At 39.7% G+C, this 288,358-nt stretch overlaps 3 protein-coding genes and 1 non-coding gene across 5 annotated transcripts; 3 read left to right on the plus strand and 1 right to left on the minus strand.

Moving 5' to 3' along the window:
• Positions 1-23,451: 23,451 nt before the first annotated feature.
• trnan-guu (transfer RNA asparagine (anticodon GUU)) lies at positions 23,452-23,525 on the minus strand. The gene has a single exon. It is a non-coding gene; the product is annotated as a tRNA-Asn (tRNA).
• A 26,059-nt stretch (positions 23,526-49,584) lies between these two features.
• Positions 49,585-66,188, plus strand: LOC140732264 (polycomb complex protein BMI-1-like). Its single transcript, XM_073054646.1, is given in 14 exon segments — positions 49,585-49,758; positions 50,344-50,455; positions 50,550-50,613; positions 50,940-50,990; positions 52,015-52,057; positions 59,555-59,693; positions 59,828-59,923; positions 61,212-61,267; positions 61,358-61,408; positions 62,067-62,175; positions 62,262-62,307; positions 62,518-62,616; positions 63,483-63,563; positions 63,644-66,188. Coding segments are annotated over 14 exon segments (1,413 nt in total). The 5' UTR covers positions 49,585-49,619; the 3' UTR covers positions 63,971-66,188.
• Positions 66,189-82,154: 15,966 nt separating this feature from the next.
• Positions 82,155-220,223, plus strand: spag6 (sperm associated antigen 6). 2 transcript variants are annotated; one of them, XM_073054647.1, is made up of 11 exons: positions 82,155-82,301; positions 82,873-82,968; positions 146,042-146,208; positions 147,424-147,607; positions 188,029-188,234; positions 188,637-188,810; positions 191,140-191,292; positions 194,530-194,721; positions 198,392-198,508; positions 216,075-216,220; positions 219,683-220,223. In XM_073054647.1, the coding sequence occupies exons 1-11, from the start codon at positions 82,277-82,279 to the stop codon at positions 219,747-219,749; spliced, it is 1,527 nt and encodes a 508-aa protein (XP_072910748.1). In that variant the 5' UTR covers positions 82,155-82,276; the 3' UTR covers positions 219,750-220,223. The 2 variants fall into 2 exon arrangements, with proteins under 2 accessions (XP_072910748.1, XP_072910749.1); XM_073054648.1 differs by lacking the exon at positions 82,155-82,301 and adding an exon at positions 90,282-90,375 and having other exon boundaries at positions 82,874-82,968.
• LOC140731510 (peptidyl-prolyl cis-trans isomerase-like) lies at positions 83,201-93,814 on the plus strand. The gene is made up of 2 exons (XM_073052981.1): positions 83,201-83,242; positions 93,155-93,814. The coding sequence occupies exons 1-2, from the start codon at positions 83,201-83,203 to the stop codon at positions 93,662-93,664; spliced, it is 552 nt and encodes a 183-aa protein (XP_072909082.1). The 3' UTR covers positions 93,665-93,814.
• Positions 220,224-288,358: the final 68,135 nt, after the last annotated feature.

The following is a 288,358-nucleotide window of genomic DNA, read 5'->3' on the forward strand; positions in this document are numbered from 1 at the left end:
TTGCTCCTGTACCCTGAGAGTGGCCTCATCATGGCAAAAGAAGAGGCCATGGACCGACATGTTGGAACAGGAATGGGAATAGGAATTAAAATGTTTGGCCTCCGAGAAATTCTGCTTTTAGTCAATAGAGTGGTGGTGCTGGACAAAACAGTCCACCAATTTATGTCTGGCCTCACCAATGTAGAGGAGGCCTCATCAGGAGTATGGGATACAATAGACAAACCCAACAGGTGAAGTATTGACATGATGAGACCACTCTCAGGGTGTGTGTTGCTCTGGATTTCCAGCACCTGCAGAACCTATTGTTTAAAATAGATTTTGGTTTGTATGGGGTGTTAATGCACAGTGAGATTTCCTTTGTAGAAGTGTTGTAGTTCCAAGAATAATGAAACGTTACATTTTAGCATTTTGTGTTGAGAATTAACAGTAGGTTGCTGTCCCAATGCCTCTTAACTTCAATTACTGTTCCTACCTCCATGATCTCCTCTGGCAGCTCATTCAAGAAACCAACTAATTATCAAATGAAAATTTTATCTTTCAATTCTCTTTTTTGCCTCAAGCAACATAAAAAGGGTCTTCACCCTAGATTTCAGCAGTTCATTTCCGAAGATAGATGTTTCCTGACCTGTTGAACTCTTCCAGCTCCTTTGTGTTTTACTCCAGATGTAAGAACATAAGACCTTAAAACATAGGAGCGGAATTAGGCCATTTGGCCCATTGAATCTGCTCCACCATTTCATCATTGCTGATCAATCTCCTTCTCAGCCCCAATCTCCTGCCTTCTCCCTGTATCCCTTCATGCCCTGACTAATCAACAATCTATCAACCTCTGCCTTAAATATATCCAATAACTTGACCTCCACAACCACCTCAGACAACGGATTCACCACTCTGGCTAAAGAAATTCCTCCTCATCTCCGTTCTTTTTCTTTTCTTTTTACAATATTTTTATTCAGAAGAAAAAAAACAAGATTTACAGAGTGCAACACATAGATACATCTCAACATAACTTATGTACATTCATATATTGTAATGGAGCATAACACATAAAGGTATACCACTCTGCAATCAAAAATTTAAAGATAAGTCATACATCATAAAATAAATTTTTTATATAAAAAAAAGTCAACCCCCTACCAACTACCAAAGAAAAAAGCTGATGGATGACAATGGATAATTAGAAAAAAAAACATATTCACTTAAGAAGAGAAGATAAAAATATACATAAAAGTCTGTGCACTGTTAAACTTTATAAATTGGAAAAGTAATTTTGGAAAGGTCCCCAAATATCATAAAAAGATTGTTTCGAATTTAAGACTGAGCAGCGGATCTTTTCTAAATTTAAATAAGACATAATATCATGTAGCCGTTGAAGATGTGTAGGAGGGGTAGACTCCTTCCATTTAAGCAAGATTGCTCTTCTTGCTAAAAGAGAGGTAAAAACTAAAACCTGCAGATTAGGAGTATTTAAAGTTATATCTTCATTTGCAATAATACCAAACAAGGCAGTAAGGGGATTTGGGTCAAATTGGACCCTAAAAAGTTGAGAGAAGGTATGAAATACTTCCCGCCAAAACTTTTCAATTGTAGGACAAAACCAAAACATATGAATTAAAGAGGCTTCAGCAGAGTTGCATTTATTACAAAGTGGAGAAACATTCGGGTAAAAACTGGAGAGCTTCTGTTTAGAAATGTAAGCTCTATGAACCACTTTAAATTGTAGAAGAGAATGACGAGCACAGAAAGATGATTTATTAACCCGTTTAAGAATTTTATTCCATCTATCATCAGAAATCTGACAATTTAGGTCATCCTCCCAAGCTTTTTTTATTTTATCTAAAAAGTCTTGTCTAGAATCAATCAACAAGTTATAGATGGTAATAGAACCATTAACAAAAGGTTTTAAATTTAAAAGATCATCCAGTAAATTTTTATCAGGACCTATAGGAAAAGTAGCTAATTGGAAACGTAGAAAATTTCTAATTTGAAGGTATCTGTAAATATGTTGTTTTGGGAGTGCAAATTTATTTGACAATTGGTCAAATGAAGCAAGAGATCCTGAGATAAACAGGTCCCAAAAACACTTAATACCTAGTCTTTAAAGACTTTATCAGTCATGGAAGGGATAAAAAAATAATTAAGGAGAATGGGAGATGTTAATGAAAAATTCGCTAAACCAAAAAATTTTCTAAATTGAGACCAGATCCTTAAAGTTTGCTTAACAATTATGTTATCTGTTGTTTTATTTGCTGAAAAAGAAGAGTATGATCTAAGAAGAGAGACAATAGAGGAATTTTTTACAGAATTAACTTCTAAGGAGACCCATGATGGGCAATCTTTACGATAAATATAATAGGACCAGAAAGTAATATTCCTTATATTGGCAGCCCAATAGTAAAACCTAAAATTGGGTAGGGCTAGTCCACCCATCTCTTTATTTCTTTGTAAGTAAACTTTACTTAAACGAGCTTGTTTATTATTCCAAATATAAGAGGTTAAAACTGAATCTAAAGAATCAAAGTACGTCTTAGGAATAAAAATAGGTAAGGCCTGAAAAAGATATAAAAATTTAGGAAGAATCTTCATTTTAATCCAATTAATTCAGCCAATTAGGGATAAAGAAAGAGGGGGCCATTTAGAAGGTCTCGGCCCGAAACGTCGACATCGCTTCTCCCTATAGATGCTGCCTAGCCTGCTGTGTTCTACCAGCATTTTGTGTTGTTGACCATTTAGAAAGTGTCTTTTTCACATAATTCAATAAGGGGTTTAAGTTTTCTTTAAATAAATTCTTGAAGTTTTTAGTAATTGTTACACCTAGATATGTAAATTGACTTGTAACAACTTTGAACGGAAATTTGGCATTTGATAACATTAGGTCATTTAAAGGAAATAGCACACTTTTATGTAGGTTCAGCTTATATCCTGAAAAAGAACTAAACTGGGAGATTAAAGAAAGAACCAAAGGTAAAGAAGTTTCAGTGTTAGAGATAAAAAGTAAAATATCATCAGCGTATAATGAAATTTTATGAGACATACCTTCCCTTAGTATACCAGAAATGTCCTTAGATTCTCGAAGTGCTATTGCTAAGGGTTCTATAGCTAAAGCAAAAAGTAAAGGACTAAGAGGACAACCTTGTCTAGTTCCCCGATGTAATTTAAAGGGCTTAGAAATTTGGGAGTTAGTAATAACCTGAGCAGTAGGAGACAAGTAGATTAATTTAACCCAACGAATAAAATTAGGCCCAAAATTAAACTTTTCTAAGGTCTTAAAAAGATAATTCCACTCAATCCTATCAAAGGCTTTTTCTGCATCTAAGGATAATATACACTCTGATTTTTTTTGGATGGTGACTATATCACATTCAATAACCGAGGTATATTAAAATGTGAGTAACGATTTTTAATAAATCCTGTCTGGTCATGTGATATAATAGATGGTAGAATATTTTCAAGTCTTCGAGCTAAGATTTTGGATAAAATTTTTGCATCGACATTTAATAAAGAAATCGGTCTGTATGAAGAACATTCAGCTGGATTTTTATTTTTTTGAAGAATAAGAGAAATAAAAGCTTCATAAAAAGATTGAGGGAGTTTACTTGATTTAGAGGACTCTGATAAAACAGAGGATAAATAAGGTGTAAGTAACGTAGTGAAAGTTTTATAAAACTCCCCAGGAAAGCCATCAGGTCCTGGGGTCTTACCAGAATGTAAAGCACGTATAGTCTCAGCCACTTCTTCATTGGAAATAGGCTGATCTAACTGTGTTAGACTATCAACAGACAATGTAGGGATGTTGATATTACTGAAAAAAGCATTCATATAGGTATCATCTGAAGAAGAGTCAGACTGATACAACTTAAGGTAAAAGTCTTTAAATTTGTTGTTAATTTCAGAATGGTCGGATATCTTAGTTCCATTATCTTTAAAAATTTCTGTGATTTGACAATTAACTGTAAAAGATTTTAAGCGATTGGCTAATAAACTACCAGTTCTATCCCCGTGAATGTAAAATTGAGTTTTATCTCTCAACAGCTGTCGTTCAATTGGGTATGTTAGCAGAAGATTATACTTGGATTGGATTTCAATACGCTTATTATATATACTCTGTTCTAAGTGGACATTCCTCTAGTCTCTGACTCCCCCCACCATTGGAAACATTCACTCCATGTCCATTCTATCAAGGCCTTTCAACATTCGATAGGTTTCAATTAGATCCCCAACTCATTCTTCTGAATTCCAGTGAGTACAGGCCAAAAGCCATCAAGTGCTCCTCATATGACAAACCTTTCAGTCCTGGAATCATTTTCGTGAACCTCCTTTGAGCCCTTTCTAAAGTCAATACATCCTATATTAGGTAAGGGGCACAAAGCTGCTCCCAATACTCCACGTGAGGCCTCACCAGTGTTTCATAAAGCCTCAACATTACACCCTTGCTTTTATATTCCCATCCTCTCAAAATGAATACTACCATTGCACTTGTCTTCCTCACCACTGACTCAACCTCTGGAGCCCTCATGAATTCTTCATGAGGACTCCAAAGTCCCTTTGCAACTCAGATTTCTGAAATTTCTCTCCATTCAGAAAATAGTCTAAGCTTTTATTTCTTCTACCAAAGTGCATGACCCATACACTTCCCAACACAGTATTCCATCTGTCATTTCTTTTCCCTTTCTTCTAGTCTGTCTAAGTCCTTCTGTAGCCTCTCTTGGTTCTTCAAAACTACCTGCCCCTTGGCCTATCTTCATATCATCCACAAACTTGGCCATTGAGTCATCAACTCAAACATCCAAATCAATGACATAAAACATAAAAAGAAGCAATCGCAACACAGACCCCTGAGGAACACCTCTAGTCACTGGCAGCCAATCAGAACAGGCTCTCTTTATTCCCACTCATTGTCTCCTGCCAATCAGCCAATGCATTATCCACGCTAGTATCTGTCCTGCAATACCATGGGCTCTAAACTTCTTGAGCAGCCTCATGTGTGGCACCTCATCAAAGGCCTTCTGAAAATCCAAGTACACAACATCTACTGATTCTCCTTTGTCTATCCTGCTTGTTATTTCTGCAAAGAATTCCAACAGGTTTGACAGGCAAGATATTCCGTTAAGGAAATCATGCTGACTTCAGCCTATTTTATCGTGTGCCTCCACGTACCCCAAAACTAGATCCTTAACAATCGTCTCCAACATTTCCCCAACCACTGAAGTCAGACCAATTGGTCAATAATTTCCTTTCTTCTGCCTTTCTCCCCTCCTACAGAGTGGAATAACACTTGCAATCTTCTAGTCCTCTGGAACCATGCCTGAATCTATTGATCCCTAAAAGATCATTATAAATGCCTCACAATCTCTTTGGCCACCTCTTTCAGAACCCTGGGGTGTAGACTATCAGGTCCAGATGACTTATCTACCTTCAGATCTTTCACTTTAATAAGTACCTTCTCCCTCATAATGCCAATTTCACTTACTTCTGTTCCTGACAGTCCCAAACTTCCGGCATACCGGCAATGTCTTCCACAGTGAAACCTGATGCAAAATACTTATTCAATTTGTCTGCCATTTCTTTGACCCTCATTGTTTCCTCTCCAGCATCATTTTCCAAAGGTCCGGTATCTACTCTTGACTCTCTTTTACACTTTATATATCTGAAGAAACTTTTGGTCTGCTCTTTAATATTATTGGCTAAAATATCTTCACATACAATCTTTACCTTCTTTATGATTTTTTAGTTGCCTCTGCTGTTTTTATAAAAGCTTCCCAATCCTCTAATTTTCCACTAATTTTTGCTCTGTTATACTTTTAAGTTGGCTTTGACTTCTCTTGTTAGCCACAGTTGCATCATCCTGGCTTTATAATACCTCTTCTTCTTGGAGATGTATCTATCCTGTACCTTCCAAATTGCTCCCAGAAATTCCAGCCACTGCTGCTCTGTCATCATCCCTGCTTGGCCAGCTCCTCTGTAATTCCCTTTACTCCACTCTAATACTGATTCGTCTGACTTTAGCTTCTCCTCAAATTTCAGGGTGATCTCAATCATATCATGATCACTTTCCCCCTCAGGGCTCTTTTACCTTAAGCTTTCTATCGATTCTGGTTCTCTGCACAACCCAATCTGGAATACCTGGTTCCCTAGTGGGTTCAACCATGATCTGCTTTAAAAAGCCATCTCATAGGCGTTCTAGAAATTCCCCTTCTTGGGATCCAGTACCAACCTGATTTTCCCATATGTTTCCCCCATGTCTATCATAACAGTGCCTTTTGATATGCATTTTCTCTCCTGTTGTAATTTGTAGACCACATCTTTGCTACTGTTTGGAGGTCTGTATATAACTCACATTCGGGTCATTTTACCCTTGCAGTTTCTTAGCTCTACCCACAACAACTCAACACCTTCTGATCCTACGTCACCTCTTTCTAATGATTTGACTTTTTTTACCAACAGAGCCACCCCAGCTCCTCAGCCTACCTGCCTATCCTTTTGATACAATGTCTATCTTTAGATGTTAAGCTCCCAATTATCATCTTTCAGCCACAATTCTGGGATGCCCACAACATCATGCATGCCAATCTGTTACCGTACTACAATTAGCCTAGTAATTTCTAAGGTAGGGACATGTTCGGCACAACTTTGTGGGCCAAAGGGCCTGTATTGTGCTGTAGGTTTTCTATGTTTCAATTACAAGTTCATCTGCCTTATACCATATGATGCTTGTATTCAAATATACACCTACAGTTCCGATTTCACCCTTTTTGATTTTGTCCCCTTTTTACATTACAACTCATTCCATTGACATGAAAAGTTGCCCTATCATCAGCCTGTCCTTGCTAGCAATCTCACTACACACTACCTCTGTTCGTAAACCAGCTATTCCAACCTCACCACTATCACTCCAGTTCCCATTCCCCTGCCAAATTAGTTTAAACCCTCCTGAACAGTTCTAGCAAACCTGCCCGCTAGGATGTAGGTTCCCCTCAGGTTCAGGTGAACCTGTCTCCCTTTTGTACAGGTCGTACCTTCCCCAGAAGAGATCCCAATGATCCAGAAATCTAAACCCTGCCTCCTGCACCAGTTCCTCAGCTATGTATTCATCTGCCAGATCATCCTGTTCTTACCCTCACTGTCTCGTGGCACAGACAGCAATCCCAAGATGGCTTCCCTGGAGCACCTGTTTTTCAGCTTCCTACCAGGCTCCCTAGAATCTCTCTTCAGAACCTCCTCACCTTTCCTAACTGTCATCGGTGCCAGTCTGTGCCAGGACTTCTGGCTGCTCACCCTCCTCCATTAGAATGTCTACCTGGTATCTAGCAGCTGAAGTCTCCTATGTCTCTTTTCAAACTCCTTCCTCTCATTTTATGTTTATGGTCTGTAGATTTACCCCCACTTCCTGCCCCCCCACCCTGTGCCATGGGAAACAGATCAATCTCTCTCTCTCTCTCTCTCTCTCTCTCTCTCTCTCTCTCTCTCCTCTCTCTCTCTCTCTCTCTCTCTCTCTCTCTCTCTCTCTCTCTCCCTCCCTCTCCCTCTCCCTCTCCCTCTCCCTCTCCCTCTCCCTCTCTTCCTGTAGCTTGGTAACCAGACCTGTATACAGTGCTCCAAGCAGTTCAAACAACAACTATAATATGATGTCCTAACTCTTGTACTCAGTGCCTTGGTAAATAAACCCAAGAAGGCCTTCACCAGCCAGTTCAACAGCACAGCCCAGCACCCTGCCCCTTCACTGTGTATTTCCTCCTCTAGCTTAACTTCCCAAAGTGCATCACTTTGCTCTTGTTGCAGTTAAATTCCATTTACCATTCCCTTTTCCACTTTACCAGATGTCTAAATCCAGTCGTAATCTTAGACAACTTCTTCACTGTCCTTATTTTGATGTAATCTGCAATTTATTAACCATGCTACCTACATTCTCATCCAAATCTTTGATATAGATGACAAACATCAGAGGACCCAGCATTGACCCTGTGGTGCACCACTGGTCACAGACCTCCGACCTCCCGTTACCACTCTCTGAGACCTTCCACTAAGCCAGTTTTGTATCCAATTGGCTGGCTCACCCGACATTCCACGTAATCTAACCTCCGGACCAGCCTACCATATGAGACTTAGTCAAAGGCCTTTCTAAGGTCTTAGAGGCAATGTCTACTCCCCTGCCCTTGTCAATCCTCTTAATCACCTCTTTAAAAAACTGAATTGAATTTGTGAGACATGATTACCCACGCACGAAGCCATGCTGACTATTCCTAGTCAGTACAGGGCTTTCAAAATGCATGTGAATCTAATCTCTTAGAGTCTTTCCCAGTAATTTCCTCACTGCTGATGTAAGGTTCAGAGGCCCATAGTTCCCTGGCTTATCCCCAACGCCCTTCTTAAATAATGGCATGACATTAGCTATCCTGCAGTCTTCTGGTTCCTTACATGTGGCTAATGAAGACAAATGTCACTGCCAGGGCCTCAGCAAGCTTCTCACTTGCTTCCCAGCATATTCCTGGACACACCTGATCAGTCTCCAAGGAATTATCCACCATTATGTATTTCAAAAGCAAGTATGAGTGTGAAGATGCAGCCTTGTTTGACTGCATTCTCAATTAGCAGATTCCTTGTCAAGGTCACTGTCTGCCTGTTATTGTGTAACAGATTTATAATGGTAATGGATACAGGTAAACCTCCTGTATGCTTTAGTCATGGGCCTCCAAGGTACTAATCAATGTCCTCTCCCAGGTCAACATTACTAGCAACGAGGCTCTGATCAGTAATGCAAGTTGGCAACGATTCTCCATACTCCTGCTGGACTAAAGGAGACAAAGCCTTCTGTAAGGTCAAGTAAATTGGGAGGAGCTCCTCTACCACAGGCAGTTGAGAAGGACCCTTGTGATAACTTCCCCAGCTTACTCTATGCTTTGTTTATTTTAAAAATCAATATCGAACATCTATACCCACCTAAACTGCCCAAAGAAGGAAAATAACTTCATTTAATCTCTTCTCCCATAGCAATCACTGGATTCATCACAACTGTTAAATTCCAGGACAGATAATAAGATGAGGCAAGGCAATTCTGGTGAGGAATCTCCACTCTATCTCATCTTCTATCCTCCAAAGCCCCCTTCACTTCTGAAGTCAGGGGTCATACTTGAGTGGATGGAGGAAGATCACATGAAGTTCCACCTAATCTCACTTCTCTCCATTGCATTCTCTGCATGTTTACATTAGGGATATGCTTCATGGTACAAATAATTTAGCTTCATAATGTCAGGACAAAGAACCGTTTCAGTGAATGCTTACGGATTCAAGAGTTTGCAGAGAGGTATTAAGAATTTTTTACATTTTCCTCAGTTTCAGGTTACAGTGTGTTCTCTTTGTTTAAATTGAACAAATAGATTTGGGATAAAGAGTGAAATGTATCAGCAGTGATATTCATTAAATTGTTGAACTGCTGTAAATTTCCATCTGGTTCTTCAATGCATTCAGGGAAGGAGATGTTCATCGTGAGGAAATGGACCACATGGGTTCAGTGATAGTGCATGAGTTAAATGAGTCATCCAGAGGCCTGAACTAGTAATCCAAAGAGTGAGTTCAAATCCTACCATTCAGCTGTTAAACGCAGTTCATAATGTGAAGTGAAGTAACTGGCCTTAATAACGATGATGATTGAAAAAAGCACATCAGATTGTCAAAAAATGATATTTAGTTTACTGATTTTCTTCAGAGAAGGACATCTGGCACCTTTACTGGTCTGTTCTGTCTCTCAACACTCACTGGCTTTCTTGCACACACTAACTCTGTCCAGTTGGAACTGGAAGTAAAGAAGTGGCCCAGAGACAGTTGGAGAGAGTGGGATTGGGGGAGGGGGAATGGGACCTCATGGACAAGCCTTTCTCTGGGGTCAGTGACAATTAGAGAGCAGGAAGAATGGCGGGAGTGATAGACAGCCAACGCGGCTCTTCCTGGGACAGTCCATCCTGCTGGTCTGAGGGAGCTAGCAGGCCGGTGAGATTTGCTCCCGTGGCTGGATCAGGCTGAACACGATGGCAGATGACATGCCTCAGCAGCTTCCATCCGACAACCATTCCAAGTCCCATCCTGAAGAATGATGACTGGGGAAGGACAGCAACTAGTCCTCAATACTAAATTCAATTGAACTGATTTTATTACTTATGTCCTTCATATACATGAGGAGTAAAAATCTTTACATTACATGTCCGTCTAAATGTTCAACGTGCAATTTATAGTAATTTATAATAAATATTATGTACAACAGGATAGTTGATATAAATGTATATATTGAAATAAAGTTGTGTCAGCATGAATTAAGCAGCCTAAAGGACTGGTGGAAGAAGCTGTCCCAGAGACATAAGATGATGCCATTACTAGCAGGAATAAAGAAAGTCTTTAAAAGAATTTATGGTGTTTTTCCCGCAACAAAAAAACATGCCAACTGATCTGTGTAAGTGAGTACGGTCAGTAAAATTTCAATATGATTTAACCACAATTTAGTCTGTGTTGTCTGCAACTGAGCTCCAATTCCTCGAGGACAGCCCCTCATTTTAGGCATGACTATGCTGATGGAGCACCCCTCAGCTAGTCATCATCAGCAAGCCAATTGACCTTGGTTTGATAAGAAATGCAGAAGAGCCAGGCTTGGGAAACAACATGAGTTTAAGAGTTAATGTTGCACCTCTATAAAACCCTGATTAGATCACACTTGGATTATTGAGTTCACTTCTGGTCACCCTCGTTATAGGAAGGGATGTGCAAGCTTTAGAACGGGTGCAGAAGAGATTTACCAGGATGCTGACTTGTCTAGAGGGCATGTCCTATGAAGATAGGTTGAGTGAGCTAAGGCTTCTCTCTCTGGAGTGAAGGAGGATAAAAGGTGACTTGACAGAGTTGTGCAAGGTGACAAGAGGCATAGATCAAGTGGATAACTAGAGATCTTTGTCCCAGGGCAGAAATGGAGAAATCAAGGGTCATAATTTTAAGGTAATCGGACATAAATATAGGAAAATGTCAGAGGTAAGTTCTTTACACAGAAAATGCTGGGTTCAAGGAACACCCTGCCAGGAGTGGTAGTAGAAACTGATTGGAAAGCTGAGCCTATTGGGCCTGAACACCTCCCTCTGCAACTGGATCCTAGACTTCCTGACTGGGAGATCTCAGTCAGTCTGGATCGGGAGCAGCATCTCCAACACTATCACACTGAGCACGGGGCCCCCCCAGGGCTGCGTGCTCAGTCCACTGCTGTTCACTCTGCTGACCCATGAATGTACTGCAACACATAGCTCGAACCATATCATCAAGTTGGCCGATGACACAACCGTGGTGGGTCTCAACAGCAAGAATGAAGAGTCAGCTTACAGAGAGGAGGTGCAGCGGCTAACGGACTGGTGCAGAGCCAACAACCTGTCTCTGAATGTGAACAAAACAAAAGAGATGGTTGTTGACTTCAGGAGGGCTCGGAGTGACCACTCCCTGCTGAACATTGATGGCTTCTCAGTAGAGATCGTTAAGAGCACCATATTTCTTGGTGTTCACTTGGCGGAGAATCTCACCTGGTCCCTCAACACCAGCTCCATAGCAAAGAAAGCCCAGCAGTGTCTCTAATTTCTGCGAAGGCAGAGGAAAGTCCATCTCCCACCCCCCATCCTCATCACATTCTACAGAGGTTGTATTGAGAGCATCCTGAGCAGCTGCATCACTACCTGGTTCGGAAATTGCACCATCTCGGATCGCAAGACCCTACAACAGATAGTGAGGTCAGCTGAGAAGATCATCGGGTTCTCTCTTCCCGCCATTACAGACATTTACACTACACGCTGCATCCGCAAAGCAAACAGCATTATGGAGGACCCCACGCACCCCTCATACAAACTCTTCTCCCTCCTGCTGTCTGGGAAAAGGCACCGAAGCATTCGGGCTCTCACGACCAGACTATGTAACAGTTTCCTCCCCCAAGCTATCAGACTCCTCAATACCCAGAGCCTGGACTGATACCTTACTGCCCTATTGTCCTGTTTATTATTTATTGTAATGCTTGCACTGTTTTGTGCACTTTATGCAGTCCTGGGCAGGTCTGTAGTCTAGTGTAGTTTATGTTATCATACAAGAGATTGGTTCAAGTTTCTGATAACGGTGGGATAGAAGCTGTCCTTCAGCCTGGTGGTCTGTGTTTTCAGGCTTTTGTACCTTCTGCTGGATGGGAGAGGGGAGAAGAGAGAATGCCCGGAGTGAGTGGGGTCTTTGATTATGCTGGCTGAGGCATTAAGGTTATGGAGGCAGTGAGATGTATAGACAGAGTCCATAGAGAGGAGGCTGGTTACTGTGATATGCTGAGCTGCGTCCACAACTCACTGCATCTTGTTGCTATTGTGTGCAGAGCAGTTGCCAAACCAAACTGTTATGCATCCAGACATAATGCTTTCTTTCATGCATTGATAAAAATAGTCATGGCTTTACCCATGATGGACTGGGCTGTATCCATTACTTCTTGTAGGATTGATGTTTAGATGTCTAATCTTTCTCCACTAATCTTCATCTTTATTTTCTGTTTTTACACCTTAAAGCTGTGCCATTTCACTGATCGTTACTTTCTACTGTTCTTTGCACAATGCTTTACAGTACCAGCGACCCTGGTCATTCACTGCCGCTCTCTGTAAGGAGTTTGTACGTTCTCCCTGTGACCACGTGGGTTTCCTCCGGGTGCTTATGGCAAGTTCTTAGTCTTACCATATCAGTTTTTGGATGCTGGCGGACAATTTAACAAACAATGAGAGAAAAAAAGGCTTGACTCATGTTATTACCTTCACCATTGGCAGGCACGGGTATTTAAATTTATCAGGGACACAACCGTCCATCCTTGATCTGAAGAAAAGTGCCCAACTGTATCTTCAAGAATTTTGTAATAATTACTGGGGAAGTAGGCGTGAGGAATCTGTGTCCTTGTTTGTCCCCTTCCACCTACTCCTACCCCATTTCACTGTGAATGCTGTGATCTACAGTGATCTACAGTGATGACAGAGCTTGGCATATAATTGTTCTTCTGGGCCTCTCCTTGAGGTTCATTCATGTGGTACAGTCTTCAAACAATTGGATTGATTCCACATGACACCAGGAAATGGCTAATTGTAATGGGAACGATAAAATCAATAGACACTAACCTATAAACATAAGCAATTCTACAGATGCTGGAATTACAGAGTAACACACAAAAAATACTGGAGGAGCTTGGCAGGTTAGGCAGCATCTATGGAAAGGAATAAAGAGACCCTAACTTACTTCATTTGTGTGCTCCATAACTAATCACACCTCCAACCTTCTAATCCAGCGCATCAACCCAGCAATGTGTACAATCGTCCATGCTCGTGGTAATAAAAAAGGCCAAATCAAATCTGTCTAATTACTCCTCTGAAACTATTCTCAACCATCACGAAATGATGGCAGGAATCATGAAGAGCTTCATTGAATGACACGTAACAGGAGCATTCACACAGATGCATGTATTAGCTTCTTCGAGAGCACTTGGCTTCTGAATTCATCGAAGTTCTGAGCCAAATGTGAACACAAAAATTCCAGTGGTGAACTGGGAATGAATATGCTTGCCATCAGGGCAGCATTTCAACTATGTGGCACAAGGATCTCTATAAAAATGAAATCAGCGGCAGTCTGAAAGAAAGTTCTGCACTGCCTGAAATCATACCTTTTGCAGAGCTTAATTTTTACAATTTACTTTTTATTTCTTCTCTGATACAAGGGAACAATTAATTCTTTGAGCAAAAGTATTGTACAAAGTCTATACGTACACATATAGTATTGGTATTAGTTCACATGTATCAAAATGCAGTGAAAAGCTTGAGTTGCAATCTGTTCATACATATCAAATTATACAGTGCATTGAGGTAAAGCAAGATAAACAGCAACAATGCAGAATAAAGTGTAACAGCTACAGAAAGTGTAGTGCAGTAAACAATAAAATGCAAGATCATAACCAGGTAGATTGTAAGATCAAGTAAAATCATAAAAACTTTGTGTTGTTTTCCACACATCATTGTCTTTTTCCATAAATATTTGTGTGAATTCTTAGTTATGTGAAATCCAAATTACTGTCGCTGCAAAACATTCATATTTTGAATATAAGAAGTTTTAATGGCTGTTTTCTGCTGAGTGATATTTATAGTTATAGAGTCATGTAGCATGGAACAAGCCATTTAGCCCAAATGGCCCATGCTGACCAGAAAGCCCAGTCCAAGCTTTTGCCAGTATTTGATCAATAGCCTTCTAAACCTTTCCAATCCATGTACCTGTCCAACTGTCTTTTGAAATTTGTTATTGCATCTGCCTTGATCACTTCCTCTGGCAGTTCATTCCACATATACCACACTTTGTGAAAACAAGTTGTCTCTCAATTTCCTCTTAAATCTTTTCAAATTCGCCTTAAACTTTTGCTCTCTTCTTCTTGAACCTACAGCTCCCCAAAGCTCAGTGCATTCACTCGTACTCCTCATGACTTTTTTACACCTCTATAAAATCATCTCTCTGCCTCCTGTACTATAATAAATAACTATAGCTCATCCAAACTCCCCCTTTAAGTCAGTCCCTCAAAGTCCTGGCAACATCCTTGTAAACCTTTTCTGCATTCTTTTCAGTTTGTCGACCAAACCTGAATACAATATTCCAAATGCAGCCTCACCAGTGTCCTGTACAATCACACATTGACCTCACAACTTTTATACTCAGTATCCTGACTGATGAGAGCCAATGTACCAAAAGCTGTCTTCACCACCCTGTCAACCTGTGACTCCACTTTCAGGGAACCATGTGCTTGTACTCCATGGGCCCTCTGTCCTATCACACACCCTAGGGCCCTGTCATTTACTGTGAAATTCATACCTGGATTTGACTTTACAAAATGCAACACCTTACACTCATCTGAATTAAACTCCATTTGCCCACTTATTCAGATGATCAAGATTTCCCTGTAATCTTTGATAACCTTCTTTACTGACCACTATACCATTTATTTTAGTATCATCTGCAAACATAGATGCCTTGTACATTCTTATTCAAATGGTTAATATAGGTGGCAAACAACAATGGGCCTAGCAACGACCCTTGAGACACGCCACTAGCCACAGCCCTCCAATCCGAGAACTGACATTCTACGTTCACCTTCTGCCTTCTGCATCAAGCCAACTGTGTATCCAATTAACCTGTTCTCCCTAGCTCCCATGCAGTCTCACCTTTCTGAACATCCTGGAACTTTCTTGTGGAGCATCTTCAAAGGCCTGACTAAAGTTCATGCGAGCCATGGCTTCATCAACCTTCATCAAAAAGCTCAGACAAGTTGGTAAGACCTGATCTCCCATAAACAAAGCCATGCTGACTATCCCTGATCAACACTTGTCTTTCCAGATGTACATATACCTTATCCCTCAGGATCCTCTCCAGTGACTTACATATCGTTCCCAGGTTTTTCTTTGCTGCCCCTTAAGTAACATTTGTCTGCTCTAGTCTGTGGCTAATGATGATGCACAAGTCTCTGCAAGGGTTCCCATAATTTCTTCTTCAGCCTTCCATGTTGTTCTTGGATAAACCTGGTCAAGCCCTTGAGATTTCTGTACCTTCACACCTTTTAAGACATCTAGCACCTCCTCTATGGTAATGCAGACTACTGCTAAGAACCTCCCCATTAGTGCCAAAGTATTCATGCCTTATTCCATGGCAAAACCAAGGGAGAAAATTTCATTAACAATCTTGCCCATCTCCTGCAGCTCCACACAAAGGTCTCCCCTTTGGCCTCTGAGGGGCCCTATTCCCTCTCTAGTTCCCTTAATATACTTTAAAAATTCCATTGGATTTGGATATTTCCAAATGGAAGACGTCTACTGTAACACCTGAATCTTTTTGAAAATGGTTTATTGCAATTAAATGCTCTCTATCATTCGACTGGAAATTGGTATGTTTCATGTACTATCACAAATTAAATTCTCACTGCGGTGAAATGCTACTTTGGGATGATGGATAAAAGAATATTTGTTTAGACTGTGAATGCCGATGACCTCAGCAATGTGTTACAAGTATGAAAAAATAGCATGAGTTAAAATGAGTTAATCCAAAGTTAAAATAATCCTTGACACATTTGGATTGACATTTATTCAGTCTTACCATATAGCCATTTGAAGTTATTTCTCCAAAATAACTTTCTCCTGTTCTAATTAAAACCAATTTAAATATAGAAAAAATACCTTTATCAGTAAGATATAGGAAAGTTAACAATAATTAGTTTTTGGTAGTTATAGTGTCTGTGGTGGAACTCAGTAATACACAGAATTGATACATTTTCATGTTGGCTGACTTAAGTATGTTTTTAATTTTTCAATAATAGCTGAACAGATTGAACTGCAAAGGGGGTTTTGTATCAAACTGATCCTAAATATACTATAGAGTTTTCTTTCAAAAACCTTAAAATCCACATTTTATGCAGACGGCATAAGTAGTTGCTCAAGGGCAATATGTCTAAGCACATTTATGCTACATCAGTTCATATGTATACTGTATTTTTCATTCTGAAGAATAGATCAGAAATGAAATTAAGTAACTCAGTCACTGCATCGGCAGCCTCCTGTTCTGTGCACGGTGGTCTCTGCTGAAATTAACAGCTCTCAAATATGTTACTTACACCAAAAAAAACTGACCGTCTGTCAGTGGAATCACAAGGATGCCTTCTTGATCCTAACTACTAATCTACAAAGCGGCATATGGGTCAGAACTAAATAGTCTTTTAGACATGGATGATATAAATGCGGGATGCGGCTAAGGTAATAACGACAGATAAAATGACTTTGGAAATGAACAGAGTATATTTTCAATTGAGGGAATACAAAGTACGATGAAACGCTGCATGTTAAAGCGAATAGAATTATAGATACCGCGTGGATTGAAATGCCGAGACTTAGACAAATAGGCATAAAATAGTCCTAATGCTGTTTACTTTCTTCGAGTATTGATGATTGCAGGTAAAATTATAAGCAATGACTATGAACAACTTAACGCCTTTGGAGCAACAGCAACTTATTCCAGTAAAACAGAATGATCCGGAGAAGCGGTAACCATATACTCTATATAAATTAAGTATGCACTGTAAAATTATTTACCGAGAAAGCTCGGGCGCGGCTGATCGATGAAGTTTACAAGCAGGAGAACTCCCGCGTTATATCTTAAAATACTATGTGGATCCGAAATCAAACTACATCAGTCTTGAAAATCGTGCATAAGGTTCGGGCTATTTAATGACCAAATATACATTAATATGAATATTTAAATAGAAATTCGGCAGACGTGTTAAAACCTTCATTTGAAATTCCTAGGAACTGCTTTGATTTCCTCGTCCCTTTCAAATGGATGCTTCAAAGAATGCACACAACAAAGAGCGAAATGTAATGAAAATCCACCAGTCGCAATTGTTGGGGAGAAAACGGTCCTGAAAAGAAAACGCATCTTCTGCCAAGCTCACGTAGACGATTAACAAAGGTGCAAGATCATCTCAAGAATACACATTTTGGAATACTAATACAGCTTTCTTGTCTCTCTACCCAGCGATTCTTTCTGTCCTTTCAGTGTTACAACCATTGCCCCTCAGTGTAAAATCTGCGTAGCCAGATTTGTATTGTTTCCCAATAACATATGAAACAAGGATGTTAAATGCCTTAGCTACGATTGTCGGTGATAATCAAATACCTGTCAACTGAATCATGAGGTTTGCTGGTTGATAACTCAAGATTTACTTCCGAATTCATTGACTGCGAAGCTGTTTGGGAAAAGGCGTTATACTATGTGAAAGTTCTCTGTCCTTTGTTCGCATCCATCACTCCTCAAATAAGAACATTCTTGCTATAAAGTTAGCTTTAAAGATAGAATTTCTCAGCGTGATCTGATTCAGGCTAGCCCTAGAGGCTCTATTTGTGCGATACTGTGATCTGACAGTGTCAAACAGTTGTTGCCAATAAATCTCGGAAATGCATCTGACTGCTGACTTCGTGTTTCAAGTAAAATACGGCCACACAAATCATCTGATTGATCAAATTAGTTCTCATTGTAAATTATATTCATAGTTTAAAAATCATTATCGGATATTATACTTCTACTTCATTTGATAAATATCTGAACAAGTGTTTTAATTCCCTGTAGGTTCAACGTATTTGAATCATTGAAGATGCATTTCCTCTCAAATAGTTAAGTATTTACGTTGTAAGGAATGGAAGCTTTTTAAAATTTATTTTCTTGCCTCTACGTTAGGTTCGTAATCATAGTCGTTAAAACGCTGAAAGATTTGAGTGCTCTGTAATCATTATGTACGGCCCCTTCAGTTGTACCTGAGAGTTTTCGCCAATTCATTTCCTCGCCTATCAGAATGATAAAATATGCATCTGGGACGCCGGGTCTCAAGGGAGTTCATTTCCGGAAATACTGTCTGGGAGGTGAAAAGTACGGCATGCTCAACCTCGTTTCATGGTGCATTTCACTTTTTCTCTTTGCTATCCACGTCGCGAGACAGCCCTAATACAGCTGTTCTCTTTAGAGGTAACATCTGCAGCTAGACTGATGATGATTGGACAAAGTCGTGATTGATTCATTCACACATATGCAATTTTGTTTCACTGCCTCTATCTCTAATCTCGCTTTCTTGCTCTCTCTCTCCCTCTCTCCCTCCCTCTCTCTCTCTATCTTTCTCTCTCTCTCTCTCTCTCTCTCTCTCTCTCTCTCTCTCTCTCTCTCTCCTCCTCTCTCTCTCTCTCTCTCTCTCTCTCTCTCTCTCTCTCTCTCTCTCTCTCTCTCCCCCCCCCCCCCTCTCTCCTCTTTCTCCTCTCTCCCACTCTCTCTCACACACACACGCAGTGAACTGGAAATCCTCAGATTTATGTGTGAACAGAGATTAACTGACTTTTCCGGATTCCTGCTTTGTAATGAAAGCACGGTTTCACTCAAAATTCCAGATTGCATCATTTATTCCAATAACTGTTTTTATTTCTTATCCCAATCCGAAATAAAATACTTTTGGCCACTGGGGACACTTGCAATTTGGAATCAAGCAATGCGAAATCAGATTTCAGGGAAAAGGTGGGAACGCAAGATTTGTTCACGGACAAGAAACATCTCGCTGATAGTTTATGTTGATTAAAATGGGATTTGAAATAAATTGAATGCTTAGGGAACAAAAGTATTCTGCAGAAACAAGCATTCTACAGAAATTCAGGGAGAGTAAAAAAAAATTAATTTGGCTTTCATCTTTTGTTCTTTTGAATACTTGGGACATTTCTAAATATCCCACTGGTTCATCTTAAATATTGAATTGAGAAGTTCGGCTAATGTACAAATAATAAATAGATTGAATTCTGCTCCTATGTTTTATAATCTCATGGGTTTATAGATTGAAAAAAGAGTCAACTTCAAAACCTGCGGTCTTAATTGTAGAAAATATTTTAGAAGTATTTATTTACATTAGAATGTGAAACTCTATTATTCATAGATGTTTGTCTCTAACTAAAATACCAGATGGCATTCACTAAAACTAATTGAAAAACGAAGCATCTATCCAATGAAAAAACAAGAAACAATGACATTACATTCCAACAATAACTCAAGTCCCACTTAAAGTCTCCTCCAATTACTTGTTTGAAAGTTATCACTGAAACCCTAACTATCGCCATTTCTTCTGGTTTATTATTAGATGTATCAATGCGAATCCTAAACACGAAATAGCATTGTTTTAGAATAGAGTTTGTATGTATATACAAAGAGCAATAATGCTGGAATCTTTTTTTAAGTATCCAGTAGATCTTGGAAATCCATAGCAGGAGTCTCGGGACCTGAAGCAAAAATACAGATGAACGTTTAGAGTGCGGTCCTTGATCAGAACGCAGCATTAAATTGTCACAATATTTTAACGTTGGTTATAACTTATGCAATGAGTTCGATTCTGTTTTTATTTTTTAAATGTCCTCCCACATTTTACATTCTATGCCAGTATCGTTTTGTTTTTTTTTAAATGCGTCGGAAACGTACTCACGTGTGGAATATAAATGATAATGATATTCTTCCAAGACTTTGCAAAACCGCGGTTTTGCGTATCTGATGTGGTAAAGGCTGATCAAATTACGGGCGGCAAGTTCCAGTTTTGATTTATGTTGTGCCTTAAAGTTAGAAAGGAATTCTGAGATCAATCAAGCATTAACTAGTCCAAAGAACAGGCACATTGCAATACCTCAAGAAAACTTTCTCATAAACATTGAATTTAATATCGTGAGGTTGATGCTGTTTCCTTAAAACAACTGCAGTTTAAAGAAGATATATTCTTTCTCTCCCGCACTTATTTACTCCAGTGTTATCAGATGAGCAGGTTTGTTGATAGTATTAAACATAAGACAATCTGGAAATAATCTGAAGATGCTGGAAATCCAGAGCAACATACACAAAATGCTGGAGGAACTCAGCAGGTCAGGCAGCATCTATGGAAATGAAAATACTAGTCGGCGTTTTGGGCCGAGGTCGTCTATCAGAACTGAGATCCGGATTGGATAAAGGGTCTGGTCCGAAACGTCGACGATTTATTCACTTCCATAGATGCTGCCTGACCTGCTGAGTTCCTCCAGCATTTTGTGTGTGTTGCTGATAGTCATCCGATTTTACCTTTATCAATTTGCAGAAATATTTCATGGACAGGTCAGCGTGTAGTTTATGACATCGCAATGTTCTCTAAATTGGACGACGTAACCAGAATCTCTCGTTCCCTGCAGCATTAGTTTGTGAAAGGGATCAACTTATTTCACAGTGATTATATTGTGAAGGTTTCATTTCAATTCTTATGCTAATTATGCGAACTCCTCCTCTCGAAACTGCACACTTGGGGCTCAGCTGTACTCACCAGAATTAATAAATATTTTTGGACTAGATTAAGGGATTTAAATGGTTCTATTTCAGCTTGTTATACGTCTCAAATGCAATACAGGATTAAAATGAAACTTACCTAGAATGGATTAGTTTCCTAAAATTTATTAGAATTATTACTGCATTTTTAGCTAACCTAAATAAATGCTGCAATTTTAATCCATCCTCTCTAGTAAAGTAAGTATATCTGACTTGATATTTCAATTATCTGCGAGTAAAATTCTACAACAGGAATGATATTGATAAAGAAGGTAACTCGTATAAATTCTTGTTTTTGATAAATGCTGGTAGAGCAGAAAAGGATTCCTTCTACCACCAATTCGTTTTAAAGTGATGTAGGCCAGTATATTTCATTTTGGTTTAATCTAGGGTTAAGTGCATTAGACTACAGAGTTATTAAACATATCACTAAAGACTATCAATTGTAGCTAGAGAAAATATATCTGGAAAGTTTGCTGTGTTGTGGTACTTCGTATGAGATGCTTTATGCCGCTCTTTTGTTTGAAAATCAAGAACCTGTTTGAATTGGAGTGACTGGTTTTGGGTGTAATAAATATTAACATGTGCGCCCCTTGTTTCTAACACCGGTATTGCAAAGGTTCTGCTCCACCCGGAAACCCCTAGTTTTCATAAGACATCATGCGAAGGAGTTTGAGAGAACAGATCAGCGATAATCTAACTAAATGGCAGAGGAGGCTCAAGCAGGGATAAGGCTTGCTCTTGCTTCTATTTGTTACATCCTTTTAAAGGTCAGATTTTTTTTTAATTGCCCTTTAAATGAAAGGTATTGTCCATCTATGAAGGCCATTGCGAAAAATAACCTGGATTTCCAAGGTCTGCAGAATCTCTTGTGTTCATTATTAATAAGGCACTTTAGATTTATTTTTCATTAATAAGTGCTTCTGCACTTACAGAGATCAAATGTTATTTAAATAAGCAACAACTACTTCGGTATTTTTTTATTTCTCCCATATAAACTTTGTACATAAAAAGAAAGGCAATGCAGACACAAATGTAAACTTGTCCTGCTCCTACATTTACAGCTGAACTATGCACCTTCATGTCATAACTGCCACTTTCAATGAGTATTACATTATTTCAGATTTTGAAGTTTACTGATAAAATTTAAGTGCTATTAAATACGTCAAAAAGACAAGCGCTTAGCAATACGACCTGCACTTAACATCTATCACGAGCTCTGGATGTACTGCAGTTCAGGAAGTATAATGTACTTACCGTAATTGGTTAATTATACTGCTTATCATAAATATTATTTGGTTAAGATTATGGCAATATGGCTTGTAAAATGTAATGATATTTAAGTAAAACTCAAAAATGAAAAGATAAAAATTCTGACATTTGTGAGAAAGTATGACAAACTCCAAGTGCTAAGGGGAGAGGATTAACTTTTGCAAGGATTTTCCAAGCATATATTTAAAGCAGATTTGTTATTTTAACAGTAAACAAATTAACGGTGAGAAAGAAAGACAGGATTTAGTAAGATTTCTGTTTATTGCAAATTTACGAGCTTGATGTCCTTTTTGCATACATATACTCTAAATTCGGCAAAGGAAGGATTGGGGGAAATAAATATCTTTCCTTCTAATTATATAATAAACGGTGCTAAGAAATTGTAACTGGCTCTTTTCATATATACCTTCTTTTTAATGTAATCTTAATTTAGTTTATTATATTTTGAGCTCATGATGGCTGCCTGAAAACTTAACAAATTGTAAAATAAATAGATTTTAAAATGAAGGGTTCTAAAACAAATAGCTCTAAACATCGCACAATCAGGATTTCTTTATGCATTTTCAGCACAAAGATGAAAATACTCGGGGAATATTTCTTAGCAATTTTTACTTCGTGGTTTTGTTTGTATCGTAAGAAAATCAGAATATACCTAGGCTGCTTGACAGATGTTACACTTCTGTATATTCTGTTTGTTACAGAAGAGCAATTGTAACTCCAAGGTTGTACCGATTATAGACACAGAATTCCAAATCTCTATATTAGCGAGAGACTCATTATTTTCACTGCAACATTTTACGTCTCTTTATGCAGCAATGAACCAATGGGGGGAATAATTGGCAGTGCAGTACTTTGTCACGTATGACAAGTTACAAGGAAGGGCGGTTAGTTGTTTTCTCTCTCAGGCAACAACGCAATATTTATATGAAGACAGCTACTCTTTCTACTGCTTGTGTCGTGATAGACACCGGAGTTGATTTTATTGTGATTTTAATTTCATTAATTGATCTTGTTAATTTCATTAATTGATCACTATTGAAATAACCAAAATAACGTCTTATTTCAGCTATTAGTTATTTTAACGCGTTTTATATTATTTTTACGTAAGAACTGTAGTCAACTGTTTTATATCGGAGACTTCGCAAAAACAGAATATAATCCAATCTTATCAGTGATTGTATAGAACATTAGTAACGGATCATTAATTATTGTTTTAATTACTCAGAATAACATTGCGGAAGATGATATCTCTGGTAACAAAAGAGTCGTCCCTGGGTGGGCTCGAACCACCAACCTTTCGGTTAACAGCCGAACGCGCTAACCGATTGCGCCACAGAGACACGCTGTGCTGTCGTTAGAAGGAAACTATATAACATAATATGTAGAAATGCAATACCACTTCAGTTTTCTTTGCTTTTCTTGATCTTCCAAAAACATTCCTCCTACAATGATTTATGTACGTTTGAAAAGGGCCGACTTCTTCTACAATGTTATCGGACTACTGATACAGAAGACTGAATCTCCAGCGTGTCTGCAGTTAATTACATTTGGGCAAGGGGTAGCTTTGCTGACAGGGTCACGGGAAAGGGAGGGGAAAGTGTGTGTGTGTGTGTGTGTGTGTTGAGGAGGGGTGTTGTTCAATCGCATATCGGAAATACAAGTTTGCTTTTCGGAGTGACGCTAATCGGAAACATCGGCCTCCATTCTGGTTGATTTGAATTGCTGGGTGCCGTAGGTGATAGAGCGGCACCTGCTGACCGAGTGGGTCCCGGGGCGGAATCAGCCGCCACGCGTTGATCTGGTCGGCAGCGCCTCGTACGGCCGCGCTACCCCGTCACGCTGGAGCTGGGCCAAAGCTCCAGCACCATCGATCACTGGTATCCTCCGACAGATTCCTTCGGGAATTCTCATATCACCATCGATTCATCAGTTTTACTCCGTGCAAAAAAAAAGACAATCGCTTTTAATTATTTAGAATCGAAGACGGCACGGATGGCAAATTGACAATTAACACTGTAAATAATGCGTTCGGGCTGGAAAATCACGGAGTGATTGTGCACCGATAGACTCACAATCAATCGCTCTTCTCACCAGGATTTTTGAAGACGTTGAAATTAACCAATTTAAATAACATGCTTAACCAGTCTATTTGACAGTTTATTAAGGGCCGCTTTGAAATAAAATCACATTCGCTGGTATTAATATAGAACAATTTTTGTGTTAGGCGAATCAAAGGTTAAAAAGGGGACTCGGATTCATCAGTAAGACATTTTAAACGTGATTACCGAAATTAGAAAAGTTCCGAGATGGCTTTACTCCGCACTTCTCTTTTGCATTGTATTGATTAATCGGCACAGTCGTGGATATAGTTTTCATATAAACGGACGCTTCCGTTCTTTCACAGCATCAAATATTTTTTTCAAAGCAATAGAAATTTAAATAACTTTAATTGTGTGTGTGTTCGCACAGACAAATAGGGAGTTTTAAATCAGAAAGAAGCTAAGGACAGATGTTAAAGCTGCTAACAAAATACGGACTTCACACCGAAAATCAGTATAACAGGGATAACACAAAATGCTGGAGTAACTCAGCAGGTCAGGCAGCATCTCAGTGAATAAACAGTCGAGACTATTTATTCGTTTCCATAGATGTTGCCTGACCTACTGAGTTCCTCCGGCATTTTCTTTTGTGTGCTGCTCTGCTCTGGATTTCAAGCATCTGCAGAATCTTATGCTTATGATAGGAAAGGTCTCGGCCCAAAACAGTCGGCGTTTATTCCCCTCTGCAGATGTTGTCTGATTTACTGAGTTCCTCCAGCATTTTGTGTGTGCTGCCCAGTAGGACAGAGACTGAGATCGGAAAACGATATCCAAAATAACCATTGACAGCACCAACACCTGAAAATTCAAGAGCCAGTACTGTCAGTTGGTGCGTTGAAATGCGCGTTTTGTTGCTGGTGCGGGAGGCGGTAGAGGTTTAAAGTATTCACCAGTTGTGCTTATAAACTAAACCAGCAAATTCTAATCAACTGTCCATCAATAAAAAGTGACAGATTTTGTGATTCTACCTTAAACCTATAATTTGTATGGGAACATTATTATTCTGCGGTGACGACTCATGCAACAGGGACGCTCTGTATTGATCACTCGGATTATTTGTGACAAAGGAAAATGAATACAATCACCCCCGTCCTTTTCAAAAATAATCTTATCAAGGTCTTATCAATAATATATCATTCATGTATTATTGACACATGTTTCAACACTTTGAAGCGGTTTTTTTTTTGGATTCAATATACACCAAGGTATCTCTGCAATACATTTAATTTTGTCTTTATCGCCCTTGCTCTGATGTCTTATAGTCTACAGACCAGATGGCAAATCAACAACACAATACAATTTTCTGGACCTCATAATCATGGTAGGCAGGATAATTCAATATAGAATAATCATCGAATGCTGCATGATTGAGTGCATTACGTATATTCGAAAGCAACATGACAAATGAAAAATTAAATTTAGTAGTATATGAGCAAAGGTAGTACCTAGGTACCTGCAGTTTTTCATCTATTTTGAAACATATAGCAGCTCTGCAAAAGCAATGCTGGCTGACTGGAACAAAAACTGATTAAAAGATGTTTAAAAGTTGGTAGAATTGTGTCTCATTCAGGGAAAAATAAGCTTATCATCTTATGTATATGATTAAATGAATAAATCAAGCATTTTAGAATAAAGGCCTTGTATGTTGAAAATATCAAAACATTACATCACAACAGCTATGTTGAGAAAGCCATATGAAGATACATTTCCTCTGTAACATATTTAGTCTTTCTCTCCTGTTTATACAATTATTATTTCTTCTAAAAGCACAGTAGTTTTTAGACATGGCTGAGCATCTGGGAATCAATGCAAATCAGTTGAATTGCTGCTGGCCTGCTTTCATACTGCAAAGAACTCCTTTGAATTAACCACATGTGGCTGATACAAACTTCTCATATGTCAATGTTGAGGGGCAATGCTTACAAAATATATAAAGGCTATAAGTGTATTAAGCATTTCTTTCTTGTAATATATTTGAGTAAACAAGAAATAATACACTTGTAGTTTAGTAATGGTAGAGATAGACACATGTAATATTTCAAATGTACATAAAGAAACTAATGACATTGATTAAATGCATTTATTAGCAATTCCATTTATATAAATAATACTCAAAGGAAACCAAGTTTGCAGTCAACTTGGCATTTTAAAGACAGTTTCTAATTTGATGTTTTGCCTACATTTAACTAATGAAAACAGAGTTTTAAAACATATTGTAACATTAGAAGATTAATCTATGAAAGAAGAGTTTAAACTAAACATGTTTCTGCAGAAGTACAGCATAATGTTAACTAAATAAAGAGATAAAAGGGAATATTGTATAATGAATTCTCATTAATCTTATGTCTATTTTTAAATCTCTCGATGTTGAAAATGAAACTCATTTGAGTCAGTTTTCTTTTGTATAGTCTCTCCAAGGACTTTAATCTAGTGAGATTTTACTGTGTCCTGTACAATTAAAATAATATTTTCAAACCTACAGGCACATTATCTTTATGAAATAGTTTAGCAATTACTTGCAAAACTTGAGCAATTTGAAAGATGCATTCAATTTTATTGTTTATCATATTTTAGGTGTATATCTGATGTATTTTACTTACATTGGTTCAGTAATCTACTATCAGGCCAATCAGAACTTCACACTTGTTAGAATTTGACAAGGCTGACTAAAATCTGCTATTAATACTAAGAATTATCACAGCATTTAAATTTCAGAAGGTATATAACTCAGAAGGTATAAGCGTTCTTAGGCTTTTCAGAACATTATATGAAATTTCAAGTTTTCTTCCAAAAATACAAAATATAGTCAATATAGTTTGTAGCCAGTCTTGGTTATTGAATGATAAATTGTAAAATATGTAATGTATTACTTCAATTATGTATAATCTTACTATTACATTCGTACAACCATAATTTATAACAACTTGCAAATCAGTCATAAAAGCTGGAAAATTTAAAAAGTACATTGATCTAGTACATCTTGAAGGAAGCAATTAATTCAAATATTTAAAAAATTGAACTGTTTCATCTTTATTTGTATTTTTACACTGTGTTTTTCTTTTTAACAAAGTCCTTTTTTACATTAACAACAAAACTTCTTGTAACATCAAGCCAAGTTGCATATTAGGCCTCTTTTAGTATAGAATGTGAACAAATTATGTTGTATGTTCTTATAAAATAAGAAAGAAAAGAAGTTTCAAATCCAGGCCAGAATAGGCTTTATTCACTAAGTAAATTAATAACAAAACATATGATATTATAAACATTTTTTACAAGAGAAAATTCAATTTTGTGTCATATTCAAATAACATCTGATATATTTGATACTTCAACTGTGAATCAAATAATTAAGTAATCAAATTAACTTATCAAAAATAAGCTGTTTCAAATTCATACCATCAACTCCCATGATAAAGCAAATAAAATGTGTGGATGTAAGTTGACATTGTCTAATGTTTATCTCTGTTTAGGAATAAATTTTGATCAATAACAATTTATACAGCAGCAATTACTTATTATGACTTTGCAACACTATTAACTTGACCATTGTCTTACAGATAATGCTAAGGTGGTTACTTGACATGTTAAAGGATACGTGGTTCAATTAAAGTTTCCTTTTACAGCCTATAGATGCTGAAGAATCAAACTATTTGTCCCAGCTGCATTAGAATATTTGAATTACACTATCTTCCTGCCATGAGTCTTTAGTAAACATCTATTGAATTTGCTTTCATTGTTAAATGCTTTTTATGGTGGATTTTTGCTGCAGAAAGGAACAGTGTATGAGCTATTTAGTTTTCTTCAGAACATTTTAAAACTCTGCCATGGATGATCGTAAGCTCAGGTGCAAAAGGAGGAGGGTTGGGCATGTGGCTGGTAACCCCATCCCAGAAAAACCCAGAGCTGCAGAAATGGCAAAAGAAGCTCCTAAGATCTCATCCCTGGGACAGGAAAGATCTTCAGCTCAAAGACGTATGAAGTCATGTGGTGAAAGCGGAAGCCACGGGACCAATGAACCTTTGGCCCAGGATTGAGGACCCTGGTGATCTGCTGTCAGCAGCCTATGGCCCAGAAGGACTGAAGAACAAGGAGAAGTAGAACATATTAAGGAAAAGTATATCACCCGCTTCTATACAGGTAAAATTTGGATTATACAAGATCATTTCAGCAGCGTTTTGCAGATTCTAAATTACCATATTTAAGTTACTTGGCAACATTCAGCAGGAAGGAATTTCATTTGGCAGAGAGTTAATTCTTCACAGCATGTAAATTGAGTATATATTTTTTACTTAATGTAGTAAAGAAGTCTAAGTTAAATTTGATCTAACATAACTAAGATTTAATATACACTGTCAAGTAAATTTTGTGAAATAGTTAAAAGATCACAAGATTCTTGTAGTCCCTTTAAAGGGTTCATAAAATGCATTTATCATCCTTTCTCACTTGGCTTACCTGACCTTTGATAAATAGATCATTTGCAAAATATACCTAATCACATTTTTCCAAATTAACTTACTTTTACCTGATAAAGTTAATAATTTTGTTGCACCTTCTTAAAATATATATATATATATATATATATATATATATATATATATATATATATGAGTAATAGATATGGAACAAAAAAGGCTGTCTTATTCAAAACCAGAGCAAAATTCTAAAAGCAAGGTGAAAATTTCATAAATGACTGACAAACAGCAAATATCTCAGAACGTCTTCCAATTTACATCATCAAGTCAATTGTATATGTCAGTCTCTGGCCTCTTTATAAAAAACATATTATTTCTGTCACAGAAACTTCTGTGTTTTCAGGAACTTGACCGATAGTACACATCTTAAAGTACGTACTGTATTTATCTGGTTTTCTTTGCATCGATATTTTTCTATTTAGACATTTAGCTGAGAAATAGTTAATTCAGTTCACATATGTTTTCAATGTCAGAACTAAAATTAATAAAACCTTTACAATGCAGATAAGTTATTCCAGGATTTGATGTTTTAAAATAATGAACTGGGTTAGAGAATAATATGTTTATGTTTTGAAGAAATTAATATCAACAAATTGGAAATTATGGCATCAATTTTCACAATCTCTTAATATCAGTTTAATATTAAAATATTATTCTCATATTATAAGCCATGGGTCCCTGCTATTTTTATCTCTGAAATATCTCTGACAATTTAAGACATTTATGAAAACAGTGTAAATATAATGGCACATGAATATAAGATATTGCAAAATGTTAGGGAAACTGGATCAAATGTTTAGCAGACTTATCCAAAGTGTCCATACTATTAGCTGCAGATGACGTAATCGTGATCATATTGCCATCAGTGTGACAACATTTGTACAGATTTTCACTGTATTTCCTAAATTACAATATTAATCATACTTCAAATGACTGCAGTGATCCTTGGGAAGTCCTGAAGTGGAAAAACTATAGAAATCTGTGAATAGCATTATTGATTTATACATGTCCATAAACGCTCCAATTGAACAAACACTCTTTGAAGGTAATTTGGCCAACATTTTAAAGAAGTACTTATCTGTTCTGCACAATTCCAATAGATTCAAGCAAGAGTCTTTGGGTCCAAAGTATACTTTTCCTGACGATTAATTTGAACTTGGAAAACTTTGATCAGGGTCCAAATAATAATTGACAGCCAAAAATTAATTCTGATAGTTCAGAAGAACAGTCTACTGGGAAGGCTTTGAATGGGTTGTCAATTTGATACAATGACTTCTATTGATAAAATCAAAAGATAGTACTGTGTATTCTGGTCTTTGAGAAGTATTTCTGTTTATAAAGCTAAGGGTTTTTACATTTTAAAGGTATAATTTTTTAAAATTGCAATTTATTTAAAGGTAGTTTATTTGCTGATCGCTATTTTCTGGTAATTATTAATGGTGCTGTTACCCTGCCACTAGTTATTTGAATTCTGTACATGCTTAAGGTGATGTGAAATTCTGATAGAGAAATGCTGAAATCAATTACAGTTGTAGAAATATTATATCCACTAATAAGGACATGGTATAGGGTATTTAGAAAATTATAATATGATTAGAAGATTTTGGACTGATTTATGCAAGAAAATCTGTGTTTAACAAAACTATTAGAATACTCAGAAGATATAACTAATAAAAATGATAAGGAAAGCCAATGAATGTAGTTTTTTGTGATTTTAAAATCTTATTTGATAAAGTTTCACATGAGAATTAAGTTAATCTATTACATTAGTATTTATGTGATCGGGTATAATATTTTAGCTGGTTACTGAATAGAAAAATAGGTTGCTTTCAGATTGATTAAGGGTAGAAAATGGATGAACAATTAGGCCTCAATTATCCATGCAATTGAAGTACATGTCAATAACTTGGATAAAGTGGCTAAAACTAAAACATCCAAGTTTGCTGATAATACAAAATTTGTGGCATGTGAGGCAATATTAAGCAAGGTATCAATAACAGAATCTTGCAAAATGGGATCATTGATAAGACAAGCGGAAACATACACTCAGTGGCCACTATATTAGGTACACCTGTACACCTGCTGATTAATACAAATATCTAATCGACCAATCATGTGACAGCAACTCAATACATAAAAGCACGTAGATGTGATCAACAAGTTGAGTTGCTGTTCAGACCAAAAACTTAGAAATGTGATCAAAGAGACTTTGATCATGGAAAGATTGCTGGTGCCCAATGGGTTGGTTTATACATCTCAGAAGCTGCTGATCTCCTGGGAATTTCACACACCCCAGTCTCTAGTGATAACAGAGAATGGTGCAAAAAAAAACCAAAAATCAAAACAAAAATCCAGTGAGCAGCAACTCGGTCGGCAAAACTGCCTTGTTTATGGGAGAAGTTAGAGGAGAATGGCCAGACTATTTCAAGCTGACAAGAAGGCCATATTAATTCAAATGCACATGTATAACAACAGTAGTGTGCAGAAAAACATCTCTGAACACACAACCTATTCAATATTTAAGTCGATGGGCTACACCAGCAGAAGACCATAAACATACCTCCATACCTAATAAAGTGGCCAGTGAACGTATTTTTTTAAAAGACAAGTTACATTGGAAAATGTTTGCAGCGGGGCCTCAATGGCCTTGAACATGAATATTGAAGCATTAAAATTTAGTTTCAGCAAGCAATGAATGTGGGTGGAGTGAGAAACTGAGTCAGCATTTCAGGTTAATATCCTTACATCAGATTTGGTTACCATACTTAAAGAGGGAGCATAATAATGATGAGGATATTCATCAGTGAGTAGACTTTATCTATATTCCCTACCATATAAAATTATGAACAGTGATCTAATTAAAAACATATAGATTTTAAGGAGTTTGACATAGTGTTTGTTATAAGGATATTGCCTATAGCTAGAACTTGGGCCTACAGCTTTGGAATAAAAGATCACCATTTCAAACCAAGATGCAAATAACATTTTCACTGAAATGGCTGTTAATCTTTGGAATTTTCTGACGCTAGAGGGCTGTGGCCTGTTCAGTGTTTGTATTCAACAAGAGTAGTAACTATTTGAATATTAAAAGAACCAAGGAACATAACACATTGCATAACACATTTTTGATTTCACTGAACCAAAGGTGGCTATAAGGACCAAACAGCCTTTTATTTTATTTCTTGTTCTTTTGAAATCAGCTGTGTGAGGTGATATTTTCTCCACCAGCTCATGCATAATTCTATTTACCAATTTCCTTTTCTTTTTACTTGTGCCTTATTTCTCTTTCCAAAATATACTTTTTTATGATACAGTTCCTTAAACTTGGTAACTTTTCTCACACTTTAGCCAAGTAACAATAAATATGACTGTTGGTTGGCAATTACCTATGTCCAGCTCCTACCCTGTCTTAGGGAAACTGCTGTTTCCTAATTCATCAAAATCGATTCCATAAGTACAGGCTAGTGATCAAAATTGGGAATCTTTATAAGTTGTTATTTCTTAACTGGTTGTGGGGAAGTTGCCATTAGCTGGAAAAAATGTACCTTTGTAGAAAAGATTTATGGATGTTGTCAGGACTAAAAGTATGGGGTTATAGGGAGTGTTTGGCAGGCTAGAACCTTATTCCATGGAGTGTAGGAGGCTAAGAGGTGAGACCATAGGAGACTGAGAAGTGATCTTACAGAGGAATAAAATCATGAGGGGCATGGATTGGGTGAATATATATAGATATTTTTCCCCCAGCGCTGGGAAAACAAGAAAAACAAGAACTACAGGACTTAAGTTTAACGTGAGTGGGGTAAGATTTTATAGAAACTTCTGGAGCAACTTTTTCAACACAGAGTGTTGTACTCATATAAAACAAGCTGCCAAAGAAAGGGATGGGGCAAGTATAATAACAACATTTAAAAGACACTTGGACAGTATAGGAAAGGATTAGAGATGTTGACACCATGAAACTTAAAGATGCTCACCCTTACATGTACACTTTAAGACTAGAATGAATAGCAGCTGAAATGCCAGTGAAGTTTTTCTTTTTGTAGTCAATTTGTTTTGTGATGGGACTTGCCTTGTGTCTTTAACTCTCTGCCATCCTATGCATAGGGATGCTGGACTCAGCAGAAACAAGTGGAGGAGAACATCCAGATGCACTGCTTTCAGCTTGAAGTCAGGGAGGAATGACCCGTGAATGGTATATTGAAATTTTTGAATGGACTGGACAGTGCTTTGGAAAAGCCAAAAGCAAATGTAAGGTATTTTCCTTGAAGACACAAGAGATTGCAGATACTGGAATCTGGATTAAAAAAAGTCTGCTGGGGGATCTCAACGGATTGAATGCATTGCAGGATGGGGACGGGGGATGGGGGATTGCTTGCTTTTCAGATCAACACCCTGCATCAGGACAGAGAGTGGAAAGAAAAGATGTACGTATCTAGAAGAACAATATTTTACTATAAAGTATTTATTTGTAAGTGCAATGCAATGATTTTAATTTGTTCATTTTAAAGTTTGAATTGTTCTTCAAAACTTCTAAATGTCTGTCACTAAATCTGTACCTGAATGAGAGAATATCTCATCCATCTCTCACCTTCCAGAAAAATTGAGTCTGGGAGGGTAGAATCCAGAGGCAGCAAAATATCCAGCCTGGTTGAATTTCTCCCTCCCAAGCTCTGAGGTTTTGAGGCAAACTATAGCTCCCCGTATGCTATTCCTATGGTGACTTGAATAAGACAATTTATAATCTACCTCTTCAAAATAAAATATTTTGGTAGCCCCCTTTATTTAAGAATTTATGACATGCTCCATTTTTAGATGGGGTGAACATCAAATTGATACTTTGCTTTTGCTTTCATGCTCTTAATAAACAGGTACTGTTAAACTCATGTAATGTCCCAACATTATGAAAGCACATAAAATTTAACCCCTTGCATTTTAATTTTCATTAAAGGTTTATAGATCTTGTGAATTACTACATAATGGTGGAATGGTTGCACAGTAGGCTTTCTAATTATTAGGTTAGTTCGAATTTAAATTTGTTTCAGTACTACTGATTTATATTCAATTCTGCATTGGATAATATTGTTTAGTTTTTTTTTATTCTTGGTGAATTTTTCTGTTTAATACTTTCTGAGTGCAGTCCTTACCATGTTTTGGGTCCAAGTACACTTCTTACAGGATGGAAGTCCTTATTTTGGCATCCATCATGCAATTTTAAGCTAAAAAAAATTGTAATGAAATGGCAATACTGTGCATAATTAAAGTTAACATTTCAAACATCTATTAATAGAACGAAGTTCTTAAGTATGCATGAAAATTTCATTCCTAATTACATGCTATCAATGAGTGAAGCCCCGCATGCATTGTACACATGCAAAGATTTCTAGTTTATTTAGTTAGTATCTACTTAGTATAAGAAAATAAGAATAAGAGTAGGAGTAGGCCCCACAGTCCTTTGAGCCTACTCTACATACTCAATCTTAATTTTCCTTGATTCCCTTAGAGTACAAAAATCAGTCTCAGCATTGAATTTAATCAATGGCCAAGAGACCCAGTCCTCTGGAATAAATAGTTCTGAAGCTTCATGATACCTCAAGTGAAGATGTTTCTCTGACTCAGTCTGAAATAGCCCATTATTTGGTCTGAAATACTGTTCTAGGTTCATCAGACAAAGATAGCAATCTTTCAACATCTATTTTGTCAAATCTTCTCATAATTTATATCTGTAATCTCTATCATTCTAACCTCTTATATTCTAAATTCAGAAGATTGAAGTTTCACCTGAATCAATCTCTTCTAATAGGATGTTCCCCTCATTATGGGAATTTTCTGAACCCGTGTTGTATCACCTCAAGCCAATGAGCCAACCTTGCATAATTACATGAAGAATTGCTCCAGGAAACCACCTTGAATACTTTCCAAGAATGGCCCCAAAACCTATTTTTGCCAATTTCATTTGTTTTATTTATATAAATATTAAAACCCCTCAATTTATTAGAGCATTAGAAATAAGAGTGGCCTTTAATGCAACTTCTTATTCTTATTTAATTCTCAGCCCAAGAGTGAAGCTGATAGCAGAGGTCCTATAAACTAATCCCACAGGTAGATTCTGTTGCCTAATCTCCTGAGTCAAGGTTGTTCCTCTCTGTTGACATTTTTATTATCAAGAGCAAACATAGATCCACATTTGTCATTTCATCTGAACTTTTGAAACCTAAAGTACCTAGGGATAATTAGATCTCATGTACAACAGTAAATATGAACTCGCTTATCTACTGACTAGTCCATTCAGTTTGCATGAGATTGCATTGTTTTGTGTGAGTTCAAAGATGCCCGTGTGTTATTCTGTTTTATTTGACTATAGTGCTAACACCTACTGCAGTGAAACTTTTCCTCTATATTCTATGACTTGAGAAGGTTCATTGCCAATCAGATATTTTAACCATGTAACCATATAACAAATACAGCATAGAAACAGGCCATCTCGGCCCTTCTAGTCCATGCCGAACGCTTACTCTCACCTAGTCCCACTGACACGCACTCAGCCCATAACCCTCCATTCCTTTCCTGTCCATATACCTGTCCAATTTTACTTTAAATGACAATACCGAACCTGCCTCTACCACTTCTACTGGAAGCTCATTCCACACAGCTACCACTCTCTGAGTAAAGAAATTCCCCCTCGTGTTACCCTTTAACTTTTGCCCCCTAACTCTCAAATCATGTCCTCTTGTTTGAGTCTCCCCTACTCTCACTGGAAAAAGCCTATCCACGTCAACTCGATCTATCCCCCTCATTATTTTAAATACCTCCATCAAGTCCCCCCTCAACCTTCTATGCTCCAAAGAATAAAGACCTAACTTGTTCAACCTTTCCCTGTAACTTAGGTGCTGAAACCCAGGAAACATTCTAGTAAATCTTCTTTGTACTCTCTCTATTTTGTTGATATCTTTCCTATAATTCGGTGACCAGAACTGTACACAATACTCCAAATTCGGCCTTACCAATGCCTTGTACAATTTTAACATTACATCCTAACTCCTATACTCAATGCTCTGATTTATAAAGGCCAGCATACCAAAAGCTTTCTTCACCACCCTATCCACATGAGATTCCACCTTCAGGGAACTATGCACCATTATTCCTAGATCACCCTGTTCTACTGCATTCTTCAATGCCCTACCATTTACCGTGTATGTCTTATTTGGATTATTCCTACCAAAATGTAGCACCTCACACTTATCAGCATTAAACTCCATCTGCCATCATTTAGCCCACTCTTCTAACTGGCCTAAATCTCTCTGCAAGCTTTGAAAACCAACTGTAAGCAATATTGACAGTGAACCCTCACATCAGATCCTTAAAATTAATGAAGATCTCCCCACATCTAGTTCAGGGAATTGGCACAGCAGAGAAGAAGCCCTGATCTGGCTCTCTCCCAGTGCGATTCCCTAGTTCCAGCTACTGGCCCTTTCTCTGGAGAAATGCAAATGTTTCTCCCCTGTATATTTATACATTTCCCTCTTGAAAGCTGCAGTGGGACATCCCTCCGCCACATCTCTGGATATAAATCCCAGATTTCAGCCATTTGCTGTTTATAAACGACTTTCCTCGTGTTTCTTAATTCTCTTCCTCTTTACCTGTGACCTCTAGTCCTCAACCACTCTGCTAACAGGATCAGCCTCACAATATCCATTCTAACTTCAGCTTTTATTTTCTCAGAAAATAAAAAGCAGTCCCAGTCCCTCTAGTCTAATCTATCCCTCATCCCAGGAGGCATTCTTGTAAATCTCTTCTGGATCCTCAACAATATCCTTCCTATCAGACCAGAAAAGACATAACTATCTTGAGACCAGGTCAATGTCCTATAATGGCCCAACATAACATCTACACTTTTATACTTTAGGCCTCCATTGATATAACCCAGAACTGTGAGTGTATTTTAATTGTTTTCTCAGCTTACCCTTCCACTTAAAATTATTTGTGCAAACATACCTGTAGATCCTTCTAATCCTGTATCCCTTTATTCTGTATTGGGTCTTTTCATTCCTCTGCACAAGGTATCTTCTGCCATGTGTTGGACCATCCTACTGACCTGTTTATATCCTGTTGCAATCTATCACTATCCTATTCACAGTTCACAGTGCTGACAAATCTTCTGTCATCTGCAGTTTTGGAAACTGCAGCTTGCACACCTAAGCTTAGGTCATTAACGTAGACCAAAAAAAAGCAATGGCTCCTACATTAATCCTGCAGTCCACAACTATACTCCTTCTTGAGTCCAAATAATAACCATTCACTGAGGACGCCTGTTGTCATATGTATGCTATCGATGTCACTTCCGTGCCACGTCCTTCAACTTTGCTAATGAGCCTGTTATCCAGCACCTTGTCGAAAGCCTTTTGTAATCCGGAGTACACCACGTCAACTGTATTACTCTCATCAGCTCTATCAATTACCTCATCAAGTACTCTATCAAGGTGTTTCAACAAAATTTGTCCTCTATAAATCTAAGTTAACTTGCCTTAATAAATCTGTTTTCTCCAGGTGGCTATTAATTCTGTGTTGGATCAGTGTTACTACAAGCCTTCAGACCAGAGGTTAAACTGACTACACTGTACTTGCCAGGCTTATCCTGACTCCCTTTTTGACACTGGACTAATATATGCTGCTCTCTAGTCTTGGAGTAGCACCTGTATCCAAAGAGCATAAAAACATTATGGTCAGTGCCCCACTCACTTCTCCCGCACTTTGCTCAGAATCCTAGGATAGAGTCATAAAGTTACAGCCCAGAAGCAGGCCCTTTGGCCCATCTAATCCATGCTGAACTATTAGTCCGCCTAGTCCCATCGACCTGCACCCAGACCATAGCCCTTCCTATGCCTCCCTTCACATACTTATCTAAACTTGTAATCAAACCCGCATCCACCACTTACGCTGGCAGTTCACTCCACACTCTCACCACCCTCCGAGTGAAGAAGCTCCTCGTCATGTTCTCCTGTATCCCAGGTGCATCCCAAACAGCAGAGGTAACATACGTACTTCAAATTCGGCCATTTTTAAAATACCTCCACACCAACAATGTTGATATAGTCAGTAAATCCTTCTTTGCTATTACTTTGGAAGCACTCTCTTCCCTAGTGAAACATACAAAATAATCATTTTATACCTTCACGTTGCCCACAGCATCCATGTACAAATTCCCATAATTGTCCTTAATAGGCCTCACTTCCTCATGCACTATCCTTTTAACACTTACTTGCCTAAACAAACACTTCTGGATTCCCACTTACGTTAGCAGAACAGAACCAGTTTTAAACTGGATCAAAAACACTATAAGGTTATGGAGGAACCATGGCAAACAAATGCTGGTAAACAGGAAAATACAAAGAAAAAGGAAAAAGAAAACACAAGTTAACCTAACATATCAGAATTGGTAAACATGCAAGCATTGAGATGAACCGGAGTCAGAAATGAACATAGTAATAAACGGAAAATGCTGGAGGAACTCAGCAGGCCAGCAGCATCTACGAAAAAAAGTAAATAGTCGGCATTTTGTGCTGTTTACTCTTTTCCACAGATGCCGCCTGACCTGCTGAGTTCCTCCAGCATTGTGTGTGAATTACTCTGATTTCAGCTTCTACAGATTTTCTCTTGTTTGTGATTCAAAACTGGACAAAAAGCTGGTTTAAGTCTCTGTGTTCTTATTTTATAAAATTGTCATAAAGAATTGCCAAACTCTTTTAAGCTATAACCATGAGAGATTTTAATTCAACATATGGACTGGAAAAATCAGATAAGCAAAGGTACCCTAAATGAAGAGTTGACAGTGTGGTTTCACTATAGATTCTTACATCAAATTGCAGTAGATTCCTTTATTCTATCCTATTAATCTTTGACTTGTAATCTTGTACATCTTATATTTGAGGTAACTTTTTTTATTCTTTCTTACTTCTCTTCTAATATTTGTATATCTGTGCACTTGTAATGCTACTGTGACACTGTAATTTCCTTTGGGATCAATAATGTATCTATCTATCTATCAACATATTCTGAAGCCAGGCAGAGCAGACTATATAAGAAATGTTATTGCTCCCTCTGTGATTCCCTTGTCCATTCATCCCTCCTCACCAATCTCCCTCCCAGTATTTACCCCTACAAGCAGCCAAAGTGCTACACCTGCCCATTCACCTCCTCCCTTACCTCCATTCAGGGCCCAAAACAGTCATTCCAGGTAAGGGAACACTTCACCGGTGAATCTGCTGGCATTGTCTATTGTAGCTGACGCTCCTGATCAGCCTCCTCTACATTGATGAGACCCGTTAGAGAACCAGGGGACCACTTCATTGAGCACCTTTGCTCCATCCACCAAAAGTGGAACTTCACAGTGGTGAAACATTTTAATTCCCATTCCTATGGCCTTGATAAGGCCTGCCATGGAGTGGACAAGCAACACCTCATATTCAGTCTGGGTAGCCTCCAGCCCAATGGCACGAACATCATTTTCTCCTTCCAGTAAAAAAAAATTCCCTCCTCCTCCCCTCTTTTTCTATTCCCCTCTCTAGCTTCGTAACTCTTCTCACCTACCTGTCACCTCCCCGGTGCCCCTCCTCCTTCCCTTTCTCCTGTGGTCCACTCCCTACCTGTATCAGATTCTATTCGCTCCAGTCCTTTACTTGTCCTACCCACTTGACTTCACCTATCACCGTCCAGTTATACTTTTTCCCATCTGCCCACCTTTTTATTCTGGCCTCTTCCCTTTTCCTTCCCAGTCCCGATAAAGGGTCTCGGCCCGAAATGTCGACAGTTTATTCACTTCCCTAGATGCTGCCTGACCTGCTGAGTTCCTCCAGCGTTTTCTGTGTGTTGCTTTGGATTTCCTGCATCTGCAGAATTTCTCGTGTTTTATAAGAATCACTAGCATCTAGTAGGGTTAATCAAGGACCACATTGTGAAGGCACCCTTCAATAACAATGATCATATTTTATTTTCAGTTTCATGGAGAAAAGAAATGATTCAGAATTAGTATTTTAAACTTAAATGTCAACTACGAGGTTATGAAAACAGAGCAAGCTATAGTGAACTGTAGCTTAAGAGATCAGTTAAATGGCAGACATTTAAGAGGATTGTTCAGAATACACAGAATAGATATATTCAAACAGAAATTTCAAGAGAAGGATCTGTAATTATTGCTATAGTTAAAGATAGTATCAAATTTAAAGAAAAAGCATTTCAGTGTTCAAAGTCAGGTGGCAAGTCAGAAGATTAGAAAAAAATATAAAAAGTAGCTGAATAAAGAAGGAAAGATTACAAATACCAAATAAATCTATCCAGAAATATAAAAACAGATACAAAGAGTTCTGGAGAAAGCTTAAAAAGCAAATAATTTGCAAAATGAGGCTTGTTCTCTTATAGCAGTCAAACTGGACACACTGGAGACTGTGGTAGAACAAAAGACCCCATGGAAAACCCTGGACAATGTTTCTCACCCTCTGCATGCCACCTTGGCTGAACAGTCGAGCACTTTTAATAACAAACTAAGACAACTACCTTCGGCCATTAGGCTCTATGATGAGCCAATCTATAGTCGGGGAAATGATAATCACCTCCTGTTAGGCTGTTTGAGGTAACTTATTTTTTATTCTTTCTTACTTCACTTCTATATTTGTATATCTGTGCACTGGTAATGCTACTGTGACACTGTAATTTCCTTTGGGATCAATGAAGTGTCTATCTATCCATCAGACTAGTTCAATGCCAGTCTGGGGAAGCAATGAAAGAAAGCAAGAAGGCAGATGAATTAACTTGCTATGTTGCATCAGTCTTCATTACAGAGGATATATCCAACATCTCTAAAATACGCAGCTTTAATCAATTATAGGAAAAGGGGAGGTAAACAGGAAGATTACAATAACCTGGAGAGTTTTTCTGAACAAATTGTTGAAACTCCAGTATGGTAAGTCTTTGACTTCAACTTAGGGTCTAAAAGAAGGTGGTTAGTGATAATATAGTTGATGCTTTGGCTTTGATATCCCACTGAGGTTTGGGAACGGTTCCATTGTATTGTTAAATAGCAAATATAATTATTTTATTCAAAAAGGGAGGGAGACAGAAAGCAAGAAACTACACTCAGTGGCCACTTTATTAGATACACCTGTACACCTGCTCATTAATGCATGATCAGCCAATCATGTAGCAGTAACTCAATGAGGACATGGTCAAAAGGTTCTGTTGTTTTTCAGTCCAAACATCAGGATGGGGAAGAACTGTGATCTAAGTTACTTTGACAGAGGTACAATTGTTGGTGATAAACGGGGTGATTTGAGTATCTCGAAATCTGCTGAACTCTTGAGGTTTCACACTACAACAGTCTCTGGAGTTTACAGAGAATGGTGCAAAAAAACATATCCAGTGTGGCAGTTCTGTGGGCAAAAACGCTTTGTATATGAGAGAGGTCAGAGGAGAATGGCCAGACTGGTTCAAGCCGACAGTAACTCAAGTAACCACACGTTACTACAGTGGTGCACAGAAGAGCATCACTGAATGCCCGTAACATCGAAACCTGAAGTGGATGGGCTACAGCAGTAGAAGACTACAAACATACACTCTGGAGGTACCTAATTAAGTGGCCACTCAGTGTACATGCCAGTTAGCTTAGCAGTTGTAAGAGAAAATGCACAAAACTATTATTAAACGTATTACCACAGATTTAGAATAATTCAATGTAATAAGGTAAAATCTGCATGGTTTTGTGAAAGTAAAACAGTACTCTAATGCATGATTTACAAATAGCTTCTATGTAGGAACAGCAAATAATTAGGAAAACTTACAGTGTGTTACCACTCATCACCAGGGGAACTGAATACAAAAATCAGGAAGTTATACGTCAGTTGTTTTGAGCCATTTTGAGGATGCATCTTGTGTAATGTGTACAGTAATGGTTCCATATTTAGGAAAAGATATTAACGTATTGTGAACAATTAATAGAAAATTAATGGGCATAACGAATGTGTGGAATGCTTAATGAGGAAAAGTGAGAGAAGCTTAAAAAATGTTGTAGTTTAAAGGTATGAGAGGGGATTTGCTTGAAACATATCAGATCATGAGTAGTTTTGAGATGGTGAATGTGAAGAGGTTATTTTTGTGAAGAGAGAATCCAAGACATCTTCAAGGAGCAGTGCCTCAGAAAGGACCCCCACCACACAGGACGTGCCTTCTTTGCATTGTTACCATCAAGATGGAGGTACGTGAGCCTGACGGCACACACTCAGCAATTCAGGAGCAACTTCTTCCTCTCTGCCGTACGATTCCTAATGGACATTGAACCCATGAACAGTATCTCGCTTTTTATATATTATTTCTATTTCTGCACTATTTTTAATTTAAAAGTTTAATATGCATACACATACTCTCTGTAATCAATTTACTTATTTATTTATTTTTCTTTTTTTTTTGTGTATTGCATTGTACTGCTACGCTAAGTTAAAAAAATTCATGACATATACTGGTGATATTAAACCTGATTCTGATTCTGATTCTAAATCTCTTGTGGGAGAACTGAGAAATTAGAGGTCACTGTTTAAAAATGGGTAATTTTTTTTTCTCTCTCGAATGGTGATGAATTTTTGAATTCTCTTCCTCAAAGCCAAAAACAAATATTCTTAAGGAGAATATAATAACGAGGCAGCCTACAGAGATGAAGTCATCACCCTGACACAGTGGTGTCAAGAAAACAACCTCTCCCTCAATGTTACAAAAACAAAGGAGCTGGTTGTGAACTACAGGAGGAATGGAGACTGGCTAACCCCTATTGACATCAATGGATCTGGGGTTGAGAGGGTGTACAGCTTTAAGTTCCCAGAGATGTATAAGATGATGAGAGGCATTGATCATGTGGATAGTCAGAGGCTTTTCCCCAGGGCTGAAATGGCTAACACAAGAGGGCACAGTTTTAAGGTGCTTGGAAGTAGGTATAGAGGGCACGTCAGGAGTAAGTTTTTTACGCAGAGAGTGGTGAGTATGTGGAATGCTCTGTCAGCGACTGTGGTGGAGGCAGATACAATAGGGTCTTTTAAGAGGCTCTTGGTTAGGTACCTGGAGCTTAGGAAAATAGAGGGCTATGGTAACCCACGGTAATTTCTAAAGTAAGTACATGTTCAGCACAGCATTGTGGGCCAAAGGGCCTGTATTGTGCTGTAGATTTTCTATGTTTCTATGTTTCCTCGGTATACACATCACCAAGGACCTCACTTGGTCTGTACATACCGGCCATGTGGTGAGAAAAGCACAACAGTGCCTCTTTCACCTCAGACGGTTGAAGAAGTTCAGCATGAGTCCCCAAATCCTGAAGTCTTTCAACAGGGGCACAATTGAGAGCATCCTGACTGGCTGTATCACTGCCCGGTATGGGAACTGTACTTCCCTCAATCACAGGGCTCTGCAGAGAGTGGTGTGGACAGCCCAGTGTGAACTTCCCACTATTCATCTCATTTACAGCAACAGGTGCATAAAAAGGGCCCAAAGGATCACTGGGGACCCAAGTCACCCGAATCACAAACTGTTCCAGCTGCTACCATCCAGGAAACAGTACTGCAGCATAAAAGCCAGGATCAACAAGCTCTGGGACTGCTTCTTCCACCAGGCCTTCAGACTGATTAGTTCACGCTGACACAATTGTATTTCTAAGCTATATTGACTGTTCTATTGTATATCTTACTGCACATACCATTTATTACAAATTAATATAATTTACACATTGCACATTCAGACGGAGACGTAATGTAAAGATTTTTACTCCTCATGTATGTGAAGAATGTAAGAAATTAAATCAATTCAGTTAAATTCACTGCAATTCAATTCAATTCAAATAGATAAATACTTAAAATCAAGGGTGTGAATGATTATTGTGAGTAGATAGGATTGCAAAGTTGAGATAACAATGAGACTGACCACTAGCTTATTAAATGGCCTAAAAGAGTTGAAAGGCCTAGTGGCTTATTCTACTCCCAATTCATATTTTGATTATTGGATTTCCACAGTGCTCAGTGTTCAGCCCCTTGCTTTTTAGTCTGAACGACTTAGACTAAAATGTAAGGGGTATGATCAAGAGGTTTCCAAATGCTATCAAAATTATCTGTGTGGTTCAAAGTGAGGAGGAAGCTTTAGATTGGTCTGGTCAGTTGCACGAGCAAGCGGCAATTGAACTCAATGCAATGAGAGGCAGCACATTTGGATAAGGCAAGGAGAGATGCAATAAATGGGAAGGTCCCAATGGTGTGGGGAAACAGAGGGGCCTTGAAGGTTAGGTCATTCAAGGATCTAAAGGTAGCAGGAGATTTGGTATGCCACCAAAGATTAGCAAATTTCTACTACTGTACTGTGGAGAGCATTCTAACCAGTTGCATCACCATCTGGTATGGAGGGACCACTGCACAGGATCAGTTGCAGGCTCAGCCAGCTCCATCATGGGCACTAGCCTCCCTGGCATCAAGAACACCTTCAAAAGGCGATGCCTCAAAAAGGTGGCACCCATCATTAAGGACACCCATCACCCAAGACATGTCCTTTTCTCATTGCTACCATCAAGGAGGAAGTACAGGAGCCTGAAGACACACACTCCCAACATTTTAGGAACAGCTTCTTCCCCTCCACCATCAGATTTATAAACAGTCATTGAATCCATGTACAGTCACTTTTTTTTTTGCTCTCTTTTTGTACTACTCATTTAATTATATACGTGTGTACCTACATATATATTATTGTCATTTATAGTTTTTTATTATGTATTGCACTGTACTGCTACCACAAAACAACACATTTCATGACATACGGCAGTGATATTAAAACTGATTTTGATTTTGATTCTGAAAAAGACAGAAAAGATGTTTTTTTTCTTAAAAAGAGGAGGTAGTGAATATAAAAGCAGGGATGCAATGGTAGAACTGTAGTTAAACCACAGCTCAAATACTGTGTATGGTTCTTCTCATCAGGGCACAAGAGAAACCTAATTGCTTCAAGAGATGATAAAGAAAATATTTGTCAGAATATTGCCAGGACAACTATGAAGACTGGTTGAACAATGATTATTTTCTATTGAATAGAAGAGACTGAGAGAAGACTTAATTGAGATGCATAAAATTATGAGGGGCCCGGATGGTTTAAAGGGGAAAGAACTATTTCTTTCAGCAGAGGGTTCAAATTAAGTAAGTGTCCATTGGTTTAAAGTAATTAGTGAAGGATTAGGGAGAGATCAGGACAAAATGATTCAATGTGAGAGTGGTGGGCATCTAGAATTCATTGCCCGAAATGGTGGCAGTGGCTGCAATCCTGATTACATTTAAGAAAATCTATATACGAAGAGCTGTAGCTTAAAGGAATATAGACCAAGTGTTGTCAGCTAGGATTTAACACAGCGCTAACACAAAGGCTGAATTGCCTCCATCTATGTAACAACTTTTCTCTGACTTTTTCAGGATGAAGCAAACTCAGCCAGAATGAATGGGTTGGAAGTCTTCGATATATGTAATAACTCAACTAAACTTTGCAAAGGAAAACATCTCATTTGGAGTAGAAACAGGATCAGAAACATTTTTTTATTACTGACTTATATGACATGAACTCTGTTACTTGGCAACAGCGGTAAAGTGTAAAAACATGAAGTATAAATTTCAAAAGTAGATTAATATTGCGAAATAAGGAACAACAAGGTCATGTTCATGGGTTCATGGATCATTCAGAAATCTGATAGTGGAGGGGAAGAAATGTTCCTGAATTGTTGAGGTTAGGTCTTCAGGCTCCTTCAAGAAGTAACAACAATATGGCATGTTTGAGATGGTGTGCATCTTTAATGAGAGTTATCACCTTCTTGAGGTAACACCACTTAAAGAACCCTTCCATAGTGTGGAGGCTTGTGCCTGTGATGGAGCTGGCTGACTTTATAACCGTCTGCAATTTCTTGCGATGCTATGCTTTGGGGGCAGGGGTGGGAGGGGTGGTCCTCCATACCAAGCTGTGTTGCAACCAAACAGAATCTTCTCCACCTTATATCTATAGGAATTTGCAAGAGTCTTGGGTGACATACCAAATCTCCTCAGACTCCTAATGAAGTAGAGCTGCTGACATGCCTTCCTTGTGATTCCATCAAAGTGCTGGGCCTAGGACAGATCCTCTAAGATACAGACACTCAGGATCTTGAAGCAGCTTACCTTTTCCACTGCTGACCCATGAAAGAGGGCTGGTGTGTGTTCTCCCAACTTCCCTTCCTCAAGTCCACAATCAATTCTTTTTATTTTTAGAACAAAGTGGTTGTTGTGATCCTCCACCCTTAAAATATCTCGCTCCTGTGTACCTCCTCATCAACATCTGAGATTTTACCAACAGATGGTAAAAATATGCCACCAGAGAGGGGTAACTTTCTGTGTGCAGCTCCCAAGGGAATCATCATGTACTTTCTTGGGAACTACTGAAGGTGAAATTTGCAGCCATAGAACACATTACCATTCTTATCAACATTTATTTACTTAGAGATACAGTGTGGAATAGGCCCTTCTGGCCTTTGAGCCATGCCAGCAGCATCCCACTGATTTAATCCTAGCCTAATTTTGCTTTCTGTAGATCTCTATCTCTTTGCATCTGAGATTAATAATAAAACCTTAGCTTTGGACCACAAGACATAGGAGCAGAATTAGGGTCCTATGAATCCCATCATTGTTGATTTAGAAACTTAGAAACATAGAAAACCTACAGCACAATACAGGCCCTTTGGCCCACAATGCTGTGCTGAACATGTACTTACTTTAGAAATTACCTAGGGTTACCCATATCCCTCTATTTTTCTAAGCTCCATGTACCTCCCCAGGAATCTCTTAAAAGACCCTATCGTATCCACCTCCACCACTGTCACCGGTAGCCCATGCCATGCACACACCACCGTCTGCGTAAAAAACTTACCCCTGACATCTCCTCTGTACCTTCTTCGAAGCACTAAAACTGTGCCCTCTCATGTTAGCCATTCCAGCCCTGGGAAAAAGCCTCTGACTATCCACATGATCAAAGTCTCTCATCATCTTATACACCTCTATCAGGTCACCTGTCATCCTCCATCGCTCCAGGGAATAGAGGCCAAGTTCACTCAACCTATTCTCATAATGCATGCTCGCTAATCCAGGTAATATCCTTGTTAATCTCCTCTGCACCCTTTCTATAGTTTCCACATCCTTCCTGCAGTGAGGTGACCAGAACTGAGCACAGTACTCCAAGTGGGGTCTGACCAGGGTCCTATATAGCTGCAACATTACCTCTCGGCTCCTAAACTTAATCCCATGATTGATGAAGGCCAGTGCACCGTATGCCTTCTTAACCACAGATTCAACCTGTGCAGCAGCTTTGGGTGTCTTATGGACTTGGACCCCAAGATCCCTCTGATCCTCCACACTGCCAAGAGTCCTACCATTAATACTATATTCAGCCATCATATTTGACCGACCAAAATGAACCACTTCACGCTTATCTGGGTTGAACTCCAGCTGCCACTTCTCAGTCCAGTTTTGCATCCTATCAATGTCCCGCTGTAACCGCTAACAGCCCTCCACACTATCCACAACACCCCCAACCTTTCTGTCATCAGCAAATTTACTAACTCATCCCTCCACTTCCTCATCCAGGTCATTTATAAAAATCACGAAGGGAAGGGGTCCCAGAGCAGATCCCTGAGGCACACCACTGCGCCTTCCTTTCTTGAATAAGGGAACATCATCTGCAACCATCCAGTCCTCCAAAACCTCTCTGGATAATGTAAAGATCATTGCCAGAGGCTCAGCAAACTCCTCCTTTAATATCCCTTTCTACCCCATTCTCCTGCCTTGTCCCTGTAAACGTTGAAACCCTTGCTAATCAGGTACCTAACAAGCTCTGCTTTAAATATACCCAACAACTTGGCCTCCACAGCCATTTGTAGCAATTAATTCCACAGATTCACCACCCTCTGGCTAAAGAAATTCCTCCTCACCTCTGTTCCAAAGGGATGCCCTTCTATTCTGAGACTGTGCCCTCTGGTCCTAGACTATTGGAAACATCCTCTCCGTCCACTCTCTCTAGCCTTTTCAATATTTGGTATGTTTCAATGAGAATCCCCCCTCATTCTTCTGAGCTCCAATGAATACAGGCCCAGAGCCATCAAACACAGGAATACATTAACTCTGTCATTCCTGGGATCCTTTTTCTGGACCCTTTCCAATGCCAGCACAACCTTCCTTAGGTAAGGGGTCCAATGCTTTACTCTCATCTTCTCTCTATCCCACATCACCATTGTTTTGATCAAATTCATGGTTCATTTTTCACTATGATGAAAATTTTTTTTCAAGGTTAATTAGACCAAGCTTGATAAATTTTTCTCATAATGCAGTCCTCTAATTGTAGAGTCAGCTTTGCATCTCCTTATGGCAATGCAAGTTAGACATGCATAAGACTATATTCAGTAGTCAGGTTAGATTTGCTCTGGTTGTGATTAAACTACAGCTGGTTAGCACCACTTCAGAATCAAAGTCAGATTTAGTAACATTAACATAGGGCATGAATTTTGTTGTTTTGCAACAACAGTGCAGTGGAAAGACATAAAAAACCTATAAGTTACAAAAATTAGTGCAAACAAAAGGAACCAGGCGATCATGTTTTTTAATTCGTGGACAGTTCAGAAATGTGATGATGGAGGGGAGGAAGATGTTCCTTAAATGTGGGTCTCCTGGCCCTGGTGTCCTCTCTCTCTGATGGGAGTAACAAGAAGAAGGCTTGCCCCATATAATGAGGGGACATTTATGGTGGATGCAGACTTTTTGAGGCATCACGTTTTGAAGATGTCCTTTCTGGTGGGGAAGGTTGTGCCTGTGATGGAGCTGGCAGAGTCTATAATCCTCTGCGTTGGAGGTACTGTACCAGGCTGAGATGCAACCAGTCAGAATGGCCTCCACTATTTATCTGTAGATATATGTGAGTCTGGTGACATACCATATCTTTTCAGTCTCCTCATGAAATAGAGCTGCTGGCATACATTCTTTGTGATTGCTTGAATGTGTTGGGCCCAGGATAAATCCTCTAAGATATAAGTGTCCAGCAGCTTGAAGCTGCTCATCTGTTCCACTACAAAGGGAACTCCCAAAGACATAACAATTTTATTGTTAAAGTGCAAGAGAAAACACAGAGTACTCATCATAACTAAATCATTGTCTTGATACACCTAACCAGATATCCTTAATCTATTGCTGTCTTTTCTAAAGGCTTTTATATTGGACTCTGAATTGCAGGAAATTCACTAATAAAGATAATAACTGAAAAAGTGAGCCATGAAAATATAGAGAGCTGATGAAGATTTATTTCAGTACAACAACCAGACTCCGGATCTCGGGCATCTTCTATCGTGTTAAAGCACAACGACTATATTAACTGGTGTAAAAATATGAACAGATCAATTCCAGATTAATCCTCTCCACCCACCAACACTCAAGGAGATATCTACTTATCTGTTCTTTCAATTAACACTAAAATTGTCAAGTATCCATTTAGAACCCGGTTTATGCGCCCTGTGCAGTAATACGGTAATGTTGGGCTTGTGTTAATTAGAATAACGCTTTGCGGAAATGAGTCAAATATTTCCACTGTATGAATTAGAATATTACGCTTCTACTCTTCTATTTTTTTTAAATATCTGATTCAACGGCTGCTAAATGACTGCAATCAAGTGGCGAGCAGATTTTTCACTCGGAATAAAGCGTGCCGCCAGCCTGCCGGTTCAGTTCATTGCTAACACTGTCACATCCATGTGGATCAGCTGAGCTCGATCACGTGGCTCCGTGTCGAAGGTCAGTCCGGCACAATGGAGCTGCCAGAGTATGCACTGAAAGGGTTGCAATTGCTGGCCGATCCCAGCCATTTCTCCGACAAAACATTCCACATTTTAGTGGAAGCGGCTTTCGCGAGCCTCCTAAACCCGCAAACCGACGGAGAAACTTTGAGTAAGCACGTATTTCCGAGCATTTTGTAGGGTGGCAGGGCGAGGGCTGCTCTTTTTCTTGCTGATATGAGTGCAGGAAGGGCACGGTTGGCTGTTCCTTTGCAAACTGCTCGCTATCGCAATGTTCCCGAATCCAGTTATAAACTTAAATCTGTAAATGTGGTTTATTTAGTAAACGGGGTTATGCTGACTGCTGACTATGAGCTGACGGCTTGATGACGCAGAGTGCATGTTGAGTCTGGATGTTTTTTTTCATTGTTGTAAATGAATATCCTGGGGCCTAATACATCAGGATTTCAGACTGGACATGTATTCTGGTTAATTTAGACTGTCTAACAAGGTATTTAAAGTCCAAGTCGTGGAAGTAAAGATATAATTGTGTGTGAGTATTGAAGGCCACGGTTTGACAAAACAATTCGACATAAATAAAGAATATAAGGTTTTAGTTTTCCAGGAGAACATTTTTTTTTTTTGCTTTTACAAAACGTTATTTCTGCCCTATCCAAATGTTAGTCGCTAGCAGGTGAAATCATTATTTAAAATGTGGAAATGTTATTGAAAGTCCATTTCTACCCTTGTTGTGCAGATCATGTAGAACTGAGAAATTTGGACTTGACTTTGGTGAAACAATGCCATGTAGCCATCGTAACCTGTGTGTTGGAGGCAGGAAAACAAAACGCCGACATATCGACTATAAGGTTAACACTTCCTGGATTTATGAATTTCATGCATTCGGTTAAGTATTCTTTTTGGTTGTGGAGATGTTTTGTAACTGACATTATTTAATTTCAGCACGTTGTTGGAAGACTGTGGATTTGGAGGAGAAAGAATAGACTTACTTTGCACAAATTACCAGGTTTGGCCTCTCTTGTATGCGATAATCTTGCTTTGTAAAATTGTTAGGATTTCTGCAAGTTAAGAAGAATTTGTCACGAGCAACTCGACTTGCCAAATGGTTTATGCTAGTTTTATTTTGTTGACGTCTTCGCGCCTAGCGTGATCATTGATTTTAAAAAGCTATTTTGAGTTGTGGTCTTTTAGCTCTATGTGCATCTGTCATGACAGGTATTGACAAGAAGGGATGCCGCTAGCATCTACATATTTTAAACACAGTCACCGAAGACGTTATTATTTTAGCTTTGTTATTACGGCTAAGTTCCTGTATTTCCTTTTGATATTTAGAAGAACAAAGATAAAGTGGAAACCCTACTAGGAGGGTGAGTGTTAATTACAGTTGCACAGCTGGTCTATAATACAAAACGTCAATCTGGTTCTATGTAATTCCGTGTTGCATCTTGGGTACTAGGTTCAAAGTGTTCTAATCTCGTTAATATAAACAGTTTAGATTCTGCTCTGTTATTTATCTATTCAGGATCTTGATGCCTGTAAATCATAATTACTTATTTGACGCAACCTAATAATTATTTTAGCGCCAGAGAGCTGGCGATTGGGGATTTTTGGAGTAGGGCTGAACGCTGTCACTCCACAATCAATATGAGTGATAAACTTTTGTCCCTTTATGTATGTGGACTGTACGGGGTTGCACATTTAGAAATGGCAAGTATAGCGAGCGACGGGATTCTAAATCGAAGTTAGCTTAGCATATTCGTACTTGAAATCTCTTTTAAGTGTTCACTCAAATACACTTACAAGTATTGTCTCAAAATTAGGCAGTACAAGGAAAACTACAGTTGTTAAAAGATGCATGCGACATTCCTTGAGAATGATCTGTTCTTTGTTGCTCTCGATGATAATGGATCGTCCGGTGCTCACTAGCACATTCCCTCTATACATAGTTCTTAACGCCTCCCCACCAGAGGTACAGTGCAATTTAATTTTAAATAGAGATTGAAGAGACTTGTGCCAAAATGTCTGTTGGATAAACCCAGTTGTCAAAGCTCTCTTGATTTTAGTAGAGTGGAGTATGGTGCATTGGGGAAGAGGGTAGTAGGGATGATATCTTGTACAATAATTACAATTCTACATATAATGTATTGATTTTAATTACCAACATTACAGCTTGGGGAGATTTCCTTCTCACATCATTGATGCTTCTTGGCGCTTGGAATATCACATTAGGGTAATAAGCTGGTTTAATCTTTGTGTACTTTCCGAATAGCGGGACTCTTTTCAAATTTTCTAATTTTTCATCTCCGACTAAATTTTTTTTTTGATTGCAGAACAACCATCTGCATAAAGTTAATCAGCCAGCATATCTGTTGACATTAAATGTAGAGGTAAGGGTTAAAAATAACAGAACCCGTTTCAGATACTGTATTTAGTAACTGCTTTTCGGCACAGTTTAATACTGCGTTAATCATTTTACAGAATGGATCCCAACCAGCTCAGGACGTTACTTTTAGTTGTACAATGGAGCAATTGCAGGTATTCTAACAAAACATTGCACCGTTTTATAAGGTTATGTGTTCATTTCATTGTTCATACCTTTATGAAATGTTTCTTGACTAAATACCAGAGTTAGAGTTTGGCCAAAATCACAAGAAGTAGTAAGACTTGGAGTCGGTTGAACAAATGCAAAAAAAAAATGTAATTGTTATACCTTTTGGGAAAGCAATGCCAATGACCAATGTGTATTAGGAGTCAAAGGAAGTTGTGATTGTGTAACGTACAAATAGAATATCCAGTTATGAGGATACAAAATGAACCATTTTGATTTTGTTTCACCATTCTTTTCGTTAGACATTGAGCCGCTTCCATATTCCCCTTATACACTGTTCGATTGAAAAGAGAAGTTTAACGAGAACTCCAAACTTATAAATTCTGCTGATTTGTTTTCCAAGATCTGATTATTATCCGCTCACTAAATTTACCTCGCTACACTTTCACCTTTTCTAGTATTCTCCACTTTGCATCTTGTGTAATTTTATGGAACAGATTACAGTTTTAGTAAAAGAATCCTTTGATCCTTTGCGACTTTGATTGCATTTGAGTGCAGCCTGTTAACTAAATGTGAAAACTCTAATCATTCTGTAGAAATCTCGTGCTGATAAATTCAAATTTACACATTTTCATGTTATTACCGTCGCTGTTGGTTATCCACCATTCGATAGCCCGACGAGCTGCCTGTTTTTAATTTACAAAACCCGGCTCAGCGGTCGGCGTTTTTGCTATGGAGCTTTATTACGTGAAGATTTTTTGTGACCACTGAATGCAGCAGAGTAAATTTTGTTTTTGCCCGATAGAATATCTGCTCTGGAAAACAACAACTCAACAAAAACTGTTTTTGATCTTTGTAGCCGCAAGCTTGTTTTTTAAATATGAAGTTGTATTTTTGGCACTTTGTTTCAGCTTTGCAACAGCCACAAACAATGCGGAGAAACGACACCAACTCGCAACCATTTGACTTGTTTCTGCTTCAATACGGAAAATACTATCGCATGCTTACGAAACCTGTGAACATGGTTTGCATTAAAATGTTCATTTTGATATTCGAATCTATTCCCGGAAAGAGACTTAATATGTCTTTAATAATTCAGGATCCCTCCACCCCCCCCCCCCCCCACCCTTTCATCGGTGAAATAGATTCAAATCTTTTTAATTTTTTTAACTGTTCCCTTTACAGGATCTTTTGGGGAAGTTGAAGGACGCGGCTAAAAGCATGGAGAAGGCGAGTCAGATGTAATTGATGGAGCAGTGGGGACCGCGATTGAACTCCAAGCTGTGGGTGGCATTAAATGAATCCGCCAAAACCTGCGCGCTTCCAGATCGTGTGCAAGTGTACAGACAAGCCATAAATAGTTCAAACGTTGCATTTGACGAAACGTATAACATTATGTCGGCTACGTCATATGAAATGAAACGCTTTTGAAGACGAAGACTTTTGCTGTATTAGACTTGAATATTTATAGAATAACCAATATTTTGTACCTTAGCTCGTGTTCAGCTGTAAATACTACACTTTTCTGAAATAAAGATTCTTATGACCTGAGATTGCATTTGTTTTGTTCCTTGCACGTTTTAAGTTTTTAAAAATATCGCACCTTTGCCGTTTCCTGACTAGTTACATCTCGAATTTATCTTGACAGGAGCAAACGTAGATCGTTTTCCATATGGGTGACACAGTCGAATTTAATATATATATATATATTTTAAATTGTCCTGATGGTAATTCAACATATACATCTGAGGGAGGGAGCAGTTCGCAAGGACCGATTAACTCTATTGCATTTATAAAATATTGTCCAATACTTATAGAATTTATTGTCTTCAAATGCATTTACTTCTGCGTTCACAAAAACTGTTTCCTTGCGCCTATGATAAGAATGGGCTATAATTGCAAGTTTAAATAAAAACAAGACACGTTCAAAAAGCCTAGCGCGATTTTTTCTAAGCCCCTGGCATTGGGCTTAAATAGGAAAACGTACTAAAACTTTTATCAGACAGTTCAATTGTACGTATCTAAAGATAATACTGTGTTACCTTCAATATTGTGCTCTTCTCTCTCCGAAATACACATTTATGTCTTTAATTTTAAATTTTACTAAAGACTTCACGGGTATATTTAAATAAATAGGTGAGTTCTATGATTTTTAAAGGAATTTGGCTAGATTTTCAATCAGTCGGAAAGAATTAAGTTCGTCCAAGCAAGATATAAGGCAATCTCAAAATGTGGGCTAAAGTAAAATCGCCTTAATCCCAGTTCTATGAAGTTTCTATGCTTAATCATATATCAGTCTCTTAGTTTATAGTTTAAACATATTGGCATTGCGTTTTATCGCTTGGGTAATCTTTTTAATAATATGTGTTCTAACGTTGGAAGTTCACTGGTGTCGTATGTATCCTGCATCGAAACCACTATCGCTTTACTATGCCGGGGAGTATATATAGATTTTTAAAGCGTGTTGATATTGGTCGAATGCCGCTTGAGCTGGAGCTGATGTGCGAAGCCGGTAAAGGGTGTATTATTTAGTGGTTTCTTTTAGGGGTAGATGGGTGGTGAGGGCGGTGCGTGGAGGCGGGGGAGGGGAGGGGGTCGGCTCTGATTACACCGACTCTAATTCCCAGGCCACCCTTAAGGAATGAGACCACGTGACGGATTGGGGCGGTCGAACTCGAGCCATTTTGGGGACGGTGTCAGTTTCACGGCACCCATCACTGGGCTTCGGGGGTATTTTTTTCCCAACTTCTACAACCGGGAACAGCCCAGCCGCCTCGCTGCCTCGGAATCAGGTAGAATCGACTGAATAAATATTGCAAGAGTACGGATTGCGCCCTGCCAGTGTGGTTGCGAGCGTTGTAAGGCAGGCGTTTAACGAATGTTATTTTCTCGCTCGCTCTCTCCCTCTTCTCTCTCCCCCTCTCTCTCTTTCTCTCTCTCTCTCCTTCTCTCCCCCTCCCTCCCTCCCTCCCTCTCTCACTCTCTCTCTCTCTAAGCTGCAGCCTCTGCGATTGCAATTGACAGCGTCTGCAGTTCATGCAAGATGGCCGCTTGGCTGCTGTTCATTTTTTCCTCCTGATCTACAACTTTCATTGTTTTCTGCGGGGTGCACGCTGTGGCCCGGAGTCGGCGTGCCCGGGGCATGGTGTCTCCAAGGCTGCACTGTCTAAGAAAGATCTCCCAGGTACATTCTGCCCACGGTTTGAGGCCGATTTCGCAGCTGGAAGTGCACCCGGCGCTGCCCCTCTCTCTCTTTCTCTCTCGCTCCCTCCTCTCTCGCTCTTAAGGCTGACAGCAACTCGGCGTCTATTCGCCGTCCTTATTTCCTCTCAGTTTCGTTATGCACTTTTGGAATTTTTTTGTTCGATTCTCCGCGGTGGTTGTGCCTACGGTTGTCCTGCTCGTTTGTATCGAGAGAATAATATTTATACTTTCGATCCTTGCAAGTTGGAAGGTTTGAACTGTGGCGGATTTTTACTTAGATTTCTTTGAAATCTACCCATGGTGGAAATTTGCTGCTGTGCCGTCGAAGCGTCATTACTCACCTCAGATATAAATGCAAGTTTTGACATCAAACAGGCAACCTAGTGAAACGATTTTATAGAGTTGGGATCCGTACAGGGTAGAGAACGTGCTTGCATGACTGTTTGGGTGAAAAGTAGAGTGTGGTGTGTTTTCTGAACTTAACTTCTTAAGAGTACTTTGGATTTTGACGGTAAACATGGCGGTTGGTGGCGGTGCCCTCTCGTATTCCCGTACAGTTCTTGTGGTGTTAGGAGCAAATAAACAAACGTGAATCCCTTAAAGTTTTGTCGGGACCGACTATTGGGGTGCCAAGCAGTTCGTTTCATTCGTGTTTATTGACATTTTATATTTTAATTGGTGATCAGACCTGTATCAGATTGACAGCAGTTATTTCCAGAGAGAGCACGAGGTCTGCTGGATCTGGAATGAGTGGGAGTCAGTGTTTTCCCCTTTTTGTCCAGTTAGATTTATTAGTGCTTTCCGAGAACACGTTGGCGGCGTGTTCAGTCCTGGTCTTGTGTTTAGTTGTTGATGGCGATGATGGTGGTGCTGGTATCGGGAAGGGGTGGGGGGTAGCTGGGTAGAACTGTTATACAATCTGGTTATGCTTTGCTGGTGTGGACACTGAATGTATGCTGAGCAGGGAGCCACTGATTGCCTTGGAAGCAAATCTTTTCTGGTTTATTCCGAGCAAGCAGTGATTGCAAAGGATGAGAAGTTGCACAATTACGCCCCGAATAGGGTCTCCAAACGCGATGCTTCTGCTAAAATTGAGGAATGGTCATTTCTGCGATGTACTTGAGAAAGTACGCCGAGAACAGGAATGTGAGAGCCGCTGAGACCTCCATTTAGATAAACACAATCTTTGTTTCTTATTTTTTTAATTGAATGGTTGCTCAGGGAGATCATTGAAGAAAACCAAATTGCAATATTCCCTGTGTCTGTTCATTTGGTTTCAGCAGTAGAAAATTCTGTTTCAGTCAATGACCTGAATTTTGTTTGCACTGTAGTTTAGATTGATTGTTGCTTTCAAAAATACGTTTCTGTATAGGGAGTGTTGAATATGTTATGATTGCGGCTGCTCTGGTTTTGTTTGTTGTGAAGAACGTTTGATTTTATAGTGTACCTCCATGCTTAAACCTCAATCTTGGTCTTCGACATCCTGGTCATTGTTTCTATTGGATATACTAGAACAGGGTATGCAGTGTTGAGAGATAGATTCTCTTACACCGTGTCTTCAAGATCCATGCCTCAATGGCATATACATTGTTTATTTTCGCATTGTACTCAGATATAAAATAGAATTCTTTGTTGCTTGGAATTGGTGTGTGTACATGTCATAAGGCTAATTGTTTACCTTGCTGTTAATAAAAAAACGTTGGGCTTAAAATATAAATCAGAGAGACACAAAGTCCCACAGCTGAAATGAATTACCCGGCATAAACGGAAGCCCACGGGTATGTGATATAAAACACGTGTGTTTACATGGTTATATTTATGCTTTGGGTTGTCTATCCTTGATGAGGTTTTCACTGACGAAGTGGTTAATCTATTGATCAGCTATATCCCCAGCCGTTCAATTGATCTCACGTTGATAAGAGGGACAGATTCCGGGTCTGATGTTGAGAGCGGGGCGTTATGAAACACGTGGTTTGTTTTTTATTTTGTTTTTCTCTCGCTCTTTCGCCGAAAGGATCTTATGACACTTGGTAGTGAGATGTCGCTAAGTATTCATTTGCGGCTACGAATAGATACGTGCGCAGGGAACTGTATGACTTACAAGTCATTGAAAGAACGAGTATTTTTTTATGCCGTTCGAAACGTGAGTGGCGTCAGACTACATACAACGATTATTCTCAGTAAACTAACGGAGATGCCATTGAGTTCTGTTTGTTGTGTAAGACTGTCTGGTAGGATAATGAAAGGGATTCCACTGGAATCTGTATAACGTTTATATTTCAACGCCAAATGCCATACACAAAAAATAGAAATGCTGTTTGTTTATATCCTGATGTTGTAGTTTGATTACTTCGAAACGTCGCGGGTCGGCGCTGTGGTTAAAATTTGTTTTATTAAATCTAATATATAAAACTGCTATGAATGTATTAATCTTAAGTTCATATCGTGTGGTAGGAATAATAAATAAGTGGGACAATTAATTACTTTTTTCATCTGTCTGCTGGTGTCTGGCGTTTATTTGCCCTGGTTGGTTCTGAATATTTTGCGTCACAGTTATTTGCATGTTGTTCGTTTCTTGCTGGTTTCTTAAGAAAATCGAACTGTTTTTTTTTAACATTTGCAGAGGGCCAAATGTCCTCCAAAAGTTATGCGACGCATTGAATCCTTAATAATTCTTGTTTTCGGATAACATTAATTAATTATTAATCAATAGGCGTGCTCTATCAAAGTGATCCTCTGTTGGGAACCGCAGCTTCCCATTAGCTGCTCTGAAAAGGAGAGAGGCGTTTACAGAAGAAAATCGTGCGATCACAAAAGCCACTACTTAAAGCTAGTGTCGACGTGGAGACTATCTCAAGGAGAGCCAAAAAAAAAAACCGATGATGTGCGCTGTGTTGGGGCTCATTTGAAATGGCGGTGAGATTTGCATGTTTAGATTGCTCGGATTGTCCTCCGGTTCCGATTTAAGTTGTAGGTTTCAAATGTGCGATATTTCCACGTGATCGCCGTGGTCTCCCCCTGCAGAAGCTCGCTCTATTTTCGGTCCTTTGGCGAAATGCCAAGTATAACCCAAGTTGCTATAGTAACTGCAAGAATTGCCGAGTATGGGCACCAGCAGACGTCAATTTGCCTTTTTGATCACCAAGAATGGTCCCCGTGTTGTACACGAGCATTATTTTATTTATTACATTTGTAACGGATTGGCTTTGGTAATATGCATAACATTGCTAATATAGCACCGCGATGTTCATTAAAATATTTCCAACGAACATGTAATTGCCGGAAATGGCTTTATAGAACACAATTCTTCCTGTTTCGCTTTACGCGGTGCTGGAGTATCGTTGGTTTAATGTCAAGCAGTAAACGTCTGATTGCGAATCCAGCTGCGATGATCCCTGTAATACAAACGTGTTTTGCTACTTAAATAGTTGCTTTGTCTTACTGCGAATTTTCATCGATGCCGACACGACTTGAAACCGCGAAATGAGCCCAAAGGCATGCAGATTTCATGAAAAGAAATGTGTTTTGATACACTCGAATGTGATAGCAAAGTCTAGAAAATGAGGGGGGGGGGGGTTATCCTTAAACACGAAGGAAACAAAGGCAATAAGAATGATTAAGTGTATTGTTCATAATTCATTGTTGTATACCTGCGTGTGGTTGCTTTGTGGCTGTTTTTAATGTAATAATCGCCGTTAGGGCGTCGGAATGGTTGCGTGTATTAGATCATAAAGTCTTTTTGATGAAGAGAACGTCGCAGTAGGTCTTTCTCAATTGACCTCCTCCTATTAATCGGGACCTTCTTGGCCTGTGCTGCAGGGTTTGAACTTCAGCTTGAGAGCATTTCATTCAAAGCTACTTCAGCTTTCGGTATATTAACAATTCTACCAATGCGTTTTGTTTTTACTATTTTTCCAATTAAGAATAGGTCAGCCTAAGGAAGCAAAATGCCAGACTGTGAATATTCTGATACTTCGCTATCATTTAAGCTAACGTGATTTCACAGATCATAATTTTCTGATCAATTTTGACTTCCAATGTTTTCATATTGCTCTTGTCCAGTCTGGCAGCTGCTTTATTTGACTTAGAAAGCGGTTCAAATCCAATAATATCAAGACAGTATCTTTAATATGGATTGAGATTTTATTATTTTTAAAATGTGTTTATATGAGTTATGTTTCTGTTCAGCTTTCAGAACGTGGCCATTTTAGTCCAAAAATGCACCGTACAACACGAATCAAAATAACAGAACTGAATCCCCACTTGATGTGTGTGTTGTGTGGAGGATACTTCATAGATGCAACAACCATCATTGAGTGTCTACATTCATGTGAGTATTTTGACGTGCTCTAGTACTGAAGATCGTATACGTTAGAAATGAAAAAAGTACCGCATGAGTTAGTATATTTCAACAAACCTAACATTTCTTGTAATCTAAGCTAATATTGCAAATACTTTTTAATTACAGTTTGCAAACCTGCATTGTTCGTTACTTGGAAACGAGCAAGTACTGTCCTATTTGCGATGTACAAGTACACAAAACGAGGCCCCTTCTTAACATTAGGTGTGTATTTGAGTACCTGTTCTGATCATGAATCGTCGTTAAATGTATGTGTTTGAGAAGGGTAACTGAGCAATTGTGCTCTACGAATATGACATACCAGTTAAATTGATAAAAATCAGAGATTTGTTGCCTATTAGTTGGAAAGAACACATCTAGGCTTTTCATCAAGTAGTTTATGTGTTTATTCTATGATTGTTTTGCCCATTTGATATAGATATTTTGTGCACTGGAATCTAGGGAAATGGTAATTTTTTGTGCTTAAAAACAACTCATTTAAAACTAACTGACAATAATTGAATAATGAATGTGTTGTTTTCATTTTCTGCTTGGGTAAAAAATAAACAAAATAGGTCCAAGAACTGAGACCAATAATCTTTGGTACTATTAATGATTATTATACTTGAAATAGTAGGTAACTTCTACCAATAAAGGAATGTTTCTACCCTAAACTGAAATTGGAAATGTAAGCTATGTTATCTAATAGTTCAAAGTGTTTCCATTGTTAACTGAATAAACTTTCTGCCTATTTTGTTAGGTGCCCATATTCTATTAAAATTTCACAACCAGCTAGATTTATTTACTTAAATTATTTTATTTAAAAAAACTTTCAGTTTCTGTGAATATTATCAAGGAACCATGTGACTTAGCGAGTTCTTGGAAAGTTTAAACAAAACCATGCTGAACATATTTCACTTAAATTATTATGCACTGAAGGAAAATTGTATTTATTAAATAGTGGAAAAAAGTTCCTATGGTAAACTTAAAGAATGTTGTATTCAATTGTTATAAACTGCATAATATTATGTATAAATGAGCAAGAAAGATGCAAGACCAATGTTTTTCTGATCTGCTCTTAAAGCACAAGTTCCATTGCAATTTTCAATGCAAACATTTAAATTATTGAAGTATCAGGTCTGTTTCTCATTCTGTTGGGTAGTACTTATACTAGGAATTAATTACCAAATGAATAAACCATATTGAAAGTTCTTGTTGAATATCTTTAAAATTAGCAGAATGTACTTTATTTAAGATTATGTATCTCGATTTATATGATATTTTCTAATGTACCAAATACAGAGCAAAAATATGAAAAATAACTTACATTGTGGAACACTGGGATGTTCAAATGAAGTGGATGAATATTTGGCACTCCAAGAAATTAGTACCATCAATAGTTCTTTTTCAGATGCACACAATATTGACGATGCAATATGAATAAATTTATACGTTGAATAAAATATCTATGTCCTATTGTACAATATAACTATCATATTTGAATTATCTTTAGGTCTGACAAGACTTTACAAGATATTGTGTATAAATTAGTTCCTGGCCTTTTCAAAGGTGAGTTAGAAATCTGGATATAAGGTGAGTTTACATGTGAATTGAGTTTGTTTTTGTCAGCTGGGCAACTAATCGCTTCTGTCTTCTTAGATGAAATGAAACGTAGAAGGGACTACTATGCTGCTCATCCCTCTGCTGACGGTAACAATGTGTTGCTAAAGTATATTTATCTTCTTTTAAAAATCAAACTTAGATTAGAAACTTTTGACAGAACACAGCATTTGGATACCATTCAGAATATTCTGTATTTCACAAAATAATAGTTATACTTTTTAAAGATTTCTTTGGGTATTAGAGCAGTGCATTTGATGCATGAGAACATTTTGTTATTTTTAAAGCTTGGTGTATAGTTATTGCCAACAGTTTCAAAAGTCAATGTATAATGAAACAGCAGCATGTTTAGAGTTAGAATGGATATTCTGCTGATCCTTGCTTCAATCATCTTTTGAACTAGAGATAAGGGACTAATGGTATGCTGTTACTAAAGAGTTGAGACCATAATTGTTGTTATGAGCAAATTAACATTTTCTTTTACTAATAGAGTAATTTATTTTACCATGTGACATTTACTCATTTGCATTAAACATAAAAAGACACGCTACCTAATAGTTCAATGCAGATTATATGGGCTGAAGAGCCTGTTTCTGTGCTGTAGTGTTCTATGACTCTAAAAACAGAAAATATTTGAAATATGGACCACAGGCATGATGATTTCTAATTAATACAGAAGCATTGTTTAGTCGATGGTAAGTACATGATGAAGTCTGAAATCACTCCTTTATTATTCTAAATTGTACAGCAGCAAATGGCTCTAATGAAGACAGGGGAGAAGTTACCGAAGAAGAAAAGAGGATTATAACAGATGATGAAATCATTAGTTTGTCAATAGAATTCTATGAACAAAATAAGTAAGTACTGTAATAGAAATAGTGCATCATTTAACTTTTCATAGTTTTGGATTTCTCTGTACTAAATTGACACTCTTGTGTAACAGAACTGAACGAAAAGGATCTGCAGAGAAAGAGAAAACTAAAGATGAGGTAATGTAGGAGTGTTAAAATGAATTAGTTTTCCACCAACATTTTCAATTTTGACTGATGTTAAGCAAGATAAACAGAGAGAAGTTAATATCTTTAAGATGGCCATTTTTATGTAATGAAGGTGGTTTATGCTATTTAATTTTGTAGTAATTTCACTTTTATAGATACAATACCTTCTACCTCAAATCTCATTTTTTCCTTTCTTACTAGATGAATGACAAAAGATATTTGCGTTGCCCAGCAGCCATGACTGTAATGCATTTAAGGAAGTTTCTAAGGAGTAAAATGGACATTCCCCATACCTTCCAGGTACATTGAACAATAATTCACTAAATGTACAGAGGAATGGTGATTTCTAAGAAACGGCTGAAAGTGCGAATAAAATAGGATGTTATATTTTAACATGAAGAATAATCTTCAAAGTTTTTATTCCCTATAGACTATTTCTGGCTTTGTTTGAAAGGCTGTGGGTTCAACTTCTGACAGAATATGACTAAGAACTATTAATGCTTCATCCTAAATATTCCTTATGAAGAGATTTAGAGACAGACATACAGTTTTGAATTGGCTGAACTTTATTTCTATATCTAAAATGGTATTGTGAAATCATTGCTGAAACAGTTTTTATTTGAATAAATTGGAAGTCAGGATGTTGTTGGAGATATTTTCAAAATGTTGCCATCCATTTTTAATGGATGTAAACTTGAGTACAACTGTGGTGTTCATTGAGGTAGCTTTTACCAATCACAAAGAATTTGATGTAGTAATAATAATAGATTTGATGGATGGACAAGTGGTCAGTAGTTATTTGGAGGTTGTCAAATTGATACATTTCCCACTTTATTGAATCTGGTAAATAAATTATTCATGACAGAAAGGCAAGTTTAAAACATTTTCAGATGTCAAAGTATAGTCATGGTTACGTAATGTTTTTGAAAATCTATTTTGGTTTTGAGAATTTTGTGATTTCCTACATGTTAACCATATAAGACTATAAATTCTGGTGTAATGTGAATGGATATACTTGTTAGAAAAATGTGTGTACTTGTTTCATTCTTAACAGTGTTAGTCTGTTGTGTAAAATTACCAGGACATCAAATTTTGTAATGATCAAAGAAAGAAATTGGTAAGTAGCATCAATTCTAATATAGACATTTTTACTCTATTCACCTTAGATTGATGTTATGTATGAAGATGAACCATTGAAGGATTATTATACTCTTATGGATATTGCTTATATTTACACATGGAGGAGGGTAAGTCAACATTCAATTGTCAGAGAAAATTTAATCCTTGAAATTTAATCTTTGCTGATGTATTTTTAATTTTATTTCAGAATGGACCACTTCCTTTAAAATACCGAGTGAGGCCAACATGCAAAAGAATTAAGATTGGACATCAACAAGATGGATTAAATAACACCAGTGGAGATTTAGAAAGTGACTCTGGTAGTGACAAGGCTAATAGCCCATCTGCTGCACCATCTACATCATCATCACTGCCCAGTCCTTGTACTCCAGGGCAGTCTCCACATCCACATTTCCCTCATATATCTACAACTATGAATGGCTCCTCCAACCCCAATACCAACCATCAAATCCCATTCAGCAAAAACAGGCCACGGAAATCATCTGTCAATGGCTCTTCAGCATCATCAGGCTGACAATATTCATCAACAAGGTAGAACTAGGATACGTGAATGAAGACCAGTTCATACCGTGCAACAATATATAGAAATGCTTAGCATTGTGACCATCATTAATACCACTGTTTTGAAGTGAGTGGATATCTGGTTCAGAACAAGAATATGTGGCTTTACTACAAATGGTTTTGACAGTCCCTTTCTGCAAGACAGCTTTCCAAATTCCGAGATGCATATTGGCAATGGATCCATGTCACTGAAATGTACCTTACACATTTTGAGGATATTTACTCACATTGGCATTGGATTTAATTAACTGCAAAGAAGACTATATTCTTAAAGTGGAAAATGAAGGAAGGAAAACTGGATGGGATACTATTGTAAAGATGTAAGCGCTGGAAGATAATTTGTATAGTTTAATTACATTGAAGTTTACTATAACTGTATATCAACATACTTTTAATTTTGCCAAAAATAGGCATTGTGATATTGGCTGTACAGATTAAATATAGAAGGATAGTGATTTTTCACAAAGATACACACTGAAAATGAATTTTAAGAGGAATGAAACATAGAAAGATGTATCCTTTGTAGCCATTTCACTGTGAAAAATGACTGAAAATAGATGTTGACATCTTTGGTTGTTAAATGTTTTCTCCTGCAGCATTTAGTATATGTACTACAAGAAAGTACTGAATCGATCAAGTAAGAATAAAATTGTTTTAATTATAAATAATTTTATACTTAAAGTGGGATGGACTAAGTGAATTGTCTGTAGAATAATAATATTTACTATACTTTGTGATTCTATTGACTAATTAATTTCCCAGATCTTAAAAGATGCTGAATGAATTCAAAGGTATAGTATGTACATATGGTTGCCAAACATCCAATATATTCATCATACTCTTTATTAGCACATACTACCTTTGACAATTCAGATAATTATTTCTGAATATCTTGCCCCTGTATATTACCACAAATGAATAATGTGTATTAAGGTATATAGAAATGTTTTGCTTGAAATGTTCATTTCAATTGTTTTCATTTAAATTGAACCTCCTGTCCAAAATAGTATTGACAACTTTTTAACATTTGACAGAGGTTATCTTGTTCATTGACAATTAAATGTACGTCAAACTACATTTTTAAAAATAATGTTACTTGTTTGCAATGTTTTTTTTCCTCTATAGATAATGTCATTGTTCAGCATTAGCCTGGTATCTATCCCACCCATGCCAGTGTGCAGTGTTGGGGAGGACTCTAAAAATGTAAAAAAAATAGATCAAGATTTTAAAAATTCCAATAATGCAATTTGAAAATACATGGTGACTGTTGGTTTTATTATAGTGATTAAAAATTAGAAATAGAATTGTTTAAAAATATTTCCATTCTCAAGTCTTTAAAAATTAAATCTCCAAAACTCAACTTAATTTGGTCCATCACAGAGCAATTAACACTAGGCACTTCAATAATGTTTCAGGTAATTTAAAAGATGGCTGCCTTCATAATAGATATAACCATGTAAAGAGTAATGTTCTGATATAGAGTTACCAATAGCTGGTAAGACAACTATCACACTGCTTATAATTGCATAATTTTCTTGCAAAAATCTGGTCTCTAATTGTTTCTGTCACCATATGTTTAAACCAAATGACCGAGTGGCCTGTTATAACAATATTAATTAATGATGGGAAATGAAAGCTTCAGAAACAGCTGATTTTGTATTCATGACATTTTTTGTAGGTTTGTATTTAACACATCTAAAGTGACTTTCTAAATGTCATCTTTAAAGAAAGACATTTGAGCTGATGAGTGAACTGAATCCACAAGAACAGCATTGATTTAAAAGACGTTTTAGTTTTAAACTCTGTAAGCAAACGGTATTTAAGAAATAATGGGGAATTAAATACTGTCTTAAATGCATAATGCTGCCCATCCGTTCACCTACCCAAGTCTACCTGCAACCAATATATAGTCGAGCAAGATAACCTCCCTTTCATCATGGTCGGCAGTATACACTTACCTCGCCAGACGCTTGATGATAGTTTCTCCTCAAGGTGGTCCAGTTCTCTGTGTGGAAAGCACGTGACAGTGTTGTTGTCTGTGTTTTGGCGTTGTTCTACTTTCGTTGATGCTGTACCCAAGTCGGATATTTTATCCTAAATTGAAAAAAGCACAATGCAACTCGTGCTTTAATTTTATTAAAAGTCTATTAAAGTTAATGATTTTGAATTTCCTCTTAGTATTTACGTTGCCTATTTCTTCCGAAGATACTAGTGTTTGCGGAAACATCTCATTTAGCGCTCTTTCATCTAATTAATACTTTAGAAAACTGCGTGTGAGCATTTCTAATGCTGTGCAAGTGACAGAAAGCAATGAGTGAATTTTACAAATTAGCATTACGTAGTAAAGAATATTGATGGTATAATTTTACCAAAGGAAAGAAGAGGCATGAAAATTTAGTGTTGACTCTGAAAACGTAGAAAGTATGCAATAAGGTGAGGATACAATTGTATACATTGATATCTAACCGATTTAGCAGTCTCTGGGTATATATAGTCTTATAACAACGCTCACATGTTGATTTGTTGGGAGGCGAGGTGTCAGCAAAATGGTAGTTTAGTCTAATCGAAATCAGCAAGGGCTAGATTGCCAAAAGAAAATGTTCAGAAGTTGAGCTACACTATGTGAATACATGCTGTCAGCTCTGAAGCTAGCAATATTTTCAATAACCCCGACAACTCCCCTTGCACCCTACCAAATGGATTTTCCCATTCTTGATACAAAAAGCTTCCTTTTGAATAAACGTTGGACAGCACGACAGAAGAACAGGCCCTGTGGCCCAACAAGTGTGCGCCGACGATGATGCCAGTTCTACCTACCTGCAGACGTCAATCTCACCCTATTCACTGACTGCTTATGTGTCTAAGTGCCTCTTCAATGTGTCGTATCTGCTGTTACCACCTCCCCGGTGGCGTACTATAAGCACCAACTCTACCTGACATTGCAATACAGAGAAAATGAAAAAAAAGATTCTACAAAGACCTTCTGAAAATTAAATGTTACCCACATCCCTCTCTAAAATATTTCAAAAGTTTCTAAAATATGTTATCTGCATCCTGTATGAGTCATCTAATGAAAAGAATGTATTATAAATTCGATCGCATTATTACTTTCATCTCCATGTGAATGATTGTGTTTCCGAAGTTGGTGAAATAAGATAAACATGAATCCTTTACCTTCTGGAGTTTCTTCCTTGGTTAACAATTTTTTTAAAATGGCTCGTACAAGGCAGATTTATCGATGCCAATTTTCACCCCGAGAAATTCAACAAACAGCATAATCTAACATTCGATACTTAAATGGTTAATCAAATCTTTTTCATTACTCTGACACCCACAATTGAAAACAGTTGTCAATAAGATGTTTAATCTGTGAGCGAACAATAAATGAATAAAACACCCTAATGTCGATTTTGATATTGATTACTAATATAGAGATTGAGTTATTGCGGGTATTACATAACTGTCCCAAAAATGTCTTTTTTTGGGGTTTTTTTTCATTTACCGACAAGATCAGCAGTTAACGCTAATCCTTAAATGCAGTTGTGCCAAATGGTTTGCTCAAAGGTTAAGAATCACTCATCTTAAGAATCAAGTGCATAAGTGCATCTGGAGTCAAATATAAGTCAGATCAAGTAAAAAGGAGAAATGTTTTCCCTATGAAGACATCTGTGAGTTAGATGTGAACGTTGCTATCACCAGGTGGTGTCATGATGAAGCAGATTTTTTAAAATTATCTTTAACTATCCTGAATTAGCCTCATATATATTCCTGAATGGGGTCGACGAGATCTGAACTCTTCTATTAATAATTTATCCAGCCTTTGGATTACCAGCCTGATATTTTAAAGGCATAGAAGTCTCTCACACTGGACTTTTTTTTTAAAAAAAACAATATTTTTGTTGCTTTATGAATTACGTTTAACGTTTCAAAGGTCATTTCAATTACACAATAGTACAAAGAAAATCTCCTAAACATCAGTTGTGCCAATTCATAATTCTTTTACACTAAGAAAATTTGAAGAACTGTCCATAAAAATCAAATTAATGTAACGACTGGGGTTGAAATTGTTTTAATATCCAGCAGCCAATTGGAAGTTATACATCATGTACTTTTACAATTTATTTTTCAATAATTCGCTAAAAATCCTTTAACTTTATTCACAGGGGGAATATAATGCGTCGGATTTGAATGAAAGATGAGTGATGTCTCGGTAAAGGAAACACAAATCACAATTATTTGATTTATCGCGGTAACAGTATCTTACCTACAGATTGATTAGGGCCCTTGAGGATCAAGCAAACGCAAATCAATAAGATTTGAGTTGATATTAAGGAGAACATAGATCACATTTCACAAGTATGGAAGTTATTGGTATCGCAATTAGAGCTCCCTGTACTTGTTTTTCAAGTTCAACACGTATTAGAACATATTATGAAATAATTTACTTTCTACTTTTAAAAAAAGTAATTCCTACCAACGCTGTAGCAGTGTATCAAGTTTATTCCATCTTCACGGTCTTTTGACATAGCTGAATGGATTTTATATACTGTGTTCATTCTTGTATAAATTGATGGGTAAATTGGAAGACAGGGTCAATAGTCGGACCTGAATCTTAAGGTGGAGAGGAGCACGAGAGCCACGGAAGGACACGGATTTTCTCAGCAAAGGAAGTTGGGCAGAATTAATCAAAGTCATCCTCAAACCTATAACAGTTGGACATCGTGCCAATCAGCTTCCAGAATCAGATGCCAATATATTATCATCGATGCACGGCGTGAAATTTACTGCTTTGCGGCAGCAGTACAATGCCAAAACAAGATGTTATAAATTACAAAAATAAACAAAATGGGAAAACAAGGTAGTGGAAACGGACCGTTAAGAAATCTGATGACGGAGGGGAAGAGGCTGTCCCTAAATCGTTGAGTATGGGTCTTCAGATTCCAGCACTTCCTTCCTGATGGTAGCAACGAGAAGAGGGAATACCCCGATGGTGAGGGTTATTAATGATGGATGCGCCTTCTGGAGACACCACTTCCTGAAGGTGCCTTCGATGATGGAGAGGACTGTGCCTGTATTGCAGATCAACATATTTATTGTATTTTGTAAATGTTGTAGTCGATACGCATTTTCCTTGGGAAATACGTGTATATATTTATCGGGGGCTTCTTGGTGCGCAGTAGGAAATGCGCAGGTGCGGTCCAACAGGTTGTTCTTATCTCACGGGTTCTTCAGCTCACCGCAGCGGAAAAGCCATAGGTTGAAGTGTAAACTCGGCGACATATCCTGAAACCTTTCATGACATGACGGAGCACCATTCAAAACCAGCTGTACATATAAAATGTAGCTGCAATCTATGTTCGTGAAAAAAATAATCACTTTGTTGTGCCTTCAGAGCCAGTGATGTTATACGTATATAAAAATGGTGATACGGAGTCTCCACTTGAAAATCGAGTATTATTTGTACTTCCATTTGAAGAGACCTGGGAGCAGAGCTCTTTTATATAACGCTGGAGATTTTGTTTTTGTTAGGGTTTCATAAGTAAACTGAAAAAAAAAGACAAGAAGTTCGTTTTTATTGTGATTCTAACAAAAAACATAAACCATGATATGCGTACCTTAGACATAATTCATCAAAATTTTAAGTAAGTGTTTTAATCAGATAGCTGCTTCCTGTTTCCGTTATCAGTAGTGGGTAACGTTCTCGTCTCATGCAAGCTCTTTTTTAGCTCTTTGCTCAACGAGCGGATTTCCTTTTCTCACAAACAAGCTGTTTCTTTTTCTGATGTGTACAGAGCTCAGTGAACGGTCGTTAATAACCTATCATCGTTTATGTGAGACGTTTTCAGGTAGTGGCAGCTATTTGTATCCTTGGCATTTAGTAGCAACTTTCCAGTTGAACATCTTTAAGTAGAAAGGACTTGATTTAAATGCCATGCAAGTAATTGATGTTGAAAATCGATATAGGAAGTCAATAGGCTATAGCAATGTTCATAAAATTAGAACCAGTCGCCTTTTTTAAGTTGCTCTAGGGTCCTTCAAACTGTTTGCATTATCTTTCTATGAAATAAACCTGCAGGATTGTTCATTTAATCCGTGAGCAGGCGGGCTAACTTTTCACCTACACGTTTCCTTCTCTTTTAATGACAAAGGAAGGCCGTTCTTTACGACCCGCAAAGCGGCCGCTCGCTCGTCACGTGATATTTTTGGCGGGCGCCTCAGCCGGCTCGGGCGCTGGAGTCGCGTCGGAAAGGGCCGCAGCGCGCCTGCGCGCTGGCTGCCTGCGCCGCAGAGGGCAGCGGTCAAACCTCAGGGGCTGCCGGGCACGCGGCGCCGCCGCACGGCTGGCGGTCACACCCCGGTCCAACATCGCTATCAAAAAGGAATTACATGTCTACAATAATATCCATCTTCAGCAATAATTATCGCTGAGCTCCTCACAATACGTACACATTTGTAAGCTTAGCAGCAAAATAGCGCTTCTTTGTCCTATATTTCTCCCTTACAGAATTCAGGAGAAAAAACATTAATGACTTCGAAGTCAATGCAAAGAAAGAAGTATTCGAGCAGCAACGTTAATTCTACTCGCTGCAATTTAGAGACTGGGAAACCTTGAAATTTGGCAACACTCAGGGTTACATTTGTGGTTAGATTAGCACGAGGTGGGGTTGGCTTGACGTCGTACTAAGGGTTTTAATACGTGAGCAGGAACAATATTGTCGCATACTGTATCAGCTTTAATCCTGGCGGAATATCAGAGTGTAATTACTCAAATGCAGTACGAAACCATTGTTTGAAATATTTGAAATTGTGCAGAGGGAGAAAATTAGCTTCAACTGTATCTAATTATTATGCTTAAATTGAAAGTTTTAACTACAGCTAATGCGTGTTAACTTCCTTTCTGGGACCCAATATCAAAAGTTTACAGGTGGTCCCCGAAAGTTAGTTGTGATCATCTTGTCATCTGTATACTGCAGGAACTGACCAATGCCATGGACTTACTTGCCTAAAGTATAAATCAGTTTCCTTGATGAAATTTTAATATCATTTCCAATTTCCTCTTTAGTTAGCATTGGTAGTGACAACTGGAATTGCAAATCTATGCGTGTTATCTCTTTTAACCCGTCTTCAAACTGTCTAGCATTGCACTCAGAAAAAAAAGATTCTTACTGTAAAATAATAAATTTGTCCAGGTTTAGTACGTATTTGGATATCCATAGGAAATAAGACAATTAAATAAATCTTTATTAAAATAACTATTATGATCGTATAATGTCATTGATTTAAATAAAACAAACCTTGTCTATTAAAAACGGCACTGCATATAAACGTTTATTGATCAATTTTCAAGTGTTAGACAGCATTCTATTTTCTGACTATTTAACTAGTGAAGATCCCATATGGCCAAAACTGGACATGCAGTCGGTTGTTCCGAAATGCTGGGGGATTCCTGTACAGATGTAACGTTCGGATTTACTGGTGCAGTCTTACTTGTTATTAAACATAAATAGATTGTGACTGCGAATGACTTTGTGTGTTTCGAACTTCACTAGCATTGGAATGTCGCCGAGACCCCCTCACTATCGTTACTTTCCGTTTGATTTGGAGATTCATCAACGTATTTGGCCTGTACACACGTGATGATTTGGTGATGCTGCAAAACTTACGTTAGACTATTATGAAAACAATGTCCAGTATAAGTCGGAAACCCAAATAACACATACCAAATTTCAAAAACAAAATCACCGAAGTTTTATTATCACTACCAAGCGTTTGATTGTTGTTGGATCTGTCACTAAGCAATGCCAAACCCCAAAGATTTTCATCTCACCGTTTTACATGCGCTGCCACTTTATATTTAGATATTCAATCAGCACCGTCCAGACATTCATAAAAACGCATGTCCTATGATTTGACGAATTCATATATTATTAGCTGCAAGCTTACAATATTGAATAAAGTATTTGCAACATAGCTTTTTGCATGTTTGCATGTGTACTATGACGAACCAAATGTAATTCATCTTAAATTGGACGTGCCATTGTTTAGTTCAGAAATTGACTCAAACTTCGCGTCTGAACAGAACAAACATCCTAAAGCCAGCAGTCACGTACTAGTGTCCGGTATAGTTTCACATATGGTCGTGGTGATTCGATTTTTTAATCAAAGTTTCGGAAAGTAAATATAGCATTCTTCGTGAACTGGGAGATTTTAACAATACAAAGCGCAGAAATCATAGATTGCGAAAACCATGTATTGTCTTTGATCGCAATGGCTATGATTTTGTGGGTCCAGTTAAAAGAAGTGTTGTTATATTTTATAAAGTTTCTTTCACATTTCAGACAGCGGCTTGAAACCAAAGGCTCGTTTATAGAGATATGTATGTACACAGATATCTTTGCTGCAGTCTATAAAAAGTATCGAATGCCAAACATGGCATTTTACATATTTTCATTTCCCACACTGTTGTAAGACATCAGTTATACAAATTACAATGCAGCACTATTGCAAGTGTGAGAATGTTCCCGTGCGTTCCTTACTCATATGTCGCCGATTAAATGACTGTAATTTCTTAAACAAGCAGTAGCAACATCTCTGGTGACTGAGTGTCGTTTGTTGATTTATTTTTGTCCAGAAAAGTAGTTTAAACCCGCTGTAAACTTCAGATATGTGGCTTACAGTTTGCGCAAAGGACACAAATCGTGGGATTTATAGCTGACTTGTTTATAAACTTAATGGCGGCAAATATATATTCGTTTGTCAATAAGCAATGTTTAAGCAGAATATTTTGTTATTCCTGTATTTAAAATAAGGGAATTAAAAGTAAATTATTTAGATTTGAGACGACATTCCAACCCATTCTCCCAAGGATGTAATTGGTTTTTTTTTGGAAAATCCTTAAAGCTTACATTTCTATTTATTTTTCTTCTCGTTTTATACTTCAGCCAACAAATTGTCAAGAAAGATTTATAAATATGAATTAATCATAATCTAAAAGACTTGATTTTAGCCACTAATTGTGATTGTATGTGGCCGATCGATGCCGCTTTACTTTGTGCTACCCGCAGCGTATCGGTAGCTTTGTTGTAGTTCTTCAGCACACGAATGTAGAGTCAGCATTCCAACAATTGCCTTTCAAGTCTCTGCGAGATTCTACTTCTGAGGCCCTCTCAAAAAGATCAAGTTTCACTTGAAGAAGATGTGCCATGTTTAACTTCCAAAAGGGCATTATCACCTAAATTAGTGAGAAAACTGCTTTGGTCCATGATACTTCTTACGTTCCATTTCCTACCATCAGATGTCAGGAATACAAAGTTCGTAATGATACCTCGAGCTGAGCTATTACGTTCTACGTAAACTGACTCTGTTTTGCTACTCGGAACCCGCGCTGTCTAAAAGACCGATGACCTCTGCCTAAATGTATTAACACAAATACTGCAAAAGCAAAGTTTTTTTTTAAAAAAAACCCTGCGAATGAAACAAAAATTGAAAACTTTGAAAACACTTAGAAACAAATAGAAAGAACAGGAAAGTTATATTGTCAGATATCATCCTCCATCAGGAATATTGTGTTTTACTTCTTCCCATGTCTATAGCCATTAGTCAAGAAGCGTTTGCACACATGCAAATAGTCGGTGATTGGCACTTGACATACTTGAATGTTCACTTTTAAAACCTACCACCAATTAAAGCAGCCTTTAGTGATGCGATAGATCGCTCAGATGAACTAACAGGTAAAAGATGCATTTGATCTTTCAGCTGGACCGAATCTTTCCATCTTATAGTTCGCGTATACATAATAATATATTATGTGTCTGGAGTTGGAGTAAAACACCAGGCACCCTCGCTTTCACGTCACTGAGACAAATTACTTCAACCAATCATGAAGGAACCCTGAAAACTGATACTTGATTTTGTCGCTATACACAGTAAAACGGATAGGTTCATTGCGCAATCTGGGACAGTCAATGTTTAATTACGGCGTGAAGGGATACAATGAATACAGACTTAGTCATTCGGTTCATTTTATTTCCATTTTTATAGGTAGCTAAAATAGTAGCATTTCTGATAGTAGTTCTACCAAAGGTGAATTCCCAATGCAGGACGACACGAGCTCAATAGGCGAAGGCTTCTTTCTGCCTGATGCGCTAATTATTCTCACTTCGCATCTTTTTTTCAGTGGTTAGTCAGTAAAGCGATGACAGATGGCTGTTCGCCCTTTCAGTTGAGGGGGAGGGGAAAAAGAAGAAAGGAACAATTTAAAATCGGAAACAAAATATTTTGATTTGGATTATCTTCGGTTTTCGTAACGGGTGACTCATAAAGAGAATTCATTTTGCCATTTTTAAAAAAGTAATTAAATAAAGGCAGGTATATTGCCTGTTTTAAATTCACACCAGAAAGCCCGTAAATTTGGGCGTGATTATAGTTTCCGTTTTAAAGTTAGATTTTTGAAGAAATATTCGGCTATTTTCAGGAGGATAGGCTTTGCGGATTCGGTGCACAGACGGCTAAACAATCGATGACGTGACGCATTTTAAACAGAGGCTGTCGCGGAACTTCCGGGGCCTGCACGCAGCTGTGCGACCCAGGCAGCCGGAGTGCCAAGTACAGATTTTTGTTTATTTCATCAATGAACCTTGAAGCTCGAGTCCCACGAGACAACTTTATAAATTCCAGAGGGTTACGACGTTCTCCATTGGGGCCAGTACTTCATACCTCTAATTTTAAGTTACCTCTGTGATTAAATACCTCCTCTAATCTTTGTCCCTTCAATATATCTAGCCCCCCCCCCCTCCCATTAAACCCATAGGGGTTCGTGCACTCAGGTCGAAGCACCACTGGCGAATCCTACTCTCAACTAGCCGTGAAATAATAGAAAATGAAAATGTCTTTCCTTTCTGGTCTTTCCTAACACCATAAAATGCATTTCGCGGTTATTCGCTCACTTATGTGTCTTAAAGCGGAATACTACCGCAAGACATATTTTCTCTAAAACCAAGAGGAAAAAGTACGATGTACCGGCCTTTGCGTCAATATGGAAAGCCCTAACCAGTTAGAATGCATCTAATGGGATTCAAACTCCAATGCTCTTGCAGTAACACAACAAACCGGAACGAGGCCGACTTTAAGAAGTGTTGAGTATATTGGATTCCGGACATTTAAACGATGGAGATCAAAACAACTCAATACTACATGTAGTGCACGTTATCCTAGACTGTCCAGTTACAGGGAATAAACCAATGAGGAGAGCGTCATGCACATCTCAGCTGCTGACGCCTAGCAGCGAGAAGTATCGAGATGCAACCATGATCTGAAATGATATATTTCGCAAAGGTCCCTTTACTAGAAAATGCCAAGAAGAAGTTGGCTCGTGTGCGTTAGGTAGAAGCAATGGGGGAGCCAGACTGGTGTCTTTCGTAGAGCGCGAAAACCGAGAGCAACCTACGTTTTGCGGTCTGGTCCTTCAACATTTATCCCGAAATAGAATGGGACAAATAATTTAAAGCCTCGATGAGAAACTACGGTGTTTGTAATCTGTGCATGGTACATTGAGTCATCGAATAATTCAGCACGGAAATAGGCCTTTCGGCCCACTGCCTACTATGACTTTATTTCTGTTTGCATGGCTTCATTACAGCGAGAAGATTTGTTTCTGGGATTATCTTACTAGTATGCGTTCTGCTTTCTCGAAAATTCTCAACTGATGTAAGTTGAATTGCAGTCAAACAAATAATTGAAGAACAAACACAGAAAATGCTGGAAACACCCAGAGAGTTAAGCAGCATCTGTGGAAAGAGAAACAGCAAACATTTCAGGTGACTTACAATCATGCATTAATTACGTGTTTCAAAATGCTTCGTGTCCATTGAACTACTTTATAATAGAATGATTGCTGTATCGGCGGGTGCGGCAAGCCGTCCTGTAATGAACAAGGACTATTTTAACTTAATCGTAATGTAAACAATATTGATCAGAATGAAACGTGATAAACACTGGGATTAGGCTGGAGGTCCTGTTCACATCATCTTTAGTTTCAGACAGAATCCAGAATTGCAAGTTCGCAGTTTTTTCTTTCTGATTTCCACTGGTTGTATTATTGGCCACAGTTCTGCACCAATTGCACTCCAAGTGCTCAATGGTTGCGCAGTTCACCGTGCTCTCTGAAGGCTGTAGCTGAACATAACGTGGAGGGATGGAGGCATCGTTATCTCATTTTCATTACGCTGCTAGTAAAAACTGCACAACGCTTTACAGTGCCTCAAAATATGCAGCTTTACTGCACTAAATAAATGATATTATAATTTGTTTCTCTTGAATATTGCCGCCGATACAAACTGGTTGCTTTCAGTTAAGACTACTGTCACCTTTGGAAGCACGACTCCAGTGAACTAAACTGCGTTATTCCGAACGAACGGAAACCAACAGAGTTAGGTACTCTTAACCGGACCTCTTTGTTTTCAGAAATTAGAGGGGGAAAAAAACGACAGAGAAACTTTCCCTTCATTAGCATTGGGTGTATACCTCTCCAAAGATGTACCACGTCATGAAGAACTGCATTTTATAAACATTTGTAGCTATAGGGTTGGGAACTGACAAATCGGAAAATCTCACGACTTCGAACTAGCAAACGGGGGATTTTTAAAAAAAATACGCATTCAATGTAGTGAATGATAATCACGTCGCTTCGTGGGCGGTTTCTGATGTGCAATAGGAAAACCCAGCCCAACGGGCAAGTATAAATATGATGACACTGCTTTCTTTTTCCACCATGTGAAATGACATTATCTTGTAAAATTGTAACTTCCAGTCGAGGTGGGTCTAAGAAAAAAATTAACAAATTTGAGGGGAAAAACAGCGATTCTCTTCATTCCGTGAGTTGTTCCGATTTCATATTTATTGTTAGTTTATAACTTAGTCATTTTGCGAATAAATTGTGCCACTGTGAATAAACCTTGCGATTAAAGCTATCGATGAAACCTTTATGACTCACATAGAATTAATTTAAAAATCTTTTCTAAGCGAAGTAGAAATGTATTCGTTTTACTGCTGCTAGCAAGTTCAAGATTATACTTGCATTACCAGTCATTCTTTACCTAGTCAGAAATAAGGATGGATTCAAGCACGTCTGTACGACCTATTCTGTATCATTGTGACACTTACTTGCTTTTATATACAGCCTAACAGAGCGAGAAATAAAATTCAATTACCTCCTCACCTTCCAGTCGCCCACTAGTCTCCTCCCACGCACAAGACCTTAAAGATGCTTCAGTAAAACTTTCCGCTTCATTAACACTGCACAATGACTTGACTGGTTGTACTCTGCATCGCCTATTCGCATTTAAATTGATTGTGTGGTCATTATTTATAATAGAAGGAAGAACGAATATAGTATTGGAAAAATAGTGGCGTACAGGAAACGAGAAAACAGCGCACAAACTTAGAAAAAGTGGCGCTCCAAAAATACGTAAGAACGTGCAGTGTAAGACGTAGCTATAAGCGTCACGTTTAATCCAAGTGAGACAGCTTTTTTAAAAAAAGATTAATTTTAACTGTAGTTTCATTTCCCAAATGCAGGTCATCTGATGGGACCCAATTCTTAAATTTCCTGTTCCTCTGCGTGGTGGGAGGTAGAAAAGAAGGGGTAAAGAAAGGACCAGCCAAATATCAAACTTTCGGTACCTAAATTTGGTATTTGATTTACAAACCTTGTGTTTTTTCTTCTCTGGTTGGGAGTAGGATATCTGCAAGGAAGATAGGTAATTGCATATGTAGCGGAATAATATTAGATTTCAGAAATGTGAGATTACTCCATTCCAAAACGTATTTCTATAAAAGCATACTTTAGGTATCAATCGACCAACTCAAATATACTTTTTTGACAGCGCAGTATCAATAAATGTTGTTTAAAATTTTAATCAATTTATTCATTTGCTTATGTTTCCTCCAACCACTTAACTATGTTTTTAAAGTAACACGTAAACTATGTATTTCAACCGCAAAGATAAACCAATGATTTCCGTCTGTTCGAAATAGGATTTAATTGACGTTTTAAGTTGATTTTTTCTTGTAACTGATAGGTTAGGAACCATGCTTATGGTCTAGTTTAAAGCTCCAAGCGTAGATTATAAAAACAAGATAACCTGCCGATGGTGGAAATCCAAAGCACCATACACAAAATGGTGGAGGAACTCAGCAGGTCAGTCAGTATCCACGGAAATGAACCAACAGTCGACGTTTCGGGTCAAGACCCTTCTTCAGCAGTTGTGTATGAGGCGTTGAAATATTTGAAATATTTCCACATTTCCAATGCTGTTTTGAAGAATATGTTGCAGGTGTTTAAAAGACAAAGATAACACAAATAAATGACGTACAGTAACAGTAGAAACTAATTTTTGCTTTCCCCAAACTGTAAAGTTTAGAATTTCTGCGTATGTTAAACGATTGAGTTTACGGGAATTAAAATATTGCAGCCATTTCATAAATATACCTGGAAGTGCTATTAGTATCTCAGTTGGTTGGTACTGCTTGATAAGGAAAATAAGTCAAAACAATATTAAAACAAGTTAATTAAAAAGTCAAGTGAATGATATTATGACGAAAATGTTACATTATCTATGCTGCCTCGCAACAATGCTCTGTTCCACTCTCTGCCACTCCAACTATGTCGTTCCCAGCTTCTACACCCCATTCCTACCGGTCCCATTCGCCCTCTCCTAAGCCAAGTTATGTTCCACATTTTCCTTTTTTTTCCACTAATTTTTATTGCAACACCAACAAATTACATTCAATACAACCAGTTGCCGATTACATTTTGACTGTTTAACCCAGCCAGCCCCAACCGTCATCCACTCCCCCCCTCCACCCCTCTCCCCTTTATATTCTACATTTTCTGAATATTTATTTTGACTTAGCTAACTGCTTTTAAAAGTTAAAATTCCTCGTATATGGACATAATAAATCTTTATAATGAGATCATCACCGGTAAAGAAAATGCCCAATGAATCGGAGCATTCTTGCCTTGTTTCCTCAGCTACAAGTGTTAGAAGAAACCGGATCAATTAACGCACTAATATTACAAGTGAACATTGAACAGGATGGGATGTTATCACCAGGAACCCTATCATTACCGTAAAGTTTCACGAGTAAACTTGATGGGCAGAATGCAAAATATGTTGAATAATCGAATTCCTAAACAAAACGGTTTCACTTCGGAAATTCACCTACGTGTCCATTTCATGCCAATTTGATACTTTCTACCTGGATGACTTTGAGTTTAACCCAGCAATCTACTAACATCCACGAAGCAAATGCAATACTTCGTGCTTTATCCTATTTTAATTATCAGCCAATAAAAGCATAAAATATTTTTAGCAGTAATTTCTTGGTATAATTTTGTTATTTTCCAGACCACGAATTGTTCAAAACCGGCAAGTTATATGTTTGTATTTATATCAAACTAAGTGAAAAAGCATGGGTTTCAGATACAGACGTAAATTACGTGTAAAATAAGTTTCACTTTTCTATAATAACATGTTACTATTTGACCACAAATTTGCTTGAAACCTTGACATCTGTTTACCAATATTATATTAAAAAGTTTTCAGGATACTACCAGGAGAAGATAACTATTTGAATGTTATTACAGCGGTATTTATATTGTGTCATGATAACATATTTGAGTGGAGACCTGGATGTTATAATAATAACATTAAATTAATTAAGGAGAGGCGAATGGAGACCTAGATTTTTTAAACATTCTTCGGTAGGTCGGGATATGAGAGCTATCATTGTATATAAATTTATCTGGAGCTTGGTATAGCTTGGTATAGCTAATAATAACTATTATTGACCCAATACCCACAATCGCCAGCATTCAGAACTGACAAAATGGATAATCATTAACAAAATATTCCTTTGTTCTTTCCATCTGTGATACGAGTTAACGGAGAAGAAATCCGCAAAACGTTCTTTATGAATAGAGTAATGTAAACGACAGACATAATAAAACTAAATATAAAATTAGATATTAAATAAACCAAAACATTGCAATTCTTCAAACCCTAAGCATTCATCTCAAGTTGACCTTTCCTATTTTACAATATTATGGAAAATCGTTCACTAAATGCCCATGAGAACGTTTCAGAACTGTTTTTCATGAATACTACATAAATAATTTGCTTAGGTAATACAATACAGCTGTTCCATTTTCAAATATAGGGAAATCTCCCAATTGCAGTAGTCCGTAATTTCGTTTTATAATCTGCGCCGCGCATTGTTTTTTTACTATCACAATCTAGTGGATTACAACTATTCAATCTTTAGAATGTTATTGTTGTATGATATCAATAACAGACAAGTAACAGTTAAATCGAACTATTTACAGAATGCAGCAGACCTCTGATGTACATTTCCTCCGACCTCCTTAAGTAGCTATCTCATTACGACAAACCCTGCTGATTGACAGCCTGGCCAGTGAGTTGTGTTTCGGCAGCTCCATGGCGTGACGTCTATATAACAGGGGTGGGTCGTGAAAAGCCAGTCGTTGCGTACTTACTTACCCCAGAAGCGGGCTAGGATAGAACCAGAATCACCGGAACTATTGAACTCATACACTTTTATTTTGACCCCACAATACTTCGGAAACATGCGCGCACACACACACAGTATCTCATCAAATAAAACCTTTTAATTTAAAGGTAAGTTCTTTCAAACAGTTTTGTACCGATGATTAAGGAAAGACTTTAATATGATTGGAAAACCGTGACAAATTGTATTTAAACATCAGAACGAGAACAAAACTAAACTTCGTGGCTTTTCACGAAGCTAGTGTCTGCGCGTTGTGAACTCTGCGTTTGCGCCTGCGTCATCTGCGTAGGCTGGAGTGCGGATCTAACAATTGTTTTCCAATGCCTCACTCAGGTGCGACCCCCCCTGAACTGTGCAATGTCCTCTATACTGGTGCCTCTCTAAATATGCAGTTGCAAATCATAATTGTAGTAGGTTTTAGTACAATTTTCATGTAAGTTAGTCTTCAGGAGTATTAACGATGGGATAGAAGGAGATACGAACAGGGAGCATATCAAAGCATCGTTAGAATCTCCGGGAAAAAATCCTTTATTGTGGACAGTGGAGGCGTCCTTCGGGCACCAGTAAATGTGACCGAATGCAGTATAAACTGAATTAAAACGTGCTTACTTTTTAAATAAACTGAACATTGAGACGACCTTGATAAACTAAATATTAAAATATTCTTTGCAAAACGCGAACATTCGGAATGAAATTTATTCCAAAAAACTGGTACATTAAAATTAATGTTAACCTGGCGTTTTGTGGCTTAAGTTTCAGGAATAGGCTAGTTAATCTCCAAAAGAATATAAATAACATTATTAGTCTTCTAGGAAATTAACTTGCAGGCATTATAAACATTTTAATTATATGAATTGGTCTTATAGGGTTTTTTCTAACCAGATAGCGCTACTAGTCCGAAAACAGCGAACCTGATTTTTGTGCATAGTAGTTCTTTGTACATTTCACTGTTTCTTAAAATAATATATACGCGAAAAACATACCTGGATAAAAGCAACAATTTAAAAATGAGTTGCTATTTGACAATAAAGACTGTGTCGAAAAATCAAAGCTACAATTAATCAAAAGTTAATCGCGTATATTCTAACGGAATTTCACGTCGAAGAAAACTGCTTGCTTTATATATATATTTGTAAATATATTTAGTTAGTTTGGTTGCACGTTGATATAAATTATATTGGTCCCCATAACGCTTAACTTGTTTTTCTAAGTTCTACGTCTAGTCTAGTCTCAGATGAAAATTTGCAGTAGTTTACTGCAGAGAATTTGCATAACCAATCACATTTTCAGTCGAAAATGTGCTGTTGTGGGGCAGACGAGTAACCCAGACCTTGGATACAGCTCTAAAAGAAAGCCTGCTGCAAATCGGGCGGGGCAATACGAACGCTTCCTACTCCGAGTTCCTGGCCATCAAATATCACGGATTTATTGACGCTAATTAATAAAAAAAATTCCGTTGAGTTGCAAAAAGACGCCCTAAGCACCTTCGCCTGATTGAGGAAGAGAGTCGCCGCTCGCGCGCGTCACGTCACAAACATAAAATAACGACCTCTGCTAAAGTGTTGGTTAGAATCCTCTTCCGGTTCGTCGCTGTGGCAATTCGCAGAGCGGCCGGTTGTCATGGACACTCGGCAGAGCGCGGTCGTCGCTGCAAACCGGTGCTCCTCTCACCATGACGCAGAGATTGGCATTACAAGGTAATGATATTTCGGATATTATAACCTTTTTCATTTGTTTTGAAAACTAGCTTTAAGAGAGTTAGGTGGAAGCCTTTGTCTTTAGTTGTGTCCTTCTTCCCACCTTATCGGAAAGTAACCGTACGAAATCACGAGCGACTATTTCAATAAAAGAGAGGCTTGCACTTGTATGGCAAACGTTCACTGCTGTAAGATATCATGAAGACTGTTACTGAGTGTAGTCAGTGTTGTGTAGGAAACGGGACACCTACTTGTATACAAAGCTCCACGGACAACGGTAGAAAGATGTTAACACCTGTTTTAATTATTCTGGCTGCGGTTAAATATTATTCAGAGAGATCTTTTCGCTCTCAGATTCCGCCTTGGGATCTTTTATATTCATTAGATTACACCTTACATAAAAGGGTGCCTTTCTTCACTCCATCGGGATTGTGACTAGGTTTTGAGCTCAAGTCCCTTGAAGCCAGAACCTAGCAACAGGCGGTATTGGATACTCTTAAGATCCTTGTTTAGTCGTTTATATGCATTACTTCTTGAGTTTCAGGAATTTTTTTTTATCGTTTTGCCCCAGTTTTTGAGCAGTACCAGAAGGCCAGAACACACTTTGTACAAACAATTGCGGAACTTGCCACAAGGCCACAAAATATTGAAACTCTGCAAAATGCAGGTAAGGGAAATCTACGTTTTAGCTTTGAACACCTAGTACACTGTGGGGAAACCTAATATTTGATGAACATTTAAATGAAAAATGACCTTGTATTCTTTTAACGATTTGTATAAGGTTACAATACTTTGGTTAAACTATATTGTCTTTAAATACATATTTGTGTGGGTAAAGAATATTGTAAGAAAATGATCAAGGGTCTTCTGCCTACAATTTCCAGTTTATCATTCATGAGATGCAGAATATAAATGCGCATGGAGACCAAACCATTAGCAAGGTAAAAAGCACACTCGCTTTTTCTTTTTTTAAATTTTTTTTTATTAGTTTTTCTATACATTTTACAAATTAAAAACCCCAAATCCCAATGAGGAACATTAATACAGTGCAAAATTAAGCATACAATGACAATATGCTACAAAGGAAGAGAATTTGACAAAAAAGCACCTAAATTGAAGACAAGTAAACTTAGTATCCTCCCCAAGTCCCACAACACAAAAAAAAACAACTCCAGACCAACCACAACACAATATAGAGAATATAAATCAGGACAATCAAACTCCCAGACTGTGAATACACTTAGCAACAGAGGATAATAATGCCTACTACCAGGAAAAAAAAGGGAGCTGAAAGCAAGGGACCGAGAAGAAAAAAAAACCCTAGTCAAGAGGAAGGTTATGAAAGTACTCGATAAAGGGTCCCCAGACCTTATGGAACTTTAGATCCGAATTAAGAGCTGAATAATGAATTTTTTCGAGGTCCAAGCAGGCCATAATGTCGTTAAGCCATTGAGCATGAGTGGGCGGGGCAACATCTCTCCATCTAAGGAGGATCAAGCGTCTAGTCAGGAGAGAGGCAAAGGATAATATTCGGCATTGGGTCGGACTCAGACGTAAATCTGTCTCGCCCCAGAAACCGAACAAAGCAATTAAGGGGTTTGGTTCTAGGTGCTGATTCAGAATACACGATAACGTAGTGAAGACATCTTTCCAAAATTTCTCCAAGCTAGGACAGAACCAATACATATGGATGAGAGAGGCCACGCCCCTCTTGCATTTATCACAGAGCGGACTAATGTTAGGGTAGAATCGAGATAGTTTAGATGTAGACATATGGGCTCTATGAACAATCTTAAACTGTAAGAGGCAATGGCGAGCACAAAGAGAGGTTGAGTTAACCGATTTGAGAATCGAGTCCCAGCTCTCATCGGATAAGGAGGTATTTAAATCCTGCTCCCAGGCCATTTTAATTTTATCCACAGGGGCCCGTCGTAAGGCTGCTAATTTATCTTGAATAATTGATATTAAACCTTTACCTAGTGGATTAATGGAAAGAAATAAGTCCATAGCATTTTTTGCAGGCATTTCAGGAAAGTTAGGAATTAAAGGAGCAATAAAGTGTCTAATTTGAAGATATCTAAAAAAATGAGCATTGGGCAGATTGAACTTAACAGAGAGCTGCTGAAAAGAAGCGAAGTGATTATCAATGAAAAGATCTTCAATATGTCTAATGCCCTTCCTATACCAAACATGGAATGCTGAATCATACGTAGTGGGTAAAAAAAGGTGATTATGTGCGACAGGGCTGGAAACGGAAAAACCGTGGAAACCATAGCATTTCCTAAACTGAGCCCATATACGCTAAGTGTGTCTAACAAGAGGATTAGCTATTAATCTGGACAGACTACTAGGGAGTGCAGAGCCAAGAAGTGCAGAGATAGATAATTCTTTAGTGGAGCTCAACTCCATTGCCACCCAATTAGGGCACTCGGGTTGGCTGTGGAAGAAAGACCAAAAGGTAGCACAACGTATATTAGCTGCCCAATAATATAAACGAAAGTTAGGTAAAGCCATGCCACGCTCTTTTTTAGATTTTTGGAGATAGATTTTATTAATTCCAGAGCGCTTATTCTTCCACAGATATGACAAAATAGTAGAGTCTAAGGAATCAAAAAAAGATTTCGGGATAAAAATTGGGATAGATTAAAATAAGTATAAAAATTTGGGGAGAACATACATTTTAACAACATTAATACGACCTACCAAGGACATAGATAGAGGTGACCATTGTACCAGACTCTGTTTTATAGTATATGAAAGATTGGCAAAGTTTTCACGAAAGAGATCTTTAAACTTCCTTGTGACTGTAATTCCAAAATAAGTAAATTGATTATGGACTACTTTAAAAGGGAGATCACGAAATGTTAGCTCTTGTGCTTCTTTATTAATTGGGAAAAGTTCACTCTTATGTAAATTAAGTTTATAGCCAGAGATCTGGCTAAACTGGTCAAGAAGTGAAAACATTAGAGGTAAGGATGTAGACGGATTTGAGAGAAAGAGTAATAAGTCATCAGCATAAAGAGAAACTTTATGCTCAACACCCCCTCTCCAAATCCCGGTCAATTCAGGACAATTTCGAAATGCTATTGCCAAAGGTTCTATAGCCAAATAAAAGAGAAAGGGACTTAAGGGGCATCCCTGACGGGTGCCACGTTTGAGATTAAATACCTGGGATTTCTGAAAATTAGTTAAAACAGAAACAGTAGGACACAGGTACAGCAATTTGATCCAAGAGATGAAACTTTGACCGAGGTCAAATTTTTCTAAGACTACAAAAAGGTAGTTCCACTCTATACGATCAAATGCTTTCTCCGCATCAAGGGAAATAACACATTCAGGAATCCCAGTTGGAGGTGAGTATAAGATATTAAATAAACGCCGAATGTTAAAAAAAGGGAGACGGTTTTTAATAAAACCTGATTGGTCATCAGAGATAATGGAGGGAATAACGGTTTCTAATCTATGAGCCAAAACTTTAGCTAAGATCTTTACATCAACATTGAGCAAAGAAATCGGCCTATACGAGGAACACTCTGTTGGGTCTTTGCCCTTTTTTAATAGAAGAATAATAGATGCCTCATTGAAAGAGGGTGGCAATTTGCCGTAATTAAACGAGTCAGATAATACTGAAAGTAACTGAGGAGAAAGAAGTGAAGAGAATGATTTATAAAATTCTACAGGGAACCCATCAGGTCCAGGAGATTTCCCTCTGGACAGTGCAGAAATTGCAAAAGATATTTCTTCTGATGATATAGGCGCATTAAGTTTAGCTTTAAAATCAGATGAAAGTGAAGGAATATTCAGATTCTTTAAAAATTGATCAACAGAGATATTGTCATTCAAAGATTCAGAGGAATAAAGCCGAGAATAAAATTTTTTAAATGCGTCATTAATTTCTAAATGATCCGATGTAAAGTCTCCATTCTCCTTCCGGATCTTTGTAATATGTTGTTTGGCTTTGGAACGCCTCAGCTGATTGGCTAGAAATTTACCAGACTTATCCCCATGAATGTAAAAGCGACTCTTGCGCTTTTTCTGTTAAAGGTTTTGTGAGATAAACTGGAAGAGGTTGGAAATCCACAACCTGGGAATGAGGAGATTGAGGTATGCAAGGCTCCCCACTCCCATTCTTTTTCAACAGGAGCACCATCAAGAGTGTCCTGGCTGGCTGCATCATAGTATGGTACCGAAGCTGTAAGTCCCTACAGAGGACAGTAAAAACAGCTGCGAGGATTGCTGTGGTTTCCCTCACCCCTACTGTATGTTTGCCATTTATCAGGAGTGTTGTATATAAAGGTCCTGAAGCATTGTTGGGGAAACCTACCACCCATCCCACAATCTCATTGACCCACTACCATCAGGAAGGAGGTACAAGAGCATTAGGACGATGACTGACAGATTGGGTAGCAGTTTCTTCCCCCAGGCTGTGACACTGATGGATACCCTTCCATCACTGAGATTTTTGTCATTATGACAGTGAGCTATTTACTGTTTACCTATGCTGCACTTCATGTGTATTTTGAATGATATTTTATTAACTTATTTGTGGTAATAGTTTGTTTTATGTACTGCATGGGATTATATGCATTGTGGGTTCAACCGTGGTCTGGAGGAACGTTGTTTCATTTGGTTGTTTATCTGTAGAGTCAGATGACAGTAGACTTGAACTTGAATTTGAATCAGCTGGAGAGAGAAACTGTTAATAGAGTCATAGAGAAGTACAGCACAGAAATGGGCCCTTTGAGTCATCTAGTCAATACCAAACCATTTAAACTGCCTGCACCAGGACCATAGCCCTACCATCTATGTACCTATCCAAGCTCCTCTTAAACATTGAAATTGAGCTCTTATGCACCACTTTTGCTGGCACTCATTTAAAATTCTGATGACCCTCTGAGTGAAGGAGTTTTCCCTCATGTTCCCCTTAAACTTTTCACCTTTCACTTTTAATCTTTCACTTTTAATCCATGACTTCTAGTTGCAGTCCCACCCAAAAAGCCTGCTTGCATTTACTCTATCTATGCTCATAATTTTGTCTACCTGTATCAAATCTTCTCTCAGTCTTCTATGTTCCAAGGAATAAAGTTCTAACTTATTCAGTCTTTCCTTGTAACTCAGGTCCTGCAAACCTGACAACATCCTTGTAAAATTTCTCTGTACTCTTTCTTTCAACCGTATTTGAATCTTTCCTGTAGATCAGCGACCAACACTGCACTCAATTTTCCAAACTAGGCCTCACCAAAGTCTTATACAATTTCAACATGACATTCTTTCTCCTGTACTCTGGTTGATTTATGAAAGGAGCCGAAAGCTTCTTTACAACCCTGTCTACTTGTGACACCACTTTCAATGAATTATGGACCTGTTCTACCATGCTCCATTCTGTTCACTATGTAAGACCTACCTTGGTTGATCCTACTGAAGTATAACACCTGACACATGTCTGCATTAAATTCCATCTGCTATTTTTCAATCCAATTTTTTCAGCTGCTTCAGATTCACTGCAAGCCATCATAGCCTTCCTTGCTGTCCACTACGCCCCAGTCTTCGTGTCATCTAATCTACTTAACCACATTATCATCTAGATCATTGAAATAGATGACAAACATCAACAGACCCAGCACTGATCCCTACAGCACACCACTATTCACAGGCCTCCAGTCAGAGAGGCAACCATCTACTACCACTCTCTGGCTTCTCTCACAAAACCAATGTCTAATCCCTCATCTTGAATGCCGAGCGACTGAACCTTCTTGACCAACCTCCCATGTGGTACCTTGTCAAATGCTGTAGACAACATTCACTGCCTTGCCTTCATCCTCCTTTCTGGTAACCTCCTCGAAAAACTCTATAAGATCGGTTAGACATGACCTACCATGTGTGAAGCCATGCTGACTATCCTTAATCAATGCATGTCTATCCAAATACTTGTATATCCAGTCCCTTAGAATACTTTACAGTAACTCTCTCACTAATGATCTTGGGCTCAGTGGCTTATAAATTTACTGGTTTATTTTTAGTGCCTTAAACACCACAACAACATTGCCTATTCTCCATTCCTCAGTTACCTCACGTTTCACTAAGGATGATTTAAATATCTCTGCTAGGGTCCTGGCAATTTCTGTACTTGCAGGGTCTGAGGAAACACCTTGTCAGGCCCTGGGTATTTATACGTCCTGATTTGTCTCAGGACTGCAAACAAATCCTCTGTACTCTGTGTAGGGTCCATGATGTTGATGCTGTTTTTCCTCACTTCTGTGAACTTGGTATCCCTGCATCTTGTATTATGGCAAGCACAAACAAGCTTTGTACTCTCAACATTTCACATTTGAAGGCCTCCCACTTACCTGCCCAGAAAACAGCCTGTCCCAATCCACACTTGTCAGATCCTTTCTGATACCATCAAAATTGGCCTTTCTCCAATTTAGAATCTCAACTCGCAGACCAGACTGAACATTTTGCATATTTACTTTGAAAATAATGGCATTGTGATCACTAGATGCAAAATGTTCCCCTGTACAGACTTCTATCACCTGCCCTATCTCAATTCCTAATAGATCAAGTATCGCACACTCTTTCTTTGGGACTTCGATGTACTAATTAAGGACACTTTCCTGAACACATTTGACAAACTCCATCCTGTCTAGTCTTGTTACGGTATGGGAGTCCCAGTCCATATGTAGAAAGTTAAAATCACCTACTATAACGATCTTGTGTTTCTTGCAATAGTTTGCTCCTCAGACTGATTTGCTCCTCTAAATCCCTCAGACTGTTGGGTGGTCTGTAATATAGCCCCATTAATGTGGTCATGCCTTTCTCATTTCTCAGTTCCGACCATGAATAAGGACAGAGCAGGGATGAGGAATGTACTGAAACAATGAGATGCAGGTTGCTGGAAATATGATAATAAGAGAATACTGGAAATTACCAGAAGGTTAAGCAACGTCTGCAAGAGAGGAAAAGCTATGTTAATTTTACAGGTTGATAACATTTCCATCGGAACTGGCTAGATTTGGAACATAGAACCGTACAACACAGTATGGTCCTTTGGCCTATATTGTTGTGCTGATTGATATGAACTTACTCCACTATCATTCCAACCCTTCCCTCTTTCACAGCCATAACTCTCCATTTTTCATCCATGTGCCTATCTAGATTTTTAAAAATATCCACCTTTTGCCAGCCTCTTCCTCCATCCTTGACAGTGCATTCCAGGCACCTGCCACTCTCTGTATAAAAGAAAAACCTTTATGAAATGTCCCCTAAACTTTCCTCCACTCATCTTGAACAGATGGCTTCTGGTGTTGGCCATTGCTGACCTGAGGAAAAGGTGCTGTCTCTCCTTTATCTGTGCCTCTCATAAGCAAAGCCAAATGTTGGTTTAGAGTTTAGAGTGTCCGCAGGCAGAAGATGGAAGGCTGAGTCTGTGGGTCTGGGCCAGTGACTGAGGTTGGAGGTGCAATATCTGAGAGTCTGGGATCAAGGTCTGGAGATGCAGAGGTGGCATGGAGTTGGATATCTATCTGTGTGTTTGAGAGGAGGGTGTGAAAGGTCATTGTTTTGCTGTTATTGTCTTGTTTTGCTCTGCTGTTGTTGCCTGTGTTGACTTGCTGAACATTGTGGATATGCTATGTTGGCTCCAGAATATGTGCCGACACTTGCAGGCCGTCTTTTGATGGGTTGGATGTTATTGCAAATAGTGCACGTTTATTGCAAACATTGTATGTTTCCATATACATGTAATAATTAAATATGAATCTTCCATTCATCCTTTAGCCTCCTTGGTCTACCTAACACCTATCAACCCCTCTCCCTTTCCTCTTTATATCAGCTTTATTCCCTCTCCACTCTTAGTCCGGATGCAGTCTTCACCCAAAATGCCAGCACTTCCTTTCTGCCACAAAAACTGATTCTCCAGCATTTTGTTTTTTTGCTAAAGGAAACCATATTGTGAGTACTAACACTCTGCTATGTTCACAGATGAGGCACTGCTCTACCTGAATGCTGTGAGGAGAATGTGTTGTAGGAGATGGAAGAGTGAACAAGAAATTTGCTGAGATAATCCTTTAGATTGGTGAGAAGAGAGGGAACGATTTGTCCAATAGTACCTCTTGGCTTCTTTCATCTTTGACCATTCCTTATCCTCTGTAGTTTCTGTTGTCTTCAATGTGATGCCATGTCCAGGAATATCTTTCCATTCCCTTTGCAGGTGCTGCCTGATGAGCTGAGTATTTCTAACACTTGCTGTTTTTCTTTAATGTTTCCAGCATCTGCAGTGTTGGGTTTTAGAAATTTTATGATACCTGATTCAAAGAACTGTGTTTCTGTACCCAAATGAAAGTTGATTGGATATGATCTCAGTAAGACATACAGAATTAGGAATGGAACTGACAGAATAGATTCTGAGAGTCTGTTTCACTGAGTTTGGATCTGATTCATGAAGACATTTTGTATTGAAATGAGCAAAAAAATCTTTACACAGATAATTGTAAGTGTTTTGGCAGTCTCTACCTCAGGACTGCAGGCAATAATTCAATGCACAAAATAAATGTGATATTGATAGATTTTTGGACACAAGTCAGAGTGCTGATAAATATCATGCTTTTACTTGTGTTGTAATTATCTATCAGACTCTGACCTATCTGTGCCCACCCTGGTCTAATTTAATAAATTTAAATGGAATTATGTCAACTGTTGATTTAACAAAGCTCTTTTAGTGGCTTCAGGTGGTAATAGTTCCAAAATATATTACAGTGACATAACCAGATAAAATTGACAACAGGGAAAGATGGAGAAATTTGGGCAAATGATTAAAATCATGGACAAAATAGTTAAAGACTTAGTTGTTTGGAGACTGATAACTTTTAAAATTTCATATAAGATGTTAAGTGGCTGAGAAAGGATAACCTAAAACTCACCATTGTGAACCACTTTGGCTCAGAATTTCTAGGAGCAAGTAAGCCAATTGCACTAGCTGTTCTGTGCAGTAAATCCCAAACCTATCTGTTTGGATCTACTATCTGTTTGAGAACTTTGAGCCTCAGAGTAGTGTCCTTGATCCTCCTTGCTTATGCACATGCACAGAAACCGTAGAGCGTGGTCATGATGTCAATCAGTGCTGATGAAAGAAACTCCTCTAGGTACACAAGGCTTGCAAATGATAGGGCCTTGAACATGAGCAAAGCCTTAATTAGGGGTTCGAAGACTGATTGTGTAGCTCAATTTTGCATAGGTCACTGCAGGGTTCAGAGGCAATTATAATTTTCCTGTGAAGGCTATTCTTTTGAGTACTTTTCTAAGTAATTGCTCCTATTTGCCCTGAAATCTTTGGGCTCCCGGAATGATGGCAGCTCCCTCAGCTAATTGCTTCCTCAACCAACACCATCTCATAGCCCTAATCCTGTTCCTGACTAATTCACTTCCAGATCCTCTTTTGAAACCAATACACTGATCCACTCTGATTCTTGGTCCTGTTTTTTTAAAATTTTCCCCAATTCCCGTGATCTTGTAAATCTCCTCTGGCGCTCTTTTACCTGGTTTATCCAGAGGTGCTGAATGGTGATTCCTTTCTGCTTCCTGATGTTACCTTCAGCATAACTAGAAGCTCATCAGCCAGTTTGATTCCCTTCATCCATTACCCTAAGCAAATATAGCAAATGCTGAAGGATTGATTAACACACTGAAGTACTGAAAACTCTCAGTTTAGAACTTAGTTTCAGTTAACCTGTTCTATTATAGTGATAGTATTGTTTGGTGGATGGATGCCAGAGTGTAAAAATGTCTGAGTGTGTCCATTTCACAAAAAGCAGGACAAAACTAATTGAGCTAGTTACCACCCAACCAGTCTATACTTGTTCATCAGTGAATGGATGTAAGGTGTTCTGCCACTTAATTTGCAATAACATGTTAATCACTGCCCAGTTTTTTGCTTTCACCCCTCTCACTTGGCTGTATCACTTTTCCAAACATAGACAAAGGAGGTGAATCCAGAGGTAAAATGAGAGTGACATCAAAACAGCATTTAATTTAAATATGGCATTGAGGGACACTGAAGACATTATACATTGAGAGGAAAACACTCCAATGATTGCAGTCAATCATTTCAGCCTCAGGGCATAATGACAGGAATTGCTTGGGACATGTTCCTAAGCACAACCATCCTTGATTGTTTCATCAATTGCCTGCCATCTTAAGATCAGAAGAGGGTATGTTTGCTGCTTCTCGTGTTACCACAATCCTGCTATTCTAGGAATCAACCTAATAAATCTTTTCTGCAAGTAAACCTTTCCTGAGGTGACCTGTATTGGATGTTAACTTTGTGATTCAGATAAAAGGGCACTTAGATCTTTCTGAACACCAGCACCTTTCTTTGGCCCCCTGCATCATCTTCCTGGCCTACTTTATTATTGTTTTGCATTATCAGCAAAAGTTGTGGGTTTGGACGACTGAGGTGCAGCAATGATCTCTGCTGGGGCCTACCTATTGGACAAGAGGGTAAAGAGTAATATAGTTGATACAGCTGACATTTGCCACGAGTGTGAGTAGGATAAATGCAGGCATCTATTCTTTTCTAATTAGTGGGGCTCGGGGGAGAGGCAGTTTATTGAATGGGCAAGAAATTGTAGGAGAAATATTATGTTGGAGAATGAGCTCTTCCACTTCTGTAGAAATTGAAAGATGTTGACATTATTTTATATGAACCTGTAAGTTATTGAGCAAAAAGCAGCCAGGAAGGCAAATGTATCAAAGGCTAAGATACAAGTGGACTTGAGTATATAAGTACAGACACTATAGTTCAGTCATTAACTTTCTGATTTAAGAACACTCCTAGCAGTGTGCTTGTTTGAGGTCAGTGCCAAGTGGCGAGAGATGGCAACCCTTGCGTCTTCTTCGACATTGGTTTTGATAAGCAGCCAGTGGGCCGCATTGTATTCGAGCTAAGGAGCGATGTTGTTCCAAAAACTGCAGAGAACTTCTGTGTGCTTTGTACCAAACCAGAGGGTGAGGGGTTTAAGGGATCAATTTTTCACCGAATAATTCCTGGCTATATGTGCCAAGGTGGAGATTTCACAAAAGGCAATGGCACAGGGGGCAAATCCATCTATGGTAACAAATTTCCAGATGAGAACTTCATACTCAAACATGAAGGAGAAGGAATATTGTCAATGGCAAATGCTGGGCCCAATACAAATGGATCACAATTTTTTATCCGTACTGCCCAAACTAGTTGGTTGGATGGAAAGCATGTTGTGTTTGGCCGTGTGGTAGAAGGCATGGATGTTGTAAAACAAATGGAATCAAAGGGACCACAGAGTGGAAAGACGAGTGTTACTGTTCACATTCTTCACTGTGGAACAACGTGATGAGAACATTCTTACGGTGGCTGCTCAGTCTTTTTTCCATTGGTACATTGCAATGAAGGTGGCAAAATCCAAATCTCAAGTTGATTTGTATAATCGTACATTTCCAAGTTACCTGAGGCTTTTGCCCAGGTTGGAGCCTAAACCATCAATTTTCAGTGATCTTTGGCAGTGCTTAGCCTTTATCTTTTACATGAGGAATAATGGAATTATTTGTTTATTTTAGCCTTGTACTAAAACACTTCATTCAAATAAAATGTACATTTGCTCACCAAAAAAAACTTTGTGATTTTAAAAAAAACACACCTTTCTTTATTCACTTTGTCTCTCCTCAAACTCTTGAAAGTTTAATGAAACCACTATAAATTCCCCTCTTAGCTTTCTGTACTTCAGTAGAAATGTAAGGAGTTCCAGGTCTCTACACACTAGTTATTCTACATTTGTATGCTCTTTCTGGCTTTTGTGGAAGTATTCTATTGGATTTTCTATATTCTATTGGTTGTATTCCTTGTTTTCCTCTGTTCAACAGAGGTACTCAATTAACTCAAATTCTAATGTTTTGTATTTTGGGCACAACTTGCTTATAATTCCAGTGAGAGACATCATTGCAGTGTGGGAGCCAACTGAAACGAACAAGTCTTGCTGTGAGTGAGTTTTATTTGAGCCAGTAAAAAAAATGGAGGTGTTAAGTGGAGTGGCCGTTGTTGCAATAGGCCACTGTTAGAGTGTGGGTGTTAGAGAATGTGAGAGGTCTTGTTCATTCAACAAGCTTCAGTGAGAACAGGTGCGGGCAAACACAGGTGCAGGTTCTAAGTGAATTTCTATTGAGTTTTTTTTCTCTCTATTTGCACATAGCTAGTGCACTGAGATTGGGGCCAGAGTTAGTGGTATGTTCTCTTTCACGTGGGAGAATGAGGAGGTGAAAGTTAGGAACTACAGGGAGATGGTCACCCCTATTTTACAGGAAGCAGGTACCTAGGTGAGGGAAAGGGAATAGGCAGCTAGTGCAGAATACCCCGTGGTCATCCTCCTCAATAATGAGTGTACTGCTTTGGGTACTGTTGACTGACCTATCATGGGAAAGCTGCAGAGACTGGGTCTCTGGCACTGAGTCAGACTGTGGCTCAAAAAGGAAGGGAGCAGAAGAGCAGTGCAGTATTGATGGGGGATTCCATAGTTAAAGGAGCAGGACACAGTCTATAGAAGTAAGGTATAGCAGCATCAACTTCATGGACACTATACAGATTACAGAGGAGGCAAATTTGTCTTGAGGCAAATTAGGGTGGATAAATCCACAGGGCCTGACAAGGTGTTCCCTCAGACCCTGCAGTAGGCAAGTGCAGAAATTGCCGAGTCCATAGCAGAGATATTTAAATCATCCTTAGCAACAGGTGAAGTACTCAGAGGATTCAAGGATAGCCAATGCTGTTCCACTGTTTAAGAAAGGCTCTAAAAATAAACCAGGAAATTATAGGCCAGTGAGCCTTAGTGGGAAAGGATTCTGTGGACATGAAAGAGAGACCCAGATGGAATGTTGCCTCCTAAGTTTGAGGGTTAGAGATACCTCAGATCAGGTCCACAGCATTCTAAAGTGGGAGGGTGAATAGCTGGAAGTTGTAGTACATATTGGTACAGCAGCATAAGTAAAAAAAGGGAGGAGAGTTGGGTAGAATATATATAATATAGGGAGTTGGGTAGAAAACTGAAAAGCAGGACCTCCAGGGTGGTAATCTTTGGATTGCTCCTTATACCACATGTTAGTGAGAGTAAGAAGAGAATGATTTAGCAGATGAATACATGGCTGAAGAATTGGTGCAGTGGGCAGGATTTCAGATTTCTGGATCATTGAGATCTCTTCTTGGGAAGGTATAACCTGTACAAAAGAGGTGGATTACACCTGAATCCAAGGAGGGCCAATAGCTTTGTGGGCAGGTTTGCTGGAGCTATTGGAATAGTTCAAGAAAATTTGGCAAGGAGATGGGAACCAGAGTGATAGGGTTGAGGATGGGGCAGTTGGTATCCAAGTAGATGCAGTGTGTAGTGAGGCTGTGAGGAAGGACAAGCAGATGGTAGGGCAGAATTACAGTGAGTGGGAAGTGTAACAGCAAAATTGAAAAGGGTGATGAATACAGGATTGAAAGTGTTATTTGACTAAACACAGTACTATATGGAATAAGGTAGATGATCTTGTAGCTCTGTTAGAGATTGGCAGGTATGACGTTGTGGGCACCACTGAGACAGCTGAAAGATAATAGATGGGAACTTAACATCCAAGGACATGCATTGTCTTGAAAGAATAGGCAGGTAGGCAGAGGAGGTTGGGTGGTGCTTTTGGGGAAAAATGAAATCAAATTCATAGAAAGAACAGATTGGAAGATTTAGGATCCTTGTGGAAAGAGTTAATGAATGATTTGGGAAGGCTATTTTTTGGCAAAAATGTACTTGGTAAGTGGGAGGCCTTCAAAAGTGAAATTTTGAGAGTACAAAACCTGGATGTGCCTGTCAGAATAAAAGATAAAGATAATGGGTGTAGGGAACCTTGGTTTTCAAGAGATATTGAGACCCTGGTTAAACAGGTAGGAACAAATGAGGTGCTTATGGAGTATAAGAAATACAAGAGAACAACTAAAGATATCAAGAGGGCTAAAAGAAGGAACACACACAAAATGCTGGAGGAACTCAGCAGGCCAGACAGCATCTATAGAAAAGAGCAAACAGTTGACGTTTTGGGCCAAGACCCTTCATCAGGATTGGAGTTGAGAAGTCAGAGTAAGAAGGTGGGTAGTGAGAAGGAAGAAGTACAAGGTAGTAAGTAATAGTTGAAACTGAGTGGGGGAAGGGATGAAGGGTGAAGTAAAGAACTGGGAAGTTGATTGGTGAAAGAAATAAAGGGCTGGAGAAGGGGAAATCTGATAGGAGATGACAGAAGGTCAAGAAGGCATGAAGTTGCCTAAGCAAACAAGGTGAAGGAGAATCCTAAGGGATTCTACAGATCTGTTGAGCAAAAGGATTGCAAGGGATAAAATTGGTTCACTGGAAAATCAGACTGGTGATTCATGTCTGGAGCCAAAAGAGATGAGGGGAGATCTTAACTACGGTAATTTTTTAGCATCTGTATTTACTCAGGAAAATGACACAGTCTATAGAAGTGAGGTAGAGCAGCGTCAACTTCATGGACACTATACAGATTACAGAGGAGGAGGTTTGTTGTCTTGAGGCAAATTAGGGTGGATAAATCCACAGGGCCTGATAAGGTGTTCCCTCAGACCCTGCAGTAGGCAGGTGCAGAAATTGCCGAGTCCATAGCAGAGATATTTAAATCATCCTCAGCAACAGGTGAAGTATCCAGGGGATTCAAGGATAGCCAAAGCTGTTCCATTGTTTAAGAAAGGCTCTAAAAATAAACCAGGAAATTATAGGCCAGTGATCCTTAGTGGGAAGATATTCTGAGGGAACTGATATATAAGTATATGGAAAAGAGTACAGTTAACATTTCAGGCTGAAACGTTGATTGTACTCTTTTCTATAGATGCTGCCTGGGCTGCTTAGTTCCTCTAGCACTTTGTGTGTGTGTTGCTTGGATTTCCAGCATTTGAAGATTTTCTCTTGTTTGATTTAAGTATTTGAATAGACATGGACTGATTAAGGATAGTTAGCATGGTTTCATGCATGGTACATCAGGTCTAACCAATTTTACAGAGTTTTTTGAGGAAGTTACCAGGAAAGTGGATGAAGGCAAGACAGTAGATGTTGTCTTCATGGACTTTAGCAAGGGTAGTTGGGCAGGAAGGTTCAGTCACTCAGTATTCAGGATGAAGAATTTGACATTGGTTTTGTGGGAGAAGCTAGAGAGGGGTTGTCTCTCTGACTGGAGGCCTGTGAATAGTGCTGTGCTGCAGGGATTGTTGCTGGGTCTGTTGTTTGTCATGTATATCAACGATCAGGATAATAATGTGGTTAACTGGATCAGCAAATTTGTGGATAAGATAAGATAAAACTTTATTTATCCCAAAGGAAGCTATTGTTGCAGGGTGGCTCAGTCAGAAATAAACACTTTAAAATACAAAATGTAAGCAATGAGGTACGAGAAAGAATACAAAATGCGCTTACAAAGTAGTAGTGCAAAATACAGATGTGCAATGAAACCATATACTTGTAGACTTGAGGAGGATTTGTTGTAGAGTCTTGTGGCCACTGGGAGAAAGGATCTCCTGTGGTGTTCAGTGGTGCACTTCGGTGGAATAGGTCGGTTACTAAAAGTGCTCCTCTTTTTGTCGAGTATGTCATGGAAGGGGTGAGAGGGATTGCCCATAATGCCCCATGGCTTCTGCAGTATCCTCCTCTCAGACACTGCCACCAGGGAATCCAGTTACACCCCTGGAAAAGAACCAGCCTTCCTAACACCAAGATTACAGGAACAATACCAGCATAGATAGAAGATTGGCCGACTTGCACAAGGCTAAGAGCAGGTATAAAGGGAGCCTTTTCAGGTTGGCTGCTAGTGACTAGTAGTGTTCTGCAGTGGTCAATGTTATGGCCACTTTTCTTCAAGTTCTATGTTAATAATTTGGATGATAGTCCTCATCCTGGTGGGATGGGAAACTTGATTGGATGAGAACTAATCAGTCAGGAGGGATGGACTATGGGGGTATAAATATCACTGGACTAGACTTGCACAGGCATTATTCCTGATGAAGATGGCAGAGTTTGTCATTGAAACATCAGTTCTCCTTGATACCTGTGCCTGGCTGGAAGCCTGAAGAGTTTATTGGTTCAAAAATTCCCTCTGTTTGCCTTTTACCTTTTAAACGTTTGCCCTCTGGTATTGGACCCCTCAGCTATGTGGAAAAGTTTCTCAGTTTTAATCCTTTCTATGCCCTTGACCTCTGCTGCTGTGAGGGAAAAGAAGGTCAGCCTTTTCAGCCTCTCTTTATGATCCCAGGCAACTCCTTTTTGAATTTCCTGCACCCTCTCCAGTACAGTTAAATCCTTTATATGTAGGTAATACTCTAGCTTTAACCAATGTTTTATAAAATTATACTGTAACCTACTTTGTCTAGTATTATATGCTCTGCGTAATGAAGGCAAGTATCAGCATTCCTTGTTCATTACCTTACCCACCTGTGCTACCACCTTCAGAGATCATTAGACTTGAACACCAAGGTCCCTCTGGTTCTCAGTACTCTTTAGAAACCTACAGAAATTGTGTATGCCTTATCTGTATTAGTCTCCCCAAAATGCATCACATCATGTTTACCAGAATTAAATTCCATCTGCCATGCTCTGCACACATATTAAATGAGTATCATATTGTAGGCAATGAGTACCTCCTCACTATGACAATAGCAACAGCTTTTGTGTCATTTGTGAACATGTTAGTCATTCTTCTTGCATTCATATTGAAATTGTTCATGTACGTAACAGTTGGAGTCATCATTGGTAACAGGCTTTCAATCATAATACAAAAAACTCCCAATTGTCACATCTTTTTATTGCGAGAAGCCAATTTTGTCTCAGTTTGCCAGCCTTGAATTCATCTAAATATTTGGCAGAATCTGCCATCAGTGACTTTGTCAATGGTCTTATTGAAGTCCATATGTACTATATCAACTTTACAGCTCTAATCTTTAAAACTTTGTTACTACTTCAAACAGTAATCAATTGGTCAGATAGGATCTCCCCAAAATCATCCTAACTTACGGTAGTTTAATCAAACCGTCTTTTCAAATAAGGATTAAATTTTTTTTCAAATTTTTCCAATAACCTCCCTGCCACTGATGACATACTCATTGGCTTGTAAATGCCTAATTTATCCCTGCTGCCCTTCTTGAATAGAAGTACTATATTCACTGCCTTGTAGAACCTCATCCATTAAGAATTTAAAATAATATACCAAGTACTCCAGGAATGTTCTGCTTTAACAGCCTGTTGAGCAACCTCAACAGACCGTGGAGATTTATTCACACTTAATCCTGATACCACATCTAATTCTTTTTTTAATGATCACATGTTCTAAAATTTCAGAACATCAGTTTCCCAGAAATAGGAGTCCCATTCCTTAAATTTTAATTTTCATTGTAGATTGAAGAAAAACTTTTTTAATTGTCTTATTCATTTCTCTTTTATTTCACTTCTTCTGTATTGTTAATTATGTATACTGTTATAACAGTGCATAACTGTGAAGAAATAACAAGCAGGGTAGACAAAGGAGAATTAGTTGATGTTGTGTACTTGGATTTTCAGAAGGCCTTCGACAAGGTGCCACACATGAGGATGCTTAACAAGCTATGAGCTCATGGTATTACAGGACAGATTCTAGCACGGATAAAGCAGTGGCTGATTGGCAAGAGACAAAGAATAGGAATAAGGGGAACTTTTTCTGGTTGGCTACTGGTGACGAGTGGTGTTCCACAGGGGTCTGTTTTGGGACCAATTCTTTTTATGTCAGTGATCTAGATGACGGATTTGATGGCTTTGCTGCAAAGTTTGCAGACTATATAAAGGTAGGTGGAGGGGCAGGTAGTTTTGAGGAAGTAGAGTGGACTGACAGATCAGATGAATGGACAAATAAATGATAGATGGAATACTGTGTTGGGAAGTGTATGGTTGAAGAAATGAAAGGATTGACTATTTTCTAAATGGAGAGAAAATACAAAAAACTGAGGCGCAAAGGGATTTGGGAGTCCTTGTGCAGGATTCCCTAAAGGTTAATTTGCAGGTTGAGTCTGTGGTGAGGAAGGCAAGTGCAATGTTAGAATTCATTTCAAGAGGACTAGAATATAAAAGCAAGGATGTAATGTTGCAACTTTATAAAACACTGGTGAGGCCTCATTTGGATATTGTGGGCAGTTCTGGGCCCGTTATCTTAGAAAAGATATGCTGAAACTGGAGAGGGTTCAAAGGAGGTTCACAAAAATGAATCCAGGACTGAATGGCTTGTCATTTGAAGAGTGTTTGATGGCCCTGGGCCTGTGTTCAGTAGATTTCAGAAGAATGAGTGGTGACCTCAGAAGAATGAGGGGTGACCTCATTGAAACCTATTGAATGGTGAAAGGCTTTGATAGGAAATATCTTATCAACTTCCACTCTGTGGTGGGAAAGTCCATAACCAGAGGACACAGCCTCAGAATAGAGGGACGTCCTTTTAGAACTGAGATGAGAAGGAATTTCTTTAGCCAGAGAATGGTGAATCTGTGGAATTCTTTGCCACAGAAAGCTGTGGAGGCCAAGTCTTTGTGCATATTTAAGGCAGAAGTTGATAGATTCTTGACTGGTCAGGGTATGAAGGGATATGGGGAGAAGGCAGGAGATTGGGCCTGAGAGGAAAAATGGATCAGACTCGATGGGCCAAATGCCCTAATTCTGCTTATGGTCTTGAAATGTTATCATGCAATAAATATTTGAACCATTACATTATTCTTGAATGGCTGTGTGGTTACTTCAGTCTGCTATCATTTTCCTGCTGGTACGGGACCCAGAATGGTAAACTAAAATGTACCTTCAGCTGCTGTAGCATAAAAGCCCACAAAATTGGGGAGTAGTAAGCAGGGTGCTACTGATTTTTTTAAAAAAAGAACCTAGAAGTTAGAACATAGAAAACCTATAGCAGAATACGGGCCCTTCGACCCACGAAGTTGTGCCGAACATGTCCCTATCTTAGAAATTACTCGGGTTACCCATAGCCCTCTATTTTCCTTTTTTTAAAATTGGTTTTTTTAATGCATTTTCTACACACTACAGATAAGAAAAAACCCCAAACCAAAATGAAGAAAATTAATACAGTGCAAAAATAAACATACAATAATAATATAATACAAAAAAGATAATTGAGAAAGCACCCAAATTGAAGTCATGTAAAGTTAGTATCCTCCCCAAGCCCCACAACAAAAAAAAACTCCAGACCAACCACAACACAATATAGAGAATATAAATCAGGACATTCAAACCCCCAAAACTGTAGATACACTTGAAAACAGAAGATAATAATGCCTACTACCAAAAAAAAAGAGCTGAAAGCATGGGACCGAGGAAAAAAAAAACCTTAATTAAGAGGAAGGTTATGAAAGTACTCAATAAAAGGTCTCCAGACCTTATGGAACTTTATATCCGAATTACGAATTGAATAATGAATTTTTTCAATGTCTAAGCAGGACATAATATCATTAAGCCATTGAGCATGCGTGGGCGGGGCAACATCTCTCCATCTAAGGAGGATTAAACGTCTAGCCAGGAGAGAAGCAAACGATAATATTCGACACTTAGTCAAACTCAAATGTATATCTGTTTCACCCAAAAAACCAAACAAAGCAATTAAAGGGTTAGGTTCTAAGTGGTGATTCAGAATATAGGATTAAGTTATGAAGACATCTTTCCAAAATTTCTCTAAGCTAGGACAGGACCAGTACATATGAATAAGAGAGGCCTCGCCCCTTTTGCATTTATCACAAAGAGGACTAATATTAGGGTAAAATCGAGATAATTTAGATTTAGACATATGGGCTCTATGAACAATCCTAAACTGTAAAAGGCAATGGCGAGCACAAAGAGAGGTTGAATTAACCGATTTGAGAATCGAGTCCCAAGTCTCATCAGATAAAGAGATATTTAAATCATGCTCCCAAACCATTCTAATTTTATCCACAGGGACACGCCGTAAGAATGCTAATTTATCATGAATAAATGATATTAAACCTTTACCCAGTGGATTAATAGAAATAAAGAAATCCATAACATTTTTCTCAGGCATTTCAGGGAAGTTAGGAATTAGAGGATTAATAAAGTGTCTAATTTGGAGATATCTAAAAAAATGGGCATTAGGCAGATTGAACTTAGCAGAGAGCTGTTGAAAAGATGCGAAGCGATTATCGATTAAAAAGATCTTCAAAATGTCTAATGCCCTTCCTATACCAATCATGGAATGTTGAATCATACATAGTAGGTAAAAAAAAAGGTGATTATGTAAGATTGGACTAGAAAAGGAAAAACCACAGAAATCATAAAATTTCCTAAACTGAGCCCATATTCGCAAAGTGTGTCTAACAAGAGGATTAACAATTAGTCTGGACAAACTACTAGGGAGTACAGAGCCAAGAAGTGCAGAAATAGATAAATCTTTAGTGGAACTCAACTCCATTGCCACCCAATTAGGGCATTTGGGTTGGCCGTGGAAAAAAGACCAAAAGGTAGCACAACGTATATTAGCTGCCCAATAATATAAACGAAAGTTAGGTAAAGCCATGCCACGCTCTTTTTTAGATTTTTGGAGATAGATTTTATTAATTCTGGAACTCTTATTCTTCCACAGATATGACAAAATAATAGTCTAAGGAATCAAAAAAAGTTTTAGGAATAAAAATTGGGATTGATTGAAATAAATATAAACATTTAGGGAGAACATACATTTTAACAACATTAATACGACCTACCAAGGACATAGATAGAGGTGACCATTGTGACAGACTCTGTTTTGTAGTATATAAAAGATTGGCAAAATTTTCACGAAAAAGATCTTTAAAGTTCCTTGTAACTGTAATCCCAAGATAAGTAAATTGATTATGAACTACATTAAAAGGGAGGTCACGAAATGCTAATTCTTGTGCTTCTTTATTAATTGGGAAAAGTTCACTCTTATGTAAATTAAGTTTATAGCCAGAAAACTGGCTAAACTGATCAAGAAGTGAGAACATTGGAGGTAAGGATGTAGACGGATTTGAAAGAAAAAGTAATAAGTCATCAGCATAAAGAGAAACTTTATGCTCAGCACCCCCCCTCCAAATCCTGGTCAATTCAGGACAGCTTCGGAATGCTATCGCCAGAGGTTCTATAGCCAAATCAAAGAGAAAGGGACTTAAAGGGCATCCTTGACGGGTGCCACGTTTGAGGTTAAATAACTGGGATTTCTGAAAATTTGTCAAAACAGGAGCAGTAGGACACAGATACAGCAATTTGATCCAAGAGATAAAACTTTGACCGAAGTCAAATTTTTCTAAAACTCCAAAAAAGTAGTTCCACTCTGTACGATCAAATGCTTTCTCCACATCGAGGGAAATAACACATTGAGGAATTCCAGTTGAAGGTGAATATAAAATGTTAAATAAACGCCGAATATTAAAAAAAGGAAGACGGTTTTTAATAAAACCAGTTTGATCATCAGAAATAATAGCGGGAATAACAGTTTCTAACTATTTTCCTAAGCTCCATGTACCTATCCAAAAGACTCTTAAAAGACCCTATCATATCTGCCTCCACCACTGTCACCAACAGCCCATTCCACGCACTCACCACACTCTGTGGAAAAAAATACAACAACAACTTACCCGACATCTCCTCTGTACCTGCTTCCAAGCACTGTAAAACTGCCCTTTCATGCTAGCCATTTCAGCCCTGGGAAAAAGCCTCTGACTATCCACACGATCAATGCCTCTCATCATTTTGTACACCTCTATCATGTCACCTCTCATCCTCCATCGCTCCAAGGAGAAAAGGCCGAGTTCACTCAACCTATTCCATTAAGCATGCTCCCCAATCGAGGCAACATCCTTGTAAATCTCCTCTGCACCCTTTCTATGGCTTCCACATCCTTCCTATAGTGAGGCAACCAGAACTGAGCACAATACTTCAAGTGAGGTCTGACCAGGGTCCTGTACAGCTGGAACGTTACCTCTCAGCTCCAAAATTCAATTTCACGATTGATGAAGGCCAATACACCATATGTTTTCTTAACCATTAATACGATATTCTGGCATCATAATTGACCTACCAAAATGAACCACTTCACACTTATTTGGGTTGAACTCCATCTGCCACTTCTCAGCCCAGTTTTGCATCCTATCAATGTCCTGCTATAAACTCTGACAGCCCTCCACACTATCCACAACACCCCCAACCTTAGTGTCATTAGCAAATTTACTAACCCATCCCTCCACTTCCTCCTCCAGGTCATTTATAAAAATCACGAAGAGTTAGGGTCCCAAAACAGATCCCTGAGGCACTCCACTGGTGACTGACCTCCATGCAGAACATGACCCATCTACAACCACTCTTTGCTTTCTGTGGGCAAGCCAGTTCTGGATCCACAAAGCAATGTCCCCTTGGATCTCATGCCTCCTTCCTTTCTCAATAAGCCTTACATGGGGTACCTTATCAAATGTCTTGCTGTTGTTACGATGCCCGTAACTGGGTCGCTTACCAGCAAAGATAGAGAGGTCTGTTGAAGTCTGATGGTACTATTTTTAAAAGTCTTTATTGATAAAGGGGCACAAAAATAAGATTAATACAATCATTCAGATAATATACGTCGTCAATACTCAATCTAAAAGCGTGGGTATAATAATAATAATAATCAATAAGAAATAGCTCTATCGTTTGTCTAGGGGATACTGTATTGTCCGATGGAAAAATAAAAAGTCACTGTCATTCCAAGCTGCAGCTCTTTGGGTTTAAGAGAGACGGTTTTAAACTTGCCCGGGTCTTTTGATGAGGCCAATCCGTTGAGTCGGGGGAGTTGGTTCCCCGTTGTTAGTTCAAAGTCGTTTTCTGTGGTATCAGCCACCAGCTCCCAGGCAAGGGAACTGAATGCATGTGGCTTCCTTCAAATGGCTTCCCACTATTACGGGATCGCTAGCGTTTCTTCTGGTGCGCCTGAGGGGGCTGTTCCTACAGCCCTTCTTTTATCCTGACTTGCAGGGTTGTAGATGTCAATCAGGTTGGGGGATGATACAATCTCTCCCCTTCACCCAGCCCACTTTGCCCGAAGGCGGTCACGTAGCATAGGATCGCAATCCACAAATGTGTCTCCAAGAGACAATGGCTATGTCTCGTGACTTTACATCGCCGGGGAACGAGGTATTTTGCATGTCTCTCTCTCATTTCCTGGGTCCCCTGACCCAACCTAATAGTGCTCTTGCGATTCTCACAAAGGAGGGGGCTGCGGGCATAACACTGAAATCTATTTACATTACACCTGCTGCTCTTCATCAATGTGTTTAGTCACACCCTCAAAAAATTAAATCACGTTCGTAAGGCACGACCCTGCCCTTGACAAAGCCATGCTGACTATTCCTAATCATGTTACACCTCTCCAAATGTTCTTAAATCTTGCCTCTCAGGATCTTCTCCATCAACTTGCCAACCACTGAAGTAAGATTCACTGGTGTATAATTTCCTGGGCTATCTCTATTCCCTTTTTTTGACTAAGGGAACAACATCCGCAATCCTCCAATCCTTTGGAACCTCTCCTGTCTCTATTGATGATGCAAAGGTCATCACCAGAGGCTCAGCAATCTCCTTCCTCACCTCCCATAATAGCCAGGGATACATCTCATCCGGTCCCAGCCACCTATCCAACTTCATGCTTTCCAAAAGCTTCAACATATCCTCTTTCTTAATATCTACATGCTCAAGCTTTTCAGTCTGCCTCAAGTCAGCACTGCAATCACCAAAATCCTTTTCCATAGTGAATACTGAAGTAAAGTATTCATTAAGTACCTCTGCTATTACCTCCCACTATCTCACTTGATAAGTCCTATTCTTTCATGTCTTATCCTCTTGCTCTTCACATACTTGTAGAATGCCTTGGGGTTTTCCTTAATCCTGCCCACCAAGGCCTTCTCATGGCCCCTTCTGGCTCTCCTAATTTCCTTCTTAAGCTCTTCCTTGTTAGCCTTATAATCTTCTAGATCACTAACTACCTAGCTCTCTGAACCTTTTGTAAGCTTTTCTTTTCTTCTTGACTAGATTTATTACAGCCTTTGTACACCATGGTTCCTGTACCCTACCATAACTTCCCTGTCTCATTGGAACATAGCTACGCAGAACTCCACACAAATATCCCCTGAACATTTGCCACATTTTCTCCGTACCTTTCCCTGAGAACATCTGTTCCCAACTTAAGCTTCCAAGTTCCTGCCTGATGGCCTCATAATTCCCCTTACTCCAATTAAACACTTTTCTAACTTGTCTGTTCCTGTCTCTCTCCAATGCTATTGTAAAGAGGATAGAATTATGATCACTTTCTCCAAAATGCTCTCTCCAGAGAGATCTGACACCTGACAAGGTTCATTTCCCAACACCAAATCAAGTACAGCCTCTCCTCTTGTAGGCTTATCCACATATTGTGTCAAGAAACCTTCCTGAACACACCTGACAAGCTCCACCCCATCTAAACCCCTTGCTCTAGGGAGATGCCAATCGATATTTGGGAAATTAAAATCTCCCATCACGACAACTCCACACCTTTCCAGGATCCGTTTCCCTATCTGCTCCTTGATATCTCTGAGCGGCCTATAAAAAACATGCATTAGAGTTATTGATCCCTTCCTGTTCCTAACCTCCACCCACAGAGACTCCGTAGACAATTCCTCCATGATGTCCACCTTTTCTGCAGCCGTGACACTATCTCTGATCAACAGTGCCACACCTCCACCTCTTTTTCCTCCCTCTCTGTCCTTTCTGAAACATCTAAAACCCAGCACTTGAAGTAACCATTCCTGTCCCTGAGCAATCCAAGTCTCTGTAATGGCCACCACATCATATCTCCAAGTACTGATCCATGCTCTAAGCTCATCTGCTTTGTTCACAATACTCCTTGCATTAAAATAGACACATTTCAAACTTTCAGTCTGAGCACGTCCCTTCTCTATCACCTGCCTATCCTCCCTCACACACTGTCTCCAAGTTTTCTCCATTTGTGAGCCAATCGCCTCTTCCCCAATCTCTTTAGTTCAGTTCCCACCCCCCAACAATTCTAGTTTAAACTCTCCCCAGTAGCCTTAGCGAACCTCTCCACCAGGATATTGGTCCCCCTGGGATTCAAGTGCAACCTGTCCTTTTTGTACAAGTGACACCTGCCCCAAAAGAGGTCCCAATGATCGAGAAATCTGAATCCCTGCCTCCTGCTCCAATCCCTCAGCCACGCATTTATCTTCCACCTCAGTCTATTCCTATACTCACTGTAACATGGCACAGGCAGTAACCCCGAGATGACTACCTTTGTGGTCCTGCTTCTCAACTTTCTTCCTAACTCCCTGTACTTTGTTTTCAGGACCTCTTCCCTTTTCCTACCTATGTCACTGGTACCAATATGTACCATGACCTCTGGCTGTTCTCCTTCCTACTGCAGGATATCATGGACGTGATCTGAAACATCCCGGACCTGTTATAACTAATATTCAAAAGCAACTGTTCTGTAGCTATTAAATGGTTCTGATTTAAATGCCTGTGTTAACTTCATTCTTGTACCTCTTATCAATTTAGAATACAGGCCTTTAAGCTTTTATTTATGCAAATTTATTCTGAAAACCATTTGCCTGTGTTCTCACTTCAGTTATCTGCTTATTATAAAGATGTAGATTATTTATTAACTTTTTCTGAAGTATTTATTGTCCTCAATTGCCCCTTTATCCATGAATTTTATTCATATTTTTGAAGATTTCTATTTGCTAGCTAACATTTTTGCTCACTTAATTTGACCAGACCCCTTTTATTTCACCATGAGTTTAGCATTCTAATCTAGCACTTCTAATTCCTGTATTGAGCCTGTTCATCATTTCATTTCGTTCTTGCTTCAGTTTTGCATTAAGTACTTGTGAATACAAATACACATCATTCAGCTGTGACTTGGTTTTTTTGAAAGACTCATATTTATTTATCTTAATTGTTTCTTAAATTTTTGGTATCCTTTCTTTTTATACATCAGCAATTTATTTTTGTATTTCCTGGAACCTTAAAGTCAACCTCCTTGTTAGAGGAGTTTCTTACCAGTTATTTTGTCAGAATTTGGCCTTCTAATTGTAAAACTCTGTTAATTCTATTCTCCTGTTTTACATTAATTTGCAAAACTGGCGCTCAGTTGTAACAGTAATTTTCTGATGATAAAGAAAGAACTAGGAGTCTCTACCTTCTTACAAAAGGCAGTCACAAACGAAAGAGGGAGTATAAACAAATGTACAATATAGAATTTAGCCTAGTATAGGCCCTTCGGCCCATGATGTTGTGATGATTTTTTTTAACCCATTCTAAGATCATTCTAACCTTTATTTCCCATATAGCCCTCCATTTTTCTTTCATCTATACAGAAATCTTTAAAATGTACCTAATGTATCTGTCCCTACCACCACTCCTAGTAGCGCTTTCCAAGTAATGACCACTCTGTGTAAATAAAAAAAAACACCCACCTCTTGCTTTTCCTCTAAGCATTCCTGCAATTACCTTAAAATTATGCCGCCTTGTATTAGCCATTTCCACTCTGGGCTAATGTCTGGCTGTTCACTCTACCTATGCCTCTTATCATCTTGTATAACTCTTTTAAACCAATTCTCATTTTCCTTCGCTCCAAAGAGAAAAGCCCTAGCTCACTCGACCTATTCTCATAAGACATGCTCTCTAATCTAGGCAGCATTCTGGCAAATCTTCTTTGCACTGTCTCTAAAGTTTCCAATTCCTTCTTATAAAGAATCGACCAGAAATGAACATGATACCCCAAGTGAAATGTTTCTGTTCACCCTGTAGATTAGCTCTTTTCCCATCAGTGAAGGCAGATACTGGTGATGAAATTTACTACTGCTCTCAGTATGCTGCCTTTGATCTTTGAAAGAAAAATCTCAAATCTGGCAAAAAGTATGTAGTCCATTGGGCTGTAGTGATTCCTGTCTTCCTGTAAGCTGCAGAGACATTGACTTCCTGCAGTAGACAATTATGCGTGTCTCTTCAAAATCCTTCGTTTCATCTGTGGTAAACATGGACATGTCTCTGAAAAATCTACAGATCATCAAAACTGGGATTTTATTCAGTCTGATGAGTTGGTTGTATTATTTGCATACCCAATACAAGGTTTTCAAAATGGACACTCCAGTCCAAGCTTCACAATAGCAAGAAGCTAGCAAAAGAATAAAAGAACCACTTCAACAATGTTTTAAAGGCTCCATGGACATAGAAAGTAACATCCTGTTCACTTGTAGAAATTCTTGATTAGTGACTGAGCAAAATTGGGAAGAAACATCCACAATGGTACAGGGAACCGTGAGTCTCTTCAGCAACGCTTGGAAGCCCAGCAAAAGCAGCAGAAAGATTTTGAAGCTCCTATGCTATTCTCTCTTAATTGTTATGCATTTCCTAACCTACATGTAGTAGAGTCTGCAAATCTGATATTTACCTCAACTTGTCAGTCATCTGCAACACTAAGAGATTACTGAATAGTCACTGCTGCTTAATTCTCTGCTGGGGTTTCAGGCCACTATCTTCAATAAGTTTTTTATTGGACTGTCAAAGTCTGTGAAGCAATGAATCTACATTAACTTATTCTCATGATAAAACAGCCAGAAGATTTAGTAATTTACAGTATTAGATTTAGTCAAGTGGTACTGGAATTCTCAATTTTTGGAGCACTGTTGTTGGTATTTTGAAAATTGCATAGCCAACATGTTAATGTCATATTATATTGCAATATTTTTCAGTACAAGGAACTTTCCTAAAAAATTGTGTTTATGAATCAGAATGTAGTAAATTACAATTGACCTAACCCACATTATGCATGATAGAATGCATGCGTTCAAAAACCTTTGACCTGAGAATCCCCTCAAGTAGGCCGTATTTGCTATTCACTAAACTTTGGTTTTTGTGATGAAACAAACCTTTTTGTAAATTTGATGACTTTTTGTCTGTTTTTGTCACAAGCGTATTCTGTCCTTATGATTACCAGAAGATGTGAAATAATGGCTAAAGGTTTTAAGTGACATGGTAGAGTACAGTAACTTTGCAGCTTGAGGAATGTGGACTTATACATTTTACCACTTTTGTAGTATTGCTGCAAAACGTTTGGTGTGCTGCAGATACATTTAAATGATTAAAGCTGCATGAAATCTGCTTTTCCTGATTGGCCTCTTTATAGTTGTTGCAGTGGTTGTTGAACATTTGGAACATCTTTAGGATCTGAAAGATATTTTATCATTGCAGAAAATAATCCACCAGTTTCTTTTCCATTCATGGTGTTGCAAGACAAGAGCTCAAGATTAGCCCAGACTGAATAAGATGTAGATTAAAATACATCAAAAGTAGGTTGTGTTTCTTTGAAAGTAAGTTGAAAAAATATCTGGTTACACAAATAATTGATTATTGTATGGAGAAATACTGATATAACTAATCAATACTGTACAGAATATTCCAATTTTGGCAATACCACATCTTGGGGTTCATTGCTGAAATAGTATAAATTATTCTAATAAATTATTTTTGATGTGGATCTGACTTTCACTTGGAAAACTGATCTTCTTTGTGAAATGACCATGCATGCTCAGTTTTGCCGAGGATGCAAAGTTAGCTTTTGACTGAATCAACCTACAACTAAGACACCAAACAGAAGTGGGACAAAGTCATTTGATCCCTCTAGGCTATTCCTCCACCAAAGAAGATGATGAATAATCTTTGGCTTCACTGCCATTTTCCTGTACTAGCTTCATACCCCTGAATTCCATTTAATGCCTGAAAATGTAAAGATCTCTGTCTTGAAAGTACTTAGTGATTCCAAGATCCCTTTTTTGTATAGAGAATTCCAAATATTCAGTAAACATCTTGACATGTCCTGAATAGCCATCTAAGGCTGTGACTCTTGGTTCTTGACACCTCGCCAGGGAAATAACATCCTGCAAAATTTTATTATCTTTCAATGAAACCTCTAGTTCTTCTGAACAAGGCTGTTAATCACAGATACTGGTCAGTCCAGATGAAGAGTCCTGACCTGAAACGTTGACTGTCCTTTTCACTCAACAGATGCCAGTCCATTGAGGTTCTCCATCTTGTTTATTGCTCCAAATTCTAGTTTCTCCATTCCCTTGTATCAGAATTAAAGCCCATCAAGTTCACTAGTGTCTTTGAGGAAAGTAAATCTGCCATTCCACAATTAGGTTTTCAGCATCTGGGTTGGCAGTCTTGCCAGCTGACATGCACATGTCAAGAACAAATACATTTAGTAAAAGATTATTACTCTTATCTATAACCTTTTTGCATTGTACAAACTGTCTTCCTAATTGATTTTTTGTACTTGGATGTTAGCTTTCAGTGAACCCTGTACAAAGATAGCCAAGAAACTCAGCACCAACAATTTTCATATTTCACCATTTTAAAAAAAAGTACTTTGCTTTTCTGTTTTATTTTCCTTTGGAAGTGAAGGAATTCATATTATTCCACATTTTATTTCATCTGACTTTTATCTGCCATTTATTAAGCATGTTAAGTATCCCTCTGAAGCCTATCTGCAATTTACACCATATGACACAGAAGTAGAATCAGACAATTTGGCCCATTGAGCCTGCTCCACCATTCAATCATGGCTGATCTTTCCTTTTCCCCCTTCTAAGCCCCATTCCCCAGCCTTTTCCCCATAACCTTTGATGCCGTATCCAATCAAGAATCTATCAAGCTCTGCCTTAAATACACCCAATGACCTGGCCTCTACAGCTGCCTGTAGTAACAACTTACTCAAATTCACTACCCTCTGGCTAAATAAATTTCACTGCATCTCTTTTTTAAATGGATACCCTTCTATCTTGAGGCCGTGCCCTCTTGTTCTAGACTCTCCCATCATGGGGAACATCCTTTCCACATCTACTCTGACTAGGGCTTTCAATATTCAAAAGATATTCAAAAGATTCTGCCCCATCCTAAATTCCTGTGAGTATAGACCCAGAGGTATCAAACATCTCTTGTATGATAACCCTTTCATTCCTGGAATCATCCTTGTGAATCTCCTCTGAACCCTCTCCAATGCCAGCACATCTTTTCTTAGTTGTGAACAGATCTGGCTCATCAATCCTCAAGTTGAGGCCTCACCAGAAGCTTATAAAGCCTCAGCATCACATCCCTGCTTTTGTATTCTTGAAAAGAATGCTAACATTGCATTTGCCTTCCTCACCACTGACTCTACCTGCAAGTTAACCTTTAGGATGTTCTGCATAAGGACTTCCAAGTTCTGATTTTTGGATTTTCTCCCATTTAGAAAATAGTCTGCACATTTATTTCTTCTACCAAAGTGCATGACCATGCTTTTTCCAACATTATATTTCATTTGCCACCTTCTTGCTCATTCTCCTAATTTGTCGAAGTCTTTCTGCAGCCTATCTGTCTCCTCAACATTACTGCAAACTTGGTGACAAAGCCATCCATTCCATCATCTAAATCATTGATGTACAGCATAAAAAGAAGTGGTCTCAACATTGACCCCTGCGGAACATCACTAGTTACTGGCAGCCACCAGAAAAGGATCCTTTTATTTCCACTCGCTGCCTCCTACCAATCAGCCAATGCTCTAACCATGTTAGTAACTTTCCTGCAATACCATGGGCTCTTGGTAAGCAGCCTCGTGAGTAGCACCTTGTCAAAGGCTTTCTGAAAATCCAAATATACAACATTCACTGCATCCCATTTATCTATCCAACTTGTAATCTCCTCAAAGAAATCCAACAGGTTCATCAGGTAAGATTTTCCCTTGAGGAAACCATGCTGACTTTGTCCTATCAGTCCTGTGATAGGTCCATAACCTATTCCTTAATGATTGACTGCAACATCTTCCCAACCACTGAGGTCAGACTAACTGATCTATAATTTCCTTTCTGCTGCCTACCTCCTTTCTTAAAAAGTGGAGTGACATTTGCAATTTTCCAGTCCTTTGGCAGAGTCAGAGTCCCATGATTTTTAAAAGATCATTACTAATGCCTCCATAATCTCTATTATTACCTCTTTCACAACCCTAGGGCACAGTTCATCTGGTCCAGGTGACTTGTGTACCCTTTGGTCTTTTGGCTTTTTGAGTACCTTCTCCCTTGTAATAGTAACTGCACTCACTTCTCTTCCCTTGCACCCTTCAACATCTAGCACACTGCTGGTGTCTTCCATCATGAAGACTGATTGCAAACTATTCCTTTAGTTCATTTGCCATCTCTGCTCTTCAAAACTGCTTTCAGCACACTGACTGGCACATATTCAGGGAGGCTGCAAATGATGGCGACTCTACCAACTTAGAGTACATGGCATCAGTGACAGGCTACATCAGCAAGTGCATTGATGATGTCACTGTGTCCAAGACCATCACTACACGCGCTAACCAGAAGTCATAGATGACCGTGGAGGTGTGTTGCGCTGCTGAGGACCTGTGACTCCACCTTCAGAGCAGGCGACAAGACAGCCCTAACAACAGCAAGGGCCAAACCGTCCCGGGCCATCAGAGGCAAAGTGTGCACATGCCCAGCGAATCCACAGCCACTTCCAGGACAGCGGCGACACACGGCGCATGTGGACGGGCATCCAGGACATCACCAATTACAGGACAACATCACCTGACTATGCGGATGATGCCTCCCTCCCAGATGTGCTGGACAACTTCTATGCTCATTTTGAGGCAGAAAATGACGTGGCGGCGAGGAAGTCCAAATGACCAGGTACTGTGTCTCACCATGGCCAATGTGAGAAGAACCCTGTGCAGGGTCAACCCACGGAAGGCTGCTGGACCAGACAACATCCCTGGTAGAGTGCTCAGAGGATGTGCAGACCAGCTAGCAGATGTTCTCACTGACATCTTCAACATCTCCCTGAGCAGCACCATCATTCCAACATGCTTCAAGGCTGCCACCATCGTCCCCGTGCCGAAGAAGTCTTCAGTGTCCTGCCTCAATGACTACCGTCCCATTGCACTCACATCCATCATCATGAAGTGTTTCAAGAGTCTCGACATGAGGCACATCAAGACCCTGTTGTCCCCCTCACTGGACGCCCTGCAGTTCGCGTACCGTCCCAACCGTTCAACAGACAACACCATTGACATCACCCTCCACCTGGCCCTAACCCACTTGGACAAAAAAGACACAGACGTTCGGATGCTGTTCATAAACTTTAGTTCAGCATTCAACACAATCATTCCTCAGAAACTGATTGGAAAGCTGAGCCAACTGGGCCTGAACACCTCCCTCTGCAACTGGATACTAGACTTTCTGACTGGGAGACCTCAGTCAGTCTGGATCGGAGGCAGCATCTCCAACACCATCACACTGAGCAGCGGCTAATGGACTTGTGCAGAGCCGACAACCTGTCTCTGAATGTGAACAAAGCAAAAGAGATGGTTGTTGACTTCAGGAGGGCATGGAGTGACCACTCTCTGCTGAACATCAACGGCTCCTTTGGTAGAGATCTTTAAGAGCACCAGATTTCTTGGTGTTCACCTGGCGGAGAATCTCACCTGGTCCCTCAACATTAGCTCCATAGCAAAGAACGCCCAGCAGCATCTCTACTTTCTGCGAAGGCTGAGGAAAGTCCATTTCCCACCCCCCATCCTCATCACATTCTACAGAGGTTGTATTGAGAGCATCCTGAGCAGCTGCATCACTGCCTGGTTTGGAAATTGCACCATCTTGGATCGCAAGACCCTGCAGCGGATAGTGAGGTCAGCTGAGAAGATCATCGGGATCTCTTTTCCCGCCATTACAGACATTTACATTACACGCTGCATCCTTAAAGCAAACAGCATTATGGAGGACCCCATGCACCCCTCATACAAACTCTTCTCCCTCCTGCCATCTGGGGAAAGGTACTGAAGCATTTGGTCTCTTACGACCAGACTATGTAACGGTTTCTTCCCCCAAACCATCAGACTCCTCAATACCCAGAGTCTGGACTGACACCAACTTACTGCCCTCTGTGTCTATTGTCTTGCTTATTTATTGTAATGCCTGTACTGTTTTGTGCACTTTATGCAGACCTGTAGTCTAGTGTAGTTTTTTTTTTCTGTGATGTTTTTATATAGTTCAGTGTAGTTTTTGCACTGTTTCATGTAGCACCATGGTCCTGAAAAACGTTGTCTCATTTTTACTGTGTACTGTACCAGCAGTCATGGTCGAAATGACAATAAAAAGTGACTTGACTTGACTTCAACACCCTAACTGAACAGGAACCTATGAGCCTTTGCTTTAAATATACACAATGACTTGGCCTCCAGAGCTGTTATTGACAATGAATTCCACAGATGCACCACCCTCTGGCTAAAGGAGTTCCTCATTATTTCTGTTCTAAATGAATGCCCCTTTATTCTGAAGCTGCACCCTCTGGTCCTAAACTCACCCACTGTAGGAAATATTCTCTCAACATCCAGTCTATCTAGGCCTTTCAATATTCGATGAGATCCACCCCCCATTTTTCTAAAATCCAGCGACAGCAGATCCAGGACCATTAAATGCTCCTCATATGTGAACCCTTGTGTACCTGGAATTATTCTCGTGAACCTCCTCTAGACCCTCTCCAGTGGCAGCACATCTTTTCTAAGGGCCTCAAAACTGCAAATGCATTCTGATCAATGTAAAGCCTCAGTGTTCTATTCTTGTATTTATATTATAGTCCTCTCAATGAATCCTTACCACAATCTTTAGGGAATCCTGCACAAGGACAAAAATCTCTGATTTCTGAACTTTCTCTCCATTTAGTAAATAGTCTAAGTCTTCAGCTACATCTTTCAGAACCCTGTGGTCCATCTGGTCTAGGTGATTTTATCTACCTCCAGACCTTCCAACTTCTCAAGCACCTACTCCTAAGTAATAGCAAGTGTTCTCACTTCTGCCTCCAGGCACTCTTTGAACTTCTTCCACAGAGAAGCTGGAAGCTTTGTGCCCCCCCCCCCCCCCCATTACAACCTTTCCAGCAGTCCAATATACACTATCACCTCTCTTTCACTCTTGGTGTGTCTGAAAAAAAAAACTTATTGTATCGTCTTTTTATATTATTGACTAGCCTACCTGCCTACCTTCATATTTCATCTTTTCTCTCCTTAATGGTTTTTTTAATTGTGTTCTTTGGTTTTTTAAAAGCTTCCCAGTCCTCTACTTCCCTGCTAATTTTTCTGATTTTTACATGCCCTCTCTTTTCCTTTTATACTGTTTTTGGCTTGTCAGCCACGGTGAGCTCATCATCCCTTTAGAATACTACTTCATCTTTGGGATGTATCTACCCTGCATCTTCCAAATCCCCCCCTAGAAACTCCAGCCTTTGTATTTCTGCTTTCTTCCCTGATAGTGTCCCTTTCCAATCAGCTTTGGCCAGCTCTTCTCTCTTGCTTCTGTAACTCCCTTTATTCCGTTGCAATACTGATATATCTGATTTTTATCTTCTCTCTCTTTAAAACTGCATTATGATCACCTATTATGATCACTGGCAGTGAATTATTCCTTTACCTTAAGCTCCCTAATCAAATCTGGTACATTATGCAGCACCCAGTCTAAAATGGCCTTTCCCCTAGTGGGCTCAACCACAAGCTTGCTGTTAAAAAGCCAACTCACAGACATTTTATAAATTTTCTCTTTTGGAATTCCGCACCAACCTGATTTTCCCAATTTATCTGCATATTGAAATCCCTCATGACTATTGTAACTTGTCCTTTTTACACTCTTTTTCTATCCCCCGTTGTAATTTATATCCCACATCCTGGCTACAGTATGGAGGCCTGTATATATACGGTACTTCCATCAAGGTCTATTTACTCTTGCAGTTTCTTAGCTCTACTCACAAGGATTCTACATCTTCTGATCATATGTCACCTCTTTCTAAGGAATTGATTTCATTTTTCACAGGAGGCACCCTTCCCCTTCTGCCTACCTGCCTGTCCTTTTGATACAATTTGTATCCTTGGATGTTAAACTCCTAATTATGATTTTCTTTCAGCCACAACTCAGTGATGCCCACAATGACATACTTGCCAATCTCTGACTACTACAAGATCATCTACCCTACTCTGTATGCAATTAAATATAATACCTTCAGTGCTGTATTCATCACCCTTTTCAGTTTTTCCCCGTGTTACATTTCAATTCATCCCACTGAAGTTTCACCCTATAATCTGCCTGTTCTTCATCACAGTCTTGTTACACACTGCATTTACTTGTATACACCTAACCTAACCCATCCTCAGTCCTATCATTCCGGTTACCATCCCCTTACCATATTAGTTTAATGTACTCGCGCCTGGATTTTTACCCACAATATTGTTTTTAAAGATTCAAAATTTCTTCTTCCTTATATTAACATGGCATAAAATATTAGCAAGTCCCTCCTTGATTTCACTATCCTCCCTGCTCTTGGTGAATACTAACGTGAAATAAATACCTGAGAACGGTGAATCCATTGGTAGAAGCCTGAGAGTTGAAGCCCTTGGGTCAACGTGTCCGGAGGTCAGATGCCTGATGTCTGCAAGTTTGGAGCCGAGACTAGAGACTGGAGGCCTGATGTCTGAGAGGCTGGGGACAAGGAGAGGAGCTTCAGAGGTGGCCTGTCTGTATGTGCATGGGTGGGGAAAGAGGCTTGTTTTGTTATTCTTGTTTATATTGTTGCTGCTTGTCTTGTTCTGCTGAACATTAAGGGCATGTAATGTTGGTGCCGGAATGTGTGGTGACACATGCTTGTCCCCAGTACATCCTTTGGTGTATTGGTTATTAATGCATGACACATTTCATTGTATGCTTCAATGTATAGAATCTGATCTGAAATTTAGTAGCTCACCCATTTCCTGACTGTACCTACCCTTTTCCTAGCTACCTTTTTGTTTTTAATATATAAATAACTTGTATTCAAATTTTAAAAAATCCTGCTTGTCAAGGATGTTTCATGACCCCCTTTAGCCTTCCTAATTCCTTGTTTGTATTCTTTTCTGCTCCCTTTATATTCCTGAAGAAACTTGTTCAACTTCAGCTCTTCAAAGAACAAGGTTTCCCTTCCTCTACCATTGATGCTACCCTCAGCAGCATCTGTTTATTTCCTGACATTACCCCCCCATCTCATTTCAATGCCGCCATAGTGTTCCCCTTGTCTTTACTTACTATCCTAAAAGCCTCTTTGTAACTTTTGCCATCTTCAATGGGATTCTACCACTATAGCATAATAGTTAGCACAATGCTTTGTATTATAGGGTTCAGTTTCTGACTATGCCTGTAAAGAGTTTGTACATTCTCCCTGACCGCATGCGCTTTCTCTGGGTGCTCTGGTTTCCTCCCACAGTACAGAGATGTACTGGTTGGTAGGTTAATTTGTCAGTGTAAATTGTTCCATGATTAGGCTGGGGTTAAATTGTTGGGTTGCTGTGTGGCATGGCTGGAAGGGCATATTTCGTGGTGTATCTCAATAAACACACCTTTCCTTCCTCTCCAGTCCCTGTTTTCTGCAAGGATTGGAACTTGTATTTCCCTCCCCACTGATCTCCCTCCTGGCACTCGTCCCTGCTACACCTGCCCCTACACTTCCACCCTCAGTATCATTCAGGGCCCCCAACAGTTCTTCCAGGTGAAGCGACACTTCACCTGCGAGTCTGTCAGGGTAATCTGTATCCGGTGCTCCCAGTCTGACCTCTTCTATATCGGTGGGACCAGATGTAGATTGAGGGACCGCTTTGTCAAGCACCTTCACTCTGTTCACCATAATATGTGGATTTTCACGGTGGCCACCCATGTTAATTCTGCCTCCCATTCCCATTCCAACATGTCAGTCTATGGCCTTCTCTACTGCTAGAATGAGGCTACTCTCAGACTGGCAGAACAAAACCTCATATTCTGCCTGGGTAACCTCTGACCTAATAGCATGAACATCATTTTTTCTAACTTGCAGTAATTTCTCCCTCCTCTTTCTTTTCCATTCCTCATTCTGCTTCTCCTCTTACCCCTTCATTTCTCCTTACTTGCCATAACTTCCCTCTGGTCCCCCTCATCCTTCCCTTTCTCTCATGGTCCACTCTCCTCTCCTATCAGATTCCTTCTTCTTTAGATCTTTACCTCCTCTACCTATCACCTCCCAGTTTCTCACTTCAACCCCTACCCCTCACCTGATTTCACTTATCACTTGCCAGATACAATAGTAAGTTTTAAGCATTTGATATATATGATATGAACAAACGGAAGTAATTTTAAATAATATTGCTGCTACAGATACTGTGGCCTAAAAGGGTCTGTTCCTGTGTATGCTTTTACCACCACCTCTGACAGCTTGCTCCAAGTACCCACTCATCTACAAGCAGAAGGGGGAGAGGGAAGACATTAGAAATTGGAGGCCCATCTCACTCCTGAATGTGGACTACAAGACCCTGTCCAGGGCTATCGCCAACAGGGTCAAGTCTGCACTGGAGCAGGTGATCCATCCAGACCAAACCTGTGCTGTACCGGGCAGGAAGATCTTGGACAGCCTCGTGCTGCTGAGGGACACCATCGCCTTCGTGCAGGACAGGGGGGTGGACGCCTGCCTGGTCAGCTTGGACCAGGAGAAAGCCTTCAACAGGATATCGCACACGTACATGGCGGATGTACCTTCCAAAATGGGAGGGAATCCAGAATTGGATCAAACTGCTCTACACAGACATCTGTAGTGCAGTCCAGGTCAACAGGTGGGAAACAGGCAGCTTCCCCATCAGGTCTGGAGTCAGGCAGGGCTGCCCTCTCCCCCCTGTCTTGTTTGTGTGCTGCACAGAACCCTTTGCCGAAGCCATCAGAAGGGATGAGGGCATAAGAGGGGTGACGCTGCCAGGCAGTGGAGGGACCCAAGTCAAAACCTCCCTGTACATTGATGACATCACCGTCTTCTGCTCTGATCCGAGGTCGGTTCGCAGGCTGATCAGCATCTGCAAACAGTTCGAGCAGGCGTCGGGGGCCAGGGTCAACCGCACGAAGAGCGAAGCCATGCTCTTCAGCAACTGGCCCGACCGATCCAGCGTCCCCTTCACCATCAGGTCTGATCACGTAAAGGAGTTGGGGATCTGGTTCAGAGGGGCCAAGGCGTGCAACAAGAACTGGTAGGAGCGGACTGCCAAGGTCAAAAAGAAACTGGGACTGTGGGGAGAGCGCTCCCTATCGATAACGGGCAAGAACCTGGTCATCAGGTGTGAGGTGCTGTCAGGGCTTCTGTACTTGGCGCAGGTATGGCCAGTCCCCCGCTCCTTCAGCCCGGAAATCACCCGAGCCGTCTTCAGATTCGTCTGGAGATCCAAGATGGAGCGGGTCAGACGGACCACCATGCACAAGTCCCTGGACAATGGGGGCAAAAACATTCCCAATGTCACCCTCACCCTGATGGCCAGCTTCATGTGTGGCTGCATCAGGTTGTATGTGGATCCCAGGTATGTGGGCACCAAGTACCACCATGTGCCCAGGTTCTACCTGTCATCCTGGCTACGAAGGATGGGTCTGGCCCCTTTCCCACGCAACACCCCTGTCAGCTGGTTGTTGCCGCCATACATGTCCTTCATAGAAAAGTTCTTTCAGGCCAACGCCTTTGACCACAGGGCCATCAGGTAGTGGTCAGCACGTAAGGTCCTGCAGGCACTGCAGGAGAAGGACGTGATGGACACAGTGGGTGGTTCCCTGAGCAGACCGTCCAGATCATCTGGCAAAATGCCTCATCGCCAGACCTCACCAACAGGCACCAAGACCTTGCCTGGCTGGCGGTGAGAGGGGCCCTCCCAGTCAGATCGCTCCTGTACGCCTGGTACGTCGTCTCCACATCCTGCTGCTCACGGGAGGACTGCAGTGAGGAGGAGTCGGTGACCCACCTCTTTGCACACTGTGGGTTTGCTGAGAAGGTGTGGAGGAGGATGGAAGGGACAGTGTTGAGGTTCATCCCCAGCAGCTGTGTAACAGAGGACTCTCTAATCTACGGTCTGTTCCTGGGGACGCACACGGAGACCAACATCCGGTGCTGCTGGCAGATCATCAACTCAGTGAAAGACGCTCTTTGGTTGGCCTGAAACTTGATGGTCTTCCATGGAGGTGTCCGTGGGAGAATGCTGCCGACTGGCACATTCTGGGCTGCAGGAGAACGTGCTGAGGGACACACTCAAACTTGGTGCAGCCACCGCAAGGGCCTGGTGGGGAAGGACCACAGTCTAGGGTTCTTCTCCCGTGGGAGTGAGGGGTAGTGGGTGGGGTGTATACCCCTCAACAAGTGTATGTAAATATGAAGTAACAGAGTGCCACCTGGGTGGCTAAAGTGTGGAAATGTAAAGACTGTAATGGAAACATTTGTAAATGACTGAGAGTCAGTGAATGGTTTATTGTATATAATTTTATTTTTGAAAAAAGTATATTTTGATTAATGAAAAAAACATTCCTTCCAATACTTTTTTACAGCTGTATGGACCAACCATTGATCTGAGTATGAAATTTTTACATGGCCTGAAAACTGAGTTGCATTTAAAATATTGTTTTATAATATGCATACTATGAATACTAATAGTGTGAAAAATGAAAAGTCACATACTTTTGATTTTATTATTAATCAAAGGATATAATGAAATGCAGGACAACAAAGAAAATCTTTCATGTTTTGTAAACTTTTTCTTGTCTATCTATATTCTAGCTGCGTGGGAGCATTCAGTTCCTGCGTGGCTCTGCAACTTAGAAGGAGCAATGGTGTGATGAGGTAGAACCTACCCTTCTGATTCCCTTTAAATTTCTCTCCTTCACCATAAACCTGTGCCCTCCAATTCTAGATTTCCACTCCATGGGAAAAAGATTCTGACTCTCTGTCCTATCTCTGGCCCTCATAATTTTATAAAATTCTCAATGAACACCTGTCAGCCCTTTGCAATTTCTGTGAGAATAAAACCAGCCAATTCAATTATCCTTACAAGTACAGTTTTCCATTCCAGATAACATCCTAGTGAATCTACTGCATACTCAGTATTTCTACCATATTTTTCCTACAGTGTGTCAACCAGAGTTTCACACAGTAGTCTAGTTTTGGCCTAACCAATGTTGTACCATAATCTCCTTGCTATTATATTCTCAATCCCATCTAACATAGGCAAGTATTCCTAAACCTTGAGGGATTCCTTGACATGCGTATATGCCAAGGACCATACAATCCACTGACTTCCCAGGGGACTACAATTCATTGTTCACACCCTAGTCTAGCCTTGATATTTCTCCCAAAATGTAACATTTCACATTTTTCAGGATTACATTTTTTTCTGCTATTGCTCTGCCCATCTTTCTAGCTAATCACTATTGTTCTGTAGCCAAACACTACCCTCCCCATTATTTACAAAACCACCAATCTTCATGTCAACTTAATGTATATTTTTATATATTTTTACCTGCACCCTGTTGGAAGGTTTCCTTAATGGATTGTGTTTCTTTGACTATGTTTAAAGTGTTTTCTTTGCATGTTAGGCTCTGATCACTGCTTAATGGTCCAGCAGTGAAATGGTCAAGAAGTTGTATTTGTAGAGTTAAATACACTTGAGCAGTTCCATATGTGATTCATCATTGCAGGAACTCTTCCCCAGAAGGTAAATTGAAGTGTAGTGGAGTAATAGATTTAGACCTCTTCTGAAATTTAAAATGCTCTTTTGATTTTGTAACTGTTGCTTAAAGTGGTATTTATTAGAATATTTTGGATGCATAAAACCTCAAATTCATTACTCTTAATTTGATGGAATGTCTGTTTGGATTGAGATTTGGAGTGAGGTTGCTGTTGGAGGTGCTATTTTAAATGTTCAAATTACATTCCTCTTGTCTCCAGAGAATATTTAACCTTATTTTGAAAGGATTAATAACTCTGCAAAAATAGTATTTAGTGGCAAGTGTTATGAATGCCTTAAACCATTATTGGAGATAATAACCATCAGGCTAAGAATTTGTTGGTGTGGGTTTGCAATCCCATTTAAGCATTTGGGGATGTTGCGGAATGAGAAATCATTTTGATGTGCTTGAGTATGTGTAAAATTGAAGCAAAACATCTGTATGCTCTTTTGGACCTTCTCAAAAGTGGTTCAGAAGAGAAATTTGTCCTTAAACCTAAGGTAGAAATTTCTTTTTGCAGTGGCAGTGAATGTTTGGAATTCTCTACTCTTCTGGGTGGTGGAAGCTGGATCTATAGTGGAATTATTTAAGCTGGAACTGGATAAATATTTGATAATTGAGGAATAAAAGTGTGTGGAGAAATGGCACAGAGGAGGAGTTGAGGCCAGTATAGATTAACCATATCATATTAAATGGTGGGACAGGCGTGAAGGGCCTGATGCCAACTCCTGCTAATTACTTGTATTCCTTATTTGAAGAATACACACTGCTGGTACTTTTCTGGATGTACTTGAATTTTAATGTTAATAAAACTAACATTATACGTAAACTCTTGACTTTGATATCATAGATTTTGACTGATAGCTTGAGCTGTTGTGAATATTATGTACAAAACCACTGTGATCATAGTGTTATCATTGTTTTAATTTCCTTTTCCTTTTTCCATTTTCCATCTGACTTCCAATATAACTCGGAGTCCTGCCATGTGCAGAAGTTCGCTGATGACACGGCCATAGTGGGGTGTGTCAGGAATGGACAGGAGGAGGAGTATAGGAAACTGATACAGGACTTTGTGATATGGTGCAACTCAAACTACCTGCGTCTCAATGTCACCAAGACCAAGGAGATGGTGGTGGACTTTAGGAGATCTAGGCCTCATATGGAGCCAGTGATCATTAATGGAGAATGTGTGGAGCAGGTTAAGACCTACAAGTATCTGGGAGTACAGTTGGACGAGAAGCTAGACTGGACTGCCAACACAGATGCCTTGTGCAGGAAGGCACAGAGTCGACTGTACTTCCTTAGAAGGTTGGCGTCATTCAATGTCTGCAGTGAGATGCTGAAGATGTTCTATAGGTCAGTTGTTGAGAGCGCCCTCTTCTTTGTGGTGGCGTGTTGGGGAGGAAGCATTAAGAAGAAGGACGCCTCACGTCTTAATAAGCTGATAAGGAAGGCGGGCTCTGTCGTGGGCAAAGTACTGGAGAGTTTAACATCGGTAGCTGAGCGAAGGGCGCTGAGTAGGCTACGGTCAATTATGGAAAACCCTGAACATCCTCTACATAGCACCATCCAGAGACAGAGAAGCAGTTTCAGCGACAGGTTACTGTCGATGCAATGTTCCTCAGACAGGATGAAGAGGTCAATACTCCCCAATGCCATTAGGCTTTACAATTCAACTGCCAGGACTTAAGAACTTTTTTAAAGCTATTATTAATGCTTTTTGAGTTAGTGATTTAGATGCATATCATATTATTACTGAGTTAAGTATTGTATGTAATGAGTTTTTGCTACAACAAGTGTATGGGACATTGGAAAAAATGTTGAATTTCCCCATGGGGATGAATAAAGTATCTATCTATCTATCTATAAATTTTTCAAGGAGAGGAACAAAATTTGCGAGTTTGAAAGTGCTGCTGGAAAGACTAGTATATTTGTGATTAACAATCACGTTTGTAGTCAGTGCTATCAAGATCTATAAAACAGCAGAGTCGTTGATCATGAGCCTACATGGCAAATTAATATCATGTTTCAGGGGAAAGTAAAAGTGAGCTTTTCCTTTACTATTGTGAGAAGTAAACAAGTTGTATACACTTGCTAATTGTTAATTTCTGTCTCTTAATTATTTCCCAGAGTTGTGTGTGGTTTTTTTTTTAAAGATGTTGTATAAATCACAGTATTGCTCCTGGCCAATCAGACTTAGTTGCAATTGATACAAGGAGACCTTCAGTTGCAAAACCCTGCCTTTGAATCCACAACAAAGAGACTATGCAATTTTCAGATCATGAGAAGTGGCTTCCATAAGCTAGCAATATACTGCTACTCTCTCATCTAGAAGATCACGATGTTCTGTTTAAAACTATTTCATCTCACTAGTTTTCTAAAGTTCAAAATAAATATTATTATCAGAGTACATGGATGTCACCACATACAACTCTGAGATTCTTTATCTTGCAAGCATACACAGCAAATCTATAAAATAGTAACTATAGTGGGGTCAATACTATAATAGTAACTATAACTGAGAGGCAGGAATTATGAACATTTGGAGAGGCATAATATGGTTAGGAATAGTCAGCATGGCTTTGTGAAAGGCAGGTCATGCCTTATGAGCCTGATTGAATTTTTTGAAGATGTGACTAAATACATTGATGGTAGAGCAGTAGATGTAGGTGCTGGGATTTCAGCAAGGCATAGGACAAGGTATCCCATGTAAGGCTTATTGAGAAAGTAAGGAAGCATGGGATCCAAGGGGACATTGCTTTGTGGATCCAGAACTGGCTTGCCCACTGAAGGCAAAGAGTGGTTGTAAACGGGTCATATTCTACATGGAGGATGTACCTCAGGGTGTGTCTCAGGGAACTCTGTTCTGGGATCCTTACTCTTCATGATTTTTATAAATGACCTGGATGAGGAAGTGGAGGGATGGGTTAGTAAATTTGCTGATGACACCAAGGTTGGGGGTGTTGTGGATAGTGTGGAGGGCTATCAGAGGTTACAGTGGTATATTGATATGATGCAAAACTTGGCTGAGAAGTGGCAGATGGAGTTCAACCCAGGTAAGTATGAGGTGGTTCCTTTTGGTAGGTCAGATATGATGACAGGATATAGTATTAATGGTAAGACTCTTGGCAGTGTGGAGAATCAGAGGGATCTTGGGGTCAGAGTCCATAGGACACTCAAAGCTGCTGCGTAGGTTGACTCTGCCAAAGCATAAGGCGCATTGGCCTTCATCAATTGTGGGATTGAGTTTAGAAGGCGAGAGGTAATGTTGCAGCTATGTAGGACCCTGGTCAGACCCTACTTGGAGTATTGTGCGCAGTTCTGGTCACCTCACTACAGGAAGGATGTGGAAACCATAGAAAGGGTGCAGGGGAGATTTATGAGGATGTTGCCTGGATTGGGGAGCATGCCTTAATGGAATAGGTTGAGTGAACTCGGCTTTTTCTCTTTTGAGCGGCAGAGGATGAGAGGTGACCTGATAGAGGTGTACAAGATAATGAGAGGCATTGATCAGGCTGAAATGGCTAGCATGAGAGGGCACAGTTTTAAGGTGCTTGGAACCCAGATAAGTGTGAGGTGGTTCATTTTGGAAGGTCAAATATGATGGCAGAATATAGTATTAATGGTAAGACTCTTGGTAGTGTGGAGGATCAGAGGGATCTTGGGGTCAGAGTCCATAGGACACTCAAAGCTGCTGTGCAGGTTGACTCTGTGTTTAAGAAGGCATACGGTGCATTGGACTTCTTCAATCATGGATTTGAGTTTAGGAGCCGAGTGGTACTGTTGCAGTACCTTGGACCTTGGTCAGACCCCACTTGGAGTACTGTGCTTAGTTCTGGATGCCTCACTACAGGAAGGATGTGGAAACCATTGAAAAGGTGCAGAGGAGATTTACAAGGATGTTGACTGGATTGGGGAGCATGCCTTATGAGAATAGATTGAGTGATCTTGGCCTTTTTTCCATGGAGTGACAGAGGATGAGAGATGACCTGATAGAGGTGTATAAGATGATGAGAGGCATTGATCATGTGGATAGTCAGAGGCTTTTTCCCAGGGCTGAAATGGCTAACACAAGAGGGCACAGTTTTAAGGTGTTTGGAAGTAGGTACAGAGGAGATATCAGGGGTAAGTTTTTTACGGAGAGTGGTAAGTGCGTGGAATGGGCTGCCGGTGACAGTAGTGGAGGCAGATATGATAGGGTTTTTAAGAGACTCCTGGACAGGTACATGGAGCTCAGAAAAATAGAGGGCTATGGGTATCCATAGGTAATTTCTCAAGTAAGGACATGTTCAACACGGCTTTGTGGGCCGAAGGGCCTGTATTGTGCTGTAGGTTTTCTATGTTTCTATGTCACTGAAAGATCAAGTAGAGCATAGAAGATAACAAGCTGTACAAATGCAAATATAAATAAATAGCCATAAATAATGAGAGCATAAAATAACAAAATAAAGAATCCTTTAAAATGAGATCATTGGTTTTTATCAGGAGCAAGTGTGTATTACAGTATCATTGGTTCGTGTATTTTGTGCAGCTTTAGTGTAGGAACTGCACTGGACAGTTTATACACAAGCTGTCACTAAGAGCAATGAGTTAAAGAGCAGATAACCTTGTTTTTTTTAGGTTGTTTAGGATATAAATATGGAACAGGACACTGGTGATCACTCCTCTTGGAGTTGAGGTACGACCTTGGTTTGTCATCTTGTGTGAAACATGACAGCTTCATGTACTGTACTCCCTCAGACCTGCTCTGAAGTGTCCTTGTAAATTTTTACGATCAAGCCTCTGTATTGAAAATAGCATCTACCATCATCTGAGTTTTTGGAAAGAATTACAAATTCTTTGGATACTTGGAATATCATGGTGATTGGCTGGGAAGTTCAAAAATCCTTAGGGGGTGGACGAGGGCAAGAGAGAGAGGGTGAGAAACACTTACTGGTCTATACATCGAATTGGCAAGTTAATAGCTTATGAAAGGAAAGCAGGTGTGGGCCATTTGGCCCCTTCTTTCAGCATGACCAATCGGTAAGATTCAAACATATATCGACCTGTTATTCAGTAACTAAACCTCCAAAACCTTTAAAGTAATAAAGCTTGTACAGGACAAAAACATGACTTATTTTGTTCATCTTTAATCCTATTTGCCCACACTAATTGTGTATCTTTCTATTTCTTATGAATGTCACTGAAGCATATGGAACTGAGTTCCAGATATCAACCACTGACAAAAAGTAACTTCCCACTCAAATCTCGTTAAAAATTCCATCTCATCTTAGATCTACATGCTCTTGTTTTTAATACTTTCTGTGGGGAAAAAGTTTCAATCTATACTATCATTGCCTCACATTATTTTATACACATCAGGTCGTGCTTCAGTCTTTTCTTGCCCCAACCTATCCAAACTCTCTCCATAACTAATTTCCTCTATTCCAGGCAATAACCTGTTGAATCTTCTTTACAAATTCCTCGTTGCAACTGCATCCTTCTATACTGTGGTGACCAGAAATGCACACCAAACTGTGGTCTTTGGTGTCTTGGTTAGAGTATTTGAAAGATTTGCATCCCACTAGGTGAAGAACTTTTTTCCCCATCTGTCCTTGGTTGCTAACACCTTATTTAGTGTATCTAAAATCAAACTCACTTCTGATTTTTAGACATCCTAACCAGGGAAATGTTATCCCTGCATCTATGCCATCAAGCCCCATGAAAATTTTGAATGTTTCAATGAATCTGAGATACATGCATCCAAGTCTCAAACCATTAATGCAGGTATATTCAGCAGTTTACAGCTGGATTGTGGCATTCCCCAACAGGATTGTGTCCTACACAATGTGCTCTATAACAGGCTTTGTATTTAAGTAATGAGTGAGTCCAAATGACATCACTGGGATTTGGGTTAGAGGAATTTCAGTGCCTTAATTCTCGTTTATTTACAACACAAACATACTGTGGAGTTAATTGCTGAAGTTGTTGGTACACTTGCGCTATAAATAAAGCATTGTCCCTTGTTGTATGCATCTTTAGAGCCAGCCACTTATAGAGCTTTCACTGTGTCTGGAGGGTAAATTTTAACAGCCAAAAATCAGGGGCCAGCTTCAGCATGAATGGAGAACGCCTTTCTGTTCCTCTATAAACTATTCAGCTGAACATGGCTTCTTTGGTGACTAGTGCTTGTGCACATACTTGACATTAAATTGTGCAATGCTTTGTCTTAATTAGGTTTTTAACCTTTTTACTATATATTCATTTTAATAGGTGTGGTAAATAGATACTTTTGTTTGCATTTACAGTAAAAATTAACTTTTATGCACAAAATTAAAGTACAGGCTGACTGTACTGACCTAAAATAATGCATGCCTCTCTAGCTTTTATAATAGCTTGTATAATTGTTAGTGATATTTGTGTTTGAGTTGGCATTTAAAAGAAGAGCTTTTTTTATTTCAGTTTTCTTTCACTTGACATGCTATTCAAAATGTTTTTTTATTTGTCCTAATTCTAAGTAAACTCATTTTTACATTTCCCTATACATACCTCTTCATCAAAATAACATATGGCCTTGTCAATTTAGTTCATTTTCAATAAATGGATTTGTTGGAAATTGCTAGTCTTGGTGAGTATAGGATGTATGATGAGAGCATTTTTCAAAAAGGGCTTGAGGAAGTGGTTTACAAGTGGGAAACTATAAGGAAAATTTGCAAGTTTCAATATGGATGGATATCATTGAGCTAGTATATAATAAAGCAGAGAAGAGGTTTGGGTGTGAGTAAGGATCTCAATGTGTTTCTTGGCAAATGGAGAGCTATAGAGATAAGTAAACATAACAATGTTACAATGGAACTTCTGAATGAATGGGTGTGTTCCATTATTTATATTTTACAAAATAATTATAGAGACCAGAGAACAATGAAAAATGTTTTTATGCAGTCTTATGTTAATTTTTGCAACTTTTATGAATGAATATGGGATACTTCACAGATTAAAAAGGAATCTTAGTAAACTCAAATGTAAGAAAAAATGAATGTGCACTCTTAAAAATTCTTTTCCTCTTAATATACACAAAAAATTGCTTTGTAGTGGGAATATCAATGTGTTCATCCCAAATATATGACATAGATAGAGATTGAGAAGATTATAAGGCTAGCATTTGCTGGAGTTGATGGAGAAGATCCTGAGAGGCAGGATTTATGAACATTTGGAGAGGCATGAAATGATTAGGAATAGTCAGCATGGCTTTGTGAAAGGCAGATCGTGCCTTATGAGCCTGATTGAATTTTTTGAGGATTTAACTAAACACAATGAAGGTAGAGCACTAGATGTAGTGTGTATGGATTTCAGCAAGGCATTTGACAAGGTACCCCATGTAAGGCTTATTGAGAAAGGAAGGAGGGATGGGATCCAAGGGGGCATTGCTTTGTGGATCCAGAACTGGCTTGCCCACAGAAAGCAAAGAGTGGTTGTAAACCAGTCATATGCTGCATGGAGGTTGGTGACCAGTGGTGTGCCTCAGGGATCTGTTCTGGGACCCCTTCTCTTAGTGATTTTTATAAATGACCTGGATGAGGAAGTGGAGGGATGAGTTAGTAAATTTGCTGATGACACCAAGGTTGGGGGTGTTGTGGGTAGTGTGGAGGGCTATCAGAGGTTACAGTCGTACATTGATTCCTTCTTCACCTCTCCTGTCTATACCCTCCCTGCTTCCTCTCCCCCACCCCTTGATCTTTCCTCTGATTGGTTTTCCACCCTCTCCCCACCTTCTTTATAGGGCCCCTGCCCCCTCCTTCTTTAGTCCTGATGAAGGGTTTCGACCCGAAACGTTGACTGCTTCTTTCAGCAGATGCTGCCCGACCTGCTGAGTTCATCCAGCTTTTTTGTATGTCTTGATTTGACAACAGCATCTGCAGTGCACTTTGTGTTTATTATTCCAAAGACGTAGTGGTTAGTAAGTTGTAGGTGTGCCATGTTGGTGTAAGAGCAGAGTAATACACAGTGCATCCTTGGACTGTGTTGCTTATTGACACATGACACATTTCACTATGTTTATGATGTACATATGACAAATAAAGCTAATCTAATCTAATACAACACACAAATGCTGGAGCATCTGTAGAATTTCTTGTACTTATAATCAAATCTAGTATATCACTTTTGCTTCAGATTTGTTAAACCTAACATCTGGTACTCCTGAGCTAACAGCATTATGGGTTCACCATAATGATGCACGGGTTTAAAAAGGTGGCTCACCGCATTCTCAAAAAAAAAGCAAAGGCAGTTTGTCATTATTCACTGATTTGCTGGCTTTTTTTTAAAGAGTGATGTTAAGAGTCAGTTGCAGATTAAGTTGCATATAATTCAGGCCAATAAGAGCAGCAGACTTCATTCACTGAAGAAATTTTTGAATTTCAAGCTTCACAATTGCCACAGGGGAGTGTAAACTGTGTCTTTGAATTATTAGTGATGTGTAATTCAGATTTATTATAAATCTTATAGGGCTAGCTCTTGTCCTATAAATTGACTACTGCATCATCCCTGTGCTGCTGGTGTTGCAAGTCTTGTGGCACAACCGCATAACTACCTATGGCCATGGGCAAATTAAGTAGAAGTATTACACAGGACTTGTACAGCTAACTTGTACCACATTTCTGGCTTTGGACTAAACTGAGATGATCACTACATGATAACCAAAAGAATTGCTGGTGGTTGATTCTTCAGTTAAATAGTTTAGATTCAGGGCAGGATGATGGTTTTGAAACATAGATTCCTGTGGATTAAATATGCATTTACAGTAGAATTTCGTGATTGAACTCCAGTAGAACATTAAGAAAAATGGATGTCACCAGTGTACTCGCTGCTGACCCCAAGCACTTGTGCATAAATTGCATAGAATTTATGGGAAGTATGTCACAATTTTGCAACAACCCTTTATTGCTTGTGGCCATTGTAGTGTGGTTCAAGTAGGCTGGTATCGTTCTAGTGAAGTCACTTTGCTGTAGGATGCCAAGGAGATTTGAGATATTTGCAGAGCTGAAGAATTATCTTAATGAGAAACTCTCTGCTAAGATCAAAGGAGATTTCAGGAAAGATTAAATCAAGATGTATATGTAAAATAAAATGATGAAATTTAAAGAAGTGTCCTTGGCAGTGTGATCAGTAATTAAGCGCATAGATTTAAGCAAATGAGAATTTGTAGAGGAGTTCTTGAGAGAAAATTACTTTGTCCCACAAGTACTGAAAGCAAAAAAAAAATATTCTGTTTTTTTTTTGCCTTGAAAGTTGAAGTCCTCAGGCCTCAGCATATTTATAAAGTTCTGGACTGAACACCAAAAAGCCGTTGAGCAGCTGGACTACTTAAAGCTGTGAAGTGGAATTATAGTGAGGGATTTTCCCAGTGTGGATGTAATAGCTCTCCCTCATATAGCATAATTTTTGAATCTTTGACCCTTCATTGAAAAGAAGAAAAATTATTCACATTTTATTTGTAGCAGTAGATAGAATTAATTTCTTTCAACAGTGAGGAGTGGTGATTACAGACCGAATATTGCTGTCCACTTTAATGAGAGAGAAACTGCACATAACATTTATTTCTTGTGCCTTTATAACTTGTTACAAGTCCAATTTATTTTATTTAGCTTATCTTAATATTCTCCAGTAACCTCTTCCATTTGTTGCTTAGGCCATAAAGTACTGTGTGCAGTACTTGTCACTGCATTGCAGCAGGAATGTGGGGTTTTGAAGTTGTTCACCAGGAATTTTCCTGGATTGAAGAAGAAGATGACCAAACTTGTATTGTTTTCAGCAGAAAAAGGAGGATGAGGCCTGATCAAAGTATCGGAAATTCTGAGAGATATATGGTTAGTCTTTCTTCCCAGGATAGAAATGTCAGTTACTATAGTTTTAATATAAGAGGAAGAAAGTTTAAAGTAAATTTTTTTCCACACAGGGTGGTAGGTGCCTGGAGCATACTGCCTTGAGAAGTTGAAGAAACAGCTAAGACAGCAATATTTAAGAAGCATTTAGACACATAGTAGTGATAGTCGAAGGGTGGTAGTGGGGACAAGCTCCCACTGCTAAACAAATGCTCTTCATGGCGTGCGTCTCGAACAGCCTCTGACAACCAAGTCCAACTCCTGGCTTTCACGTGTGGCATAGTTCTTATGCCTGGTGGAGCTAATCTCACTGACAGGAGAAGGGGCAAAGGCGGACCGCTGGCTCCTTAAAACCAGTTGCTCCGGGCAGATGGGGCTCGTTAACCACGGATGGTAGCTCATCCAGGAGAGGGAAAATTCTGATTTCAAACCTCCGCTGCCTTGAGGCTATACCTGCTCACGGGAAAAGCTTTGGGAGTAAACCCCGAGGAAAAATCCAGAGTCATAGTCCTGAAAGTGGTTGACTGCTGTACCCAGTCCTGCAAGGGGGGGGGTTCCCACTGCATGGGCAACAGATGGATCTCAATATCAACTCTGCCCTGGCTTGCGCCCTGGAGAAGCCACTCCCAGTGACTATCAGAGGCGCAGTACCCATGGTCGACCATGACCAACGGAGGCCACATACCACATTTAGATAGACACATAAACAGTCAAGAACAGAGAGATATGGTTTTGTGCAGGCAAATGGGATTAGTTCAGATTTGTTATCCTGGTCAGTGCAAGCATCATGAGCTAAATGGTTGGTTTCTGTGCTGCTTTAATATTTTAACATTGTGAGGCCTCCGTTGGTCAGGGTCAATCATGGATGTTGCCCATGTAGCAGGCTTCTGCTCCTCCACGCAGCTGAAGAGCCCAAAGGAATGGCAGAGACGTACAGTTTTGCAAGAGTTCCCAGTCAGCATTGAACTCAACATAGGATGGAGTCCAGCTCCAGATTTTTCCACAGAGTTTACTCTCAAAGCCTTCCCCATGACTGGGTGTAGTTGCGAGGCTGCAGAGGTTTGAGATCAGAATTTTCCTTCTCCTTGATGAGCTGCCAACCGTGGCTGATGAGCCCCATCTGTCCAAAGGGACTGGTTTAAAGTCACCAGTGAGCCACCTTTGTCTCTTCTGTTGTAGAAACAGGATTAGTCTAATCCGTCAGGATTAGTAGCTAAAATGTAGAGAGATATGGAACTGAAGCAGGTAAGTGGTGTTCGCCTAGGTAGGCATGATGGTTGGCATAAATGTAAGGGGCTGATTTCTATGCATTATGACTACGATACTAAGATGATAGAATAGGTGATGTAAAGTAAATTGAGGTGTAGATCAATTTTGACTCTATCCTTTGATTTTGACTATTAGTAGATTTTGCAAAAAACAACCCACTATACGAGAAGTTGGTGAGACCATACTTTCAGTATTGTGCGCAGTTCTGGTTGTCAGACTGTAGGAAGGATGTTAGTCAGATGGCAAGGGTGCAGGAAAGATTCACAAGGATATCACTGGGATTGGAGGCTTGTGTTATAAGAGGAGAATGGATAGGTTGAGGCTCTTTTACCTGCAAGTTGCAGGATGGCCATATTAGAGGGCTATTCAGCAGCATACATATCCATCTGGAGTGTCCTTGAAGCATTTCTTCAACCTGAAGCTTAACAATGATCTTTACTGGAGAGCTTAGAGCCTTAAATCAGGATATCCTCACAGAACTTTGCTTCTTCTCCAAATGTGTCTTAAGTTGTAAACTAGAGTGACAACAGTTCATAGCCATGAATTGTTAGCCACCTCTTGGTTTGTCTATCGCTATTGCTTCACCGATTGTTTCTATTGAGGCAAAAAGTTTAATGCTTTTCTTCACAGATCAGCAGGTGGAGCAAGTCTGCAGCTTTGCAAGGATTGCATCCTTTCCCATGATGCAGCTTGCCTGTACTGCATTGTCGAAGCTGCATGTTAGCACTAAGATGTCAGAAGAGTGAAAAACATAGAACCTGCTTAGTATCTGAGAATCAGAATCGGGTTTATTATTGCTGACAAATATCATGTGAACTGTTGTTTGCGACTGCATTACAGTGCAATTCATAAAAATTGCTATGTTGTATATAAATACATGAGTGTACAAAGCTGTACAGTCAAGATTTTATCATGTTACAAAAGCCTTCATTGTCAACAACATATAAATCACAATAATGGGGGAACAAAAGGGCGACTACAAATCTTGAATACCAATGTTATTGATAGACTTTGTAAGCCATGTTACTATACAAAATTTAGTCTACCTAATAATGTTTCTGATATTTAGAATCCACTCTGTAGGAACTCTGTAGTGCTTATCAGATTTGTTAATTAGATCTGTTGCATGCTTTATATTTTCAACATTATGATGGCACATAACTTACTACGTATTTAAAATGGGACCCTTTTGAACAGGAGGCAGGTTAGCAAGAAGAATGCTCCAACCCTTTCTAATCTAAAGTATGTAGTTTCTTTATCATACCCATTTGTTCCAATGGAGAAGTTAAATATATTAGGATGAGTTCTCATACTTGAAACCATATTAGAATTTATTTTGTGCTGTCTGTAAAAACTTCATATCTTTCCTAAAATAAACCGAAGTACCCAGAAATAGGTACTGTACCTACACTAGCAGTAAGAGAGGTTTGCCCTGACTTCCTTGTAGTTTATGGCAGTCTTAAAAAGTCAGCATCCTCTTGACTTTTTAAATCTACTTTCTCAATTTTAAATATGTTATGCACATATAACCTCAGCTATTGGTATTGCTGAAACTGTAGAACAATGTGGACTAATTTGGTAAAATTTCATCTGGTATATATTTGTCCATTCCACTAGAATGCTACATCTAATATCTATTACTATTTTCACATTTCCATGTTGTGCTATCTGCATATCTGGTTATTATGTTTTATACCTCTATAACAAACTAATTTAGCAATTTAATTTACCAAATTAGTTAACACCATCTTGTCTTTAACAACTTTATGTTAATATTTCCTATTCAAACCCATACCAAGTGACTGTTACTTTTATTGCTGAATATCATTTCTAGAAGATTTGCCAGCACTAAGAATAAACTGACAGGCCTGTAATTTCTGGATTTATCCTTGCATCCTTTTATGAATAAGCATGTCATTTTGCAGTTGTCATTTTCATGTACCACCCTATCTACAGATGTTTGCAAATTTATGAGCAATATTTTGCAATTTCTACCCTTAATTAGCAATGTTGGACATGTGCCATCCAGAGAGGAAAGTAATTTATCCATTCTAAGTGCAACTGGCTTTTCTAGTACCCTCCCCCACCCTTTTTTGATCAGATTTTACCCCATCAGTACATCAATTTTATTTTTCTATGCAGAGCTTCAGCTTCCTTAATAAAGGCCAATGTGAAGTACCATTACTCTGTCTTTTTGGTCCTTATTCATTTTCCTATGACACATTTACTGTGTACATAACAATAGAAGAATTTCAACCTTTGTTTTCTTGTATTCTTTCTTTCTTATTATTTCCTTTCCTTTGTCTCCTTTAAAATTTCTATAAGCAGCTTTGTTTCCACTTTGTTTAGCAACCTGACATTTACCATGTGTCTTTTCCCCCTTTATTTTACTCTATTTCATTTGATTATCTGGGGAGCTGTGGTTTCAACTTGCTCTAATTTTCCTCCTCATTGGAATATACCTAAACCATCTCCTTAAAGGCCATTACTTATTGAATTACACTTAAACATTGCAGTATTTTTTAATCAATAGTGTCACCATACCTGCTCTTCATTCTTCTTTCCTTCCTTATCTGTCTTGAACACCTTATATCCAGGAATATTTAGTACCCAATCCTGACACTTTTTCAAGCAAAAGTCCATTATTATCACAACAGCACAATATTATGGGGCAGCCCTCCAACCTTGTTTAAACATTGTTTAATATATTTTGTGTGAGTATGTTATCAGAATTATGTTTATTTTCACTGTCTTATATGATTTAGAAATTTGTTGCTTTCTGGCAGATGGCGGCCAAGATGGCACTGAGTTCTGATGTCCTTCAAGGTCATGGCTCAGAGAGGTAGTATTTTTTTTCGGGTTCGTAGGAATGGTTTTGGTGACAGAGTGAAAGTTGGGAGTCAGGTTAGGGTTTAGGGACAGGGATGTGGAAAAGGTGGAGGTCAGGCTGGAATCTAGGTCGGAGTGCTCTGTAGTCTAAAACTAGTGATCCCTGTGGACGGATATCATGTTGCCAAGTGCTGTGGATAAAGACCAATGAGGATGAAGGTTAGTGAACACCCTCCCCTCCCCCAAGGTCAGCAAGATTCCCCAGACACTGGCTCCATGGATTGGTGATATGTGCAGGCTAGAAACATGAGGCCAGTGACTCCCTAGGTTGACAAGTCGGTGAGTATGGAATTTGAGGCCTGGAGTTCGGTGTCCTGTTGATGGTAAATCCTGGAGGCAATACTGAACATAGAAGCCCAAAGTTTGAAGACCAAAGCTGGTGAATCTGGAGATTGTGGCCCAATGGCCAAAACCCTAGTTCTGCGAGTCCACTGAGGAAGTCAGAGGCCCGATGCCTGCAAATCTGCTGGAGGCTTGGAGACAGACATCCTGCGTACTTAATATTTTGGTGCCAGAGTGTGTGGCAACACTTGAAGGCTGCCCCCATCATATCCTAGATTGTGTAAGTTGTGGGCGCAAACAACACACTTCACTGTATTGAACAGCTTCTTCCCCTCTGCCATCCGATTTCTAAGTGGACATTGAATCCATGGACACTACCTCACTTTTTTACAACAACACACACAAAATGCTGGTGGAACACTGCAGGCCAGGCAGCATCTATAGGGAGAAGCGCTGTCGACGTTTCGGGCCGAGACCCTTCGTCAAGACTAACCAAAAGGAAAGGTAGTAAGAGATTTGAAAGTAGTGGGGGGAGGGGGAAATGCGAAATGATAGGAGAAGACCGGAGGGGGTGGGATGAAGCTCAGAGCTGGAAAGGTGATTGGTGAAAGTGATACAGAGCTGGAGAAGGGAAAGGATCATGGGACGGGAGGCCTCAGGAGAAAAAAAGGAGGGGGGGGGGAAACACCAGAGGGAGATGGAGAACAGGCAAACAACTAAATATGTCAGGGATGGGGTAAGAAGGGGAGGAGGGGCATTAACAGAAGTTAGAGAAGTCAATGTTCATGCCATCAGGTTGGAGGCTACCCAGCCGGTATATAAGGTGTTGTTCCTCCAACCTGAGTTTGGATTCATTTTGACAATAGAGAAGGCCATGGATAGACATATCAGAATGGGAATGGGACGTGGAATTAAAATGTGTGGCCACTGGGAGATCCTGCTTTTTCTGGTGGACCAAGCGTAGGTGTTCAGCGAAACAGTCTCCCAGTCTGCGTCGGGTCTCACCAATATATAAAAGGCCACACCGTGAGCACCGGACGCAGTATACCACACCAGCCGACTCACAGGTGAAGTGTCGCCTCACCTGGAAGGACTGTCTGGGGCCCTGAATGGTGGTGAGGGAGGAAGTGTAAGGGCATGTGTAGCCCAGATAGTGTTCATGGATTCATGGAGCATTCTGAAATCTGATGGTGGAAGGGAAGAAACTATTTCTGAATTATTGTGTGGGTCTTCAGGCTCCTGTATTTCTTCCCCTTTGGTAGTAGAGAGAAAAGGGTATGTCTGGAGGATAAGGGTTCTTAATGATTGGTACTGCCTTCTTAAAGCAGTACCTCTGAAGATATCCTTGTTGGTGGAGTTGGTTGTGCCCTTGATGGAACTGGGTGAATTTACAATCCTTTGCAATCTCTAGTGATCCTATGTTTTGGATCCTCCATACCAGGCTGTGATATAAAGTTCAAAGTAAATTTATTTTCAAAGTGCATACTGTTTATGTCACCATATACTATCCCTGAGATTTATTCTGTTGCAGGCATTCACAATAAATACAAAGAAACTCAATAGAATCAACAAAAAACTGCACACAAAGATGCAAACAACCCATGTGCAAATGACAACAAATTGTGTTTAAAAAAAAAAGAAAAAATATTGAATGGGTAATAAATATGGAGAACACGAATTGTAGAGTACTTGAAATTAAATTAATAGATTGTGGAATCAATTCAATGTTTGAGTGAGTGAAGTTATCCACTCTAGTTCAGGAGCCTGATTGTTGAGTAATAACTGTTTCTGAACCTGGTGGTGTGGGATCTAAGGCTTCTGTACATTCTTCCTCATGGCAGCAGTGAGAAGAGAGCATGGCCTTGATGGTGGGTGTCCTTGATAATGAATGCTACTTTGCTGCAACACTGCTCTTTGTAGGTATGCTCAATGGTGAAGAGGGCTTTGCCTGTGATGGAATGGGCTGTATCCACTTTTGTAGGCTTTTCCTTTCAAGGGCATCAGTACTTCCATACCAGGTGTGATGCAACCAGTCAGTATACTCTTCATGGCAAATCTATAGAAGTTAGTCAAAGTTTTAGATGACATGCCAAACTTTAACAAACTTCTCAAAGTAGAGGTGCTGCTGTGCCTCATTTGTAATGGTACTTGAATTGAATTGACTTTATTACTTACATCCTTCATGTACATGAGTAAAATTTTTTACATTACATCTCTGTCTAAATGTGCAATGTTCAATTTATAGTCACCATCATCATGGCTATCCTTTGAGGTCGAGGATGATGGTCTTGTTCCGTTGATCTATTTATGGGCTCTCAAATGGCTTATGAGTCCAGTCTTGGCTTTGAATGTTCAAACCCACAGAGTGAAGACACCTGTGCGTGTATTTGTTTAACGTGTACTTGATGTTGCACTCCAAGAAGCACAAATCAACCAACTGATTGCATGGCAAGGAAACCATGATAATTGGAGCTGATGGATTTGTTGCAGCCTTCATCCACCTTCACAGCTATTGAGTTTGAAGTAGCTTCGTCCGCCTGTTCCACCGTCGAGGCCTTGGTTGGATTGTTCTTTGACAGGGACCTCACCCTCGACCTTACCACCATGGGTGACCCTACCAAGAGCATAGCTCCAGACGGATTCGTTCTCGGGATCTCAGGACCACACAAGCTTCTCCACCACGACAAGGTGACAATCCATGGAGAAGGCAATTTATAGTAATTTGTAATAAATACAACAGGACAGTCAGTATAATGTAGAAATACAATTGTATCAGCATGAAGTAAGCTGTCTGATGGTCTGTTGGTCCTGGCTTTTATGCTGCGGTACTGTTTCCCAGATGGTAGTAGCTGGTACAGTTTGTGGTTGGGGTGACTCGGGTCCCCATGATACTTTGGGCTCTTTTTACACATCTGTCTTTGTAAATGCCCCGAAAAGTGGGAAGTTTACATCTCCAGATGCGCTGGGCTGTCTGCACTGCCCGGTACAGAGTCCTACAATTGAGGGAAGTACAGCTCCCATACCAGGCAATGATAAAGCCAGTCAGGATGCTCTCAAATGTGCCCTGTAGAAAGTTCTTAGGATTTGGGGACCCATACCAAACTTCTTCAACTGTCTGAGGTGAAGAGGCGCTGTTGTGCTTCTTTACACAGCTGGTACGTACAGACCACGTGAGATCTTTGGTGATGTTATGCCGAGGAACTGTTCACCCTCAATCCCAGATCCATTGGTGTCAATAGGGGTTAGCCTGTCTCCATTCCTCCTGTAGTCCACAACCTGTTCCTTTGTTTTTGCAACATTGAGGGAGAGGTTGTTTTCTTGACACCACTGTGTCAGGGTGATGACTTCTCTGTAGGCTGCCTCATTATTATTTGAGATTAGGCCAATCAGTGTAGAATCATCAGCAAATTTAATTAGCAGATTGGAGCTGTGGATGGCAACACAGTCCTGGGTATGCAAAGAGTAAAGGAGGGGGCTTAGAACACAGCCCTGAGGGGCACCTGTGTTGAGGGTCAGAGGGACAGAGGTGAGGGAGCCCACTCTTGCCACTTGCCATCAATCTGACAGGAAGTCCAGGAACCAGCTACACAAGGCATGGTGAAGGCTGAGGTCTCTGAGCTTCTTGAGCCTGGAGGGAATTATGGTGTTGAATGCTGAACTTTAGTCCAAGAAATTTGCCAAGTAATTTAAAGTAACTGATCTTCTCCACCTCTGATCCTTTATTGAGGACTGGTTCATGCTCCTTTAATCAATAATCAGCTCTTTGTTTTTACTAACATTGAGTTAGAGGTTATTGTTGTGGCATCACTCAGTCAGATTTTCAATTGCCCTCCTATATGCTGATTCATCACCACTTTTGATTCATCAACAACAGTGGTGGTGTTAGCAAACTTAAATATGCATTTCAGCATTTTCTATTTTTAGATCCCTACAGTCTCTCATCATTTAAAAATATTCAGATTTTGTGTATTGTTAACTGAACAAGACCTGGTATTTTTCCACTTAATATTCTATCTGTCATGTTCTTGTCCAATCTCACTCAGTTTTATATCTTCTTCCATCCTCTTAAGTCCTGGTACTTTAATATCAAAACCAAACTTTTGGTATATTTGGCCAAATTGTTTATATAGTTTATGACTAGCCGGTGTCCAAGCATGATGCCTGCGGTACCCATTAGTAAGAGCCGGCTGATCTGGGAACTTCCACTCTTTGATTTCTATCTCATGACCAATTGTCGTTGTGTATTGGTGTATTAACCCATATTCCATGTTGTCTAACCTTGCTGACTAATAAACTGTATGGGATCCTTCCAAACACCACATGCACTGGCTTTCCCTTATTTGTTCTACAAGATCCCTTTGTTAAAAGAACTGCAATCGATTGAAACAAATGTGATTTACTTTTTGTAACTGCACATTGACTCAATCCTTTTCTCTTTTCAGGGTGTTCTTTGATTAAAACCTTTATGTATTCTGTCACTGATATTGAACTAAGAGCTCAATGGTTCCTTGATTTTTTCCTCTCTCTCCTTCCTTTCTTAAATAGTCTATCTTCCAATCCACAGCAATGATTCCAGAAACTAGAGAATTTTGATAGATGATAACCCCACCCCCACTCATCTTTAGAGCATCAACTATTTCTGTTGCTTATGTCTATTATTCTGGAACGTAGATCAAAGTTCAAAGTAAAATTTATTATCAGAGTGCATACATGTCAGCACATACAACCATGAGATTTTTTTCTCCTGCAGGCATACTTAGCAAATGTATAAGACAGTAACTGTAAACAGGATCAATGAATAACAAACTGTGCAATTGCAAATAGAAATGAATAGCAATAAATAAGGAGAATGAATCAACAAGATAAAGAGTCCTTGAAGTGCGACAATCGCTAACTGCTCAGAATTGATGAGCTTTCAAGCCCATCAACTTATTTAGTTTTTTATACTAATTCAGAATCAGGTTTATTATCACTTGCATGCGTCATGGAATTTGTTAACTTAGCAGCAGTTCAATGCAATACATAATATGGAAGAAGAAGAGGAAATAATAAATCAATTACAGTATAGGTATATTGAATAGATTAAAAATCATGCAAAAACAAAAATAATATATATTTTAAAGTGAGGTAGTGTTCATGGGTTCAATGTCCATTTAGGAATCAAATGGCAGAGGGGAAGAAGCTGTTTATGAATCACTGAGTGTGTTCTTATTTCTTTTACTACTTCATTATCATTAAATTCCTGGTTCTGTAATATTCCTGGCAATGTGGTGAAATCTTTCAGAAAGCTGTTTAATTGTTCCATCATTTTCATATTTCCCCAGGATATGTTTGTCCTTGCTAATCTTCTCCTTTTAAAAAGCATTTGTATGCATTTGCAGAAGGTATTTTGTTTTCTGTCTATCTATTCTTGTATTCTATCTTGACTTTTAAAAAAAATTCTTCAAAGTTCAAAGTACATTCATACATTCACCATATACTATCCTGAGATTCATTTTCTTGTTGACATTCACACTAAATAGAAAGAAACATTAGAGAATCAATGGAAACCTGCACACAAGACGGACAATGTGCAGAAGAGAGCAAGCTGTGCAAATACAAAAAAAGAAAACAAAATAATAAATAAGCAATAAGTATTGAGAACATGGGATGAAGAGACTTTGAAAGTGAGACCATAGGTTGTGGGAAAAGTTCAGTGTTGGGTTGAGTGAAGTTATCCCCCCCTCTGGTTCACAAGCCTGATGATTGAGGAATAATAAATGTTCCTGAACCTGGTGGTGAAAGTCATGAGGCTCCTGTACCTCCTTCCTGATGGCAGTAACGAGGAGATACCATGGCCTGGGTGGTGGAGTTCTTTGATGATGGATGCTGCTTTCCTGTGACAAGGTTTCTTGAAGATGTGTTCAATGGTGGGAAGGAGTTTACCCTGATAGACTGGGCTGCATCCATTACTTTTTGTAGGCTTTTCAGGTCAAGTGTATTGTTGTTTTCATACCAGGTCATGATGCAACCTGTCAGTATATGCTCCACTGTACGTATATAGAAGTTTGTCAATGTATTAGATGATGTGCCAAATCCTTGCAAACTTCTAATAAAGTAGAAGTGCTGCTGTGCTTTCTTTGTAATTGCACTTACATGCTGGACCCAGGGCCCATCCTCTGAAATGATAACGCTGAGGAATTTAAAGTTGCTGACCCTTTCCACTTCTGATCCCCTGATGAGGACTGGCTCATGGACCTCCCAGCTCCTTGTTTGCTGACACTGAAAGAGAGGTTGTTGTTGTCCACCACTCATCCAGATTTTCAATCTCTGACATGCTGATTTGTCACCACCTTTGATTCAGCCAATAACAATGGTGTCATCAGCAAACTTAAATATAACATTGGGCCTGTGCCCTTTTAGTTCCAAAATGCTCTCAATCTTTAGGCCTGCTAATCTTCAGACCATTTTATAAGCTCCTTTCATGGATTAAACTGTATATGTATTTTCTCCTGTCAGTCATACTTTTCTTTTTGGTTTTTGTGTTTTAAAGGACTTGTGCTTTACTATTTTAATTGGTTGTTATTTCTTATACACATGTTAAACCTTTCATTGTCTATTCCCAACCAACCACAGCCAGCTCTTTTCATATCCTTATAGTTTCCTTTAAGTCCCTCATTTCAGATTAGATTTAATTTGAATTCTAATTCAAATTCTAATTCAGAATTCTATTTCAGAATTCTACCATGTTATGGTCACCCCTCCCTAAAGATTCCTTTACAATAGGATTATTGGCCAACCCCTCCCAAATCTAAAAAATGTAAAATATTCTTCCAGCTAGTTAGTTCCTCAACATGTCTTTGGGAGGTAAGAATTTTCACAGTCAATAGGACTCTGGGGAAACAGAGGAACCTAGTACATGGTTCACTGAAAATGCCTTTGCAGACACACAGGGTGATGAAGAAAGTTTAGCATGCTGGCCTTCATCAGTTAGAAAATTGAGTATAAACATTGCAATATTTTGCTGTTGTACAAGATACTTCTTCCTTTCTGCCATCTGATTCCTAAATGAACATTGAACCCTTCAACACTTCCTCACATTTTTTAATATACAGTATTTCTGGTTTTTGCATGTTTTCTAATCTATTCAATATATATATATTTTTTTATTACTTTTTCTCTCTTCTAAGTTATGTACAGTGTATTGCATTGAACTACTGCTGCTAAGTTAACAAATTTCATGTCACATGCCAGTGATAATAAACCTGTTTCTGAGATGTTAGTGAGGCCGCATATTGTATTCAGTTTTGATCACCCTGCTATAGAAAAATTGCCATTAAGTTGGAAACAGTCCAGAGGAGATTTACGAGGATGTTGCTGGGACTCAAAGTAATGAGTTGTGGAGAGAGGTTGGGATTTTATTCATTGGGCTGTGGGAGAAGGAGGTGTATACAATTGTGAATGGCATAGATAGTGTGAATGCGCACAGTCTTCTCAGTCTTTTTCTCTTTATAATTTGTTTAATTAAAATCAAGGGCATAGGTTTAAACTGAAAGGAAGAAATTTAATTGGAATCTATACGGCAACTTTTTCCACCCAAGGGATGGTCCATATATAGAATGGGCTATCAGAAGAAGTAGTTTAACAACATTGAAAAGCTACTTGGACAGGTACATGGATAGGAAGTGTTTAGAGGGATATGGGGCAGATGCAGGCAAATAAGACTAGCTTTAATGAGAATATTGGTTGGCATAGACCATTTGGGCTGAATGGCCTGTTTCCCTGCTGTATGATTCTATGTTGATCTAGCAAACAATTTCCAAAACTTTCATGAATTTTCCCTTCACTTCACACCACATATTATTCTTGCACCAAGAATTTCCCTACAAAGATGTACAAATTTTTCTACATAATGTGCAATAAGAACACATAATATGGATCAAATGTAAAATTTAAATTAATATTTTACCTGATGTACCTCTGTCTATTTGTTAATGTTAAAGACTATAGTATTATGATGTAGAATGTTACTTAGTGGGTTTTATTTTGCCATAATCTTTACTTGGACGAACAGAAATTAGACCAACATTTCTGAAAATTGAGCCTTTTTCCCCAGGTAAAGAAATAATTGGGAGCCTTGCAACATATTAACCTTATTATAATACAAAAGAACAGTTTTACTTAGTTACTGAAGTATCATTAGTTTTTGTTCTAGCAGCTCAATAGTTATGAAGGTAGAATAACAAGCTCCCTTTTGCCCTGTTAATTTATATCGACAGTTATTTATATGGTGTAAGATTTGCATGTTATAGGCGAGATTGCCGAAGAGGTTTTGGATAGGAGATGTCTTTTCAGTGAAGATGAAGTCATCAGTATCACTACTTGGCAGGTGTTCCTTCTGCTGTATTTAAACAAAGCAGTTTTATGGCATTAGGTAAGGATCTAATGAATTTTAGAAAGGAATGATTAGTTTGACTAATGTGTACTGTTTTTACTTTTGCAACTAGAAAAGTTTGTGTTGGTGGTCTAAATGTGTAGCAAAAGTTGGCTATCATGGAAGATGGAATTCTTATTTTACTTAAAGTTACTTGAATAACAATAGTGACTTAATTATAACATTTTGATTACGTTTTTCATGATTTCTTCCAGAATCTCCCAACATCTGTTTTGCATTTATCTAGCAAAACTTATTTAATACTAAAAAATGGTTGATGAATTCATGGGATTAATTGGAAATTGCTTTTAAAGGCACAGTATTATAGGATAAACTTAAATATACATTTTTTCCCCTCTTTTAGGTGTGATGTCTCTTTTGAGGCCCCTCTTACTAGATGTAGTTCCAAATATTCAGCAGACAGCAGCATTGGCACTGGGACGTCTAGCCAATTACAATGATGATCTGGCTGAGGCTGTTGTTAAGGGAGACATTCTTCCACAGCTGGTGTATTCACTAGCAGAACAAAATGTAAGATCACATTTCTTTTTCTCTGTGATATAAAATGAGATAATATTGGTTTAGTCATAAAGGTAGAATTCAGCAGTTTTCTACAATTTGGAAAGAAAGCATGTGTTGTGATCAGCTGTATTTCAGCTATGAAATGGTCTTGTATATTTTTCCCCTACTGAAGGGACTCTGTTTAAAAACAGCATAAATTGTCTGTTCCAAGGCTTTGCACATTGGCTTTTAGTTTGTCAGACAGCTGTGAGACAGTGGTTAGCTAGGATCATTGAGGGCACCAGCAGATTAGTGCAGGGTCACAAAAGGCCTATCATAGTTTAGTGACTGAGGGCAAGTGAAGGAAGCTAATTAGCCAGTTCATGTAGAGTTTAGCTGCGCATGCAAGCAATTGGTTTGTCCCTTGGGCAAAACTACCTTCCTGACTTAGGTTGATGATTACAGTGATGACACATTATTTCAAACCTGTTTAGACGAGAAGCTTATTAAATTGCAATTTTCATACATTTCAAACACAGTAATAAATTCACACTTGTTGAACTCAGATATACATTTTTAATTTAAAATTATAGTACATTTTCTCAAATGGGAAAGATTATGTAAATCTATATCTGTCTCCATTGATCACTGAAACAGATGTTGCAGTCTAGTTAATTTCAAGACATTAAGGATTCACTTTTTGGTGCTGCTCATTGTAGTTTCTGATACATTTTGAAAACTTCAATCACTTCACTTGTCATATGCTATATGAATGCTATTCTGCAAGGAAACCATTTTGAGTAGATTTAATGAAAATGATTATCAGAGATCAGCATGCGCAAACCCCTTCTTCAGAACCACCACATTTACCTTGCAGATCTTTGCAGCACCCAACAATCTGCAAACTGTAATATAAGCTTTTGTAATGTATTATTCATTTGTGGTATAGTATGCTATTCCTTTAACCAAGTGAAAGTGATTGTTAGACATGATGTAATTGTATCAACTGTTATGGCAGTGCATATTCATATACCAACTTGGTTGAACTGCCATTTGTGAATTGTTTTAAAGAAAATTGTCAATTGGTAGAAAAAAATTAGATGTTTTATTATATGTACAATATTTAACATGCACTTATGATGCACTGTAGTTATTTGGGTTCTTCCTAACAAAAATGGATTTAAAATTTATAAATTAAGTACTATTTGGGTAAACCAATTACCAACTACTTCTATTTTTATAAAGCGTTTTTACAAGAAAGCTGCAGCTTTTGTGTTGAGGGCCGTGGCCAAGCATTCTCCTCAATTAGCCCAGGCTGTGGTGGATTGTGGGGCAGTGGATGCACTGGTGATCTGTTTGGAAGAGTTTGATCCTGGAGTGAAGGAAGCAGCAGCTTGGGCACTGGGATATGTTGCACGCCACAATACAGGTAAGAAGCACTTGGGCTTGTCTGTACACTGGGTTTTCTTTTTTAAAGCACTTAACTCTTGTGAACAGATATCTTCAGTTTCCATGGCAACGCAATGAAAAGGGGAGCCAGCTAAGCAGCACTTCACAAATGCAAATAAAATGATCTTCTGAAATGTTGCAGGTTAGAGGCAGAGAATGTGTCTCAAATTTTGTCTTGATTTAAACTAAGCCTATTGTTACTTTTGCTTATTAAAAACCTGACAATGCTGCCTTTGTTAATCTGAGAGCAAGAAACATTCTAAAATATGTCATGCATTAAATTCACTGGTAATCTGACTACATATTTGAAGTACATATGCCCTTTATATGCCCATCCAAGCTCAAAGCCTACTAAAATATGATCTCCAGTTGACAGTACAAATTGCACATATTTTCAGTGCTGAATTAACTTGATGTGGGTTTCAGGCTGCCCATGATACTTAAATATTGTGTGGTAAACTATAGGCAGATAAGCTCAGCTCTGACCTCGACTGCTTCCACCTCCAGGCCAAGACCTTTCTCACTACTGCCGGGTTCTGTGACTCTTCTCCTATTACTACTCCCCACCAAACCCCGGGTCTCTCATACTCCCCTCTACCCTTTGTCCTCTCTCCATTCCTCTAAGCCCCCATCTTCTTCCCACCCAACTTGCCCTCAACACCTCAACTCTTCCCTGACTCCCTCCAACTCTCTAATCCCCTCTGACCCTTAGCTCTATTTCCTGCCATGTCTTTACTATCTCCTCAGTCCTTCCTCTCTCTGAGGTGGAATGTTTAATTGTCATTAAGGGCCTTACCTTTGTCCCATGCATCTGCACCTCAGTGACTTCAGCACCAGTCACGATGTCAAACTTGTCCATTGGCTCCAACTCCAACCCTATTTTTTTTGACAAGGATTCTCCACACCCCCACTGACGACCTCTTCTCTCATGTTTAACTCTTCTCCTCTTGGACACCCCACTCTGGATCTTTTCGTCTATAACTATTGACAAGACATCAACCATTTTGATTTCTGCACTCCTCATTCCTGTTCAAACCTCATGCCATCCACTTTCTCCATGTCAATCCCAACCTCATCATCATCAAACCTGTAGAAAGTGTGGGGGATAGCTGTTATAGTCTGGTGAACTGACCTTTGCCTTGGTGAGGCCAGGTGGCAACCTGCAGACACCTTTTATATACCCCTTGAAAAGGACTCCACTCAGAAACAAAAGGCCATTATCTCCTGCACCATAACCAACCTGATTGACTCTGGAGATCTTCCATCCACTGCCACCAACATCATAGTTCCCTTAGCATGCACTGCTCATTTCTACCTCCTACTCAAGATCCACAAACCTGACTGCCCGGTTAAGTCCATTATTTCTGAATCTTTCTGCCTCACTTGTGTCCACATACCCGATTTCATTTTGGACATTTACAGAGACAGGTGCATAAAAAGGGTTCGAGGGATCACTGGGGACCTGAGTCACCCCAACCACAAACAGTTCCTTCTGCTACCATCCAGTACCACAGCATTAAAACCAGGACCAACAAGATTGACTATCCTGTTGTACATACTATTTATTTCATAATTGCTATATATTGTACATTTAGATTGGAGTTGTAACGTAAAGATTTTTACTCATGTATGTGAAGGGTGTAAGAAATTAAGTCAATTCAATTTTATCCTCTTGGTTCAGTTCTCTCCCTGCCACCCTCTTACATCTGTGACACTTCATACGTTTTCAATTTCTACAAGTTCCCTGGCTCTGATAGTCTCATTTTCACAATGAATGTCCAGTCTCTATACACTTCTGTCCCCTATCAGAAAGGCCTTAAAGCTCTCCGATTCTTTCTAGACAACAGACCTTCCCATTTCCCCTCCACCTCCTCTTTCCTCTGTCTGACAGAACTGGTCTATATCTTCAACAATCTGTCAGTCAGCTCCTACTTTCTCCAAACACAAGATGTAGCCATGGGTTCATGCATGGTGCCCAGCTATGCCTGCCTTCTTGTTGGCTATGTGGAACAGTCCATATTCCAAGCCTACAATGGGTATGGTCCCCAACTCTTTCTGTGCTATATCTATGACTGGTTCTTGCATTCATGCTGTGCTTGTCAATTTCATCAACTTTGCCTGCAGCTTCCATCCTGCCCTCAAAATTAGTTGGTCCATCTCGGACACCTCTCTGCCCTTTTCAATCTCACTGTCTCCATCTCTGGAGACAGGTTGTATACTAATAACTTTTATTAACCTACGGACTCTCACAGCTGTCTTGATTATACCTCTTCCCACCCTGTCACTTGTAAAAATGCTATTCCACTGTTTCTATTCCCAGGATGAGGCTTTCCATTCCAGAACATTTGAGATGCTCTCCTTCAAAGAAAAGGGTACCATTCTGTACCATTGATGCTGCCTTCACACACGTTGCCTCCATTTTCTGCACATCTGCTTTCACCCCACCTCCCCAGCATCATAACAGGAACAGAGTTCCCCTTGTCCTTGCCTACCTAAGCATCTGCATCCAGCACAGCATTCTCTGAAACTTCTGCCATTTTCAACGGGATCCTACCACTTAAAATACCTTATCCCTCCCCCATCTCGCTCCTGGCACTTATCCTTGCAAGCAGGACATGTGCTATACCTATCCAACACCTTCTCAGCACCTTTCAGGCCCCAAACAGTACTTTCAGGTGAGGTCACATTTCATCTACAAATCTGTTGGGGTCATCTACTGCATTTAGTGCTCCGTGGTGGCCTCCTCTATATTGGTGAGATTTGACAAAGATTGGAGACAACTTTGTTGAACACCTTTGCTCTGTCCACCACAAAGACAGCTTCAGCTTTTTCACCCATTTTAGTTCTACTTACCATTCCAATTCTGATGTGTTCGTTTTTGGCCACCTCTACTGCCACAATGAGGCCACTCTCAGGTTGGAGGAGCAACAGATTATATTCCTTCTGGATGGCCTCCAACATGAAGAACATGAACAGAGATTTCTCTAGCTTCTGCTAATTTCTCCCCTTTCCCCTTTCTTTCTTTTTCCATTCTCCATTCTGGCTCCCCTCTTGCCTCTTCTCACCTGCCATCACCTCTGTCTGGTGCCCCTGCTCCTTCCCCTTCTTCCATGGTCCATTCTCCTCTTCCAATTATTACCTCTCAGCTTCTCAGTTCATTCCACCTCACTTGGTTTCATCTGTCACTTTGCCAGCTTGTACTCTTTCCTCCCCATCTCCCCAACTTCTTATTCTGGCTTCTACCACTTCCTTTTCGGCCCTGATGAAGGGTCTCTGCTCAAAATGTTGATTGTTTTTTCCTCTCTTTGGATACTTCCTGACCAGCTGAGTTACTCCAGCATTTTGTGTGTGTTGCTCTGGATTTACAGCATCTGCAGTGTCTCTTGTGTTTAAGATAGAACCATTATGTTGCCAGGTGTTATTTAGCTTTCTATTCTAAGTTTTACCTAACCAAATTCTGTGCTCTGCAAAAAATATGCTGTTTCTTTTTAACATATGCTTGCTTTTATGTATAGATCTATTTTAAAATCAAGGCTCCACAGTGCCAAAAATTTGAACTAGGCAGCTTTACCTGATTCACTTGTGTTGGCTAAAGAGTAGGGGAGAACTTTTGGAAATGGTTGTGAGGTAAGTATGTGTGCAACTTTCAAGGCTGATTTACTATGGCCATGTGGTCTACTCCTGTCAACACGCACACAAAATGCTGGAGGAACTTAGCAGGCCAGATAGCATCTATGGAAAAGAGTAGAGTTAATGTTTCAGGCTGAGAAACTTTATCAGGACCTCTTGTGTTGCTTGGATTTTCAGCATTAGCAAATTTTCTTTTGTTTGTTATCTAATGTTTCTGTTTCTTATGTTCATGCTTGCATATGTATGAACATAAGTATTTGGAGCAGGGCAATGCCACAGTGCCTGCCCTAGCATTGGAGCCATAGTCACACAGATGTGCTACTGAAACTGTCCACCACGTCCACTTTTATACCCATCTACACTAATCCCATTTGCCAGTATTAGGACCATATCCTTCTAAGTCTTGCCTATTTAATTGTCTCTAAATGCCTCTCAAATTCAGTAATTTTAACTGATTCTACCACCTCCTTTGGCAGCACATTCCAGATGTCAATGATGCTCTGTGAAAAAAAAACTAAAAGGGAATATGAGGGATAAACTTATTCCTCTCATCTTAAACCTATGCCCTCTTGTTTTTTCATACCTGTAACATGGAAAAACATTGATATTTTTCTTAATTATGCTTCTCATAATCTTACCTGTTTACCCTTCAGCCTCCATTTGATCTGTTCTCTTCATGAAGCTAAAGTCTTCCAGTCCAAGCAACATTATAGTAAATCTCCTCTGCACTCTCTCCAGCAGTCATATCTTTCCGAGAGTGTGATAACCAGAAATGCACACAGTACTCCAAATGTGGCCAAACCAGTGTTTTGTAAATTTGTGTCCCATAATGTATTTGCTATGCCTCAATGTACATGTGCAAGCACTACAATCTTCACCACCCTATTGATCAGTATTGGTACTTTCAGGGAAATATAGGCATGGACATTCCTTGGTGCCAAACATATATGTAACAAACGTATATTTGTTATGCATGTCCTTCTATTTATCTTTACAAAATACATCACCTTGTACTTACTGGGTTTAAATTCTATCTGCCAATGCTCCACTTAACTTTTCATCTGATCTCTACCCTGCCATAGACTTGGAAAACTGTTTTATCAATAGCAACATCAAGTTTCATGCCTCCTAATTTCAAATCTAGGTTATACCTGCATGCTAGCCTTATGTAAGATTCATCAGATTTTTCTGCATCTTGGAACTCTGCAACCACTTTTGTTTCAGATAATATGTATTATTTCTAATTTTTATTTTAAACTTTGCATTCCTATCTGCATCCCATAAATTTCCCAACACTCACTCCTCTCCACCCTGATCAAGAATCTACCTGCTTGTGCTTAAATATATTTAGAGAGAATCTGTTTCCAATGCCTTTTGTGGAGAAAGTTCCCAAGACTTATGACCCTTAGACAGAAAAAGATTTTACTGAATCTTAAATAAGTTCTTCCACAGGAAGAAATATCCTCTATATCTACCTTGTCAAGATTCTACAGAATCTTCTGTATTTCATTTGTCTCCTCTTATTCTTCACTCCAATAGACACATGGCTAGCTCAATCAATCTCTTCCCATAAGGCAAACTGCTTTTTCCAGGTTTGAGGCAAATAGACCATCTCTAAGTTACTAACATATTAATTTCCTTCCTTAAGTTAGGATACCAATTGTATATACATTACTCCAGATACAGTCTTACCAATGTTCTGTGTAACTGATGCAAAACCTCCATACTTCTCTGTTCAGTTCTGCTAGGAATAAATGTTGGGCATCTATAAGCTTTTCAGATTTCTGGCAGTACCTGTATAGTAGCTCTAGTGCCCTCATGGTGTATATGCACAAATCTAGGCAGGGAGTTAAAACCCTTCTTAAAAATCACCAGAGCCAGTAGCTCCCTACAGGGTTTTTAATGAGAACTTACTTGTGAAAAGATGTTGCTGTTTCAATAGCAAATGAGAGGATGGAGATGATATCTTTCTAGTTGATATCTTTCAAGTTGAAATCCAAATTAATCCATGCAGGAAATGACGTTTCAAGCAGTTTACATATAGGAAGTACTGAACATACAAAACAAATTGCGCCTCCAGTCCAGAACACTAGCTTTGCTCAAATTGTACACCAGGACACCCAGATTTTTCTACATCTTGGAGCTCTTCAATTTCCCATCAGTTTGCTAATATGTTTTAAAATTATTTTTACTTGTCAAAATTGACGATTTCACATTTTCCCATATAATAATCCATTTGTCAGAACATGGTCCACTCACTTAACATTTACAGCCCTTGTATCCTCCTTTTCCCCTTCATAATTTACTTCCCTGCCTTTCTTTGTGTCGTTAGCAACTTTTAGCAACTGTGGTTTTGGTTCCCTTCATTTAAAGTCATTAATGTAGAGTAAGTCATTGATGTAAAATAGAGTAAGTCAGTGCTGATCCCTATGGCACATCACCTGTTCCATGTTGCCAACAAGAAAATATGATGCATACTCCGTATCCTCTTGGCCAGCCAAACTTGTATCTATGTTAATATGTTACAACCTGTGCCAGGAGCTTTTATATTCTGCAATAACCTTTGCGGCAGCTCCCCACCAGATACTTTTTGGAAATTTAATTATGGGGCATGCATTTGTCCCGTTATATTCATGGCACCGGTTACTGCTTAAAAGAATTTCAATAAATTGGTTAAACATGTTTTCCTTTTCACAGGACTATACTCGCTCTGCTTGTTTATCTTGAATTTTTCTAAGTGTCTTAATATAATGTTAATATGTACATTATGACCGAGGTTAATCCAACTGGTCTGTGTATTTCTGCTTTCTGTCTTTTTGAACTAAGTTACATTCTCTATTTTCCAATCTAATATAACCTTTTCTGAATGTAGAGAATTTTGGAAAAATTAAATGCATTAACTTCTCTTTAGCCACTTCTTTTGTAGCCCTTGGATGAAAGCCATCAGGATTCAGAGACTTCTCAGATCATGACTCTAATAGTTTGCTCAGTACCACTTCCCAAGTGATTTTTTCCGAGTTCCTCCATTCCAGTTCCCAATGAAGACTGATGTAAAACACCTGTTCAGTTACTCTACTTACTCCTATTCTCTTATTGATTCCCCAAAATCCTTTAAAAAAGAAAGACTAAAATTTTATTAAAGCATTTAAATAAAGTGATGGTGTCAAACTTCTGCTTAAGATGGAGCTACCAAATGCGTGTGACAGCTCACTGGTAGTTCAAAAGGCAAGAAATTCAACCAAAATTATTACTCGCAACATCTTTTCTGAAGTAAATTATGTTAAATTATCAATGCAAACAATGAAGAGGCAAGCGATGGCAAAGCAAGTTTGGGAGACGAGCCATGCTGGTGCGTTACAGAATCGATGCAGATGGAGTGAGCCATTTGAAGAGGAATTGGGACAGAAGGGTTCCGATGCCTGTACAACTGGCTTGGTTGCGAGGTTTGTTCACTCTGTGTGCCAAGCTGATTTGAAGAAGTTTAGAGAGAATTTTGGGCTGGACAGTGAAATCTGGGCCCAGACCAGGTTGCTGGGCAGCATGGCCTAGGCCCTGAGCCCTTCTCAGCAGTGGTTCCTGGATTCTAATGTAAGCTATAATCTGCTATTTAGACAATTTAAACACGGGCCCAGATTGGAGGCAAGAGTCAATTTTGCTTGCTCTCCGCGATGTTCACTCTGCTCTCCATGGCACCGGAGCCTTGTACTGCAGTGGTCACTGGGTCCTAATGCAAGATATGATCCATTGTTTGGATGATTTAAATGCCAGTCCAGATAGACTGGAAAGTCAGGGTGTCAGGATCAGAGGCAAGAGCGAATTTTGCTTCCTCTCTGCGATGGTCACTCCTCTGTCAATGGCGCTGGGGCTATGAGACTGCTTCGGCTACTGTGCTTAGTGCCTGCTAATATGATGAACTGATACCAAGGCTTTTGGGCCTACACTGGGCTGTTCGGAGTTTGGATTTGAGGACTCAATTTGGTTGGAATGTTGTTGCTTGCTTCAGTTGTTTGCATGATTTGTGTGATATTTTTGCCCCCTTTCACTTTTATATTTTTTATTGGGTTCCTTCGGGTTTTTTTGCTTTGTGGCTACCTATAAGCAAACAAATCTCAAGGTTGTATGATTTATGCATTCTTTGATAATAAATGTACTCTGAAACATTGAAAAAGTTTAATTTTTTTAAACAAAGTTTGAATCAGCTTGTATGCTATTTTTCTGGCTAGCTTTGCTCATGCTCTAATTTTTTTCTTCTGTTGATCATTATTTGCTTTATTTATGCATTGTTTGATCTTGTGCCTTGCAATCACTTGCATTACATTTAAAAAAAACTATCTGAAACTATTATTTTGTTAACCATAAATCATGTGTCTTTGCAGAGGCTTTTGTCTTTTCAGAATGAATTCTGAAAGATCCTCTGTACTGTTGTTAATCGTGGCAAAAAATGGTAGATGACCATTGGAGGAGAATAAAAGTTAAGTTCTTTGGAGACCAATCTCCAGCATTAGAAGAAGACTTGTTGCTTGCAGAATTTGGATATCCTGAGAGATATTTTATTGGGACAACAAAAGCAAAATGAATACTCATGTTTCTATGGACCTCATAAAATACAGTAAATGTTAAAACTTAAATGAGTGAAATTCTGATTTATTTATCATGTACATTGAAACATAGAATGAAATGCATCATTTGTGTTAGCCAATACAACCTAATAATGGGTGGGGGCAGCTTGCAGCTGTCCCCACACATTCTGTTGCTGACATAGCATGCCCGCCATGTTCGCAGAACAACATGAGGAACAACAACAGCAGCAGGATAACAGCAACAGAGTAAAAATCCTATTCTCCCCATTGTGCACACAGTCAATCCCAGGACAGGCCATCTCATTAGCTCGTTAGTTGCTGCATTTATTTTACCCATAGCAAGTTAAAATTCCATTTGTATGCAGGCCTATAAAATGTATTCAACATTTTGGAAGATTTCATGTTTTATTGTTTTACAAAATTGAATCACAGTGAATTTAATTTGTCTTTCTGACACTGATCAATAGAAAAATACTCTTTTGTCTCAAAGTGAAAACATCTCTACAAATGACTTAAATTAATTATAAATATAAAATGCCAAGTAATAATTGCATAAGTATTCACCCTCTTGAAGTCAGTATTTAGTAAATGCAGCTTTAGCAGCCATTACAGCATTGAATCTATGTGGATAGGTCTCTATCAGCTTTGCACATCTGGAACTGCAATTTTTCCCAATTTTTTTTCTTTACAAAACCGCTCATGCTCTGTCAGATTGCATGAGGGTCATGAGTGAACAACCCTTTTCAAGTCCAGCCACAAATCTCAATTGGATTGAGGTCTGGACTCTGACTTGACCACTCCAGGAAATTAAGTTTGTTGTTTTTAAGCTATTTCTGTGTAACTTTGGCTTTATGTTTGGGGTTATTGCCTTGCTAGAAAACATACCTTCACCCAAGTCTCAGTTCTCTTGCAGACTGCATCAGGTTTTCCTCCAGGATTTCTCTGTATCTTGCTGTATTTATTTTACCCACTACCTTCACAAGCTTTCCAGGGCCTGCTGCAGTGAAGCATCCCCACAGCATGTTGCAGCCACCATAATGCTTCATGGTAGGGATGGTGTGACATTGACGCTGTGTAGTGTTGGCTTATGCCAAACTTAGCGTTTAGTCTGATGGCCATAAAGCTCTACTTTGGTTTCATCAGATTGTAGAAACTTCTTCCAGCTGACATCAGAGTCTCCCACATGCCTTCTGGCAAACTAGCCAAAATTTCATGTGAGTTTTTTTCAACAGTGACTTTCTCTTTGCCACTCTCCCATAAACTGCCTCTGGTGAAGCTCCCAGGCAACAGTTGTATGCGCAGTCTCTCCCATCTCAGCCACTGAAGCTTCTTTCAATTTCTTGATTGACTTAACTGTACTACAAGGGATATTCAGTGACTTGGAAATATTCTTGTATCCATCTCTGACTTGTGCTTTTCAATAACCTTTTTTACGGAGTTGCTTGGAGTTGCATGAAGACCTTTTTTTTGTCTTCATGGTATAGTTTTTGCTAGGATGCTGACTCAGAAGTTGGACCTTCCAGATACCTGTGTATTTTTACTACAAGCAATTGAGACACCTTGACTACACATAGGTCTCCAAAAACAGATCTTCATTTAATTACATGGCTATTAAAACCAATTGGCTGCACCAGTGATGATCTGGTGTGTCATGTTAGTTATTTAGTGTTTCATGTTTGTAATTAATTTAGTTCACTTTGTAAAGATCTGTTTTCACTTTGACACAAAAGAATTTTTGTGTTGATCAGTACCAAACAAAGCCAAATTAAGTCTACTGTGATTCAGTGTTGTAAAACGATAAAACATGAAAACTTTGGGGGGGGGGGAGGTGAGTACTTCTTTATAGGCACTGTGTATGTGTGTGTGTGTGTGTGTGTGTGTGTGTGGGTGTGGATAAAATGTTGTAAAAGAAAAATCTCTCAATAACTGAAGAACCAAGTTCTGGTAAATGGCATTAGTGTTGATAGGTAATTGATGGCTTACATGTTCATCATGGGCTGAAAAGCATGTTGCTGTACTGTATGACTGACTCACGGCTCAAAAATAAACAGGATCTAATTTCACTATAGAGCATACAAATTAGATCCCAGAAATAACTATAAATTGGGAACTGGAAAGAAGAGGGGGAAAAACACAGTAAATTACAATCGCTAAGGAAGTGGTACAGAACAAATTGCTGGTACTGCAGTCTGCCACATCCATTGCCACATCAGCCTAGGATGTTATAAAGAAGTGGATATTGATTCACAGCAGGGTTTCACAACTGTTTTTATGTCATGCCCTTAAGCAAGGGGTCTGCTGACTCTAGGTTGGGAACCCCTAATTTATAAGTTGTTTTAATTTTCTAAAATTCAGTAAGTTTAGGGGAAACTCTTTTTCATAGAAAATGGAAGGAGATAGAAAGGGAGCAGCTACATATTAGTTAGTTTATTATCTGTTAGTGGGAGAAAGTAGAAACAATTATTAAAACCATTATAACAAATTTAAGAGAATCAGGCAAAGTCAGCAGAACCTTGTGAAAAGGAAATCATGTTTAACCAACTGGAATTCTTTGAAGAAGTAACATATTGCTGTGAGTAAGCTGGAACTGTTGGATGCACAGTGCTTAGATTCTCAGAAAGGCTTGGATAAGAAGCTACATAAAAAGTTATTGTGTGAAATTAATTCTGATGGCGTACAAGGTAACGTGCTGGCATAGCTACAAGAATGACAGGATGACAGCATATAGAGTAGGCATAAATTAGACTTTTTCTAATTGGCAAGATATAATGAATAGTATGCTGCAGGGATTGATGTTGGGAGCCTTGGCTTTACACAATTTACTTAAATGATTTGGATGAGTGGATCATAGGTGAGTTGCTAAATTTACTGAAGACACAAGGAAAGGTATAAAGTGATAGACTATGAGACATAGGCAGAATGGTCTAAATCTACTAGTGTACGAACGCAAGCTAGCCAGGAATTTAAAGGAAGATAGCAAAAGCTTTTTTAGGTATGTGAAGAGAAAGAAGATAGTTAAGAACAATGTTGGGCCCTTGAAGAATGAATTGGGTGAAATTGTTATGGGAAACAGAGAAATGGCAGAAGAATTTAATGAGTACTTTAGATCTGTTTTCTCTAAGGAAGACACAAGCAATCTCCCAGATGTATGGATGGGCCAAGGACATAGGGTAACAGAGGAAATGAAACAGATTGACATTCGGAAGGAAACGGTGATGAGAAAACTGATGGGACTGAAGGCTGACAAATTCCCAGGTCCAGATGGTCTGCACCCTAGGGTACTAAAGGAGGTGGCCCTGGAAATTGCAGATGCATTGGTAATCATTTTCCAATGTTCCTTAGATTCAGGATCAGTTCCTGAGGATTGGAGAATGGCTAATGTTATCCCACTTTTTAAGAAAGGAGGGAGGGAGAAAACAGAACTATCGACCTGTCAGCCTGACATCGGTGGTGGGAAAGATGCTAGAGTCCATTATTAAGGATGAAATAGTGGCATATCTAGATAGCAGTGATAGGATTGGGCTGAGCCAGCATGGATTTACCAAGGGTAAATCATGCTTGACTAATCTGTTGGAGTTTTTCGAGGATGTAACCAGGAAGTTAGATGGGGCAGATCCAGTGGATGTAGTGTACCTCGATTTTCAGAAGGCATTTGATAAGGTCCCACATAGAAGATTGGTGGGTAAAATCAAAGCTCAGGGCATCGGGGGGAAGGCATTGACATGGATAGATAACTGGTTGACAGATAGAAAGCAAAGGGTAGCGGTGAATGGGTGTTTCTCGGAATGGCAGGTGGTGACTAGTGGGGTGCCACAGAGCTCGGTATTGGGACCACAGCTGTTTACCATTTATGTTAACGATTTAGATGAAGGCATAGAAAATAACATCAGCAAATTTGCTGGTGATACTAAGCTGGGTGGCAGTGTGACATGTGATGAGGATGTTAGGAGAATTCAGGGTGACTTGGATAGCCTGGGTGAGTGGGCAGATACTTGGCAGATGGCGTTTAATGGGAATAAGTGTGAGGTTATCCACTTTGGGAGTAAGAACAGGAAGGCAGATTATTATCTGAACGGTATAGAGTTGGGTAAGGGAGTAATACAAAGAGATCTCGGAGTCCTTGTTCATCAGTCACTGAAGGTGAATGAGCAAGTGAAGAAGGCTAATGGAATGTTGGCCTTTATTACAAAGGGAATTGAGTACAAGAGCAAGGAAATCCTCTTGCATTTGTACAGAGCCCTGGTGAGACCACACCTGGAGTATTGTGTACAGTTTTGGTCTCCAGGGTTAAGGAAGGACATCCTGGCTGTAGAGGAAGTGCAGCGTAGATTCACGAGGTTAATTCCTGGGATGTCTGGACTGTCTTACGCAGAGAGGTTAGAGAGACTGGGCTTGTACACGCTGGAATTAAGGAGATTGAGAGGGGATCTGATTGAAACATATAAGATTATTAAGGGATTGGACAAGATAGAGGCAGGAAATATGTTCCAGATGCTGGGAGAGTCCAGTATCAGAGGGCATGGTTTGAGAATAAGGGGTAGGTCATTTAGGACAGAGTTAAGGAAAAACTTCTTCTCCCAGAGAGTTGTGGGGGTCTGGAATGCACTGCCTCAGAAGGTAGTGGAGGCCAATTCTCTGGATGCTTTCAAGAAGGAGCTAGATAGGTATCTTATGGATAGGGGAATCAAGGGATATGGGGACAAGGCAGGAACCGGGTATTGACAGGAATTGATCAGCCATGATCTCAAAATGGCGGTGCAGGCTCGAAGGGCCGAATGGTCTACTTCTGCACCTATTGTCTATTACTCCTAAGTCTGTCCATGGCTGATTTATTTTTCCTTGTAAATTCTTTTCTCCTAACTTCTCCCCATAACCTTTGACACTTTTATTAATCGAGAATCTATCAACCTCTGCTTTAAATATGCCCAATCACTCGGCCTCCACAACCTTCTGTGGCAATAAGTTCCACAGATTCACTGGTGAAAGAAATTCCTTCTCATCTCTTTTCTAAAGGGATGTCCTTTTATTCTGGGTCCATGCCCTCTGGTCCTAGAGTCTCCCATTACTGGAACATATGAAAAGTGTTTGATAGCTCTCGGCTTGTATGTACCCACAAGCCATCAAACGCTTCTCAGACATTAACTCTCAACCCGAATGTCATTCGAATAAACCACCTCTGCACCTTTGGATTTCTAAATTCTCTCTCCATTCAGAGAGTAGTTAGTACACTCAATCCTTGCAACTGAGAATTGTGTCCATTCCCCTGACCATATTATGCCTAATTACATTACTCTTAACGTAGGTTGCTCACCCTCTGCCAGCCCACACTATCAGAAGCACAGGTGGCAAGAATCACAGATCTGTTGGATAAGTTGAAGGGCTGAAACTCCTCTAGCACTACCTTTTGATCATCTTGCCTGTTTGACTGGCAGTCGTACCTTTGTGTCCATTAGCAGAGACAAAGCTGAAGTGGTTTAATCTAATGAGTGACACTGCCTCCTGAAGCACAGCATCCAGGTGACTCTCACTCTCCCTGATTTGCCACAGTGTTTGAAGCTCAGATTGCAGGTCATCAACTTTGAGCCTGCACATGTGGTCACGAGGAACCACACTGGGGTCCACCAGCTCCCACATCATGTAGCTGCAAATCATCACCTGATCCTACATCCCTACTTTTTTAACTAGTTGTCATTTGATTACTATGTTGTCAGTAAGCTTATTTAAGTCTCAGCTACAAGCCTACTAAGCAATTAATCTGTTTGAGGAAGGGTTAAGGGTCTTACCTGGTCTTCTCTGAAGCCGCCTCTCTCAACTTCTTGAGCAAATGCCTCAAAGTCTCACTCTTACCCTAAAATTAATTAGTGAAGAGGAAAAAGGAGGCTAAAAAGGAACATAGATTGAGGGGCAAAAATATGGCAAATAGAGTAGAAGTGGAAAAATAAAAGTGCACATTTCAGAAGGATGCAGGACAAGGATTAATTTGGAAAGTTGACAGAATGTTGGTTATTAAGAGGGCAATTGAATACAAAAGTAGAGAGGTAATAGCTTGACAGATATAGGGCACTGGTGTGACTACATCATGCTGTATATGAGGTGTGTTTGGCAGCTTTGGGCCTGTACTCACTGGAATTTAGAAAATGTGGGGGGGATCTCATTGAAACCTACTGAATGTTGAAAGGACTAGATGGAGTGGATGCGGAAAAAACATTCCTTGTGGAGTGGGTATCCAGAACTAGAGGGCACAGCCTCAAAATTGAAGGGTGACCTTTTAGAACGGGTAAGGGGAATTTTTTTTATTTCGAGAGTAGTGAATCCGTGGAATGCTCGGCCATAGACCGTGGTGGAGGCCAAGTCTGTGGGTACATTTAAGGTGGAAGTTGATTGTTTCCTAATTGGTCAGGGCATCAAAGGATATGACAAGAAGGCAGGTGTATGGGGTTGAGTGGGATCTGGGATTAGCCATGATGGAATGGCAAAGCAAACTTGATGGGCTGAATGACCTAATTCTGCTCCAATGTCTTGAGGTCTTAAAATATAACATTGGTGTCTTTAAGGGTGGCTTCTGGGAATAATGGTTATACTGTGACCACCTGACTCCAACCTAAGCTTCAAAGCTCATGTTCAAGAAAAATACAATGATCCTGCCACTGGCAGTTTGATCTTCCATGCTCAAAATGAACAATTCTACTGGTTGTACAGCTCAGGAGGCATCTTGTGGTGTATTGCAAACAGGGTCTTATTGTGTTGTACACCAACAGTAATATGACCTGAGTTCTTGCTACCAACTGTAAGGCAAGGAAGTTTTAAAAAGGGAAAGATAATTTCAGGATTTCCTGTATAGCAGGAAATGTTGAGGATAACAGGACAGCAGTTTCTATAACAACATCCCAGTTCTACAAGTTCAACTACAGTTCCCACCTCAGCAACGCACAAAATGCTGGAGGAACTCAGCAGGTCAGGCAGCATCTATGGAGAGGAATAAACAGTTGATGTTTTGGGCCAAGACCCACCTCAACTTTTTTAAATCTAATTTTCTTAGGCTTGATTGATCACAGTTTTAAATACTTTAACTGTTCCAAGTTGTATTTGTATAACCAATTTGTATAACCAGCACCTAAGTTACAGGGAAAGGTTGAGCAAGTTAGGCCTTTATTCTTTGGAGCGTAGAAGGTTGAGGGGGGACTTGATAGAGGTATTTAAAATTATGAGGGGGATAGATAGAGTTGACGTGGATAGGCTTTTTCCATTGAGAGTAGGGGAGATTCAAACTAGAGGACATGAGTGTTGGGGGCAAAAGTTTAAGGGTAACATGAGGGGGAATTTCTTTACTCAGAGAGTGGTAGCTGTGTGGAATGAGCTTCCAGTAGAAGTGGTAGAGGCAGGTTCGGTATTGTCATTTTAAGTAAAATTGGATAGGTATATGGACAGGAAGGGAATGAAGGGTTATGCGGGTCAGTGGGACTAGGTGAGAGTAAGTGTTCAGCATGGACGAGAAGGACCAAGATGGCCTGTTTCCGTGCTGTAATTGTTATATGGTTATAATTATGATGCAAACTATTCAGATATCAACTGATCGAAGTTCAAAGTAACTTCATTATCAAAGTACGTATATGTTACCATATACTATTTTAGATTCATTTCCTTGCAGCATAAACAGGAAAGAAAAAAAAAGAAATACAATAAAATATTACCAATAACAATATATAAACAGACAATTGTACATTCCTTCAGTGCCTCTCATTTTTGTCTTTTTCACACTATGGCTGCAGCATTGCTGGTGAAAGGTGCTAAAATATAAGAGGCTGTAGTTGATCTTCATACATAACCTCGATCAGCTCTTGGCGCAGGAATGCTCTCTTCGGGGTGCACTATCTCACCATGAGTGTCAAGAGTATGCGCTGGCTAGGTGCCAGGAAACAGCAGGTGTGCTGGCACAATGACAGTGGTGGAATTAGGAATGCTCTGAGATGACAGAATGCTTTACAAAACTACTCCCACTTCCCTGGATCTTGCTGTAGTAATGCTAGTTAAATGTTGGACGACAACCTCAAGCTCATTTTGAAAGCAGCTATCTTAATCTTTGATGACTTTAGGCTGAGTTTGTGTAGTGACAGACCGAGGTTGCTTGAGAGAAGTCTTGAGTTTGTACAGCACTGAATCTCAAATCTTGAAATAAAGTTGGACATTACTTCCATAAGGGAAAGGATGGGCTTCACATTCCCTACAAGTCCTGTGCATGGACTGACATCTTCTGTGGTCTTGATTGCTATTGCATTCAGGGAATCGAGCACCAAGAATGTAGATGCAGGACTGCAAATGATTATTCACTTCGATTATGGCTAGGTTGTTGAATATATTATTAAATCTGATATCCTGTTAAGTACATTACCTCATGATTTGCTCAGTGTAATTCGCTGCCAATGGATATTGACTGTGAAGGCTCCAGAGAACGATGAAGTACAAGAGCTTTTCCTATCCCCTGATAGTTGCCTTTTGCTAGAACCGATGATGTGTGTCCTACACTGCAAGTAAGAGAGAAGAGATTTGTGTATGTCTTGTAAAGTGATGTGTCTGCCATGAAGAGTAAGTGTGAGACTTGCCATGCCAAGTATGTGAAGGTGTGAATTTTGAAAATGGACTTCACATCCCTGGATGGATGCAGTATAAACCACTCTTAAGAAGCTAGACACCATCAAGAAAAAATAGCTTATTTGATTTGCACCCAATCACACACCTTAAATGTTCTCAAACACTGTGGCATTTATATGTATCATCTACAAAACATACTGCATTTATTCACTAGGGTGCTCCAACAGTACTTCCCAAACCCTTGATCTTCACCACCAAGAAGGCAAAGGCTGTAGGTGTGTGAAAACATCATAAACTGGATGCTCCCCTCCAAGTCTCACAGCATCCTGTTCTTGGAAATAAATCTCTGGACCTTTTGATTTTTTTTTTACCATATTTCTGTTTATACTTCAATTGATTTTTGTATATCACCATCATATCATAAAAGAGTACAGTCGATGTTTTGAGCCAAGACCCTTCATCAGGACAAGTTCGGCCCGAAACGTAGTCACTACCTCCTCCCATAGATGCTGTCTGGCCTGCTGAGTTCTGCCAGCATTTTGTGTTTTTAATATTAAGCGCTAGCATCATTGCCTGGATCAGTGGAAGAACCTAAATATTTCCTTGCTGTGCGTTGATATCTAATTATATATTTACTGATCTTTGCCATGTTTGTGGAAGCCTTTGTCCTTGACCTAACTCCTCATGTCGTTCACTTAAGTTACTACCTCTTCTCAGTGCCATGTCACCAAATCTGAAATACTTTCTGTGATCCCTCACACCTCCCCATTTTTCTGCTTTCTCTTACTCTGCACTATGAACACTGGGACCTACAAAGCTTTACTGTTGCTTATAATGTGCCATTGCTTCAAGAAGCTTGCAATGACCCCCTGAAATGGTTTCTACCACCAGTTTTATCAAGTCTGCCTCTTTTTAAAATAAATTCCTCTGATTTCTTTTTTCAGCATAAGCTGGCTTCAACAGACACCTCGCAACTTTTGAAATGAAGCCATGTATTTGCATTAGCATGATTGGTTCCTTCTAGTTGCTGGAATAATGTTAATGAAATTGCATTGTATATTTTCTATGTGTGCTGCATCAGGTCAAATAGATATGAGTTAGTTGTGTATTGCAATACTAGAGTCAATTTTCCAGTACTACCTAATTTAACTCCTGCACGTTCTCCACGAAACCTGATTGATACATTAATGGGCAAATACAGTTTATTGATTAAGAAAATTAGCGAAAAATTAAAGGAAGGTCTTTGAGAATAAAATGAATAAGGAGTAATAATTGCTATATGCGGCAAAGATAAATAACTTATTTCTTGAGAGCAAAGTGAATGGAACACACTGGACAACACAAGCACCTATGTCAGGATGCTGTTCATCGACTATAGCTCAGCATTTAATACCATCATTCCCACAATCCTGATTGAGAAGTTGCAGAACCCTGAGCCTCTGTACCTCCCTCTGCAATTGGATCCTCGACTTCCTAACCAGAAGACCTCAGTCTGTGAGGATTGGTGATAACATATCCTCCTCACTGACTATCAACACTGGCACACCTCAGGGGTGTGTGCTTAGCCCACTGCTCTATTCTCTATGTACACATGACTCCGTGGCTAGGCATAGCTCAAATACCATCTGTAAATATGCTGATGATACAACCATTATTGGTAGAATCTCAGGTGGTGATGAGAGGGCGTACAGGAGTGAGATATGCCAACTAGTGGAGTGGTGCCGCAGCAACAACCTGGCACTCAACATCAGTAAGACGGAAGAGCTGATTGTGGACTTCAGGAAGGGTAAGATAAAGGAACACATACCAATCCTCATAGAGGGATCAGAAGTGGAGAGAGTGAGCAGCTTCAAGTTCCTGGGTGTCAAGATCTCTGAGGATCTAACCTGGTCCCAACATATTGATGTAGTTATAAAGAAGACAAGACAGCGGCTATATTTTATTAGCAGTTTGAAGAGATTTGGCATGTCAACAAATATAGTCAAAAACTTTTATAGTGGTACCATGGAGAGCATTCTGACAGGCTGCTTCACTGTCCGGTATGGAGGGGCTACTGCACAGGACCGAAACAAACTGCAGAAGGTTGTAAATCTAGTCAGCTCCATCTTGGGTACTAGCCTACAAAGTGCCCAGGACTTAGGGAGTGGTGTCTCAGAAAGGTAGCGTCTATTATTAAGGACATCTGACAGCCAGGACATGCACTTTTCTCACTGTTACCATCAGGTAGGAGGTACAGAAGCCTGAAGGCACACACTCAATGATTCAGGAACAGCTTCTTCCTCTCTGCCATCCAACTCCTAAATCAAAGACATTGAATCTTTGGACACTACCTCACTTTTTTAAAATACAGTATTTCTGTTTTTGCATGTTTTTTAAAAATCTATTCAAAATATGTAATTTATTTACTTGTTTATTTGTTATTTTTATTTTATTATTTTCTCTGCTAGATTATGTATTGCATTGAACCGCTGGTGCTAAGTTAACAAATTGCACGTCACATGTTGGTGATAATAAATCTGATTCGGAAATAAAATTGGATTAATTTATGTTGAATTGATTCATTTTGGTACTGTAAGATTGTGTGTGTCATTAACATAAACCAGTTCACTGTTAAAATAACTTCCTTGAAAAGGGGACCAATTGAGGTGTTAAAAAATTTACAAACAGGAAGCTAAAGTATGTTATCAATTGGACTATGTTATAATTATAAGAACTAACAATTTGGAATTGTGGTCATATTTGCTCTCAAAATATAAGAAGTTATGAATACAACTTCAATATATTAATATTGTATAATAGCATGGAAGACTTAAGTTTTCAATTGAGAGAACAAATTGTAATCTAACAGAGTGAATTTTAAAGTACATAGCACAATTTGGTTACAATCTGGTGAACGAGTAACAAAAAGCCACAGGAATATCGGGTGCAATTAAGGCCAAAGAAGCAATGAGCGCATCATTACTATTATCAGCTGTTAGATTGTGTCTTTAGTTAGTCAAGAATTGAAAGTAAGTTGCTTCAGACTACTCTGAGGGGTAGACTTCGTCCGGTTCTGAACAAATTGAGATGAACTATTACCTTGCTAGTTAATAATTTAAAAACTGATTTCCATTTTTCTTTCTGCCTTTCCTTTTGATAACTGGTGAAGTTATTTTGCAAGATATTGTAAATTGTTTCAAAAATCTTTCTGTACTGAATTCTGTACTTGGTGTAGGAGCAAAGAAAGCAGCAGTTATTGATGAAGAAAAATCTCAGTCAGATTTATTATCACTGAAATATGACATGAAATTTATGTTTTGCAGAAGCAGTACAGTGCAATACATTAAATATATTATAAATTATAACAAGAAATATATTAAAAATAAGCAAGAATTGCAAAAAGAGAGCAAAAATAGTGAGGTAGTGTTCCTGGGTTCATTGTCCTTTTGAATTCTAATGGGCGAGGGGAAGAAGCTAAAATGTGTGTGTCTTCAGGTTGTTGCACTTCCTCACTGATAAGAGGGCATGTCTTGTGTGGTGGGGGTCCTTAATGATGGATACCACCTTCTTGAGGCATTGCCTTCAGAAGATGTCCTTGTTGGAGCTGGCTGAGTTTACAACCCTCTGCAGCTTTTTCTGATCCTTTGCAATGGCCCCTCCATACCAGTGGCTGATACAAGCAGTCAGAATGCTCTCAATGGTACTTCTGTTGAAATTTGCTAGAGTCTTTGGAGATATACCAAAGTTGTGTCATTGGCAAATTTATAAATGGTGTTTGCACTATGCCTAGCCATGCTGTCGTGGGTGTAGAGAGAGTATAGCTGTGGGCTAAGCACACATCATTGATTTGCACCTGTGTTGTTTGTCAGCAAGAAAATGTTATTTCTAGTCCTCACATTGTGGTCTTCTGATGAGGAAGCAAAGAATTCAGTTGTATCTGAGAGAATAAGAGGCTGGTTGAAGGTTACAGCTATACCATGAATTCTGAAGACGAGACAGTGCAGAATGAAGATTCCTAGCCAAGAAAATGGCACAGAGGTGAAAGCTGTAGAAGAAGAAATCATTGCCACTTTTGAGGTTAAAATTCAGTGTGGTGGAATGTGAGAGTTGAAGCTGAAGCCTCTACTTTTAGAAAGTCGAATTGTCATGGTTCAGAGGAAATCATTCAATACTGTTTTGATTCTCTGTACACTAATCATTTTAAGTCCCTTTTCCAACAATCTCTGTAAATTATTTGGCTACTTCTGCCTATCCCATTTCATGATAAGTTCTTTAAAGATTATCCTTTTAAACTGATCTAAATCATAACTACCCTTTGCATAAAATAAAAGTTTATTCCCCTTGAACCTAGTTTCTAAAATTTTCAAGGTGCTTGGAACATCCTCTAATTGGAATTTCTCTGCTAATTACGTGCCCATCTTATCTAAACTGCTGATCTTTATAATCTCTTGTCAATCTTCATTACTCCAATGAGAACAAACCCAACTTTACCATTTGAATTTTCTGGTGGAAATCCAACATGATGGAACCAATAAATATTTTCAGTCCCTCGTCTAGGAATTTAACCTTAGGATCTGAAATGGACAAAATATTCCAGTTGTGGCCTAGTCAGTCTTTATTATGGGTTCAACATAACTTTCCTGCCTTTGTATTTGTGCTTCTGTTCAGAATCCCATATGTTTTGTTAACTTCTTTTTCAACATTTTCTACCACTTCCAAATAGCACATTTGTACCCAGGTCTGTTTGTTCCTGTATGCCCTTTAAAACAGTGCCATTTGGTTTATCTTTGCCAATTTGTATCACTTCACATTTGTCTGAATTAAATTTCTCTGCCATTTAACTTTTCCTGTGCCAACCTATCAATCAACCTAGAACTATCCTGCTTATTGTTTACCACACCACAAGGTTTGATGTCAGCTGCATATATTTCCAAGTAATGTTATAGATTTTAAAAATGCACTGACTTTAGGAAGCACTGTCTTCTTCTACTCTGAAAATATAACCATTTCTCCAAGTTCTCTTTGTTCTACACTCTTTTCCATATCACCATGTCATTTTTATTTCAGGGGAATTCCGTTTTGCCAATTTACCATTTACATGAGACTTAGTCAAACATCTTCTGAAAATCAGTATAGACTGTATTCCCTGCCTGGCAAACAGAACTAATTGTTTGGACTCGGAGAGGAGAGGTTCAATTTAGTGAGTATTATTTGGCTCTATGGGTGCTGAATCAAAACTAAATTGGCATTAATGTGCATGCATGCATTGTGGTGACTGGCACTAAATGCTGTAATTGGAAAGAGAGTTGGCATGTGTGTAGCAATTGGCTTCTAGAAATGCATGAAGTATACAGATCATGACAGCAGTCAGTGTTCAAAGTTGATTTGATGCCAGCTTTGCCACTTTGTAACTCAAAGCTCTCTGCACATTTTGGACATGTGTTCAGCAGCAGGAAAACCAAGCAGGATTTGTTTTAAATCAACTAATTTTCAGATAGATTGCCAATTAATTTATCTTTGCTTTTGTTGCAATTTACTCATTTCAGGAGTTCTTTAAATTGCCTACACATGCAGGGATTGGTGTGGCATATGCTGAAGTATTTTCTTCTGACTTCGAAGCTTTTGCTAAATTACTTTCTCTCAATCAAGCATTCAGCGGTGACTGGGAGAAACAGTAGAATGCATGCAAAGCAGGACAAGAGGCTGGAATAGTGATTCACAGATTTTTTTATGGGGAAGGCCAAATAGATAATCTGAAATATTCCCAATGATCTAAAGTACTTTTTAGATCTGGTCATGTGCCATACATTACTGATATGCTTGGCACATTGTGCAAAAGTCTTAGGCACATGTAAAAAAGTTCTATAAATGAAAATGTTTTCAAAAGTAATGCAATGAAAGAAGTTTCTAAATATCAAGAAATTACTATAAAGAGCAGTAAACAGTAAAAAAAATTTAAATCAAAACAATATTTGGTGTGATCACCCTTTGCCTTTAAAACTGCATCAGTTCTCTTAAATATACTGTTGTGGAGTTTTCGACTGGTAGGTTGTTCCAAGCATCTTAGAGAATATGCCACAACTCTTCTACATACATTGGCTGTCTTGCTTGAAAGAAATCCAGGTAATCCCTGAGAGCCTTGATGATGTTGAGATCAGGCTCTTTGGAGGCCATTCCATCTGTTTCAGAACTCTTTGTTCTTTTTGCTCAAGATATTTCTTTATGATTTTGGCCGTGTGTTTGGGATCATTGTCCTGCTGCACTCCGCAGCACTCCAGTCCACTCCGGTCGGGATCAATCAGACACCTCCCTGATGGTATTGTGTGATGAATGAGAATCTGCTTGTACTTCCCAGCATTGATGATTCCATTAATTTGGATCAGATCACCAACTCCATTTGCAGAAATGCAGTCCCAACCTGCAGGGAACCTCTGCTGTGCTTCATGTTGGCTGCAGACACTTATCCATGTAATACTATCCAGCTTTTCTACGGACAAACCTCCTCCTGTTTGAGAGAAACATTTCACATTTGGACACATCAGTCCAGAGCACTTGTTGCCATTATTCAGCACTCCAGTCCTTGTGTTTTTTTGTGCCTAGGTGAGTCTCTTGACCTTGTTTTCACTTTGGAAGAATAGCTTTTTGACAGCAACTCTTCCATGAAGACCACTACTGTCAAGATGGGGTGTATTTGGGTGCCAGTGGTTTCTTTGACTTTGGAACTGATAACATTGCTGGACTTCCAATTTAGGAGGGATGTCAGTTTGATATATCTCTCATCTGCTGCACTCAGCTTCTGAAGCTGACTTCTGTGCTTCTGGCCCTCAACCTTGTCCATTTCTTTGTGCATCTTCAGAAGAGCTTGGACAGCACATTTTGAATTTCCTGTGTGCCACAAAATTGCTACTTCAGGGAGACTTTGCTATGCTCACTCTTGCCATGGTGTAAGAATTGATGATTTGAAGTTTAAACTGTCACATCTACCAAACTCTTAGCCTTTATTTTAGTTGTCCTTTGTACAATTTGATTTCATAAGATATGGGAGCAGAATTAGGCCGTTTGGCTCATTGAGTCTGCTCCGCCATTTCATCATGGCTGATCCAGTTTTTCATCTCAGCCCCAATATCCTGCCTTCCCCCATATTCTTTCATGCCCTGACCAATCAAGAATTTATCAACCTCTGTCTTAAATATACATAAAGACTTGGCTTTAATTGCTGCCTGTGGCAAAGAATTCTACAGATTCACCACTCTTTGGCTAAAGAAATTCCTCCTCATCTCTGTTCTAAAAGGATACCCCTCTATTCTGAGGCACTGTCCTGTGGTCTTAGACTCTCCTTCCATAGGAAAGATAATCTCCACGTCCACTCTATCAAGGCCTTTCACCACTCAATAGGTTTCTATGAGGTCACCTCTCATTCTTCTGAATTCCAGTGAATACAGGCACAGAACCATCAAATTCTCTTCATACGATAAGCCATTCAATCCTGGAATCATTTTCGTGAACCTCCTTTGAACCTTCTCTTTCAGCATATCCTTTTTAAGACAAGTGGCCCAAAACTGCTCACAATACTCCAAGTGAAGCCTCACCAGGGCTTTATAAAATCTTAACATTACATTCTTGCTTTTATTTCCTACTTCTCTCAAACTGAATGTTAACATTGTATTTGCATTCCTCATCAAACTGCAAATTAACCTTTAGGGAATCCTGCACAAGGATGCCCAAGTCCCTTTGTGCCTCAGTTTATTGCATTATCTCTCCATTCAGAAAATAGTCAACCCTTTCATTTCTTGTATGAAAGTGCAATACTGTACACTTCCCAACACTGTATTCCATCTGCCATTTCTTTGCCCATTTTCGTAATTGGCCTAAGTCCTTCTGCAGCCTCTCTACTTCCTCAAAGCTACCTGCCCCTCCACCTATTTTCATTTCATCAGCAAACTTTGCAAAAGACCATCAATTCTGTCATCTAAATCATTGACACATAACATAAAAAGAATCTGTCCCAACACGGACCCCTGAAGAGCACCACTAGTCACTGGCAGCCAACTAGGAAAAGTTCCATTTTTTTCCTACTCTTTGCCTCCTACCAATCAGCCACTGCTTTATCCATGCTACAGTCTTTCCTGTAATACCATGGGTTCATAGCAGCCATATGTGTGGCACCTTTTCAAAGGCCTTCTGAAAATCAAAGTACACACATCAACCGATTTCCCCTTTGTCTATGCTGCTTGATATTTCTTCAAAGAATTCCAACAGATTTGTCAGGCAAGGTTTTCCCTTGAAGAAACCATGCTGACTATGACCTATTTTATCATGTGCCTCTAAGTACCCTGAGATCTCATCCTTAATAATCAACTCCAACATCTTCCCAATGACTGAGGTCAGGCTAACTGGCCTATAGTTTCCTTTTTTCTGCCTCTCTCCCCTCTTGAAGAGTGGAGTGACATTTACAATTCACCAGTCTTCTGGAATGATTCCACAATCTAGTGATTCTTGAAAGGTTTTGCTAATGCCTCCACGATCTCTTCAACTGCCTCTTTCAGGGCCCTGGGGTGTACGCTATCTGGTCCAGGTGACTTGTTTACCTTCAGACCTTTTGGTTTCCCAAGAACCTTCTCTCTAGTAGTGGTAACTTCATGACCCCTGACATCTGGAACTTCCATCATACTGCTAGTGTATTCCACAGTAACGAATGATGCAAAATACTTATTCAGTTTGTCCGCCATTTCCTTGTCCACCATCACTACCTCTCAAACATAATTTTCCAGTGGTCTGATATCCACTCTCACCTCTTTTTTACATTTTAAGCATGTGAAGAAAGTTTCGATATCCTCTTTAATATTACTGGCTAGCTTTCTTTTGTATTCCATCTGTACCTCTTAATTACTTTTTTAGTTGCCTCCTGTTGGTTTTTAAAAGTGTTCCAATCCTCTAACTTCCAACTAATTTTTGCTCTATTATACACCCTCTTTGTGGCTTTTATGTGGGCCTTGACTTTTCTTGTTAGCTACAGTTGTGTCATATTGCCTTTAGAATACTTCTTCCTCTTTGGGATTTATATGTACTGTGTTTTCTGAATTACTTCAAGAAATTCCAGAATTGCTGCTCTGCCATCATCCCTGCCAGTGTTCTTTTCCAATCAATTCTAGCTAGCTCCTCTCATGCCTCTGTGTTCCCTTTACCCCGCATAATACTGATACATCTGACTTCAGTTTCTCATTCTCAAATTTCAGGGTGAATTTGATAATATTATGATCACTTTCCCCGAAGAGTTCTTTTACCTTAAGCTCTCTTAATAAACTTCAGTTCATTGCTCAGCAGCTAATCCAGAATAGTTGATCCCCTAATTGGCTCAACCATGAGTTGCTCTAAAACGCCATCTTGTAGGCACTCTAGAATTTCCGCCTCCTGGAATCCAGCACCAACCTTACAGTGGCATGCAAAAGTTTGGGCACCCCGGTCAAAATTGTCTGTTACTGTGAATAGCTAAGTGAGTAAAAGATGACCTGATTTCCAAAAGGCATAAAGTTAAAGATGACACATTTCTTTAATATTTTAAGCAAGATTACTTTTTTATTTACATCTTTTACAGTTTCAAAATAACCAAAAAAAAAGGGCCCGAAGCAAAAGTTTGGGCACCCTGCATGGTCAGTACTTAGTAACACCCCCTTTAGCAAGTATCACAGCTTGTAAATCCTTTCTGTAGCTAGCTAAGAGTCTTTCAATTCTTGTTTGGGGGATTTTTGCCCATTCTTCCTTGCAAAAGATTTCTAGTTCTGTGAAATTCTTGGGCCATCTTGCATGCACTGCTCTTTTGAGGTCTATCCACAGATTTTCAATGATATTTAGGTCAGGGGACAGTGAGGGCCATGGCAAAACCTTCAGCTTGTGCCTCTTGTAGTCCATTGTAGATTTTGAGGTGTGTTTAGGATCATTAACCTGTTTTATCCTGTTGTAGAAGCCATCCTCTTTTCATCTTCAGCTTTTTTTTCAGATGGTGTGATGTTTGCTTCCAGAATTTGCTGGTATTTAATTGAATTCATTCTTCCCTTCATTCTACCAATGAAATGTTCCACATGCCAGTGGCTGCAATACAAGCCCAAAGCATGATCAATCCTCCCCTGTGCTTAACAGTTGGAGTGGTGTTCTTTTCATGAAATTCTGCACCCTTTTTTCTCCAAACATACCTTTGCTCATTGCGGCTAAAAAGTTCTATTTTAACTTAATCAGTCCACAGGACTTGCTTCCAAAATGCATCAGGCTTGCTTAGATGTTCCTTTGCAAACTTCTGACGCTGAATTTTGTGGTGAGAACGCAGGAATGGTTTCCTTCTGATGACTCTTCCATGAAAGTCATATTTGTGCAGGTGTTGCTACACAGTAGAACAGTGCACCACCACTCCAGAGTCTGCTGAATCTTCCTGAAGGTCTTTTACATTCAAACAGGGGTTTTGATTTGCCTTTCTAGCACTCCTACGAGCAGTTCTCTCGGAAAGTTTTCTTGGTCTTCCAGACCTTAACTTGACCTCCACCATTCCTGTTAACTGCCATTTCTTAATTACATTACAAACTGAGGAAACAGCTACTTGAAAACGCTTTGCTATCTTCTTATCGCCTTCTCCTGCTTTGTGGGCATCGTTTATTTTAATTTTCAGAGTGCTAGGCAGCTGCTTAGAGGAGCCCATGGCAGCTGATTGTCGGGACAAGGTTTGAGGAGTCAGGGTATTTATAAAGCTTTGAAATTTGCATCACCTGGCCTTTCCTAACGATGACTGTGAACAAGCCATAGCCTTAACAAGCTAATGAAGGTCTGACACCTTGGTAAAAGTTATGAGAGCTCAAATCTCTTGAGGTGCCCCAACTTTTGCATGGTGCTCCTTTGCTTTCTTTCACTCTAAAATTGTACAAAACAAAAATAATACACTAATCTTGCTTAAAATGTTGAAAAGAATGTTTCATCTTTAACTTTATGACTTTTGGAGATCAGTTCATCTTCTACTCACTTAACTATTCACAGTAACAGTAATTTTGACCAGGGATGCCCAAACTTTTGCATGCCACTGTATTTTCCCAATCTGCCTCCATATTTGAAATTGCCTTGAATATTGGAACATAGCCCTTTTGGCATGCATTTTCTATTTTCCATTGTATTTTATAGACCACTTTACTACTGTTTCAGGATCTGTATACAACTTCCATTAAGGCCCTTTAACCCTTTCAATTCCTTAGCTCTATCCACAATGATTCAACACCTTTTGACCCTAGGTCACCTCTTTCTAATGATTTAATTTCATATCTTATCAACAGAGCAACACTACTCTTTCTGTCTTCCTACCTGTCCTTTCAACACAAAGTGCATCCTTGGATATAAAGCTCCCAGCTATAATCTTTCAGCCATGATTCAGTAATGCCTGCAACATCATACGTGTCAATCTGCAACTTTGCTACAAGTTAATCAACCTTATTCCATATACTGTGTGCATTCAAATATAACACCTTCAGTCCTGTATTCACCCTTTTCAATTTTGTCCACCTTTTATATTGCAACTCGTCCTGTTGTCTGTGTTTTTGTTCTATCAACAGCCTCTCCTCACTACATTGTCTCAGTTTGTAAACCGGCTACCTCATTTTCAGCACCAGCATTCGATTTTCCTACTTCATGCATTGAAATATACACGGCTCAGGACACTAGTCGCACCATGCTCAACCTTTTGATTCCTAACTTTGTCTAAGGCCTTACCAACATCTGCTCTACAACCAATCTGCTCTACATTAATTGTTCTGGAACTCTGATTCCCATCCCTCTGCAACTCTAGTTTAAATTCCACCATGCCACATTAACAAACCTTCCCACCAGGATATTAGTTCCCCTCCAGTTCAGGTATGAACCATCATGTCTATACAGGTCCCATCTTCTCTGGAAGAGAGCCCAATGATCCAGAAATCCTATATACCTCTCTCCTACACCAGCTCCTTAACCATGTATTAAACTGTCTAATCTTCCTAGTTTTAGCCTCACTGACACATGGCATGAATAGCAGCCATAATATCAGAACCCTGAAGGTCCTGCCCTTTAACTTAGCACCTGACTCCATGAACTCCCAATGCCGAACCTCATCATTTGTCCTACCCATGTCATTGGTACCTACATGGACCACAGATCTGGCTGATCACCCTTCCACTTAAGAATGGTGAGGACTCGATCCAAGATATCCCAGACCTGGCACCTGGGAGACAGCATACCATCTGGGAATCTTTTTCACTCACAGAACCTCCTGTCCATTCTCTTAATTAATGAATCCCTTATCGCCACAGTGTGTCTCTTCCCCGCCCCCCCCCCCCCACATCTCTTCTGAGTCACAGAGCCAAACTCAGTGCCAGAGACTCAACCACTGTGACATTCCACTGTTAGGCCAACCACCCCACATTATCCAAAGCGATATCCCTGCTGCTGAGAGGATGGCCACATGGGTGATCTGCACTGGCTCCTTAACCCCTTTCCCCTTCCTAACTGTCACCCAGTCTCCTGTGTCCTGCAGCTTAAATGTAACTACCTCTCTACATGTCCTATCTGTTACTCTCTCATCCTCCCGAATGATCTGGTGTTCATCCAGTTCCAGCTCCAAGCCTTAACACGGATTGTTAGATGCTACTGCTGGATGCACTTCTCGCAGTTATAGTGTCAGGGACACTAGAGGTCTCCCTGCCTTACGACATCCCTCAAGGGGAGCATTCCACTATCCTGCCTGGCATCTCTACTGTCCCAACTGAGCAGTATAAGGAAGGGAAGGGAAAACCTAACCTTGAGCTTTGCTTTCATTTGCTTTCTCTGACTGAAGCCTCTCTTTATGGAAGCCTCAAAGAGCTAAAGCCTCAAAATCACCATTCTGACTCAGTCCACTGCTGTGCTTGCCCCTGCCTTCCTTTAATTTGCTCTTGCTAATCAATCCCAAATGCTGATTGGTCACTGGTGAGATCTCTTTTTCATGTGGTGACCTGCTGCTGACTTTTCTACTTGTACAGTGACCTGAGTGAAACGCCCTCCTTCTGATTTCCAGATTGGTTGCTGGTCAAAGCTGTTCCTTCTACACCCATCTCTGTTTAAGTTAATCAGTTTAGTTCATTCAACTCATAATGCCATTGATCATTAGATCTATTTGTCATCTTGTTTAATCATACACTGGGTTATATATCTTCAAAGTAATCAAGTGTTCTATTACTTAATATGTTCAATGAAATACAAAAATTTCTCTATAACATAAATTTTTGGAAAATAAATGTTTGGAAATCTAAAATTTGCTCTTTTCTACTGACACTATTGCAGAAGACAAAAAAACATCTAAAACAAAATTTATATTTAAAAATCTAGGGTGGCTAAGACTTTTGCACAGTATATCTAGGTGAGATTCTCTGCCCAATCACACAAACCAGCTGCCCCTACCACCACTAAGAGACATCCCTTTGATCCCTGGTAGAGGTTCACTTTCCTTGCCATAAGGTCAACTTCCGTCTGTGATCACTGCATCTAGTTGAACCAGATGCTTTACTGCTTAGAATATTATTCCTATTTCTACAGTACTACTTCAACAGAGGAAAAGGAGTAGGTCTTTAAAGTCCTTCAGTTTTTTTTCAAACTTTCAATTATCTGATTCTGCAATCAGAATCACGTTTACAATCACTGATATATGTCGTGAAGTTTGTTATTTTGGACAGCAGTACAGTGTAAGACATAAAAATTACTGTAAGTTACAATAAATAAGTAATGCAAAAAAGGAATAGTGAAGTAGTGTTCATGGATTCATGGATTATTCAGAAATTTGATGATGGAGAGGAAGAAGTTGTCCTAAAACATTGAGTGTAAGTATTCAGGCTCTCCTGATGGAAGTAATTAGAAGAGGGCATGTCTTGGATGATGAGGGTTCTTAACGAGGCATCTTCTGAGAAACCACCATTTGAACATGTTCTCGGTGGTGGGGAAGTTTATGCCTAAGATGGAGCTGACTGCATCTACAACCCTCGCAGCCTCTTTAGATCCTGTGCACTGAAGCTTTGATATCAGGTTGTGATGCAACCTGTCAGAATGCTCTCCACCATAAATCTGTAGAAATTATAAAGAGATTTTGGTAACATACCAAATCTCCACAAATTCCTTATGAAGTATAGCTGCTGGTGAGCTTTCTTCATGCTTGCATCAATGTGTTGGGCCCAGGATAGATCCTGAGAGATCTTGACACCCAGGAACTTGAAGCAGCTTACCCTTTCCTCTTTGCCAAAAGAAGCATTGCCCCTGAGCCCCACTACAGCCAATCCATTGCAAAGACCTCAGGTATTTACCATCATCAGATTTGGCTTTCTTGAGCTTATTTCTTATTCTCTAGTTTTCTGAGCACTTTTGAAATAATTCTGACTGTAGATCCATTAGCATGGCTATAAGGGTAAATTGATAGCATGGAATTATTTATTCCATTCAGACCATAAGATATAGGAGCAGAATTAGGCATTTTGGCCTATCGCGTCTGCTCTGCTCTTTCATTATGGCCCATCGAATCTGCTCCAATTTTCCACGGCTGATCCAATTTTCCTCTCAACTCTAATCTCCTGCCTTCTCCCCATATCCTTTCGTGCCCTGACCATTCAAGAATGTATCAACCTCTGCCTTAGATATACATGAAGACTAGGCCTCCACAGCTCTGCAGTTATGATCAAGTTGGCACTGAGCTGTGGCTTCGTTGAGGTCATGGTTCAGACTAAGTTTTTTTTTTAGTTTCTTTAGGTTCATAGGGATGGATTTGGGGATTGAGGGGGGATTTAGGAGTCAGATTAGGGTTTAGGGGCAGGAATGTGGGGGAATTGGACAGGCTGGATTCTAAGTCTTCACTCCACTTTTGAAGCCCAGCAGCATGGGCATGAGCGGATGTCAGGTTGGTAGACCAACAAGGACGTTCAGGGTCCAGTCATCAGAGAGACTGGAATTTGAGGCCTGGACTCAGATGTTCCATCATCAGCAAGTCCAACATTCGAGGCCTGAAGTTCAAGCCCTCATCCAGGTTTCTTATTCATCATAATATGCAAGTCTTAGGTCAAGATCAAAGTCCAAAGGTAGATCAGAGGTTCAAATTGAGGCCTAACTAGAGCCAGTTATTCTGTAGAGGATAGATTTGAGAATCTTTGCAAGTCCACCGGACAAGTTGGAGCCCAGTGTCTGCAAATCCATGAGTCCACTAGAGGCCAAAGATGGTCTGTCTGGAGTTAGAGGACTGTGTATGTGCTTGGTGGATGGGAGAGGGAAACGGGGCTTGTTTTGCCTTTGTTGCTTTGTTCCTAGGTATATTCTGTGTTGTTCTGGTCCCAGAATGTGTGGTGACACTTGAAAGCTATCCCCAGCAAATCCTGGGGTGTGTTGTTTGTTAACGCAAATATTACATTTCACCACGTTTTGATGTGTTAGATATAATCTGAATCGGATTCAATTCCTGTTGTACCTGACTTGTGCATACCACATACTACATCCCGAAGAAGAATAGCCCTTAGCTCAGCAGTGGAGTTATCGAGGCACTGTCATGACGGTGCTTTTGTAGCAAGCTATTCTTGTCTTTATGAGGCCGACTCGGGAACCTTCACTCCGGAGTCCGGTGCTGATATTATTGCACCACCAAGCGAGACATACTACATCCCAAAGAAGTAATATTCTAAAGGCAGGATGACACAATTGTGGCTGGCCAGGCAAGTCAAGAACAACATAAAAGCAAATGAGAGGGCGTATAATAGAGCAAAAATTAGTGGGAAGTTTTTGTAGGAGAACACTTTACATCTAGTGATCATAATGCCATTAGTTTCAAGGTAATCATGGAAAAGAATAGATATGGTCTTCGGGTTAAGGTTTCAAGTTGACGAAAAGATCTGACAAGTGTGGATTTGGACAGGCTGTTTACTGGCAAAGGAGTACTTGGTAAGTAGGAGACTTTCAAAAGTGAAAGTTTGAGAGTACAAATATTGTGTGTGCCTGTCAGAATAAAAGGCAAGAATAACGTGTTTCAGGAACCTTGGTTTTTGAGAGATATTGAGGCCCTGATTAAGGAGAAAGGGAGGTGCATAGCAGGTACAGGCAGACAGCAATAAATGAGGTACTGGAGGAGTATAAGAAATGCAGGAGAACAATTAAGAAAGAAATCAGGATGCTAAATGAAGGCATAAAGTTGCTCCAGCAGACAGTGAAGGAGAGTCCTAAGGGCTTCTCTGGATATGTTAAGAGCAAAAGGAGAGTAAGGAACAAAGTTGGTCCTCTGGAAGATCAGAATGATAATCTACAAGGGGTGATTGATAAGTTTGTGGCCTAAGGTAGAAGGAGTCAATTTTAGAAAAGCTAGCACATTTATTTTTCAACATAGTCCCCTCCTACATGTACACACTTAGTCCAGCGGTCGTGGAGCATACGGATCCCTTCTTTGTAGAAGTGGTCCACGGCAGGGGTGATTGATAAGTTTGTGGCCTAAGGTGGAAGGAGATGAGTTATTAACTTCAAACTTTCTGCATTATCACTCAAAAAGTTGAACTGCATGTCCATGTAATGAGAGCGTCTTGGACCTCCAGGTGGTCCACAGCAGGGGTTCATGGCCTAAGGTAGAAGGAGATGAGTTATACAGCTCTCGTTTGTTGCTGCCTAATTTACAAATTTGCTCTCTGCTCCACATTGCCAAATACAGTATTGTGCAAAAGCCTTAGCACACTGGCTTTATACTGTATATGTCCCTAAGTATTTTGCACAGCACTGTACCTTTGACTCTGCTTCTTGTAAGCACACCAATCCATGCTCCCAGTTAGTTCCTCAATCTTTTCTGATGATGCCACATCAATTCTTCCAATATAGTCTATTATTTTCATCCTGTCAGGATGAAGGGTCTTGGCCTGAAACGTTGACAGCGCTTCTCCCTATAGATGCTGCCTGACCTGCTGCATTCCACCAGCATTTTGTGTGTGTTGCTTGAATTTCCAGCATCTGCAGATTTCCTTGTGTTTGCCCATTATTTTCATAATCCTGGTTTCCCCTGCACTATAGTGGCAACAGTCAGCTGTATTTGTTCCATTTCATATTTCTGTTCTGTCCACAATTCTCCCACCCAGATGAAGGATAGGGGTCGTAGAAACATGGAAAACCTACAGCACAATACAGGCCCTTCAGCCCACAAAGTTGTGCCGAACATGTCCATACCTTAGAAATTACTAGGGTTACCCATAGCTCTCTATTTTCTAAGCTTCATTTACTTGTCCAAAAGTCTCTTAAAAGACCCTATTGTATCTGTCTCCACCACCGTTGCCAACATCCCATTCCACACACTCACCACTCTGCATAAAAAAAACTTACCCCTGTCATCTCCTCTGTACCTACTCCCAAGTACCTTAAACCTGTGCCCTCTTGTGGCAGCCATTTCAACCTTGGGAAAAAGCCTCTGACTATCCACACGATCAATGCCTCTCATCATTTTATACACCTCTATCAGGTCACCTCTCATCTTCCATCGCTCCAAGGAGAAAAGCAGAGTTGTCATTTTGTCCTCCGCTTTCTAAAGTCTTTGCATTTAATGGATTTTCCTCTATTATTTCAGACATACCTGCCTTGATCAACAGACCTTACTCTCACCTTTCTGTTTACAATTTCATCTGTTACGTACCCGTGACACATGACAGTGGTACCCTTGTCACATGACTGGGGTTGAAGTTATACTAGACTTGAGGTAATGGTCTTGTGATGGTGGAGTGACGTCATTTTCCCGCCAGTAGAGATCATGTGACAGGTTTTTTTTTACAGGATATAAAAGGAAGACCCCACCCTGTGGGGAGGGGCAGTTCGTGGCTGAATTTGCCATGTTGACTTCATGCCACTGCGTGATTTAATGTGATGACGCAGTTTAGTTGAAAAATGAAGTTTTATCTAATGCCTAAAGTTTAAAAGGTCATTGCCAGCAGTTTCTTTACAATACTGCTAGTGGAGAGTGAAGATAGGAGTTCGGGAGTTAAAGATCGAGGAGAATCGATTTTCGACAGTGGAATGGATTCGACCTTGTGTGATCCTCATTCGGAAGGATTTCGTTGACTGTTCTCGTGTTAATCTCTGCGGGATAGCAGAAGATTGAGGACAGTGTGATAAAGGAAAGGTCAGTGCCTTTAAGCCGTTACATTTCATAAAATTCTTCGTGGGAAGAGTTCGACTTTGGAGACTGAAGGAAAACGACGTGGAAGAGAATTTAAATCGCCTTAAAAAAAGTCTCTCCTTTTAAATGGACTGTGAGCATTTTGAACTTTTGGCATACCGCTTTAAAGAACTGTTTTTGCAACATCGCTTTAAGAACTGTTAGAGCTGCATCGCTTTAAGAACTGTTAAGCTGCCACACAGCAGCTGATTTCCGGTTACGTTAGTGTTTGTTTACTTTTGGGGGGGTTTGTTTTCAGTGTTTAATAAACGTGTTATTTGTTATAAAAACCCTTGCCTAACTCACATATATTTATTGTTGCCTGAATACGTAACACATCATAGCACACTAATTCACACTTCCATCTCCAAACATTCAGTGGTGCTAGTTTTGTCTATTTTTGCATAAATATGGCCCCAAAATGTGATCAGATCTTCAAGTAAATCCTAAAACTAAATAAAGAGAACCAAATTGAATAAATAGCACAAAAAAATCTTTATACTTGTTCATTTACATATTGAGAAAAATGATCCAATGTTACATGTATTTGTTGGAAAAAGTATGTGACCTTTTGCTTTCAGTAACTGGTGTGACCCCCTTGTACAGCAAGAACTTCAACCAAATGGTTCTGGTAATTGTTGATCAGTCCTGCACATTGGCTTGGAGGAATTTTAGGCCATTCTTCCTTACAAAACTGCTTCACCCCTGGGATGTTGGAGGGCTTCCTTGTGTGAACTGCTTGCTTCAGGTCTTTCCACAACATTTCTTTGGGATTAAGGTCAGAATTTTGATTCAGCCATTCCAAAACACCAATTTTCTTCTTTTTAAACCATTCTGTTGTTGATTTACTCTTGTCTTTCAGATCATTGCCTTTTGCATTATCCAACTTATATTAAGCTTCAATGGATAAATTGCTATCCTGACATTTTCCTGTAAACTATCTCGATACAATTTTGAATTCATTATTCCTTCAACAATTGCAAGCTGTCCAGGCCCTGAGGCAGCAAAGCAGCCATAAACCAAGATGCTCCTTCCACCGTGCTTCACAGTTGGGATGAGGTTTTGGTGCAGTGCCCTTTTGCCTCCAAACATAACAAGTGCATTTCTGCCAAAAGTTCAACTTTTGTCTCATCTGCCCACAGAACATTGTCCCAGAAGCATTGTTCAGCATCCATGTGATCTTTTGCAAATTTGAGATGTGCAGTAATGTTTTGTTTTTTGGAGAGCAGTGGTTTCCTCCATGGTTTCCTTTCATGAACACCATTCTTGTTTAGTGAGTTTCTTAGAGTGGACACATGAAGCAAGTTCTAGAGATTTCTGCAGATCTTTGGCTGTTCACCTACTTCACCATTGCACGTTGTGCCCAGTGTGATCTTTGCAGGATGCCCACTCTTAAGGGAGTAGCAACAGTACCGAGTTTACTCCATTTGTAGACAATTTCTCTTATTGTGGACTGATGAACACTCAGGTCTTTAGAAATGCTTTTGTAGCCTTTTCCAGCTTGAGGCATGTCTACAATCCTTCTTCTAAGATCTTCTGAAAACTGTTTTGATTGAGGCATGGCACATGTAAGCAGATCTTTCTTGAGAAGAGCAGGTTCTGTAAGTAATTTGATTTTGTGTGTGTCTTTTTATAGGGCAGGGCACCTCTACAACGCACACCTCTAATCTTATCTCATTGATTGGAACACCTGACTCCAAATAACTTTTATAGAAGGCATTACCCCGGAAGTTCACATACTTTTTCCAACAAATACCTGTAATGTTGAGTCATTTTTCAATAAACCAGTGAACAAGTATAATGTTCTTGTGTTATTTATTTAATTGAGTTCTCTTTATGTTGTTTTAGGATTTGTGTGAAGATCTGATCACATTTTAGGTCATATTTATGCAGAAGTAGAGAAAGTTCTACAGAGTTCACAAACTTTCTACCAGCACTGTAGGCTTCTTTCCTCAGTATCACTTAAACAACTGCATGAGGCAACTCCTGCTTTTATACTTTATCCTTTCCAAATGAAACAGTAACTTTTTTTTTCTACATCCAATTTAGAATGTTACTTTCAATGCTCTGGTCTCTGCTCTACTGTAGATACAAAATACAAATCAGGTTACTGTTTTACAGAAAATGAAAATTGAACTGACATGAGTAACTTCGAGCTTCCAGATGCATTTCACTGTAATTCTCCATCCTTCTCCTCTATTCTCTTTGCCTTTGACTCCCTAGGTTGTTCCATCAAAGGTCTACATGAACTTGAGGAACAGCACCTTTAGAACTCGGTGGTTACATCCTACAGGATTCAGTGACCAGGTGTCATGTCAACTGTTCCTGGAGTCCTGCAAATAGAATGTTACTAAAGTTGATTTATTCTGAATGTGAGGTTAGATGATAGAAGTTGGGGTTCTTCTCATTAGAGGAAAGACATTGTGAACAAGTGTTTACATAGATGTACAAAATTATAACAGATTTAGATAAGATAAATTTGAAATCTGTTCCCATCAGTAGATATTTCAAGAATCAGACAGTACAGACTTGGGACAAAAGAATGCAAAGGGAAACTGATGGAAATTCTTCAAATAGTTATTATCTGGAAATTATTTGCTGTTGATATAATGGAAATAGAATCAATCAGAGTTTTCAGAGAGGAGAGATAACCTTCAAAGTTTTGGGAAAGAGTGGCAAATAGCATTGACAAGATTGTGTTCCTGGGTTCTAGATAGGCTTTGCATTATTGGGTTCCAAACAGGCTAAATGGCTGTCTTCTATATTGTAATAATTCTACAATTTCCATCTTTTACACAAAATCTTAGAGTGTATTCTCTTCTGTACTTCAGCATTCTTCAATTTTGCCTGGATCAGAATGGGTTCCAGTAGGCCCGCTAGTACCTAGTTGCCTTAACATTGCTAGCCTTTAGGAAGTTCAATCAGGCAGGTTAGTTGTAAGAACTTTAAATTTTTAGTTCCTTTTTAATGTATACAATCTTTCAACAATCTGATAACTGAAGTCTGCCTCTGCAAATGGATCTCTGACTTTGTCATGAGGAGACCATAGTTGGTGCGGATCAGTAAAAACATCTTGCTGACAATCAACACAGGTGCACATCAAGGATGTGTGCTTAGCCCACTGCTCTATTCACTCTACACTTATCACTGTGTAGCTAGGGATAGCTCCAACATCATCTATTAATTTGCTGATGACACTAATGTTGACAGAATCTCAGATGGAAATGAGGAGGCTAGATAGATCAACTAGTCAAGTGGTGTTACAACAGCAAGCTTGCATTCAAAGTCAGCAAGTCCAAGGAATTGATTGTGGATTTCGAGAAGGGGATACTTGGAGAACGCACACTAGTCTTAATTGGGAAGTCAACAATGGAAAGAGTGAACAGCTTCAAGATCCTGGATATTGACATCTCAGAGGATCTGTGCTGAGTCCAGCATACTGATGGAATCACAAAGAAGGCATGCCAGCCGCTTTACTTCATTCAGAGTTTGAGGAGCTTTGATATGTCATCAAAGACTCTAGCAAATTTCTACAGATGTACTGTGAAGAGCATTCTGACTAGTTGCATTACCACTTGATATGGAAGCTCCAATGTGCAGAATGGAAGGAAGCTGCAGATTAATATAAAGTCAGCCATTTCTATCATGGCAACAAGCCTCCCCATCTTCAATGTCGTATTCAAAAGGTGGTGGCAGAAGATGGTAGCATCCATTATTGAGGACCCTCACCATCTTTGACATGCCCTCTTCTTATTACTACCACTGGGCAGGAGGTGCTGGTGCCTGAAGCCCCACAGGCAGTGTTTTAGGAGTAACTTCTTACCCCACCATCAGATTTCTGAACTATCCATAAACCCATGAGCATTACCTAGCTAATCATCCTTTGCATTATTTATTTATATTTGTAACTTACAGTAATTTTATGTCTTGCACTGTATTGTTGCCGCAAACAGTATGTCAGTGATAATAAACCTGATACTGATTATGAAACTGGCATGTTGCCAACCTCAGAAACAACCAGCAAAGGTTAATCACTTAGCACGATCCCCGAGACCTTTATTGGCAGCTGTCCAGTTTGAGTTCCTTTGTGATTCCAAAACCTGGAGTAGCGCCTCTTTTGTTGGATAAGTCTTCACATTAGTTATGTGATTGTGATTTATAACTCCTGAAGCATTTTATGAATGTCATTTAATACTGAATGATAATTTATATTCCCAAAAATTAACTTGATGTAGCTAATATCATAAGTCCATTTGAAGTAAAAGGATACAAGGACTATTAAATGATGTTGTTGTGTTGCTGAAACCCCCAGTGTTTGTATTTTCCATTTGACTGCTCTAGATTTGTGTTTTGTATGACTATCCATACAGCAAAGTGTTGATTTATATTTCCTTTAAATATAGCACTAAATATTTGAAGCAGTCTGTGTCCATGAATGTCTTCTGCAGTTCTCTGTCAAAAGCATTTTAGTTAAGATTTAGAACTTCTTTATTTGAAGCTCTTTATATTATGTTATGCAGAAAGGAGATGAATTATGATTTCAGAGCAGGTAGTTATATAAAACCCCATGATTGTTGGAGCATTTTATTGCATTTTTTTAGTTTTTTTAAAGAGTTATCTAGAAAATAGATAATCTTTAAAAAAAAACCAGCATGCTTCAAATCTAGTTTTTGATACTAATACTCAATATCAGAAGCAGAAACATTCCTGAACAGTCTTTGCCATTTTTAAATGATCTGCAAACTATGTTAAATAAAGATAAAACATCAAATTGCTTGACATTTGTAGATTTGTTACCTAATATTAATGTTTTAACATAATTCATTTTCATTTACATGAAAGAGACAATATCAAATTGTAGGAGGACGATTGCAAGAATGTAATTTCAGTTTCATAGATTTACTGACTGAACCATGAGAAAGAAAATGACCTAAAACGTTGTCAGCAAAAAAAGTTTAAGAATATCTTGAGGAACTTTTCCAGTACTTTTTTATTGTCAGGTTAATAAATATAAGAAATATTCTGGGAGATGTTTTGCTTAAGTAAATGTTACCAAATTGCATTGCAGTTAATTTTGCCACTACTGTTTGCTCTATTCCATGTGTAAAACATGTGCCTATTGAAAATTCAGTAAGGTCATAATTTAAACAGCTGAGGTCTGTTTGTCTCCTTTATAACAGAATAACAAACCATTTCAACCCAATCTGCCTAAAACATGCCACATGTAAATGGGGCCTATCCTTTGACCTGTGTCCTTTTAGCTATGGATCAGTCCACATGCTCTATGAAGCCAGGCAGGCTGATTTGAAATGCAGATGCAGTGGGGATGGGGATGTGCCCCTTTTTATTCTTGCTGTATCTGTCAGTGTGAAAAATGGCTGGCTCAAGGGTCATCTATCCATACACACTTAATTATTTTTCTTGGACCCACAGAACTGTCGCAGGCAGTAGTGGACGCTGGAGCTGTTCCTCTTCTGGTTCTTTGTATCCAGGAGCCAGAGGTGCCACTGAAAAGGATTGCAGCTTCTGCACTTAGTGATATCGCAAAACAATCACCAGAGCTGGCTCAAACTGTGGTGGATGCAGGGTCTATTGCTCATCTAGCTCAGATGATCCTGAACCCTGATGCCAAACTGAAGGTAAGTGTTTGTATTGCATCCATTATACTATTGCTTTTGTGAAAGCAAATGCATTAATCCAATGCATTATGTGCACGGAAGTTTAATTGAATTAAATATTCATTGTTGAAGTAATGTATTCTTTTTGTTACTGAAGTAAGATGGTTTTCTCGTGTGTGTACAATTCTACTTTGATTTATCAGGATGATTGCTTACCTGTTCGTACAAGATTTGACAAATATTTTATTAATAATATTTTATCAGTTTATGTTATGTTTCCAGTTTTTCAATGCTACATTTATTAATTCTTTTAAAAAACTTAGGGTTGAAGTAGCCTAATGTTTAATAATGTAAATTTAATTGTTTTATTCCAACAATACTGCTCACAAATTTGAACTTGCGGTATTTTTCTGTGTTCTATAGCGTCAGGTGTTTTCAGCTCTTGGTCAGATTTCAAAGCATTCTGTAGATTTGGCAGAAATGGTTGTGGAAGCCGAAATTTTTCCATCTGTTCTAACATGTCTAAAGGACCCAGATGAATTTGTGAAAAAAAATGTTGCAACACTAATGCGGGAAATTGCCAAACACACTCCTGAGGTAAATGTATTTGATATTAAGACTGCAGAGAAACAGATGAAAGTGTGTGGTGAATATTGCAAAGTTAAACATTGTAAGAAACTTTGAACTATTTTAAGTAATGTTTGTTCTGAAATGTTAAAATATATATAATAAAGCTGTTGATAACATTTTATCTATGACAATCTGCTTTTGATGAAAACATTCTTTCAGCTTTGTTCCTTATTTATATAATAGTTAGACTCTTGTGAGATTGTGTATGGGGAGCAGACATCTAGTTTGATGACTGGAAAAGTAAATTGGTATTTTCTGGGTCGCTAAGTCTATCTAATACAAGAAACTCAGCTCTGAATTCAGGAGCAATGAGTGATGGGAGCTTAATACTGAAGAGACTGGGAAACATGCTATTTAGAATCTGAAGTTGGCCCCGTGATGTCAGATGGAGTGAAAATGCTGGGTATAGAATTAGCTGGGTGTGAAATTGCAGAGGCTGCAAGCAGTTGCAAACATATCTCCTTTTACAACTTATGGAAAAGAAAAAGACTTGCCTGGCCCTTTTCACATATCTTTTAGTGCCCTATCTGCTGTACAATATGAAATACTTATGTAATTGTTGTTGCAATAACTGAAATACAACAGTTAACTTATGTCCAGCAACATCCCACCAATGCCAATATGATAATAATCTATTGGCTAGGATCTGGACAATAATTTCAAAAGGTCCCATCGAAAGACCGCATCTCTGACAGTGTAACTCTGTCAGTATTGCACTGGAACGTTATGTTAGACTTTTATACTTAATTCTTTGGCACGGGAATTGATGTTGAAACCTCTGATTTGGATGCAAATGCTAATGCTAATAAGCAATTTCACATTTCCTAAGTTGTTGATTATTATATGCACTGCCCAACGTCCATTCAACAATGCATGTTTGAAAATGAGGGCAACATATATGAGTAGATATTACTTTTCTTCAACTGCTGAGCTATGCGAGTATACTGCAGCTTACATGCTTACCTGGGATGAGTCTTCCTATGCTATAAATAAAGGGCTAATTTCAACATCTTTATTATTGGATAGCAGTATCTGAAAAGTTTTATCATTAAACAAATATACTAACAGAAACTTCATGATTATGTAAAATGAGTGGACTAAATTTGTAATTTTATGATATATGATCAATGTGTATGCAGAAGATGTTATATACTGAAAGTTGCAATATTGATTTAATTTTATTGTATTAAATGTTTTCTCTCATATTTTAGTACTCAGATATATTTGTATAACCCCAGATAGCTGATCTCACATCCTGGGATTCCATTGCTGTAAATGTTTAATTAATTAAATGCAAACTAGGAATTTCCTAAGGGAAGAGTTGGAAAGGTACATTGATCATGATTGTAGATGGGATTTTACAATGATTATGAGGATTGGGCAGGAGAAGACTCAGTGATGTTATTGACTATTTGTTGATCAGCAGTTTTTATTTCAGCTGGCTGTATCTAAATTTGCATTTTAAATATGTACAATTATATCACAGAAAAAGTATAAAATAGCAAGTCCAGTTTTTTAATGGTACCTATAGGATGGATCAATTTCAGGAAAATATGCAATTAATCAAAACAAGATATACCATTTAGGACAATGGATAAATGCATGTAATCAAACCTTCATCATTCTTTTGGTGTTTCAGTTTAAATCTCACAGAATTTATCCTCATTATTTTACTCTAAACATACTTCTCAAGATATAGTGAACTCTCTCAATTTAAATAATTGAGCAAAAGCAAATTATTATGGATCATAATTGTCAAGTTCAAGCAAAAGCAGGAGCATTTGAATGACTAAGACTGATTTTAACTGTTACCTATTATTTACAGAAAGGATATTGGCAGCATAATTTTGTTGCAGATTTTTTAATGTTAAATATAACTCAAATAATCTGATATTTCCCCATAGAAATATTAATGTTAGTCAGTAATCTCAGATGTAATTACATAAATCTTGTAATAAACTTGATTTTTTTCGGAATATAGAATATAATTACATACCTTCCTAGTACTAATGTAAACAATCCGGGTTTGTTGGATAATTTATTTAGCTGTTAGCAATATTTCATCTGCTGAGCTATCAACCAGGAGAGACAAGGAAACATAAGACACTTCACAGAACAGGACAGCTGTAATGTTCATATTTTTAGGAATTCAAATGGTTTAACAGACACATAACAGTATATTGTGAATCATATCAATTTATGAGTGAAGTTGTTTTTGTTTAAATTGTTATTTTGCTATCTTATTTGATAGAATCTGACTAACTAGCTTGTTTTTTTTCCCTCTCTCCTCCTCTAGCTGTCTCAGCTTATTGTTAATACAGGAGGTGTGGCTGCTGTCATTGATTATATCGGTGATTCTAAAAGTAATGTCAGGCTGCCTGGTATTATGATGCTTGGCTATGTGGCTGCTCACTCAGAGAACCTGGCAATGGCAGTGATTGTCTCCAAGGTTAGAGCCTGGTTCATTATCTGTGTATTACCATTACAATGAGGCCCTAGAAAAAGGACTATAAATTAATCTAGCTGCAAAGCATACTAGAAAGCAGCGCTGTATTGATTTGTTGGTTAGTATTCCCAGAAGAATTGAGGTTGCAGATGTAAATTTTCTGTTGCTCATTATTTCACTTCTCTCTGTTTCAGTAAGAATGAGTTTGTTACTTTTGGTTAAATGCAGGAAGTGTGGAAGTAAATCTTGATTATGATTTTTAATTTAAATACTGTAATTACAGTAATTTGTACTCTTAATAAAATTTGATACAGTCATCTTCAGGGCTTTTGCTATGCAGTGATGTGATACTCAATTAGTCTCCCCCCCACCCGCAACCCACCTTAACCACCCCCCCCAACCAACCAGGATTAGTACCTCATATAACCATATGACTACAGATGCAGTACCCATTACCAGATTAAGATGCAAAAACAATATAAATGTTTGCTCATTCAAATAAATACCTTTTCAATTAAAAGGTGATTTTATTTTCCTACTTTCTCTTCCCTGCATCCTCTCCTTTGTTTTTGTGTTGTCTCTAACTATCTTCTTTAAATAGACCAACCAAAATTAAAAATCTTTACAGGATACAAACAGATCTGTTATTATCTGATGTAATTTTAATAAATCTAAGTACTAAATACTAAAATATTTTTAATCTTTTAATTTTCTAGGGTTTGTTTTGAGTTTAGAAATGATCACACTAACATAAATATTACATTTTCCACCTTTGACACACTGAACCAGTATTTTTAACTAATTCTATTACAATGCTGAAATTAACTCTGCTAATTAGTTATTAGTGATTAATAGGTTAACAGTAGCACTAAAGCAATGCTAATCCATAAAAACAGCTCCTTTAACATATTTTAATGTCGGGCCTCAGGAGAACACTTCCTTTTGCATTAGTATGAGTCCTTTCTATGGACTATACCAGGCATTCTTAAGGCCACTCTGAGTAAGGCTTGTTTTTGTAATGTAGATCAGCACCCACTAAAATGTGTGATTTCACTTAGGATCCTTACAGCTGTCAGAGTGAGGAAACATTTATCCCATCAGTTTGAGAGTTGGATTCAGAAAAAGCTTAATGAATGAAAAGCTAAGCTGAAAATTCATTTTGTCACAGCAGTCTCCCACTAATAAAATATATTTGATTTACCTATAAACTTTTACTTTTTAAAACACCTGACATGCCAATACAATTTTAGATAAATCAAAGCTGGAGTCTGTGAAAAGACATTAAGGTCAATTTGAAATTTGTTCATACTTTAATCAGGATAAAAGTGTGTATTTCATTTGATCAAAAAATACTCCCCTGTTAGGCATTAAACTTCCTTGTGCCTCAACTGAATGCTTAAAAAAATTAAAACAGTGGCATGCAAATTCTGGTGTCAGGCAGTCCTTTTACTTAATTTCAATGGATTTGAAATTTCGTATTATTAGTATTTTATAGTGATGATCAATGTTAAGGCTAATTCCATTGCGATTTGTGTTTTATTTATCAGTAAAATCTTATTAAAATTTATTTAAATAATCTGTGGAGATGTCAGAACTAGTGATACAATGCATTCATATCTGAATTTCACAAATTGTGTTTTCCATGGGGATGCATTAAAGTATGTATCCTGTAGTATTTATACTATTACAGGGAATTTGTTACTTAAAATATTCAGCAGTTCAAAACTAAGGAAGAGAGATGAATTTTGTCAGCATCAAATGGTTATTACAGTATGTCTCCAAATTAAGCAGTTTCATAACGAATCCTGTGTGTTCTTGAGGGTTTTTCACTAAGCATGAGATGAAAGAGTTGTGCCTTTTGATTGACCAATAAAAATCAGATGTGATTTTTACATTTGAAATAGCATTAAAAATAGCACTGCAATTACATGTTTAGACAATTCTACGTCTCTAAAATGTTTTGACCCAAACTCAAAGATGAGCAAATACATTTCATAGAACTTAAAATTCTCTCAACAGCATATATGAGATGTCATTGATTTTACAATAAAGAATAATCAGTGCTATTAATATTGTTTTTAATAAATGTTCTAATATAAATCTGAGACAAAAGATTTGATGTTTTTCCTTTAGTGATTATTTTGATTAGTCTGGCATTTTATCTATCAGGACTGCCAAAATAGAAAGGTCACAGTGTATTAGACAAAGGTAAAGAACTAATGAGATATTCAATCCATGCATACATTTATAGAGTATAGAACACTACAGCACAGAAACAGGCCTTTGGCCTATCTAGTCTGTGTCAAACCATTAATATGCCTAATCCCATTGACCTGCACCCAGACTATAGCCCACCATCTATCCAAAATTCTCTTAATTTTGAAATTGATACCGCACCCACCATTTCTGCTAGCAGCTCATTCCACATTCTCATCACCCTCTGAATGAAGAAGCTCCCCCCTCATGTTCTCCTTAAGCATTTCACTTTTTACTCTTAACCCATGACCTCTAGTTGTAGCCTCCTCCAACCTCAGTGAAAAAAGTCTGCTTCCATTTATCCTATCTGTACCCCGCATAACTTTCCATACCTCCATTAAATCTCCCCTCAGTCTTCTACATTCTAGGGATAAAATCCTAATGTATTCAACCTTTCCCGAAAACTCAGGTCTTCAGGTTCCAACAACATCCTTATAAATTTTCTATGCACTCTTTCAATCTTATTTACATTAATGTATTAAAATTATCTTTCTTCAGTAGAATATTTTATTAAGTATTCATGACAAATCCATTTAAAAACATTTTTTGTTATATTTATTGGTGTTTATTTTTTAAATTTTGTTTCAATTTTGGTCAGATTTTATATGTGCAATTAACATTTAAGAATATATTTGATCTTTTACTTTCTTGACTAAGTAAATGTTTAGTTATGTCTTTGGGGTTGAAGATGCATTATCATTTTTAATTTTATCTTTCATTTTCTGTGTGCTTCTACTGTAGAATGATACAGCAGTGATTATAGAAGTAGTAATACTTCAAACTATGGATTTTTAGTATATTTGACATTTTGTCAAAGCAAAAGAATGCCAACACTAATATTCGGTGTGTTGATCTGCTCTTTTACTAGAACAATGTGTAGGATAGGGCAAAACTTTTTTTTAACCTTTTAAAATTGCCTATTAGTGCAAGCCGTCACATGTAATGTTTCTGACTAAGTCGGTGTGCTTCTGATCAACACTGCAGGGGGTGGCTCAGCTGGCTATCTGCCTGTCAGAAGAACCAGAAGACCACATTAAGGCAGCATCTGCTTGGGCCCTGGGGCAGATAGGAAGACACACTCCAGAGCATGCTCGTGCTGTTGCTGTGGCAAATGTTCTGCCAAAGCTCCTTGCACTCTACATGCAGACTGGAAGCTCTGAAGACCTTCAGATTAAGGTAAAACATTCTTGAAGATGGTCATTTTTAATCCCAGACAAATAGTGTATCAGATTTAACAAATAAATATTTCAGAAAATGTTGCCCAAATAAAGAGCAAATTAGCTTTGAACTTTATTTTACTCAGGCTCTTAGAGCAAGTACATTTTTAAAATTACTTGTGTGAAAAAAAATGAAGAGAACATTGTGTTTAAATAACTCATTTCACTAGTGCTCTTTTATTAAATAAATTTTAATGTGTGCATGGTAACAGAAATTAATCCTGATGTCCTGTTTAAAAAAAAAACGTTTGTGTCTGGGATAACAATCTTTGAAAATACCATACAGCAAATAACTTCAAATGATGTCATAAACCATGCAAGTGATTACAGAATTCCACAACCAGAAATAACCTGGTTTATATAAACCAGATTAATTGACTTTGTTATAAGTGTAATTTAATGAGAATCCTTTGAATTTTTGGCAGTTGCATTAAAATCAGGTGATGAAGTATAACTTTTACTAAACTAGACATTGCATTGTTTAATATAGTTACTCTTGTCATGTATATTTAAGGCTTTAGTATCACTTCCTAGTGCACTAACCATGTCAGATTCAGCCAGTGCCAACTGTTATTTTTACTGAATATCTGATTTTTTAAAGCTTTAATGTGTGCAGAAAAAATATATTTTTATTACAGCATGAACAGAAGTTGTATTGTCCACCTGTGAAACAAAATATTGAACCTACACCAATAACATACAAGAAATGCAGTCATGTGTTCACTTATTGTGCTATTCAATGGGATCCACCGGTTGTGTAAATATTGTGTGCAGAGCCCAGCCTGTTTCCTCTTAACATCCTTCTAATTATTTCAATGGCAGTAAAAAATATGTCACTGTAGTTATAATGTTTTTTTTACCTGGAATATGACTGTTATTAAAATATAATACTGTGTACTTAAAGCAACTAATAAGGATTAAACTGTTGTTATTTATTTTAAATTAGATATTAGAGTGTATGATAACTGAAAACATTTAAAATGGGCATAGTGCAGCTGCTTGCAAATACAACAGGTGCTGTCTAACTCTTGCATTTAATCCATTTCAGAACAGCAAGCAGAAAATTCCCATTGATTTATGGCTAAAAATCAATTGAAGACTAGTACTGCCATTAGTTGATTTTCCTAAATGTCTTCATGCTGACAGGATGAAAGGGCAGCTACATGATTGCCCAGATAGCTTTTGTGCATTTGACAACCAATGAATGCACATCAAACTGAAAGTGCAGATACTTTGAAGAAACTGCCTTCACTTTATTGGCCTGCACAGGCAGTAGTTCATTATAATAAAAAGGTACCTGCACAATGTTACTTTCCCATTTCCCAGTCAAGATAATGACATTATAAGCTAATTGAAAGAAGATGATTGAAGCACGTCACTGCAAAATTGTCTGCTGTTCTTTAATTTTCACAGTTAATATCTTAATTCTTATTTCTTTACACCAAAATTTGAAAAATAATGGACTACATATCATTAGTGGAAATTAATTCAACAAGAACTCGATAGCAGTTTGACTCTTGAGAAGCAGTACGATATATATTTGTGAATTGGAACAAAAGCTAACATCAAGAAAATATTTAACTAAGTTCTTCAAAATAATTTGCTAGTCGAATAAACATTAAAAATTTGAAGTCATGCCTTTGATGGCAGAAAAAATGAAATTCCATTTGTTACAAAATTTCAGCTCCAGTTTCTGACCATTATATGCCACAGCATAGTCCGCTTCGTCGAGTACCTACACTCCATCCACTAAAAGCGGAACCTCCCGGTAGCCAAACATTTTAATTCTGATTCTCATTGGAGGATCACTGGAGGAGCAACACCTTGTATTCATCTGGGTAGCCTCCAACTTGATGACATGAATATCAATTTCTCCTTCCGGTAATTTTTTTTCCATTCTGCCTCCCCTGATCCTCTTTTTCTATTTCCCACTTAAGCCTTTTGCCTCTTCTCAGCTGCCAGTCACTTTCCCCTTGGTCCCTTCCTCTATCTTTTTCTTCTATGGTCCACTCTCTTCCTATTAGTTTCCTTATTCTCTAGCCCTTCAGCTTTCCCACACACTTAGGTTCGCCTATCACCTTCTAGCTAGCCTCTTTCCTCTCTCACCACCTTTTTATTCTGGCATCTCCCCCTTCCCTTTCAGTCCTGAGGAGTGGTCTTGGCCTGAAACGTTGGCTGTTTATTCATTTCCATAGATGCTGCATGACCTGCTGAGTTCCTCCAGCATTTTGTGTATGTTGCTTTGTATTTATATGTAGCTTTATGATTAGGTTAAGTTATTTATTGCCACTTAAACTAAGCACTAAGATTTATTTGATAAATTTGCACACAGTAATTTACAGGTTTTTATTTAATGCCTTTGTACAATTATAGTGTCTGCAAGGCACTTTATATTTTTAAGATGGAAGAAATGTACGAACAGTGTAAAATCTGGAATATTTCAAAAAATTCTTTGTGACCTGAGATGGAATCAAAACAGTTTTCTTTATTGATATGGCTATGTGTAACAGGCATTGCTGAATATCTTCAGAAATAATTATCAATAACACCCAAAATTGTAAATTGTTCAGAAAACATTACTTTTAGAGCAAGATAACATACTAGCTGTCCCCAGCTAAAGAACAGATTCTCATTTTAAAGATGTCAACAAGTCACTTTTGTCCATAAGGCAGAAAATAACACAGAAGTCATTCAATATGGTAACCATACTTCTACAGTATTGTAAAGAATGGTATCAAAAGCACATAAGATTGATACAAAAGAACAATTACTAAAAGTGAAGAGAGCGAGAGAAGGTAATGTAGTTCTGCCATTTGTTAATAAATGCTTGTACGTACATTGAACTTTTGAATTTAATGATATTATGGGAGCTCATTTGTATGTAGGAGCTTCTTTAAGTCACATGTTCTTAACACAGGGACAGCTTGTGCTATGATATTATTGTCTTCCACTAAGTTTTTGTTAATTTTTCTAGTATTATATGTGATATATGATCACTTTTCTAAATAAATTGGATATAGATTTGCTATATGTTACCCATGTCCAACAATGTGAATTTCCAAAGGAGTGAAGTAATGTAATAAAATTTGCTGTCCTAGTTGTTCACCAAAAGGAAAGCTAAAATAATGCAAATTTAAAGGATTGACATAGTGAGCTCTAACACTCAGGTTAATGCTTCATCCAAAACTCTGTTGAGTGTATCTAACTCTACAAGCTATAAACATCTATAGCTTGTTTAAATTTGTTAATTTAATAAAAAAATTATCAAATTGTGGGAAAAATGCCAAACGATCAACATCTGAATAATAATACAGCATCCTAGTTGTCCAGTTTATCTTTATTTGCTGTTGGGCTAATTTATGTCATTATTTTATTGCAATGAATTTATTACTATATTTATACTAATTTTTAAATGTATTTAGGTTTTCAATTTGAGTGACTTGCATAATTTTATAAATGCCATTGCCTTTAACATCTGACTGTGTACTCATTTCAGAAATCTATAGCAATACCAACAGAAAGCACTGAGGAAGTCTGATGTTCTAATTCTGAGAATGTAGAACACACTGAATTGCAAATTCCAATTATTTTCAATAGATTCTTGATAACTTTATTGCTGTTTCCATTAGGCTAAAAAGGCATTGAAGAACATCCTGCAGAAATGCACTTATCTGCCAGCTCTCGATCCTCTACTGCATGATGCACCTCCCAATGTACTTAAGTATGTAGTTGGGCAGTACAGTAAGGTAAGAAAAACACTGCATGTAAGCCACCAATTATTTTGTTATATTCTTCATTAGTTTGATAAATAAAATAACAGGCCCATTGGAAAGCATCCAATTATAATATTTTTGCAATGATTAGTTGATAGTCCGATTTGTTGCACATTCTTAAGTCCAAAATCAAAGTAACTCATAAACTCGGGATCTCAGGTGTACCTGTAAACTACATTTGAAATGCTGGCACCACTGTAATGTAGGACAATATGAGTGACAGTTCTCGCAAAACAAAGGTTTCACTACAGCAAAAGACAGCCGGAGATTTTTTTTTTGAAAATATTGATTGAGGAATAAATAATATCAGACACCATAGAGAATTTCTCTGCTTTTACAATAGTGGCAAGACGTGTTATTTTAATTGACTGTTTTACTTATTTCATGAGTGTGAGTGTCACTGGTTAAGGTTATCACTTAATGAGTACCTGAGAGACAGATGGGAATTTGTTTAAAATCTCATTGAAAAGAACAAATTGCAGCAGGTTTTCAGTGATTCAGTAACTACAATCTTTAGGCAAAGTAAGATTAAATAGCTTTAATAGTTGGTGAAGGGCATTTATTGTTTAATTTACTCCTTATTTTAAACATTGCAACTGCTTTTATAATGAACATATAAATTGCTTTTATATGTGCATTATAAATTCCTGTATCACAACTTGAATTAGGAATGAACTTTCTAACAGAACGTTTTGTAATTTCCTCCTGCTGCTTTGGTATTGCTGCTCCTCCAGTGGCAGAAAGGTGTAATAACAAAGTGACAAACTTGCATGGGCAATTTCCATGATAAATCTAAACGTAGGGACTGTACTTGGAAAAGCTGACAGGAAATGCAGGCAAACATAATAGCTTCAGCAAGTTAATATTATGCATGGTGTACATAGAAAATCAAAAGTTAGGGAGAATGATGATGCAATAGTGAAGCTGCAGTTATATTACCCAAGTTCAAATCCCTGTGTTCAAACAGCAGTTGTGGAATGTAAATTTGGTTAAAAGCTTTGAACAGCAACAACAACTCATAGTAAGACCCATCTGGTTCTTCGATTAGTTAATGTAATCCACTTTCCTTACTTGGTTTGGTTTATATCTGACTCCAGATTTACACTGTGTGGTTGGCTCATAATTAGCCCAGTAAGCTACCCACTTGTATTATTGCTGCTAGAAAAGAACAAATGGATAGATCACCTGTGTCAAACTGGGTACTGAATTCTGACATGGCAAAGAATTAAACCTCACACGATCTTTCATAAACATCTGGAATACTTGAGATAGTTGTGCTTTCAGTGTTGTACTTTACACTGTGCCAAGGTTCCACATTACATTCCCTGGGAATGTCACATCCCATAAGTAGGAAAGCCTCAAAGAGGTGGTGCTGCTATTGTATGTAAGTGAGAAGAAATGGCCTTGTAGTCATATGCAGATGCTAATCAAAAGCCTGAAAGCACATACCACCAAGTACAAAGGCAGCTTATATTCCACTGTTATGAGACCATTGAAAAGTTCTCTACTGCAAAAAGATGGCCTCTTGATGTCACAATCTCGTTTATGACCTTGCATCTTATTGTCTACCTTCTCTGCATTTCCCCTGTAACTGTTACACTTTTTTCTGCATTCTTTTATTGTTTTACCTTGTACTGCCTCAGTGCACACTTGTGACAAATTGATCTGTACAAATGGTATGTAGGACAAATATTTTCACTGTACCTTAATAAGTATGGCAACAGTAATCCAATTTACTATGATATTCCGTGGCATCGAATCAAACTTGGGCATGCAAACCTGATTATCACTTAATGGCTGGTGTCTCCACTGAACATTATCAAGGGAAGCTTGGAGGCATCAGTCCTGAATGAGTGCACCAACATGGTGGATAAACTTGCAGGACCTCATCTTCATCAGTCTACCTCTGACAGATGCATCTGCCCTCAATCGACACGCTGGTATTGTGTTGTGCATTAGAATAATTTGAAATGGGATTGACTGGGAACACATCTGGGAGTTCAAATCTAGATATCCAGTAGACACAGTGTGCATCAGCAAGCATCAGAAATCTATTTATTATTTATTGGCCTGGCATTTCCCTCACTCCACCAATATTATTAAGCCAAAGATTTAGCCCTGTTCTATGAGGACTGAAGGAGCAGCCAAATAAAACTTGCTATACAGGATTACACAGATGCCATTAGTATGTAATAGGTTTAACAGTCTCACAACTATTGGGTTATTTAGAAGTTTTGCAGTCTTACTGCATTTAGATGTGAATGGTGATAGATAATTAAACAGCTAAAAGGAGGAGGAGACTACAGGAATATCCCCATCCTTAATTATGTGAGCTTCAGAAATGAGCCTTGAAGAATTCACAATCAAATTCAGCCAGAAGTGCCGAATGGATCATTCATTCTGAATTTCTGAAATCTCTACCTTTACAGCCAATGTGATTCCCTCCACATGATATCATGAAACTTCTGAGAATTGGTTACTGCACAGGCTATGGGGCCAGTTAATATTCCGACTTCAGCACTGAAAATTTGTGCTCCAGAAAAGCTGCACCTCTAGCCAAGCTGTTCTACTAAAATCGTACAGGCACCTGCAGAACAGTAGTGTCATTGAGTCCTATAGCGTCGAAACAGGCCCTTTGGCAATAATGGTTCATGTCGACCCAGATGCCCGTCCAAACTAGTCCCATTTGTCAGCATTTGGCCTATAACCTTTTAAACGTTTCCTATCCATGCACCTGTCCAACTTTCATTGTACCTGACTAAACCACTTACTCCAGCAGCTGGTTTTACATATATACCACCCTTCATTACAAAAGGAAGTTGCCCTTCATATTTCTGTTAAATCTTTCCCCTTCCACCTTAAACCTGTGCCCTCTAGTTCTTGCCAACCTTGGGAAAAAGGTAAAGTGCATTCACCCTCTCTATCCCTTTATGATTAAGTACATATCTTTAAGATCACTTCTTAGAGTTTTATACTCTAAAGAATGACTTCCTAGCTTGTCAAACTCTCCCTATAACTCAGTCCCTACATTATTGTAAACATTTTATGCACTTTCTCCAGTTTAATAACATCTTCCCTATAGCAGGGTGACCAAACCTGAACACAGTATTCCAAGTGTAGCCTTGCCAGTGTCCTGTATAAACACACCTTGACCTCCTAACTTTTATACTCAGTGTCTTGACTGATGAAACCAGTGTGCCAGAAGCTTTCTGCACCCTCCTGTCTCCCTGTGACTCCATTTTTTGTGCATCTCTATTAAGTTATCCTCTCAACGATTTTTCATTTCAAGTAAACAAACCTAGCCTATCCATCTGTCCTTAAAACTGAAGCACAGCATCCCAGGCAACATTTCAGTGAACCTCCTCTGCACGCTCTACAGTGCAACTTTTTCAGGTGATCAGAACTGAATGTGGTTGTTTCAGCTGCAGCTCAATCAGTCTTTATGAAATTGCAACATATTTCCCTCCTCTTATAATCAGTATCCTTACTAATAAAGGCAAGTATCCCACATACCTTTTTCACCATCTTGTCTATCTGTATTATCCTTCCAGAGATCCTTGGACTTGCACATCAAGATCCTTCTGTTCTTCAGTTCTCCAAAGAGCCCTATCATTCAGTGCATGTATCCTAACTTTGTTAGTTCTCCCATTTCACATTTATCAGGGCAAACACGAGGAAATCTGCAGATGCTGGAAATTCAAACAACACACACAAAATGTTGGTGGAACACAGCAGGCCAGGCAGCATCTATAAGGAGAAGCACTGTCGACGTTTCGAGCCGAGACCCTTTGTCAGGATGAAGGGTCTCGGCCCGAAACGTCGACATTGCTTCTCCTTATAGATGCTACCTGGCCTGCTGTGTTCCACCAGCATTTTGTGTGTGTTGTTCACATTTATCAGGATTAAGTTCTGTCTGCCATTGAATCTTACCAACTGATGTATGTGAAACATGGGTCCCTGAGGTCTCCATTCCCTATCATCATTTCCTTAGTGCAGTGTCCTAGGTCCACTATCTTAAGTAGTTCCATCGGTGATCTCCCAACATAAGATCAGAAATGAAAGTGTTTGTTCATTAATGCATTGTGTTCAATGTCACTCACAACTGCTCAGTAAGTGAAGCAATCCGTGACAATGTGCAGGATATCCTGGAAAATACTGAAACACAGGTTGATACTGTAAGTGGCAAGTAACATTTGCACCACCAGGGTACCAGGCAGTGACCATCTTCAAAGCTTAATCACTACCCTTGTTATTAAATGACATTATCATTACTGGGACTCCGCCATCAACATCCTGCTGGTCACCATTAATCAGAAACGTACCTGGAGCAGTCACAAAATACCATGGCTATAAAAACAGCTCAGAAACTAGGTTTCTTGCAGCAAATGACTCGCCTCCTAATATCCCAAAACTGTTCTGCAAAGGCACAAGTCTAGAGTGTGATGGTAAACAGAGTGCAGCTTCAACAATGCCATTCAGAACAAAGGAGCTAATGTGATTAGCACCCCATCAATCACTCTAAACTTTCGTTCTCTGTACCACTGGTGAACAGTAGCTGCACTGCAGTTACTCAAGCCACTCCAACAACCCCTCCCAGATTACGGGACTGTTTTGAATCAGTGTACTGGACCATATTCAGTGATTCATCTTTGGATCTGAATGAATATACCTCAGTTATACCAAAGTATGAATGAATATACTTCACCAAGACCTGCATGCACGAGTGGTGCCTTTGAGAATATACTGGACTAACCAAACTAGAAGCCATGATGAAGTGTGAGATTTACAGTCTGCTGAGGGCTTGATCTATGGCATTCAAGACCGGTGATCCAGTACTCTGCAAAATTCAAACTTCAGCATAAATTTCTTATCAAATACATATGTGTCACCATATACTACTCTGAGATTAATTTCCTTGTCAGCATTCGTAGTAGATACAATAAAATTAATGAAAAAAACTACACAGTGACAAACACCGAATCTGCAAAAGAAGGCAAACTGTGCAAATACAATAAAAAACTAACAATAATAATAATGATAATAAAGAAAGAATTAATAAATAATATTGAGAACATGAGCTGTAGAGTCATTGAAAGTGAGTCCAGTTTGTGGAATCAGTTCAGTGTTGTGGTGAGTGAAGTTATCCATACTGGTTCAGGAACCTGATGATTGAAGGGTAATTACTATTCCTGAACCTGGTGGTGTTGGGTCTAAGGCTCCTGTACCTCCTTCCTGATGGTAGCAGTGAGAAGAGAGCAGGGCCTGGATGGTGCAGTGGGTGGGGGTGTCCTTGATGATGGATGCTGCTTTCCTGTGGCAGCACTTCTTGTAGATATGCTTAGTGGTGAGGAAGGCTTTTCCTGTGATAGGCTGGTCTGTATTCTTTTTGTGGACTTTTCCGTTCATGTTTCCATTACCAGACCTTAATGCAACCAGAGAGGACATCTCCACTATACATCTATAGAAGTTTGTCAAGAGTCCAGGTATGAGCTACGGAAGGCTGTCTTAAGGGTGAAAAAGCATTTTTGAATGAAGTTAGAGTTAGGATAGGAGATATCAGCTATGGCAGGGTTTGCAAGCCATTACTTCCTATAAGGCGAAACCTAACATCATAAATAGATGTGATATTTCACTCTGTATTGAGTTGAACACCTTTTATGCATGTGTTGAAAGGGAGAATAAAGCTATAGCTGTGCAAATCCCCATAGCATTTGGCGACCCTGTTTCAAAGGCTGACATCAGCACATCTTTCAAGAGGGTGTATCTGGCAGGGCACAGAAAACCTGTGCTAACCAACTAGCTGAAGTGTTCAAGGACATCTTCAATCTCTCTTTCCACTTCTGATCCTTCTATGAGGATTGGTATATGTTCCTTCATTTTACCCTTCCTGAAGCCCAATTAGCTCTTTCGTCTTACAATGTTGAGTTCCAGGTTGTTGCTGCAGCACTACTCCACTAGTTGGCATATCTCACTCCTGTATGCCCTCTCATCTCCATCTGAGATTCTACCAACAATGGTTGTATCATTAGCAAATTTATAGATGGTGTTTGAGCTTTGCTTAGCCACACAGTCATGTGTATGTAGAGAGTAGAGCACTGGGCTAAGCACACACCCCAGAGGTGCACTAGTGTTGATAGTGAGGGTGATATGTTATCACCAATCCACACAGATTGTGGTCTTCTGGTTAGGAAGCTGAGGATCCAATTGCAGAGGAAGGTACAGAGGCCCAGGTTCTGCAGCTTCTCAATCAGGATTGTGGGAACGATGGTGTTAAATGCTGAGCTATAGTCAATGCACAGCATCCTGATGTAGGTGTTTGTGTTGTCCAGGTGGTCTAAAGCCATGTGGAGAGCCATTAAGATTGCATCTGCTGTTGACCTATTGTGGCGATAGGCAAATTGCAGTGGGTCCTTACTGAGACAGGAGTTCAGTCTAGTCATGACCAACCTCTCAAAGCATTTCATCACTGTCGATGTGAGTGCTACCGGGTGGTAGTGATCAAGGCAGCTCACATGATTCTTCTTGGGCACTGGTATAATTGTTGCCTTTTTGAAGCAAGTGGGAACTTCCGCCTATAGCAGTGAGAGGTTGAAAAATGTCCTTTGAATACTCCCGCCAGTTGGTTGGCACAGATTTTCAGAGCCTTACCAGGTACTCCATCAGGACCTTCCACCTTGAGAGGGTTCACCCTCTTTAAAGACAACCTAACCTCGGCCTCTGAGACAGAGATCACAGGATCATCAGGTGCAGCAGGGATCTTCACAGCTGTAGTTGTGTTCTTCCTTTCAAAGTGAGCATAGAAGTTCATCTGATAGTGAAGCATCGCTGCCATTCATGCTACTGGGTTTCGCTTTGTAGGAAGTAATGTCTTGAAAACCTTGCCAAATGTGTCGTGCATCTGATGTCGCCTCCAACCACGTTTGAAATTTTCTCTTTGCCCTTGAAATAGCCTTCCGCAAGTCATATCTGGTTTTCTGGTACAGGCCTGGATCGCCAGACTTGAATGCCCCAGATCTAGCTTTCAGCAGATGACGTTTGTCCTGATTCATCCATGGCTTTTGGTTTGGGAATGTACAGTAAGTCTTAGTAAGCATACACTTATCCACACAGGTTTTAATGAAGTCGGTAACAACTGCAACATACTCATCCAGGTTTGAAGATGAATCCCTAAATACAGTGCAGTCCACTGATTCAAAGCAGTCCTGTAACTGCTCCTGTGCTTCCCTTGTCCATACTACTTGGTCCTTACCACTGGTGCTGCAGTCTTCAGTCTCTGCCTATACTCAGGGAGCAGAAGTACAGCCGGATGATCAGACTTCCTGAAGCGAGGGCATGGAATAGCACGGTAGGCATTCTTGATGGTCATGTAACAACAGTCCAGTGTGTTGCTTCCTCTGGTATTGTAAGTGATCTGTTGATGGTAATTTCCTTTGATGTTCCGACCGATCAGGAAACAGTCACCACCTTAAATATAGGCACGGACTTGTCCTACAAAATGATAGGGTGTATGTGGAGAGGATGTTTCCTATGGAGGGGGTATCCTGAACTAGAGGACACTGCCTCAAAATTGAGGGACAATCCTTTAGAACAGATGTAAGAAGGAATTTTTTTAGTCAGGAGTAGTAAATCTGTGGAATGCTTTGCCATAGATGATAATGGAGGCCAAGTCTGTGTATATATTTAAGGCAGAAGTTGATCGTTTCCTGATCAGTCAGGACATCAAAGTATGTGGTGAGAAGACAGGTGTATGAGGTTGAGTGGGATCCAGGATCAGCCATGATGGAATGACGGAGCAGACTTGATGGGCTGAATGGTCTAATTCTGTTCCTTTGTCTTATGGTCTTATGATCTTGGCAAGTATTATTTCTGAAGACACATAATTAGGGTTAGTTAGTTGTAGGCATACTGTGTTAGTGCCAGAAGCATGCTGACACTTGCGGGATGTTGGTTGTTGACATAGAACTGCACGTTTCACTATGTTTCAATATTTCAATGTAGACGTGATGAATAAAACTAATCTTTTTAAAAAAGTTTTTATTAAAAGCTTCATTCACTGCACAATGTATTTGTTGAATTTCTTCCAAATACCCAACTGATGGCTAATATAGTGCTAATGGAAGATGCTGCTCTGGCTTTTAAGTTCTATTAAGACATAGAGGCCTCAAAATTGTATTCACTCATTTTAATGCACTAAATAGCCATTTGTTTCCTAATGTCAAATCACCTGTAACCAAAGTATCATAAAATTAGACATCCTTAATTATTATTTAAATTCTACCCTTTTAAGAAGTGTTCAAAACATTCAGCTGCCACTCCATTTGCACACTGAGTCACTTACTCCATGGCAACCACCGGCTGTGGGAAAAGTGGGGTGGGAAATGGGGAAAGAGAAGGGAATAAAGACACATATATACCAAATTGACACTGTACCACAACTGGCCAGGCACTGCAATACTGGGTCCGTGGATCGATGCTTCCATGAACTAATGGTTTCAGTGCACAGTTGTTTTAATCTATGCTCAGGGCTTTTGGTAATGAAATTTTTAATATATCAAAGAGAAGGGGTCAGAAGCAGGAGTGTGATACATAGAATTTATCGAGTATAAAACAATATCCTGTTATTCCCATTATTTTTAATATAATTTGCTGCATGATTTATTGGGAGTTAAAAATAAAGGCTGAAGTGAATGGGCAAGGACATGGTAAATGGAGTATTGTGAAAAAATATGAGGTTATACACTCTGAATAGGAAAGTAGGAACCTTGAGTACTTTTAAGTGGTGAGATATTAAAAGGTGCTATTGTTCAGAAACACCTGAATAGCCTTATACACACATGGAAAGTTAGCATGTGAGAAGAGCAAGAAATGTGGAAAGCATACAGTATAGTAGGCTTTATTGGAAAATGGTTTAAGTGTAGGAGTAGAATGTTTTACTCCAATTATATAGATACCTTGTGAGTCTGCATCTGAAAAATTTTGTGTAGGTGTGGTTTTCTTTCCCAAAGAAGACTGCATTTACAACAGAGGGAGTGTCGACCAGACTAGTTCCAAGGGTTTTTCATATGAGGAGAATTAAACAGAATGGGTATAGATTATTCAAAATTTCTAAGACTGAGTACTCTTAAGGGACATGATAGGCTAGTTGTAGAGTTGATGTGCCCACTGGTTAGAATATCCAAAACCAGGGATATAATTCAGAGCACAGATGAGATGGAATGTCTTCACTCAAAGGATAAAGAACATTTGGATTTCATGATCCAGGTAGCTGTGAAAGCTTGGTCACTGAGTATATTAAAAGCAGAGTTTAATAGAGTTTTAGATGCTAAGGGAATCGAGGTATTATAGGATTAATTAAGTAAAATGGTTAATTAAGGAAATAGTGCAAGTTCAGCCTTAATCTTATTAAATAATGGTGCACATGTGAAAGGTCGACAGTCTTATGTTTTGTTCATTAGTGATTACTAGGTGCTGCACAAGTTGATAATGTCATCACATATAAAGTACTATGGGTAAAGTGCCAACTACAACATCATGAGTCTAGCCAAATGTTTTAATGAGCTAAGCTTATATAGGAGGAGGGCATAAATACTTTAAAACATGTACAAAACTACTTTTATATGCTATTTTTGCAATAAAGAAAACAGGCACAGTGGGTCCAGTTCGGTCCAGAAGTAAGTCCAAATCAGATCCAAAGAAACTGGTCATTTGTCAGAAATTACTTTTGGATAGTACTTCTAGCAGAGTCAGTTGCAGTTCTGACAAAAACAAAGAAGGAAATCCTTCACCAACAGCAAATCTTCCTATCCTCTTCAACTTCCTTTGCTTCCAACATTCTGAAGGTGGCTTACTGTATGCCTGGCTCACTCCTTCATTTCTGCTAATGCCTAAGTTTCTTCATGCAACAGCTTTAGAACATAGATCCATTGAAAACCTGCAGCACAATACAGGCCCTTCGGCCCGTAATGCTATGCCAAACATGTACTTACTTTAGAAATTACCTAGGGTTACCCATAGCCCTCTATTTTTCTAAGCTCCATGTACCTATTCAGGAGCCTCTTAAAAGACCCTATCGTATCTGCCTCCACCACCATTGCTGGCAGCTCATTCCACGCACTTGCCACTCTCTGCATAAAAAAACTTATGCCTGACATCTTCTCTGTACCTACTTCCAAGCACCTTAAAACAGTACCCTCTCATGTTAGCCATTTCAGCTGGGAAAAAACCTGACTATCAATATGATCAATGCCTCTCATCATCTTATACACCTCTATCAGGTTACCTCTCATCCTCTGCTGCTCCATGGAGAAAAGACCGAGTTCACTCAACCTATTCATAAAGTATGCTCCCCAGTCCAGGCAACATCCTCTTAAATCTCCTCTGCACCCTTTTTATAGTTTCCATATCCTTCCTGTAGTGACGTGACTAGAACTGAGTGCAGTACTCTAAGTGGGGTCTGGCCAGGGTTCTATATAGCTGTATGTGTGCAGTTGCAGATGATCCAGTGAATCTGTTCTTCATTTGTTGTCCAGGATTCAACACATTTTCCAGGGTCCACTCTTTCTCCCATGGTACACTCTCCTCTCCTATCAGTCTTTCTTCTCCAGCCCTTCACCTTTCCCACCAACCTGGCTTCACCTATCACTTTTCAGCTAACCTCCTTCCCCTTTCCCTTCCCCACCATTTTTTTCTAGCATCTTCCCCCTTCCTTTTCAATCCTGAAAATAGGGCCTCAGCCCGAAACATCGACCGTTTATTCATTTCCATAGAGACTGCCTGACTTGCTGAGTTCCTCCAGCATCTGCAGAATCTCTCATATTTATTATCAGTTTTCATTTCAAATTTCCAGTATCTATAGCATTTCCCATAATAATTCAGATCTTTATTTGGCATCATCCCTTTATATCTCCTGTCAAATATTGTTCACTTATTTTTCCTTCTTATGCTTTGCATTAAATCGTTACAGCCTTCCAGCCTACCCTTCTCTTCCTTCTTCCTTTACCTTTCCCTTCACTCTGAAACCTGTTCATCTCAAACCATTCCAGACTTGATGATTTATCACACAGTTGTATTAACTCTACTTATTTTTGCCTCTGTACATAAATGCTGCCCGAACTTAACACTATTACAAGCATTTTCAATTTATATTGTATGTAAAGGGAAACTAGAGTCATAAAACACTGCAGCACAGAAAACAGGTGGTCTGGCCCATTTAGTCCGTGTCAAGCTATTTATCTGCCCAATTCCATCAACTTGCACCTGGACCATAACCTACCTTCCAAACTTCAGAAACTGTAACCACACCTCCCTGACCTTTACCATAGCCTTGGACAGGGATAGGAGTAGATGGTATGGGAAAGTATTTCATTGTGGGAGGGTAAATTATGATACTATTAGGTAGGAACTTGAGAGAATACATTGGGAACAGGTGTCCTTGGGGAAATGCACAACAGGAATCTGGAGGTTGTTTAGGGAGTAATTGCTTGGGGTTCTGGATAAGTCTATCCCTTTGAGGCTGGAATGAATGGTAGGGTGCAGGAGCTATGGTTGACAAAGAATGTGGAACAAAGTCAAGAGGAAGTAAGAATCTTACTTAATGGTTTTGGAAGCAAGGTTCAGACAGGTAGCCTGGAAGGAGTGAAAAAATGTACTTAAGAGAGCAAGAAGGGGCATGAGAAGAACATGGCAAGTAAGATTAAGGAAGACTCCAAGATATTCTACGTATATGTGAAGAGCAAGAAGATGGGTAGAGTGAGGGTAGTGCTGATCAGGGATAGTAGTGGAAACGTGCCTGGAGTCTAGGAGGTAGGCTAGGTCTTTAATGAAAACTTTGTTTCAGTATTCACCAGTGAGAGAGGTCTTGACGTTTTTGAAGACAAGGTGAAATAGGCTGATATGCTAGAACATGTTGACATTAAGAAAGAGGATACACTGTAACTTTTGAAAAAAATATTAGGATATTTAAGGAACTGGGTTGGATGGGATGTATTCCAGGTTACTATGGCAAGTGAGTGAAGAGATTGCTGCACCTTTGGCAATTATCTTTGAAACTTCATTGGCCATAGGAGTAAGTACCAGATGATTGGAGGGTGGCAAATGTTATTCCTTTGTTCAAGAAAGGGAGTAGGGGTAACCCTAGATGTTACTTCCATAACCATAATTATAAGCATTTGGGGTAACAGAGTCTGATTAGAGTTGGTCATCATGGCTTTGTGAGGGGCAGAGACCTGTTCTGAGACCCCTGCTTTGTGCGATTTTTATAAGTGATGTGGAAGAGTAGGTTAGTAAGTTTGCAGATGACTCGAAGGCTGGTGAAGTTGTTATAGGTTGCAATGGGATATTGCTAAGTGCAAAGGTGAGCTCAGGTAGCATATGTTCAACACAGAAAAGTGTGAAGAGATTCACTTTGGAAGGCAGAATACAGGGGTAATGGCAGGATTCTTAATAGTGCAGAGGAACAGAGGAAGTTGGAAATCACATCCAAAGTTGCAGCGCAAGTTGATAGAGTTGTTAAGGCATATAGTGTGTTGGCCTATTTTTGTCAAAGGATTGAGTTCAAAAGCTGTGAGGTAATGTTATAGCTCTGTAAAACCCTTATTAGACTGGCATTGGAATACTGTGTTCAATTCTGGTTGCCTCATTATAGGAGGAATGTGGAAGATTTAGAGAGGCTGCAGAGGATATTTACCAGGAAGTTGTCCGGACTGTAGAGCATGTCTTATGTTGAGAGAGCTGGGCTTTTCTCTTTGGAGCAAAGCAGAATGACAGGTGACTTGATAGAGGTGTACAGGATGATAAGAGGCGTAGATATAGTGGATAGTGAGAGACTTTTTCCCAAGGCGGAAGTGGCTAGTACAAGGGGGCATCATTTTAAGGTGACTGGAGAAAAGTAAAGGGGGGGGGGAACTATCAGAGGTAATTTTTTTTTTGCAGAGTGGTGGGTACTTGGTATGTGCTGCCAGGAGTGACGGTAGAAAGGATACCTTAGGGAGCATTTAAGAAACTCTTAGATAGACACATGGATGATAGAAAAATGGAGGGCTATGTAGGAGGAAAGGGTTAGATTGATCTTACAGTAAATAGTTGGCACAACATTATAGGCTGAAGGGCCTATACTGTGCTGTAATGTTCTATGTTGTAAGTGTGATGGAGGAGTTTAAATGATTAATTTGGAAATAATATTGACCTCAGTAACAATAACCACAAACTTCTTAGATTGCTATAAGAACCGTTTTAGTTTGCTAACTTACTTCAAGGAAGAACTTTGTTGTTCATAGCTTGTCTGGCCCATGTGTAACTGCAGAGCCTCCAATAGGATTGATGGCAACTGCTTCCTCTGGCATTGTTAGGGATGCAAGTTAAATGATGGTATTTCAAATGATGCTTGTTACACCTGAACAAGTAAAACACTATGAAGGTAACTGTGGAAGTGACCACAAAAGTACATGTTCAGTAAGAATACTGATTGGTATAGGCTACAATTACTTATTCATGCTCTTACCCTGAGGAATCAGAGTCATACCAATAATTTAATTAATAGTGATGAGTCCATGTTTCTAAGAGGCTGCATTACAGTTCCAGATGTGACTGTGCCATTCCCACTGTGCACTGTAGGACTGTGCATCTTTTTCTTGCCATTATGTAATCTTACTTTCCTATAATAATATTCAAAATTGATTGAATGCGCCACTCACCATAATAAAGGTAATCCGGAACTGGTCCAATTTGTCCGTCTTGAGTTAGTGAAGAAGCCTTTATTGATTAACACATATTAAATATATGTTGACAGTTTTCTTAAGGTTTTTACCATAAGACATAGGAGCAGAAATAGGCCATTCAGTTCATTGATCAGTCTCCGCCATTCAAACATGGCTGATTTATTATTCCTCTCAACCTTATTCTCCTGCCTTCTCCCCATAACCTTTGACACCCTTACTAATCAGGAACTTATCAACCACTGCTTTAAATATATCCAATGACTTGGCTTCCACAGCCATTTGAAGCAATTAATTCCACAGATTCACTACCCTCTGACCAAAGAAATTCCTCCTCATCTCTGTACTAAAGGGGCATCCTTGTATTCTGAGGCTGTGCCCTGTGGTTTAGGCTTCCCCACTATTGGAAACATCCTGTCCAAGTTCATGCTATCTAAGCTTTTCAGTATTCGATAGGTTTCAGTGAGATCCTGCCCGTCTTCTAAACTCCAGTGAGTTTAGGCCCACAGCCATCAAATATTCCTCATACATTAACCCTTTCATTCCAGGGATTATTCTTGTGAACCTCCTCCAGACCCTCTCCAATGCCAGCACATCATTTCATAGATACGGGGTCCAAAACTGTTCACAATGCTTCAAGTGCCGTCTGGCTAGTGCCTTATTAAGCCCTGGCAATGTACCCTTGCTTTTGTATTCTAGTCCTCTTGCAATGACATTGCATTTGCCTTCATTACCACAGACCCAAACTGCAAGTTGAGTCGTGCACAAGGACTCCCAAGTCCCCTTGCACTCTGATTTCTGAATTTGCTCCCCATTAAGAAATAGTCTATGCCTTTATTCCTTCTACTAAAGTGCATGACCATACAGTTCCTCATACTGTATTCCATCTGTCACTTCTTTACCCATTCTCCTAATCTGGTTTATTACCAAGATTACTTCAGTCATTGTTAAACAGGAGAAAGGAATCCAATGACCTGAAAAGAAGGCACCAATCTATGATTTGGAAGATCACTAATGGAAACTAAAATGATAAAATGATCCTGGGGATTTATGGAGAACAATCTACAAAATTATTTAGCCTATATCAGAAAATCAGAAAACATGATTTTCTCTGTATAAGGAAATCTTCTTTAATGTGATCTATGTAATCTAAAAAAATGAAATGTTTACTGGTAATTTGTTATGGAGTATACAGTAATTCTAATATTGAGATGCCACAGTAGCATAGCAGTTACCACAATGCTATTATAGCTTGGGTTGTTGAAGTTCAGAGTTCAATCCCGGTGTTCTCTGTAAGGAGCCTCTGTATGAACTCCCCATGGAATGCATGATTTTTCTCTGGGTCCTCCGTTTTCCTCCCACAGTCCAAAGATGTACCGGGTAGGTTAACTAGTCATCCTGCGATTAGAACCATAGAACAATAGAACACTACAGCACAGTACAGGCCCTACAGCCCTCCATGTTGTGCCGACCCATATAATCCTTTAAAAAAAGTACTAAACCCACACTACTCCATAACCCTCCATTTTTCTTTCATCCATGTGCCTGTCCAAGAGGCTCTTAAATATCCCTAATGATTTAGCCTCCACCACCATCCCTGGCAAGTCATTCCAGGCACTCACATCCCTCTGTGTAAAAAAAACTTACCCCTGATGTCTCCCCTAAACTTCCCTCCCTTAATTTTGTACTATGCCCTCTAATGTTTGCCATTGGTGCCCTGGGAAACAGGTACTGACTATCCACCCCATCTATGCCTCTCATGATCTTTTAGACCTCTATCAAGTCCCCTCTCATTCTTCTACGCTAACCTTGCTTCATATGACTTGTTCTCTAAACCAGGCAACTTCCTGGTAAATCTCCTCTGCACCCTCTCCATAGCTTCCACATCCTTCCTATAATGAGGTGACCAGAATTGAACACAATACTCTTAAGTGTGGTCCCACCAGAGATTTGTAGAGTTGCAACATGACCTCTCTACTCTTGAACTCAATCCCCCTATTAATGAAGCCTAGCATCCCATAGGCCTTCTTAACTACCCTATCAACCTGTGCAGTGACCTTGAGGGATGTATGGATTTGAACCCCAAGGTCCCTTTGTTCATCCACACTCTTAAGTAACTGACCATTAATCCTGTACTAAGTCTTCTGGTTTGTCCTTCCAAGATGCATCACCTCACACTTGTCTGGATTGAACTCCATCTGCCATTTTTCTGCCCAACTCTGCAGCCTGTCTGTATCCTCTTGTAACCTTCGACAACCTACAGCTCCATCCACAACTCCTCCAATCTTCATGTCATCCGCAAACTTACTCACCCATCCTTCCGCCTCTACATCCAGGTCATTTATAAAAATCACAAATAGCAGGGGTCCCAGGACCGATCCCTGCGGCACTCCAGTAGTCACTGACCTCCAGGCAGAATATTTTCCTTCCACAACTACCCTCTGCTTTCTTTCTTTACGCCAAATTTTTATCCAAACAGCCAATGTTCCACTTATCCCATGCCTCATGACTTACTGGATGAGTCTCTCACGAGGGACCTTGTCAAATGTTAAAGTCCATGTATACCACATCTACTGCCCTACCCTCATCAGTTTCTTTTGTTACCTCTTCAAAAAACTCAATCAGGCTCATGAGGCATGATCTTCCCTTCACAAAGCCATGTTGACTATCCTTGAGTAGACTGTAGTTCTCCAAATGCTCATAGATCCTATCCTTAAGAATCTTTTCCAGTAGTTTGCATACCACCGCCGTAAGACTCATCGGTCTATAGTTCCCAGGTTTCTCCCTATTACCTTTTTTAAACAAGGGAACTACATTTGCCATTCTCCAGTCCTCCGGCACTTCCCCTGCAGCCAAAGAGGATTCAAAGATCATAGCTAATGCTCCTGCGATCTCTTCTCTCAATTCTCACAACAACCTGTGTTATTAGGTTATGGTTAAATTGGGGTTGTCAAGGGTTGCTGGGCAGTGCAGCTCAAAAAGCCTACTCCGTGCTGTATCTTTAATTAAGTAATCTAGTATCTGATTGTACAGAAATCCTGATAGTTCAATACTTGACATTATTTTGGAGGGTGGGCCAGAGGTCCAGAATGCATGCAGAACAGAAGGTTTAGGCTGAATATGAGGCCACAGTTGTGGTTTAATCTAATGCATGGAGATCAATTGTCACCAACAATGTATGTAAAATATAAATTAGAAATATTGTTTATTTTACTCTAATGGGAAACTCAAATAAAACTAGAACCTATCCATAAGCATAGATTGTTTATTCCTCTCCATAGATCATATATGTCAAACTCAAGGCCCGCGGGCCAAATCCAGCCTGCGGTGGAATTATCTTTGGCCCGCGAGATAATATCTAATTACTATTAAAGCTGGCCCCAGTAATCGAAGCGCCTATGGCGTATGATATGGCTAATGCTGAGTTTTTTCAGGTACCAGGTTTTCAGGGTTTTTAGTGTTTATTCGGCAGTCTTGCTCGGCAGTCTTCTTCATGAGAAACGGAATTTGTAAAGTGAAACACTTTGTAGTTATAGCAGAGACTGAGACACATGAGAGCAGGCTGAAAAAACGGAGGCAACGAAAGCTGCGTTCGCTCGCGTCCGACTGATCTGGCCCGCATGAAGCTGCATTTTGCTCAATCCGGCCCGTGACCTAAAATGAGTTTGACACCCCTGCCATAGATGCTCTCTGACTTGCTGAGTTCCTGCAGCATTTTGTGTGTTAAAGATTTCCATTGTATGCAGAACCTCTCGTGTTTATAACCTGTGCATGATCTAACAATTTAAATAATTTGTTTTTTTTCTTACTGCCAATCTACCCAATAGGTACTACCACATGACACTAAAGCCCGTCGTCTATTTGTCACAAGTGGTGGACTGAAGAAGATTCAAGAGATTAAAGCTGAACCCGGTTCAGTTATGCAGGAGTACATTAATGGCATTAACAACTGTTATCCAGAAGAAATTGTCAGGTAACGTAGAATTTATTCTCCTTAAACTTTCTCTCATCAAATTTGTTTAATTGGTATAGGGATTATATTGTTTTCAACTTTGATCAATTTGAAATCTGATTTTGGAAAGCTGTTGGATTTTGATGGGTCTTAGCAGAACTGAATTCCTGTCTCCAATGGAAATACTATGCATGCATTCACAACAGCATCAAAACACATTGATGAAGATAGAGCATTAGATGTAGTGTATATGAATTTCAGTAAGGCATTTGATAAGGTTCCCCATGTAAGGCTCATTCAGAAGGTAAGGAGGCATGGGATCCAAGGAGTCCTTCCTCTGTGGATCCAGAATTGGCTTGCTCACAGAAGGCAAAGAGTGGTTGTAGCTGGTTCGTATTCTGCATGGAGGAATGGTGTTCCGCAGGGATCTGTTCTGGGACCCTTCCTCTTTGTGATTTTTATAGGTGACCTGGATGAAGAAGAAGAAGGGTGGGTTAATAAGTTTGCTGATGACACAAAAATTGGAGGTGTTTTGGATAGTCTGAAGGATTGTCAGAGGTTATAGTGGAACATCGATAGGATGCAGATCTGGACTGAGAAGTAGCAGATGGAGTTCAACGCAGTTAAGTGAGAAGTGGTTCATTTCGGTAGGTCAAATTTAGAGACAGAATATAATATTAATGGTAAGACTCTTGGCAGTGTGGAGGATCCTAGAGATCTTGGGGTCCATGTCCACTCAAAGCTGCTGTGCAGGTTGACGATGGTGTTAAGAAGGTGTATGGTGTGATGGCCTTCATCAACCGTGGGACTAAGTTCAAGAGCCATGAGGTAATGTTAAAGCTATATTAGACCTTAGTTAGACCTGACTTGAAGTACTGTATTCAGTTCTGATCACCTTGCTACAGGAAGTATGTGAATACTACAAACAGAGTGCAGAGAAGATTTGCAAGGATGTTGCCTGGATTGGGAACATGCCATGAGAATAGGTTGAGTGAACTTGGCTTTTTCTCCTTGGAGTGACAGAGGATGAGAGATGACCTGATAGAGGTTTATGAGATGATGAGAGGCGTTAATCGTGTGGATAGCCAGAGGCGTTTTCCCAGGGCTGAAGTGACTAACATGAGGGGACATAGTTTTAAGGTGCGTGGAAGTAGGTACAAAGGGGATGTCAGAGGTAAGTTTTTCACACAGAGAGTGGTGGGTGCATGGAAGAGGCAGATACAATAGGGTCTTTTAAGAGACTCTTAGATAGGTACACGGAGCTTAGAAAAATAGAAGGTTATGCCGTTGGGAATTTCTAGACCGGTTCTAGAGTTGGTGACATGGTCAGCACAACATTGTGAGCCAAACGCCTATAACGTGCTGTAGTTCTATGTTCTATGTTCTAACACTGAACCTTGGGAGGGGATTGCAAGGTATAATAGTAGGTATAGAGTGGAAGATCATTGGTTGTGAGACCAATTCTTATTTTAGTAAATAGTGAAATTAATTTTTTAAAAATCTCAACTTTGGTAGCATGAGAAAAGTTACAATAAAAGCTGATGAATTATTGTAAAAACTCATCATGTTTTATGTCCTTCAGGCAGGGATGAGCTACCACTGTAAGGTTTATATACAGTATGACTCCTATTTTATATCACTAATGCCTTCAAGGCAAGTTACTGCTGTGCACCCAATGTTTTATTAAAAAGGGAATTGAAGGACAAGAGTGCTGCATAATTTGGTAGGGTGAAGTGATAGCACCAACAGGAGTTGGAGGAAGTGAAAGTTAGCTCAAATTATATCAAACTCTCTCCAAAATTTATTAAGCAAACTGGTAATTAAACTACTGTGAAGAAAGTCTAGACATCATAGTCTGAAGGACATGTTTCTCTACAGTATGACTGTACTTCCAGATCAGACAGGAGTGTAGCCTGGAGAAGCAGGTTGAGTAGTAGTGCTCTATATACTTGTTACTCGTGTTGGTAGATTGTGGACATAGAACGGCTATCAGAGTAGCCTTTGATTCAGATGGAAGATGGATTAGATGCCATTCAAACTTAATGCTTTGTACTGGAATATGTTGAGGAATCTGGTGTAAAATTGGCCCTGTGCTCAACGTAAGTCAGTGGAGAGTCTTCCATCATTCTGTTGGTGTTATGCTGTCACTTGCCATGGGATCTTATCCTTGCTTATCACTGACAGTACCTCAGGGCTTATGGTGATTGTTTTGACTCTGCTTTACATGCCCAGTCTCCGATTTTCTGCCAAAGGGTTTCGGCCCAAAATGTCGACTGTACTTTTCTCCATAGATGCTGCCTGGCCTGCTGAGTTCCTCCAGCATTTTGTGTGTGTTGCTTGGATTTTCTTGTAGCCACAGAATTTATGTGGCTGATTTGGTGAAGTTTCTTGTCAATGGTGTTATCCAAAATATTGATATTGGAAATCTCACTAAAGGCAATGCAACTGAATGTTAAAAATAGGTGTTCAGACCCTTTTTGCAGTACATTGCTCATCATTTCTTTTTGAGAAATTGCAAATAGAGTTGAAAATTGCACATAGTTATATCCAAAAGTTCCCCCCTTTATGAGTGTGGTACTGAAAATTCAGCTAAATAACCTGGAATACATTGATGCCAATACAGATAATTTATTCACTTCAAATTCTGTTCAGATTCCCATGTATGATTGTTTTGTCTGAGCATGGTCCCTGATTAACGTGTATAATACACTTGATGTTTAAAGATCCATATCTTTCTTGGAAACTGATTTACAGTGATTAAGAATTGTCTGTTTGTGTTTTTATTGTATTGATTGTCTGGTTACATTTTCATGTCTGCCATATTCAATACTTGCATTTGTGTACAGTGATTATTTCACTATTAAATAATTCTTTTATTAAGGCCAGCGAAACATTCCTGTCTTCAGGTCTGTGTCTTGATTAATAAATTTGTCCTCTTGCCTCATATTGAGCATTCAGCATATAACATATCTAAATTTGGAACCTCACTGTGAAAAGGATGAATCACAGGATCTTGTGTCCTTTGGCTCTGCTGAATATTATTTCAACATGTTATGTCACCAATCTGTTTCCAGCTGTGTTTTAGTAATCTGCTTTATACATTTATTTATATGATCAATTACTTAACTGCTTCATCTTTTTTTTTATTGTTTCAATTTTGTTTGGCATTGAAATGGTATATTTAATGCAGTTAAACATTTCAAGGTACAACACATCATTGAATATAATTTAAATAACAGAAGGAAAGTTTAGAGATCACCAATGCCTTGGTCAAACATTTAGGGAGTAAATTCCAGTGGTTTGGGCCTAGACACCTGAAACCAGCACACTTAATTGGGTGAAGAAAACCTAGAATATGCAAAACCTGGGTTGGCAGAGAGCTGGGGCAGATTACAGAAGGAATTGTTTTCATTATACTGCAGTAGTTTCGCCAGGTTGATCCACAATTGTATTAACCACATGTTTCTTTATTGATTTCTGCAGATACTACTCACCTGGATATTCTGATGCATTGCTGGAAAGAGTTGAAAACTACCAACCAGCTCTTTAAGAAATATTGTGGGTGGTATTTTTTTTGCCAAAATTTTTGTTGGTTTTAAACCAGGAAGTCTCTACTAACTTTACTAAAATATTTTGTAGTAAGCATTAAATTATGGCCCAAGTCTCCATCCAAGTTCTTTGATCAATTTCAGTTGATTTTGTTAATAATTTTGCTGTAACAGAAGGACTTCTTTGATGAACATGTTTCGATTGCATTTCGGTGCATTATCTTCTTTTAATAGCGGTTAGTACTCCGAAGCCTCTTACAGACCAAAAACATTGCAGTTTTCACCGAAACGATGTCTAAATTATGCGAGTGGTTGGCAAGGCTGTGGATTTTCAGTGATCTTTCCTAAAGCCCGATTTCAGTGGCCATAAAAGCTGCTTTTGTATTCTATAATATGAAAATATAAACTCGTATTTGCGACACTCAGAAACTCTGTGTGACACCAATAAATGCGGTGACTTGGGTTTGAAGTGAAAAGTTTGTGTGGAATCATTACTAATCAAAACCTGGCTGATATACAGTGACTATTTTTATTTTAAAAACTTTGTTCACTATTGCTTGCTGAGTCAAATCGAGAAAAAATGTATAGCAATATTAATACAGGCAGGAAAAGTTCAAGATGTCACCTTACTTTTGAATTTATTGCATGTATAGGAGCTGCTGAATGTTGATGTGTTACATGTATTGCGGGTTGGTTTGACGTTCTTGTGGAACTACATTTATAATTAGCACAGCGAGAGAATGTGGCAGTGACTGACCTGCTGAATGTAACTCTCTTCGATCACAGCACTACACTACTGTTCAAAGGATTTGTATGTGAGATGGAATGCATCTGTTTAAAGTACAGAATTTTCTGCAAGGTCAGGAAAATAATTTTCTGCATTTTCCAATCTAGTTTTCATTTAGCCATTCCACTCTCTGTCAGGCGTTATTCCAGAGTTGCTGCGTTGTGCTTTGATGTGTTTGTTCCCTGTTCCATTTCATAAAAATGCATCGAGCAATCCCATAATCATATCTACTTGAGCGTAACTACAGTTTGAAATGTGAAACCGAATGTAAAACCAAACGTCATTTTTATTCGTGGGATCGGTGGGAACAATTAAGTGCGTACTGCCTTATTACTTTTATAAAATCCAATTTGCAATAGTGAGTACGATTTCAAGCGAAATTACTTTTTACGTAAGGTTGAAATATAACTCGAATTCGGAGACGACGTGGAAGGCGAATCTGGACCTGCAGAACGACGCTTTGAAGAAACCGCTTTGTGCAGCTGCCTGGAAGAAACTGGTGCTCAAAAACCAGACGGTGGAGTTTAAGTACGAGCAGCGCGCCAATCAAGCCGTGTTTTTTTTTACCGCAAATGCCGGTTGGAGTGGGTTGGTCCGTTGTTGCTTGTAAAGCCTGTGTAGGCCGACAAAGCTAATGCCTGCTTTTTGCAGCTCCGTTTACTTCGCGTTTAATTTCTAAATAAAGAGGGCGGCCATGGTGTATAAATCTTCATAGATAATATTTTAAACAGTTCCGATTTTCCAAACGGCCAGGAAGATTCATGTAAATAACCCGGAATTGTGGTAAATTGCAGTTATTTTGGGGGGAAAACTTGCATCTCAAATGCGGTACCGGTAACAGATTAGATTAAAATGATCGAGTGAATATGGAAGGTTCTTTGGCATAAAATATGTAGGTTTAGAGAGACTGTGTGTGTATGTGTGTTTGTGTCAGGTGCTTCTGGAACCGAAGCGTTTCCAGTCAGGTTGCTCTGCAGCCTGCCACGCTGTTAAATTGGAGCTGAAGAGGGGCTTGGTTCCTCTTTCGAACAAAGCCATCCTTGTGTGCAACTGGAACGAACTATGTGAGCTCTCGCCCCCTCGCTCTCGCTCTTTCTCAGGACTGACCACTGTAACACGAAGCTGTCCAATCAATCATCTATCTCAAATAAAATGTCTCCTTTCTCCTTCCCCCGTGACTCTCTTCTAAGGTCACGGAATAATGTGTTGGTTTTCGGGGGAGGGGGGCGAAGCCAGAAGCGATGTCTTTTCGTTTGTCGGATCTCCCCTGCCTGCCTGCTGTAGTTGGCGAATGGCTGGAAATGACAGCCCAGCGCTGACACGGAAAAGCCAGGAGGAATCTGAACCTTGACTAAAGGTGGTTTCCTGTAAGCAGGTTACCGGATTGTCTGACACTTGGAATCTGATTGCTCTATTTCGGCTTCGTCTGGAAGTGATCGCCAATAAGAGATGGGGGAGGGGGAGGAACAGCAGCTCATTCGCGTATTCCTTTGAAACCTTCCGAGCATACAGATTTTATGAACACAATCAAATGTGTCTGGCGCACCAAGATATTTATCATCTAAGACCCAAATTGATACAAATCCGACGTCATGTCTTGCTGTAATTTCGACTGTTAAGATTAAACGTTTCTTCCGACCGCCTTCTTCAAAAACTGGCAATTGCGTTCTCAACCGCACTCCACCCCAATAATGTTCTTACAGATTCCACAAAATAGTTTTAGCCAATTGGCAACAAGGATTATGGGACGCTATAACCCTACTGCCCAATTATTAAGCGTTATTTTAACTGCTTGATCAAATTCGTATAATAATCTAACCACACGAACCAACCTACCCGCGAAAGGGGTTTTTAAATCGTATCTGATTGCAAATTGTCAACGACTGTGTCGGCATTAAATCCGAATGTACTTGCTTGTTCTTTCAGTTGACCGAAAGCCACCAAACGCTTTTTTTTTTACCTTGGTTCACCAAATTATCGGTAACATATCAAGCAGGTGTGCACGATCCTGACGGGGAAAAAAAGCAAATGGAGAATAGCTGAACAAACGTTTTTGCCAGGTCCTTGAGATATCCTCCTATCTCACCATCCTGTTCCAGGTTAGATTCTTCATCCCCAGGTTACTGACCAGAAAGCTACAATCATATTAAACAAAACACTCATCGGGATATTTTCTAAATCAATATTTTTCGCAATTGATCATGCACTATTTTGAAGATTCTTTTTCTCTGTGCGAGAAACAGCTATGTGCATTTATATACAAAAGCAAAATACTTCGATCGAAAGGTCATCGACCTGAAACCTTCGCTCGTTTTCTTTGACAACTGATACTGCTTGATTTACCGACTCCTTCCAGTGTATACTACCTTTAAGTTTATTTAAATAAAGTTTATTTGCGACCCTGTGATATCCCAGGAAGCTTTACAAAGACCCTCGTCATCCAGACCATACTCTCTTCTCATCAGTACTATCGGGCAAGAGGTACAGGAGCCTCAGATCCCAAACCACCAAGTTCAGGAACATTTATTATTCTACAACCATCAGGCTTCTGAACCTATGCACCACGACTCCGAACCGATTCTACTAACACTTTCAAGGACTCTTTACAATTCATGTTCTCAGTATTATTTTTAATTCGCACAATTTGTCTTCTTTCGCACATTGGTCAATCTCTGTTCACAGTTTTTCGTAAATTTTATTGTATTTACTTATTTTCCCCGTAAAAGCCCGCAAGGAAAGGATATCAAGGTAATATATGGTGACACATACGTACTTTGATAATTTAATTTGAGTTTTTTGGAGTAATGAAATGCTTTTGAAATGCGAGCGTAGGAGATGCGGTTGCCTGTTTATGTACAACTAGATCCCAAAAATATGATCAGACAGACCTTTGCAATACAAGGAGAGGAGGTGAGCTCCTCGATACTTAGAGTCACCTTAGCAAGATACCACCTTCGATTACATTGTGTTCCGACCAGGATTTGGTTGAAATGTTATGGAAGCCGGGCAATCTCTCCACCTTCTGCCGTTTAAGGAGAGGGGGTGGGAGAGGGGATTGAATGCGGCACAAAGCCAAGAGGCGAATTGCGCACTTGTTTTTAGTTGCTTCAATCTGTAGTATAAAAATGTAATGACTGTATTTAATTCCTGAGGGGTAGCAGAGACTCGTCTTTTTGCAGCCCTGCGGGCTATCAGCTCTTGATAAATGCAGGTGACAATGGAGATAACCGACTGCAGTCTGTAAGTCCACCCTGTCGGATGCGTGGGTTTCCCCGGGTAATCCTGTTTCCTCCCACAGTCCAAAGACGTTCTAGGTAGGTTAATTGGTAATTTGAGGTTAATCGGATTGCTGTGGCGGTGTGGCTCGAAGGGCCTATTCCGCGCTGTATCGCCGAATAAATGCATTCGTAATTCCAGATCAGTTAGGCCCAAATCATAACATCGCGTTAGTAACATGCTCTGTTATAGGAGTCAAACTGTACATACTGGAGGCTGTGGTAGAACAAAGGACCCTACAGAAAATCCTGGCAATTCTGGACAATGTTTCTCACCTTCTGCATGCCACCTTGGCTGAACAGAGGAGCACTTTTAATAGTAGACTAAGACAACTGCATTATTTGAGTAATTCTTACCCTCGGCCATTAGGCTCTATAATGAGTCAACCTATAGCAGGGGAAGTGATGACTCCCTCCTGTTAGACTGTTTGAGGTTACTTATTTTTTTATTCTTACTTCTCTTCTAATATTTGTATATCTCTGCACTTGTAATGCTACTGTGATAATGTAATTTTGGGTTCAATAAAATACCTGTATCTATCCCTCTCTCTCTCTCCCTCTCCCTCTCCCTCCCCCTCCCCCCCCCTTCAGGACAATAGATAAGTAGAGTTCACCTTTTAGTCCCTGATCAGAAACTTAAGTACGAATGGGAATCAGGTTTATTTTCAATGACTTATGCTGTGAAATTTGTCATTTAGCAGCACCAGTATAGTACAAACAAATACTACCAAGTTACAATAAGAAATACAAAAATAAATAAGTGGAAAAAGTAAGTAAAATAGTGAGGTAGTATTCAAGGATTTATGAATGCTTCAGAAATCTGATTCGAAGGGGAGGAAGCTGTTCCTAAAGCGTGGAGTCAGTGTCTTCAGGCTCCTGTACCTCTTCCTTGATGCCAGTACTCAGAAGAAGGCATCATGTCCTGGGTGGCGAGATGGAACGAAGGTGATGATCTATATTTACTGATGAATTTAATCAGTTTTTAATTGGGCAATCGCGGAGTTTTTGAACTGTGAAGCCAATTGCCTATTTACACATTTTGACATATACTGCAAGGATAAGGTTGCACAGCTTAACCAATAAAGAATAACAAATATCCGTGTCGCTTGTTCTTGGGCGGAAGTTAAAGCGAGTCCCTTCACTATAAGGTGATCTAAAGAATTATATTTTGCCACGTGACCGAAACGGTTTGACGATAATAAACGCCTTTAGCATTTATAAAAGCGGTTGCTGAGGTAAATTATTTCCGAATTGTGTTAGCTTCCTATAAGAAAAATAGAGGAAATGAAGCAATGAACCTAACTTCGTGTAGGTATTTTTAATGTTCTTTCTAAGCTACAGTTCGATAGCAGTCTATGACCACGCATTACAGAATTTATGCGACAAGTAAATTACTTTTCAAGTCGTATGTTCCGCTTTTTAAAATGTTTTTTTTTAATTGGCACCGGCTGTTAACAAAATATATTTTTGCTAATAAATTTCTCACAACTAGCATTGCCCTGCGACTAAAAGACGACCAGTTATTTAAACATTCTTTCCGTCGCAAGCTTTTTTTTTGCATTATTTTTACCCCAAATGCAGTAGCAGAAGTAAAATTATTGAGTTCTGATAAAACTCTAAATTCCTGGATCGGTCACTCTTGTGTCTCTCTCTGCGACTGTTGTCTGACCTGTTCAAGATTTCTTCCGCTTTTCTGTTATTTCTGTTTTTCAATCATTGTAATGATATTGTTGTTTGAATAAAGTGAACGAGTTCACCAATTTAAAGATGTTGCACATCGGGAATTATGGAATGTATTGTTTCTTTACATATTCTTTTAAAAATACAAGCACTGGAAATCAACTGGCGAACCTAATTTTAAGACAATCAACAACAAACTAAAACCGTTTTTTTGCTGGCAATTTAATGAATATCTTTCCACAACGAGGCCGTCCAACTGAATGCAAAAACAAGTCTCGATCGCCCCCTGATGGCCTTTATGCTTGAAGTGATGGAAAATGTTTCTTCATTAAACAGAAATAGGAACCGCGTAACATCAAAGAAATAAGGAAGTACACGCATCAAGACAAAGCAAAAGAAGGGAAAAAACGGCAAATTTAGGTCTTCTTCAACGATGGGAAAGCATGCAATACAAACATACGCATCTTTACACCTATGGCTGTTGTCGTTCACCAGTGAATGAAATGATTCGTTCTCGTGAAGACATGCTGTAGTTTTGAAAGTTTTAGCCTCAGTATTGAGTTGGGGTTAATGTCGAGGAGGTGTTGGAAAGGGTTGTAATGCTTTAGTGTGAATGAACTCTTTCCGGGTAATGGGGATGACAACACAGGAAGAATAAACTATCAGCCCCATTCAATGCTGTTTACATCACAGACAGTCTGAAATAAATATCGTAACGGGCGCGACCACTGAAAATATTCAGTTTGGCAAGTCGACCTCATTTTCACCTCAATCACTCGGATACGCCATACGAAGACCATATATTTAGCGCAATTATATTTGACAATGAAGAAAGTACTAGTTACCGGGTTTGAAAGTCAAAGTTAAAAATTCACTATGGAAGTTATATAGTTCGAAAGTTTATAAATATAAACTACATGAATCATTATCCACGTTTGGTCGATTTACCATTATTTGAACACTAGGTCATACTATATGTCACGAACCAACTCCCTATCTGTAAGATGCAGCAGCAAAATTCTTAGCTATACTAGTTGCCAAAAGCAGGCAGTAAGCTTAGCTAGACACTAACGTGTGTCCACTAATATAGTATGAAATCAACCATCAGCAGTTATTGTATGAAAAGATTAATGCGGCGCGCAAATAGGCCATTCGGCCCACCGTGTACGTGTCGGCCATCAAATACATAATCTGTACTGCCAATTGGCTCGCAGCCTTCTATACCACGGCGTTTCAAGTGTTCATCTGACTACCTCAAAATGTTGTGACAGCATTCACACAGTCCATTCCAGACTGCAAGCACCCCCGGTTGAAGAGGGGAAAAACTCTTTCTAAAATCCCTTTTAAATTTCCTATTTTAATGTCTAGTTAAAGTCACTTCTGTTATGGGTAAACGTTTCTTGCTGTGTACGTGAGTATTAACTTAACCGTCCCGTGGGCGACTTAGTTCCTCGCGATTATTTAATTTTTTATCAAAAGCTAAAAATTCCACTCTATATTCTATTTCTTTCTGCACAACTGATAAATCAGCAACCTATGGTTTAACTTCGGTTTTTCGCTACCTATGCTATCTAACCTCCAGAGGATCCCAAATCTTTCCGTTTCATTTCAGATTTCTAGCATCTTCTGTACATACTGATCTAAATTGTTTTCACAAACGACCACCCAAAGATCTTTGTGAAAAGAGTAGAGCTGCACCAAAACAAGGGATTTTTAAAAGCTCCATTAGCTGGAACCAACACCCTAGTTCCAATTATTGGAACAGCAATTTTAAATTGTGAGAGACGTCTAACCCAGAAAAGCCCCCTCCCCCACCCCCGTACGCCGGAATCGAGAGCCCGTACAATGTTGTCTTGTGTTTCTCGGTGCATAATTATGTAAGATGATGTAGCTGTGGGTTATATAAATTGCTTGTAATCTGAAATACAAATTGTAATGATGTTAAAATGACGCCTTCTACGGTTCGTAATCAATCCCCCCCCCCACACACACACACATACATACCCCAATCCCGAGCTTATTTTAGAAAATTGTTAAACTTTTTGGAAAACGGAAGAGCGTCCAAGCTAAAACAGCTGAAGGCAGAATTTCAGACGGTTCCCTAAAATTCGAAGACATCGTTTCGTGTCTGATGATTTTAAAGAAAGTTTGGTCAAATATAATTTCTCATTCTTCGATCAATTCGTTTTTTAAAAAAAGAGAAAGTCAGAGCCCTTCTACAAAACGTGTATTTATCCTGGTAGATATATTTAATTTAAACAAATTACTGCATTGTGGACACCTAGAAGCATTCATCACGCCTAAACAATGCTTTGTATGGATGCGAGCTGTCTGTTTAAGTAAGCGATGCTTATAAACTGCAGTAATTGTAAAGAGAATGTTTTGCAATTAATATTCAATTCTTCCAATTTGTGTTTACTTGTGTAATACACGTGATTCCTTCCTGCGTTTAATCATTCCCGAGTGTCAGGAATTCCTTGTGTCCCCGATAATTAAACCTGTCCATAAAGCTATTCGTTGTGTACTCTATGTACGGTGTATAGACCTAACATTCTGCCTACAACGAACAATCTTTTTAGCGAATTTATTTACACCGTTGCACAATTTAGAGCCATTTCTCCAAGGCGGGTAAATTTGATTTAAAAATGCACATTTTATCACGCGCTCTCATTATCATTATGTCATTGTCTTTTTAGTTTAATGACCTTCGGACATTATTTGGACAGATTTCTCACAAGTGCCCATATAGTACTTTGATCTTGTTTATTTTTGATTCTCCTGTCAGCCAACAGTAATAAAGTTAAAATAATCTTATCAATGAATTATATGAAACTCCAGTTACTAATTTACAAAATATTCTCTGCCTAGTAGGGGAAGCCCCTGAAATTGAACGTTTAAGATCTGGGCAGTGTGGCAGTATGTTGCAGAATAGAATGATCTGGGCTTTAAAACACAAGTAACAAAATATTCTCTGCTATTTTTAATTCCTAAAGACCTTCAATGATGAATCTCTGTATATACACTCATAAATCAGATGCAGGTTTTCACCTGAAACGCTGATAATTCCTTTCTTTCCACAGATGCTGCTCGACTTGCTGAGTTCCCCTGGCAGATTCCAGCATTTTCCAGCTCTTGTGATTACGCATTTCTTCTAGCATTCCCTCAATGAAATATCACATTTCAGCGTTTTAATACAAAAAGAAGGAACCGCGTTGCCTGATCAACCTTCCTTTAAAATTTGATCAGAGTATAATTTGTGGACAACTGTATGGAAATAGGTACCCAGATTTTGATTTAGTCGAAGTTAAATGGCATTGATTTTAAAGGGCAGACAGCATCGAACAACACGGGTAACTTTGTTATTGGTAGAATGTTAGATAACCTTTTCAGGTCAACATCTTTGAAGGAATTCTTTTGAAAATGTGAATTATACAGAACGACATAATCTTCACAAATTTGACTCCAATTTAAACAAAAAGTGTGTGTGTATGTGTGTGTGTGTTGAGGGGTATAATTCCCTTCGGCCAGTGTTTGAGTTACTTTCTGATTGTCTTCCTTCGCCTCTTCCCGCCTTGAGATGGGCATACGGTACACTCCTTTAGCTCGGTAACGTTTAAATATTAATACGTCTGGTTATTAATTAATAATTTATTGCATGAATTTGTAATCCATTCTGGTTGTCTACTGGGCTAGTTGTTTTTCATTGCTCTGTTGATATTTTAATTTGTAGTTGCAATTCACTCTTTTCTTAACGCTTTATAATGCGTTGATTCGCTGTTTAAGATCACCAATAACATTTCTGATATTACATTGAACATTCTTTATATTGTAATTTTACTTCGAATTTTACACGCCGATCGTGCGATTATTGTTTAATAGCGTTCATTATAAACCCGTGAGTCGACGCGCGAAGAGGCATTAAGATAAAACAAAAAAAAAGCAATTGTTCACACTTCCTTGAGTGGACGCTGCCGACCTCCTCTTTTTTATTAGCGCTGTTTGGCCTTCGAGCACCCGTCCATCATACAGAGTAAGAAGTGAGCATGTGATCGTTTGCCCCCAAAATCTCTAGAAATCATGAGAGTGGAACTGTCCATCGAGTGGGATCCGAAACCACACCGCACGTAATGTATATTTTTTCTTTAATTTAATTCAGGAATATCGCAAAAGTAACAATCACATTGAAGGATAGGATCCATTACATTCTCCAATATTCAAAGAACAACATCGTCTGTCTTAATTTAAAGCTGCTTAAAATTTACAACACGACATCGTCAGGGATCACATTTTACACTTCAGTGTTTGATCGAGAATGGAGTGAGATGACATGTTTTACTGCATTCTGATGTGCGACTTACAGCAGACCAGGTTATTTTCGATATCGATGTACACTATCAACAGGATATAGAAATGCATGGAGTTGAAATATTTCTACAATTTCTCGGAATTGTGAGGATTATGTTGATTTCATTGGGTATACGTGTACCGACAGATAGAAATGGAATTAATGACAACGTACCATTATGACTGACCAATGGAAATTACAAAATTTACAGTTTACAGTGATCATGGAAAGAGCGAGCACATCTATTTATCTGATGCCAGCTACATCAGTTTGTTTATAATATTCTGCGCCATCATGTGGCAGATCATCACACGCTATTAGTGGAAACTTATGATGCCCCCCCCCCCCCACCAACCCCTTCCCCCCTCCCCATCATCAAGATCGATGTGAGATGTAACCAAGCGGTCGAAAAATACAGCCCGCCTCTCATTAACACAAATGGTATTTTGGAAGATCATTTCACGTAGACAGATCTCAATTTCAATCAGAAGCTTCTGTTCAAAGAAAGAAGACGTGCCATCTGGGATAAGAAGATATATGGACCATTGGTCGTAATTGCTCGTGATCAAGAGATTAAAGGACCCGGGATGTTATTGTGGAGAGAATTGTGCATGCAATGATTCACATTGATGAATAACCATCCCACGAGTTAAAAAAAAACTCAAACATATAAAAATCTCAACAGCACAATCACTGTCGAAACGATGCAGATCAGTTAAAGCCCATTTATAAGACTTCGCCGTCTCATTAAAGCGGCGCGAGGTGAAGCAACCATAAATGACGCCTGTGCTTGGAAACCACAGCCTGTGCACGTATCCCCACAAATCGCTGCTGCTGGATATATTTTAACCACCACTGGCGATTCTTGTTCACCTGTAAACAAAGGGAATGCTGGTTATGTGCGATTCATTGACTAGGTAGGAGCGAGAGAAGCTTGCCGGCAGGTTGCCCCCTCTGCTCGGAAATTCGAAGCCCGACGACCTCAAGCCGTAGAACCAGGGATGCGCCTTTGTTACTAAGGAGCGGGTTCGCGAGGATAGGAAGGGTTCTGTCAGCGTTGAGGTGGAGGAGGATTCTGTCAGCGTTGGGAGAGGAGGGGAGGGTTCGGTTGGATGGGGGATTGAGGCTTGGGGTCGAGGGGGTGTTGTGAGGGTTGAAGGTGGGGCGGAGGAATATTCTGTGATGGTTGGCAGTGGAGGGGAGGGTTCGGTGAAGGTTTGAAAAGAACTCTTGCGGGGGTTGAGAGTGGATGGACTGTTCGGTGAGGGTCGAGGTGAAGATGGATTCCGTGAGGGTTTTGGGATGGGCGGGGAGGATTCTGTGTTGAAGGAGCTTGCGGACGGGTCTGCTACTTTTTCAGAGTGCGCGAGGTGCCAGGGAGCTGGCTGTCGGTCTTTGTGCGGATGGGCTGGTGATTCCGGGGTTCTCTGCTCTTCACTCATTCCAGGGCAGCGGGAGCCGCAGGACTCCGAACAATCGGCGCCTGCCGCCGTCACTCGATTCCCAACACCCGCTGCATGTCGATGAGCGAGTGCGGCAACGTTAATGGAATTTTAAATCTCCTCGTTCAGAAATAAAGTCGTTTTAAAACAGACACATGCTTCAACAATATATAATACTGCTCGTGCTGTGATTATAGAACATCCAGCAGGAATAATTACACTCTCGGGAATTCTATTCAGCTCAAATGGAGGAATATTTTAGTATTACTGTTAACAAAATAATGATTCATGATTATGTGAACTCAGCGGTTACAACTATAACAGGTTTAGGTAATGGAAAAATAGGTCTTAAGATCAAAACCATAATTTTGTGTGGTGGGCACTAATATATTTAAATAAATGTAGAAAAGATAGAGAAACTGTCATGTCCACATTAATAATCAAACGATCTTAGCTCTTCAACAGATCTTTAATTGCCGTCTATCATGTGTACAGTGTGGTTTTGGAGGGCAAGTATATGGTGAGGAGACGGAGATGACACTGACAATTGGAAACGCCATTCGAGGAGCGCAGAGATACTGCTGTTCTCCTCTGAAATCCTTTGCATCAAATAACACACAAAGGCACACAGGAAAACCTATAAAGGCCGCGTCACCTCTTAAACACTGTCACCGCTGATCCTCTAGCTCAATACTCAAAATTGCTCTTCTCTCCCCACATCCCTTGATGTATTTTGTGTTCAGAAGTGTATCTATATCTTTCAATATATTCGGTGTCAGGGTTTCCACAGTTTTCTATGGCAGTGATCTTTCTCCTGATTTTAACCCTAAATGTCATATCCCATACCCTGAGAACGAGACCCCTCATTCAAAGCCGCCCAGCCAGGGGAAATATTCTCCTTGCACCCATTCTCTCAAAACCTGTCAGAATTCTGTGTATTTCATTGCGATCCCCTATCATTCTTCTAAATTCTAGTGAATAAAAGCCTTGACAATCCAACCCCTCTTCACACAGCAGTCCCGCCATTCCAGGAATCAGAATAGCGAACCCTCGCTGTACTTGCTCCTTAGGTAAGGAAACTCAGGCTGCACACAGCCCTCCAGGTGTAGACTCACTATGGTCTCTACCCGTCACAGTGTTTACCAGTACAGTGCCTTTCATAATTTCCCGGTGCATTCTTACAATCCCACCAACCATCACTTTCATTACAATTTCTCTTGAAACAGTAGGTAATGCATCACCTGTCCTTTCACCGCTTCCCCAATGACCATCCAGGGACCAAAACATAGAGCATAGAACAATGTAGCTCAGGAACAGGCCCTTCAGCCCTCTGTGTGTGTGCTGACCACATTTCTAATTTCAACTACTCATCAGCCCTGGGCTTTCTAGGTGAAGCAATGATTCACTTGCACTTGTATAATCCAGCACACCGCATTTGGTGTTCACAAGGAGGCCTCCTCTACAATGGAGAAGCCAATGCAGAACACCCATGGAGTAATCTTGAACTTGAATTCCTACTTCCACTTTGATCTATATGTGGCCCATAATGCAACTACTAAGGCCTAACACAAGCTTGAAGAACAGCACCTTATTTTCTGCATGGGCACGTTGCATCACTCCGAACTCAACATCTTCAGGAAACTTGAACTCTGTATCATATTGGCTCAGCTTGATTCTTTCCCTTTTTACCCCCCTGTAGGAATGACGAATATGAGCCAGTTATGTCTTCCACATTGTACTACATCTGCCATGCACTTGACTACTCACTGAACTGTCAAAATCAGTTTCAAATCTTTTTGCATCTTCACAATTCACAATCCCACCAGTTTCATGTCAGCAGCAAACTTAGAAAATAAAATGTTTGGTTTCCTCATAAAGTCATTAAAATTTATTGGGAATATCTTTGAAATCAATCCATAACCCCTGCAGTTATTCATTCCTATTCTCCATTTCCTGTCTGTTGCCTAATGTTCACTCTGTGATACAATTTCACCCTCAACCCCACATGTTTTACTTTTGTACTATAATCTCTTCAATAGGATTCATCAGTGGCTTTCTGAAAATGCAAATACACCATATCCATTGGTTCTCCCTTATCTATTCTACCAGTTATATCCTCAAAAAAGATACTATGTCAAATGTGGTTTCCTTTTTTATAAATTCATATCTGGTTGATGTGTTTAGTTTTGTTGATATCACATCTTTTGCCCCTAGAAGGTGGAGGGTGGTGATCAAAGGGACTAATTCTAGGAGGTGGTGATGGACTTTAGGAAGACTAAGCCTGCACTGCTCTCTGTTATTATTGATGGTGAGGACCTACAAGTACTGGGGCGGGTGCAGCTGGATGACAGACTTGAGTGGAGCACCAACACACAGTCTGTGTACAAGAAGGGCCAGAGTCACCTCTACTTCCTGAGGAGACTGGGGTCCTTTGGAGTATGCAGGCCATCCCTTCACACGTTCTACCAGTCTGTTGTCACCAGTACAATCTTCTATGCAGTGGTGTGCTGGGGCAATGGCATCAACATGGGCGATGCTATGGGGCTCAATAAACTGATTAGAAAGGCTGGCTCTGTTATAGGAGACAAACTAGACACACTGAATTGTGATAGAACAAAGGACCCTACAGAAAATCCTGGCAATTCTGAACAATGTTTCTTACCCTCTGCATGCCACCTTGGCTGAACATAGGAGCACTTTCAGTAATAGACTAAGAGAACTTCACTGCTCCAAAGAGTGCTATATGAGGTCATTCTTACCCTCAGCCATTAGGCTCTATATGAGTCAAACTGTAGCCAGGGAAGTGATGACCCCCTCCTGTTAGAGTGTTTAAAGTTAACTTATTTTTATTTATTCTTCTTATTCCTCTTCTAATATTGTATATCTGTGTACTGGTAATGCCACTGTGACACTGTGATTTCATTTGGGATCAATGAAGTATCTATCTATCGATCTAGCTGGTGTTCTGTGATTAGTAGTGTTCCACAGGGATCTGTCCTGGGACCTCTGCTGTTCGTGAGGTATATAAATAACCTTGATGAAAATGTAGTAAATTTATTTGATTAGTAAATTTACAGATGATATGAAGATTGTGGATAGCACAGAAGATTGGCAAAAAATACCGCAAGATGTAATCAGTTGCAGGTATGGGTGAGAAAAGGGCAGATGAAGTTTAACCCAGCCAAATATGAAGCATTGCACCTTGATAGGTCAAATGCAAAGAGACAGTACACCTAACAATGTTTGTGAGTGGAAGGATCTTGGTGTCCAAGTGTATAGCTCCCTGAAAAATGGCTATACAGTTTGATAGGGTGGTTACAAAGGCATATGGCATGCTGGCCTTTATAGATCATAAAAAACTATAGCACGTTACAGGCTCTTCAGCCCACAATGTTGTGCCAAACATTGAAACTGCCTAGAACGTACTCTAGAATTGCCTAGAATACCAACTGCATAGACCTCTATTTTTCTAAGCTCCATGTACTATGTATCTAAGAGTCTCTTAAAAGACTTTATCGTATCTGCCTCCACCACTGTTGCCAGCAGTGCATTCCAGGCACCCACCACACTCTGTGTGAAAAACTTACCCCTGACATCCCCTTAGTACCTACTTCCACGCACCTTAAAACTATGCCCCCTTGTGTTAGCCATTTCAGCCCCGAGAAGAAAGCCTCTGGCTATCCACATGATCAATGCCTCTCGTCATTTTATACACCTCTATCAGGTCACCTCTTGTCTTCCATTTTCCAACGAGAAAAGGCCCAGTTCACTCAACCTATTTTCATAAGGCATGGTCTCCAATCCAGGCAACATCCATGTAAATCTCCACTGCACTCTCTCTACAGTACCCACATCCTTCCTGTAGTGAGGTGACCAGAACTGAAAACAGTACTCCAAGTGGGGTATGACTAAGATCTAACATAGCTGTAACATTACCTCATGGTGCTTGAACTCAATTCCATGGTATATAAATGCCAACACACCATATGCCTTCTTAACAACAATGTCAACCTGTGCAGCAGGACACGGAACCCAAGATCTCTCTAATCCTCCACACTGCCAAGAGTCTCACCATTAATACTATATCTTGTCTTCAAATTTGACCTACCAAAATGAACCACTTCACACTTATCTGGGTTGAACTCCATCTGCCACTTCTCAGCCCAATTCTGCCTCCTGTTGATGTCCCACTGTAACATCTGACAACCCTCCAGACTATCCATAACACCCCCAACTTTTGTGTCATCAGCAAACTTACCAACCCACCCTTCTACTTCCTCATCCAGGTCATTTATAAAAATCACCAAGAGGAGGGGTCCCAGTACAGATCCTTGTGGAACACCACTGGTCACCAACCTCCATGCAGAATACAAACCACCCTTGGCCTTCTGTGGGCAAGCTAATTCTGAATCCACAAAGCAAGGACTCATTGTATCTCATACCTCCTTACATTCTGAATGAGCCTTGCATGGGGAACCTTATCCAAATGCCTTACTGAAATCCATTCTACATCCACTGCTCTACCTTCATCAGAATCAGGTTTATTATCACCAGCATGTGACGTGAAATTTGTTAACTTAGCAACAGCAGTTCAATGCAATACATAATCTAGCAGAGAAAAAATAATAATAAATAAAATTTAAAAAATAAATAAACAAATCAAGTACAGTTTACATATATTGAATAGAATTTAAAAAGTGCAAAAACAGAAATGCTGTATATTAAAAAAAAAAGTGAGGTAGTGTCCAAAGATTCAATGTCCATTCAGGAATCAGATGGCAGAGGGGAAGAAGCTGTGTTTTGTTATATCCACAAAGAATTCAATCAGATTCGTAAGGTACAACCTGCCCTTGACAAAGCCATGCTAATTATCCCTAATCAGATTATGTCTCTCCAGATTATTTGCCAAGGCATTGAAATCAAAGATCAGAAAGTCATGTTGCAACTTTATAAATCTGTAGTTAGGCTGCATCTCGAGTATTGCGTACAATTTTGGTCACTCCATTATAGGAAGGATGTCAAGGGTGCAGAAGAGGTTTACCGGGATTTTGCCTGGATTAGAGAGTATGTGAAAGGTTGGACAATCTTGGGTTGGTTTATCTGGAACGGCAGAGGTTCTGTTGAGATCAGATAGAGGTTTATAAGATTATGAGAGGTATAGATAAAGTAGACAGATAAGTTCTTTTTCCAAGGGGTTGAAATGTCCAACACCAGAGGGCATGCATTTAAGGCGAAAGGGTGTAATTTCAAAGGAGATGTGAGAGGCAAGTTTTTTTTTACACAGGGAATGGTGGGTCCCCTAGAATGCGCTGTCTGGGGTGACGGTAGAGGCAGAAACATTAGAGACTTTCAAGAGACATGAATGTGAGGGAAATGGAAGGCTACGGGCATTGTGTAGACTGAGGGGATTAGTTTAGTTAGCCACTTGATTACTAACTTAATTAGTTCAGCACAAGATTGTGGTATGAAGGGCCTGTTCCTGCGTTGTACTGTTCTACGATCTATAATCGATGCCACCATTTTCTCTACTACCAATATTGGGCTAAACACTCTATAGTTTCTGGTTTTCTCTTTCCCTTTTTAATAAGGGAGTTATATTTTCCATGCTGTGATCTGCAGGAACCATTCCATAATTTTTTGAATCTTAGAAGATGACAACCAGTGTTTCTATTATTTTCTCATTTAATACTCTGATATACATTTTAACAGGCCCCAGAAACTTTTCAATTTTCAGACCCATTAATTTCTACAGCAATTTCTTATCTAATGCCCAATTCTAATTTCCTTTGCACTCTTCTTACTGTTGTCATCAGGAAGGAGGTACAGGAGCCTCAGGTCCCACACCATAGTTACTACCCTGCAACCATCAAGCATTTGAACCAGAGGGGATAACTTCACTCACCCCATCACTGAACAGATTCCATATGCTATGGACTCTCCTTCGAGGACTCTACAACTTATATTCTTGATATTTTTTGCTTATATATAATTATTATTATTATTTTGTTTTTCTCTTTTTTATTTGCATAGTTTGCTGTCTTTTGCACATTTTTTGTCCATCTTTGTTGTTTGCAGTTTTTTATTGCTTTTCTTTGCATTTACTGTGAATGCCTGCAAGGAAATGAATCTTATATAAAGTACATATATGTACTTTGAACTTTGAACTTTAATTCTTCCTCTTCATTACGCTCTTGATACCCTCACACTTCTGAAGAGTCACTTGTATATTCTCCCATCAAAACAATCAATATATTTGTTTAATTGCTCTGCCATTTGCTTGACCCTTATGACCATTTCTCCGATTACTAATCTTTTACTTGTAGAAGTATTTCCAGTTTGCCTTTACATTCCTTGCAAGTCTACTCTCATATTCAATTTTTGCTCTCTCAATCAGCCTCTTGGTGTTTTCTTTTGGTGAATTCTATATTGCTGGCTTTCTACTTTATCCAGCAACTTTCTGTAACTCCTCTTTGAATCTTAAAATATCCTGAATTCTTTGTTAGCCATGGTTTCGTCACTTTTCTTTTTGAGCTTTAGTGCTAGAAAGGTGTGTATGACCATTGCAGTTAAACATCACATCCCTGCATGTGTTCTTCAAATGAGAGCCATGCCTAAACAACATTATGCCTTTTAATGACAATCCCTAAACAGCCACAGCGGACTCACTCCTTATACCTTCATACTTTCCTTAGTTTAGATTTAGGATTCTAGTTTTATACTAAATGACTTCACCCTCTACCTTAGTTTCATTTTACAGATTGTATTTGTGTCCAAATGTAAAGTCATTTACTCAAGAGTTTTCAGAGCGCAGTTGCTGTAGTGGGGAAGAGAGCAGTTATGTTACACACAGTAAATTCTCACATACAGCACCATGCATGCCAGTAGTAGTGGTTAACCCAATGCTTTACAGTGCCAGTGACATAGGTTCAATCCTGTCAGTGTCTGTAAGGAGTTTTTACATTCTCTGTGTGGCTGCAAGGGTTTTTTCTGTGTTCTCCAGCTTCCTCCCACATTCTCAAGACCATAAAACCATAAGACCGTAAGATATAGGAGCAGAAGTAGGCCATTCAGCCTATCGAATCTCCTCCACCATTCAATTATGGGCTGATCTAACTCTTCCAGTCATCCCCACTCCCCTGTCTTCTCCCCATACCCTTTGGTGCCCTGGCTAATCAAGAACCTATCTATCTCTGCCTTAAGTACACCCAATGACTTGGCCTCCACAGCTGCTCATGGCAAAAATTCCATAGATTTACCACCCTCTAACTGGAGTAATTTCTCCATATCTCTGTTCTAAATGGACGTCCTTCAATCCTGAAGTCGTGCCCTCTTGTCCTGGACTCCCCTACCATGGGAAATAATTCTACCATATCTAATCTGTTCAGGCCTTTTAACATTCAAAATGTTTCTATGAGATCACCCCTCATTCTCCTGAACTCCAGGGAATACAGCCCAAGAGCTGCCAGATGTTCCTCATATGGTAACCCTTTCATTCCTGGAATCATTCTCGTGAATCTTCTGTGTACCCTCTCCAATGTCAGTATATCCTTTCTAAAATAAGGAGCCCAAAACTGCACACAATACTCCAAGTGTGGTCAATAGAGCCTCAACATCACATCCCTGCTCTTATATTCTATACCTCTAGAAATGAATGCCAACATTACATTTGACTTCTTCACCACTGACTCAACCTGCAGGTTAAACTTTAGGGTATCCTGCACAAGGACTCCCAAGTCCCTTTGCATTTCTGCATTTTGAATTCTCTCCCCATCTAAATCATAGTCTGGCCACTTATTTCTTCCACCAAAGTGCATGACCATACACTTTCCAACATTGTATTTCATTTGCCACTTCTTTGCCCATTCCCCTAAGTCTTTCTGCAAGCTCTCTGTTTCCTAACACTACCCGCTCTTCCATCTATCTTCAAAGATCCAATTTAATGTCAGAGAAATGTATACAATATACATCCTGAAATGCTCTTTCTTTGCAAACATTCACGAAAACAGAGGTGTGCCCCAAAGAATGAACGACAGTTAAACATAAGAACCCCGAAGTCCACCCTAGCTCCCCACCCTCCCGCGCATTAGCGGCAGCAAGCAACAATCCCCCCTCCCCCCCAACGGCAAAAAAAAACACTGGCACTGCCACTGAGCACTCAAGTGTGAGCAAAGCAATGGCAAAGACACAGACTTGCAGTTACCCCAAAGACTTCGCGTTTCACCCAGCATTTGACATACCACGGGTTCTCTTCTCCCTAATACGGGAGAAGGATGTGTCTCCATTTTCCCAACAAGCAGGGAGACATAAGAAACAACTCGCTGGTTTATGATGTTAACAGTCCATTACGTCACTTTTTCAAGCCCTGTGCCTGAAGATTACAAAGATCCTGGGTCATCGAGCACACAGTAGTAGATTTTCCAACTCCCCCAACGACACATGGGTCTCCTGCCGTGACATCAACCCTCGATCCCCCCCGTCTTAAGAGCCCCGAGATCTTAGTCTTCCAAATCCGAGCCGGACTCTCAGTCTGAACCCTTGGCGTGCTGAACAACGGCTGGTCCTGAAACCCTGAGAGCGGGTCCCATTCCCACAAAGAACTGAAGTCAGCGTGTAACTCCAGGTCAGGGTCTTCAAAAGAACCCTGAAAGAGAAAAATAAAGATATTAAAGATGGAAATAGAGCTGTTTCCAAAGATGCAAACAAAGGAGTTGCTGTTTAGCGCCATCTTAACTTCGCTCCGCCTTTTTATATCATTGGCAAATTTATCCCTTAATCCCATAGTCCAAATCATTGGCATGCATCATAAAAGCAGCAGTCCCAACACCGACCCTTGTGGAACTCTGCTGGTAACCAGCCGCCAGCCAGAATAGGATCCCTTTATTCCCACTCTCTGTTTTCTGCCAATTAGCCAATGCTCCACCCATGCTGGTAATTTCCCTGTAATTCAATTGGCTCTTACCTTGCTAAGCCGTTCATGTGTGGCACCTTGCCAAAGTCCTTCTGAAAATCTAAGTACTCCACATCTACTGCATCTCTTTTGTCTACCCTGCTTGTAATTTCCTCAAAAAATTGCAGTAGGTTAGTCAGGCAGGATTTTCCTTTCAGGAAACCATGCTGGCTTTGGCCTATCTTGTCCTGTGCCTCCAGATACTCCGTACTCTCATCCCCAACAATCAATTCCAACAACTTCTCAACCACTGATACCAGGCTAACAGGTCTATAGTTTCCTTTCTTCTGCCTCCCACCCTTCCTAAATAGCGGAGTAACATTTGCAATTTTCCAGTCACCCGGTACAATGCCAGAATCTATCGATTCTTGAAAGATCATTGTTAATGCCTCCGCAATCTCTCCAGCTACTTCCTTCAGAACCCAAGGGTGAATTCCATCAGGTCCAGGTGATTTATCCACACTCAAACCATTACGATTCCTGAGCACCTTCTGAGTTGTAATTTTCACTGCACATACTTCACTTCCCTGACACACTTGAATGTCTGGTATACTACAGATGTCTTTCACTGTGAAGACTGATGCAAAATACACATTCAGTTCCTCTGCCATCTCTGTGTCTCTCATTACAATATCTCCAGAGTCCTTTTCTATTGGTCCTATATTTACCCTTAACATTCTTATACCCTTTATATACTTAAAAAAGCTTTTCATATCTTTGATATTAGTCACCAGCTTCCTTTCATAATTCATCTTTTCCTTCTTAATGACCTTTTTAGTTTCCTTCTGCAAGTTTTTAAAAGCTTTCCAATCCTCTATCTAGACAGATTAGAAAGGGTTAGTAAGTTGTGAGGGCAAGTTATGTTGGTGCTGGAAGCATGGCGACACTCGCGGGCTGCCCTCTACACATATCGGACTGTGTTGGTCGTCTCTGCAAATGATGTATCTCACTGTGTGTTTTGATGTACATGTGACAAGTAGGGCTAATCTCTTTATCCTTCGATATCTCTTTCATATTAGCTCTCTCTCAGTAATAGTGATTGATGTTTGGCAGGCTGGCAGGATAATCTCTCTGCTCTTTTACAAAGTGCTTTAGGTTAGGACCATAAGAAGTAGGAAGCGGAAGAGGCCTCTCTCGCCTGCTCTGCTATTCATAGGATCAGGGTTGTTCTATCACTGTACACACCCACTTTCCTATAACCATTAATTAGAAATCTATGTATCTCATTCGTTGGCAAAGACTCATAATGAGAAGGAGGTCTTCCACTCCTCAGTCTCAAATGGTTGTAAAATGCGGGCTTTTCGGCAATATCTGCAACTCAGTGATTTAAATCCCATGAATGAGAACAATTACAACTCAAACTTCAGCACGCAGAATGAGTGCCAATTGCAAAATGATGAGAAGGCTTTTAAATTTATGTTGATATACGACTGGCAGTGTGAGTCTAGTCCGAATTTAACCTGAATATGTTAAAGCCATGTAGTGACATATTCTACCTGTGATGCTATCTCACGCAGTTTGTACTTAGCAGTGATGGAATATAAGTACAAACTGGTGTCAATCCACAGTGCTCTGTGCCAAATCAAATTAAGGGTTCTGAGAACTTTGAGGATGTAATGCTAATTCCCCTAACATGAAAATTAACCATAGAAGGGTGGGTCATGTTAGCATTCTTCTGGTGATCAAAGTGCAAGTTGTAGCCAAGGGCGATGTTCAGCATAATTCCAGTCTTAAAAACTTTATTCCTCTATTTTACTCCTGACCTCAGACTGTTAACACAGAACTACAAAAGCCTGAGATTCATTCAAATGCACTAAATTGACAATGGGTTAAAATAACAATAAATAAGATTTTTGAGCAATTCTTTAAGGGTAAAAACTAAATTTGTTGAGCTTGAGAATCTATGGCAATTAATATTCTCTGCTTGTGGAGATCAAGACACTAGCCTCATGTCAAACTCTTTAACACTTCAAAATAATATAAGACTCAAACTAGACTCACCATTAGATTTCACGTGGGAAGTATAAATTCTTGTTTCATGACATTTTCTGATTGTAAACAAACCCACACAAGGTAATTGATCTTTTGATAATGCCCATTGTTGCATTTCCAGTATTTGGCATCATAGCGGCACAGCTAGAGGAACTGCTCCCTCACAGGTCGAGTGAGCCAGGCTTAATCCTCAGGTGCTGCCTGTGTGAAGCTTTCAGCATCCTGCAGTAACCACACCGGTTTTCTCCAGTTGCTTGGGCTTCCTCCCACATCTCAGAGGCATTCTGCTAGGTAACCAATCTTCTGTAAATTACCCCTTAGTGTACAAGTATGAAAGGGCAATTGAAGGACATGTGTGAGAGAGAATAAATTGTATAGCTATGGGAAAATAAGGAGAGGGGTTCGCTAATACAAGGGCTAACATGGCCTCCTTCTGTGACATCATAAATATAAGATTAGGTGTAGAAATATGCTATGCTATGATTAGTGACTATGTTCTGTGCTTTTAAAAAGCACAAGTGTTTTGTGTGGTGTTGAAGATGTGCTGTGCCTTTCCCTCTACTGAAAATGCCACATTGATGTCTTTTTTAGTGCCTTTCTAGCAACTATCCTTTACAATAGTTAAAAAAATTAACTGGAGCTCATTTGGTCCATAATTTCTGCAAATTAATGCAAACTATTTTCTTTCATTTTATCCAATAGATCTAATATCTAACAATCTTGAATATCTATTACTTCAAAAACTTAATCTTCTAATTGATGCAAGCAAAACTTAAGAAAAAGAAGAAGAAATGTGCATTGGATTAGGCTGTGGAATTGTTACTTTTCTCACACTTCCTTTGTAGCTTTAACTTCCCTATGCTTGCTTGTGTTTTTATATAATCACCTCTATACATGTGAACTTTCCCGAAAGTCCAGTGCAGTTGCTTTTGTGTTTTTCTATAAGCTTCTTAGTTTTCTGTAGCAGGTGTCACTTAAATCTAGTCAATTTATAGATTAATTTTTATAACTGGAATTTTGTTATCTCTAGTCTGAGTATTTATTTATACATATGAGCAGCACTGCCCAACAACCCACCTATTTAACCCTAGCCTAATCACAGGATGATTAGCAATGACCAATTAACCTACCAACCAAATTGTCTTTACCCTGTGGGAGGAAACCCACACACTCATGGGGCGGCCATACAAATTCCTTACAGAGGACGCTGGAATTGAACTACAAACTCCAATACTCTGGGCTGCAATACCATTGTACCATGACTCCCTTTTCCTTGGTCTCTTTTCTTTGATTCCTTGGCTCTTTCATTGTTCATGCAACATTTAATAAATGGCCATAAGCAACAAGTTTTATGTCTCATTCTTGACTTCTGAAGAACCTTTGGATTGCAAAAGCATCAGGACCTAACATACAGCTCTTGGCGCTGCATGCTTGCTCTGCCATTTAATATTATCATGGTTGGCTGAGGTTTTACCTCAGTGCCTTCATATCTGTCTTGAATATCCTCAGTGACTGAGCCTCTACATCTGGTTTTAAAAGAGAATTCCAAAGGGTCACTGGCCTCTGGGTGAAGAGATTTCTTCTCATATTTGTCCTTATTGGATAGCCCTATATTTTGAAACTCTGATCTCTGGTTCTACAAGCTACAACCAAAGGAAATATCCTACACCTTATATGATTAAATGATCATTTCTCATTCTTTGAAACTCTAGAAAATATAGACAGCGTCTGCTTAAACTCTTCATTTCTTCTCATACAACTAACCTGCCAACCCAGTATTCAATCTGGTAAACCTTTACTGCATTCCCTCTATTGCAAATATATAACGTCTTAGATAGTAAGGCCAGATCTGTACACAATATTCTAGATGTGGTCTCACCAGAGTTCTATATAATTGGAGCAAGTTGTCTTGCTCTTGCACACAAATCCTCGTGCAATAAAGGCTTGTCTACCTACTTGCTGAAACTGCATGTAAACCTTCAGTGATTTGTGTACAAGGACACCCAGGTCCCTTTAAACACCCATCACTTCCAATCTATCACTGTTAAAAAATACCCTGTATTTTTTCCATCCCATGTAGCCTCTTTGCATTCTTCCCCCATCATACACTGCCATCTAACTTGGCACCATCAGCAGATGTGAACGTGTTATGCCTGATCCCCTCATCCAACTTATTGAGCTATGTTGTGAACAGCTGGGTCTCAGCACTAATCTTTGCAGCACCCCAGTAGCCATAGCCTGACAACCAGAAAATGACTTGTTTGATGCTATTCTTATACTTCTCACTTAACCAAAGCTCAATTAATCTTGGTATGTTACACTAAACCCCCACCCCAATAATATATGCTCTAATTTAGTTTAACAATCTTGTGTGGTGCGTTATCAAAATCTCTCTGTAAGTCCGAAGGCACAATATCCACTGATACTCCTTTTCTTCTAATTCCAATCTTAAAAAAGCCATCTTGTCCAACTTTGTCAAAAATTAAACACGAGGAAATCTGCAGATGCTGGAAATTCAAACAACACACACAAAATGCTGGTGGAACACGGCAGGCCAGGCAGCATCTACAGGAAGAAGCACTGTCGACGTTTCGGGCTGAGACCCTTCATCAGGACTAACTGAGAGGAAAGATACTAAGAGATTTGAAAGTAGTGGGGGGAGGGGGAAATGCGAAATGATAGGAGAAGACTGGAGGGGGTGGGATGAAGTTAAGAGCTGGAAAGGTGATTGGCGAAAGTGATACAGAGCTGGAGAAGGGAAAGGATCATGGGACGTGAGGCAGTATACCACACCAGCTGACTCACAGGTGAAGTGTTGCCTCACCTGGAAGGACTGTCTGGGGCTCTGAGGTGGTGGAAGTTATGAAGAATTTTACGTTGGACCTGGAGGCTGGTGGGGTGGTAGGTGAGGACAAGGGGAACCCTATCCTGAGTGGGGTGGCGGGTGGATGGGGTGAGGGCAGATGTACGGGAAATGGGAGAGGTGTATTTGAGAGCAGAGTTGATGGTGGAAGAAGGGAAGCCCCTTTGTTTAAAAAAGGAAGACATCTCCTTTGTCCTGGAATGAAAAACCTCATCCTGAGAGCATCCTGGAATGAAAAGCTTCCCTTCCCACCAATCTCTCTCCTGGCACTTATCCTTGTAAACAGAACAAGTGCTACACCTGCCCCTACACTTCCTCCCTCACCACTATTCAGGGCGTGAGACAATCCTTTCAGGTGAGGCAACACTTCACCTGTGAGTCGGCTGGTGTGGTATACTGCGTCCGGTGCTCCCAGTGTGGCCTCTTATATATTGGTGAAACCCGACGCAGACTGGGAGACCGTTTCGCTGAACACCTACGCTCGGTCCGCCAGAGAAAGCAGGATCTCCCAGTGGTCATACATTTTAATTCCACGTCCCATTCCCATTCTGATATGTCTATCCATGGCCTCCTCTACTGTCAAGATGAATCCACACTCAGGTTGGAGGAACAACACCTTATATACCGGCTGGGTAGCCTCCAACCTGATGGCATGAACATTGACTTCTCTAACTTCCGTTAATGCCCCTCCTCCCCTTCTTACCCCATCCCTGACAATATTTAGTTGTTTTTTTCTCCCTCTCTGCCCATCACTCTGCCTGTTCTCCATCTCCCTCTGGTGCTCTCCCCTCCCCCTTTCTTTCTCCCAAGGCCTCCCATCCCATGATCCTTTCCCTTCTCCAGCTCTGTATCACTTTCGCCAATCACCTTTCCAGCTCTGAGCTTCATCCCACCCCCTCCGGTCTTCTATCTTTCCGCATTTCCCCCTCCCCCCACTACTTTCAAATCTCTTAGTATCTCTCCTTTCAGTTAGTCCTGACGAAGGGTCTTGGCCCAAAACGTCGACAGTGCTTCTTCCTATAGATGCTGCCTGGCCTGCTGTGTTCCACCAGCATTTTGTGTGTGTTGTTTGTCAAAAATTATTTCCCTTTCATAGATCCATATTGTCTTTGCCTAACTCCATTATTCTCTTCTAAGAGCTGTGTTATCACATCTTAAATAATAAATTCTGGAAATTTCCTTTCCACTGATCAGAATCAAAACCAGGTTTATTATCACTGACATATGTTGAGAAGTTTGTTATTTTGCAGGAGGAGTGCAAGGCAGACATAAACGTTACCATAAGTTACAAAATCAACAAATAGTGTAAAAGATGAATAACAAGATAGTGCTCACGGGTTCATAGACCACTCCGAAATCTGATGGCAAAGAGGAAGAAAGTATTCTTAAAACGTTAAGAGTGGGCTTTCGGGCTCCGTACATCAGGCAATCTGGTTTCCTGTTTACTCTTCCATATTTTTTTAAATAGTGGTGTTGCATTTCTACCTTCTAATGCGTGGAAATTCTATTCATAATCCTGTCCTTCAACATTAAAAATCAAAGTAAAATATATTTTGTTTTTCTTCAAAGAAGTTTCATAAATTGAAAACTCAAGTCCACACTGTTACTCTGTAATGCATTTGTGGGAATTTAAGAAGCTAATCTGTGTAAAAGGTGCTTAACTTTGCGAGGAAAATCAATATCAGTAAGGCGTGCTTTGTGTACTCACACTGTTGATTCTCATTCTTCATCCTCAGTTTTGACTCTGTGATTGGCAGTAACCTGGGGGCAAAGAGCAAAGGTCAGTGGTGTGAGTTCACAATTGTGCATAACTGAAATCAATCTTGGAGGCAAAATCTTTATTAACTCAGTAAACATGATTTTACAAATACTTTTCTATATCATGCAACCATTGTCACATATCTATACAATTCCAAAAATACATTAATGTTGGAAAATCATGAAATTGTGACCTTAAGTAGTCAATTGGAATAATCCACACAGCAGAGAGGAATTAGCACTATTGCCTGTAGTTGGCTGCTGGAAAATTTGCCAAATGCACCTCTGTGACAGCTGCATGTAGTTTTGTTTTAAGTGTTTGCAGAGGTGTGTGTGTGTGTGTAGAATAGACACAGAAAATAAAGACATGTCCCAGAGGCAAGCTCCTGGAGAATGATAAGTTCACACAACTTCAGAAGACTTTCTCCATCATTTTTAATACTTACAACAATGTTGCTCATTTCTCCTTCTAGTAATTGAATAGTTATTATGTTTTACTTAAGATCAATGAAGCAAATAGTGATCCAGTCAAATTAAATCTATGTAGTAAAAACTATAAACTTAATGAAAGCCACTTAAGAGAAAGTTGCTCCTTCCAATTTTTGTTCCCCTCCTAGTTTGTTAGGCAGCCTATCATTTTTCTCTGTGTTAACTAAATGCACAATATTCTGATTGTCAATACCCACAAAACCCATGTAGTAAGTAACATTCAGAAAGTAACAAAATGCATTGTTTGGACTTTAGTGACTGCTAAAGAGTTCCCCATCGCAGCAACATATGCGATGAAAGATTATTTTGTAAGTGATCTATGTTGAGGGAAGAATATTTGGAAAATTACTGGAGAATTCTTTGCCATTATTCAACTAATTCTTCAGTAACCTAGCATTTTCATGGCTGCAGTAATATTAACGGTGGCAATTCTGAAGGAACTTTCCTAAAAAACAAGAGTCAAAATCACTGTTTGAAGTATCATTGGTACGAAGAAGAAGAAAGCCCTTAACTCTGAGCGGAGTCATCGAGACGCCATTGTGACGGCATTTTTTAAGCAGGCTTTCTTATTTTTACGAGGCCAAGTTGCTAGCTCGACGTTCAACCCAGCATGGATGGAAAGTGTGCAAGGGAGTCGGCTGGATTCGAACTCGGGAGCCTTTGCTCCAAAGTCCGGCGCTGATGCCACTTTGCCACTAGCTGGCATCATTGGTATAATAATGTAATATTAACATCAAGCCAGAGTGGGTCTCACACTAGAACTGTGTGAGAGGTGCTAACTGACAAGAAGAGAGCAGTCAATTTGTAATTTGCAGAATTATTTAAACTCCTAAAGGGCCAGTACAAGCACAATTGTTGCCTCCAAGCTCCTCAAGAAGTTCAAGTGGCTTCTCGTCTCCCCATGTCCCAATGGTTGGGTTCATAACTCACACGGAAGAAGATGATTCTAGTTGTAAAGAATCCCTAACCCAAACTGCTTTCTGACTACAATTGTAGGCCATTTAATAGAGCCCTGTAGTCACAATGCCGAAGACCTGGGTTTAATGCTGACCTCGTTGCTGTCTGCACGGAGTTTCTCTGTAACTTCATGTGTTTCATCCAAGTGCTCCAGTTTCCTCCCACATCCTGAAGATGTGTGGCTTGGTATATTAACTGGCCTCTGTAAATTATCCCTAGCATGTATTATGTGTCATCAACAGTACTTACCAGCTCCATGCTCACACATGCTCAGTTTGGGTTTCACTGGGATCGCTCAGCTCCAACCCACATCACAGTATTGGTGTGAAGTCCAAAGGCGAGGTGAGAGTGAATGCCCTTGATATCAAGGCAAATTTTGATTGTGAGCATCAAAGAACTCTGATAGGATCATATTCATAGGGTAATACAGCGTGAGAAACAGGCCCTTGAGCCCATCTGCTCCATGCTGACCACAGCATCCTCCCTACTTGTCTCAGTTGCCTGCTTTTGTCCTATAACCCTCCAAGCTCCTCCTCTTCATGTACCTATCCAAATGCCTCTCAAATACTGCAATTGTACCTGCCTCAGCCACTACGCCTGACTGTTTGTTCTGAGTACTCCCCACCCTCGGTGTAAATGGAAGTAAACAGGAAACACTCCAAATGCTTGGTTGTAACACACACAAAAGAAGAGATGCTTCCAGTTGTTATACGGCATTCACTTCAGTCCTGTGACACAACTGCAGGAGTTCCTTTGGGAAGCGTCCTCAGCTGATCAGCTGCTTCATCAATGACCTTTCTTCCACCATATATGTTTATATTCACCGATAAGTATTCCAATACATTCCCAACTCAAGGGAAACTGAAGCATGCACACAGTAAGGTTGATAGAAACAGGCTTACTATGGCTGGTAAGTAGAAAGTAATGTTTCCATTACACGAGTACCCAGTAATGGCTTTCATCAACAAGATAGAGCATAGCATTTGACATTTGATGGAATTATCATTGTGGTGTACTCCAGCATTGACTTCCTGGGGATTGGAGGAGTAGAGAGGGACAGGCTGTGGAATCAGTCACTTAACAGGGTCAGACAGATAAATACGCTTGCTGTGAGAATAAGCCTGAGCTTTATATTGTGCAACAAGTGAGCCCCTCATCATGTACAAGGGTCAAGGCAGGAGTGTGAGCCACTTGCTTAAATAAGGGCAGCTCTAGCAGTATTTAGGAAGCCCAGTTCCTCTGAGAATACCAGAAATGATGCAGGGTTCTCACTTGAGATGTTGAAAATTCCTTTCTCCCCATAGATGCTGCTTGACCTGCCGAGTTTCTCCAGCACACTCTGTTGCTTCAGGTTCCAGCATCTACTGTCCCTGGTGTCAACACAGCCCACTTGCTTGACACCCAATTTGCCATGTTACCCATTCACTGGGGCACTGCAGTTCCAGAGTAACTGAAGCTACTTCTATAGCACAGCCCAACCCTCTAACTTCTATTACCAGAATGAGAAGGGACATGCTACCTGCTGCTGGATCCCTGCCATCCCTGCTTGAAAATATATTGGTTTTGCTTCTGAAAAGATGTTGCATTTCATAACCCAAACTGCACGAGACCCTTACAACAGACCACAACAGTTGAATAAGTGGCTCACCAGCTTCTCAAAGGCAGTCATGTTTGGGCAATCAATGCTGGGCTTGTCATCAACGCCATTGTAAATTCATTAAAAAAGACCCCAAGGAGTTATGGAAATGTTTGCATGTCCCTCTATAGTTAATTCCAAGGATAGCTTCCACCCTGCTATATTTAAATGGACTTCGGACCTCATTATGATCTTGCACCTTACGAGTTACCTGCATTGTACTTTCTCTGTAGCTGTTGCACTTTATTCTGCATTCCATATTGTTTTGCCTTGTTCTACCTCAATGAACTATGTAATGGTTTGATCTTTATGAACAGGATGCAAGATGGGCTTTTCGCTGTACTTTGGTACATACTGAGAATACAGCACAGAAACAGGCCCTTCAGCCCATCTGGTCCATGCCAGACCATTTAATCTGTAAACACATAGAACCATAGAACATTACAGCACAGTACAGGCCCTTCAGCCCTCCATGCTGTGCCGACCCATATAATCCTTAAAAAAAAGTACTAAACCCACACTACCCCATAACCCTCTATTTTTCTTTCATCCATGTGCCTGTCCAAGAGGCTCTTAAATACCCCTAATATTTTAGTCTCCACCACCATCTCTGGCAAGTCATTCCAGGCACTCACAACTCTCTGTGTAAAAAAACTTACCCCTGATGTCTCCCCTAAACGTTCCTCCCTTAATTTTGTACCTATGCCCTCTGGTGTTTGCTATTGGTGCCCTGTGAAACAGGTACTGACTATCCACCCTATCTACGCCTCTCATAATCTTGTAGACCTCTATCAAGTCCCCTCTCATTCTTCTACGCGCCAAAGAGAAAAGTCCCAGCTCTGCTAACCTTGCTTCATATGACTTGTTCTCCAAACCAGGCAACATCCTGGTAAATCTCCTCTGCACCCTGTCCATAGCTCCCACATCCTTCCTATAAAGAGGTGACCAGAATTGAACACAATACTCTAAGTGCGGTCTCACCAGAGATTTGTAGAGTTGCAACATGACCTCTCTACTCTTGAACTCAATCCCCCTATTAATGAAGCCTAGCATCCCATAGGCCTTCTTAACTACCTTAACAACCTGCGCAGCGACCTTGAGGGAACCAAGGTCCCTTTGTTCATCCACACTCTTAAGTAACTGACCATTAATCCTGTACTCAGTCTTCTGGTTTGTCCTTCCAAAATGCATCACCTCACACTTATCCGGATTGAACTCCATCTGCCATTTTTCTGCCCAACTCTGTAGTCTATCTATATCCTCCTGTAACATTCGACAACCTGCAGCTCCATCCACAACTCCTCCAATCTTCATGTCATCTGCAAACTTACTCACCCATCACCTTTACATCCAGGTCATTGATGAAAATCACAAATAGCAGGGGTCCCAGGACAGATCTCTGCGGCACTCCACTAGTCACCAACCTCCAGGCAGAATACTTTCCTTCCACAACTACCCTCTGCTTTCTTCCTTTAAGCCAAATTTTTATCCAAACAGCCAAGGTTCCACTTATCCCATGCCTCATGACTTTCTGGATGAGTCTCTCATGAGGGACCTTGTCAAATGCCTTGCTAAAGTCCATGTAGACCACATCCACTGCCCTACCCTCATCAATTTCTTTTGTTACCTCTTCAAAAAACTCAGTCAGGCTCGTGAGGCATGATCTTCCCTTCACAAAGCCATGTTGACTAACATATGGCAATAATAAACTAATACCAATTCAATTTCCAAATTCCTGTCTTATTCTCCTTAAGCAAGACTGCATCTTTGGAGTAGTGGCACTTCTGATGGAGTACCATGCTCCCAGTACTACACCGGAGTATCCATCCTAACTGTTAAACAATAAGTTTAAAAACATTCTAATAATGGGGTGATAGATGAATGGGATTGATATTGATAGGTACTTGAGGGTTAGCATAGTCATGGTGGGCTGAATGGCCTGTATCTGTGCTGTATGACCCTGTGCTTTATGACTCTACTCATTCACAAGAACATGGAGTCGGAGCTGTACTGCTGCTTTAGCTGCTCTCAGTTTCTCCACGTGTCTGTTTTGTTCTAACGATGAATCAGCTGAACGAAAGTGAATAGCAGTGAAATGATTTAAAGCTGACTTGTTTACAGGATACTTGTGGTTCACATGAAACTCAGGACTAAGAAAATGTTTTAAGAAGTGAAACAAAAAACAGATGCATGAATATGCGCAATTCGGGGATAATAAATTCAAAGAAATAAGTAGTTTAAAATCATTTGTTTTTCTAGGAGAGGCTGTAGATTTGAGTGCTTAGTCTTCCCATGTACTGCGCCATGTATTGGTGGAGACAGATATGTTCCCATCTTTGTGTCTTGGGTTAATAACACTATCTAAACATTGCTTTTGTCTAGTCTGTAACTGTAACTTAGTCGAACATCATTAGAATTTATAATAATGCTTATTTCGTATCTTTGAAGCGCAGGTGTCTGGAGATATTAAGGCACTAGATTTAATTATTTTTTTAAATGCTGGAAACATCTGGAGAATATTAAGGCCAAATCTGCTGTCTGGCACACTGCATTTTACTCCTATTTGGTCATATTAAGTAATCTGATATCAAGTGCATATCAGGGTTATATACTTGGACCCAAAACAGAAGGAAGTTGTAAATGATCTACATACAAACTCAAAGCATAGGGGAGCTGAATGAGGAGATTGATTATTTTTTCCCTTTCTTTATTCTTATATTTATTTTTTAATTGTGAAACATCCAGGAGCCTTACAATGTTTTCATTACTCAGGAGTTATTCTTCCTAAGAGAACCCAAAAACTTACTAAAAATTGCATTATATATTTTTGTAAATAGAAGTAAGATTAAAATATGCATACATGTTAACTACTGTAATTTAATGTCAGGACACACCCAAGCAGTAGGCATACTTAGAATAGACCTAAGTCTGCACAAAGTCTTCCAAGCCACTTGATGATAGAAAGATAACTTCAGTTTCAGGTATCAGATATGCAAAACATCTGTATATATGTCTCAGGATGGGCATCTTGTGGCAATTTAGTTCCATATTTTATTGATTCCATCTTGGCTGCTAATACATCATGAAGGGTTTGTGTCACACGTTTTAACTTCACTAAGGCACGTTTGTGTTGAACCATTGCTTGGATTTATCGGCAATGAATATTTCCTCCTTTTAACCCATTTCATATCAATTCAGTACTAATATAATTTCGGGTATTCAGTAGTACACTTTGATACATTTGACCATATAAACATGTAGACACATGAATTAGAATCAGGAGCTGGTAAACTGACACTTTGAACCTGCTTTTTAAAAAAAATATATCTTGGTTGACTTAAGTGTAACCTGAGGTTCATCTTTTGGCCTACCCCGAGTAATTTTTCATTCTCTTACTTATCAAGGACCTAGTTTCTCCTGACTTAGGAATACATGATTTTCAAGATACAAGATTGTTTATTGTCATTCTTCAGTACATGAGTGTAAAGGAGAATGAAATGTACAAGTAACTGTTGAATGTGGGTGTATATACGTAAGATTATTTATATACTTGGATTAATTGTATGTACATAAATCAATGCTAGGTGCAATAGTATCTCAACATAAGGCAACTCTAACTCTGACAGGAAGTGAAAAAGTGACACTTGGCAAGAGGAAGTCTAGGTGGTAGCAGGGTACATGAAAACACAGTAGGGCAGTGACTGTGTCAGTGTAGGTGTGAGGTGCGGGGTGTTAGCGTAAGTGTCAGTGCATTGGGCATGAAGGGGTTCTGGAGAGGAGTGCCTGATGTGGATGAAGTGAGGACTCTGTTTCCATTATCCTTTGGGTAGAGAGATCCAAAGACACACAAAACTGTGAGAGAAGGCATAGCCTCATCTCTGTCTTTAATGGGCTGCCTCTTACTTTTAAAGCAATAACCCTTACTTTTAAATGGTCTTGCAAGAGGAAATATCCCACTCAAGTACCTTTACATTTCTTCTAGACATTAGTGAATTACACAAGTAGTCTGTTAACTTTACCTCATGTGGTGTAGTACTTGTTCAAGATATTAGTCTAATATTTCTATAAATATAAAGTTTTGCATTATTATATAAAGTATTCTTCACGTGACATACTCTACTATTACTGTGAATTTTATTGTGTCATCTGCGGGTTAGATTCTCTGTAGCTGCAACACCATATCCTGCCTTTTGTTTTTCTTGTTGTGTGGAATGACCTGTCTGCATGGCCCATAGACAAAAGCTTTTCAGCCTCTCAGTACACCTGACAATAATAAACCAATACCAATACTAGAATTCTTATGTACAGTCAGAGATTCCTAGATTCCAGTGCGTTCGGTACAACCTAATACTTTACACTCCATCAAGTACAGCTGTTGGAGACACTGTCTTTTGGATGACAAGTTAAACTTGGGTATTTCTACTCGTTTTGTAAAATATAAATTATTCCTTAAAATTATGTCAAAGATGAAACTTATCCCTGGTGATCTGGCTAATATATATATAATTACTAGTCACTCATGAAGAAGGCCGAATATAAGTGTGCAAAATTATGAAAGGATAGAAAGGAAGAGCTATTTCTTTTAGTGGAAAGGTCAATAGCCAGGATCTCAGATACAGAAAGATTAGCAACTGAAACTGAAGATGAAGACAGAAACCTCAGTCAACATGACAACATGTGTGGATGCTGCCTGTTCTAGCAACTTCTTTACTGGTGTTAGTAGTGTTGTGGGTCACTTTGACACTGATTGTAAAAGATCTATAAAACGTTGAGATCTTCATTTGTAAGGCTCTCTGAACAATGTTGTCAAGTTCCCTTGATTAAACTGCGCTGTGTTAGTTTCAAGGCATGGTTTGGTAATTGGCAACTGATTCATGGTTTATTGTTGTCACATTGTGCTGAAATATAGTGGAAAACTTTACTTCGTATAACAACCATACTGATTATTTCAAATGCACATCTAGATGATACAAAGGGAAAACATTAATAGAGTGCATAATATAGTATTACAGTTACATTACAAAGAAAGTGCAGTGCAGTTAGACAATTAGGTGCATGGGCCATGTCAGGGTAGAGTGTGAGGACAAGATTTAGTTGAACAGGGATATACCATAACACACCAGCACTCTACCAGTAAGTGAGAAGTGTGCTGTTTGGCACACTAATGGAAGGAGGTGGAAGTTTACTGCAAAAGGGTCAGAAGGAAGGATAGTACAGGAGGCACATTCTTTGTGTGAGTAGTACTGATGGCAGGTTACAAGAAAGGAACAAGGATGAAAGTGATGTGAGTGCAGCCTATGGATGCCTGTACTTTGCAAATCACCATTTCAGTCTGCCCATTCCTGTGAGCTGTAGGAAAAGTAAATGAATTTGGGACCACCTCCCCCCAACTACAGACGCTATGTTATGTGTCAGAGACCAACAGAGGCAGCCCGGGATGATGGAAGGCTAAGAAATTAAGAGCAACCTACACTGCAAAGCAATCAGACATACATGTTAGAATCAGAATCAGGTTTAATATCACCAGCGTACAGTGAAATCTGTTGTTTGCGGCAGCAGTACATTGCAATATGGAATAATTAAAACTATAAATTATAAGAAGTATATAGAAAACAGAAATTTAAATAAGTAGTGCAAAATGAGGAAAGAATAGTGGTCATGGGTTCATTGTCCATTCAGAGATTTGATAGCAGAGGGGAAGAAGCTGTTCCTGAAACATTGACTGTGTGGCTTCAGGCTCCTGTATCTCCTCCTTGATGGTAGCAATGAGAAGAAGGCATGTCCTGGGTGATGGGGGTCCTTAATAATGGATGCTGCCTTTTTCAGGCATTGCCTTTTGAAGGTGTCCTGGATGATGGGGAGACAAGAGCCCATGATGGAGCTGGATGAGTTCACAACTTTCTGCAGCATTGTCCAGTCTTTTGCAGTGGCCCCTCCATACCAGATGGTGATGCAAACAGTTAGAATGCTTTCCACAGTGCATCTGTAGAAATTTGTGTTTTTAGTGACATACCAATTCTCAAACTTCTAATGAAATATAGTCGCCATCATGCTGTCATAGTAATTGTATCAATATGCTGGGCCCAGGATAGATCCTCAGATGTTGACACCCAGGAACTTGATACAGCCTGCCCTTTCCACTTCTGATCCCTGATGAGGATTGGTGTGTGTTCCCTCAACTTCCCCGTCATAAAGTCCACAAACAATTCCTTGGCAGAAGGCAGTAGGCCATAGATCTCAATGAAGACAATGGCTGCAGTTTGCTCTCCTAATCGAAGCAGTGTTAGAGAAGCATAGAAAACCTACAGCATAATACAGGCCCTTCCTGGTTATTTTGTCTGTAAGTAAGAACGGTCATTTCCATACAGTGAGGCTGAAAACCATATTGAATACTTGTTCATGTTTGCTACCTCTCAGGTAATTTGTTAAGTAATTCCACCATGGATGGTCCCAAACCTGGCTGTGAAAGGAGGAGGGCAGGGCATGGGGACATCACGAAAGACTGGCTCAGGACAGAGGACGCTGGCAAGCTACGCCATTTGTCGGTTGACTCAGCTAACACATGCTGGAAGTAATATGCTTCAGTAAAGGAAAATCCGATTAGAGAGTCAGGTTTTGCATATTCTGATGGGCAAATAGACATTGAAAAATGGGTAGAAATAGGGTAAGTTAATTTTCAATGACACATTGAATTTCCAAGCCGAAGTGTTAAATCCTACAAGACTACCAGCTGAGAGACCAAAAGCAGAATTGGTCTCTATTGCTTTTTTCAGCATGGAGATGATGGGCTGATTTGTCTCCAGTGTTGTACTTATTTTATGACTAAGTGTTACCAGTCTTATCATCAGCACATTGTCTTCCAGCCAATTAGCTGCTGTGTTCCCCTGATTCTACCTGTGCTCATACTAAAAACTTCATTTGGATGTAAAATGCTTTAGCAATTGCTATAGAATTTATTTTCTATTCTGTGTACTAATGTGAATGTTGAGTGGAAAGAACTGGGCACAGTAGCATTTCTGAAAGTGGTTACAATTATTAGCACCAGGCAGCTGCAGAAACAAAGGCTAAAAGGTAGATTTGTCATCTCTGTGTGTTGGGTGTTGAAATCACACATGACATGTTCAATAAAATTATCTTTATCAATTTCTGTTTAAGGATTGGATATTAAAATATTTTTTTTCATTTAATATGCTTTGAATCCTTTCTTTATCACTTCCAGCTTCTATTTCCACTCTGTTTTAGATTCTGTTCATTTCGTACTTCATACACACTCCCGAACCAGGCATAAATATCCTGTTTTTTTTAATATCCAGTACAAGAAATGATAAATGAACACTCACTGTTAAAGATAAACAGAAGAGATTCTGCAGCTGCTGGAAATCCAGAGTGACACAACATGCAGAAGGAACTCAGCAAGTCAGGCAACATCAATGGAAATGAATAAACAGTCAATGTTTCCGGCCGAGACCCTTCATCAGGACTGGAAAGGAAAGGGGAAGAAGCAAGAATAAGAAGACAAACATGAGAAAATCTACAGATGCTGGAAATCTAAGCAGCACACACAAAATGCTGGAGGAACAGAGCAGGTCTGGCAGTATCAATGGTGGAAAGAGATAGCTGTGAGAATCAGTGGGTTTGTAAAAGATATTAGTAGACAAACTGTCTGTAGAGATAGAAACAGAGAGATAAAATGAAAGGGGAAGGAGGTAGCAGAAATTGACCAGGTAAATTTGAGGGCAGGGTGGAAGTTGGGGGCAAAGTTGATGAAGTCGATGAGCTCAGCATGGGTGCAGGAAGCAGCACCAATGCAGTCGGTGATGTAGTGTAGGAAAAGTTGGGGAGTGATAGCAGTGCAGGCCTGGAACATAGACTGTTCCATGTTGCTGACAAAAATGACAGGCATGTCTGGGACGCATGCGAGTGCCCATGGCTACTCGTTTTGTTTGAAGGAAGTGGGAGGAGCCAAAGGAGAGGTTATTGAGTGCGAGGACAAGTTCCGCCAGAGGACAGTGGTGGTGGAGAGGAACTGATTTTGTCCTTTGTCTACAATGAGATAAGAGGAGTGTAAGGAGTACAAGTTGGCCGGTGGTAGATGAAGTCAGGTGAGGGGGAATATACAGTGCCTCAAAAAGTATTCACCCCCCCCCCCCCCCACCTTGGAACTGTTCATGTTTTAATATTCACTGGACAACAAAGATTTTGCTTCCTGAATACCTTTAGGTGTATCTTATGAATTTTGGGCTACTGATCATGAAAATCACCATGAAATTTCCCTATCATGTACCATTTTTTGAAATCACTTATGTTTATTATTTCAATTCCTAATTCAAGTTAATTAAATGTTGCCTACAATGTAAGCTGGGAAGTCTCCTATCTTGTCCAGGCATGCTTGGGCATGCTTAGGCGACATGGCTGCTGCATGGCAGGACAGGTTTTAGAAATAATTATTGGGTTCAGGGCTGTAAGGATGGAATTTGCTATCACCAGGCACAAAACCTTCTGTGAAGGATTTTGATATTTGAGACGGATGCTTCTCAGAATAACTGATGCCAAGATAAAGGAAAGCATTTTTGTTGGTCCACAAATCAAACAGGTCATCAATGACAGGCAGATTGAAGAATTTCTAGTGGGACCGGAGAAAATCACAAGGAAGGCGTTCAAGGAAGTTGTTGAAACTTTTCTCAGCATCTACAGAGCACCAAACTGCATGCAGCTGGTTGAAAGCATGCTTCAAGCATATAAAACCACGAAATGCAACATGTCAGTAAATGTTCATTTTCTGCATTCCCATTTAGACTTCTTCCCCGGCAAATCTTGTTGCTGTTAGTGACGAGCACGGTGAAAGGTTTCACCAGGACATTGCGGTCATGGAGAAAAGATACCAGGGCAACTGGAATCCATCAATGCTGGCAAATTATTGTTGGACACTTAAGCGAGAAGCCTCAGACACTGAGTACAAATGAAAATCATTAACAAAATATTTTTAACTTAGTTGAACTATTGCAAAGCATCAGCACCATTATGCAATTAAACACTTTATATTCAATAAAAGCTAATTTGTTGTTTCTCCAAGTTCCTACGTGATACAAGTAGTCTGAAATTATATTTGTGTTCATCTTCAAGCAGTCTGTCATAAACATAAAAATTTCTGAGGAAGCAACACTTTTGAAAAAAATTGTTGTCCAGTGTATTTAACAACAATGAATCACAGTGGATTTAATTTGGCTTTTTTGATAGTGATCAACAGAAAAAGACTTTAGTGTCAAAGTGAAAACAGATCTCTACAAAGTGAACTAAATTAATTACAAAACACAAAATAATTGATTGCATAAGTATTTACCCCCTTGAAGTCAGTACAGTATTTAGTATTGAATCTTTGGTAGCAATTACAGCCTTGAGTCTGTGTGGATAGCTCTCTATCAGCTTTGCACATCAGGACACTACAATTTTTCCCCTTTCTTCTGTCTAAAACTGCTTAAGCTCTGTCAGATTGCACAGGGGTTGTGAGTGAACAGTGCTTTTCAAGTCCAGCCACAAATTCTCAATTGGATTGAGGTCTGGACTTTGACTTGGCCACTCCAGCACATTAAGTTTGTTGTTCTAAAGCCATTCCTGTGTAGCTTTGGCTTTATGTTTGGGGTTATTGCCTTGCTAGAAAACATATCTTCGCCCAGGTCTCAGTTCTCTTGCAGACTGCATTAGGTTTTCCACTAGGATTTCCCAGTATTTTGCTGCATTCATTTTACCCTCTGCCTTCACAAGCTTTCCAGGGCCTGCTGCAGTGAAGCATCCTCACAGCATGATGCAGCCACCACAATGCTTCATGGTAGGGATGGTGTGTCTTTGATGATGTGCAGTTTTTGGCTTATCATAGCATTTAGCCTGATGGCCAAAATGCTCAATTTTGTTTTCATCTGATCATAGAACTTTCTTCCAGCTGACTTCAGAGACTCCCACATGCCTCCTGGTAAACTCTAGCCGAGATTTTATGTGCGATTTTTTTCAACAATGGCTTTCTCTTTGCCACTCTCCCATAAAGCTACGACTGGTGAAGCACCCGGGCAACAGTTGTATGTGCGGTCTCTCCCATCTCCAGAGTTGTTGTGGGTCTCTTGGAGACCTCCCTCACTAGTCCCCTTCACGCACGGTCATTTAGTTTTTGAGGATGTCCTGCTCAGGGCAGATTTACAGCTGTGCCATATTCTTTCCATTTCTTGATGACTGACTTAACTGTACTCCAAGGGATATTCAATGACTTGGAAATTTTCTTGTATCCATCTCCTAACTTGTGCTTTTCAATAACCTTTTTGCGGAGTTACTTGGAGTGTTCCTTGTTCATTTGTCTTCATGGTGTAGTTTTTGCCAGGATAATGACTCACCAGCAGTTGGACCTTCCAGATACCGGTGTATTTTCACTAAAATCAATTGAAACACCTTGACTGCACACAGATACCCATTTAACTAATTATGTGACTTCTAAAACCAAATGGCTGCATCAGTGGTGATTTGGTGTTGATTAGTGTCAAAAAAGGCAAATTAAATACACTATGATTCAATGTTGTAAAACAATAAAACATGAAAACTTCCAAGGGGGTGAATACTTTTTATAAGCACTGTAGGTGGGTGGAGAAGGGGGATGAAGTGAGAAGCTGGGAGGTGATAGATGGCAAAGGTAAAGGGCTGAAGAAGAAGGAATCAGGTAGGGCAATGGACCATGGGAGAAAGAGAAGGAGGAGGGGCACTGGGGGAGGTGATAACCAGGTGAAGAAAAGAGGTAAGAAGGGAGTCAGAGTGGGGAATGGAAGAAGGGAGGAGGGGGAGGGAGGTAAATTACTGGAAGTTAGAGAAATCGATGTTCATACCATCAGATTGGAGACTATCCAGACAGAATCTGAGGTGCTGCTTCTCCAACCTGAAAGAGGTCTCAGTAGAGGAGGAATGTTGGAATGGGAATGGGAATGGGGATTGGAATTAAAATGGTTGGCCATTGGGAATTCTAGCTTGTTGTGGAAGGAGCGAAAATGCATGACAAAGTAGTTCCCCAATCTACGTTCGGTCTCACTGATATAAAGTAAACCACATGGGGAACCCCATATACAGAAGCTGACCTGACAAACTTGCAGGTGAAGTGTTGCCTCACCTGGAAGGACTGTTTGGGGCTCTAAATGGAGATGAGGAAGGAGGTGAATGGGCAGGTGCAGCACTTGTACTTGCAGAGATAAGTGGGAGGGTGATTAGTGGGGAGGGGTGAATGGAAAAGGGAACAATGCAGACAGCAATCCCTGCAGAAAGCAGAGACTGGGAAGTGGAGAGGTAAAGATATGTTTTGTGGTAAGATCTGTTGAAGATGGTGGAAATTGAAGAGGATGATGTGCTGGATGTGGAGGCTCATGGGGTGTTAAGGACCCTGTTAAGCTGGTGAAAAGATGGGGTAAGGGTGATGTCCGGGGAATGAAAATGATGTAGTGGAGAAAGTGAAACTCTATTCCTTGAAGGAGGAGGACACCTCTGATATTCTGTAAAGGAAAGCCACAGCCAGGGAACAGATGTGGAGAAGACGAAGGAACTAAGAAATGGGAATGGAATTTTTACAGAAGGCAGTGTGTGTGGAAGTATAGTCAAGATAGCTGTAAGAGTCAGTAGATTTATCAAAGATGTTTGCAAAGAAAAAGAATTTCAGGATGTACATCGTATGCATTTCTTTGACATTAAATGTACCGATTATCAAAAGACAGTTCATCTTCGAAGAAGGAGACAGAGAGATTGAGTTAATTTAAGGGCAGGGTGGAAGTTGGATGCAAAGTTGACGAAATTGCTAAGCTCAGCATGAGTGCATGTATCTTCACCAATGCAGTTCTTGATGTAGGGCAGACAGAGTTGAAGAGCATTACCAGGGAGGGCTTAAAACATGGACTGTTCTTCCTAGCCAGCGAAAGGGCAGGCATAACTGGGGCCCTATCTCAGCAAGGTAGATGTCAGTCCACCTGACTGCAACAGCAACCCTCTTGTCTGTGAGTCTGATGGTGTGGTTGGGATTGGACTGGAGAGTGTGGAGGCAGTATGTTCAGAGGGGGTAGGACAGAGGACGAGCTGAGATCGAGACGGTTGATGTCTTATCGGCAATTGGAGGTGAAAAGACCCAGAACAGGCATAAAACCTAAGGGGGGTGTTGAAGAGTAGAAGGGGGGTTGGAGATGGGAGAAGAGATCATTGGTGTGGGGTGGGGAATCTTTGCCAAAGAGGTAGGCTTGGAGACAGAGGCAATGGAAGAAGAGCTCAGCATCAGGGCAGATGCAGAAGTACAACGGTGAGGCCCTTGCTGTGGACAAAATGTTCTGCCCCAGAGAGAGAAAGGTCAGAGGGAATGGTGACGACACGGCAGGGATCAAAGGGTGGAAGAAAGCTGGAGGTGTCAGAGGACGGGGAAGATTGGGCTGCTCAGGGATGGTAGGTTGGGGGGAAGATGGAGGCTCAGAGGAATAAAGAGGTGACAGATGAGCCTAAGACACCCTCGTTTGTTGGGGAGTAGTGTTGGGAGAAGTGGAGTCCAGGGGCCCAGCAGCAGTGAGAGAAAGACTCAGCCTGGAGCTGGAAGTGGGCGAGTTCACGGCTGGAGGCCATGTTATCCACAGTTAGAAGGCATCTGGGGTTGTTGGAACCTGAGTTGGAGACGGTGGAATCCACGGCCAGAAGGTATCAGGTTGTGTCGAGATCTGAGTGGGAGGCAGCAGGTGCATCTGTAAACAACCAATTGGTCCATTTCTGGATGTGAGGAAGGAGAAAAACTGGTGGCTGAAAGCAGAGCATGAAGTGTCAAAGAAGTCCATGGCAGGTGGTGGAGTTAGACGTCTGGACGTGTGGCCCAGACTGAGACTGAGCCTGCACATATCTCCACAGAGCGGAGAGGGTGGCATGTGGAATTCAGAGGCTGAAGTGATGGGAGGAGCAGTCAACTGGACACAGGTACCTGGGATCCTCAGTGGGTCCAAACTGCAAGGCTTAAAAATGGTGCTGGAAGCCATATAGAACAAGATGGAGGCAAGGAGAAGTATTGAGGAAGGACACGTTGCTGTGGTAATGAGAGTCAGAGAGCAGCAGAGTTCACAGAGCGGGAGCAGTAACAAAGAGTCTCACTGATCTCCTGTCGAACAGAAGACTTGAACTTCTTCAGGGCAGGCATCCAGACCAGGTAGCAAATCCAGAGCAACACGTAAAAAATGCTGGAAGAACTCTGCAGGCCAGGCAGCACCTATGGAGAAGAATAAACAGTCGACCATTTATTCCTCTTCTTAGATTCTACTTGACCTGCTGAGTTCCTTCAGCATTTTGTGTGTTTTGCAATGTTAAAGATGTACATTTACAATACACATTTGTCCTCCATAATTCATACTTGAAATATAGATTTCTCTTATTTTCAGTTACTGTATGAGTGATTAAATGCATACAAGTACAAATATGTTTTGGCATTGATCATGTTTGACCTTGATCCTTACACCGGTCAGTAGGGATCTCACCCACATTATACACAGTGTGTGACCTTGACAATGATTGTAAATATTACTAGAGCTGTCAAAACTGGCTTTTGTGTATCTCAAGAAAGGAGATAAAGCAGTAGGAATTCTGTTCCTGATTGTTATTCAGAGACTGAGTCGGAAAGTGACTTCCGTTAATAAGTCCTGGTCTCTGGAAAGAGCTTTGTCTTCAGTAAAAATATTGCAGGACACTTATAACACTGGCATCTATCTGACTCTTTAGAAAATTGCCTGGGTATGTGCTGTTCAAATAAAGCAGGGGAAATCTAATTTGGCTAATCATTGGCCAATCATTGCATACTTAATCATCTACAAAATAATGTAAGGTGTCACCAATAATTCTATCAGATAGCACTTACACTACACCAATCTGCTCATGTGTTTGGCTTTCACCCAATTGACTTAACTCCAGATTTCATTATAACCTTCAAGCAAACATAATCCAAAGAACGTTTTTTTTAAAAGAGCTGAGGAGCGAGTGACTGCCTTTGACATCAAGAATCCCTGGTAAAATCTGAAGTTACACAGTATTTCAGGAAAACTTTGATGGACAAAGTCATATTGTGCACAATAGACAATAGACAGTAGGTGCAGGAGTAGGCCATTCGGCCCTTCTAGCCAGCACCGCCATTCACTGTGATCATGGCTGATCATACACAATCAGTACCCCGTTCCTGTCCTCTCCCCATATCCCTTGACCCCGCTATCTATAAGAGCTCTATCTAACTCTCTCTTGAATGTGAAGTGAAACCATCAAGTGAAGATGGTTTCAATTGCTAGAGATCAATTAGTCTGACTGCATCACATCAATCAGCATTTCCTCAGGACAGTGTTTTGGACCCAGCTGTTTCATCATTTACTTTTCTTCCCATTACATCAGGTGCATGATGTCCACTGATATTTGCACAATGTTTAATTCCTGATATAATGAAGTCTTCATGCAGCAAGGCCTAGACAACACTGAACTGATGAGTGACATGTAACAAAAACCATCATAAACATTTCAAGTAATGACCATCATCACCAATCACCTTCCCAACATTCAATTGGTGCCGAGTTCCCCACCATCAAGGTCCTAGGATTACCATTGATCTAGTTGGACTAGTCACATAAGTACTATGACTGCTAGAGCAATCAGAAGTTGGATATCTTGTGATAAGTGACTCACCTTTTGACCCTCAAATTCCTTTGCACAACCTACATGAACTACTATGTTGCAGCCATTATAGAGATGTGGTTGAGAGAAGAGCAGGAAAGGCAGCTCAGTGTCCAGGATTCAGATGTCTCAGATGCAATGGAGAGGGATTTAAAACAGGTGGGAGAGTTGCATTGCTTGTTGGCCATGGTGGATTTAAAATATGGAAGAAAACGTTGAACTTGAATGGGTCAAGGACAGTGGAAACAGACAGATCAATTGTCTTTGTTCCTGCCATGTGCTTGGAGATAGAGGCTGCCATTTTGTAGAGCTATTTTACATCCTCCATTTTGTGAGATGAAGTTGCTTTGCTTTCTGTGGTTTAAAGTAGACACAATGATGCTTCAGGTAATCTGCTGGACTAGAGATAATTTCCAAATAAGAAGTTACTTGTGAGGTGTTCTTTGATATAACATAACATGCAGGTTTGTGAATGCTGGGGTTGGTACTTGCCTGGAGTGATTTGAGCTGGTTACCAAAGAGAACAAAGAGCCATAAATTACTGACTGTCGCTTGCTTGGAAGAGGGCAATAAATGGATCCTGGACTGGAGCAGAGCCAATAAAAAGTTGTTAAAGGTCAATCAGATGACTTACAGCCAACGACTCTGGAATGCAATATTCAAATTGGTGAGGAACGAGTATAAAAGTGGACACTTTGAGTGTGCTATCAGCAATAACTCTCTCAAGAGACCCACCATCGCCCATGCCAAGGGCTGGGTGATGAAAGGATCGACCATCTGGCCAATGGTGATCCCCTGTTTTGGTGTTCCAAATTGGACAAATGGTCGGAGTGATTATTGGTACAGAAAGAAAAGTAGAATTCTTAGCTGTTGGCCCAGGGAATGACTGTTGCTAGGTGATCAATTTGGGAAAAGCGACCTATAGCTCAACTTTTCAGATAGTTATGGATAACGATAGAATTGGATCTCAGAAGGAAGTGCTAAAGTGTGGGGGTAAAGGCTAATTACACTATTATTAGGCAGATGCAACAAAAAAACCTGCTCTACAGCTGACAAGGAATTCTTTGGCATTTCGGGTTGCATCAGGATGCCAAAATGTCCACAGTTCTTCTCCTCCCACAGATGCTGCCCGGCCCATTGAGTTGGTCCAGCAGTTGCTTGTTGCTCCAGACTCCAACATCTGCAGAGTTTCACATCTCCAGCATTAGGCGGGAGCTGTGGAGAGTAGATTGGGAGCAGCTGTTACTGGCTAAGTGTACATCTGACATCTGGGAGCCAGCTGGTCAGAATTCAGGAATCTATAAAGGAAGCAGGAAAGAATGTAGATAGGGAATAAGGAGGTCTAGAAGATGCCATGAAAAACAAGAAGGTTACTAAAGAGAGAGTAGGGCCATTCAAGGACAAAGGAGGGATTTTACGCCTGGAGCCAGAGGAGGTAGTTGAGGTATGCAATGAGTATTTCACATTGGTATTCACTAAGGAGAAGGTCAATGGAGAATACTGCGATCAGGGACAGGTAAGCTGATATTTCTGGACATGTTGATATGAAGATGGAGGAGAAGTTTGGTCTCTTGAAGAGCATTGGGTGCATGACACCGGAGCCTAATAGGTAAGTGAGGTGAATGCTGGGTCTTGACAGAGACTTTTGCATCCCCTTTAACCACAGGCAAGATCTCAGGGGATTAGAGGATAGCCAGTATTGATCGTTTCTTTAAGAAGGGCAGCAGAGTCAAACAGAAAGTTATAGGCTGGTGATTAATGATGGGGAAAAGATTGGAGAAGATTCTTACGGATACAGGGTCGATGAACTTATGGCACATGCAAAAATATTGTTGACATGCAGCATGCAGTGTCACCCCTTGATTCTTTACAGCCCACCCATAATAAAAAGATACGTGATGATTATGTTTCCTGCCAGATGAAGCAGCAAATAATTTTTCACAACCCGAGAGCAGTGAGATGTGTTCACAGGAAACGTCTGGTATTGGCTTTATACCAGACGGCTGTGAGAACAAATAATATTAAATGATACGTTTTGACATCCTCAGAGACCCGGTGTACAAATCAGTATTTGAATAGTAAATAGTTACAATAACAATATTATTTAGAAATGATGTTATTTTTCAATTGTCTTTTTAAAAGATTAATGTTAATAATTTTTGAACAGATTTTATATAACCATATAACAATTACAGCACGGAAACAGGCCATCTCGGCCCTTCTAGTCCGTGCCGAACACTGACTCTCACCTAGTCCCACCTACCTGCACTCAGCCCATAACCCTCCATTCCTTTCCTGTCCATATACCTATCCAATTTTTTTAAAATGACAAAATCGAACCTGCCTCTACCACTTCTACTGGAAGCTCATTCCACACAGCTACCACTCCCTGAGTAAAGAAGTTCCCCCTTGTGTTACCCCTAAACACATTTGCCCCTTAACTCTCAACTCATGTCCTCTTATTTGAATCTCCCCTACTCTCAATGGAAAAAGCCTATCCACATCAACTCTATCTATCCCTCTCATAATTTTAAATACCTCTATCAAGTCCCCCCTCAACCTTCTAAGCTCCAAAGAATAAAGACCTAACTTGTTCAACCTTTCTCTGTAACTTAGGTGCTGAAACCCAGGTAACATTCTAGTAAATCTCCTCTGTACTCTATTTTGTTGACATCTTTCCTATAATTCGGTGACCAGAACTGTACACAATACTCCAAATTTGACCTCACCAATGCCTTGTACAATTTTAACATTACATCCCAACTCCTATACTCAATGCTCTGATTTATAAAGGCCAGCATACCAAAAGCTTTCTTCACCACCCTATCCACATGAGACTCCACCTTCAGGGAACTATGCACCATTATTCCTAGATCACTCTGTTCTACTGCATTCCTCAATGCCCTACCATTTACCATGTATGTCCTATTTTGATTAGTCCTACCAAAATGTAGCACCTCACACTTATCAGCATTAAACTCCATCTGCCATCTTTCAGCCCACTCTTCTAACTGGCCTAAATCTCTCTGCAAGCTTTGAAAACCTACTTCATTATCCACAACGCAACCTATCTTAGTATCATCTGCATACTTACTAATCCAATTTACCACCCCATCATCCAGATCATTAATGTATATGACAAACAACACTGGACCCAGTACAGATCCCTGAGGCACACCACTAGTCACCGGCCTCCAACCTGACAAACAGTTATCCACCACTACTCTCTGGCATCTCCCATCCAGCCACTGTTGAATCCATTTCTAAAATACTTCCTTTATTTCAATCTGACTCTTTTATAAATACATGTAAGTAAACAACAGGACTTGTTCTTTTTCCTTAAAAAGTCCATAATTATTTTTACCAATTCATTAATCAATGATATTCCCTGATCAAAGTTGCACATGAGAGAACTTTTTAGAAGACTTTTGCCATTTTGGTAGACAGTCTCAAAAAGGCTCACCATCTCTGGGTTAGGATATGCTCACACCTGGAAAAAGCATGGACTTATTAGGGCCAGTCAATGTGGCTTTGTGAGGGGGAGGTCATATCATAGCAACTTAATTAATTTTTTGAGGAGGTGATGAAGATGACTGATGAGGGTTAGGCAGTGGATGTTATATATGTGGACTTTAGTTTTGACAGGTTCCCTCATGGTAGGCTAATCCAGAAGATTAATGTATGTGGAATCCATTCACACTTAATAAACTGAATTTAAAATTGGCTTTGCCATAGAAGACTGAGGATATTGGTGAAGGGCTATCTTTCTGATTGGAAGTCTGTGGCCTGGGGTTTTCCAGCAGGATGAGAGGTGGGACCTCTGTTGTTTGTGATACAGTAAATATAAATGATTTTGATGAAGGTGTAGGTGGTAGACTAGTGAATTTGCAGACAAAAACAAAAGCAGGCAGAGTTGTGGATAGTGAGGAAAGTTGGCAAAGGATTCACCAGCATATAGGCAGTTGGGAATGTGGGAAGAGAAATGGCAGATGGAGTTTAATATTGACAAATGTGAGGTGTTGCACTTTTGGGAGATCAATTTAAGAGGAAGATGTATAGCAAGTGGCAGGACCACCAAGAGCTTTAGAATAACCTTAGGGTACAAGTCCATAGATCCTTGAAACCAGACAGGGTCGTTAAGAGGACATGCAGCATGCTTGTTGTTGTAGGTGTGGTACTGAGTATAACAATCAGGAGGTCATGTTGCAGCTGTAAAACTTTGGTTAGGCCATATCTGAAATATTGGGTGCAGTTCTAGTTGTCACATTACAGGAAGAATGTTTAGGCTCTGGAGAGGGTGCAGAAGAGAGGTGCCAGGATTAGAAAATATTATCTACAGGATGAGCAAGAAGGCTGCGAGTGAACGGCTGACTTCAGGAGCAAAGGCAGTTTTACTACTCAGGGTAAAAGAGAGGCAAGACTGCGCAGGTGCGTGACATCAGCCAGTAGGGCATGAAAGGTTTAAAAAGAAGATTGCCATATCCAGCGGGCAGTGGAGTGAGAGGCAGTAGAGTGATAGGGCTTTGGCTCAACAGGCTTAGGCGGTAACGGGATGAGGCGAGGTAAGTTTACTTGTGTTATTTGCGGAAAGGAGGTAGTATGTGTATGAGGCCAGTTTTCTGTGCTCGGTGTCAAATGTGGGAAGTCCTGGAGTCTCCCAAGCCTCCCGGACGGCCATATCTGCACCAGGTGTGTTGAGCTGCAGCTCCTCAGGGACCGAGTTAGGGAATTGGAGATGCAGCTGATGACCTTCGCCTAGTCAGGGAGAGTGAGGAGGTGATAGAAAGGAGTTAGTGGCAGATGGTCATACTGGAGCCACAGGAGACAGACAAGTGGGTCACGGTTAGGAGGGGGAAGGGGAAGAGTCAGGTACTAGAGAGTACCCCCATTGCTGTACCCCTTGACAATAAGTACTCCTGTTTGAGTACTGTTGGGGGGGACAGCCTACCTGGGGGAAGCGACAGTGGCCATGCCTCTGGTACAGAGTCTGGCCCTGTGGCTCAGAAGGGTAGGGAAAGGAAGAGGAAGGCATTAGTGATAGGGGACTCTATAGTTAGGGGGTAAGACATGCGATTCTGTGGATGTCGGAAAGAAACTCGGATGGTTGTTTGCCTCCCAGGTGCCAGGGTCTGGGATGTTTCAGATTGCATCCAAGATATCCTGCAGTGGGAGGAAGAACAGCCAGAGGTCATGTTACATATTGGTATCAATGACATAGGCAGGAAAAGGAAAGAAGTCCTGAAAAAAGACTAGAGGGAGTTAGGAAGGAAGTTGAGAAGCAGGACCGCAAAGGTAGTAATCTCGGGATTACTGCCTGTGCCACACGACAGTGAGAATAGGAATAGAATGAGGTGGAGGGTAAGTGTGTGGTTGAGGGATTGGAGCAGGGGTCAGGGATTCAGATTTCTGGATCATTGGGACCTCTTTTGGGGCAGGTGTGACCTGTACAAAAAGGATGGGTTGCACTTGAATCCCAGGGGGACAAATATCCTGGTGGGGAGGTTTGCTAAGACTATTGGGGAGAGTTTAAACTAGAATTGATGGGAACTGAAGAGACTGGGGAAGAGGAGGTTGGCTCACAAATAGAGAAAGCTTGTAGACTGTGCGAAAGGGAGGGTAGGCAGGTGATAGAGAAGGGAAGCGCTCAGACCGAAGGTTTGAGATGTGTCTATTTTAATGCAAGGAGTGTTGTGAACAAAGCGGATGAGCTTAGAGCATGGATAAGTACTTGGAGATATGATGTGGTGGCCATTACAGAGACTTGGATTGCTCAGGGACAGGAATGGTTACTTCAAGTGCTGGGTTTTAGATGTTTCAGAAAGGACAGGGAGGGAGGCAAAAGAGGTGGGGCGTGGCACTGTTGATCAAAGATAGTGCCGTGGCTGCAGAAAAGGTGAACACTTCACTACATTATCGGGTATTCTGAATCAGCACCTAGAACCTAACCCCTTAATTGCTCTGTTCGGTTTTTGGGGCGAGACAGATTTATGTCTGGGTCCGACCAAATGCCGAATACTATCCTTTGCCTCTCTCCTGGCGAGTCGCTTGATCCTCCTTAGATGGAGAGATGTTGCCCCGCCCACTCATGCGCAATGGCTTAATGACATTATGGCCTGCTTGGACCTCGAAAAAATTCATTATTCAGCTCTTAATTCGGATCTAAAGTTCCATAAGGTCTGGGGACCTTTTATCGAGTACTTTCATAACCTTCCTCCTGACTAGGGTTTTTTCTTTTTCTTTTTTTTCTTCTTTTCGGTCCCTTGCTTTCAGCTCCCTTTTTTTTTTCTGGTAGTAGGCATTATTATCCTCTGTTGCTAAGTGTATTCACAGTCTGGGAGTTTGACTGTCTGGACTTATACTCTTTATACTGTGTGGTGGTTGGTCTGGAGTTGTTTTTTTTCTTGTGTTGTGGGGCTTGGGGAGGACACTAAGCTCACTTGTCTTTAATTTAGGTGCTTTTTTGTTAAATTCTCTTCCTTTGTAGCATATTGTTATTGTATGCTTAATCTTGCACTGTATTAATGCTCCTCATTGGGATTTGGGGTTTTTAATTTTGTAAAATGTTTTGAAAAACTAATAAAAAAAATTTTAAAAAAAGAAAAAAAGAAAAGGTGAACGCTATGAAGGAATTGTCTACGGAGTCGCTGTGGGTGGAGGTTAGGAACAGGAAGGGGTCAATAATTTTACTGGGTGATTTTTATAGGCCGCCCAATATTAATAGTAATTGTACTTGATTTAGTATTGGGAAATGAACCTGGTCAGGAGTCAGATCTCTCAGTGGGAGAGCATTTTGGAGATGGTGATCATAATTCTATCTCCTTTACAATAGCATTGGAGAGAGATAGGAACAGACAAGTTAGAAAAGCATTTAACTGGAGTAAGGGGAATTATGAGGCTATCAGGCAGGAAATTGGAAGCTTAAATTGGAAACAGATGTTCTCAGGGAAAAGTACAAAAGAAATGTGGCAAATGTTCAGGGGGTATTTGTGTGGAGTTCGGCATAAGTACATTCCAATGACACAGGGAAGTTATGGTAGGGTACAGGAACCGTGGTGTACAAAGGCTATAATAAATCTAGTCAAGAAGAAAAGAAAAGCTTACAAAAGGTTCAGAGAGCTAGGTAATGTTAGAGATTGAGAAGATTATAAGGCTAGCAGGAAGGAGCTTAAGAAGGAAATTAGGAGAGCCAGAAGGGGCCATGAGAAGGCCTTGATGGGCAGAATTAAGGAAAACCCCAAGGCATTCTACAAGTATGTGAAGAGCAAGAGGATAAGACGTGAAAGAATAGGAGCTATCAAGTGTGACAGTGGGAAAGTGTGTATGGAACTGGAGGAAATAGCAGAGGTACTTAATGAATACTTTACTTCAGTATTCACTATGGAAAAGGATCTTGGTGATTGTAGTGATGACTTGCAGCAGACTGAAAAGCTTAAGCATGTAGACATTAAGAAAGAGGATGTGCTGGAGCTTTGGGAAAGCATCAAGTTGGGTAAGTCACCGGGACCGGACGAGATGTACCCCAGGCTACTGTGGGAGGAGAGGGAGGAGATTGCTGAGCCTCTGCGATGATCTTTGCATTATCAATGGGGACGGGAGAGGTTCCTACGGATTGGAGGGTTGCGGATATTGTTCCTTTATTCAAGAAAGGGAGTAGAGAGAGCCCAGGAAATTATAGACCAGTGAGTCTTACCTCAGTGGTTGGTAAGTTGATGGAGAAGATCCTGAGAAGTCAGGATTTATGAGCATCTGGAGAGGTATAATGTGATTAGGAGTAGTCAACTTGGCTTTGTCAAGGGCAGGTCGTGCCTTACGAGCATGATTGAATTTTTTGAGGATGTGACTGAACACATTGATGAAGGAAGAGCAGTAGATGTAGTGTATATGGATTTCAGCAAGGCATTCGATAAGGAACCCCATGCAAGGCTTATTGAGAAAGTAAGGAGGCATAGGATCCAAGGGGACATTGCTTTGTGGATCCAGAACTGGCTTGCCCACAGAAGGCAAAAAGTGGTTGTAGGCGGATCATATTCTGCATGGAGGTTGGTGACCAGTGAAGTGCCTCAGGGACCTGTTCTGGGACCCTTACTCTTTGTGATTTTTATAAATGACCTTGATGAGGAAGTGGAGGGATGGGTTTGTAGGTTTGCTGATGACACAAAGGTTGGAGGTGTTGTGGATATTGTGGAGGCTGTCAGAGGTTACAGTGGGACATCGATAGGATGCAAAACTGGGTTGAAAAGTGGCAGATGGAGTTCAACCCAGATAAGTGTGAAGTGGTTCATTTTGGTAGGTCAAATATGATGACAGAATATAGTATTAATGGTAAGACTCTTGGCAGTGTGGAGGATCAGAGGGATCTTGAGGTCCAAGTCCATAGGACACTCAAAGCAGCTGCACAGGTTGACTCTGTAGTTAAGAAGGCGTATAGTGTATTGGCCTTTATCAATCATGGAATTGAATTTAGGAGCCGAGATGTAATGTTGCAGCTATATAGGACCCTGGTCAGACCCCACTTGGAGTACTGTGCTCAGTTCTGGTCGCAGAAGGATGTGGAAACCATAGAAAGGATGCAGAGGAGATTTACAAGGATGTTGCTTGGATTGGGGAGCATGCCTTATGAGAATAGGTTGCGTGAACTTGGCCTTTTCTCCTTGGAGCGATGGAGGATTAGAGGTGACCTGATAGAGGTGTATAAGATGATGAGAGGCATTGATCATGTAGATAGTCAGAGGCTTTTTCCCAGGGCTGAAATGGGTGCCACAAGACGACACAGGTTTAAGGTGCTGGGGAATAGTTACAGAGGAGATGTCAGGGGTAAGGTTTTTACTCAGAGAGTGGTGAGTGTGTGGAATGGGCTGCCGGCAACTGTGGTGGAGGCAGATGCAATAGGGTCTTTTGAATTACTTTTGGATAGGTACATGGAGCTTAGAAAAATAGAGGGCTGTAAGTAAGCCTAGTAATTTCTAAGGTAGGGACATGTTCAGCACAACTTTGTGGGCCGAAGGGCCTGTATTGTGCTGTAGGTGTTCTATGTTTCTATGTTTAAGAGTTTTGACAAACTGGGATTGTTTTCTCTGAAGCATTTGAGGCTGAGTGGTGACCTAGTAGAAATCCAGAGTGTATAAAACCATGAGAGTCAGAGTCTTTCTCCCAGGGTGGAGCTGTCAAGTACTCGGGTGTACAACTTGAAGCTTAAAGGAGATTTACATGGTAATTTTTTATGTACACAGAGAGAGGGAGGTACCTGGAATGCACTGCTGGGAAAAGGGGCTGAGGCAGATAGCAACGTTTAAGGAGCATTTGGATAGACTCTACGGCAGGTAGGGAGAGATACGGACCTTGAGCAGGCAGATGTGTAGGTTAGGTCGAAATTATGAGCAACACAGGCTCTGTGGGATGAAGGGCCTGTTCCTGAGCTGTATCCTATGACCTATTCATATACTGTTAGTAATCAAATATTCTGTACAAGCATGAGTTGCCCTTTAAGCTTGACTCCTCCATTATCTGATATTCTCTAGGCTCTATGTTGCCTAATCTAAATGCCTGTAGAGCCTGACACATGCCAGGTATGAACCTGAATTTCACATTGCACGGACTGTTGGTAAAACAAGAATAGAACATTATTCCTGATTAATGATTAATTTCTTGTGGCTACACACAGAGGAAGTATAACAGCCTTGTTCAGACCAACAATGACTGTTCTGGAAATGGGATCGACATTCCTTTGCCGTTCCCTTATTTGTTTTTTAAACTGGTGAGAGCACCATTTGCCATCGTTATACAGTTCCACGCGTATCCAGCGCTCTCGCTGTGTGAAATAATTTAATATCGCAACGTGTTAAACAACATTTAATGGTGTACAACGTAGCAGTCTGAATGTGGCACGATTAAACATTAATGGATTTTGGATACTATGTGTCTGCAATGTAACAATGTCTCAGTTCTTAGAAACATAGAAATATTGACTTGGAAATTCTGTATAGCCAGAGGTGTGGATCTGCAGTGTTTCAAGCTGTTCCATTGTTAACAGACAGTAGGATTTGATTGAAGAAGCAATTGTGATGTCCTTAGGGAAAGATGATATAAATTCTGTCAGCTGAACAGAGGGCCCTGTGACTTTTGGGTGGAAAGGAATATACAGCTATTAAATTATGTTCTCAGGGTACATGGCTGGATTACAGGAGATGAATCAACTGATTTCAGACTGAAAGAAGGAGAAAAATAAGTCATCCATCATTTGAATTCTGATGATATAAACAGGATGCAATCTAAGTTTGTTGTTCCCCGATGAGGTTGTGTGGGGTTTGCAGAGGACTGCCACTGAAAGCCTCCATTCACCAGACACTCAGGCTGTGACTCCTCTCAACAGACTCGGTACAATTTTGGAAATGCTCTAAATGGGAGTTGGGGCTGAGGCCAGATTCAGGGGGCAGGCTGACTAGTGGTCAAAAGGTCTGGCATAGAGAGGGGTGAGAGGGTTATGGACTGTCTTGGGATTTGGGGAGATGAGAAGGAGTAACTGTGCTTGTAGTATTGGTCTTCTTTGGGGTTGTAGGCTAGCTGGGGCAGGAGGACGAGGATTGGGACTTGTGGCTTGAGGTGGGTCCATCATTAATGACCCTCCACACCCAGGCATTTGATAAGGTACCCCATGCAAGGCTTACTGAGAAAGTAAGGAGGCACGGGATCCAAGGGGACATTGCTTTGTGGATCCAGAACTGGCTTGCCCACAGAAGGCAAAGTGTGGTTGTAGATGGGTCATATTCTGCATGGAGGTCAGTGACCTGTGGTGTGCCTCAGGGATTTGTTGTGGGACTCTTACTCATCGTGATTTTTATAAATGACCTGGGTGAGGAAGTGGAGGGATGGGTTAGTAAGTTTGCTGATGACACAAAGGTTGGGAGTGTTGTGGATAGTGTGGAGGGCTGTCAGAGGTTACAGGGGGACATTGATAGGATGCAAAACTGGGCTGAAAAGTGGCAGATGGAGTTCAACCCAGACAAGTGTGAGCTTGTTCATTCTGGTAGGTCAAATATGATGGCAGAATATAGCATTAATGGTAAGACACTTGGCAGAGTGGAGGATCAGAGGGACCTTGGGATCCGAGTCCATAGGACACTCAAAGCTGCTACGCAGTTTGATTCTGTGGTTAAGAAGGCATATGACCTTCATCAACCGTGGGTTTGAGTTTAAAAGCCAAGAGGTAATGTCACAGCTATGTAGGATCCTGGTCAGACCCCACTTGGAGTACTGTGCTCAGTTCTGGTCACCTCACTACAAGAAGGATGTGAAAACCATAGAAAGCGTACAGAGGAGATTTACAAGGATGTTGCCTGGATTGGGGAGCATGCCTTATGAGAATAGGTTGAATGAACTTGGCTTTTTCTCCTTGGAGCAACTGAGGATGAGAGGTGACCTGATAGAGGTGTATAAGATGTTGAGAGACATTGATCATGTTGATAGTCAGCATTGTGGGCTGAAGGGCCTATATTGTTCTGTAGCTTTTCTATGTTTCTATGCCCTCTTCTCATTAGTACCATCAGAGAGGAAGAACAGGAGCCACATTCTATGTTTTAGCTACAGCTTCTTTCCCTCCACCATCAGATTTCCTACTGGTCCATTAACCACGAATGGGCCTTCAGACAATCAGGGTAATGGGGGAGTCAGAACAGGTATCTCAGGCACATTGAGATGGGAATGAGATACAGTGTGGGGCAGAGGGACAAAAGGCTGAAAGGAGGTGGTGAACTTTTCCCATGATGTCCTGATCCATTGTTGGGTGACTCATTGCTCTGAGAGTGCTCAACTAGTTTACTCTTGGGGTTCAAGCTCTGGATACATGGCTGCTGGAGTGATTTATCTATATTAACTATATTATCACATAGTTTCAGCAGTATTTTACTCTATGGAATCATTTAAACTGAAATTACATGAGATTCTCATGGGAAATTAGTCTGAATTTATTTACTTCAATGATTCCAATAGTGTTGGTTTCCTAGTCCTTCTACACCCTACCCAGATGGTCTGATGGATTTGTCTTTCTTCAGCTGAGGCTTCACCATCACCAACAAGAGGAATTCTGCAGATGCTGGAAATCCAAGCAACACACATGAAATGCTGGAGGAACTCAGCAGGCCAGGCAGCATCCGTGGAAAAAAGCACAGTCGACGTTTCCAGCCGAAACCCTTCGACAGGACTGGAGAAATAAAAGCTGGGGGGTAGATTTGAAAGGTGGGGGGAGGGGAGAGAGAAACGCCTGGCAATAGAAGAAACTTGGAGGGGGAGAGATTAAGTGAAGAGCTGGGAAGTTGATTGGTGAAGGAGACAGAAGGCCATGCAAGAAAGAAGGGGTGGGGGGAGAGCACAAGAGGAAGGCAATGGGCAGGCAAGGAGGTAACATGAGAGAGGGAAAAGAGGATGGGAAATGGTGAAGGGGGTGGAGGCATTACTGGAAGTCTGAGAAATCGATGTTCATGCCATCAGGTTGGAGGCTACCCAAAGGAAATATAAGGTGTTGTTCCTCCAACCTGAGTGTGACTCCAGACCCACCAAAAGGTTGACTCTTAACTGCCCCATCAGCTCAGAGGCAGTAAGGGAGAGGTATTAAATGCCAGCTTTGTCAGCGATGTCTGCATGAATAAACAAAAAGTATATCTGGAAAACATTGTACCTTTATTATGTCTTTTGGCTTCCTTTTGCCGCCCTGGGCAGAGCTCTCAGCTGTGTCTGTTCCATTCCATGCACGTCTGCTCTTGCCTCATCCTCTCCCACAAAGGAAAAGGATATTGTTCCTCTCGTCCTGAATGTTCCATCCCAACCAGCCTCCAGATTCAATGGATTATCATCCATAGTTTCTGACCTCTCCAGTGTGATTTCACCCTTCCCTTCCCTCTACTTTCAGCATTCCAAAGGGAACTTTCACTCCACAATGCTTTTGTGCATTCTTCCGTTCCTACCAGTGCGCACATGCACACTGCAGTGTGCGTGCTCACCCACAGCTTCTCATGGCACTGTCCCATGCAGTCCCACAAGTGTTGCAACGCTGGCCTTTCCCATCATCCAGGGAGCCAGGCACTTGCACGTCTTCCAATAAAGCAATACCGTACGTTACCTATCCGTGTTCGTGCCTGGTGCTCATGATGTGGTTTCCTCCACATTGCTGAAATCAAATGTGGATTGAATGCTGCTTTGCTGAATGCCTTTGGCCAGTCTTCAGGGTTACCCCTAAGTTTCCAGCTAAGTTGCCTGACTGTCCAACCACTTGCAATTTGATCTGTCTGTCTTTGGTTTCAACCAAGCACAGTTAAGCTCATGGAACAACACCTCATCTTTCAGATTGTGCATAGGAGCCTTCAGGGAAGAACATCGAACTGGAAACAGAAACAGAGAACCCACAAAGTTTGTGGAGAAATGAGGCCAAATTAAACTAAATCTCTTCTGCTTGCACATGATCTATCTCCCTCAATTCTCTGTATATTCATGTGTCCATCTAAAAACTTGCTGAGCACCAGTATCGTGTCTGCTACCTCCATTATCCCGGCAGTCAGTTCCAAGCCCAGCACAGTTCCCTTAACTCAGTTCAATGGTTTTAGAACATTAGCTGTTCCAGCCTTGCACCTCACATTTCAGCACCAATTTTTTTTCTCTCTCTCCTCTTCTGGTAAATTCAGACTGTATTAATCTCTTCCTATTTTGACCTCTTCCTGACATCTTTTATCCTCACCCATTTCCCACCCCATCAGCCATCAGCACCATGATGTTCATCATTCAATCTTTCCCGGCCTCTACCCTGTTACAGACCAACCATTTAAATTATTTCCTCCCTTCCCTGTTTTTCTGTGAATTTAAACTTGTCTCATTTCTGATAGTAGGCCATCAGCCTTAAATACACTGGGCACCTCCCGTATCTAATAAAGTAATCACTGCATGTATGTTTGTGGTCTTCTCCTGCTGTAGCCCATCCACTTCAAGGTTCAATGGCTTGTGTATTTAGAGATGCTCTTCTGCACACTATTGTTGTGACACGTGGTTATTTGTGTTACTGTTGCCTTCCTGTCAGCTTGAACCAGTCTGGCCATTCACTTCTGAACTCTGGCATTTGCAGTTTTTCATTGTTGTCCACAGAACTGCTGCTCACTGGATGTTTCTTTGTTTTTAACACCGTTCTCTGTAAACTCTAGAGACTTCTGTCATGTGAAAATCCCAGGAGATCAGCAGTTTATGAGATACTCAAACCAGCCCGTGTGGCAGCAACAATAATTCCACTGTCAAAGTCCCTTAGTGTCAGTTCTTCCCCATTCTGATGTTTAGTCTGAACAACGACTGAACCTCTTGACTCTGTTTGCATGCATTGAGTTGTTGCCACATGATTGGCTGATTAGATATTTGCATTAATGAGCAGGTGTACAGATGTACCGAGCAAAGTGGACAATGAGTTTATTTGCTTTTTTTCTGGTACATATTCCATTTCCTTACTTGACCACCTGCCTCCAAGATCTCATCACCACAGATTCACATTCTGGAGATCTGGAGATGAGTAAGTAATCGGTAACCATGCATGAAAACCAAGAAACTGCAGATACTGGGAATGTAAAACTAAATAAGAGAATGGTGGTGACATTCCAGCAACATTCTAAAGGAGAGGAACAACCGACTATGAATGTTAACTTTAACCACCCTGCATGATCTAGGAATAGGGTCAGTAGCTGTTAAAGATCACGGTTGTAAGAATAAAGTAGAGTGAATCTCCAACTCGCACTCCAGTGCATTTATCTAAGTTCAGTCATGGTCCTTCATATAAAAAAGAGTATTACAATCAAAAGTGTAAACTAATTATATTTTTCTAATTATTACTAAGCAGTGTTGTGGGAGTTCAATATCTTTTTATAAGATTTAATAGTTTAGCTTCCAGTTTTTCACGTACAAGATATTAATAACTTGATTTTCCTTTTCTGAAAACTGGAATAATTTGTTAGCAGCAACAATTGTGAAATAATTGTGGAAATATGCCAAGCAATAGTTTTCATGGTTTGAACTTTTAACCGTAATACATATTTACATCTCTCTAGGAAAAAATTCATCCAGCAATTGTTCCTCAAGGAGAGAGTTCCCTGCTCTATTCTACCAACATGAAGAACCATTTCAAACCCCAGTAATATTCACTGCCCACTGGATGTCAGATAATTATCTCATGGACCTGTTCATCTACCCATGTTGCATACTTTTCTCAGGCAGAAAGGGAGAGAGTTGTAGAGTGTCTGTTCAGATGCAATTTGAATATAGTGTATTTGCATATATTGTTCCGTACCCCGTAACTGGGTGTCTAACCAGCAGAGAAAGAAGGATCCGTTGGAGTCTGGTGGTACCAAACTAAAGGTGTTTAATAATAAAAATAAGCAAAACCGTATCAATAATGCAAATATACATAAAACAAGTTAGCAGTAATAAACCTAAAAGTGTAGGAATAATAATAATAAGCAATAATAAACAAGCTCTATCGATGTCTAGGGGTAAATAAATTGTCATAGAAAAGTATAAAGTTCAGTTCAGTTCAGTTCATGAGTGCTGATGTAGTTATGGTTGTATTATAATCGTTGGAGAGAGAGCGAGTGAGATGTAACAGCTACAGCAGCCCAAACCTTCCTTTGCTTTCTTAATCCGTCGTATCGGTGTGGTCATTCAGTTATGACCTCTCCGTCCTTCTGCTAGACCGTTCTTCTGTGGTGGACTCGTCACTCTGGCATGAGTGGACACGCACACAAGCCCCCACCGGCCCTGCTTTTACACTGATAGCCTTAATGACTGACCTCCTGGTTCGGTCTTCGAAGCCCCCACCTTTCTTGTGGGTTCCAACACTCAATCAGTGTCCACTGGCGTGTCTGGAGGGTGTCTCTCCAGACCTGTCTTTTTATCCCTACTAACGGGGACTCAGCTATCCATCAATCCTGAATGACTGTGTCCATCAAATAAGGCCACTCCTTCAGTCCACTGAGGAAAGTTTATGAGCAAAATATTGTCCTTGCAGTGAAACAGTAAATAATTCAAAAAGGAGTCACAATATGGTTAATCAGCGATTTCCCCCTCTCTCTCATCTGTCGCAGATGTTCTTGCCTGTTTTTCATCTCTTTCTCATGGTCAGCATAGCAACAGTAATAGTTCGTGTTTCTCGGGGGGGGGGGGTGGTTAACTCTTCACCCCGTTGTCCATCAGGTCTGTTCATCACTCATAACAATATAATGAGAAGAAGCAAATTGCAACCTGATGAGAAGGAAGTAACTGTACTGTGCTGAGGTGGAGTCTTTGGAGCAGATCTTTGTTCTTCAAGGGCTACAATATGAGCAAAGGGTGCACTTGATGTTGATTGTGGATGAAGCAGGCAAGGGTGAATATGTTTTGGGTCAGTGTAATTGTGGAGATGAACGGTTAAGCAGAGGAAATTTTCAAGGGATTGGGGAAATGGTGGTGGGGGGCAGCACATGGGAAGATGATGGTTGAGGATACAGGCTGATATTCTGTGAGAGAGGAGTAGCACAGGTTTCATGTGTCATACAGATGGGGGAATGAAGGCACCACTCCCCCATTATTACTCATTTCAAGGGTCATTCTGATAATCAATCCAGAGGTGACCCTTTTTGGATTGGCAGTCAAACTCACCTACATCTCAGTCATCAATTTGCTGTTGCCTTTTGCATCTTCCCATTCATTGGAAAGAGAAGATCGACTCCTGCCCAGTTCTCTTCCACAAAACATCTCATGGGCTTTCTTCCAACTAATGTCTCACAATTACCACCTTCCAGCAGTTGCTGATAAGTGCATGCACCTTCCCTTTAAGAAGTGCATTCACATTAACTAGCTCTCTGGAGATCTGTCAGAAATTCAGAAATTTCCTTCTGAATATAACTCAGCGGGCTGCCTGCCAATCAGATAGAGATGAGGCCCAGCCGCTGTAACTGACTCAGCCCCACAACAATGACATCAGCAGACTTGTCATTTGTCCTGTCTAAAAGCTGCTGACAATTAAAAATCACCTTTGTATCTCAAGAAACAGTAAATGGTAATCACACTGTACTTTTACTGAAACTAGCAGGATTTAATTTTCTTGCATATGTTAATTTTTTGAAATATTTTAAACATTGACTGAAATGTTATCCCTTGCTATGTGATTAATGTGGAAATTATTCTGATACCATCTTGTGAATTTGTGCCTCCTAATAAATCAGCTAACCTGATTTTCCACCTTTGTTTTTCTTTATAGGTTTCAGGAATTTGGCCAATTGTTCCAGCAAAAAGCAGAACAATGCTAGCCATTTATTTAAATGTGCACAGTTCCTGAAACCTTTCTTCCTGTGTCCTAAAGTATCATGATAATTTAGTTCTCGACTAGCTCTCCAATCTCCTGTCCTCCCTAAATTCTTTCATTTCCTGCTCAGGGTACTTCTCTCCCTTGTAAAGTTCTCTGGGAAGTTTGTCGGCATTTGGGTCTCAATAGAAACGTAGATGTATGTATATGGAAGGAGCTGTGTGATTTTCCAATGCAGATGGAAGTTTGTAAATTAATTATTTGTGTATATTTACTTATAAATTCTGTAAATTTCATTGAGGTTGCAAACTGTCATTTTAATGTGAGGTTATTTAACTCATTGATAAAGTTAAGCACCATCTAAAGATTTTTTTGCAGTGACTTCTAATGCCCAATTCTGAAGATGACTTGTTTGGCTAATTTGGCCAAGAACGTTGATGAGATGATAAACTTGAAGAAAAACAAATGCTTAAGTAAGCTGGACTTACATTATGGAGAGCTTACTTTATGGAGACATCCAAACTAGACTGGAAAAACCAGATATTAAGGGGGATCCAACAAGAGGCAGATTAAAATAAAGTAATTTGCAAAGGATGAGTTTATTTGGAAAAGATTCTGAATGGTTGCATCATATCCTAGTGTGGAGACTCCAATGCACAGGACCTCAAGAGGCTGCAGACATTGTAGACTCAGCCAGTTCCATCACGGGCACAACCCTTCCTCATGTCAAGAACATCTTCAAAAGACGGTGCCTCAAGAAGGTGGCATCTATCATTAAAGATGCCCAACATCCAGAACATGGATTGCTACCATTCTACCATCTACTCAATCTACCATAGAGGAAGAGGTACAGGAGCCTGAAGCCCCATACTCAATGTTTTTAGAGTGGCTTCTTCCCTCTGTCATCAGATTTCTGAATGGACCATGAACACTGTCTCATTATTTGACTCTGGCACTATTTATTTATTTTCCCAACTGATAGTAATTTTTATGTGGTGCACCGTACAATAAATTTCATGCCAGTGATAATAAACCTGTCTTGAAAATAAATTATTTGGACTTCTGCCCTGTGAGCTAATAGAAGCTGTGGGAAATACAGTAAGCCTCATTTTGATTTGGTGGTGGCATCCGTCGGTCTCGAGGGACCATGGATCTGCGCCTGGAGTTTCCAGGGTGCAGGCCTGGGCAGGGTTGTATGGGAGACCGGCAGTTGCCCAAGCTGCAGGCCTTCCCCTCTCCACGCCACCGATGTTGTCCAAGGGAAGGGCACTAGGACCCAAGCAGCTTGGCACCGGTGACGTCGCAGAGCAATGTGTTGTTAAGTGCTTTGCTCAAGGACACAAACACGCTGCCTCAGCTGAGGCTCGAACCAGTGACCTTCAGGTTACTAGTCTGATGCCTTGCCACTAGGCCATGCCTCATACCATTGGGATTAATATCCTATGCCTGGGATTTTGCCTGCATCTCAGACATCTGTGGCAAGAAGTCTTGTCAGATGGAGGAGTTGGACTTCCAGGCTCAAGCTAATATGATCCATTACAAGGCTGAGTGCTTCTGGATAGCATGTTTGAAGAGGCAGTCACCAAACCCAGCTCAAGAGAGTGAGTGTATTCAGAGAGGATGAGTGCAGCTGAGAATGACAAAAATTAATAGTTTGTAATATGGGGGACCCCAAAATACCGGGCTGCCTAACCTTTATTCTGTTCTGAGCACTGATGTAGGAGAGGCAGAGCTACCATAACTTCACCACATTTGCCCCAGATTTTCAGAGGAGGAGGAGAAGGAGGGGGTCTTCTAAATTTCCAGAGTTACGAGGGGGGATAAATACTGGTTTGATGGTGGGAGAAAGAAAGTAGTAGTGGAGAATAATTTTTCAGATTGGGAGGCTTGTGACCAGTGATGTCCTGCAGGGATCAGTGCCGGGTCTTCTGTTGTTTGTTATGTTTCTTAATAATTTTCATGAGAACGTAGGTGTGCAGAAGACCATCTCTGGGTGCACAGCTTGAAGTGGATGTGCCACATCAGCACGTGCCTACGAACATACAATCAGTGGCCACAGGAGGTCCCTAATAAAGTGGTCACTCATGGTGAATGTCGGGGCACTGGGGAGAGCTGCTGCACAGAGAGACTTCAGGGTACATGTATGTAATTCCTTGAGAACATGAATACAAGTACACTGGGTAGTGAGGAAGATGCACCATCTTTGAGCTAACTTCATCTTTCAAGGCATTAAGTATAAGAATTGGGACATTATTTTACAGATGTATAAAACATTACCTAGGCTGGCCTTGGAGCATTATGCAGTTGTGTTCACCACACTTTAGGAGGTGCATGTTGAAAAGATTTGTGAGTGTGGCGCCTGGATTGGAGAGTTTCAGATATCAGTTTAGGTTAGATCTGTTTTATCTGGAGTGAGGGAGGCTGGGAGGTGGCATGAGGTAACATTTTGTAAAGCGTACTGTAGAAAGAGTAGATAGCCTTCTCATATAACACGTGGGTGTTACATGAGTAACACCCATGTTAGGGGTGTCTAACATAGAGAACATAGGTTTATGATGAGAAGGAAGATGCTTTGAAGAGACTTGAGTGGTAAAGTTTACTCAAGGTATAGGTAGTATTAAATGAACTTCTGGCGGTGGGGAGTGGGGGGGGGGGGGGGGTGGCCCAGTGGATCCGGAACAGTAGCAACATTTAAAGGGCACCAGGACAGGCACTTGAATGAGCGAGGCAGGGAGAGATATGGAATTAATGTAGTCCAGTGAGATTAGCATCGACAGGTAATGCTGGTTGACACAGACACAGTGGGACAAAGGGCCTGTTTCTGTGAGGTACAACTTCATGATTCTATAGCTCTGGCATTCTAGCAGCTGTAGACATGATTTCAGAATGGTCCATTGCCTCACCAGTCTCAGATTCAACTACATCATTAAGCCATTGCAGACATTCTGGAGGGGGAGGGTAAACAGCCAGATGTCTGGGTTCATAGTGATACCAGAAACACTGACAGCAAAAGAGATGAGAACTTGCAAGCAGATTTTTAAAGTGTTTGCAAAGAAATTTAGCAGGACTTGCAAAGTAGCCCTTTTTGGATACACACTCGTGGGCATGGGAGGATGGAAGAGTTGAATGTGTGGCTGGAGAGTTGGTGCAGGAAGGAAAGATTTAGAGTCCTATGGAGATTGGAGTTGGTTCTGTTGATGACGAGGCTCGATGTGCTGAATTGGGATCAATAACCTTACAGGGGGTGGTGTCTTTAACAACCATGCAAGGAAGTAGAATTTCAAATGGAATGCAGATTTTGAGAGACGGTAAACAGAAACTGGAGAAAAGATAAAAAAGGAATCTGGCTGTGCTTAACGTTTATTTAAATGCAAAGTGTATAGCAGGTAAGGCAAATGACGTGCAGGCCAAATGTTAGTTTTCAATTTTGAACAATCACAGTCCAGCGCTTGTCACACAGCCGAAGCAAAAACCCGACAAGTGCTGGAAATCTGAGGCAGAAACAGAAAATGTTGGAAAGTCTCAGCACAGCTTTCTTTCCACTGATGCTGCTTGATCTGCTGAGTATAGTGTGTTTAATATTTCAGTAATATTTGAGTAATATTGTAGATACATTGTTTGATTAAGCATTCTTTGTTGTTTCCATAATTCATTGTGGGTTATCTATGAAAGTATGTACATAGCATATGTCATCACGTTACCACGTAATAGGTGTGCGCCTCGTTTAAAGTGAAAAAAGACTCACATTTTGGACTCCCATCTTTTCCTTTAAATTAGCTTTTATGCTTTTGAGTTACAAAACCAAACACTGATTTTTTTCTCCCTGATTACTAAGAGCCAGTATGGATGTGACACTTTCTCAAGAAAGATTTAAGAACCTCCTAGAAACCTTTTTACACATTATCACTCGCACAATGAAGCTCGAAATAGAGCACCTGCCAAGGGAGTTTGGTGTCAGGCATAAGAATAACCTGACAGAGCTTTTGAATATTTAGGACTTTGATGTAAGATGTTGGCCTAACACTGTTTGCTTACCCTGCCAGTAATTTGTGGTATCGCTTTGGTGCTTTGAGATGCCAGATGTAAATAGATCTAGCCACAGTGCAGACATCTAAAGATTGATAAGGAAGAGATAACAGAAAGGCTACGTTCACGTTAGGTCCAATTAGCCTTGCTGGCACCCTCACTATCAAATTTTAGCCCATTTAGATCCTCAGCTGCATTTTCCTCCTCTGGGACTCCAGTGCTGTCCTCTTCCTTAGTATGATAATTGTGGTTTTACAAATGCCGATATCACCAGGAGACAGTAAGATCAATTACTGCCGTTTCCTGTACCAGGTCCATGCTTGTGCACCGCTAACTACACAAAATAGTTTTGTTTGTTTTTTAATATCAGTAATGATTATTCCAACATTTACCACCCTTTCAATAATTTCCAGAACCCCATCACCCTCAGGGGGTAATATTTTTTCTCCGCTTTCCTCAAGTCTTTCCACTTGTTAGTTTACACCTACAGCTGCTGGTGTTTGTTCCATTTTGCCAGAAGAAATAATTCTGAAAAGATGGAGGCAATTCAACAAGCCAGGCAGCATCTATGAAGAGAGGAGCAGTTACTGTTTCAGGTCAAAGACCCTTATTTAGTCTACCAATGCCCCTCACAAAGACTCCCTGTTCTTTGGAAAATGTAGGAATGCCACAAAATTTGGCTGTTTTGTCATGCTCTTGTCATTTTTGAAGCTTACTGTTCAATATGGATACTGTTTCCTGATTATTGCATACCTCTTTAAGAGTTTCTCGAGATTTATTGGACTTGGAAGATTTAGCAAGAGTTGGAGTTGCCTTTCACAACTACCCCCACACAGCTTGCACTCACCTGTGATGGGTGGGTTAATGTCAAGGCTATGGAGTGTTTCTCTTTGATTATTTAACAGAATTAATTCCGTACTTCCAGAGTCATGTGGTGTAATTTAAATCAGACTGTCTTCAGAGGAGAATGTGCATGTGTGTCATTTATATTATGGGAGAGAAGATGTGGAGACCAAGTAGAGACGTGTCCACAACTTCCTGCCTCTGCCTTCACCCCACCTTGACATTTGCCCCTCCAACCCTACTACCAAGTCTAAGAAGATTTATGATCAGATGTTGCTTTTATTCCTGCAGTGCTCCTGACATAATTTTAACTGCTTTTTTTTTCTTAAAAAAGAAAATGAGATATTTGAACAGGAGGGTTATTTATAAGAAGTTTTAAACTAACATACAGTGCCTTTACCTTCAGTGATGTTCTTGATGCAAAACCCTGAAGCAAATTGGAAGCATCCTTCTCCCTCTCTCTTCCTCATACTCTCATGATGCCCAATATACGTTAACACACAAAAGTGGTTAAGTGTTCTGAATTAGTTAATAAGTTCAGGTACATTGACCTGGGATCCACCTGGTTTTGCTTGTACATGTGATAATCAAAGTTCAAAGTAAATTTATTTTTGAAGTACATATATTTCACCATACGCTACACTGAAGTTCATTTACTTGAGGACATTTACGATAGAACAAAGAAACACAATAGAATCAATGAAAAACTATACACAAATACTGATAACCAATATGCAAAAAAATACAAACTGTGCAAATACAAAAAAAACAAATAATAACAACAATAATAATAATATTATCCTAGTGTGAGATACGATATGCCGTTTAGACAATTTAAACACTGGCTCAGATGGGAGGTGAGAGCCGATTTTGCTCGTGCTTTGTGATCTTCACTCCTCTCTCCAGGACATGGAGCCATTCATTGTTGTGTTATTAAGTCAATTTAAATCCCAGCCTAGATAGACTGAAAAGACAGGGTGTTGGTTGGGATGAGAGCCGATTTCACTCATTCTCCGCGATGGTCATCTCCATGGCCTGCAGCTATGAAGACTGTTCTGGCTGCTGTGCTCCATGCCCACTAATACATGAGGCTTTGGGCCTACTCCGGGCTGCTCTGGTATTTGGATCTGAGGACTCATTTTTGATACGGAACGCTGTTGTTCGTTTCAATTGTTTGCATTTTTTTTTCTTTCTCTTGCACATTTTTATCTTTTTTCTTTATTGGGTTCTTTCAGATTTCTTGCTTTGTGGCTAACTGTGAGCAAGCAAATCTCAACGTTGTATAATTTATACATTCTTTGATAATAGATGAATCTCGAACTTACATAGCAATATCTATGGAAATCTTCAGAAAGCCACAAAAATAACACCTCTAGAATAGTCTGAAAGTTTCTAGCAATTAAGAAATGAGCAAGCTTGACGATGCCATACCTCAGGTTTTACCAGCTCGTGCTGAGAAAAAATATATAATAATAATAATAAAAAAATCAAAGGTAAATAAATAATACTGAAAACATGAGTTGTAGAGTCCTTGAAATTGAGTCCATAGGTCATGGAATCAGTTCAGTGTTGAGGTGAATGAAG

The sequence above is a fragment of the Hemitrygon akajei genome, chromosome 8 (genome assembly GCF_048418815.1).
Source record: "Hemitrygon akajei chromosome 8, sHemAka1.3, whole genome shotgun sequence".
In the NCBI taxonomy this organism is placed as follows: domain Eukaryota; kingdom Metazoa; phylum Chordata; class Chondrichthyes; order Myliobatiformes; family Dasyatidae; genus Hemitrygon; species Hemitrygon akajei.

Bases quoted from the DNA above. Each gene is read 5' to 3' on its own strand.
- spag6 (XM_073054647.1), top strand. From the start codon at position 82,277: ATGACGCAGAGATTGGCATTACAAG. The intron at 191,293-194,529 runs GTTAGAGCCTGG...TCAACACTGCAG, and splicing joins TGGCAGTGATTGTCTCCAAG to GGGGTGGCTCAGCTGGCTAT. The intron at 194,722-198,391 runs GTAAAACATTCT...TGTTTCCATTAG, and splicing joins CTGAAGACCTTCAGATTAAG to GCTAAAAAGGCATTGAAGAA.
- LOC140731510 (XM_073052981.1), top strand. From the start codon at position 83,201: ATGCAGAATATAAATGCGCATGGAGACCAAACCATTAGCAAG. The intron at 83,243-93,154 runs GTAAAAAGCACA...GTTTGAGGTCAG, and splicing joins GAGACCAAACCATTAGCAAG to TGCCAAGTGGCGAGAGATGG.